Source organism: Pseudophryne corroboree, chromosome 8, assembly GCF_028390025.1.
Source record: "Pseudophryne corroboree isolate aPseCor3 chromosome 8, aPseCor3.hap2, whole genome shotgun sequence".
Classification (NCBI taxonomy): Eukaryota; Metazoa; Chordata; class Amphibia; order Anura; family Myobatrachidae; genus Pseudophryne; species Pseudophryne corroboree.
The window spans coordinates 382,971,826-383,260,183 of NC_086451.1; the positions used below are offsets into that span (position 1 = coordinate 382,971,826).

Here is a 288,358-nt window from a genome sequence, read left to right on the forward strand (position 1 = left end):
TATGTGTTGAAGAGTGGGAAGAATTCCTGTACATAGCAATTCTATGGTAATAAAAATAGGATTTTAATTACCTACCGGTAAATCATTTACTCGTAGTCCGTAGAGGATACTGGGCGCCCGCCCAGTGCTTCGTGTTTCCTGCACGGTTACTTAGTTAAGTATCGTTGTTGGTTCAGCTGTTGCTGATCCTGTTTCCAGTTTGGTTAGCATGGCTTTCCTCTTGTTTGTGTGTGCTGGTTCGAATCTCACCACTGTTCTGTTACATCCTTCCTCAGGATATGTCCGTCTCCTCGGGCACAGTTTCTATACTGAGTCTGGTAGAAGGGCATAGAGGGAGGAGCCAGTGCACACTATTGATTTCTTAAAGTGCTCAAGGCTCCTAGTGGACCCGTCTATACCCCATGGTACTAATGTGGACCCCAGTATCCTTTACGGACTACGAGAAAAGGATTTACCGGTAGGTAATTAAAATCCTATTTTCTCTTACGTCCTAGAGGATACTGGGGTCCACATTAGTACCATGGGGATGTACCAAAGCTCCCAAACCGGGTGGGAGAGTGCGGAGGTTCCTGCAAAACTGATTGACCAAACTGAAGGTCCTCAGAGGCCAAAGTATCGAACTTGTAGAACTTAGCAAACGTGTTTGAACCTGACCAAGTAGCTGCTCGGCAGAGCTGTAAAGCCGAGACACCCCGGGCAGCCGCCCAGGAAGAACCCACTGACCTAGTAGAGTGGGCATGTACCTTACGAACTGGCAATCCTGCCATAGGAATAAGCCTGATCCAGCGAGCAATAGACTGCTTTGAAGCAGGACACCCAGTTTTCTTGGGATCATAGAGAACAAACAGCGAGTCAGATTTTCTGTGACGAGCTGTCCGCTTCACATAGATTTTCAAAGCCCGCACAACATCCAAGGACTTTGAGGAAGCAGGGGTGTCAGTAAGCACTGGAACCAGAGGCAGAACTCTGGGAGGCAACAGAGTAATCTGCCGCCGGTCTCCTGCTCTGAAGGGGGGCACCTCTCCTCCCATTCTGTGACACCATTGAATTAAGTTAATTGATAGCTGTCGCTGTCTTTTCAGTGGCCGACTTCCTCACTGGTCCCTGCACCTTACACATCACACCCCCTTTATTATACTGAATATACACATTTTACAAGTGTTACACCCAGGATTAGTAACCACAACCTATTACACTGGAAGCAGACACCTTACTGATGAAGCTGTTTGCTCCTGTATAGGAAATATGAGAAGTTTAACTATATGAAGATACTTCTCTGACAATTACACGTAACTTCATATTAGTTAGAATTCTCATGCTTCCTGTACAGGAGCAAATAACTCCATCAGTAAAGTGTCTGCTGTTAGTGTAACAGGTCATGGGTTCTAATCCTGTGTATGACTGCTAAGAAATGTGTGATTTAAAATAAAAAACAATGAAATGTATAAATACAGTATATACATTTTTTCAGAACACTCCACACACACACACACACACACACACACACACACACACACACATATTTATCTTAATATAGGAAATAGGGGGGCACCAATATTTATCTTGCCTCCGGGCAACTGTGACGAACTTACGCCACTGACTGGAACCACAATAGGTTGGTTGATATGAAGCGCAGACACCACCTTAGGAACAAATTGCTGACGAGTTCTGAGTTCAGCTCTATCTTCATGAAAAATCAAATAGGGGCTTTTGTGAGACAACGCCCCCAGTTCCGACACATGCCTTGCTGAAGCTAAGGCCAACAGTGTAACGGTCTTCCGCGTAAGAAACTTTACGTCAGCCTCCTGTAAAGGCTTAAACCAGGCTGATTGTAGAAACTGCAATACCATGTTGAGATCCCAAGGTGCAGTGGGAGGCACAAAGGGCGGTTGGATGTGCAGAACACCCTTCAAGAACGTCTGTACCTCAGGGAGGGGAGCCAATTGTTTCTGGAAGAAAATGGATAAGGCCGAAAATCTGGACTTTTAAGGAGCCCAAACGTAGGCCCACATCAACACCTAACTGCAGAAAAAGCAGAAAATGTCCCAGTTGAAATTCCACCGCAGGAAATTTCCTGTTCTCGTGCCAAGAGACATACTTTTTCCAAATACGGTAATAATGCTTAGACGTTACCCTTTATCTGGCTTGGATCAAAGTCGGAATAACCTTATCCGGGATTTCTTTCCGGGCTAGAATTTGACGCTCAACTTCCATGCCATCAAACGTAGCCGTGGTAAGTCTTAATAGACGAACGGCCCCTGTTGTAAAATATATTCGCGAAGAGGCAGAGGCCACGGGTCCTCTAGGACCATCTCCAGTAGATCCGCGTACCAGGCCCTTCTTGGCCAGTCCGGAGCAATGAGAATTGCTTGAACCTTTTCCCTTTTTATTCTTTTTAGAATCCTTGGGATCAGTGGAAGAGGTAGAAACACGTAAACCATCTGGTAGACCCATGGAGTCACCAGAGCGTCCACTGCCACTGCTTGTGGGTCCCTCGACCTGGAACAATACCGCTTGAGCCTCTTGTTGAGACGAGAGGCCATCATGTCTATTTGTGGAATTCCCCACCAACGTGTCAAGGACTTGAACACCTGCGGGTGAAGGCCCCACTCTCCTGGGTGGAGGTTGTGTCTGCTGAGTAAGTCCGATTCCCAGTTCTCTACTCCCGGAATGAGGATTGCCGACAGCACCACCGCGTGTCTTTCTGCCCAGAGGAGAATCCTTGTAACCTCTGACATTGCTGCTCTGCTCTTCGTTCCGCCCTGTCGGTTTATGTATGTTACTGCCGTCACATTGTCCGACTGAACCAGAATGGTGTGATCTTGAAGAAGATGTGATGCCTGTAGAAAGGCGTTGTATATGGCCCTTAGTTCCAGAACGTTGATCGGAAGAATGGTTTCCTGACTTGACCATTTTCCTTGGAACTGTTCCCCTTGGGTGACTGCTCCCCAACCTCTGAGGCTTGCGTCTGTGGTTAGCAGAATCCAATTTTGAATCCCGAACCTTCGACCTTTGGTCAGGTGAGAAGTCTGAAGCCACCACAGAAGGGAAATCCTGGCTTTTGGCAACACACATATCCTCTGGTAATGTGAAGATGTGTTCCGGACCATTTGTCAACAGATCCAGCTGGAATGGCCTGGCATGAAACCTTCCGTACTGCAGAGCCTCGTGAGAGGCGACCATCTTCCCTAGAAGGCGAATGCATAGATGTTTTAGAACATCCCGGACCATTGACTGGATTACCAATGCCTTTTCCAATGGAAGGAATACCTTCTTGTCAAAGTCGGAAAAATATCATGCTACACGTTGCCATATATCCACCCTATGCGCGTGCCTGCTGCACGTGCACATTCTCTCCCGTGCGTGCGGATACTCGCAGCCGCGTGATGGCGCCTCGGCCATGCGCTCGAGCGCGTGGTATGTGCATTTACGGTAGAGTTTGTGTGCGTCTAGCGGGCGACTCAATCGTTAAATAATAAAACCAAATAGTATGTTTTATAGATAATGTTCCCCTTAATAATGACTGTAAGTTTGTTTAATGTAAATGGTAGCTGGACAGAGGAATTCCTCTTTGTATGGTACGAAGGGTCAGACAGGGTTTGAGCAGCTGTGTCTGGTACCTAACTAAAGAACATTTTATTAGAAACAATCCGGTGCTGGTTAGGTAAAGATGAATCGCTCCTGCGTATAGTTATGGCCATTAGTATTTTCTGGACATTTACTATATTTGCGATTCATTACCCATGCGGCGGGAATCTTCAGATTCCCTCCCACCTGAGCAGTTTGATATAGTCGCAGCCCACCTGTTCAAACTAACCTATGACCTTTTGTTATGATGCGAGGAGACATTCCTGTGTCCAATGAACAATGAGATTATAGGTCCCTTTGTAGTATACTGTACTCAGTGTATATAAGATCAGCCAGCCTGGGCAGCTCCCTCACTCTCCACAAACGGTTTTCATCTTGACTAACTTGGAGCTGGTACCAGAAGCTGCGCAGCGATCGTTCCCAGTGTGTGTAAGTAATTCTCTGTAAACCAACTTGTTCTCTGTTTGTATTGGCCATTCTCTCTCTCTCTGTTATAGTATAAGTTTGTGACGCTATTGTATATTTCTGTCTAGATATTCTGTTAGAATGATATGTTAGCTTGTAGTGTATGACTTGTAAACTGTTTCCCCTTTTCAATATAACTAAAAGCTTGTTAGTAAAGGTGTTGGAACCTTAGCAAGGTATCGTGTGTTTATTATATTGCAGAAGGTAATAGGAGCGTCTCAAACGCTCAAGCAGCTTTAGCATTAACCAGGTTAAGCAGCGTTACATCGCTACAGTATTTCAGTACAAGGTTTACAGTATAAGAGTATCCTTTCTGTGTGTTACATTCAAGGTTTACTGATTGTCATCCCGTGAGCGTCTGCGCCGCTCGTGTTCTCCTCGTGGACTCGAGCGTCCGCTACGCTGGTAGCGTAGCATCACGGTAGTCGGCCACCTATAGCGTGCTCGACACCACGCATTAAGCTGTGAGCGAGCGTATCGCATGTGCGTCTCGATCACGGCTGAGCGTATGGTACGCTAAGTGCGTACCCTTACGGTACCCCACACGCCAATTGCGTACTGAGTCTCTTACCCATTTATAGTGAATGTTATAAGATAAATAGATAGCCTTATCATTCTGTACCTCCGTTATCCAGTATCACCCCAGGAACGGAAGCCTCCGTGTTGGTTCCAGGTGGGATTTTGGTAGGTTCAGAATCCACCCATGATCCTGAAGTAGTCGGGATGAGAGGGCAATGCTGTCCAACAACCTTTCCATGGATGGTGCTTTTATCAGCAGGTCGTCCAGGTATGGAATTATGTTCACTCCCTGATTGCGGAGAATAAACAATCTCTGCCATTACCTTGGTGAATACCCTCGGTGCCGTGGAGAGGCCAAATGGCAGGGTCTGAAACTGGTAGTGACAGTCCTGTAGTGCAAACCTTAGATAAGCCTGATGAGGTGGCTAAATCGGAATATGAAGGTACGCATCCCTGATGTCCAGAGACACCAGGAATTCCCCCTCCTCCAGACCTGAGATCACCGCTCTCAGAGACTCCATCTTGAACTTGAACATCCTTAAATACGGGTTCAGTGATTTGAGGTTTAGAATGGGCCTTACCGAACCGTCCGGTTTCGGTACCAGAAACAGGTTGGAGTAATGACCCTTGTTTTGTAGTTGAAGTGGAACTGGGGCAATGGCCTGAGTCTGAACCAGTTTTTGAATTGCTGCCTGGGAAAGTCATACTTGCTTCCAGAGAAGCTAGAAGCCTGATTTGAAGAATCTGTGAGGTGGGAGTTCATGAAACTCCAGTCTGTATCCCTGGGTGATAAGATCTATGACCCAGGGATCCTGGCAAGATATTGCCCAAATGTGACTAAAATAACGTAGCCGAGCTCCCACCTGCCTGTCTTCCAGGCAGTGCGGACCACCGTCATGCTGAAGGCTTTGAGGAAGCAGACCCGGAGGTCTGTTCCTGAGAACGTGCAGCTGCTGGTTTTCTGGGTTTACCTCTATTATCTTTGAAGGCTGTAGAAGAACCTTTGGATTTGCCTTATAATTTTGCTGTCCGAAAAGACTGCAGAGTTGTAGCAGAGTAGGTTTTTCTAGCTGGGGGTGCTGCGGAAGAAAGGTACATAGACTTACCCGCCGTAGCCTTAGTTCATCTCCAGAAAGGACCTCACCTGTGAAAGGTAGATTTCCACTCCTTTCTTGGAATCCACATTCGCAGTCCACTGGCGTAGCCACAAGCCCCTGCGTGCCGACACTGCCATGGCAGTGGTGTGTTTGTTGGGCAAATCAATTTCCTTTACAGACTCCACCATAAAGTTAGCAGAGTCTTCGATATGCTGCAGGAGTAAAACTATGTCCCCCCTGGGTAAGGTATCCAATCCTTCAATTAGGTTACCTGACCACTTTGCAATGGCTTTAGTGATCCATGCGCTAGCAATAGTGGGTCGCTGGGCCACCCCAGCAGCAGTGTATAGTGATTTGAGAGTGTTCTCAATCTTGCGGTCAGCTGTGTCCTTTAAGGATGCTACCCCAGGAACAGGTAAGACTATCTTATGTGACAACCTAGATACCGGTGCGTCCACAATCGGCGGGTTTTCCCGTTTCTTTCTATCTTCCAGTGGAAAGGGAAAGGATGTAATTAATCTTTTAGGGATCTGAAATTTTTTGTCAGGATTAGCGCAAGTTTCTTCAAACAGGGCATTCAATTCCTTAGATGCAGGAAAAATAAGATTTTACTCACCGGTAAATCTATTTCTCGTAGTCCGTAGTGGATGCTGGGGACTCCGTAAGGACCATGGGGAATAGACGGGCTCCGCAGGAGACTGGGCACTCTAAAGAAAGATTTAGTACTACCTGGTGTGCACTGGCTCCTCCCTCTATGCCCCTCCTCCGGACCTCAGTTAAGGAAACTGTGCCCGGAAGAGCTGACAGTACAAGGAAAGGATTTTGGAATCCAGGGTAAGACTCATACCAGCCACACCAATCACACCGTATAACTCGTGATAAACTTACCCAGTTAACAGTATGAACAACAAACAAGCATCAGTCAACTGATGCCACATAACATAACCCTTTAGTAAGCAATAACTATATACATGTATTGCAGAAAGTCCGCACTTGGGACGGGCGTCCAGCATCCACTACGGACTACGAGAAATAGATTTACCGGTGAGTAAAATCTTATTTTCTCTAACGTCCTAGTGGATGCTGGGGACTCCGTAAGGACCATGGGGATTATACCAAAGCTCCCAAACGGGCGGGAGAGTGCGGATGACTCTGCAGCACCGAATGGGCAAACTCAAGGTCCTCCTCAGCCAGGGTATCAAACTTGTAGAACTTTGCAAATGTGTTTGAACCCGACCAAGTAGCAGCTCGGCAAAGCTGTAATGCCGAGACCCCTCGGGCAGCCGCCCAAGAAGAGCCCACCTTTCTTGTGGAATAAGCTTTCACTGATTTTGGATGCGGCAATCCAACCGCAGAATGAGCCTGCTGAATCGTGCCACAGATCCAGCGAGCAATAGTTTGCTTTGAAGCAGGAGCACCCAGCTTGTTGGATGCATACAGGACAAACAGCGAGTCAGTCTTCCTGACTCCAGCCGTTCTGGTCACATAAATCTTCAAAGCCCGGACTACGTCAAGCAACTTGGAATCCTCCAAGTCACCAGTAGCCGCAGGCACCACAATAGGTTGGTTCAAATGAAAGGATGACACCACTTTTGGCAGAAATTGCGGACGAGTCCGCAATTCTGCCCTATCCATATGGAAAACCAGATAGGGGCTTTTACATGACAAAGCCGCCAATTCTGACACACGCCTAGCCGAAGCAAAGGCCAACAGCATGACCACTTTCCACGTGAGATACTTTAGCTCCACGGTCTTAAGTGGTTCACACCAGTGGGATTTCAGGAAACTCAACACCACGTTAAGATCCCAAGGTGCCACTGGTGGCACAAAAGGGGGTTGAATATGCAGCACTCCCTTAACAAACGTCTGAACCTCAGGCAGTGAAGCCAGTTCTTTTTGGAAGAAAATGGATAGGGCCGAAATCTGGACCTTTATGGACCCTAATTTCAGGCCCATAGTCACTCCTGACTGTAGGAAGTGCAGGAATCGACCCAGCTGGAATTCCTCTGTAGGGGCCTTCCTGGCCTCACACCAAGTAACATATTTTCGCCATATACGGTGATAATGGTTTGCTGTCACATCCTTCCTAGCCTTTATCAGCGTAGGAATAACTTCATCCGGAATGCCTTTTTCCGCTAGGATCCGGCGTTCAACCGCCATGCCGTTAAAAGCAGCCGCGGTAAGTCTTGGAACAGACAGGACCCTTGTTGTAACAGGTCCTGTCTGAGAAGCAGAGGCCACGGGTCCTCTGTGAGCATTTCTTGCAATTCCGGGTACCAAGTCCTTCTTGGCCAATCCGGAACAATGAGTATTGTTCTCACTCCTCTTTTTCTTACAATTCTCAGCACCTTTGGTATGAGAGGAAGAGGAGGAAACACATAGACCGACTGGAATACCCACGGTGTTACTAGTGCGTCCACAGCTATCGCCTGAGGATCCCTTGACCTGGCGCAATATCTTTTTAGCTTTTTGTTGAGACGGGACGCCATCATGTCCACCTGTGGCAGTTCCCATCGATTTGCAATCTGCGTGAAGACTTCTTGATGAAGTCCCCACTCTCCCGGGTGGAGGTCGTGCCTGCTGAGGAAGTCTGCTTCCCAGTTGTTAACTCCCGGAATGAACACTGCTGGCAGTGCTAGTACGTGATTCTCCGCCCAACGAAGAATCCTGGTGGCTTCTGCCATTGCCACCCTGCTTCTTGTGCCGCCCTGGCGGTTTACATGGGCCACTGCCGTGATGTTGTCTGACTGAATCAGCACTGGTTGGTTTCGAAGCAGAGGCTCCGCTTGACTCAGGGCGTTGTATATGGCCCTTCGTTCCAGGATATTGATGTGCAGACAAGTCTCCTGACTTGACCACAGCCCCTGGAAGTTTCTTCCTTGAGTGACTGCCCCCCATCCTCGGAGGCTTGCATCCGTGGTCACCAGGACCCAAGTCCTGTTTGCCGAACCTGCGGCCCTCGAGGAGGTGAGCACTTTGCAGCCACCACAGAAGAGACACCCTGGCCCTGGGGGACAGGGTGATCAACCGATGCATCTGAAGATGCGATCCGGACCACTTGTCCAACAGATCCCACTGAAAGATCCTCGCATGGAACCTGCCGAAGGGAATGGCTTCGTATGACGCCACCATCTTTCCCAGGACTCGCGTGCAGTGATGCACCGATTCCTGTTTTGGTTTTAGGAGGCCTCTGACCAGAGTCACGAGCTCCTGAGCCTTCTCCTCCGGGAGAAACACCTTTTTCTGGTTTGTGTCCAGAATCATGCCCAGGAAGGGCAGACGCGTCGTAGGAATCAGCTGCGACTTTGGAACATTCAGAATCCAGCCGTGCTGTTGCAACACTTCCTGAGAGAGTGCTACGCTGATCAGCAACCGCTCCCTGGACCTCGCCTTTATGAGGAGATCGTCCAAGTATGGGATAATCGTAACCCCTTGCTTCCGAAGGAGCACCATCATTTCCGTAATCACCTTGGTAAATATTCTCGGTGCCGTGGACAGGCCAAACGGCAACGTCTGGAATTGGTAATGACAGTCCTGTACCACAAACCTGAGGTACTCCTGATGAGGTGGATAAATGGGGACATGCAAGTACGCATCCTTGATGTCCAGAGACACCATAAAATCCCCCTCTTCCAGGCTTGCAATGACCGCTCTGAGCGATTCCATCTTGAACTTGAATCTTTTCAGATAAAAGTTCAGGGATTTTAAATTCAATATGGGTCTGACCGAACCGTCCGGTTTCGGTACCACAAACATTGTGGAATAGTATCCTCTTCATTGTTGAAGGAGGGGAACCTTTACCACCACCTGCTGGAGATATAACTTATGAATTGCCGCTAACACTACTTCCCTTTCTATGGGGGAAGCTGGCAGGGCCGATTTGAGGTAACGGTGAGGGGGCATCACTTCGAATTCCAGCTTGTATCCCTGAGACACAATCTGTATAGCCCAGGGATCCACCTGTGAGCGAACCCACTGATGGCTGAAATTTCGGAGACGCGCCCCCACCGCTCCTGGCTCCTGTGGAGCCCCAGCGTCATGCGGTGGATTTAGTGGAAGCCGGGGAGGACTTCTGTTCCTGGGAACTAGCTGAATGGCGCAGCTTCTTTCCTCTATCCCTGCCTCTGGCCATAAAGGACGCACCTCTGACCTTCTTGCTTCTCTGTTATCGAAAGGACTGCATTTGGTAATACGGTGCTTTCTTAGGCTGTGAGGGAATATATGGCAAAAAGTTTGACTTCCCAGCCGTAGCTGTGGAAACTAGGTCCGAGAGACCATCCCCAAACAATTCCTCACCCTTGTAAGGTAACACCTCCATGTGCTTTTTGGAGTCGGCATCGCCTGTCCATTGCCGAGTCCACAGGACCCTTCTGGCAGAAATTGACATTGCATATATTCTAGAGCCCAGTAGGCAAATGTCCCTCTGGGCATCCCTCATATATAGGACAGCGTCTTTTATATGCCCCAGGGTCAGTAAAATGGTATCCTTGTCTAAGGTATCCATTTCCTCAGACAGATTATCTGTCCATGCTGCTACAGCACTACACATCCAGGACGACGCAATAGCCGGTCTCAGTATAGTACCTGAGTGTGCATAAACAGACTTCAGGATACTTTCCTGCTTCCTATCTGCAGGATCCTTTAGGGCGGCCGTATCCTGTGACGGCAATGCCACCTTTTTAGATAAGCGTGTCAGAGGGGAGGATTCCCAGCGCATCCTGTCCGTTGGCAGGAAAGGGTACGCCATAAGTAACCTTTTGGAAATCAGCTCTTTCTTATCGGGGGAATCCCATGCTTTTTCACATAATTCATTTAACTCATGTGAAGGGGGAAAAGTCACCTCTTGCTTTTTCTCCCCATACATATACACCCTTTTGTCAGGGACAGGGTTTACCTCCGATATGTGCAATACATCCTTCATTGCTATAATCATGTATCGGATGGCTTTAGTCATTTTAGGCTGCAACTTTGCCTCATCGTCATCGACACTGGAGTCAGAATCCGTGTCGACATCTGTGTCAACCAACTGGGATAGTGGGCGCTTTTGAGACCCTGACGGCCTCTGAGCTGCAGAATCAGACACGGGTTGAGACCCTGACTGATTATCCAACCTTTTATGCAAGGAGCTTACGTTATCATTTAACACCTTCCAACACTCCATCCAATCAGGTGTCGGCGGCGACACCACAGTCACTTGCACTTGTTCTGCCTCCACGTAACCGTCCTCGTCAAACATGTCGACACAAACGTACCGACACACCGCACACACACAGGGAATGCTCTAGTTGAGGACAGGACCCCACAAGGCCTTTTGGGGAGACAGAGAGAGAGAGTATGCCAGCACACACCCCAGCGCTATATAACCCAGGGATTACACAGTAACTTAGTGTTTACCCAGTAGCTGCTGTTTATGATAATTTGCGCCTAAATTTATGTGCCCCCCCCTCTCTTTTTACCCTTTTTCTACCTTGATACTGCAGGGGAGAGCCTGGGGAGCTTCCTCTCAGCGGAGCTGTGAAGAGAAAATGGCGCTGGTAGTGCTGAGGAAGAAGGCCCCGCCCCCTCAGCGGCGGGCTTCTGTCCCGGGTCTGTGTAATAAAATGGCGGGGGCTTGTACATATATACAGTGCCCAGCTGTATATATGTGTCTTTTTGCCAAGAGGTATCCTAATTGCTGCCCAGGGCGCCCCCCCCGTGCCCTGCACCCTACAGTGACCGGAGTGTGTGGGTAGTGTGGGCGCAATGGCGCACAGCTGCAGTGCTGTGCGCTACCTCATGTGAAGACAGGAGTCTTCTGCCGCCGATTTCGACGTCTTCTTGCTTCTGCCGGCTTCTGACTTTTGGCTCTGCGAGGGGGACGGCGGCGCGGCTCCGGGAACGGACGACAAGGTCAGGCCCTGTGTTCGATCCCTCTGGAGCTAATGGTGTCCAGTAGCCTAAGAAGCGCAACCTAGCCGCAGTTAGTAGGTTTGCTTCTCTCCCCTCAGTCCCACGTAGCAGAGAGTCTGTTGCCAGCAGAAGCTCTCTGAAAATTAAAAAACCTAACTAAAATACTTTCTTATTAGCAAGCTCAGGAGAGCTCACTAAAAGCAAACAGCTCTGGCCGGGCACAGATTCTAACTGAGGTCTGGAGGAGGGGCATAGAAGGAGGAGCCAGTGCACACCAGGTAGTACTAAATCTTTCTTTAGAGTGCCCAGTCTCCTGCGGAGCCCGTCTATTCCCCATGGTCCTTACGGAGTCCCCAGCATCCACTAGGACGTTAGAGAAAGTAGCTGAGGATTTCTTTTTAACATTAAAATAAGATTCCTCCTCTACCTCCGCCATCTTGTCAGGAATGTGCAGGACATTTCTGACAGCCTCTATCATGGCCTGTATGCTTTGTGATAGGACAGCATCCCCCCCACTCGCATCCACTTCACCCTCCTCTGGATCTGATGTATCGTCATCAGTATCATCCTGCATGAGCTGGGCCAGAGGACGCTTTTGTGGGCAAATGGCGAGAATATGAGACGCTGGTATGGGAACTGAATCTCTATTCATCAGGTCATCCATAGACTGTCTTAAAAAGTGCGTCTCTTTCTCATTATGGGATAATTTAGTAGAAATATTAGATATCATCCCTTTAATGGAAGCTAACCATGGGGGTTCTGCCCCACTAGCCTGAGAATGAACACTATCCTGAGTACAGGGTAGTAAGTCTCCGGGGGATGAAAGACACTCAGCTGTGCAGGAAACACAGTACCTGAACATGGTAATGTGAAGGGACAAACACAGAAGGTGAAAACACAGTTTAACCCACACAGAGTAACCAGAGAGACACACAAATCAGAGACAGCCACACACAGTGCACTTGTAGCAAAATAAATTTAGCTGGGTTGCCACACTAAGTCCCTTAATAGGGCTTCGTATACTAACACATTCCCCCCACTTCTAAGACCCCCTGGAACCGCTGAGAAGACGTGGAGTCTTTGTGGAGGAGCTGCGCTTGCCTGTGAGTCCTGTCAGTGTGAGCTGCAGAGGGAAAATGGCACTGGTGAGCTGCTGGATCCACTCATAGTGAAGCCCCGCCCCCTTAATGGCGCTCGGCTTCCCACTTTTTTATACTGGCCTGAGGTAATTTTTATGTCTTACACAGGGTTAAAACACTTGTTAGGACTGGTAGCCAGTGTGGGTATGCATTGGTGACTCAGCGCACCCCTCACAGTGGGACACACACTGCTGTGTATGTCCTCTGAGCCCCCTTGAGCGCAGCCTGCACTGAGAGCTGTGCTACTACCCTTATGCCGCCATTCCCGCCGGCAACCCACTAACCGGGCACCGGCGCTGTACGCACCACTCTTCTATCTTCTGGCTCTGTTAGGGGTGGCGGCGTGCTGCGGGAGGGTACGCTCGCCATGGGAATGACTCCCTCAGGAGCTCAGTGTCCTGTCAGCGGAGAAACGGGACCATTAACTCTTTAGGAAGTTGGGCCGTTCTCCCCCCTAAGTCCCACAAAGCATGCAGTGTGGTGCCAATCAGACCTGCTGAAAACAACAAACAGAAAATAAATGCAGAAAACTCTTCAGGAGCTTCCCTAAGCGTGACCGGCTCCTCCGAGCACATTTTCTAAACTGAGTCTGGTAGGAGGGGCATAGAGGGAGGAGCCAGTGCACACTATTGATTTCTTAAAGTGCCAAAGGCTCCTAGTGGACCCGCCTATACCCCATGGTACTAATGTGGACCCCAGTATCCTCTAGGACGTAAGAGAAATACATTTTGTGAATACTTTTTATAGCTGCTGTACTGTGTTATGTGAGAGAAAATGTCTCCAACTCCAGACTAAATACACAAGGAAAAGGAGGGATCTTGTTATAGAAGTATACCATTCAAACAATACCTTGTCCTGCAATAAAGTGCAATGATCAATTACTGTATTGCACACAATAATAAAGTTTTCATTGCACTTTTCTTAAATGCTTTTAGCTGTTCCTGACAATATCTAATACTGACTGAGCCAATGCAGATTACACCATGATTCCCCTACACAGCATATAATACGCCTTCTACAACACATGGTTTGTTCTCACAGGCCGCTGATTCCACAAAATTAATGTCTTGCAAGATGTGATGTTTGGGTCAGGTTTAATGTCTCCTCTGCAGTGCTCAGTGCTAGTATTATCCAACAGGGACCACGGTGGCTGGAAAGCAGCCGCCCAATGGATGCAGACACTGAACCCTCACACAACTGTCCTCCATGATTCAAGCAACGTGACAAAAAGAACCCTTCTCCAAACATTACCACCAGCCAAATGAGCACCGGGCATGATCTGATGCAGATAATACTGTAGTGAGCTGGAAAGCAAATGATCCTGTGCAGACCCAGAGAAAGCTTGTTGTATGTGAGTGCAAAAGACATGACACCTGGACAGAGAGAGATATCTTGAGGAATGTCAGCTGTTGATGAGCAGGCTGGTCAGGATGATGGTGGGACCTCCGTATTCTGCTATAGAAGACAAGAAAAGATAGACGGTTACAATAATAGTGACAGCAGCCAACCTGGCCCTGGTTCTCCACTGTCTTAACTTCAATTGTTTCCATGTCTACAGAAGCCTTTACTCTGGATGATTATGGTGGGAATTAGTTCCATGCATGGGAGCTGGTGGTCCTGGACATATACCTTTACAAGTGGGGAACTTGTGCGATCTCTTTAAAATGAAATACTGAGGCGGGACAGAGTTAAATGTGCAATCTGCTCTATCAGGTAAGGAAAGAGGAGGTCATTTCTCCAGAGACCATATCAAAGTTAAAATGGTTTTAGGTTGGATGGAGTAAGAGATACTACAGGTCATAGGACATTATGGGGTTGATGCAATCCTATTGTTGAAATCGCTTTAGCGTCTTTTGCCATAGTACCACCTGTGACTTTGTTAATGCCAGTATTAGCCGTTCCCCAGGTGTAGAAGAGTGTGTCTGAATGTGCAACTACTGGAATGCCAACTTTGAGCATCTTCAGATGCAACCATCGGCTGCACCATCGAAACAGTAACAAACTGAGGTTCAACTGCGTGAACATTGACATTGGGATTGACCTAGTTACACAGGGTGCCAAATGTTAGGGTGCACCTAAAATAGTGAATGAGTAACATTATCACTTGTCTAGTCTTTTTAATGCCCTTATGGCAATACCCACACCATCCTGAAGGAGAAGCAGCCGGCAGTGTAGAGCTTGGCTATGATGTCACAGACAACATACGCCCAGTCTGAGAGCCAGGGGGTGCCCCCAACAGTTGGGGTGGAGTATAAAGCCAGATAATGGGTGCCCCCAAGACTTGCAAAGATCATACACTGGCCAACCACATGGCATCTATATACACATAAACCCAAATGTGATATAACATTAATACAATTCTGTTATCCATGAAATAAGAGACATTCCCATAGACCAGATGTTCCCTAAACTTTCAGTATATCCATGCTTGGCCACAGGTGACTTAATTAGTATCTCAGTCAGTTTGATTTAACCATCTGTGCTGAACCATGGATATCTTTAAAACCTGGACTGTTAGGTACCTTGAGGCCAGAGTTTGGAAACCACAGCCATACCCTTACTCTCAGGAATAAAAGAAGTGTGAAACAAGCAGCAAAAAGTAAAGACAGGAAACATGATGCTAATGAAGGGCAGAGGTAGTAAGGTGCTAGCAAGCAGGACTCAGTGACATTCTCACTCATGTATGTGCATTCCCATGTTATGTCCATTGCACAGGAGCACCTCCCAAACACGGTATCAGGTGTACATCTCGCCATGAGCGCAACTGACAAATAAATCCATTCGCACAAAATTAAATAGGCTGCACTTATTCTGCTGCAAATCTATGTGTCCAAATGTTTCTGTAAATGTAATAAGGACCACTGATAAAACACGTGCCCTGGAAAACAGTGACCTAGCAATGCTACAGTAGAATCATGATTGATTTAATGTCGTCCTTGTGTGTCACATTATAAGAACATCCTCTGCTTGAGCACAGGTGACAGTGGTTGGGGCAGATCTAGTACTTCATAAAGGTGAAGCCGTGAACCCGTGTCTGTTAGAATGAGATAATGGCAGCGGTCTACCCCTTGTACTACTACACAGTTATTTCTCACACTATCACCCCATTCACATCCCCAATGCCAGATCCCACCTGGGAATTGGAAATGGGTCCTTCCCGGGTGGGATCTGGCATTGGACCCTAACAGCAGGCTTCCCAACCCGGCAATATGCCGGTTCGGGTTGCCATAGCGGCAGGGGCGGAGGCATCGCTGGGAGATGAGCTTATCTCCGAACCGTCTCTCCTTATGTAGTGAACGGGTTTCGGGTCGCATCGACCCGGCAACCCGTTCACACTGGAACTGACCCGGTATTCAACCCGGGAATAACCCTTCTTATACCCAGGGCTGACTTATTGGGTCAGGCGACCAGGGAATTCTCCATGGCCCCTTTCACATCGCACAGTGACCCGTGTCGACACGGCAATATAGTGGGTTGATTCCGGGTTATTTATGCAATGTGAAAGGGGTATAAGGAAACTTCAAGCAGAAAAGCATCCAGAATACTTTGCTTATAGCAAAAGGCCATAACTACCCTCCCCCAGAGACACAGGCCGCAATAACATAAGTAGATCATACTGATACCAGGAAGACTGGCTTGATGGACCATAAAACACTGAAAGCTGCCGTTCTGGTCATACATTATTAACGGATCTCTCACTCTCTGCAGCTTTTAAGAAACAGGGAAAAGTCATAAATTATGTGTAATGTGGAAATGTCACCTGATGTCCACTAAGTAACCTTTTATATCAGAATCAGCTTTATTGGCCAGGTGTACTGACGTACACTAGGATTTTTTTGCGGTACAGTGCATCGCCAAGCAGCAGCATGAAGGGGGAATACATAGCATAAGAAGTAGTGATGTGCACCGGACATTTTTCGGGTTTTGGTTTTGGATTCGGTTCCGCGGCCGTGTTTTGGATTCGGACGCGTTTTGGCAAAACTTTACCTGAAATTTTTTTGTCGGATTCGGGTGTGTTTTGTATTCGGGTGTTTTTTTACAAAAAACCCTCAAAAACAGCTTAAATCATAGAATTTGGGGGTCATTTTGATCCCATAGTATTATTAACCTCAATAACCATAATTTCCACTCATTTTCAGTCTATTCTGAACACCTCACAATATTATTTTTAGTCCTAAAATTTGCACCGAGGTCGCTGGATGACTAAGCTAAGCGACCCAAGTGGCCGACACTAACACCTGGCCCATCTAGGAGTGGCACTGCAGTGTCAGACAGGATGGCACTTCAAAAAAATAGTCCCCAAACAGCACATGATGCAAAGAAAAAAAGAGGCGCAATGAGGTAGATGTGTGACTAAGCTAAGCGACCCAAGTGGCCGACACAAACACCTGGCCCATCTAGGAGTGGCACTGCAGTGTCAGGCAGGATCACACTTCAAAAAAATAGTCCCCAAACAGCACATGATGCAAAGAAAAATGAAAGAAAAAAGAGGTGCAAGATGGAATTGTCCTTGGGCCCTCCCACCCACCCTTATGTTGTATAAACAGGACATGCACACTTTAACATCATTTCAGCGACAGGGTCTGCCACACAACTGTGACTGAAATGACTGGTTGGTTTGGGCCCCCACCAAAAAAGAAGCAATCAATCTCTCCTTGCACAAACTGGCTCTACAGAGGCAAGATGTCCACCTCCTCCTCATCGTCCGATTCCTCACCCCTTTCACTGTGTACATCCCCCTCCTCACAGATTATTAATTCGTCCCCACTGGAATCCACCATCTCAGGCCCCTGTGTACTTTCTGGAGGCAATTGCTTGTGAATGTCTCCACGGAGGAATTGATTATAATTCATTTTGATGAACATCATCTTCTCCACATTTTCTGGAAGTAACCTCATACGCCGATTGCTGACAAGGTGAGCGGCTGCACTAAACACTCTTTCGGAGTACACACTGGAGGGTGGGCAACATAGGTAAAATAAAGCCAGTTTCTGCAAGGGCCTCCAAATTGCCTCTTTTTCCTGCCAGTATACGTATGGACTGTCTGACGTGCCTACTTGGATGTGGTCACTCATATAATCCTCCACCATTCTTTCAATGGTGAGAGAATCATATGCAGTGACAGTAGACGACATGTCAGTAATCGTTGGCAGGTCCTTCAGTCCGGACCAGATGTCAGCACTCGCTCCAGACTGCCCTGCATCACCGCCAGCGGGTGGGCTCGGAATTCTTAGCCTTTTCCTCGCACCCCCAGTTGCGGGAGAATGTGAAGGAGGAGCTGTTGACAGGTCACGTTCCGCTTGACTTGACAATTTTCTCACCAGCAGGTCTTTGAACCTCTGCAGACTTGTGTCTGCCGGAAAGAGATCCAACGTAGGTTTTAAATCTAGGATCGAGCACGGTGGCCAAAATGTAGTGCTCTGATTTCAACAGATTGACCACCCGTGAATCCTGGTTAAGCGAATTAAGGGCTCCATCCACAAGTCCCACATGCCTAGCGGAATCGCTCTATTTTAGCTCCTCCTTCAATGTCTCCAGCTTCTTCTGCAAAAGCCTGATGAGGGGAATGACCTTTCTCAGGCTGGAGGTGTCTGAACTGACTTCACGTGTGGCAAGTTCAAAGGGTTGCAGAACCTTGCACAACGTTGAAATCATTCTCCACTGCGCTTGAGTCAGGTGCATTCCCCCTCCTTTGCCTATATCGTAGGCAGATGTATAGGCTTGAATGGCCTTTTGCTGCTCCTCCATCCTCTGAAGCATATAGAGGGTTGAATTCCACCTCGTTACCACCTCTTGCTTCAGATGATGGCAGGGCAGGTTCAGGACTGTTTGCTGGTGCTCCAGTCTTCGGCACGCGGTGGCTGAATGCCGAAAGTGGCCCGCAATTCTTCGGGCCACCGACAGCATCTCTTGCACGCCCCTGTCGTTTTTTTAAATAATTCTGCACCACCAAATTCAATGTATGTGCAAAACATGGGACGTGCTGGAATTTGCCCAGATGTAATACACGCACAATATTGCTGGCGTTGTCCGATGTCACAAATCCCCAGGAGAGTCCATTTGGGGTAAGCCATTCTGCGATGATGTTCCTCAGTTTCCGTAAGAGGTTGTCAGCTGTGTGCCTCTTCTGGAAAGCGGTGATACAAAGTGTAGCCTGCCTAGGAACGAGTTGGCGTTTGCGAGATGCTGCTACTGGTGCCGCCGCTGCTGTTCTTGCTGCGGGAGGCAATACATCTACCCAGTGGGCTGTCACAGTCATATAGTCCTGAGTCTGCCCTGCTCCACTTGTCCACATGTCCGTGGTTAAGTGGACATTGGGTACAACTGCATTTTTTAGGGACACTGGTGACTCTTTTTCTGAGGTCTGTGTACATATTCGGTATCGCCTGCCTAGAGAAATGGAACCTAGATGGTATTTGGTACCGGGGATACAGTACCTCAATCAAGTCTGTAGTTGCCTGTGAATTAACGGTGGATACCGGAAACACGTTTCTCACCGCCAAGGCTGCCAAGGCCTGAGTTATCCGCTTTGCAGCAGGATGACTGCTGTGATATTTCATCTTCCTCGCAAAGGACTGTTGGACAGTCAATTGCTTACTGGAAGTAGTACAAGTGGTCTTCCGACTTCCCCTCTGGGATGACGATCGAATCCCAGCAGCAGTAGGTGTTACACTCAAGGATGCATCGGAGGAATCCCAGGCAGGAGAGGACTAGTCAGACTTGACAGTGACATGGCCTGCAGGACTATTGGCTTTCCTGTGTAAGGAGGAAATTGACACTGAGGGAGTTGGTGGTGTGGTTTGCAGGAGCTTGGTTACAAGAGGAAGGGATTTAGTGGTCAGTGGACTGCTTCCGCTGTCATCCAAAGTTTTTGAACTTGTCACGGACTTATGATGAATGCGCTGCAGGTGACGTATAAGGGAGGATGTTCCGAGGTGGTTAACGTCCTTACCCCTACTTATTACAGCTTGACAAAGGCAACACACGGCTTGACACCTGTTGTCCGCATTTGTGTTGAAATAATTCCACACCGAAGAGGTGATTTTTTTTGTAATTTGACCAGGCATGTCAATGGCCATATTCGTCCCACGGACAACAGGTGTCTCCCCGGGTGCCTGACTTAAACAAACCACCTCACCATCAGAATCCTCCTTGTCAATTTCCTCCTCAGCGCCAGCAACACCCATATCCTCATCCTGGTGTACTTAAACAGTGACATCTTCAATTTGACTATCAGGAACTGGACTGCGGGTGCTCCTTCCAGCACTTGCAGGGGGCGTGCAAATGGTGGAAGGCGCCACCTCTTCCCGTCCAGTGTTGGGAAGGTCAGGCATCGCAGCCGACACAATTGGACTCTCCTTGGGGATTTGTGATTTAGAAGAACGCACAATTGTTTGCTGTGCTTTTGCCAGCTTAAGTCTTTTCATTTTTCTAGCGAGAGGATGAGTGCTTCCATCCTCATGTGAAGCTGAACCACTAGCCATGAACATAGGCCAGGGCCTCAGCCGTTCCTTGCCACTCCGTGTCGTAAATGGCATATTGGCAAGTTTACGCTTCTCCTCAGACGATTTTAATTTTGATTTTTACTGAACTTGTGCGTTTTGGATTTTACATGCTCTCTACTATGACATTGGACATCGGCCTTGGCAGACGACGTTGATGGCATTTCATCGTCTCGGCCATGACTAGTGGCAGCAGCTTCAGCACGAGGTGGAAGTGGATCTTGATCTTTCCCTATTTTACCCTCCACATTTTTGTTCTCCATTTTGTAATGTGTGGAATTATATGCCAGTATCAATAGCAGTGGCCTACTACTATATATACTGCGCACAACTGAAATGCACCACAGGTATGGATGGATAGTATACTTGACGACACAGAGATAGGTAGAGCAGTGGCCTACTGTACCGTACTGCTATATATTATATACTGGTGGTCAGCAAACTGTGCAAAACTGAAATGCACCACAGGTATGGATGGATAGTATACTTGACGACACAGATAGGTAGAGCAGTGGCCTACTGTACCGTACTGCTATATATTATATACTGGTGGTCAGCAAACTGTGCAAAACTGAAATGCACCACAGGTATGGATGGATAGTTACTTGACGACACAGAGGTAGGTAGAGCAGTGGCCTACTGTACCGTACTGCTATATATTATATACTGGTGGTCAGCAAACTGTGCAAAACTGAAATGCACCACAGGTATGGATGGATAGTATACTTGATGACACAGAGGTAGGTAGAGCAGTGGCCTACTGTACCGTACTGCTATATATTATATACTGGTGGTCCGCAAACTGTGCAAAACTGAAATGCACCACAGGTATGGATGGATAGTATACTTGATGACACAGAGGTAGGTAGAGCAGTGGCCTTCTGTACCGTACTCCTATATATTATATACTGGTGGTCAGCAAAATTATGCACTGTACTCCTACTATATACTACAATGCAGCACAGATATGGAGCGTTTTTCAGGCAGAGAACGTATAATACTGGTGGTCACTGGTCAGCAAAACTCTGCACTGTACTCCTCCTATATAATACTGCTGGTCCCCAGTCCCCACAATAAAGCAGTGTGAGCACAGATATATGCAGCACACTGAGCACAGATATGGAGCGTTTTTCAGGCAGAGAACGTATAATACTGGTGGTCACTGGTCAGCAAAACTCTGCACTGTACTCCTCCTATAATACTGCTGGTCCCCAGAATAAAGATATTTGCAGCCCCCTGAAAGTTCTGAAACAAAGTGAGAGGACGCCAGCCACGTCCTCTCACTATCATTTCCAATGCACGAGTGAAAAATGGCGGCGACGCGCGGCTCCTTATATAGAATCCGAATCTCGCGAGAAGCCGACAGCGGGATGATGACGTTCGGGCGCGCTCGGGTTAACCGAGCAATACTGGAGTATCCGAGTATGCCTCGGACCCGTGTAAAATGGGTGAAGTTCGGGGGGGTTCGGATTCCGAGGAACCGAACCCGCTCATCACTAATAAGAAGGGGGAAAAACGTAGCATACATTACATGTACAATAGGCTTGACATATTAGAAATACTATACATGTTAGACTTTTTATATATTGTTCAGCTGGTGGACAGCTAGTGGGAAGAAGCTTTTAATGGATCTGGTCGACTTCGCGGGAATGGACATGTAGCATCTGCCTGATGGAAGCGGTTCAAACAGTTTGTGACCTGGGTGCTGCATATCTGCAACGATTTTCTCTGCTCGCTTCCTGACCCTTGACTTGTATAATTCCTGGACGGGAGGGAGGTCAGCCTCAACAATCTTTTCAGCTGTCCTCACCACCCTTTGTAGCCTCCGTCTGTCAGTTTCATTGTCAGCTCCATACTAGACTGTGATCGAGGAACATAGGGCCTAATTCAGATCTGTTCGCTCGCTAGCGTTTTTTCACTGCGCAGCGATCAGGTAATTACTGCGCATGCGTATTTACCACAATGCGCAGGCGCGTCATACTTGTACAAAGCGGATCGTTGCTGTGCACTGGTTCTAGCGAAGAGTCCATTCGCACAGCCGAACGCAAGGTGACTGACAGAAAGAGAGCGTTTGTGGGTGGCAACTGACCATTTTCGGGGAGTGTTTGGAAAAACGCAGACGTGTCCAGGCTTTTGAAGGCGGGTTTCTGACGTCAATTCCGGCCTCGAATAGGCTGAAGTGATCGCAGCGGCTGAGTAAGGTCAGAGCTACTCAGAAACTGCACAAACTGTTTTTGTACTACTCGGCTGCACATGCGTTCGCACACTTGCAAAGCTAAAATACACTCCCCTCTATAGGCGGCGTCTATCTGTTCGCAGCACTGCAAAAAATAGCTAACGAGCGAACAGATTTGAATTAGGCCCATAGGACGGATTCTACAATCGCTGTGTAGAAGATGACCAGTAGCTTCTGCGGGATGTTGAATTTCCTGAGTTGCCTCACAAAGAACATCCGCTGCTGGGCCTTCTTTATGACAGTGCTTATGTTGGGTCCCCATTTGAGGTCTCGGGAAATTTTTGACCCTATGAATTTGAAGGAGTCGACCCACGAAACCACACTGTCGGCTATTACGAGTGGTTGCATGGCATTGGGTTTCCTTCTGAAGTCCACCACCATCTCAACTGTTTTGAGGGGGATTTAGGTCAAGGTTGTTCCTGCCGCACCACTGCGTTAGCCGTTCCACTTTGCGTCAGTATGCAGCTTCGTCATCGTCCTTAATTAAGCCGATAACGGTGGTGTCGTCTGTGAATTTTATAATTTGTACTGATTTCTCGGCCGAGGTGCAGTCGTTGGTATTTAGAGAGAAGAGCAGGGGGGCGAGGACACATCCTTGAGGGGCCCCCGTGCTGATCGTGCGCCCACTAGACATGAATGACCCTGCTTGCTGTCCGGAAGTCGACGATCCTGAAGCATGTTGCTTCTGGGCCCCCTAAGGAGAGGAGATTGGCTTGCCGGATACTGGGGATGATTGTGTTAAATGCCGAACTGGAGTCGACAAATAGGACCCTCGCATAAGAGCCCGGTTGGTCTGGGTGGTGTAGGATGTAGTGCAGCCCCAAGTTAGCTGTGTCCTCGACACTCCTGTTCGCTTGGTATGCGAACTGCAAGGGGTCTAGGTGGGTGTTAGTCGCTTCTCTCAGGTGGTTCAGCACCAGCCGTTCAAACACTTTCATTGTCACAGATGTTAGTGTGATCGGCCTGTAGTCGTTTAGGTTTTTTGCAGCTGCACTCTTTGGAACTGAGACGATTGTTGAACATTTAAAGCAGGAGGGAACCTTGCACGTCTCCAGTGAGGTGTTGAAGATCTTGGAGAAGATGAGGGCGAACTGAGCAGCAGAGGTCTTTAGGGCAGATCGCGATACTCTGTCTGGGCCTGTGGCTTTCCTAGGTTTGACCCTTCTGAACATTTCTTTTACCTCTTTCTGATCTGCCCGCAGTGCCTGGGAGTGGAGACCGGGATAGGGGAGTGGGTGGTCAGCTTGGCCTGGGATAGGGGTAGGACTGGGACAGGGGGCCTCCTTCTCAAATCTGCAGTAAAAGTTGTTCAGCTCGTCCGCCAGTTCCTGGTGCATGACAGTGGGTTTTCGGGTTTTCTTGTAGCTGGTTATGGCTTGCATACCTCTCCAAAGTGACGTGGGTCATTGGCCAAAAGGTTGTTAGTCAGCTTGATGGAGAATCGTTTTTTAGCCAGCCTGATTTTGCGTGTCAGGGAGTTCCTGGCCTGTTTGTACAGGGCCCTGTCCCTGCTGCTGTATACTTCCTCCTTGGCCCGACAAAGCTTCCTGAGCTAGGAGTTGAACCAAGGCTTGTTTTTATTGAAGGTGCGGACTGTTTTTGCTGGCACACACGTGTCCTCGCAGAAGCTGATGTAAGATGTCACTACATCAGCTAGGTCATCCAGGTCGGTAGCAGAAGTTTCAAAAACCCTCCAATCAGTGCAGTCAAAACAGGCCTGAAGCTTCAGCTTTGCTTCGCTTGTCCAGCGTTTGATGGACCTGATCACAGGCTTTTCCGTCCTCAGCTTCTGGATGTATGTGGGGTGCAGATGGACTATGCAGTGGTCTGAGACCTAGGGCTGCGCGGGGGATGGACCGGTAAGCGGTCTTGATGGAGGTATAGCAGTGGTCCAGGGTTTGCCCCTCCCTGGTATGGCACTTGACTTGCTGCTTGTACTTAGGTAGCTCTTGGCTCAGGTTGGCATTGTTGAAGTATCCCAATACTATAAGCAGTGAGTCGGGATATTGGAGTACTGTATCTGTTATCCTGGTGGCCAGCTGTTGCAGGGCATCGTTTGCGCTTGCTTGGGGGGGATATACACCACCACCAGTACTGTTGAGGCAAACTCCCGGGGGGAGTAGAACGGGTTGCAGTTAATGATGAGCGTCTCCCATTGCAGGCTGCTTGATTTACTTAGAATCTTAACGTTGGAGCACCACCCTTCGTTTATGTAGAAGCAAATGCCACCACCTCTGGTTTTTCCTCGGCAGGGGCTTCCATGCTGCCTTCGCCGTGGGCTGTCTCATCGGAGCCGCCGCCGACCTTTCCAGGAGCTGGGTCTCCAGGTAGCAGGCTGAGGGGCACTCTTCCTCATCTGTGCCCGGCGTGCATACCGCTTCCTTAGGTGCTCGCCAGGGCTCCAGGCTTTAGGGCATCACCGGCGACTCCCTCATGGGTGCGCCCCAAAGAGCCACCGCGGGGGTTCTGGGTGGCCAGCCGCATGTTTCCCGATGGGGCGCCTCTTCTCCTTGGGCTGCTGCAAGGTCGCCGTGCGGCTGCCACCATACTTCGGGCCGCTCCGACTTCACTGCCCGCACACAATACAGTGAGAGCAGCGAGAACCGCCGATCCGGCCAGCAGCTCTGGTGAGTTTGGCCGAGGGGCGAGTCTGAAGAACTTCCTCTCCGCTGTGTCTGACAGTGGCGCTCACGGGGATGGGGGAGGGGGGGGGGGGTATAAACATCTAAAAAAAAAAATGGGGAAAAAAACCAACGAAGGCTGTTTGGATGTTAAGTGATCCAAAAAATTATAATGGGTTCATGAACAGAGTTATTGCTATAACCTATTGCTGCTCTTTAATTCAATGGGTATATTTGAAACAAGTGATAAATAAAATAACTTTGCTTTTCCTGTTGCTGATTTAGTCAATTGTTCCAGGACAAAGCAGGCTTGTGGAAAGGTGTTCAAATCCAATTCCTATTATGTAGGTGTGAAAAATCTCAGTGTGAGAGGCCTTTGAAGTAAATTTCTTGTGGGGGTAGTTATAACACGTGTCATGGGGAATGGCTGGGGTCCTGCGATTTGAAATGAACAGTGACCCTTCAGCAATTCAGAGCCTGAATATACTGTACTGTATTTTAGTTGATTAATGCAAGAAGTCAGAGTTATTTGTTGCTCAGAGAACAGAGGTGAATGATGTCTAAGTGAGGGGCTGGATTGAGCTAAAGATAGGTTGTAGTCCACAGCACCTTGTGTGGGATGTCCAATGCAGAGTACAGTGATGCCAAACTGAAGGACTTCTCAGTGGAGAGATGCAGAGGTTTCAATCCAGTGTGTATCTCAGCGCAGGAATGCAATCCGTTGGTTTTGATTAAATGTCCGCATGGAGTAGTACAAGTTAAAGGTGAGTCCTTGGATATATATGATGATTCATAGGTCCATTGTCGTGAATTTACGCTGTTTTATGGAGATGATCAGGAGCATGCAGAAGGTGAGGCAGCCATTTTGGGCGCCATGTCTTTACATGCTAGTTCAATGATATATCTCCCAATGTGTGCATTCAGGTGGGACAATCCTGACTTACAGGGACTGTCCTGACTTCTGGGAATGTTAGTAGGTATGTACTTAGCAACCTGTCACTAGTGCACGCAGCGTTACAATGGTTTTTAGGGAAAAAGCGATGGGGTGACCTAGTGCTGCGGAAGCTCCAAGCGCATTTCTTGTGGTGTAACCATGCCTCCATATGTCTCCTTAATTTGGAGAACAAATGTACCCCGTACTCCATGGTGACATGATTAAGCAAGCGAGGTCCTATTTATATAATGTTAGATCATAGGAGCAGCTCCTTACAATCCTCTATGAGATCTGGTGTAAAGGAGCACAACAAAGTTAGTTAATTGCCTGCCCACAGTGAAGGCAGCCACTAGGTGGGCTATACATTGCAAACCTGCCAAAGCTCACATTTTGAGACAATCTTAAAAGCAGTCCAGGAGTTCCACATGGTGAGCTCCATAAAGAAAGAATGATTATTTATTTATTTATTTTTGGAACAGACCAGCCTGTTAGCCAAACCAAATCTCATTATATATATAAAAAAAGCAGAGGTTGGAGAGAATTGAAAAGCAGACAGAAAAGTGGATTCAAAGTGAAAAATATACATGTAGGTCTGCGATTCCTTAGGAATGAGGCACTAAAGTGACTGGTTGGTTCAGTGAACAAAATGGCTGCCCCCCTGTCATAGGGCCATATGCAGGAGGAATTAGAAGGAATTTTCCCCCTCAACTAGTGGGTGTCCTACAGCTATTCTGTATACAATTGACAATAAACCAGTTATTAACCATTCTTTCCTGTACAGGCATCTTGCATAGCAAGATTGAAAATGTCCCAGACTAAGGTGGACATTTACTAAGCAGTGATAAGAGCAGAGACTTGAGCCAGTGGAGAAGTTGCCCATGGCAACCAATCAGCACTGAAGTAACATCTAGAATTTGCATACTATAAAATGATATAGAGATGCTGATTGGTTGATGGGGACACTTCTCCACTGGCTCACTTCACTCTTATCACTGCTTAGTAAATGTCCCTCTAAGGATTCTATTCATCATCAGACTGCCTCGTGCCCATGTGTGAGCAATACTAATTCATAGCCCTACTGAACGTGATAACATTGTGACACATATGGAGAAAACATTTTCCCAGTAAGAGGTCCACTATGTTTATCCAAAGTGAAAGGGCCTCTTGTAACACTAACAAAACACACACATATGAAAGCTTTCATACCTTGCCAGGACTCAGAAGAGTGTAACCACTGTCATGTGTGATCTATGGGTTGTCCCCCAATATCTAACACACTAGGATGAGCTAATGTGGGTGTATAAGCTAATGTAACAGAGTGGGAGTCATCTCAATATTTGATAAAATATTTATTTACAATGTTTAAAATATTCAGACGACATTCTAGCTTTTTACATGATTTGCGCTAAAGTGACTTCTGTAACCTTGTTGGCATGACCCAGTTTACACACCACATCCTATGAGAGTGGGGGCTCATTCATTAATTCTGTTGTTAAAATACCAGCGATCTATACACATATATACAGACTGACTATACAGAGTAACAGAAAGCAACTGACACCTTGATGACTCACATCCCAGTTAACTCAGGTAGGATGTGGTAGATGTAGGAGAAATTACTAGTGGGCAGCTCTACCTAATAAAGTTATCACTTGGTGCACACAGTGTAACACATGTAATAGTCCACCAAGCAATATATATGCCAATCTATAAGGCACAGGTTCTCAAACTCGGTCCTCAGGACCCCACATAGTGCATGTTTTGCAGATCTCCTCATAAAATCACAAGTGAAATAATTAGCTCCACCTGTGGACCTTTTAAAATGCGTCAGTGAGTAATTAATACACCTGTGCACCTGCTGGGTTATCTGCAAAACATGCACTGTGTGGGGTCCTGAGGACCGAGTTTGAGAACCTCTGCTATAGGGTATTGTGCATACTTGCCTACCTGACCCTCTCCATGAGGGAGAAAATGCTCTGTTCCTGGACTTACCTGGTAATATATGATGGCCATCACCTGTGGTGAAACACCTTTCTTATCAATTAACTAGCTCACCACAGGTGATGGCAATTATACATTACCAGGAAAGTCCAGGAACAGAGCATTTTCTCCCTCATGGAGAGGGTCAGGTAGGCAAGTATGGTATTGTGTTATGGCTACTTGAGCACCCCCGATATTTGTGATGCTACAGCCACTAACCATTTCTATGCATGGAATATTTCAGTAATATGGGAGGGGACAGGGGTAACGCCAGCATCCCCAATCATTATTAAAACGTTAGCTCCTATGCAATGAATAGATCATTGATGGGAGCCCAAACGTCTCTCTCTGTATTTCCATGGTCTCAGCTACCGAGTCTAAACTCTCCACGTCAGGTATCTCATTACACCTGTAATGCCACCAAAAGCGACACACAATGCCAGTGGCTGCTCTAATACCCTCACCAGCAGCTACAACTGAGATTCCGCTACCTAATCACACATCTCAGGCTCTAACCTCATCATTATATTCGTTTCATGTAACTGATGTAAATATAAAAATGTAATCATGATCCCCTCAATGTATAGGTTTGTGTAATATATCCACACTATATATAAAAGGATAATAATAATAAATACATCAATACAGTACAAAAGTTATCATTTGCATGCCCTGCTCCAAGGATGGACGGACCCAGTGAAGCTGCACTATTTCCCTAGTAAGAAGTTATCCCCTCTCCCCCCACAGCCAGATCCCCAGGTGTGCCTCCGCTCCTCTCTCCCCTTACAGCCCCAGCCCAAAATGTTATGGTGGAGCGATGAGGGAGACCGTTCACCAGCAGATGGTAAAAATTACCACATGATGCGGGCTCTGGAGTGCTAGAGATAGATGGCATTAACATATTATACTTTTAAACATGTCGCTATCCTTCGTATAATCTGGTCCTACTAAACTAGCTGCTATAATTACTGCGCACTGGAACTAGAGGACTAACCCATGAATTATGATGCTGTCATTCATACACTCTGATAGGAAGTACTAACTCATTATCATACTATGGTTCTAAGTGGGACAACTCATTAAATAATACACTGCCATTACTCTGCACTGGCCCTAGAGGACTAACCCATTAATTATGATGCTGTCATTCATACAGTTTAGTAGGGAGTAAAAACAAATTATTACACTATAGTCCTAGAGGGACAACTCCTTAAATATTATACTGTCATTACTCTACACTGGCCCTAGAGGACTAACCCATTAATTAGGATGCTGTCATTCATACAGTCTAGTAGGGAGTAAAAACGAATTATTACACTATAGTCCTAGAGGGACAACTCCTTAAATATTATACGGTCATTACTCTACACTGGCCCTAGAGGACTAACCCATTAATTATGATGCTGTCATTCATACAGTCTAATAGGGAGTGCTAACTCATTTTCTCTGACGTCCTAGTGGATGCTGGGAACTCCGTAAGGACCATGGGGAATAGACGGGCTCCGCAGGAGACTGGGCACTCTAAAAGAAAGATTAGGTACTATCTGGTGTGCACTGGCTCCTCCCTCTATGCCCCTCCTCCAGACCTCAGTTAGAATCTGTGCCCGGCCAGAGCTGGGTGCTCCTAGTGGGCTCTCCTGAGCTTGCTAGAAAGAAAGTATTTGTTAGGTTTTTTATTTTCAGTGAGATCTGCTGGCAACAGACTCACTGCTTCGTGGGACTGAGGGGAGAGAAGCAAACCTACCTGCGTGCAGCTAGCTTGTGCTTCTTAGGCTACTGGACACCATTAGCTCCAGAGGGTTCGAACACAGGGCCTGACCTCGATCGTCCGTTCCCGGAGCCGCGCCGCCGTCCCCCTTGCAGAGCCAGAAGACAGAAGAGAAGGAGATGAAATCGGCGGCAGAAGACTCCGGTCTTCATTAAGGTAGCGCACAGCACTGCAGCTGTGCGCCATTGCTCCCACTGCACACCACACACTCCGGTCACTGTAGGGTGCAGGGCGCAGGGGGGGTGCGGTGTGTGCGGTGTGTCGGTACGGCTGTGTCGACATGTTTGATGAGGAGGGTTACGTGGAGGCGGAGCAAGGGCAGATAAGTGTGCTGTCGCCCCCGACGGGGCCGACACCGGATTGCATGGATATGTGGAAGGTCTTAACCGACAGTGTCAACTCCTTACATAAAAGGTTCGATGACGCAGCAGCCTTGGGACAGCCGGGATCTCAGCCCGCGCCTGCCCAGGCGTCTCAGAGGCCATCAGAGGCTCATAAACGCCCGCTAGCTCAGATGGTAGACACAGATGTCGACACGGAGTCTGACTCCAGTGTAGATGAGGATGAGACAAATGCACAGTCTACAAAAGCCATCCGATGCATGATTACTGCAATTAAAAATTTATTGCACATTTCTGATACCACCAAGAAGGGTATTATGTTTGGGGAGAAAAAGCAGCCAGTGACTTTTCCCCCATCTGATGAATTAAATGAATTGTGTGAGGAAGCGTGGAGTTCCCCCGATAAGAAACTAGTGATTTCTAAGAGGTTACTGATGGCGTACCCTTTCCCGCCAACGGACAGGTTACGTTGGGAAACATCCTCTAGGGTGGACAAGGCGCTCACACGCTTATCAAAAAAAGGTGGCACTGCCGTCTCAGGATACGGCCGCCTTAAAGGAGCCTGCGGATAGAAAGCAGGAAGCTATCCTGAAGTCTGTGTATACACACTCAGGTACTATACTGAGACCTGCTATTGCTTCAGCATGGATGTGTAGTGCTGCAGCCGCATGGTCTGATTCCCTGTCAGACAACATTGATTCCCTCGACAGGGATACTATTTTGCTAACCATAGAACATATAAAAGACGTCGTCTTATATATGCGGGATGCACAGAGGGACATTTGCCTGCTGGCATCTAGAATTAATGCAATGTCCATTTCTGCCAGGAGAGTATTATGGACTCGGCAGTGGACAGGTGATGCTGATTCTAAAAGACACATGGAGGTTTTGCCTTATAAGGGTGAGGAATTGTTTGGGGACGGTCTCTCGGACCTCGTATCCACGGCAACAGCCGGGAAGTCAACTTTTTTACCTCAGGTTCCCTCACAGCCTAAGAAAGCACCGTATTATCATGTACAGTCCTTTCGGCCTCAGAAAGGCAAGCGGATCAGAGGCGCATCCTTTCTGCCCAGAGGCAGGGGTAGAGGAAAGAAGCTGCACCAGGCAGCCAGTTCCCAGGAACAAAAATCTTCCCCCGCTTCCTCTAAGTCCACCGCATGACGCTCGGTGGGGGCGCGTCTCCGAAACTTCAGCAACCAGTGGGTTCGCTCACAAGTGGATCTCTGGGCTGTACAAATTGTATCTCAGGGATACAAGCTGGAGTTCGAGGCGACTCCCCCTCGCCGTTACCTCAAATCAGCCTTGCCAGCTGCTCCCAGGCAAAGGGAGGTAGTACTGGCGGCAATTCACAAGCTGTACCTCCAGCAGGTGATAATCAAGGTTCCCCTCCTTCAACAGGGACGGGGTTACTATTCCACAATGTTTGTGGTACCGAAACCAGACGGTTCGGTGAGACCCATTCTGAATTTAAAATCCTTGAACACTTATATAAGGAAGTTCAAGTTCAAAATGGAATCGCTCAGGGCGGTTATTGCAAGCCTGGAAGAGGGGGATTTTATGGCGTCGCTGGACATCAAGGATGCTTACTTGCATGTCCCCGTTTACCCACCTCACCAGGAGTACCTCAGGTTTGTGGTACAGGATTGTCATTACCAATTCCAGACGTTGCCGTTTGGTCTGTCCACGGCACCGAGAGTATTTACCAAGGTAATGGCCGAAATGATGATACTCCTTCGGAAAAAGGGAGTTATAATTATCCCGTACTTGGACGATCTCCTTATAAAGGCGAGGTCCAGAGAGCAGTTGTTAGTCAGCGTAGCACTCTCTCAGGAAGTGTTGCAACAGCACGGCTGGATTCTGAATATCCCAAAGTCGCAGCTGATTCCTGCGACGCGTCTGCTCTTCCTGGGCATGATTCTGGACACAGAACAGAAGAAGGTGTTTCTCCCGGTGGAGAAGGCCCAGGAATTGTCATCTCTGGTCAGGGACCTCCTGAAACCAAAACAGGTGTCGGTGCATCACTGCACGCGAGTCCTGGGAAAGATGGTGGCTTCTTACGAAGCAATTCCCTTCGGCAGGTTCCATGCAAGGATCTTTCAGTGGGATCTGTTAGACAAGTGGTCCGGATCGCATCTTCAGATGCATCGGTTGATCACCCTGTCCCCGAGGGCCAGGGTGTCTCTGCTGTGGTGGCTGCAGAGTGCTCATCTTCTCGAGGGCCGCAGATTCGGCATACAGGACTGGGTCCTGGTGACCACGGACGCAAGCCTCCGAGGATGGGGGGCAGTCACTCAGGGAAGGAACTTCCAAGGACAGTCAGGAGACTTCACTACACATAAATATACTGGAACTAAGGGCCATTTACAACGCCCTGAGTCAAGCAGAGCCCCTGCTTCAAAACCAACCAGTGCTGATTCAAATCAGACAACATCACGGCGGTCGCCCATGTAAACCGCCAGGGCAGCACAAGAAGCAGGATGGCGATGGCAGAAGCCACAAGGATTCTCCGATGGGCGGAAAATCACGTGCTAGCACTGTCAGCAGTGTTCATTCCGGGAGTGGACAACTGGCAAGCAGACTTCCTCAGCAGGCACGACCTCCACCCGGGAGAGTGGGGACTTCATCCAGAAGTCTTCACGCAGATTGTAAACCGTTGGGAACGGCCACAGGTGGACATGATGGCGTCCCGCTTCAACAAAAAGCTAAAAAAATATTGCGCCAGGTCAAGGGACCCTCAGGTGATAGCTGTGGACGCACTAGTGACACCGTGGGTGTACCAGTCGGTTTATGTGTTCCCTCCTCTTCCTCTCATACCCAAGGTACTGAGGATAGTAAGAAACAGAGGAGTAAGAACTATACTCATCGTTCCGGATTGGCCAAGAAGAACTTGGTACCCAGAACTACAAGAAATGATCTCAGAGGACCCATGGCCTCTGCCTCTCAGACAGGACCTGTTACAGCAGGGGCCCTGTCTGTTCCAAGACTTACCGCGGCTGCGTTTGACGGCATGGCGGTTGAACGCCGGATCCTAACGGAAAAGGGCATTCCGGATGAAGTGATTCCTACGCTGATAAAGGCTAGGAAAGACGTGACAGCACAACATTATCACCGTATATGGCGAAAATATGTTGCTTGGTGTGAGGCCAGGAAGGCCCCTACAGAGGAATTCCAGCTGGGTCGATTCCTGCACTTCCTACAGTCAGGAGTGACTATGGGCCTAAAATTAGGATCCATAAAGGTCCAGATTTCGGCCCAATCTATTTTCTTTCAAAAAGAACTGGCTTCACTGCCTGAAGTTCAGACGTTTGTTAAGGGAGTGCTGCATATTCAGCCCCCTTTTGTGCCTCCAGTTGGGATCTTAACGTTGTGTTGGATTTCCTGAAATCCCACTGGTTTGAGCCACTTAAGACCGTGGAGCTAAAATATCTCACGTGGAAAGTGGTCATGCTATTGGCCTTGGCTTCGGCTAGGCGTGTGTCAGAATTGGCGGCTTTGTCATGTAAAAGCCCTTATCTGATCTTCCATATGGACAGGGCAGAATTGAGGACTCGTCCCCAATTTCTCCCCAAGGTGGTATCAGCGTTTCATTTGAACCAACCTATTGTGGTGCCTGCGGCTACTCGGGACTTGGAGGACTCCAAGTTACTGGATGTAGTCAGGGCTTTGAAAATCTATGTAGCCAGGACGGCTGGAGTCAGGAAATCTGACTCGCTGTTTATCCTGCATGCACACAACAAGCTGGGTGCTCCTGCTTCAAAGCAAACTATTGCGCGCTGGATCTGTAACACGATTCAGCAAGCTCATTCTGCGGCAGGATTGCTGCATCCTAAATCGGTAAAAGCCCATTCCACAAGGAAGGTGGGCTCTTCTTTGGCAGCTGCCCGAGGGGTCTCGGCTTTACAGCTTTGCCGAGCTGCTACTTGGTCGGGTTCAAACACATTTGCTAAGTTCTACAAGTTTGATACCCTGGCTGAGGAGGACCTTGCCTTTGCTCATTCGGTGCTGCAGAGTCATCCGCACTCTCCCGCCCGTTTGGGAGCTTTGGTATAATCCCCATGGTCCTTACGGAGTTCCCAGCATCCACTAGGACGTCAGAGAAAATAAGAATTTACTCACCGGTAATTCTATTTCTCGTAGTCCGTAGTGGATGCTGGGCGCCCGTCCCAAGTGTGGACTCTCTGCAATACATGTATATAGTTATTGCTTAACTAAAGGGTTATTGTTATGAGCCATCTGTTACTGAGGCTCAGTTGTTGTTCATACTGTTAACTGGGTATGGTTATCACAAGTTGTACGGTGTGATTGGTGTGGCTGGTATGAGTCTTACCCTGGATTCCAAATCCTTTCCTTGTTGTGTCAGCTCTTCCGGGCACAGTTTCCTTAACTGAGGTCTGGAGGAGGGGCATAGAGGGAGGAGCCAGTGCACACCAGATAGTACCTAATCTTTCTTTTAGAGTGCCCAGTCTCCTGCGGAGCCCATTCCCCATGGTCCTTACGGAGTTCCCAGCATCCACTACGGACTTAGAGAAATAGAATTACCGGTGAGTAAATTCTTATTATTACACTATAGTCCTAGAGGGACAACTCATGAAATATTACACTGTCATTACTCTACACCGGCCCTAGAGGACTAACCCATTAATTATGATGCAGTCATTCATACAGTCGACTAGGAATTACTAACTCATTATTACACTATGGTCGGAAGAACAACTCATGAAATATTACACTGTCATTACTGTACACTGGCCCTAGAGGACTAACCCATTTAACATGTGGCTGACATTTGTACACTCCCGATTAGATGGACGGAATGATTATTACACTAAGACCCTAGAGGGACAGCCCATTGAATATTACACTGTCATTACTACACTCAACTCTGGTCTTCGGAAGGACTAAGGGGTCAGCAGTGAAAAGTGTGGAGAAGTGAGCCTGTGGAGAAGTTGCCCATGGGAACCAATCAGCTGCACCGTACAATTGTATAGTATGCAAATTCTCAATGTTACTTCAATGATGATTGGTTGCCATGTGCAACTTCTCCACTGGTTCACTTCTTTAACCTTTTCACTGCTACGGGAATAGACCACATCATCGGTACACAGCAGCATGTAGAGCGATAGCGTAATATGCCCCCGATCCACATCATCAGTACACAGCAGCATGCAGAGCGATAGTGTAATATGCCTCCAATCCACATCATCAGTACACAGCAGCATGCAGAGCGATAGTGTAATATGCCCCCAATCCACATCATCAGTACACAGCAGCATGCAGAGCCTTTGCTGAAGACACGTGTGCTAATGTAATACCAGCAGCAGTCCACCAGCTCAGGAAATGACACTTGCACATGCAGGATGGTAACATGCCAGAGAGGAGACAGATGCAAGAGAGGAGGTGACAGACAAGCCAGTCCATGGTCAGAGAGAGATCTTTCTGAAACAAACCGTCTCATAGTCCTCAATGTGCACAGATTTCTCAGCTCCTTCCAGCTCCTCTGTGACTGGTGACGACTCCTCTGCAGGGGCCTGTGGGGTTTCCTCAGATACTGGGGAGATCATCTCTCCAACTGGCTCTTCTGATACGCTCTCTGCTTTAGGAAACAACGGTCAGTCCAATTAAATTATTGTTGCATCAATGTACACTACAGTATAGTGACAAATGTGAGCATCTCCCAGGTCTAAACTATTCTGTCCAGTACATCAGTAACCTGTACATCTCATCAGTATATGAAACCGGGTTGGGTAAGGAATCCCGGCGGTCGGAATCCCGGCGGTCAAAATACAGACGCCGGAATCCCGACCGTCAAAATGCCAGCAGGTGGGCGAGCGGACCGCACTGCGGGCTCGGTGGCTCGCCTCACTCACCACAGGTACTGTTCCCACTTTGTGGGTGTCGTGGACACCCAGGAGTTGGAATAGCTGTGGCGGCAATGCCGGTATTCTGGCGGTTGGGATTCCGGCGCCGGTATTTTGACCTTCGGGATTCCGACCGTTGGGATTTCACCTACATCCCATGAAACATTATAAATCTCTCTGCATTGGTGACTATTTTATAGAGATACAATTGTGTTTTAGTTAATACTTTTAAGCTTGAACTGAATGCTGCCATATGGTGGAGCAGCCAATTCTGACTAGGTCATGTGCACTGCTGGAAAACAAAGCCTTAGTTACCTTTATTTGCACCACTCTCCTGGTCTCCTCCTACAGGATGTGGAGGGGCATCCACTGACTCCACTTCTGCTGACTTATGTGTCTGGTCTGTCTTGGTTTGGGTGGATTGCAGAGATTCAGCTTCCATATTGGGTGTTAGATCCTGCACTGGATCCAGAGTGGGGTTCTGGGAAGACCCTAGGGAGTTACAGATACAGACAGGATATATCAGTGATGGCTAACCTTGACACTCCAGCTGTTGTTGAACAACACATCCCAGCATGCCCTGCTACAGTTTTGCCATTTGGCCATGCTAAAACTGATGCAGGGCATGCTGGGAATCTGGATGTGCAGTTCAACAACAGCTGGAGTGTCAAGGTTAGCCATCACTGGGATATATCATCCTAGTTCTTGTAAATGGTAATGCAGCAGTTCTCTGGGCAAGTATAAAATCTGCTACAACAACCAAATAAAACAGCACTTTTTAAAAGCATCAACATTAACTTTATGTATGATTAATGGTAATAAGTGTCACGTTAAAGTCAAAACCATTTCATCTGGCGTCAATTAGCATGAACTAAAACAGGTTCTCAAACTCGGTCCTCAGGACCCCACACAGTGCGTGTTTTGCAGGTAACCCAGCAGGTGCACAGGTGTATTAATTACTCACTGACACATTTTAGAAGACTCACAGGTGGAGCTATTTAACTTGCGATTCTGTGAGGAGACCTGCAAAACATGCACTGTGTGGGGTCCTGAGGACCAAATTTGAGAACCTGTGAACTAAAAGATATCAAACTACTTAAATCCTTAATTAAAACACCATAAGGCTTATGTAACAGCCTGCGAGATGCAGGTTGGTTTTGCCTGGTAAGTGATTGCCACTATAAAAATATGGACATACTTACCAGAATTCCCGCAGAGCCTGTATCTCGCAGGCTATTACATAGGTTCCTAGATATCCATCGTAATAGTCTTCAGTATCTGAATAACATTAGGTTTAATATAGCTGCCAATAATAGACTCTCCACATATAGTATTACCCGTCTCTACACATACAGAGCAGGATTAACGGCGGGGCGGTTGGCCCGGAGCCCCCACACACTGTCCTCACAACTGCAAAAACACATGGGAGTAGGGGTACAGCATTTACCGGTTTCCTCTCCGTCCTGCTCGGCAGCGGAGACGTTCCATTACAGCAGCAGCCGCCGAGGAACTTCACTCACTGCAGTGTGAAGTCTTGCGGGGTTTGCAATTATCTCGCGATACTGCTGTGAGTGAAGCTCCTCGGCGGCCGCAGCAGTAAATGGAACTTCTCAGCTGCCGAGGAGGACGGAGAGAAGAAAGGTAAATTCTGTACTCCTACTCCCATGTTTCTCTTACGTCCTAGAGGATGCTGGGGACTCCGTAAGGACCATGGGGTATAGACGGGCTCCGCAGGAGATATGGGCACTCTAAAGAACTTTTAGTATGGGTGTGCACTGGCTCCTCCCTCTATGCCCCTCCTCCAGACCTCAGTTAGATTCTGTGCCCAGAGGAGAATGGGTGCACTACAGGGGAGCTCTCCTGAGTTGCTCTGATAAAAGAATTTTGTTAGGTTTTTTATTTTCAGGGAGCACTGCTGGCAACAGGCTCCCTGCATCGTGGGTATACAGAAATGGGTTCTCTGCGCACTGAGGTGTTAATCTGAGGCGGGGTGTGCTGCTGGTAATGAGGGGTGTCCCACCCCCCCTTAAATGGTAAGTATACAGATGTGGATAAATCCACAGGGAACCAGCGCTCAAACCCTATTTGTAGTGGTGAATGTACGGTTATAAAGTGAAACTAAAATCAATAATGAAAAAGCAGGTAATATACTTAAGGTTGTTTATTCTAAGATGCTGAGATACTTTCTTTCCCAACAGGTATAAATTCGGTTTAAAAGTCAATCAGTGATTGGGGCACGCTCCTGGTTTGAGCTTAAATTCTGAAGTGCAAGGTTCAATTGAAAGAACAAATGCTGTAATCTTTGTAAAGTCGAAAAAAAAAAAGAAAAAGAAAAAGAAAAATGCCACAAAAAAATATTAATGATAATATGTACTAAAGTCCAAACGGTTTACAAGTCTATACAGACAGCGGCGTCCCGCTAATCTGTGCTCTGAAGTGAAGGATTCTCTTGTGAAGTGATGAACAGTTGACAGCGGTAGTGTATGCTTTGGTTAGAGTGGAGAATAAGGACCCTGGACTGGCGCTATTCCTCCTGCAGCACGTCCCACAGTAGAGCGCCCGAATCAGGCCCGCTCTGTGGGGCCGCTGACCTGGGGTGTGCGCCTGTCACAGAGGCGAAGTGGACCCGGCCGGAGCTCTCCGAGCGGCTGGCTGCGCCTCTCCTCCTCCTACAGGGACTTACCTTCTCCCTTCCCCTCCGCCTTCCACTCTCCGCTGTCTCGGGCTTCTTCCGTCGCCTGGCAACCGGTTGCTTCCGGAACTCCGGATCACGTGACCGGATGGTTTGCGGAAAGGATTAGCAGTACTGTCCTTCTTCCTTCCTCCCAGAGGAAGACCCTAACAGGTCGAAACGCGTTGGAGCTACCCATCTATACTACATTGGACTGAGGACGAATATTCACTACAAAGAAGGACAGTACTGCTAATCCTTTCCGCAAACCATCCGGTCACGTGATCCGGAGTTCCGGAAGCAACCGGTTGCCAGGCGACGGAAGAAGCCCGAGACAGCGGAGAGTGGAAGGCGGAGGGGAAGGGAGAAGGTAAGTCCCTGTAGGAGGAGGAGAGGCGCAGCCAGCCGCTCGGAGAGCTCCGGCCGGGTCCACTTCGCCTCTGTGACAGGCGCACACCCCAGGTCAGCGGCCCCACAGAGCGGGCCTGATTCGGGCGCTCTACTGTGGGACGTGCTGCAGGAGGAATAGCGCCAGTCCAGGGTCCTTATTCTCCACTCTAACCAAAGCATACACTACCGCTGTCAACTGTTCATCACTTCACAAGAGAATCCTTCACTTCAGAGCACAGATTAGCGGGACGCCGCTGTCTGTATAGACTTGTAAACCGTTTGGACTTTAGTACATATTATCATTAATATTTTTTTGTGGCATTTTTCTTTTTCTTTTTCTTTTTTTTTTTCGACTTTACAAAGATTACAGCATTTGTTCTTTCAATTGAACCTTGCACTTCAGAATTTAAGCTCAAACCAGGAGCGTGCCCCAATCACTGATTGACTTTTAAACCGAATTTATACCTGTTGGGAAAGAAAGTATCTCAGCATCTTAGAATAAACAACCTTAAGTATATTACCTGCTTTTTCATTATTGATTTTAGTTTCACTTTATAACCGTACATTCACCACTACAAATAGGGTTTGAGCGCTGGTTCCCTGTGGATTTATCCACATCTGTATACTTCCCTGCATCGTGGGACTGAGGAGAGAGAAGCAGACCTACTTAAATGATAGGCTCTGCTTCTTAGGCTACTGGACACCATTAGCTCCAGAGGGTCGGAACGCAGGTCTCCCCCTGCCGTTCGTCTCAGAGCCGCGCCGCCGTCCTCCTCACAGAGCTGGAAGATAGAAGCCGGGTGAGTATAAGAAGAAAGAAGACTTCTAAGGCGGCAGAAGACTTCAGATTTTCCCTGAGGCAAGCGCGCCATTGCTCCCACACGGACAGGCACTGATGGGTGCAGGGCGCAGGGGGGGCGCCCTGGGCAGCAATATATACTTCTGTTTTGGCATGTTATTACACATATGGGCTGCGGAGTCAGTGGATATGTTCATCCCCCGCCGTTAATTGTGAATTTGAGCGTGACCGAAGCCCGCCACTAGAGGGGGCGGAGCTTGGTCGCACAGCACTAACCAGCGCCATTTTCTCCACAGTGTGCTGAAGAGAAGCTGGCTCCCCGGACTCTCCCCTGCAGAACAGTGATACAGGGCTGAAAAAGAGGGGGGGGGGCACATTTTGGCGCAGTGAGTGTATTACACGATTGACATATATATATATATATATATATATATATATATATATATATATATAAATATATATATATAAAAGCGCTATATCTGGGAATGGTTTCCAGTGTCAGTTGGCGCTGGGTGTGTGCTGGCATACTCTCTCTCCGTCTCTCCAAAGGGCCTTGTTGGGGAACTGTCCCCTTATAGATATATCCTTGTGTGTGTGTACGGGTGTCGGTACGCGTGTGTCGACATGTCTGAAGCGGAAGGCTCACCCAAGGAGGAGGTGGAGCAGATGATTGTGGTGTCTCCCTCGGCAACGCCGACTCATGATTGGTATGATATGTGGAATATTTTAAATGCTAATGTGACCTTATTACATAAGAGAATGGACAAAGCTGAGTCCAAGGAAACAGCAGGGAGTCAATCCGTGGACTGGGTCACAGGGCCCGTCAGGGTCTCAAAAGCGTCCCTTATCACAAATAGTAGACACTGATACCGACACGGATTCTGACTCCAGTGTGGACTATGATGAGGCAAGGTTGCACCCTAAGGTGACCAAAAGTATTAATTATATGATTATGGCAATAAAAGAGGTTTTGCATATCACAGATGACCCCTCTGTTCCTGACACGAGGATACACATGTTTAAGGGGAAGAAACCTGAAGTAACGTTTCCTCCATCTCATGAACTGAACAAATTATTTGAAAAAGCTTGGGAAACTCCAGACATAAAACTGCAGATTCCCAAGAGGATCCTTATGGCGTATCCTTTCCCAGCAAAGGACAGGGTACATTGGGAATCCTCGCCCAGGGTGGACAAGGCATTAACGCATCTGTCCAAGAAGATGGCGCTACCGTCTCCAGACACCGCGGCCCTTAAGGATCCTGCGGATCGTAGACAGGAGACTCACCTTAAAGTCTATTTATGCACATACGGGGGCTTTACTCATACCGGCAATAGCATCGGCATGGGTCTGTAACGCTGTTGCAGCATGGACAAATATCTTGTTGGCTGACATGGATACCCTGGACAAGGATACCATTGTCCTGACTTTAGGTCACATTAAGGACGCAGTCTTGTATATGAGAGACGCTCAAAGAGACGTGGGGCTGCTTGGTTCCAGAGCCAATGTCATGGCAGTATCGGCAAGTCGAGCTCTGTGGACCCGCCAATGGTCGGGTGATGCAGACTCAAAAAAGCATATGGAGGTTTTACCTTACAAGGGTGAAGTTTTGTTTGGGGATGGTCTCGCGGACCTGGTTTCCACAGCTACCGTGGGTAAATCTAAATTTTTGCCTTTTGTTCCCCTACAGCAAAAGAAAACACCACAATATCAGATGCAGTCCTTTCGGTCGCATAAGTCCAGAAGAGGTCGGGGCTCCTCTTTCCTCGCCAGAGGTAAGGGTAGAGGTAAGAGAACACCTGCTTCGGCTAGTTCCCAGGAGCAGAAGTCCTCCCCGGCTTCTGCTAAATTCACCGCATGACACTGGGGCTCCACGGAGGGAGTCCGCACCGGTGGGGGCACGTCTTCGACTCTTCAGCCAGGTCTGGGTCCTATCAGGTGTGGATCCTTGAGCGTTGGAAATTGTATCCCAAGGTTACAAACTGGAGTTCGAAGAGGTGCCTTCTCGCCGATTTCTCAAGTCGGCCATGCCAACCTCTTCCCCGGAGAGGGGAGTGGTATTAGATGCAATTCAAAAGCCGTGTCAACAGCAAGTGATTGTCAAGGTTCCCCTGGGCCAACAGGGAAAAGGGTACTATTCAACACTGTTTGTGGTCCCGAAGCCGGATGGTTCGGTCAGACCAATTTTGAATCTAAAATCCCTAAACCTATACTTGAAAAAGTTCAAATTCAAGATGGAATCACTCCGGACTGTGATATCCAGTCTGGAAGCAGGGGATTTTATGGTGTCGCTGGACGTGAAGGATGCCTACCTTCATGTCCCCATATTTCCTCTTCATCAAGAATACCTGCGTTTCGCGGTACAGGACTGTCATTACCAGTTTCAGACGTTGCCGTTTGGGCTTTCCACTGCCCCGAGGATTTTCACCAAGGTAATGGCGGAAATGATGGTGCTCCTGCGCAAGCAGGGTGTCACAATTATCCCGTACTTGGACGATCTCCTGATAAAGGCGAGATCAAGGGATCAATTGCTGAAAAGCGTGTCACTCTCCCTGAGAGTGTTACATCAACACGGTTGGATTCTCAATCTGCCAAAGTCTCAGTTGCTTCCAACAACTCGACTATCATTCCTAGGCATGATTCTGGACACGGAACAGAAGAGGGTTTTTCTACCAATAGAAAAAGCCCAGGACATCCAGAACATGGTCAGGGACCTGCTAAAACCAAAAAGAGAGTGTCTGTTCATCAATGCACTAGAGTTCTGGGAAAAATGGTGGCAGCCTACGAGGCCATCCCCTTCGGCAGGTTCCATGCGAGGACGTTTCAGTGGGACCTTCTCGACAAATGGTCGGGGTCCCATCTACACCTTCATCAAAAGATAAGCCTGTCCCCCAGGGCCAGGGTGTCTCTCCTGTGGTGGCTGCAGAGTGCTCACCTTCTAGAGGGTCGCAGGTTCGGCATTTAAGACTGGGTTCTGGTGACCACGGACGCGAGCCTCCGAAGATGGGGAGCAGTCACAAAAGGAAGACATTTTCAGGGGATATGGTCAAGCCAGGAGGCTTGTCTACACATCAACGTACTGGAATTGAGGGCCATATACAACGGCCTACGACAAGCGGAGTATCTTCTTCGCGACCTACCGGTTCTGATTCACTCAGACAACGTCACAGCAGTGGCTCATGTAAACCGCCAAGGCGGGTCAAGCAGCAGAGTGGCAATGGCGGAAGCCACCAGAATTCTGCGCTGGGCAGAAAATCACGTAAGTGTTCTGTCAGCAGTCTTCATACCGGGAGTGGACAACTGGGAAGCAGACTTCCTCAGCAGACACGATCTCCATCCAGGAGAGTGGGGACTTCATCAAGAGGTCTTTGCAGAGATAGCAAGTCTTTGGGGACTTCCTAAAATAGATATGATGGCGTCACGCCTCAACAAAAAGCTTCGGAGGTATTGTGCCAGGTCAAGGGACCCTCAGGCAGTAGCGGAAGACGCCCTAGTGACACCATGGGTGTTTCAGTCGGTCTATGTGTTCCCTCCTCTACCTCTCATCTCAAAAGTGTTGAGAATCATAAGACGAAACAGAGTACAAACAATACTCGTGGTTCCAGATTGGCCTCGAAGGGCCTGGTATTCGGATCTTCAGGAAATGCTCACAGAAGATCCGTGGCCTCTTCCTCTCAGGGAAGACCTGTTACAGCAGGGGCCTTGTCTGTTCCAAGACTTACTGCGGTTGCGTTTGACGGCATGGCGGTTGAACAACGAATCCTAGCAGAGAGAGGTATTCCGGAGGAAGTTATCCCTACTCTGATAAAGGCTAGGAAGGAAGTAACAGCGAAGCATTATCACCGTATCTGGAGGAAGTATGTATCTTGGTGTGAAACCAAGAATGCTCCTACGGAAGATTTCCATCTGGGCCGTTTTCTCCACTTCCTACAGACGGGAGTGGATATGGGCCTAAAATTAGGCTCCATTAAGGTACAGATTCCGGCCCTATCTATATTTTTTCAAAAGGAATTGGCTTCTCTCCCAGAAGTCCAAACTTTCGTAAAGGGAGTGCTGCACATCCAACGTGGTGTTACAGTTCCTTAAATCACACTGGTTTGAACCTCTTCAAACGGTGGAATTAAAATTTCTCACCTGGAATGTGGTTATGTTATTAGCCTTGGCATCTGCACGGCGGGTGTCAGAGTTGGCGGCCTTGTCTCACAAGAGCCCCTACTTGATATTTCATGTGGATAGAGCAGAGTTGAGGACTCGTCCTCAATTTCTGCCTAAGGTGGTCTCTTCTTTTCATATGAACCAACCTATTGTGGTGCCTGTCGCTACGGGTGACTTGGAGGACTCCAAGTCCCTGGATGTGGTCAGGGCCTTAAAAATTTACGTAGCCAAGACGGCTAGGGTTAGGAAAACAGAGGCTCTGTTTGTCCTGTATGCAGCCAACAAGATTGGCGCGCCTGCTTCTAAACAGACTATTGCTCGCTGGATCTGTAACACGATTCAGCAGGATCATTCTACGGCTGTATTGCCGGTACCGAATTTGGTAAAGGCCCATTACACTAGGAAGGTGGGCTCTTCTTGGGCGGCTGCCCGAGGCGTCTCGGCATTACAGTTGTGCCGAGCAGCTACTTGGTCGGGTTCAAACACTTTTGCAAAATTCTACAAGTTTGATACCCTGGCTGATGAGGACCTCGCGTTTGCTCAATCGGTGCTGCAGAATCATCCGCACTCTCCCGCCCGGTTTGGAGCTTTGGTATAAACCCCATGGTCCTTACGGAGTCCCCAGCATCCTCTAGGACGTAAGAGAAAATAAGATTTTAAACCTACCGGTAAATCTTTTTCTCCTAGTCCGTAGAGGATGCTGGGCACCCGTCCCAGTGCGGACTAAATCTGCAAGACTTGTATATAGTTGTTGCTTACATAAGGGTTATATTACAGTTGGAATCGGTCTTTGACTGATACTGTTTTTTCGTTCATACTGTTAACTGGTTGCGTATATTCTAAGTTATATGGTATGATTGGTGTGGGCTGGTATGAATCTTGCCCTTAGATTTACAAAATCCTTTCCTCATATTGTCCATCTCCTCTGGGCACAAAAAAATATTTTATCAGAGAAACTCAGTAGAGCTCCCCTGTAGTGCACCCATTCTCCTCTGGGCACAGAATCTAACTGAGGTCTGGAGTAGGGGCATAGAGGGAGGAGCCAGTGCTCAACCATACTAAAAGTTCTTTAGAGTGCCCATATCTCCTGCGGAGCACGTCTATACCCCATGGTCCTTACGGAGTCCCCAGCATCCTCTAAGGACTAGGACAAAAAGATTTACCGGTAGGTTTAAAATCTTATTTTTTTTGCAGTTGTGAGGACAGTGTGTGGGGACCCCACAAATTTGTTGCCCAGGGGCCCCCTCATACCTTAATCTGGCCCTGTACACATACATTATCACCATGATGTACATAACCACTACCATGGGATATATTCCCAAGGACAAAAACACCCTCTTGAGGGCTAACAGTCATCACCCCAAGGCCTTAAAAGCAGGTCTCCCTAAATCGCAGATGATTAGGTTAGCAAGGATCAACAGCAACCATCCCAATCTGGACAAAGAACTGGATGCAGTGATCCAAAAGTTTGTTGCAAGAGACTATGATCCCACAACAGTTAAAAAACAGAAGGCTTCAGTCTTGGGGATCCCTCGGGATTCTCTGTTACAACCTAAATTGAAGAAACTTGATGAAGTGATCCTTGGACTACAACATATAATACATCCAGCCCGGTTCTTACACGAGCCTCTAAGGCGTTGTGGCCGATCATTTCGACAGATGAAAACCTTACATATTTTAAGAATAAGCGACTGATGACCTGCTATCGACGGGGACGAAATATCAGAGATATGAGTGTACGAACAGACATCACAGGCTGCTCCAACCGGAGAGACAAACAGACATCTTTTCATGGCAAAAAGGCAGGGTGCTACAAGTGCCTCGGTTGCACCATTTGTAAGCACATATTAACTGGTTCTGTATTCAAGCATCCGCATCAGGATAGATATATAACCATCAAACACATACTATCCTGCACTTCCAGCTACGTTATTTATTTAATTCAATGTCCTTGCAAACTATGGGGGTAATTCCAAGTTGATCGCAGCAGGAATTCTGTTAGCAACTGGGCAAAACCATGTGCACTGCAGGGGAGGCAGATATAACATGTGCAGAAAGTTCGATTTGGGTGGGGTGTGTTCAATCTGCAATCTAAATTTGCAGTGTAAAAATAAAGCAGCCAGTATTACCCTGCACAGAAACAAAATAACCCACCCAAATCTAACTCTCTCTGCACATGTTATATCTGCCTCCCCTGCAGTGCACATGGTTTTGCCCAACTGCTAAAAAATTTCCTGCTGCGATCAACTTGGAATTACCCCCTATATTATGTAGGTAAAACTACAAGAACTGTAAGGGAAAGGATGGCCCTTCATAGATCTGCCATCAAGGCAGCCCTGTCGGGATCAACATCTGAATAACCGGTGGCTCACCACTTTAAGGAGTTTGGTCATACAATTCAAGACTTAAAACATATGGTAATTGACCATATTCCAGCAACATTGAGAGGGGGCGATAGGTCAGGAAAATTGCTCCGTCTGGAGGAAAAGTGGATATACTCCCTTAACACTATCCATCCTCAAGGCATAAATGAGAAGCTTAAGTGGAGTATTTTTGGTTAAGAGCCTTTACATCATTCCAAACCATTGATAACACTATCCTTAGTCTCATTTAGTAGCACTATATTATTTTTAAACAAGGGGAATATACAAGTTTAAAGCTATATATTTTTTAGTTTTGTTTTTCAAAATAGTGCCATTAGCTCCAGTTTTGTATTGATCTTGTAGGTCTTCCTCCTAGTCTTGCCATAGCCATTAACATACTCTGTCTATTGAGTGCAGACCCGTGGGTTCAGTTAGCTTTATTAGTAAGCTTTTCGTTTTAGTATAACTTTCAACAGGATTACCATTGGACTTTTGCCTCACCCAGTGGACTTTTCGGGTATTATCTTAACTGGTATGTTTTTTATTAGAGTGCACTATTAGGTGTTTTTTCTAGCACTCTCTTTGTGGATGCTCTACATCTTTATTATGCTTTATTCTTCTTTCTTTTTATTCCAAATCTTATTCCTAAAGCGTGGTGTCACTTGCCCACCTCCAGATGCAGTGTAGAATATGCCGATCGGGCGCCGAGAGAGCGTCCGCCGCTACCATGGCAACGAGTCTCCCCGGCAGCTCGGACGTCATCACTCTGCACACCTGAGCGGGCGCGCTTCTGGACACGCGGGATGGCGGGCTGTTCTTTTCTCTATTTAGGTACGTTTATTCTGTGTGTGTTGTTGATATCACTTGTACCTCACCTTGACAAAGGGGCATGTTTACCCCCGAAACGTCGGCTGCATGAGAAATTAAAGAACAACGTTTTTTTTACCTTCAAGTCGTTTCCGAGTGCCGCCTTTTCTCATACGTCCTAGAGGATGCTGGGGTCCACTTCATGACCATGGGATATAGACGGTTCCGCAGGAGCTATGGGCACTTTAAGACTTTTCAAAGGGTGTGAACTGGCTCCTCCCTCTATGCCCCTCCTCCAGACCTCAGTTTTAGAAATCTGCCCAGGCAGACTGAATGCACTCCAGGGGAGCTCTACTGAGTTTCTCTGAAAAGACTTATGTTAGGTTTTTTATTTTCAGGGAGAACTGCTGGCAACAATCTCCCTGCTTCGTGGGACTGAGGGGGCAGAAGTAGGAACCAACTTCCTAAAGAGTTTCATGGCTCTGCTTCTGGCTGACAGGACACCATTAGCTCCTGAAGGGTACTGAACGCTAGCCGTGTCTAGATGCTCACTCCCACAGCACGCCGTCACCCCCCTCACAGAGCCAGAAGACAGGTGAGTGTAAGAAGATAGATCTTCAATCAACATAGTGACGGCTAAAGGCACCGCGCGGCTGGCGGGAGCGCAGTGCGCCATTGCTGCCCACACACAGGCACTGCAGGGTGCGGGGCGCCCTGGGCAGCAAAACACCCTAAAAACTGGCTAAAACAGGGCATAAGATGCCCAGGCACAGCCCTACCCCCGCCAGTATAAAGATTGTATAAAAATCTCTGAGGTGAAAACACGCCATTGCGGGGGCGGAGCTTCCTCCTCAGTCAGCCAGCACACTGCTCAGCGCCATTTTCTCTCTCTCTCCTCAGGCTGCAGAGACAACGCTGGTCCTCCTCCACTTCTGACTACAAGTATCAGGGTGCAAAACAGGGGGGGGGGGGGGGGGGACAGCGATTTTGGTGCTTTACAGGTATATTTACATTGTAAAACAGCGCTGCATGTCAGTGGGCATTTTGTGTTCACAGGCATTATATATACTGGCGCTGGGGTTGTGAACTGGCTGCTCCTAAACGGTGTCCCTCTGACAGATTTTACTGTGGGTCTGTCCCCTATAAGTCCCAGTGTGTTTGTGTGTGTGTGTTGTGCACGTGTGTAAGACATGTCTGAGGCAGGGAGTTCTTCCCCGGAGGAAGCCATTTTAGAGACACAGACTTGTAATGTGGTGGCGCTGCCGGCACACCAAGAGCCTGCATGGGTGAAAGAAATACGTGATAGGATGCATCATATCAATAGGAGGTTCGATAAGTCTGAATCTCATGCAGAATGCTGGAGAAAGTCTGTGGAAGATGTGATTTTTCAGGGTTCTGTTCTTCCACCCGCAGGCGACCCCTCTGGATCACATAAGAGACCGTTTGAGAATATTGTAAATACGGATACCGACACGGACACTGATTCCTGTGTCGACGATAGTGACTCCAGGGAAATAGATCATAAATTGGTGAAAAATATACAATATATGATTGTGGCTATAAGAGAAGTTCTGGAGGTTATTGAAACCACTCCTGTACCTGAGGAGAATGCCTATTTCTACAAAGAAAAGAAATCTAAGGTTACTTTCCCTCCTTCCCACAAGCTAAATACTCTCTTTGAAGGGGTGTGGGTGAATCCCAAAAAGAAATTTCGTATTCCCAAGAGGATTCAGATGGCTTATCTTTTCCCTGCAGAGGACAGGAAAAGGTGGGAGTCACCCCCAGTGTTAGACAGTGCACTGTCCAGGTTGACAAAGAAAGGGATACTCCCTGCACCTGGGACGGCTTCACTAAAGGAGCCGGCAGACCGCAAAATGGAGTCTACATTAAAATCCATTTATGTTGCCAATGGTACGCTGCTCAGGCCCACAACTGTGGTTGAGGCGCGCGATTGAAAAATGGTCAGAAAGCTTGTCATCAGAAATTGACACGATTGATAAAGATGAGATACTCCTTAAGTTAGGGAATATCAAAGACGCTGCCGCATACATGCTAGAAGCCATGAAAGATATTGGTTCAACAGCTGCTACCATGGCGGTATTGGCTAGGCGGGCATTGTGGAATCGCCAGTGGAACGCAGATGCAGATTCCACAAAGAATATGGAAGCTCTCCCGTATAAAGGTGAGGCCTTATTTGGGGATGGACTGGATGCGTTAGTCTTGGCGGCTACCGCAGGTAAGTCGACCTTTTTGCCTTCTGCTCCGGCACCGGCAAAAAAGACATATCACTCTCACATGCAGTCCTTTCGGCCCAATAAATACAAAAAGGCCAGAGGTTCCCCCTTCTTTGCAGGTAGAGGAAGGGGAAAGAAGTCCACAGCGGCTTCAGGATCCCAGGAGCAGAAGTCAACCCCTACTTCTGCCAAATCTACAGCATGACGCTGGGGCTCCCTTGCGGGAGGCCGCTCGGGTGGGGGCACGTCTGAAACTGTTCAGTCAAGGTTGGATTCAATCTGGCCTGGACCCCTGGGTTTTACAAATAGTGTCCCAGGGGTACAAGCTGGAGGTTCAAGACGTTCCCCCATGCCGATTTTTCAAATCGACCTTGCCAGTTTCTCTTCCAGAAATAGAGGCAGTAACAGCGGCAATTCAGAAATTATGTCACGATCAGGTCATAGTCCTGGTGCCTCTCACACAACAAGGGGAGGGGTTTTATTCAAGCATCTTTGTAGTTCTGAAGCCGGACGGCTCGGTCAGACCGATCCTAAACCTAAAAAATCTGAATCTCTACTTGAAACGGTTCAAGTTCAAAATGGAATCACTGAGGGCAGTGATTTCCAGTCTGGAGGAGGGGGACTACATGGTGTCCGTAGACAAAGCATGCTTACCTGCATGTTCCCATTTATCCGCCCCACCAGGCTTATCCGAGATTCGCGGTTCAGGATTACCGGAAGATAACCCTATCGTCAAAAGCCAGGATTTCGCTCCTGTGGTGGCTACACACTTCTCACCTACTAGAGGAACGCAGGTTCGGGATTCAGGACTGGCTCCTGGCAACCACGGATGCGAGTCTCCGAGGCTAGGGAGCTGTCACTCAGAGGGAAAGCTTCCAAGGAAAATGGTCAAGTCAGGAAACCTGCCTTCGCATAAACGTACTGGAATTGATAGCCATTTACAACAGCCTTCAACAAGCGGTACATCTTCTGTAAGATCATCCCGTGCAGATCCAATCAGACAGTGTAACAGCAGTCGCGTACATAAACAGGCAGGGCGGAACGAAAAGCACAGCGGCGATGGCAGAGGTGACAAAGACCCTCCTCTGGGCAGAAAGACATGTAAAGGCTGTCGGCGATTTTCATTCCGGGAGTAGACAACTGGGAAGCAGACTTCCTCAGCAGACACGATCTCCATCCAAGAGAGTGGGCCTCCACCAAGAAGTCTTTGCAGAGGTGACAAGTCTTTGGGAAGTTCCATAAGTAGACATGATGGCATCTCGCCTCAACAAGAAGCTTCAGAGATATTGTTCCAGGTGAAGAGACCCGCAAGCAATAGCAGTGGATGCGCTGGTGGCTCAGTGGGTGTTCAGGTCGGTGTATGTCTTCCCTCCACTTCCACTAATCCCAAAAGTTCTCAAGATAATAAGAACAAGAGTTCGTGCAATCTTCATTGCCCCAGACTGGCCAAGGAGGGCTTGGTACCCGGATCTTCAGGAGTTGCTCAGAGAAGACCCTCGGCCTCTTCCTCCTCGAGAGGATCTGCTACAGCAGGGGCCGTGTGTGTATCAAGACTTACCGCAGCTACGTTTGACGGCATGGTTGTTGAGCGCCGGATCCTAGCCCGAAAGGGTATTCCCAAGGAAGTCATCCCCACTCTTTTTCAGGCCAGGAAGGGAGTAACGTCTAAACATTACCACCGTATTTGAAGAAAATGTGTCTTGGTGTGAATCCAAGAAAACTCTCGCGGAAGAGTTTCAGTTGGGACGTTTTCTCCATTTTCTGCAGGCTGGTGTGGATGCGGGCCTTCGATTGGGGTCGATCAAGGTCCAGATTTCGGCCTTGTCAGTTTTTTTCCAAAGACAATTGGCCTCTCTTCCAGAAGTTCAGACCTTCGTGAAAGGGGTTCTGCACATCCAGCCTCCATTTGTGCCTCCAGTGGCACCATGGGACCTTAATGTGGTGTTGCAATTCCTTCAATCGGATTGGTTTGAACCTCTACAAGCGATAGAGTTGAAGAAGTTTCTCACTTGGAAAGTGGTGATGATTTTTGCTTTGGCATCCGCAAGGCGGTGTCTGAATTGGGGGCCTTGTCTCACAAGAGCCCTTACCTGCTCTTCCATGAAGATAGGGCAGAGTTGAGAACTCGCCAACATTTTCTTCCTAAGGTGGTTTCATCTTTCCATATAAACCAACCTATTGTGGTGCCAGTGGCTACTGACACGGTCACTGAATCAAAGTCTCTATATGTGGTTAGGGCTTTGAAGATTTATGTAGCGAGAACAGCTAGGATACGGAAAACAGAGGCTCTGTTTGTCCTGTATGCTCCCAACAAAATTGGGTGTCCTACTTCCAAGCAGACTATTGCGCGCTGGATCAGAGGAACGATTCAGCATGCTCATTCTACGGCTGGATTGCGGTTACCTACGTTGTGAAGGCCCATTCTACTAGGAAGGTGGGCTCATCCTGGGCGGCTGCCCGGAGGGGGTCTCGGCATTACAACTTTGCCGAGCGGCTACTTGGTCAGGGTCAAACACATTTGCAAAGTTCTACAAGTTTGACACCTTGGCCGAGCAGTACCTCAAGTTCGGTCAATCGGTGCTGCAGGGTCATCTGCACTCTCCCGCCCGTACTGGAGCTTTGATATAAACCCCATGGTCATGAAGTGGACCCCAGCATCCTCTAGGACGTATGAGAAAACAGGATTTTAATACCTACTTTTCTCCTAATCCGTAGAGGATGCTGAGCGCCCGTCCCAGTGCGTACTTTACCTGCAGTTGAGTGTGGCCTTACACATCATTTATTCCTGAGCTAGATCTGATACAGAACAGTATATTAAAGGTCTGCAGCTGTTTTAGGGGCCTATTTATTAACAATATTTTTACTAAAGTAATGTGAAAAAGGGTGTTTTCACGCCCTTTTCACATTATTTCAGTATCACTCCAATTTAGTAAGGGCGTTTGGAGCAGTTTTCCTGAAAAACTGTTCCAAACCCTTTAATTCACTTTTTTTTTTTTTTCAGTATCTCACGTCGCATTTCCCATACTTATAATGGGAAATGCGATATGGGCGAATTTACTAAAAAAAAAAAAAAAAAAAAGTAAAAAACCCCCACTGCAGTGTGCCCTGTGATAATTTTGGCGAGATCACAGGGCACCACTGCGATGTACAGCCTTTTGCCCAGCTTTCTATGTCCCTGGCAGCAGTGGCAACGGCGCATGCTCAGCGGGACATCTGGGTATTTTTTACGAAAAATACCCCGATGATGCTGCAGAGATGCATCCCAGGGACAGAACTTTCCCGCAAGCTCTGTCCCTGCATGCAATAATTGATACATCCATGCGATGTACTCAATTATCACAGTGCAAGTTTGGTCTAGTTTAGCATCTGTCATCAGCATCATCAGATGCGGATGGTGATCAATAGACCCCTTAGTCAGGGGCATAGCCAGAACTTTGTGGGCACCATAGCAACATTTTGAAGGGGCCCCCATCCCAATGCTTCTAGAGAGACACTTCTCTGCAGCAGTTGTTAATTTGATGCCCTATAATAGTGCCCTAGTTCATTTTCTGAACCATAGTAGAGCCTTATTGAATGTTATGCCCCATAGTAGTGCCCTAGTTTCTTTTATGAATCGTAGTAGTGCTTAAGTTCACCCTATGTCACATTTCAGAGCTACCAGTACACATTATGCCGCACAGTCCCCCCAATTCACATTATGATATATAGTGCTCCCCGTTCATATTGTGCCTCATTACAGTGCCCCGGTTCATAATATATAACATTAAAATGCCCTCCAGTTCATTTTATACAACACTACAATGAGCAGGTCCAGGAGCATACCTAGATATATTGCAGGCCCCAACAAAAAAGTTTGAAAGGACCCCTATGTACCACCCAATGGCAAAAAATGTATAGAACACATGTAACTTTGGTAGGGAAGGTGGGCCCCTCTCAGCTCTGGGCCCCATAGCAGCTGCACTGCCTGCACCTATGGTAGCTACGCCCTTGCCCTTAGTAACTGGATATGAATGATTTGGTCTTCAGGAAATGCCCTCTGATGCCGGGGATCCAGGCTTCCAGGAATCAGTCTGTGAAATGTGAAAGTAACCTTATGATTTGGAACTGCCAATAAAGATTTCTTGTATATGGACAAAGCTGTGTGGCTGCTATCTTTGATTATTCGGTCTCCTGACCGCTGGAAATGCATACCCAACCCTTTGGTTGCACAGCTGTACAGTGAATCAAAGTAGGTAATGCCTTGCAAAAAAGTGTAGTAACGGCTGCTTTAGAAGCTTTGAGATTGTGATTAGCACATATCAATAGGACATAGGGGGTAATTCTGAGTTGATCGCAGCAGCAAGTTTGTTAGCAATTGGGCAAAACCATGTGCACTGCAGGGGGGGTAGATGTAACATGTGCAGAGAGAGTTAGATTTGGGTGTGGTGTGTTCACACTGAAATCTAAACTGCAGTGTAAAAATAAAGCAGCCAGTATTTACCCTGCACAGAAACAAAATAACCCACCCAAATCTAACTCTCTCTGCAAATGTTATATCTGACCCCCCCTGCAGTGCACATGGTTTTGCCCAATTGCTAACAAACATGCTGCTGCGATCAACTCAGAATTACCCCCATAGAGGGGTAACTGTATCATTACTCCCCCTGCTGCTTATTCCTGAATAGTGGCACAAGGAGGATGTCTCTATGGGCGTAATTCTGAGTTGATCGCAGCAGCAGCAAGTTTGTTAGCAATTGGGCAAAACCATGTGCACTGCAGGGGGGGCAGATATAACATTTGCAGAGAGAGTTAGATTTGGGTGGGTTATTTTGTTTCTGTGCAGGGTAAATACTGACTGCTTTATTTTTACACTGCAATTTAGATTTCAGTTTGAATACACCCCACCCAAATCTAACTCTCTCTGCACATGTTATATCTGCCCCCCCTGCAGTGCACATGGTTTTGCCCAACTGCTAACAAAATTGCTGCTGCGATCAACTCAGAATTAGGCCCTATATTCAGTGTGGCAAAAAGCAATGTATGAAACATCTAGGGGTAACGCGGTCTATGTACTAAGCCTTGGAGAGAGATAAAGCATCAGCCAATCAGCTCCTTCATCCATGAAATAGGCTGTGTTTGAATTAACAGGAGCTGGTTGGCTGGTATTTTATCTCTGTCTACTTTATCTCTCTCTAAGTCTTAGTACATAAACCCCATATTTACTGAAGGTCAATTTCAAATCAATCAAAATCAATGTGCTTCACGGGTTAAAATATATATTTACTAACATGTAATAATCATTATCTAAAATCGGCTGTTAGTAAATGGTTGGTTCTATATCGGAGGGGCTGAAGGGACCTTGTGACGTATTGAGGGGAGGAGCTACGTCACCAGGGGGAGGTGCTACGGGCGAACAGGGTACCCAAAAAGTACCCTCGCGGGCTCGCTTCGCTCGCCACGCTTCGGGCACGGTGGCTCGCTCCGCTCCGCTTACCACCTAATTACTAAAGGTAATAGTTGGTGGCGTGGATAGTAGAGGAACTATCCCGCTGGCCTAGCTCCTCCCCCTTGCGTCGTAACTCCTCCCCCTTACGGAAAAGGTCCCTTAGCCCACTTGATTCTAGCATCTACCGTTAGTAAATGTGTGTTTTAGCCCCTGGAACACATCATTTTAAATAGGATATAAAATCGACCTTTAGTAAATATACCCTATAACATCCCAAATGACACTGAATTCATCCATACACAATGATTTTTATAAATGTACACGCAGACTAAGGCTCCAATATTTGGTTTAATTCTACATAATTTTTATAAAACGTAAATTTACCAATGCTATATCAAGGAAATAAAACATTGCCATGGAAACATACCATATTTTCATCTGAAAAAGGATTGGGCTGCTTGGATGGACATATTTGTTTTTCTAGAGGTTAAATATTACAGATATAACTTCCACTATATGTAAAATCATCTGCTAGGTACCTCTGCATTACAAGGCTATTTAGTAGTTACAGCATCTGCAGCATCTCCACCTAATGCCTGGTCTGCGACTGGCCCACACGTGGCAGACAGCTGCGTGTTCACACTACTCTGTCCATCACCTATGATGTCAGGTTTGTGAGAAGCCTGGTCCGTAGATGAAGACAATACCGTAAATGGTTTGCGCTAAAAACACTCCCACTACAGAGAGTGTATGGCAAATGATTGCATATATGCTAGACATGCCCTGTACGTATAATTCGCAAAATGGATCCCTATAATAACTCCTTATCACAAAGCCTATAGTGTCTTCTATACTGCGGTGTAAAAATTGGATTTTGGTTCTTTGAATCTATAGGGGGCACTGGAGTACTCTTGGGATATGGACGGGGCATTAGCAGGGATAGACACATTTACATATTTAAATTAGTAACCCTCTTTCCCCCTCCATACTCCCAAGATACCTCAGTGTTTTTTACTGAGCTGAACAGGAGCGAAAGAAAGGATGAACAATGGAGAATTACATATAACAACGAATAACTAGAAAGTTGAAACGACAACAGATAACAATCACCTTAACATTCAAACAAGCAGGTGATAACGTTTTCCATAAGAAAAACTGAACTTACCACAAAACAGGTGAAACTGTTCTGGGCTGGCGTCCAGTGCCCCCTATGGATTCAAAGAAAAGGATTCATCTGGTAAGTACCAAAGTCCAATTTTCTTTTTCATTCACTAGGGGTCACTGGAGTACTCTTGGGACATACCAAAATTTCCCCCTTGGGCGGGGAAGCTGTGTGGCACCTGTAACACTAGACGGCCAAAGCTAGATGCTGATGCTGCAAAAGTATCAAATTTGTAAAAGCGCACAAACGTGTGCACTGACGACCATGTAGCTGCATGGCAAAGTTGCTTCGTGGAAGCATCACGACCTGCTGCCCATGACATTTCCACGGAGCGCGTGGGATGTGCTGAAATCGATGCAGGCGGTTGTAGACTAACATGAAAGTAAGCTTGACGAATAGTCCGCTTAATCCACCAAGCCAAGGTCGGTTTAAAAGCTGGCCAACCTATCTTGATTGCATCATAGAGAACAAAACAATGTATCTGTTTTACGTAATGTTGATGTTCGAGCTACATAAATCCAAAGCGCACGAACCACATCAAAAGACGCTGGAGTTTCTGAACCTTCTGAAAAAACAGGAACTACGATTGGTTGATTTATGTGAAAAGAGGATGCTACCTTTGGTAGAAAGGCGGGATTCGTCCAAAGTTCCACTCTGTCATCATGAAACACCAGATACGGTGCTTTGCATGACAACACACAAATTCAGAAACACACCTTGCCAAAGCTAAGTCTAGGAGAAAAACTGTTTTCCCAAGTAAGAAACCTAAAATCCACTTGCTGTAAGGGTAGCATCTAAGTTTACCTTCGTGGAGAGGACCTTTCCCATAATCCCCTGGGTCCATGTCACAATCTATTTGAAATAGTAAAGTGTGGCGAGCGAAGCGGAGCGAGACACTGATCCCGAAGCGTGGCGAGCAAAGCGAGCCCGCGAGGGTCCAATGCTACATAGAAAGAAAAAAAAAATTACCCCAAACTAACGGAGAACGAAGAAAACATTTAGGTGCTGTAAGGGCGGAAGATCTCTCCTGCCCTCTCGTTTTGTCACTTCCAGGTCCTGAGCACGAAGGTAACAGACACAACCTTGTTGTAAAGGGTTCAAAAATTGAAGACTGCAAAAAATTTAAAACTAGATTCAAGTCCCATGGAGCTGTAGGTGGTATAAACGGAGGTTGAGCTCTAAGGAAACCTTGCAGGAAAGTTTAAACCATTGGTAAAAGGACCAAACGCAGCTGAAAGAAAATTGCACCTTTAGTGTCGCTAAACGTAGTCCTCCATCTAACCCCGTCTGTAAAAATGGTAAAAGATGGGATAACTTGAAAGATGATGTCAGAAACTTCAGAGATTCACACCAACCAATATAAGCTCGCCAAATCCTGTGATAATGAGCTGCTGTAACTGGCTTCCTAGCACGTAACATGGTTGGTATAACCGTCTCTGGAATGCTCTCGTCTTGAAAGCGGTTTCAACAGCCACCCCGTCAAACGCAGCCACGCTAAAACGGGGTAAAGATACGGACCATGTAACAGAAGGTCTGAACGTAGCGGAAGCGGCCACGGACTGTCTGCGAGTAGACCGCAGAGATCAGAGAACCAAGCTCTATGAGGCGCCACTAGTATGACACTCGTGGACTTTCTTTTGATCCGCTTTAGAAACAGAGGAAGCAGCGGAAATGGTGGAAATAGATACACGAGGCTGTACGGCCACGCTATCATGAGAGCATCCACAACCACTGCCCTTGGATCTCTTGTTCTGGACACATACTTGGGTGTCTGATGATTCTGGCGAGATGCCATTAGATCCACCTTTGGGTAACTCCACCGCTGGACTAACATCTGGGACAATTCTGGATGTAAAGCCCATTCTCCTGACTGAAAATCCTGACAACTGAGATAATCTGCTTCCCAGTTGTCCACTCCTGGAATAAACACTGTTGATAATATCACTTGGCGATGATCGGCCCAATTCAGGATTCAAGCAACTTCTCGAGTTCCAGGACATTTATGGACAGTAATCTTTCTCGGTCAGATTTCTTATTTGGAGCCACCAAAGCAGCGAAACTCTGGCCCTTGGAGACAAACGCACCATTTGATGAATCTGTAGAGGAGACCCTGACCACTGTGCAAGAAGATCTAGCTGAAAAGGACGTAAGTGAAAGCTTCCGAACTGCAGTGTTTCGAAAGACACCACCATCTTTCCTAACTGTCGAATGCACAAGTGCACAGAGACTGTTCATGGTTTGAGCACTAACTGCACCAGATGACGAATACTTTCTGCTGTCACCTCTGGAAGGTAAATTCGTTGATCTACCGTATCCAGAATCATTCCCAGAAATTGAATTTGTTGAGATGGGACAAGGCTTGATTTTTTGACGTTGACAATCCAACCATGCTAAACTAGGACATTGTACATTAGTGAGGCATTTTGATGAAGTATTTGTTGAGACGAAGCCTTGATGAGTAGGTCGTCTAAGTACGGAACTATTATCACTCCCATGGATTTGAGATGAGCAATCATCACAGACATCCCTTTTGTGAATACCCGAGGCACTGATGAGGCCCAACGGTAGTCCCTGAAATTGATAATGGTTTTGTTGTACTGTAAACCTTAAGTACGCCTGATGCGGTGGCCAAATTGGAATGTGTATGTACTGTACGCATCCTTGAGATCCAGCAAAATCATGAATTCCTGTGGTTCTAAAACTGCAATCACTGACCGCAGTGATTCCATCTTGAATCTGTAGTAAGTGACGTACTGATTGAGCCCCTTTAGGTTCAAAATCAGTCTGACCGAGCCGCGCGGCTTTGGTACTACAAAAGATTGGAATAAAACCATTGACCTTGTTGGTGTACTGGTACCTGAATCAAAACTGTTGAATCTACGAGAGACTGAATAGCGGCCTGCAGAACTGCCTTCTTGTCTCCTGACACAGGCAGACCTGTCTTGAAAAACCGCATTGGTAGTAGACAATCGATCTCTATTTTGTAACCCTTGCACACTAAATTGCAGATCCACCCATCTGTGGATGTCTGAAACCACGCCAAGTGAAATGTTTGAAGGCGTGCTCCCACAATTGAAGATCCGAGATGGGCTGGAAGCCTGTCATGCCACTGGTTTGACAGCTGGCTTTGTTTCTTGACAATGGTTAGTGGTTTGTTGAAAACCATGTCCTCTACCATGTCTATCCTGTACGGCTGTTCCTTGAGCACGGCCTCAAAAGGACTAAGGTCTAATAGATCTGGACGCTGGTCCAGAATTCTTCCTTTTAGGTACTGGTGAGGGCAACGGTAAGAACACAGATTTTCCTCCGGTAGCCTGAGAAATCTATTTATCCAGTTCAGGACCAAATAACATGTCCTTAGTATAAAGCAACGCCTCTATTCCTCGTTTCGACTTAGCCTCTGCCTGCCAAGACCGCAACCAAAGCGCCCGATGGCCACAATAATAGAGGCTGAAAATCCGAGAAATGACTTGTCCAACATCCATAGATGCCATAGCCAAATACTCAGCCTATTCACAAATGTGATCGGTTAGAAGTAGAAGCTGGTCTGAGGAAAGACCTTGTTGTAGGCCTAACCTGAGCTGTTTCGCCCATGCAACTACAGCCTTGTTAACTCAAATTCCAAATAAAGCAGGTCTAAGCAACAACCCTGCTACTGTATAAATGGACTTTAGCATGGACTCTAGCTTACGCTCAGACAAATCTTTAAGCGTCGTTGCAGCTGGAATTGGAATGGTTAACTTCTTTGAAAGTTTTGAAACTGAAGAATCCACTGGTGGCAAATTTTCCCATTTAGTTGTCCTAGACTGTGGGAAAGGGTAGTTAGTCAGAAATCGCTTTGGCACAGAAAACAGTTTATCTGGATTTTGCCATGCTTCCGGCAGCTGCTTATTAAGAGAAACTGAAAAAAGAAAACACAGGTCGCCCTTTGTCTTTTAGCAAATAAAACCTCATCTTTTGACTGACTAAGTGAAATCTAACACCTGGCGTCCCGTCCTGATGAGATCATCAACGCCCAGGCTATCAGTGACCTATCTGACTCCTAGCCCAATTCACCTTCCTCCTCTATTTCCTGAGATACAAGATCTGGCATTGAATCATCAGATTGTACAATCGAGGAAATTGGTAAATTAGGAGACAAATGATGACTCCTCTTAAGATTAGAACTAATCATGGACCGTTCTAAACCCTGCAAAGTTTTAAAAATATCCTAAGCCCACTCTGGCAGCTCAGACGGCATTGACCTTGGATCAGACTTTGCCGATTTACGGTCCTTCCATGCATCAGACAATTCTGACGCCAAATCAGCCATCACACCTGCCATCATACCCCAAGGAGGATCAGGGCAGAGGTCCTTATTTGGACCCGAATTTGCAAGACACACTGTGCAAGTGGAAGTTCCATCACGTAACACACTATCAGTTATCGCAGACAAGCTGCTTATTTGATTGTGTTTGCTTTTCCAGTCATCATTCACACAGACAGTACTACAGTGAAACAAAAGTCCTCACGACTAAAAAAAAACCTGAAGTGTGTATAAGACCGAGTGCACTGCACTGTGGTACACAGTAAGTTCTGTAAAGTTTGCTCTTTACTGAAAAACCTGCAAACGCCGCTGCCCCCTCCAGTGGCCGTGTGTTGTAGGACCTACACCAAATTCCTGCAGGAAGAAGCAGGAAGTCATTTTAAAATGGCATCCACATGTGCTTTTTTTATATATATAGTGGAGAACACCTACTGGATATGGAATCGATAGGCCCTAACACAAGTTGTTATCTGGTACGGACCTTTCAATTTGTTGTGTCTGCAATACACTATTAACAAAATTACTGCACCATAAGGTGCTTGTTCTTCTCTCCTAGTACTATATATATCTATATCTATATATCTATATCTATATATTCTCAGCATAGGCTTAATAGCCTGTTTTGACCCTTAGACTATACAAACAGGTCAAAAACATATGTAACATAGAAAGCACACTGTCCATGGGCGCCTCCCCATTATGCTGAGGGGAATCGCTGGACTGGGGCCGCCATGATATCTCCCCCCCATCGCTTATTACTCAGTGTAGAGAGCCGTGATGCTGTCCTGCCGAGCGCAGGAAGCCCCGGGTAGCCGACGATGACAGCGCAGCCCGGTATCTATAGCCCCACTAAGCAGCGGTAGTGTGAGCTGACCGCTTACAAAGTGCAGCGGTGTGGACTGGGGAGTGCGGTGACAGGTGCAGGGCAGTGTTACAGCAGCATCACATACAATAAACTCCCCCACACATGGAGCTGCTACAGCATGAGCTGACTGACCGCTACAGACAGTACACAGTAAAACAGTCACACGGAGCAGCGACAGTGTGAGCTGACCGTCTGTTCCTTACCTGCTGCCGGAGTCTGGAGGCACCGACGGGGCTTCTCAGCAAGCACCGACCTGCTCCTGCAGCTAACGCTGATTAAGATCTATGGCAGGGCTTCTCTCTAAGTGCCAACAAGAATTTGCTGCTTTTAGCAGCACACACAGTCCCGGGCCCAAGCTTCTCAGTAAGCTGGGAAGGAACTGTGGACTTATAAAAAGAAAAAGTTTTGAAAAAAAAAGTAAAGCCTGGAGCCGAGTCCAGAACATGCCTTCCCTTGTAGGCACAAAATACACTGGGGCATCTTGGGAGTATAGAGGGGAAGGGGACACTAATTTAAATGTGCCTATCCCTGCTAACGCCCCTTCCATATCCCAAGAGTACTCCAGTGGCCCCTAGTGGACAAAAAAAATAGGATTTTAATTACCTACCGGTAAATCCTTTTCTCGTAGTCCATAGAGGATACTGGGGCCAATTTAGTACCATGGGGTATAGACAGGTCCACTAGGAGCAATGGGCACTTTAAGAATGTGATAGTGTGGGCTGGCTCCTCCTACCAGACTCAGTCTAGGAAACTGTGCCTGAGGAGACGGACATACTTTGAGAGAAGGATAGATAAGGATAGTGGTGAGATTCCGAACCAACACACACACACACACACACACACACACACACACACACACACACACACACACACACACACACGAGGAAAGCCAAGCTAACCGAACTTGAAACAGGAACAGCAACAGCTGAACCAACATTACTTAACCAAGTAACAGTGCAGGAAGAATGAAGCACTGGGCGGTGTATCTGCTATGGACTACGAGTAAAGGATTTACTGGTAGGTAATTAAAATCCTATTTTCTCTTACATCCTAGAGGACACTGGGGTCCATTTAGTACCATGGGGATGTACCAAAGCTCCCAAACCGGGTGGGAGAGTGCTGAGGTTCCTGCAGAACTGATTAACCAAACTGAAGGTCCTCAGAGGCCAAAGTATCGAACTTGTAGAACTTAGCAAACGTGTTCGAACCTAACCAAGTAGCTGCTCGGCAGAGCTGTAAAGCCGAGACACCCCGGGCAGCCGCCCAGGAACAACCCACTGACCTAGTAGAGTGGGCCTGCACAGATTTTGGACATGGCAAACCTGCCGTGGAACAAGCATGCTGGAGAGTAAGCCAGATCCAGTGTGCAATTGTCTGTTTTGAAGCAGGACACCCAATCTTATTGGGATCATACAGAACAAACAGCGAGTTCATCATCTTTTTGTGACGAGCTGTTCTTTTCACATACACCTTCAAAGCCCTCACAACATCCAAAGACTTTGAAGTAGCAGAGGTGTCGGTGACAACCAGAACCACAATAGGTTGGTTGATGTGAAATGCAGACACCACTTTAGGAAGAAATTACTGAAAAGTTCTGAGTTCAGCTCTGTTCTCATGGAAAATTAAATAGGGACTCTTGTGAGACAAAGCTCCCAGCTCCGTCACACGTCTTGCTGAAGCCAAGGCCAACAGTGTGACAGTCTTCCACGTAAGATATTTACGTCAACCTCCTGTAACAGTTCAAACCAGTCCGACTGGAGGAACTGCAACACCACATTGAGATCCCAAGGTGCCGTGGGAGGCACAAAGGGAGGTTGGATGTGCAGAACACCTTTCAAGAACATCTGGACCTCAGGGAAAGAAGCCAATTGTTACTGAAAGAAAATGGACTTTTATGGAGTCCAAATGCAGGCCCACATCCACACCTGCTGCGTAAAAAACAGGAAACATCCCAGATGAAATTCCACCGCAGAATAATTTCTGCTCTCACACCAAGAGACGTATTTCTTGGATCATAGTCGGGATAACCTTGTTAGGGATCCCTCTCCTGGCTAGAATCGACCGTTCAACTTTCATGCTGTCAAACATAGCCGCAGTAACTCCTGATAGACGAACGGGTCCTGTTGCAGAAGATCCTCGCAAAGAGGTAGAGGCCACGGATCTTCGAGGAGCATTTCCAGAAAATCCGCATACCAAGTCCTTCTTGGCCAGTCCGGAGCAATGAGTATTGCTTGAACCTTTTCCCTTTTTATTTGTTTTAGAATTCTTGGGATCAGAGGAAGTGGAGGAAACATGTACACCATTTGAAAGACCCATGGAGTTGTCAGGGCATCTATCGCCACCTCCAGAATGTTGAATGGAAGGATGAATTCCTGACATGACCATCTTCCCTGAAACTGCACCCCGAGTGACTGCTCCCCATCCTCGGAGGCTTGCTTCTGTGGTTAACAGAATCCAGTACTGAATTCCGAACCTCCGTCCTGCGATGAGGTGCGAAGACTGTAGCCACCACAGAAGGGATATCCTGGCCTTTGGCGACAAAAGGATCCTCTGGCGCATGTGAAGATGCGATCTGGACCATTTGTCCAACAGATCGAGCTGGAAGGGTCTTGCGTGAAACTGAAGTGCCTCGTAAGAGGCCACCATTTTCCCCAGAATGCAAATGCACTGACACCCGGGTTGGCTTCAGGACATCCCAAACCATCGACTGGATTACCAATGCCTTTTTCAGCGGAAGGAACACCTTTTATGACTCCGTGTCCAGTATCATTCCTAGGAATGGGAGCCTCAGTGTTGGCTCCAGGCAAGATTTCGGAAGTTTCAGAATCCACCCGTGATCCTGGAGGAGTTTGGTTGAGAGAGCAATGCTGTCCAGCAACCTTTCCCTAGACGGCGCCTTTATCCGGAGATCGTCCAAATATGGAATTATGTTCACTCCCTGTTTGCGAAGTAGAAACATCATCTCTGCCACCACCTTGGTGAACACCCTCGGTGCCATGGAGAGACCATATGGGAGGGCCTGGAACTCGACAAGAACCTATTGCAGGACATAACTAAAATGGCATTAAAAGGAGAGGTAATAATCATGGGAGACTTTAATCTTCCTGATGTAAACTGGGAGGTGTCTGTTGCTAGTTCCACTAGAAGTAGGAACATTTTAATTCCCTTCAGGGAGCATCCCTCCACCAATTGGTGAGGGAGCCCACTCGGAAAGACGCAATATTAGACTTAATACTTACAAATGGAGACAGATTATCGGATGTAAAAGTGGGTGAAAACCTGGGATCCAGTGATCATCAAGCAGTATGGTTCAGCATTAAGACAGAGACGTACAAAAACAAAGGTGTTGGATTTTAGGAAGGCTGATTTTGTAGGGATGGGAAAATGTGTAAGCGATTCTTTGGCAGAGTGGAGGAACTTGGAAGCAGTGCAGGAGAGGTGGGAAACATTAAAATGTGCAATATTGAAGGCAACAGACCTTTGTATCAAAACTGTTAGGAAAATCACAAGGAAAAGGAAGCCAGTGTGATTTGCAAAAGAAGTAGCAAATATTGTGAGAGCAAAAAAGATGGCTTTTAGGAAATAGAAGCAGACACAAAATAATGAAGACAAAGAGATATATCTTGTTAGACAGGAGGAGACTAAGGGGTACATTTACTAAGATTCGTATTTTCCAAATTCATGTCCAAGTTCAATCACGAATGACATCGACAGTGTAAAATTGCAACTTTTTGAATTGATTACGATGGATTTACTAAGCTGTCGTATTCGGGTTTTTCTTTTCTTCCGATGTCGATGTCATTCGTGGTTTTTTACCTATTTTTACGGCAGTGATTAGCAAAACACTGCCGATTTTTTTTACAATCAATCTCGGCCGGATCTGTGTGATCCGTGCTGGGGTTTTTTTTTTGTTTTTTTTTTTTATTAAACACTGTAAAATCATTAAAAAAAATGCGTGGGGTCCCCCCTCCTAAGCATAACCAGCCTCGGGCTCTTTGAGCCGATCCTGGTTGCAAAAATATGGGGGGAAAAATGACAGGGGTTCCCCCATATTTAAGCAACCAGCATCGGGCTCTGCGCCTGGTCCTGGTCCCAAAAATACGGGGGACAAAAAGAGTAGGGGTCCCCCGTATTTTTAAAACCAGCACCGGGCTCCACTAGCTGGACAGATAATGCCACAGCCGGGGGTCACTTTTATATAGTGCCCTGCGGCCGTGGCATCAAAAATCCAACTAGTCACCCCTGGCCGGGGTACCCTGGGGGAGTGGGGACCCCTTCAATCAAGGGGTCCCCCCCCCCCAGCCACCCAAGGGCCAGGGGTGAAGCCCGAGGCTGTCCCCCCCCATCCAATGGGCTGCGGATGGGGGGGCTGATAGCCTTTGTTGTAAAAGAAAAGATATTGTTTTTAGTAGCAGTACTACAAGTCCCAGCAAGCCTCCCCCGCATGCTGGTACTTGGAGAACCACAAGTACCAGCATGCGGCGGAAAAACGGGCCCGCTGGTACCTGTAGTACTACTACTAAAAAAATACCCAAAAAAAGACAAGACACACACACCGTGAAAGTATAATTTTATTACATACATACACACATACATACATACTTACCTTAAGTTCCCACGCAGGTCGGTCCTCTTCTCCAGTAGAATCCAAGGGGTACCTGTTGAAGAAATTATACTCACGAGATCCAGGGGTCCAGGCTCCTCGGGAAATCCAGGGGTAATCCACGTACTTGCATAAAATAAGAAAACGGAAAGCCGAGCCACGAACTGAAAGGGGCCCCATGTTTTCACATGGGACTCCTTTCCACGAATGCCAGAAACCCACTCTGACTGATGTCTAAGTGGGTTTCTTCAGCCAATCAGGGAGTGCCACGTTGTAGCACTCTCCTGATCAGCTGTGTGCTCCTGTCCTCACTGACAGGCGGCACACGGCAGTGTTACAATGTAGCGCCTATGCGCTACATTGTAACCAATGATGGGAACTTTCTGCCCTGCGGTTGACCTAAAGTGACGTCACCGCTGAGCAGAAAGTTCCCACCATTGGTTACAATGGAGCGCATAGGCGCTACATTGTAACACTGCCGTGTGCCGCCTGTCACTCAGTACAGGAGCACACAGCCGATCAGGAGAGTGCTACAACGTGGCACTCCCTGATTGGCTGAAGAAACCCACTTAGACATCAGTCAGAGTGGGTTTCTGGCATTCGTGGAAAGGAGTCCCATGTGAAAACATGGGGCCCCTTTCAGTTCGTGGCTCGGCTTTCCGTTTTCTTATTTTATGCAAGTACGTGGATTACCCCTGGATTTCCCGAGGAGCCTGGACCCCTGGATCTCGTGAGTATAATTTCTTCAACAGGTACCCCTTGGATTCTACTGGAGAAGAGGACCGACCTGCGTGGGAACTTAAGGTAAGTATGTATGTATGTGTGTATGTATGTAATAAAATTATACTTTCACGGTGTGTGTGTCTTGTCTTTTTTTGGGTATTTTTTTAGTAGTAGTACTACAGGTACCAGCGGGCCAGTTTTTCCGCCGCATGCTGGTACTTGTGGTTCTCCAAGTACCAGCATGCGGGGGAGGCTTGCTGGGACTTGTAGTACTGCTACTAAAAACAATATCTTTTCTTTTACAACAAAGGCTATCAGCCCCCCCATCCGCAGCCCATTGGATGGGGGGGGGGGACAGCCTCGGGCTTCACCCCTGGCCCTTGGGTGGCTGGGGGGGGGGGGGGGGACCCCTTGATTGAAGGGGTCCCCACTCCCCCAGGGTACCCCGGCCAGGGGTGACTAGTTGGATTTTTGATGCCACGGCCGCAGGGCACTATATAAAAGTGACCCCCGGCTGTGGCATTATCTGTCCAGCTAGTGGAGCCCGGTGCTGGTTTTAAAAATACGGGGGACCCCTACTCTTTTTGTCCCCCGTATTTTTGGGACCAGGACCAGGCGCAGAGCCCGATGCTGGTTGCTTAAATATGGGGGAACCCCTGTCATTTTTTCCCCCCATATTTTTGCAACCAGGATCGGCTCAAAGAGCCCGAGGCTGGTTATGCTTAGGAGGGGGGACCCCACGCAATTTTTTTTGACAAAATAAGCACTTTCCCACCCCTTCCCATTGATATACATGCACGGATCTCATGGATCCCTGCATGCCTATCTAATCACGGGGAAAAAAAAAAAGGTCTGGTTTTTTTTAGCACTTTTTTACGAGTTGTAATTTTTCACGGCAGTGTTTGTTCTTTTTTTGCTTTGCACTTCTTAGTAAATGACCGAGATTCATACTTAAACAGCCGCGTTTTGACCGATGGTGTATTCATTCGTAATTTTTTACCTGAACTTGCAAAAAATTACGAATGCCCTCATCACTGCCGTGATTAGTGCTTAGTAAATTACCGAGATGACACTTTGATGAAAAAACGGCATCTCGGTCAAAATCGGGAGCTTAGTAAATTTCCCCCTAAGAAGGTAATCAGATGTGCAAAGGCACAAGCTGAGGAGAAAATGGCCCAGTCAGTGGGTAAAGGAGGCAAAACTTTTTTTAGGTATATAAGCAAAAGGAGAAAAACAAAAGGCGGAATTATAAAACTAAAGACGGACACTGGGAGTTTTGTTGAAGGAGACAATTTAATAGCAGATCATCTTAATGATTATTTTTGCTCAGTATTTACTACTGAAAGAGAGGGGAAGGGGCCACAGTTAAGTTGCAGGGATATTCAGGAAAATGAAACAAGTACATTTTACAGAGGAGAAGGTCCTAACAGAACTCTCAAAGCTGAAAGTGGACAAATCTATGGGGCCAGATGGGATACATCCAAGGATACTAAAAGAACTTAAAGAGGTGCTGGTAGCACCATTGACAGAATTATTCAACCAGTCATTAGCTACAGGAGTAATTCCAGAGGACTGGAAAAGAGCAAACGTAGTCCCACTGCACAAAAGTGGAAGCAAGGAAGAGGCAAACAACTACAGACCAGTGAGTCTTACATCAGTAGTAGGGAAATTGATGGAAACACTCTTAAAAGAAAGAGTTGTAGATTATCTCAAATCCGGCAATTTACAGGATCCCAAACAGCATGGATTCACTGGGTGGAGCTCATGTCAAACAAATCTTATTGACTTTTTTTGATTGTGTGACTAAAGTGATGGATAAAGGTGGAGCCATGGATGTAGCTTATCTAGACTTTAGTAAGGCTTTTGACACTGTTCCACATCGCAGACTGCTAAATAAACTTGAAAGTTTGGGATTGGATATTAGGATTATTGAATGGATAAGATCTTGGTTGAAGGACAGAAAACAGAGAGTTGTGGTAAATGGAGTGCATTTACAGGAGGGAAATGTCACCAGTGGAGTACCCCAGGGATCTGTACTTGGACCAGTGCTTTTTAATATCTTTATTGGTGACATTGCAAATGGCATTAAAGGGAAAGCATGCCTTTTTGCAGATGACACAAAGGTATGCAACAGGGTAGACACACCAGGTGGGGTAAAACAAATGATTGAGGATCTAGGTAGACTAGAGGAATGGTCAAGAGTCTGGCAATTACAGTTTAAATGCCAAAAAATGCAAAATCATGCACTTGGGTCTCAAAAATCCTAAAGCTAAATATAGTATTAATGGCACTATACTGGAAACTACTGAGGAGGAAAGGGATCTAGGAGTCACTATTTCAGATGACTTAAAGGCAGGTAAGCAATGTAACAAGGCAATGAGGAAGGCTAGTCAGATGCTTGGCTGCATTGGGAGAGGAATCAGCAGCAGAAAGAAAGAAGTAATAATGCCACTGTATAGGTCATTGGTACGGCCTCATCTAGAATACTGTATTCAGTTCTGGAGGCCATATCTTCAAAAGGATATTAATACATTAGAAACTGTACAAAGGAGGGCAACTAAAATGGTGCATGACCTACATCACAAAACATACCCAGAAAGACTAAGAAATCTCAATATGTATAGTTTGGAGCAGAGAAGGGAAAGGGGGGACATGATAGAAACTTTCAAATATATCAAGGGTTTTAACAAAGTCCAGGAGGGAAACATTCTCCAAATGAAGAGAAGCAATAGGACACGAGGACATGCACTGAGGCTGGAGGGGGGGAGGTTCAGGGGAAATTTGCGGAAAAATTATTTCACAGAAAGGGTAGTGGACAAGTGGAATAGCCTCCCATCAGAGGTGGTAGAGGCTAAGACAGTAGAGCAATTTAAACATGCATGGGATAGACATAAGGATATCCTTACAAAGAAATAAGGATCAAATAAGGTTAGAGATAAAAATAATGTAAAAAAAAAAAAAAAAAAAAAAGGGGGTAGACTAGATGGGCCAAGTGGTTCTTATCTGCCGACAAATTCTATGTTTCTATGGTAGTGACAGTACTGCAGTGCAAACCATAGTAAGCCTGATGAGGCAGCCAGATCGGAATTTGAAGGTATGCATCCTTGATATCCAGAGACACTAGGAATTCCCCCTCCAGCCCTGAGATCACCGCTCTCAGAGACTCCATCTTGAATTCGAACACTCGTAAGTATGGGTTCAAAGACTTTAGGTTCAGAATTGGTCTTACCGAACCGTCTGGCTTCGGTACTACGAACAAGTTGGAATAGGACCCCTTGTTTAGTAGATGAGGAACTGGAACAATGACCTGAGTCTGTACCAGTTTTGGATGGCATGCTGTAAAGTTATACTTGCCTCGGTGAAACTGGCAAGCCTGATTTGAAGAATCTGTGAGGTGGGAGCTTTTGGAACTCCAGTCTGTAGCCCTGGGAAATAAGATCTATGACCCAGGGATCCTGGCACGAATTTGACCAGATCTGACTGAAGAATTGTAGTCAGGCTCCCACCGGACAGCCTTCCAGGCATTGCGGTCCACCGTCATGCTGAAGACTTTAAGCCTGAGCATCTGCTGTTGCTGGTATGCATGGTTTACCTCCTGCACCGCTGGAGGACGTAGAAGCACCTCTGGATTTGCCTTTGAACCTGTCCATCCGAAAGGACTAACTTAGAAGCTGAATAAGTCTTCTTGGTTGGGGGGGCTGCGGAAGGAAGATACGTAGACTTATCCGCAGTAGCTGTGGAGAACCATTTGTCTAATTTATCTCCAAACAAGGCCTCTCCTGTGAATAGTAGGCCTTCCACGCCTTTCCTGGAGTCCGCGTCAGCAGTCCACTGGTGTAGCCACAAGCACCTGCGTGCAGACACTGCCATAGCGGTGGTGCGTGCGTTATGCACGCCTATTACCTTTATGGCTTTCACCATAAAGTTCGCAGAGTCCTGTATATGCTGCAGGAATAAGACAACATCCCCCCTAGATAAGGAATCTAACTCCTCAATTAGGTTACCTGACCATTTTGCAATGGCTTTTGTGATCCACGCACATACAATAGTGAATCTTTGGGCCACCCCAGCAGTTGTGTACAGTGATTTGAGTGTAGTCTCAATTTTACGATCAGCCGTGTCTTTCAGGGAGGCTGCGCCAGGAACAGGCAATACAATTTTAAGTGACAGCCTAGAGACTGATGCGTCCACTATCGGGATTTTCCCATTTTTTTTCCTATCCTCCAGAGGAAAAGGAAAATATGATAGCTACCTTTTAGGGATCTGAAACTTCTTATCAGGATTAACCCATGGTTCTTCAAACAGGGTATTCAATTCCTTTGACACAGGAAAAGTGACTGAGGACTTCTTTTTTACATTAAAATAATATTCGTCACACTCCTCTGACACCTTATCAGGAATATGCAGAACATCTGATAGCCCTTTATTCCCTGTGACAGAGCTGCATTTCCCCTCTCTGAGTGCACCTCCCCCTCCTCCTCCATGTCTGACCTGTCAGCGTCAAAGTCAGACTGCAGGATATGGACCAGAGATCGCTTTTGGGGACAAATGGGAGGGGATTGAGACGTTGTTGTGGGGAGTGAGTCTCTGTTCATAAACTCATCCACAGTTTGTTTAAAAGTATTGCGTCTCTTTCTCATTGCGGGACAATTTTGAAAGTAAAAGTGGGGATCATACCTTTAAGAGAATTAACCCACTCCCGTTCAGCCCCGCTACTCTGTGAACCCTGAGTACCCAGTAGTGAGCACCCTGGTGAAGAGGAACACACCGCTGTACAAGAAACACACTCTATGCCTGACAATGTAAATGTGACAGCACGCACGCACACACACAAAAAGGTCAACCACAAGTAATCCACAAAGAGCCCTTCAGGGAGACACAGAGCTGTTTGGAGCCAGCCCCCACCGCTAATGCCAAGCTTAGCCGGGTCGCAGACCAAGTACACTAATAATTGCTCCCCCCCCTGCTATGACCCCCTGGTACCGCTGAGGTAATTTGGAGTCACACGGGAGGAGCCTGTCAGTCAGCGTCTGTGTCCACTGCAGAGGGAAATAGTGCTGATGAGCTGCTGGATCCTCTCATAGTGAAGCCCCGCCCCTTCAATGGAGCGCAGTCTTTTTTTTTTTTATACTGGCTGAGGTAATCTTTGTACTTAAAATGGAGCAGAACCATTTTAAGGCTGTGTTTGCCAGTTTGGGTACTGTGTACTGAGACGCAGTTGTGTACTGTGGCTGGAGCCGCATTTCGCCCCGTTTAGAAGCCGTGCGTCTCCGTACCCTCGTGCCGCCATAATGGGCGGCGCACTGCTAACTGGAACGCCGGCTTAGAACTCAGCAGAATAGTTCCCTCAGGAACTTAGTGTCCTGTCAGCGGGGAACGGGACCATTAACCCGTCAAGAGGTTGGGCCGTTCCCCCCTTAAGTCCCACAAAGCAGGCAGGCTGGTGCCAACTAGTCATGCCTGAAAATAACAAAGAAAATAAATGCAGAAAACTTTTCAGGAGCTTCCTTCAGCGTGACCGGCTCCTCCGGGCACATTTTCTAAATGGAGTCTGGTAGGAGGGGAATGGAGGGAGGAGCCAGCCCACACTATTAAATTCTTAAAGTGCCCATGGCTACTAGTGGACCAGTCTATACCTCATTGTACTAAATGGACCCCAGTATCCTCTAGGACGTACTCCAGTGACCCCTAGTGGACGAAAAGGAAAGTTATGTTACCATAATACTTCAATGCTGGCAATAGAGCACATTCATCCAGCAGCAGCCTGAGAATGTAAACTACAAGGTGCCAAATTGTGCAAGTAACAAGCAAATGATTGGGTAGCAGAGTCACCAATCCAAGCATGCGACCCCTTCCCTACATCCCACCAGTTTCAATGTCGGGTAGTTCCAGTAATGTTTTGAGTCTGCCAGTGTACACAGTGGGCACCAACGTGATATTCCAGTAATGACAGGGGCTCCAGGGAACGGCCCTACACCTCTGTGCTATTGGGAGTGGTGGGGATTTACAACCTGGATAAGCTAGGAGTGTGCTGAATGTCACTAGATGGGGACCAGGGCAATTCAAGTGTTTGCCCTTACGCCACGCACAGCCTCCGGCGCTGATATTACGGTTATGTCGTTTCAGCATTCTGACGGGTTGGTAACTAGTATTGTATAAAATTTTATGTTTCAGTTTACATTAAAAGAATTCAGTTTTCAAAATAATTAAAGAAGGAAGACCATCAGCCATACAGATTTCATAAAGTACCATGAATACGTATCACCTCCACCCCCTTTCTTTTACACAGAATAAATCTATTGCTGCATAGAATGAGAAATTGTTCTTCTCATTCATATATTTATCTTCACAGTTACAAAAAAACAACAACTATAAATCAAATTAAAATAACAAAAATATAATTAACTCCTCCCCTTTGTCAACAGTGAGTTGAATCATCCTTGATGGCTATTAACATTGAACACTGGAACAAAACAATCTGCCCATTCTAGACTGCAAAACTTTACAACTTTTCCCAGGAGTTCTCTGTAATGTGCACAATCTTCCCATTAATCAGACGATAGCCAGTTTCTGCCTCGGATAAGCATCGCCATAGCAAGATACCACCCTCATAGTTCAGTGTGAAAAGGGTTACATGGTTCATTTGCACAGACATTTTTTTGGAAGGAATCAGAGCTGCCGGCCTGTGTTTCTGCAGAATTTTCATACATTTATGAAGAAGCCCGTCTTTCTGGAGAAACACACAAGTAAATTGGCTGCTAGTCACCAGCATTGCAATCACAATCTAATTGTGATCATAGTGCTGGCCTGGGGTCTGCATACACAGCATGGCTGCGTATGCAGCCACACCGCCGCAATTATCTTTATCAGAGAGCCTGCGTGTGATGTCACGCAGCCGGCCCGAAAATGGTCCGGCCAAGCCTGCGTTGGCCAGACCACTCCCCCACAACAGCCCCCACAGTCACCACTCTCAATCACAGTGCAACTGCATCCTTCAGATGTGCGTTTGTACTGTGAAGGTCCGTGCATGTGCAAATTTCAGAAAATCGCCCCTTTTGCGATTTTCAAACATTCGCATTCCGAGCTGAATGAGGGCCTTGAATCCATCAGATGAGAGTATACGGACTCTTGTTTAGCTACCAAATTTTATTTAGAATAGTCAGATGTGAATAACCATTTGGTGCAGAGCTCTATAATGTATTTATGCAGGTTGGGATTGATATGTCAGTGTTTGGGATGCCGATGGTCATAATACCGATCGTAGCATCCCGATGTTGAGAGTCCCAACAGGGGAAGGTAAGTATACATCACCCCCCCTGACCTCAAAGGGATGTTCAATGCCTTTGTAATGGTGTTGTACTTATGTGCCTCTCAATAAGAACAGGTGATGCACTTGAGTCATGAACTACAGAAATTAGCATAAGGACACCTTGTGACTGCTTCTGGCACTCTACAATGTTTCTGCCATAGTGATGACGCATGTGCCATAATTGCCAGATATATGGGCAAACACACAAGGCTCTAAAAAAAAAAAAAAAAAAAAAAAAAAAAAAAAGTGGCCAGGGACCTCAAACTTAACTAAACCAGCACCCAATATGGAAGTTTTAAGGGATTCATCACATCTGTACCAATTTGATCCTGCAAAGGGGTAACGGTCTCCTCCCCTCAGACATGCGGGCAGCAGCAGAGCCCGGCAGCGGGTAGAAGCCAGCACAGCCCAGCAGCGGTGAGAGCAGCAGAGGAGGCCGGCGGCGCTGAGCAGCGTTACTGGGGGCATGTGTGTGTCTGGCACTATACTGGGTGAATGTGTGTGTCTGGCACTATACTGGGGGCATGTGTGTGTCTGGCACTATACTGGGGGCATGCGTGTGTCTGGCACTATACTGGATAGCATTATGTGTATCTTGCACTACACTGGATAGCATTATGTGTATCTGACACTACACTGGAATGTTACCTGTATCTGACACTATACTAGGAACATCATGTGCAATTGGCACTTTACTGGGCACATTATGTGTAACTAGCAGTATACTGGGAAAATTATGTGCATCTGGCACTATACTGGAATGCTATCTGTATCTGAAACTGTACTGGAGACATTATGTGTAAGGAGCACTACTGTGGGCATTGGGCCTAATTCAGATCCGATTGCTGGGCTGCATTTTTTACTGCCCTGCGATCAGATAGTCACCGCCTACAGGGGGAGTATATTTTCACTGAGCAAGTGTGCGTTCCTATGTGTTGCAGAGCTGCACAAAAATCAGTGTGTGCAGTCTCTGCGCAGCCCAGGACTTACTTATCCAGTGCAATTGAATCCTGCTGATCGGGGCCGGAGCTGACATCAGACACCCTCCCTCAAAAAGCTTGAGCCTGCCTGCGTTTTACCGGACACTCCCTGAAAACGGTCAGTTGCCACCCACAAACGACCTCTTCCGGTCAATCACCTTGCGAACGCCCGTGTGAATGGACCCATAACACCATTCTGTCGCTGACTGCCGATGCCCATTGTAGCTGTCCGACGCGCCGGCGCATTGCGGCTCATACTGTATGCATGCGCAGTTCAGATCTGATCGCACAGCAGTGATCAGATCTGAATTAGGCCCATAGTGTGTAAGGCTGCTAATTGTGTGAGGGTGGTGTGACTATATATTTATAGTTTGGTATAATATAAAACTGCCAGGCCACACCCACTTTCCCAGGAGCGCAAAGGTGGGGGGGAAGCTTTAAATTTTCTTGCTCATGGTGCTAGTAGGGCTGGAGCCGGCCCTGCTGCCTGTAACTTGGCAGATTGGTTGGTACACCATCTCTCTACAAGCTTTGATACATCTCCAGCTCCATAGATTATGTTTCAACCAGTACTTCTACCTGATATGGTACATTTATGACCTTGGAAGAGATCCATACCCATACACCAAAAAGGAGCAATAAAAACTGAACTAGAACTCGATGGAATGCCAAGAATGCACAGTCTTCCTCCCTTATCAGAACATGAATTTGGGCATCCTTGAGATCTTCACTCAAGACCTAAATAACAGAATAAAAAGAACCACCATCCTACCTCACTCCTTAAGATACAAGTTGGGTTCCTTCCAATCTAACACCGGTCAAAAGGATCATAACAGTTGGCTATCAGCAAAAGACTGAAATAAAATCCTGAATACTGAGGATATCTGAAAAGGGTAGGAGGCTGCAACATACAGCAGCCTTATATAATTAAGTGAAAAATATTTCTGTGCTCCAGCTCCCTGGCCTCCCAAGAAATAAAGTATTCATTTGTTGGAAGCTCCTTTAGGGATTATTTTATATAGTTATAAAAAGTTCCACAAGGGGTTCTGTACCACCATGGAAGGGTAAAAACAGGCCACACGATATAAAGTACAGACTAAAGACAGTGGGGCAAAATTTACTAAAAGGTGAGTTTTTTTTTTTTTTAGAATTAGTGATATTACCCATAGCAACCAGATTCTATTATCTTAAAGAAGCAGCTGGATAAATGTTAAGTAGAATCTGATTGGTTGCTATGAGCAACATAACCAGTTCTTAAAAAAAAAAAAATCCCACCGTAGTAAATTTTCCAGAGTTTATAAATTGATACATAATACAGTGTGCAGTTAGCACAATTTAGGAGAGAGACAGGATGCTGCTCATAGATTCTATAGTGAGCATGGGTGGACACAATGGAGAGAAGAGGGCAGAGAATAGCAGGGACAGTAAATTCAGGAGGAGAAGGGGTGGTAGAAGAAAAACAGTTTTAAGGGCATGCTTTAAGAATTTTTGAAGGTGAGAGGAGAATGAAATTCTGAGTGGCATAGGGAGTCAGAGTAATTGTCAGAGAGGGGCAGTAGTGGAACAGCGACAAGAGAGCACAAAAGCGGTGGCCAGTAAAGTTGAAGACAGACCGTAGAGGGACGATACAGGAGAAGGAGGGCCAAAGAGCACTAATTTGCACGCACAACATCCAAAGACTCCGGAGGAGCCGAAGCGTCAGAACAGGACAGAACCACAATAGGGTGATTCAAGTGGAATGTGGAGACAACCTTCAGCAGGAACGGCTATCTAGACCGGGCTCCGCTCTGTCCTTGTAAAAGACCAAGTAGGGACTTTTACACGATAAGGCCCCAAATTCTGAGACACGTCTAGCAGAAGCCAGGGCCAATAACATCACTGTCTTCCATGTGAGGTACTTTTCTTCTACTGTCATCAGAGGCTCAAACCTGGAGGACTGTAGAAATGTCAACACTACATCCAAAAGACAAAAAGGTGCCGTAGGCGGCACAAAGGCAGGTTGTATGTGGAGTACCCCTTGTAAGAAGGTCTGAACTTCTGGCAACACAGCCAATTTCTTCTGAAAGAAAATTGAGAGACCTTAACGGAACCCAGACGTAAGCCCTTACCCACACCAGCCTGCAGGAAACATCCCAAGTGAAACTCTGCAGGCGGATACGTGCATTCCTCTCACCAAGAGACATATACTTCCTCCAGATATGATGATAGTGTTTTGACGTCACAGGGTTTCTGGCTTGCACCATAGTGGCAATTACTTTTTTGGAAAGCCCTTTGTGAGCTAGGATGTTCCGCTCAACTTCCATGCTGTCAAATGAAGCAGCTGTAAGTCCAGGTAGACGAACGGCCCTTGCTGAAGAAGATCCTTTCTTAGCGGCAGAGGCCAAGGGTCTTCTATGGACATGTCCAGAAGAGCTGCGTACCACGCCCTTTGGGGCCAATCCGGTGCAATCAGGATTGCTTGTACTCTGATGTCTGAACCGCTGGAGCACCATTGGGATCAACTGAATCAGAGGGAATAGGTAGACCAGCCGGTAAGGCCAAGGCGACCTCAGTGCATCCACTGCACTCGCCTGAGGTTCTCTGGTTCGCGAGCAATAGCAGCGAAGTTTCTTGTTGAGGCGAGATGCCATCATGTCGATCTGCGGGTTATCCCCACCTGTCAACATTCTGTTGAAACACCTGAGGATGTAATCCCCACTCCCCCCGGTGGAGGTCGTGGCGACTCAAGAAGTCCGCTTTCCAGTTGTCCACTCCTGGAATGAAAATTGCGGACAGCGCTCTTGCATTTCTTTCCGCCCAAGGAAGTATTTTTTTATTTATTTATTTTTACACTTCTCGCATGCAGGCCCTGCTTTTTGTCCCTCCCCGTCAATTGATGTATGCCACTGCCGTGGCGTTATCAGACTGAACCTGGATCGCCTGATCCCTAAGTAGAGGGAAGGCCTGAATCAGAGCATTGTAGATAGCCTGAAGTTCCATAATGTTGATCGGAAGTAGGGCCTCTTGGGTAGACCACCTGCCCTGGAACTGCGCCCCCTGGGTGACAGCTCCACATGCTCTCATGCTCGCATTGTACGTGAGGAGGATCCAAACCTGAATCCCGAAACAGCGACCTTCCAGCAGGTTGGCAGACTGTAACCACCACAGGAGTGAAATCCTGGCCTGGGGTGACAGCTGAATCATCCGGTGCATCTGAAGATGTGAACCGTACCACTTGTTAAAGATGTCCAATTGGAAGGGTCTGACCTTCCGAAATGTATTGCCTTGTACGAGGATACCATTTTTCCCAACAATTTTATGCAAAGATGAATGGAAACTCGAGCAGGTCGGACAACCATGCGAACCATGTCTTGAAGTGTTCTCACCTTCTCCTATGGGAAGAAGGCTATCTGAGCTACAGTATCCATTATCATACCCAGAAACAGGAGCCTTGGAGACTGTTCCAGTTGAAACTTCTGTAGACTGAGGATCCACCTGTGGTGAGACAGAAGTTGGATAGTGCGATCTATATGGAGCAGTAAAAGCTCCCTGGAACTTGCTTTTATCAGGAGATCGTCCGGGTAAGAGACAATGTTGACCCCCCTGGACTCTGAGCTGGAACATAATTTCTGCCATCACCTTCGTGAACACCCTCGGAGCTGTAGACAGGCCAAAGGGCAACACCTGAAACTGGTGGTGATCGATCAGTAGGGCGAACCGCAGATAGGCCTGATGAGGAGGCCAAATTGGGATATATAGGTAGGCGTCCTTGATTTCCAGGGACACAAGGAATTCCTGTTGTTCCAGGCCCGCGATCACCGCTCCCAAAGATTCCATTTTGAATTTGAAAACCTTCAGGTAAGGATTCAAGGACTTCAGATTTAAAATGGGTCACACAGACCAGTCTGGTTTTGGCACTACGAACAGACTGAAGTAGTAACCTTGTCCTTGCTGTAGCAGGGGGGTACTGGAACAATGACCTGGGACTGGACCAACTTGTCGATGGCCAGTAGTAGCGTAACACGCATATCTTCCAAAACTGGCAAGCTTGATTTGAAAAATTGTTGGGGAGGAGCACCGTCGAACTCCAGCTTGTAACCCTGAGCGATAAGGTCCCTTACCTAGGCATCTTGGCAGGAACCGTGGCGTGGCTGTAGTGACGTAACCGAGCTTCCACCACGAGATCCCCTCGAGGTGGGTGGGCACCTTCATGCCGAAGTCTTCGTGGAAACTGAACTGGTGCTCTGTTACTGAGAGCCAGCAACGGCTGATTTCTTAGGCTTACCTCTGGAGCCTCTAGCTGCATTGGAGGCACCCCTGGCCCTAGAACGAAATCGGGAGGACTGAAAGGACTGAGTAGATGGTCCCAGGTAGGTACCCCTAGCAGGCAGAGTCTCAGAAGGGAGAAACATGGATTTCCCAGCAGTAGCTTTGGAGATCCATGCGTCCAATTCAGCTCCGAAAAGCCATTCACCTGTGAAGGGAAGAGATTCCACATTACGCTTGGAGTCCGCGTCTGCCATCCACTGATGCAATCATATGGCTCTGTGTGCAGACACAGCCACAGCAGTGGTTCTAGTATTTATATTGCCAATCTCTTTAAGGGAGTCACAGAGGACTCTTGCCATGTCCTGAATGTTGTTTTAGGAAAGTTACAGTAGTAACCAAGGTCATATTACCCGAAAGACCCTCCTGAATCTGAGTAGCCCATGTATGAATGGCATGTGTCATCCAGCAACCAGCAATGACCGGTTATTGAGCAACACCTGCAGCAGTGTAGATAGATTTCAGAGTGGTCTCAATTTTCCTATCCCCTGGGTCCTTCACTGTAAAAGAGCCCAGAGCAGGGAGCACCGCTTTTATAGAAAGGCGTTAGACTGAGGCGTCTACTGCTGGAGAGTCTTCCCAGAATTTCCTGCCTTCAGGGGCAAATGGGAAGGTATTTAAAAACCTTTTGGACACCTGATATTTTTTTTATCTGGATTTTTCCAGGCAAATTTTAAATAAATCCTCCAATTCCTTGGAATCAGGAAAAGTAACTGTCAGTTTGGCTTGAGGGAGGAAAAATGACTGCTGATCAGTAGCGTCCTCCAGGGGGACCTTTAACACATCCCGTATGGCCAATATGAGGGGTTTGATACCCTGTGTAGGGGTGGAATCCCCACTAATGGGATCCCCATCCACCTGTACATCCTCTCCTGAGTTCACTTTTTTTCTAAACTGCCTGTGGGAGGGAGCATAGAGGTGAGGAGCCAGCACACCCAGTTAAAGAAATTTAAAGTGCACCGTCTCCTTTGGACCTGTCTATAGCCCTGTACTAATCTGTCATCAATATCCCTTATGGATGCCAGAGAAATAGTAGGTGATAGTCAGATTGAGGGACAGAAGATTTGAAGTCAGGAACCGCACAGAGAAGAGAGAAAACAAGATCAAAACAAGTGAATATTGATGTGACATGGAACAGGGCCGCTAGGAAAATTCAAACAAGGAGGAAAGGTAGAGCAATTTGGAGGTATCAGGGTTGAAGAGATCGATCAGGATGTTAAATGTCCCCCAGGATGAAAAAAAGAGGCCATTGTCGAAAAATTGAGGTAGCCAAGCGAAGAAGTTATAATGAAATTGGGAGAACAGGGAGACTATAAATTGTATCAAGGCAAAAATGAAGAGGTGTATTGAGGGGAGTTCAAATGAAGAGATAGTTCAGTGGTGGTGGTGGGGGTTTGACACATGAAGTTGGCGGGGCCTGAAACCTCTATAATGATAGCTGTCATCCAGGGATATGAGAAGAGACTGCCCTATAGAATGCGGAAACTGGATTGGCGGTGTCAGCAAAAGATAGTCAGGTTTCTAAGATGAGGTCATGGTTGATCATCAAAGCTTGGGGAAAAGGTTAAAAGGAGTGTTTGATTTCAGTGGAGGGGAGGGACAGAGGGAAACCTTAATTATCTTCTCCTGTTGCTAAACAGTTCTCCTGAAAAGATAAAGATGGCTTGCTTCATGTATAAAATCCAAAACAATTTATTAACATATTTTATGTAAAGCAATTAAAAAGAAATGAATTCCTATAACCACTAGGTGGCAGTATAGATTAAGATTGTCTTATCTGGATAAACTGCTTAAATTATTTTTCACTCTCATATATTAGCAATGTCAATTCCTTAGAGCTAGAACAGTCTCCCAAAGTGCATTCACTGTATTAGGTAGATAGTTACCGGATCCACAAAACGATGTGCATCAGCATTAGGACAAGTCCATTTAAAGCTGCAGATGTGGATCAAACCAGTTTGATCCACATCTGCAGCTTTAAATGGACTTGTCCTAATGCTGATGCACATCGTTTTGTGGATCCGGTAACTATCTACCTAATACAGTGAATGCACTTTGCCACCTAGTGGTTATAGGAATTCCTTTCTTTTTAATTGCTTTACATAAAATATGTTAATAAATTGTATTGGATTTTATACATGAAGCAAGCCATCTTTGTATTAATTTGTTCAGCCAGCGCTGGTATATATTTCTTTTTATGGTATAGTTTTTATTTGAGGATTTGACCTTCCTCATACCTGCTGCTGTTGGCTGCGCACTTGCGTATCTTTTTTTCTCCTGAAAAGAGAGTGTACAGAAGGGTCCACAGCTAAGGATTATGCTCATTCCCAGGAAGATCTGGAGTTGACAGTGTAGGGCTACAAATAGGTGGGGTGGCTCAGTCAGTGCATTTTATAGAGCAGTAAATGTTCAGACTAAAATATGGATGCAAATAGGTAAAGACAGCATAGGGATACTTTTACGCTCCTCCCTCCTCTGACTCCATGTTTGCAACATCCAAAAATAGGTTCTTGTCACCCAATCATTTCACCCTCCTGGAGGATATGGAATTGTGCCAATACTTCATCTATTCTCCTCAACCTTCCCCACATATGCTACTTTTTATTAATCTTGAATAACCAACGTTACTAATCCAGCCTCATTCAGTTCCTTTTCGGCAGGAAGCATATGAAATGTTTAACTCAAAAAACTTAAATTCTCCTGGTTTTAAGAAATTCAGTCTAAATATGAAATCCTGAATACAACTTGTTTCACTTCCTCTAAATTATGCTTTTCCATGGTATTATTATATTATATTACACAAACTGTAGTACTCCAGCTGCACTGGAATTGTTGTTGCTTAGGTAAGCTTCCATTAAGGGATTAATCACCACCTTATTCTCAAAGCTGCCTGCCCCAAATCTCAGTTCTCGTGATCCACACAAACGTGACTGAGAGGCCACTTAATGATGACAAAGACTGGACGGAAGTTAGAGGGAAAAAACAAAACAAAAAACTAGATGCAGTTCAATCTGTGTAAGAATTAATGAGAATATTTACAAATTATATAGATAGTACTACTGCCTACTAGACTCACCACAATTCATCCAGACTCTGATCAATGTTGGGCAGGTTACACTTCACCGATGTTGTTACTTCATACTGTATTTGGAGGAGCTGCCCCATAAATGGTTTCCGGCATGGTGTACACAATTTAATATTCTCCACTCTCCAGGAAAACATCTCCACGACTCCCAAGTTCGTTCTGCTATCCTTTGGAAGACCAGCAGCCTCTTAAGGCATACTGTATATGCTGAGCTGCTTACTAGTGTCTAAATGTAAGCAGCCAAACCTCACCAAAAATTGATAATCACTAGAAACGGGCATATTAGTAATAGTATGGAGCACACAGCTAGGCATAATTAAGAATTCTTCAATGCTCACACAGTTTTTATTCATCATACCAAAACTTGATTAATAGAGAACTTGGTGATTGAGATTTTCATTTATCGGTTCTACATAACTTTGTGGTCTTGAACCACCTTGTAATTTTCATTTTCTGACTGTTCTTGATAGAGAGATGGAACAAAAAGAAAGTACTCCAAGAAGGTTTGTCTGGTTCTTCACATTCTGGTAACACCATTTAATGGGCTGATCTAGGAGAAAAACAGCTCAACTATGGGGCTGCTTTCTAAATGAGTGTCAGGATTGGCCATGCAACCAGAGAATTAAAATACATTTGTAAATCAGCAAATTGAATGAGATGAGGGCCATTCCTCTTTGTCTGCTGTAGAGTAACCTTCATAATCACACAAGCAAGAGTCCCATGCTGACTTGTCCAAAACATTCAGTAGAAACATAACAAAACAGGGATATTTGTAGAACTTTCAAAAAGGTCCACAATGGACTAAATGAAGGACCTAGCTAAATCGGGTTACGAGATGGGTACTTCAAAGATACTGTCAATCCATACATCCCAGATCCAGGAAGTTCAGACAATAGAAGAAATGCTGGTTCAGATTTTGCATGCTGGGCTTCAGCACGTTAAGGTGCCATCTCAGGAATATGACATACCAGCACCTTAGAAAGATAAATCTATTTCTAGATTACTGTGCTGATCTCTAAAAAGCTAGAGAGCAAATGCTGGAGCAATGACTGGTGGATTTTCAGGCTTAATGTGGCAGGCTGGAGGCACAGGAGACATCTTGTAGCAGTCACATCAACCTGTAGGCCAGGTTTCCCATGCACATCCTCAAGAATCACTAAAGGGCCTGTTTTCATGCAATTGAGACAGATTGCATGAAAAGTTTCACATTGCATGTCCTTTTTGTGCGATTGCGATGCAATGCGCGTTCCCGCAAATCACACGTGCTGCACGTTAGATTTATCTCAATTGCATGGAAAATAAGAATTTACTCACCGGTAATTCTATTTCTCGTAGTCCGTAGTGGATGCTGGGAACTCCGTAAGGACCATGGGGAATAGCGGGCTCCGAAGGAGGCTGGGCACTCTAGAAAGATTTATGACTACCTGGTGTGCACTGGCTCCTCCCACTATGACCCTCCTCCAAGCCTCAGTTAGGACACTGTGCCCGGACGAGCTGACATAATAAGGAAGGATTTAGAATCCCGGGTAAGACTCTTACCAGCCACACCAATCACACCGTACAACTCGTGATACTATATCCAGTTTGACAGTATGAAAACAACTAAGCCTCTCAACAGATGGCTCAACAATAACCCTTTAGTTAACAATAACTATTTACAAGTATTGCAGACAATCCGCACTTGGGATGGGCGCCCAGCATCCACTACGGACTACGAGAAATAGAATTACCGGTGAGTAAATTCTTATTTTCTCTGACGTCCTAGTGGATGCTGGGAACCCCGTAAGGACCATGGGGATTATACCAAAGCTCCCAAACGGGCGGGAGAGTGCGGATGACTCTGCAGCACCGAATGAGAGAACTCCAGTTCCTCCTCAGCCAGGGTATCAAATTTGTAGAATTTTGCAAACGTGTTTGCCCCTGACCAAGTAGCTGCTCGGCAAAGTTGTAAAGCCGAGACCCCTCGGGCAGCCGCCCAAGATGAGCCCACCTTCCTTGTGGAATGGGCATTTACAGATTTTGGCTGTGGCAGGCTTGCCACAGAATGTGCAAGCTGAATTGTACTACAAATCCAGCAAGCAATAGACTGCTTAGAAGCAGGAGCACCCAGCTTGTTGGGTGCATACAGGATAAACAGCGAGTCAGATTTTCTGACTCCAGCCGTCCTGGAAACATATATTTTCAGGGCCCTGACAACGTCTAGCAACTTGGAGTCCTCCAAATTCCTAGTAGCCGCAGGCACCACAATAGGCTGGTTCAGGTGAAACGCTGACACCACCTTAGGGAGAAATTGGGGACGAGTCCTCAATTCTGCCCTATCCATATGGAAAATCAGATAAGGGCTTTTACATGATAAAGCCGCCAATTCTGACACTCGCCTGGCTGAAGCCAAGGCCAATAACATGACCACTTTCCACGTGAGATATTTCAGATCGACGGTTTTTAGTGGCTCAAACCAATGTGATTTTAAGAAACTCAACACCACGTTGAGATCCCAAGGTGCCACAGGAGGCACAAACGGGGGCTGAATATGCAGCACTCCTTTCACAAATGTCTGAACTTCAGGTACTGAAGCTAGTTCTTTTTGAAAGAAAATCGACAGAGCCGAGATCTGTACTTTAATGGAGCCTAGTTTTAGGCCCATATTCACTCCTGCTTGCAATAAATGCAGAAATCGACCTAGTTGAAATTCCTCTGTTGGGGCCTTTTTGGCCTCGCACCATGCAACATATTTCCGCCATATGCGGTGATAATGCTTTGCCGTAACATCTTTCCTGGCCTTAATAAGCGTAGGAATGACTTCTTCCGGAATACCCTTTTCCTTTAGGATCCAGTGTTCAACCGCCATGCCGTCAAACGCAGCCGCGGTAAGTCTTGGAACAGACAGGGCCCCTGCTGTAGCAGGTCCTGTCTGAGCGGTAGAGGCCACGGGTCCTCTGAGAGCATCTCTTGAAGTTCCGGGTACCATGCTCGTCTTGGCCAATCCGGAACCACGAGAATTGTGTTTACTCCTCGCTTTCTTATTATTCTCAATACCTTTGGTATGAGAGGCAGAGGAGGGAACACATAAACCGACTGGTACACCCACGGTGTCACTAGAGCGTCCACAGCTACCGCCTGAGGGTCCCTTGACCTGGCGCAATATCTTTTTAACTTTTTGTTGAGGCGGGACACCATCATGTCCACCTGTGGTTTTCCCAACGGTTTACCAGCATCTGGAAGACTTCTGGATGAAGTCCCCACTCTCCCAGGTGGAGGTCGTGTCTGCTGAGGAAGTCTGCTTCCCAGTTGTCCACTCCCGGAATGAACACTGCTGACAGTGCTAGTACATGATTCTCCGCCCATCGGAGGATTCTTGTGGCTTCTGCCATCGCCATCCTGCTTCTTGTGCCGCCCTGTCGATTTACATGGGCGACTGCCGTGATGTTGTCTGACTGGATCAGCACCGGCTGGTGTAGGAGCAGGGATTTTGCTCGACTTAGGGCATTGTAGATGGCCCTTAGTTCCAGAATATTTATGTGAAGGGAAGTCTCCTGACTCGACCATAGTCCTTGGAAGTTTCTTACCTGTGTGACTGCCCCCCAGCCTCGAAGGCTGGCATCCGTGGTCACCAGGACCCAGTCCTGTATGCCGAACCTGCGGCCCTCTAGAAGATGGGCACTCTGCAGCCACCACAGTAGAGACACCCTGGTTCTTGGAGACAGGGTTATTAAGCGATGCATCTGAAGATGCGATCCGGACCACTGGTCCAACAGGTCCCACTGAAAGATTCTGGCATGGAACCTGCCGAAGGGAATTGCTTCGTAAGAAGCCACCATCTTTCCCAGGACCCGCGTGCAGCGATGCACTGATACCTGTTTTGGCTTCAGGAGGTCTCTGACTAGAGATGACAACTCCCTGGCTTTCTCCTCCGGGAGAAACACTTTTTTCTGGACTGTATCCAGAATCATACCCAGGAACAGTAGCCGTGTCGTCGGAACCAGCTGTGACTTTGGGATATTCAGAATCCAGCCGTGCTGGTGCAGCACCTCCTGAGATAGTGCTACTCCCACCAACTGTTCCTTGGACCTCGCTTTTATTAGGAGATCGTCCAAGTACGGGATAATTAAAACTCCCTTTTTTCGAAGGAGTATCATCATTTCCGCCATAACCTTGGTAAATACCCTCGGTGCCGTGGACAGTCCAAACGGCAGCGTCTGGAATTGGTAATGGCAATCCTGTACCACAAATCTGAGGTACTCCTGGTGAGGATAGTAAATGGGGACATGCAAGTAAGCATCCTTGATGTCCAGGGATACCATGTAATCCCCCTCTTCCAGGCTCGCAATAACCGCCCTGAGCGATTCCATCTTGAACTTGAATTTTTTTATGTATGTGTTCAAGGATTTCAAATTTAAAATGGGTCTCACCGAACCGTCCGGTTTCGGTACCACAAATAGTGTGGAATAGTAACCCCGGCCTTGTTGAAGTAGGGGTACCTTGATTATCACCTGCTGGGAATACAGCTTGTGAATTGCCGCTAGCACCGCCTCCCTGTCTGAGGGAGCAATCGGCAAGGCAGATTTTAGGAACCGGTGGGGTGGAGACGCCTCGAATTCCAGTTTGTACCCCTGAGATACTATTTGAAGGATCCAGGGATCCACCTGTGAGCGAGCCCACTGATCGCTGAAATTCTTGAGGCGGCCCCCCACCGTACCAGGCTCCGCCTGTGGAGCCCCACCGTCATGCGGCGGACTTGGCAGAAGAAGCGGGGGAGGACTTTTGCTCCTGGGAACCTGCTGTTTGTTGCAGCCTTTTTCCCCTACCTCTGCCTCTGGATAGAAAAGACCCGCCTTTTCCACGCCTGTTTTTCTGGGTCCGAAAGGACTGAACCTGATAAAACGGCGCCTTCTTAGGCTGTGAGGGGACATGGGGTAAAAATGCTGACTTCCCAGACGTTGCTGTGGAAACTAGGTCCGAGAGACCATCCCCAAATAATTCCTCACCCTTATATGGCAACACTTCCATGTGCCTTTTAGAATCTGCATCTCCTGTCCACTGGCGAGTCCATAAGCCTCTCCTAGCAGAATGGACAATGCACTAACTTTAGATGCCAGTCGGCAGATTTCCCTCTGTGCATCTCTCATATATAAGACTGAGTCTTTTATATGGTCTATGGTTAACAGGATCGTGTCTCTGTCTAATGTGTCAATATTTTCTGACAGTTTATCTGACCACGCAGCGGCAGCACTGCACATCCAAGCTGACGCAATAGCTGGCCTAAGTATAATGCCTGAGTGTGTATATACAGACTTCAGGATCGCCTCCTGCTTTCTATCAGCAGGTTCCTTGAGGGCGGCCGTATCCGGAGACGGTAGTGCCACCTTTTTAGACAAACGTGTGAGCGCTTTATCCACCCTAGGAGGTGTTTCCCAACGTGACCTATCCTCTGGCGGGAAAGGGAACGCCATTAGTACCTTCTTAGGCATTACCAATTTTTTATCAGGGAAAGCCCACGCTTCTTCACACACTTCATTTAATTCATCTGATGGGGGAAAAACTACGGGTAGTTTTTTCTCCCCAAACATAATACCCTTTTTAGTGGTACCTGTATTTATATCAGAAATGTGTAACACCTCTTTCATTGCCTCAATCATGCAGTGAATGGCCTTAGTGGGCATCAGGTTAGACTCATCGTCGTCGACACTGGTGTCAGTATCAGTGTCGACATCTGGGTCTGCGGTCTGAGGTAGCGGGCGTTTTAGAGCCCCTGATGACCTGTGCGACGCCTGGACAGGCACGAGCTGAGAAGTCGGCTGTCCCACATTTGGCATGTCGTCAAATTTCTTATGTAAGGAGTCTATACGTGCACTCATTTCTTTCCATAAGCTCAACCACTCAGGTGTCTGCCCCGCAGGGGGTGACATCCCTTCTAAAGGCATCTGCTCCGTCTCCACATCATTATCCTCATCAAACATGTCGACACAGCCGTACCGACACACCGCACACACACAAGGAATGCTCCAACAGAGGACAGGACCCACAAAAGCCCTTTGGGGGGACAGAGTGAGAGTATGCCAGCACACACCAAAGCGCTATATAATGCAGGGACTAACTGAGTTATGTCCCCTATAGCTGCTTTTTCTATATAATTTATACAGCGCCTAAATTTAGTGCCCCCCCTCTCTTTTTTTACCCTTTTCTGTAGTGTAGACTGCAGGGGAGAGCCAGGGAGCTTCCTTCCAGCGGATCTGTGAAGGAGAAATGGCGCCAGTGTGCTGCAGGAGATAGCTCCGCCCCTTTTCCGCAGACTATTCTCCCGCTTTTTTCTGGATTCTGGCAGGGGTATTTTCCACATATATAGCCTCTGGGGCTATATATTGTGGTATTTTTGCCAGCCAAGGTGTTATAATTGCTTCTCAGGGTGCCCCCTCCCAGCGCCCTGCACCCTCAGTGACCGGAGTGTGAAGTGTGTGTGAGGAGCAATGGCGCACAGCTGCAGTGCTGTGCGCTACCTTGGTGAAGACTGATGTCTTCTGCCGCCGATTTTCCGGACCTCTTCTTGCTTCTGGCTCTGTAAGGGGGACGGCGGCGCGGTTCCGGGACCGAACACCAAGGACTGGGCCTGCGGTCGATCCCTTTGGAGCTAATGGTGTCCAGTAGCCTAAGAAGCCCAATCCGGCTGCAAGCAGGCGAGTTCGCTTCTTCTCCCCTTAGTCCCTCGCTGCAGTGAGCCTGTTGCCAGCAGGTCTCACTGAAAATAAAAAACCTAAATCTATACTTTCTTTCTAAGGGCTCAGGAGAGCCCCTAGTGTGCATCCAACCTCGGCCGGGCACAAAATCTAACTGAGGCTTGGAGGAGGGTCATAGTGGGAGGAGCCAGTGCACACCAGGTAGTCATAAATCTTTCTAGAGTGCCCAGCCTCCTTCGGAGCCCGCTATTCCCCATGGTCCTTACGGAGTTCCCAGCATCCACTAGGACGTCAGAGAAATAGGTTTAATAACATTAGACTGCATGAGATAAATCACATGTAAAAATACACTCCTGTAGCAAATCGCAATTGCGGGGTTCCCGGGAAGCTCCCGGACAGATCGCAGGAAAATTGCATGGAAGTCATTGCTGAGATACATCTCCCTAGTGTATGGGGCCCGAACAGTCCAGGATTTAAAGGATATTCATGCTTGTGTACAGATGGTATAATGGGTTAAGTATGTGTGACCAGCCGTCAGGAGACCGCCGATCACAATCCTGACGGCAGGATCCCGGCTTCAAGATGGCCGGCGGGGGGGTTGAGTGCAACTAAGCACCTTGCGGTGGGAAGCGCAGGTTCTATTCCCACTCTATATGGGTGTTGTGGAGGAGTCCCCGTTAGTCAGCATGCCGACTGTCGGAATTGTGAGGGAGGCAGGATGTAGCCATCTGTATTGTGATCAGGTCACATAACTACATCCCTGTATAATCAAACTGGATGAGGAACTAATTCAGGCACCTGGGCTTACTTATGGATTGTTAGTGTTCATGGAGGACACTGTAGATTAGAGCCATGCTTGCTGCAATAACTGCTGCCATTTATCAGACCCTCTTAAACCTGCACTCCAACAGGCGCACCTACATTCTCACTCATGCCGCTGCCGCCTCCTCTGCATCACGTCACCGGTTCCTGGTGGTAGGAGGAGGGTAACCTCACGCTAAAATCAACATTTTAAACTAACTTCCACCTCTCCCCCAGCAAATATAACAGATAAAGTCAATGCTCTTGTACAAGTGCGTTGTGTATTGAAAAACAACGCATAACGGTCAGCGGTTGTGTACATTAAATATCAGTAAACTTATTGAGACGACTGGTCAGAGGAACAGAACACAACAATGGAGACATTTCTAGAAAAGGGAGCTAGCTGTTACTTTACCCCGAGTTGAAAATGCCTGTAGCAGAACGTAAGCAGCTGGGGACCCCACACTCTTATCTGTGCTACATCCCAAGTGTGTAACATGTCAATTATAAAGAAATATGTCCACCTATCTATTAACTTGTGAGCGGGGCTCCAAAACACTTGGTTTCATGATAGATCACGGTCTAGTAATATGTTTACTTGAAATCCCCCTTGTACAGCTCTGTTTAAGACCCGGACATTAAATAAAACTGATATACTTACATGATGGACAGTGAAGTGCGGCCACCATCCTAATCACGACAAACACATCGCACAACAACTCGACAATAAATGATTCAGAGTTAATAACGGATGAGAAGCTGAATATGACAAAGCTTAGTTATGATGGCTTTTGGGACCACCAGTAGCTGTTTAATCAGGAAGTAACCACAGGCAACACACATCACCACACTGCACTAGGGGCTTAATTCAGACCGGATCGCTCGCTAGGGGTTTTTTGCACTGCTGCAAGCATATAGTCCCCGCCCATAGGGGAGTGTATTTTTGCTTTGCAAGTGTGCGATCGCATGTGCAGCCGGGTAGTACAAAAAATATTTGTGCAGTTCCTGGGTTGCCCAGAACTTACTCAGCCCTTGTGATCACTTCAGCTTTCCAGTCCCGGAATTGACGTCAGACACTCGCTCTGCAAATGCTCGTAAACTCCTGCATTTTACCAACCACTCCCAGAAAACGGTCAGTTGACACCCACAAACGCCTTCTTCCTGTCAATCTCCTTACGATCGGCTGTGCGAATGGATTCTTCGTAAAACCCATCGCACAGCAACGATCCGCTTTGTACCAGTGCGACGCGCGTGCGCATTACGGTGCATGCGCAGTACGGTCTGAAATTATACACAAGGGGATACACTAAACTACAGAAACAAATTCAGCTGTAAGAAAAAATAGAATGTTGGATGAAGCATTTCTTCACCCATTAAAGTGTTAGTAACTAATGAAACAATTTTATGCTTAAAAAAAAAAAAAAATAAATATCTATATCTCTCTCTCTCTATATCTATATATCTCTATCTAAATAATTTTCCCTCATTCATTTCCCTTAAAATAAACAGTGCAAGGTCATTCGCTAACTGCAGGGTAGCATAGTGGTTAGTTGTATCCTTACTCCAAAAAATGCTAAACCATTCTGAAAATTTGTTTTAATTACAAAGTAGTTTCATAAAAATATGTTTCCGTATACAAGGCAATCTTACAAAGTAACAATTACTGTAAAGAAATACACAACCCACATTTTGACAAACATCGGTATCCTGGGGAATTGCTGATGCAGACTGCTAGTGTGACATGTGTGGAGAATGTGTTTAAAGGAAGAACTCATTGAAAATAAAATGTAACTGTAATCCCTAAGGCCCAAGTAGCACATCCACAATGTAGCTATGAGTCAGCATTGCAGTGCAGGTATGTCATAAATGGTAGGGGGCGCCAACAGTTACGATTTGGTTGGGGCAGAGGTAGTAATGCCAATATTGTATTTCTGAGTGGAATTCTCCTTTAATAACAAAACAGATACTTAAAAAACCATTAATTCATGAGATGAGTACATGGGCCGAATATATACAATTGATAAAAAAAAAAAAAAAACACTTCAGCAATTAGAAAATCATACTTTAAAAAAAAAAAAAAAATTAATATAAAAACCCAAAAAAAAACCCCCCATATAATTACACCTTTGATTTCCTGTTTTATAGCCTACAAAAACATGTATATCTTACGGTTGCCTTTATTGTACATTAAAAACAATTTGTCAGTAATTACACACATTCTCCACAGCAAGCAACATAATACTGTAAGTCAAAAAGGGACGTACACATTTCATGATGTTTCAACATTTGCAAACTAAAATAAAAACATAAAATAAAATAAAAAATTCTGTAGTCTAGGTCCCATCTAGAGCTGCAGTATTGGGATATTACATGACAATATCACTGAACACTAGGGTGCAGAAAGCAGCTGTCTGGGTGCCTGAAGTCTTTAATCAAGAAAGCGCACCTTATTAAAGGAGCAGTCACGGTATCCTAATGTTATGGATTTAATTGGGAGAACTCATTTTCTCGGTGCTTCCTCACCTGGAGAAAACAGAGCAGGTGCCAGCTTCATCTAACAGCATGGCAAGCATGTTGAATGACTATTCGGAGAACCTGCAGAGTTTTGACAAGGGTCAGGCTTAAACACATCTGCTGCTAGACTTGAGCAAGAGCCCAGCTGTCACCATGTACACCAGACACATTAGACGTGCCGGATAGTCAAGCTCAGCTAAGAGACTGGTGTCAATCACTACGACGCTTCTGTCTTATGATAATGTCTGTTCAGTAAGGGGGGCAAGGTGTACAACCAAACAATTTCATGGAACTGCTTCTTGCATCAATGTAGTATGCACAATGAAAGATCCAAAAATCCCCCATCTGGCCAACACTTGACCCTCAAACGGTTTGGCTGTAACCATACCACCTTCTTACAAAGACATTGGTAGCAGCAACCAAAGGGCGGCGTTATATCACCCGGAACGCATTTATTAGCAGCAAAAATAGGATTTTGGTACTTACCAGGTAAATCCTTTTCTTTGAATCCATAGGGGGCACTGGACTACTCTTGGGATATGGACGGCTTCCGCAGGAAACAGGGCACTGAATATTTAAATTTAAAACACTCCACCCCTCCATATCCCCGAGTACCTCAGTGTTTTTTACTGAGCCGAACAGGAGCTATAGAGAGGTTGACAATGGAGTATTACATATAACATAACGGACAACAATGAAGTTGACACAACGTTACTGACAACTAAACAGTTGACACCATAACCAGCACTTGATAATTTGAACCAGTCGGTGAGAGTGTGTTACCATAAGATCCCCTGAACTTACAACAAACCAGGTAAAACTGCTCTGGGTGGGCATCCAGTGCCCCCTATGGATTCAAAGAAAAGGATTTACCTGGTAAGTACCAAAATCCTATTTTCTTTTTCATCCACTAGGGGTCACTGGAGTACTCTTGGGACGTACCAAAGCTTCCCCCGTGGGCGGGAGAGCTGTTTGGCACCTGTAACACTAGGCGGCCAAAGCTAGATGCTGATGCCGCAAACGTATCAAACTTGTAAAAGCGCACAAACGTGTGCACGGAAGACCATGTAGCCGCACGGCAAAGCTGCATCGTAGAAGCTCCACGACCAGCTGCCCATAAAGTTCCCACAGAACGTGTGGAATGAGCTGTTACTGATGTAGGCGGCTGTAACCTAGCATGAAGGTAAGCCTGACGTATGGTCAGTTTTATCCATCTGGATAAGGTCTGCTTAGACGCTGGCCAACCCATCTTGGCAGCATCATAGAGAACAAACAACGTATCCGTCTTACGAACTGTAGACGTTCGGGATACATAAACACGTAAAGCGCGTACCACATCCAGAGTTCCAGAATGTGCTGTTAACACAGGAACTACTATTGGTTGATTGATGTGAAAAGATGACACTACCTTTGGTAAGAAAGCGGGATTTGTCCGAAGTTCCGCTCTGTCATCATGAAACACCAAATACGGTGGCTTGCATGACAAGGCACCCAAATCTGAAACACGCCTTGCCGAAGCTAAGGCTAGAAGAAAAATTGTTTTCCAAGTGAGAAACTTTATATCCACTTGCTGTAAGGGTCCAAAATATGAAGACTGTAAGAAATCTAAAACCAGATTCAAGTCCCATGGCGCTGTAGGTGGAATGAATGGAGGCTGTACTCTGAGGACACCTTGTAGAAAGGTGTGTATAGACGGCAATAGAGCCAATCTTCTTTGAAAGTAAATTAACAAAGCAGATACCTGCACCTTTAGTGTAGATAAACGCAGTCCTCCATCTAACCCCGTTTGTAGAAATAACAAAAGACGGGATAACTTGAAAGATGTCGGAAACTTCAGAGTTTCACACCAACCTATATAGGCACGCCAAATTCTGTAATAATGAGCTGCCGTAACTGGCTTCCTAGCTCGAAACATGGTTGGTATAACAGATTCTGGAATGCCCTCTCTTCTTAAGAGGGCGGTCTCAACAGCCACCCCGTCAAACGCAGCCGCGCTAAATCGGGGTAAAGGAACGGACCCTGTTGTAACAAGTACGGATGTAGTGGGAGCGGCCAAGGATCGTCTGCGAGTAGACCGTGGAGATCCGAGAACCAAACTCTCCGAGGCCAATGAGGTGCCACTAGTATGACTGTGACAGACTCCCTTTTGATCCGTTTTAGCACCAGAGGGAGCAGCGGAAACGGTGGAAACAGATACACTAGGCTGTACGGCCAAGCGATTGTGAGAGCGTCCACCGCCACTGCCTTTGGATCTCTCGTTCTGGACACATACTGGAGCGTTTGGTGATTGTGGCGAGACGCCATTAGGTCCACCTGAGGGTAAGCCCACCGCTGAACCAACATGTGAAACACTTCTGGATTTAATGCCCATTCTCCTGGATGAAAATCCCGACGGCTGAGATAATCTGCCTCCCAGTTGTCCACTCCCGGAATGAACACTGCCGACAATATCACCTGGTGGTATTCTGCCCAATTGAGGATTCGAGCTACTTCCCGCATTGCCATGCGGCTTCTCGTTCCTCCTTGTTTGTTGATGTATGCGACTGCTGTTGCGTTGTCTGACTGCACTTGGTCTGAGAGCGAAACATGTGTACTGCTTGTCGTAGTGCATTGTAAATTGCGCGGAGTTCCAGGACATTTATAGACAGCAATCTTTCGTGATCCGCCCAGAGACCCTGGAGCTGACAATATTGAACTACAGCTCCCCAACCTCTGAGACTCGCGTCCGTCGTTAGAATTATCCAATTCCAGCCGCCAAACAGTTTCCCTGCGGTTAAATTGTGTACCTTGAGCCACCAGAGTAGAGACACCCTTGCCCTTGGCGACAACCTCACCCTCTGGGGAATCTGCAGATGCGAGCCCGACCACTGTGCGAGCACATCCAGTTGAAATGGACGTGAGTGAAATCTTCCGAACTGAAGCGCTTCGAAAGCCGCCACCATTGTTTCTAAGATGCAAATGCACAAATGTACCGAGACTGTGCGTGGCTTGAGCACTAATTGTACTAGATGGCGAATAATCTGTACTTTCTGTTGTGGTAGGTAAATTCTTTGATTTACCGTATCGAAAATCATGCCTCGGAATTGAAGGCGTTGAGACGGAATGAGATGTGATTTCTTGAAGTTGACAATCCAACCGTGGTGAACTAGTACATTGTACGTTAGTAGCGCATGTTGGAGAAGCGTCTGTTGAGACGGGGCTTTGATGAGCAGATCGTCTAAATACGGAACTATTGTCACTCCCAGGGATCTGAGATGAGCTATCACAGACATCACTTTGGTGAATACCCGAGGTGCTGACGATAGGCCGAACGGTAGAGCCTGAAACAGGTAATGGTTTTGGCATATTGCAAACCGCAAGAACCTCTGATGAGGCTGCCAAATCGGAATGTGTAAGTACGCATCCTTGAGATCTAGCGCAATCATGAATTCCTTTGACTCTAAACTTGCAATCACTGAGCGCAGAGATTCCATCTTGAATCTGTAGTAAGTTACGTACCGATTGAGACCATTTAAGTTCAATCTTGGCCTGACTGTGTCATCCGGCTTCGGTACCACAAACAGACTGGAATAATAACCCTGACCCTGTTGGTATACAGGGACCGGAATCAAAACTGCTGAATCCAGTAGGGACTGAATGGCAATTTGCAGAACCGCCCTCTTGTCGTCCGACAGAGGCAGTCCTGTCTTGAAAAACCGCAGTGGCGGAAGACAGTCTAACTCTATTTTGTAACCTCTTAACACTAAATTGCGGATCCACCCATCCGCGGATGTCTGGAACCACGCCAAATGGAACGTCTGAAGGCGTGCTCCCACAATCGGAGAACCGAGATGGGCTGGTAGCCCGTCATGCCACTGGCTTGTCGGTGACCTTAGCGTCCTGACGACTTGTGTTGGTTTGTTGGAAACCACGTCCACGACCACGTCTACTAGGCGTGGCTGTTCCTCTGCCACGTCCGCGAAAGGACTGAGGTCTAAAGGATTTGAACGCAGGTCCAGAGTACCTCCGTCTTGGTACCGGTGGAGGCAATGGTAAGAAAACCGACTTTCCTCCCGTGGCCTCAGAAATCCATGTGTCCAATTCAGGACCAAACAACTTCTTGCCACCGTAAGGCAACGCCTCTATACCTCTTTTGACCTCTGCCTCCGCTTGCCAAGAACGCAGCCAGAGTGCTCGTCGTGCCGTAACTAGCGACGATGAAATACGAGAAGTGAGCTGACAGACGTCAGTAGAAGCTGTACAGAGATACTCCGCAGCCTCACACATTTGATCAGCAAGAAGTATAAGGTGTTCGTCATGTAGGGCAGACTTGAGTTCTGTTATCCATACTATGAGCGCCTTAGTGACCCAGATACCAACCAAGCAAGGTCTCAGCAGCACTCCTGCTGCTACATACATGGACTTTAGCATAGTTTCTATTTTGCGATCTGAAGGGTCTTTAAGCGTAGTAGCAGCTGGCACTGGTATGGTTCATTTCTTTGTAAGTTCCGACACAGACGAATCAACTATTGGTGGATTCTCCTATATACATGTCACAGAGTCTGGAAACGGGTAACTAGACTTAAATCTGCGAGGTATAGAAAACCGTTTATCTGGAGTCTGTCGTGTTTCTACTAACATCTTATTAAGAGACTCCGAAACAGGAAAACACATTGGAGTTCTCGGTCGTTTAGTAAATACGACCTGATCATTTGTCAGAGGTTCCTCAGTTTCTGTAAACTTCAGAGACAGACGCACCGCTCTGATGAGATTATCAATACCTGAGCTGTTTAAAATCCTCACTATCTGACTCCACTTCGCCCTCCTCACCCTCATCTTGTGCCGTGAGGTCTGGCATGGAATCGTCAGAATGCAACATAGCAGAAACTGGTAAATCATAAGACATATGAAATTTATCCTGTCTACCCAAAATGGATTTGGAACTTTCGCAAGGCTGAGACGCCTCCGGTAGTTCTGGCGGTCTCACCCTAGACTCAGATCTTGCCGCTTCCCGCTCTTGTCGAGCGGCGGTCAATTCTGATTGCAACCCAGCCAGTACATTGGCTAGCATTTCCCATGGAGGGTCCGGGGATGAAACTGGCTTTAAAACCGGAGCAGAAATTGTATTCGTAACTGAATCCACAAAACATACTGGACATGTGGTAGATCCATCCGGTAACACACTGCTACAGATTTTGCAGTGATGCTTTTTAATTTTTGCTGGTGCCTTACTCATTATGGAGACAGACAATACAATACACAAAAAACAGACACTTGCACGACTCAGTAAAATAGTACTAAGGTGTCTCTATATATATATATATATATATATATATATATATATATATATATATATATATATATATCTGCCCAAGTGCAGTACACGTGGCCAGTACTATGAAATGTGATCCCAAATTCCCACTAACACCCCTGCGCCTTCGGTGGAGTAGAGATGTAGTACTGGAACGTTCTGGAATCACAACAGGAAGACACAGGAAGCATGGTTAAAATGGCTGCCATGCTTAAAATCATAGTCACAGTACAGGTTACAAGCTTATAAACTGATAGATAACCTGTATGAAAATCCTGTGTAATCATCCCTGCAGCCTAGCATACTGCTGTTGCTGCAGTTTATCCCCCCTCGTGCCGCTGATTGCATCCTCTGCTTGCAGCCTGTAATGCCCCCCCCTGTATGCTCCGTTGCGGATGCAGTATGCGGGGCGGGCAGCGTTAATGTGGGGCCGCCAGCGGGACGCGCTGGAACCAGAGAGCGGGGAGCGCCTGAAGCGCTCTGAGCAGCGGCGGCGGGCGGAGCGGCGGCCGGGCGAACTGTCTAGGATCCAAGCGGCCAGTAGTATGGTGCGCCAGTGAAAGAAAACAATGTCCCCACACAGCGGGGCGGCAGCGTGAGCTGACCGCCCCGACCAACATACCTTGACTCCTGCTCCTGTGATGAGGCTCCGACTGGGCTTCTCTGTAAGCGCCGGCCAGCCTGTCTGCAGGATCTGTATGGCTGTGAGGGTGCTCATTTAGTGAGGACCGACACGCCCCTGCTGCTAGTAGCAGCTTGCACTATCCCTGACCCTGCCTTATGGAAAGGGGAAAGGGATGTGTATGAAAAAAGAAAAATCTTAACAAAAAAATAAAATTATTCAAAAGAATTGTGGACTAAGCCACAGAACCTGTTGCTACGTCGAGCACAGAAAAAAACACTGAGATACTCTGGGATATGGAGGGGTGGAGTGTTCTAAATTTAAATATTCAGTGCCCTGTTTCCTGTGGAAGCCGTCCATATCCCAAGAGTACTCCAGTGACCCCTAGTGGATGAAAAAGAAAACAAAAAGTTCATATGGGCATTTGCAGAGGACGATGGAACAAAGCAGCTGACACTGGCCACGCGGTTCTTTGCTTGGTGACATACATACAAGATGAACGTTACATTCTGGATATAATCCATGCAGATCAAGACGCACAACGCCTATCATTCACTATCCAATCACAAGGGCCGACACGACGCGGTAGGGTTAATAGCTGACTTTGCGCTGCCTCCTCTTATAGCCTGCAAGTTTGGGAAGAACAAAAGCTTCAGTCCTTGTTAATAGCAAGAAAACAAACAAAACAAACACACAGGTGACCCTTATAAACTCTAAACAACTATGATGTCTGCGCATTTTATGGGTTGTACCAAAATACATAAAAAACAGTCCTAGCATTTTGTGAGCACTTTTAATATAACTGAAGCAATGAGCCCAGCCCACCTCTTGTATAATTGTACAGCCCAGATGTGGCAGCCACAACAGTGTGCACCAGAGGCCACCGACCACGAATTTCATGGAGTCTTTTGTGGACATCACTGGGCATAAATCTCAGAGTTTTCTAAAAGATGGTCTTTAATCTGCAGCTACACAGTTTACGGTTCTCAATACATAATTCAATTTGTTATTCATAAATAGTTGAATCACTGCCATCCTAATACTGCATTAGCAACAAACTGTACCAAGTCATGAAACTGACTGGTAACTATACAAGCCATAAACATTAGACTCCTTTTATTCTGCTTAAAAAAACACTATGAATACTTCTCGTGATGCGTTCTACCATGCTTTACCTAGTTTTCATAAATACTCCCCTGTAGTCCACCAAGATAAAATACAGAAGGGTTAATAGCCCACATAGGAGTCACGTGGCCCATGTCCAACTGCACTCAGTCATGAGAAACAAGACCGCTACACGGCCCCTGGGTGTATGGGCATTTATCATCAAACACTCGCTCCTACAACATGGGACACAAGTAATTCAGTATCTGCAAGTACTGGCGCGGGTTACTAGTTCAGTAGTACAGTGCTCTCCCTTTTACTTCACTCATCACTAGATACAATGACAAAATCTCTGGGTTGTATACAACGCTCTGTGGTAATCTGTTGCAATCGTTACGGCGGAATGTGGTACGCCAACTCTGCACCTTTGGCGGCACTTCCCGGCCATCACGTGCAACTGAATCACCCTTTCTATCCAAATCCGCAGATGTGGCATTAGGCAGAAATTACTTCTATTATATATAGGTTTTACACAAAGGGGGCAATTTCAACTGCCTGCGATAACCTCGTCTGGCCGAATTTGCAAGACACCTGCTACACTTTACATTGGTGGGATTTTGCACAAAAGTGTTGAATATACACACTTGATGCAAATCAACCGGGCGATGGGTGCGAGGCATTTAAACAGCGTGACAACAGCAATTCTCACTCTTCGCAGGCAATTGAACTCCCCCCCCATTGATGCTACTGACAGACCGCATTTCCACTCATCCATAGATCCTGATCGTAAGTGGATTGGCAGATGTTTGACTCTGTACTATGATTTGCAACCACTTACTGTAGGTCTACTTCCTACATGGTTGCCACAATCACAGCTTCATCAACTAATAAAAAAAAAGAACTTAGTTATAAGCTCCTGAAAGAGTTACATATCTTGAAAATTTAGAATTCATTTATACATGTGAACCATAGCAATTATTTTACAAAAACATGAATTTGGGGTGTTATGCTCATATGTAATGTTCTGTAATTTAATTGCACTAAAATATAATCCATGCCTTGTTGCTCTTTGAAGAGAAAACATTTTTAGGTTGATTGTTCATTTCCTACAATATACATAATACACTAATTCACAAACAAAACCCATCCATACAATACTTTCACCGATTAGGTTTGTAAGTACATATTCAAAGTGCATTGAATCTGAACGTGAAATGCCAATCTTAGAACACCAAATTCATAGACAATATGTACCTAATTTTGGTGAATTTGGCAGATCTCAGTCAGCAACACACCACACAGCTAAAAACTCAAATGAAAAAGAATTCATATTTCATAGTAAGAAAACAAGACCGCCTCATACTCCATCACAGGACAACCTTTCTTCACAGTAACCTAAAGTTGGTTATTCAGCAGTGTCACCTACCTTGGGTCACTCACTCATGCTCTTCACTGTTTCCTATAGCAGAACACTTACCCTTTCACAATACCCCATGATCAATTGTATGCGTTATCAATGTAGCATACAATATACCCTAAGTATTTAACAGTTAATTAATAATTAGGATATTTCAGAATGGTCCGTCTCTCACTGAATGCCTTCACAATCACATCACTACATGACACTGCAACAAGTCCACAGATCCATACTACTGTAATACTGGCCAGGGGACCACAAGTGTGTGCATAGGTTCTTGTCAGTTTATTGCTCTCTTTCACTGACCTGAAGGAGAATAATTCTCTTGAGATCTTGTGTCCACGCTGAACACTCTCATATTAATGGCTTGAGGAGGACTGTCCTCATTGCTACTTCCTGGGGGTGACAGCATTTCCATCTCCTCCCCCCAGTCAGTCACCGGACGGTGTCCCTCAGGGGAAAATGGGCTTGTGGGCTTGGTCTGCACGACTCCTTCATCAGAGCTTGCATTTGGTGAAGGTATGGCCAACTTTAGAGCTTCCACTTGCTGAGGTAGCCTTTCTTCATGTAGTGTGGCTAGAGAAGCTTTGGTGAGCTCTTTATTGGGTAAATCTTCATCAACTTCTGATGAATCATCTTCAGCACCACTAGCATCTGTCCATTCACCCTCGTCATCTTCCCCCTCATCACTGTCATCTTCACAATTATCTTCAGGAACATTTTTTACTTCAACTCTCTTTTTGTCCAGCACTGCTGCAGATACTTCCGAGGTGTTTTTCAGCATTTCCTTGGCCTTTTGTTCCTCCTGCATTAAGGGAATCATGGTAAGATAAGTCGAGTTTGACATAGTTTGCTCACCTGAAGACTTCAGAGACGTTTTGATACAGCATATCTTATTTGAAGCTTGTCATTGGGCAGACTAATGGGAACATTTACAGATGGTTCCAACCTTAGAACCCTGTCTCAAACTCCCCACCACGCTACCAAGTAAGACATCACAGCTACAGGAAATACCCACAGTGTTACTGTTAATCTAGGCATATTTTTGCCTGCCATACACCAATAATGGGATGGAAAAACATACTGCTTTCTCCACGCAAGTCTCCTTCTCCTCCACTGGCAAAGGCTTATCCTTTTCAACCGCAACCTCCTCCTCCTCTTCTTCTTCTTCCCAGCGGCTATCATGCATGCTGAAAAAAACATGAGATATGCAAATTAACTAACGGTGTATGTTTTATACTAGAACACATAACTGGAGAAGTGACCGCTGTGTATCCCCTATACAAAGATATTTACAAAGTATATCGGATAAGAGAGGGAATAGTGAGGACCTCTTTTCTTGGCCGTAAATGAACATGTAGAACGTCTTCTATACACACCTGTATGGTTTGTTCCGACCTCGGCCTCTCTTCTGATCAGTCCTTTGCGATGGTCTTTTAAGGCTGTCCGCAAGAAACTCTGCCATGGTGGGTGGCTTAGGAGCCCCTCGTTTTCCCTGGTCTGTGAAAGAACAAACAAGAATCATTGAAAAGGTGGATGGGAGAGGTGGGGAGTAGGACTTAAGTCACAGATGTTCCCGACAAGCAAAATGATGGGCTCACCAGAAGTTGTATTTTACATACAAGGGGCACCAGTAAGTTTTGAAAAATTGGACTGCATTACAACGACATAAGGCCAGACGATTGACAATACTACATATTTTAACCAGCTAAATTCAATATGCAGCCCCCTTATGTGATAATAGGCTGACTGCTGAACCTTCCCCACTGGTACACCCTATTGGTCTCTTAATCATTGTTAACTTTATGCAGCTTCTGTTTTTTAAACTGAATCAAGTCTTTTATAACCAGAGATCTGCCCCTCAAGTTTAGACAGGCAGCTAGCGGATGTGTCATTCTGTAATGTAGGCAAGTGTTTGGATTCACGTGTAAATATCTTCTCACGTACAATCTTGAGTTCTCTGGATGCCTCCTCAATCACAAGAAATAAAAGATCAAAACTACACTTGTTAAGTATTGCAATCCAGCGCTTGCAAGACGCTGTGTTATGGCGTCCTATAGTGGGGGAATTTTTTACCCTGAACCGCTGTGGTATCAGTTTCTCTTTGTGATAGTCACTCAATGTAATTCCATGATACAAGTAATCATCCTCTCATTGTTTTAAACGCAGCCACTCCTTATACAAGTGTTCTACAGGCTGTGCCTCAGGGTCATCATTTAGATGCTGTGCAAACAGAATGGACTCAGCTTCAGCCTCAGAAAAAGTCAGTGTGCTCACTTGTGTAAGTATTGCCAGGTTGACAGCCTCAGTGTCCCCCGTGGTAACACCACTGTGTGATTCAGCCATAATGTATCAAAAAAATAAGAATTTACTTACCGATAATTCTATTTCTCATAGTCCGTAGTGGATGCTGGGAACTCCGTAAGGACCATGGGGATTAGCGGCTCCGCAGGAGACTGGGCACAAAAGTAAAAGCTTTAGGACTACCTGGTGTGCACTGGCTCCTCCCCCTATGACCCTCCTCCAAGCCTCAGTTAGGATACTGTGCCCGGACGAGCGTACACAATAAGGAAGGATTTTGAATCACGGGTAAGACTCATACCTGTCACACCAATCACACCGTACAACCTGTGATCTGAACCCAGTTAACAGCATGATAACAGAGGAGCCTCTGAAAGATGGCTCACAACAATAACAACCCGATTTTTGTAACAATAACTATGTACAAGTATTGCAGACAATCCGCACTTGGGATGGGCGCCCAGCATCCACTACGAGAAATAGAATTATCGGTAAGTAAATTCTTATTTTCTCTGACGTCCTAGTGGATGCTGGGAACTCCGTAAGGACCATGGGGATTATACCAAAGCTCCCAAACGGGCGGGAGAGTGCGGATGACTCTGCAGCACCGAATGAGAGAACTCCAGGTCCTCCTCAGCCAGGGTATCAAATTTGTAGAATTTAGCAAACGTGTTTGCCCCTGACCAAGTAGCTGCTCGGCAAAGTTGTAAAGCCGAGACCCCTCGGGCAGCCGCCCAAGATGAGCCCACCTTCCTTGTGGAATGGGCTTTTACAGATTTAGGCTGTGGCAGGCCTGCCACAGAATGTGCAAGCTGAATTGTACTACAAATCCAACGAGCAATAGTCTGCTTAGAAGCAGGAGCACCCAGCTTATTGGGTGCATACAGGATAAACAGCGAGTCAGATTTCCTGACTCCAGTCGTCCTGGAAACATATTTTCAGGGCCCTGACTACGTCCAGCAACTTGGAGTCCTCCAAGTCCCTAGTAGCCGCAGGCACCACAATAGGCTGGTTCAAGTGAAATGCTGAAACCACCTTAGGGAGAAATTGAGGACGAGTCCTCAATTCTGCCCTGTCCGTATGAAAAATTAGGTAAGGGCTTTTATAGGATAAAGCCGCCAATTCTGAGACACGCCTGGCTGAAGCCAGGGCTAACAACATTACCACTTTCCAAGTGAGATATTTTAAGTCCACAGTGGAGAGTGGTTCAAACCAATGTGATTTTAGGAACCCCAAAACTACATTGAGATCCCAAGGTGCCACTGGAGGCACAAAAGGAGGCTGTATATGCAGTACCCCCCTTGACAAACGTCTGAACTTCAGGAACTGAAGCCAGTTCTTTCTGGAAGAAAATCGACAGGGCCGAAATTTGAACCTTAATGGACCCTAATTTTAGGCCCATAGACAGTCCTGTTTGCAGGAAATGTAGGAAACGACCCAGTTGAAATTCCTCTGTAGGGGCCTTCCTGGCCTCGCACCACGCAACATATTTACGCCAAATCCGGTGATAATGTTGCACGGTTACATCCTTCCTGGCTTTGATCAGGGTAGGGATGACTTCATCCGCAATGCCTTTTTCCTTCAGGATCCGGCGTTCAACCGCCAAGCCGTCAAACGCAGCCGCGGTAAGTCTTGGAACAGACAGGGTCCCTGCTGAAGCAGGTCCTTTCTTAGAGGTAGAGGTAGAGGCCACGGGTCCTCTGTGAGCATCTCTTGAAGTTCCGGGTACCAAGTCCTTCTTGGCCAATCCGGAGCCACGAGTATAGTCTTTACTCCTCTCCTTCTTATGATTCTCAGTACCTTGGGTATGAGAGGCAGAGGAGGGAACACATACACTGACTGGTACACCCACGGTGTTACCAGAGCGTCCACAGCTATTGCCTGAGGGTCCCTTGACCTGGCGCAATACCTGTCCAGTTTTTTGTTGAGGCGGGACGCCATCATGTCCACCTTTGGTTTTTCCCAACGGTTCACAATCATGTGGAAGACTTCTGGGTGAAGTCCCCACTCCCCCGGATGGAGGTCGTGTCTGCTGAGGAAGTCTGCTTCCCAGTTGTCCACTCCCGGAATGAACACTGCTGGCAGTGCTATCACATGATTTTCCGCCCAGCGAAGAATCCTTGCAACTTCTGTCATTGCCCTTCTGCTTCTTGTGCCGCCCTGTCTGTTTACGTGGGCGACTGCCGTGATGTTGTCTGACTGGATCAGCACCGGCTGACCTTGAAGCAGAGGTCTTGCTAGGCTTAGAGCATTGTAGATGGCCCTTAGCTCCAGGATATTTATGTGAAGTGATGTCTCCAGGCTTGACCACAAGCCCTGGAAATTTCGTCCCTGTGTGACTGCTCCCCAGCCTCTCAGGCTGGCATCCGTGGTCACCAGGACCCAGTCCTGAATGCCGAATCTGCGGCCCTCTAGAAGATGAGCACTCTGCAACCACCACAGGAGAGAGACACCCTTGTCCTTGGTGACAAGATTATCCGCTGATGCATCTGAAGATGCGACCCGGACCATTTGTCTAGCAGATCCCACTGGAAGGTTCTTGCGTGGAATCTGCCGAATGGGATTGCTTCGTAAGAAGCCACCATCTTTCCCAGGACCCTTGTGCATTGATGCACTGAGACTTGGCCTGGTTTTAGGAGATTTCTGACTAGTTCGGATAACTCCCTGGCTTTCTCCTCCGGGAGAAACACCTTTTTCTGGACTGTGTCCAGGATCATCCCTAGGAATAGGAGTCGGGTAGTCGGGATCAGCTGAGATTTTGGAATATTGAGAATCCAACCGTGCTGGCGCAGCACTATCTGAGATAGTGCTACCCCGACTTCCAACTGTTCCCTGGATCTTGCCCTTTTCAGAAGATCGTCCAAGTAAGGGATAACTAAAACTCCCTTCCTTCGAAGGAGTATCATCATTTCGGCCATTACCTTGGCAAAGACCCGGGGTGCCGTGGACAATCCAAACGGCAGCGTCTGAAACGGATAGTGACAGTTCTGTACCACAAACCTGAGGTACCCTTGGTGAGAAGGGCAAATTGGGACATGTAGGTAAGCATCTTTGATGTCCAGAGACACCATATAGTCCCCGTCTTCCAGGTTTGCAATCACTGCTCTGAGTGACTCCATCTTGAATTTGAACCTTTGTATGTAAGTGTTCAAGGATTTTAGGTTTAAAATTGGTCTCACCGAGCCGTCCGGCTTCGGTACCACAAATAGTGTGGAATAGTACCCCTTTCCCTGTTGTAGAAGGGGTACCTTGATTATCACCTGCTGGGAATACAGCTTGTGAATGGCATCCAATACTGCCTCCCTGTCTGAGGGAGACGTCGGTAAAGCAGACTTTAGAAAACGGCGAGGGGGAGACGTCTCGAATTCCAATTTGTACCCCTGAGATACCACTTGAAGGATCCAGGGGTCCACTTGCGAGTGGGCCCACTGCGCACTGAACTTCTTGAGACGGGCCCCCACCGTGTCTGCTTGTAAAGCCCCAGCGTCATGCTGAGGACTTTGCGGAGGCGGGAGAGGGCTTTTGTTCCTGGGAACTGGCTGTTTGTTGCAACCTTTTTCCTCTCCCTCTGCCACTGCCACGGGGCATAAATGAGGCGCCTTTTGCCCGCTTGCCCTTATGGGGCCGAAAGGACTGCGCCTGATAATACGGCGTCTTCTTAGGTTGAGAAGCTACCTGGGGTAAAAATGTGGATTTTCCAGCAGTTGCCGTGGCTACCAGGTCTGATAGACCTACCCCAAATAACTCCTCCCCCTTATAAGGCAATACTTCCATGTGCCTTTTAGAATCCGCATCACCTGACCACTGCAGCGTCCATAAACCTCTTCTAGCAGAAATGGACAGCGCGCTAACTCTTGATGCCAGTCGGCAAATATCCCTCTGTGCATCACGCATATATAGAAATGCATCCTTCAAATGCTCTATAGTCAGTAATATACTGTCCCTATCTAGGGTATCAATATTTTCAGTCAGGGAATCCGACCACGCCAGGCCCGCACTGCACATCCAGGCTGAGGCGATTGCTGGTCGCAGTATAACACCCGTGTGAGAGTACATACATTTTAGGATATTCTCCAGCTTTCTATCGGCAGGTTCCTTTAGGGCGGCCGTATCAGGAGAAGGTAGTGCTACCTGTTTTGACAAACGTGTGAGCGCTTTATCCACCCTAGGGGGTGTTTCCCAACGTGCCCTATCCTCTGGCGGGAAAGGGTACGATGCCAATAACCTTTTAGGAATTATCAGTTTTTTATCGGGGGAAACCCACGCCTCATCTCACACTTCATTTAATTCCTCAGATACAGGAAAAACTACAGGCAGTTTTTTCTCACCAAACATAATACCCTTTTTAGTGGTACTTGTATTATCAGAGATATGCAATACATTTTTAATTGCTTCAATCCTGTAACGTGTGGCCCTAGTGGAAGTCACGTTTGTCTCATCATCGTCGACACTGGAGTCAGTATCCGTGTCTGCCATTTGAGGTAACGGCCGTTTTAAAGCCCCTGCTCATCCACTCAGGTGTCGACTCCCCAGGGGGTGACAACTGTATAATAGGCAATTGCTCCGCCTCCATCTCATTTTCCTCCTCAAACATATCGACACAATCGTACCGACACACCGCGCACACACAGGGAATGCTCTTATAGAGGACAGGACCCCACTAGCCCTTTGGGGAGACAGAGGGAGAGTATGCCAGCACACACCAGAGCGCTATATATAAACAGGAATACCACTATAAAATGTGCTTTTCCCTTTATAGCTGCTGTTAGTATCAAAACTGCGCCAAATTAGTGCCCCCCCTCTCTTTTTTACCCTTTTTTGTAGTGCAGGACTGCAGGGGAGAGTCAGGGAGACGTCCTTCCAGCGCAGCTGTGATGGAAAATTGCGCCTGTGTGCTGAGGAGATAGGCTCCGCCCCCTTCTCGGCAGCCTTTTCTCCCGCTTTTTTGTAAGTTCTGGCAGGGGTTAAAATACATCCATATAGCCCTGGGGGTTATATGTGGTGTATTTATGCCAGCCAAGGTGTTTTACATTGCTGCTCAGGGCGCCCCCCCCCTAGCGCCCTGCACCCTCAGTGACCGGAGTGTGAAGTGTGCCTGAGTAACAATGGCGCACAGCTGCAGTGCTGTGCGCTACCTTGTTGAAGACTGATGTCTTCTGCCGCCGATTTTTCCGGACCTCTTCTTGCTTCTGGCTCTGTAAGGGGGCTGGCGGCGCGGCTCTGGGACCGAGCTCCGAGGCTGGGCCTGTGTTCGGTCCCTCTGGAGCTAATGGTGTCCAGTAGCCTAAGAAGCCCAATCCACTCTGCACTTCAGGTGAGTTCGCTTCTTCTCCCCTTAGTCCCTCGATGCAGTGAGCCTGTTGCCAGCAGGTCTCACTGAAAATAAAAAACCTAAAACTTTCACTAAGAAGCTCAGGAGAGCCCCTAGTGTGCACCCTTCTCGGCCGGGCACAAAAATCTAACTGAGGCTTGGAGGAGGGTCATAGGGGGAGGAGCCAGTGCACACCAGGTAGTCCTAAAGCTTTTACTTTTGTGCCCAGTCTCCTGCGGAGCCGCTATTCCCCATGGTCCTTACGGAGTTCCCAGCATCCACTAGGACGTCAGAGAAATAACAATGTCCTGACACTTAGAAGCAAAGTTAATAAATCCAAATCAATGGGTGTTTACGCTTTAAGGATAATCCCTGGTCTTGCCAACAAGAGACATCCAAATGCAAACGTGTAGAAAGCAGCACTCCCAATATGTGATACATCAGCTGGTGCCCTCCTAGAAACCACTGCGGGTCCAATGTACAGAACGCGAAGGCGGCATTCAGATCAATAATGCAACAACAGACCGTTGTATTTTCTTTTCAACGTTTCGAAGCAACTTTATTTAGTCATCAAGATAATACAAACAATACCTTTATACCCCCACCACATATCTGTCCAGGTGTGCGATCCGATGTGTCCGCGCCCACTGATGATGCCTCCACCCTGTGCCGCGTCCACTGATGATGCCTCCACCCTGTGCCGCACCCACTGATGACGCCTCCACCCTGGGCCTCTGGTGTACCTCCGTGTTTTTAATGAAGTGTTGTTTGAGGTTGTTACCATGGTGATGCGACGCATGGTGGAGGCGTCATCAATGGTCACACACACACAGTGGTGGCCAAAATTGCGGACACTTTTTGAAGTGTTTTTCCACTTTGAATGCTTATAAAAGCTGTTACACTTCATGCAGTGCAAAGATTCATACAGTATATCAAATGAAAGAAAATGTAATGCTGAATTCAACACAATAAAACAGGAGGTCAAATATTTGCATTACAAGGGAAATTATGCTACATTTAGTCAGACAAAGCAGCACAGATGCGTGAGATTCAAGAAGTGGATTGTAGTAACAGCTACTACCAGCCAATAGGAATCGTCGTTCTGAGGACCAATCAGCTGTCGTTTATGAGCAGGTGTAATGTCATGTTCAAAGGTGGGAAAGGTCAGTTTGGCAGTTTCATTTTGCAGAAAAAAGTTGGTTACTGAAGCGCAATTACAGTTGGATGTATGTATGTATGTATGTATGTATGTATGTATGTATGTATGTATGTATGTATGTATGTGTGTGTGTGTGTGTGTATGTGTGTGTGTGTATTGTGTAGTGCTATTGACGGTGTAAAAAATAAATACAACGTCGCCCAGACAAAGTAGTGACTAGTCACCCAGGAAGAGATCCAGGATTGAGGTGTTACCTGAAAATGGTGTTTCGTATGCAGCAATTGCAAGAGAAGTTGGTGGGAATGTGATAACATCAGGAGTACGAAAATTTTGTTTACGCTATCAGAAAACACAATCTGTACAAAACAAAGAAGGAAAAGGCCGGAAAAAGTGCACAACCGCTGTTGATGATAGGAGAATAAAACAAATTTGCGTCAGGGACAGATGGATGTCATCTGCGGCCATTAGCAGTGAACTGAATGCAACTGGTGTTTTCGTCAGTGCAAGAACGGTATGGAGAAGACAAACTGAGGTTGGCCTAAAAGGGAGGATTCCCTGAAAAACGCCATTGCTGAATAAAAAAGCAGCGTCAGAAACGAATACAGTGGGCAAAAGAACACATTGCTTGGACAGAAGGTCAGTGGAAACAAGTGATATGGAGTGACGAAACTAAGATATCGATATTTGGTAGTGATGGGAGAAAATGTGAGACTTCGCATCGGGAAGAGGTACATCCAGATTGCATTCAAGCGACAGCAAAGAATCCTACAAGTGATATGATCTAGGCATGTATGACCGCAGATGCTGTAGGCCGCCTTCATGTCATAGATGGCACACTGAACAGCAGAAAGTACATTGACACCATCCTACAATGAAAACTCCTACCTTCTATCAGGGATCTTTTTCCAGATAATGCCCCATTTTTTTCCCAAGCAGGATTCAGCTCCCTGCCACACTGTACGGATATGCAAACAGTGGTTCACGGAGAATGACATACAGGTACTGGGATGGCCAGGAAAGTAGGATTTTGGTACTTACCAGGTCTTTTCTTTGAATCCATAGGGGGCACTGGAGTACTCTTGGGATATGGAAATGTAGCCGGGAATGGCACATTTAAATATTTAAATTAGTAACTGGTCACCCCCTCCATACTCCCATAGAGACTTCAGTATTTTTACTGAACCGAACAGGAGCGATAGAGAGGATGAACCATAGAGAATTACATATAACATTATAATATAACGGTCAACACTAAAGTTGACACATGACGTAAATTATAACGGTCAACGCTAAAGTTGACACACAACGTAACTGACAACTAAACAGTTTACACCATAATAGATATCACCGTAACATCGTATCCATTGGTGATAATGTGTTCTCATAAGATCCACTGAGCTTACCACAAGAGAGGAAAAACTGCTCTGGGTGGGCGTCCAGTGTCCCCTATGGATTCAAAGAAAAGGATTTACCTGGTAAGTACCAAAATCCTATTTTCTTTTTCATCCACTAGGGGTCACTGGAGTACTCTTGGGACGTACCAAAGTTTCCCCCTTGGACGGGAGAGCTGTTTGGCACCTGTAACACTAGCCGGCCAAAGCTATATGCTGATGCCGGAAACGTAGCAAACTTGCAAAAGCGCACTGATGGTCATGCACAGATAACCCTGTAGCAGCTCGTCTAAGTTGTTTCTTAGAAGGTCCACGACCTGCTGTGTATGACGTTTACAAGGAACGTGTGAAATGGTCTGACACTGATGCAGGCGGTTGTAGCCTGCCTATGACGTTCTCAAGAACGTGTGGAATGGTCTGACACTGATGCAGGCGGTTGTAGCCTATGATGAAGCTAAGCCTGATGTATGGTATAAGGTCTGCTTGGAAGCTGGCAAAGCAAAGTTAACTACATTACAGAGAACAAACTGTGTGTCTGTGTTACGTACAGTTGATGTTTGGGCTACATAAACGCGCAGAGCGCGTACCACATCTCAAGTAACTGAAGTTTCTGAACCTACTGATAACACAGGAACTACGATTGATTAAGTGATGTGTAACATCTTTGGGAAGACAACGGAATTTGTGGTAAGAAAACTGAATTTGTGCAAAGTTCCACTCTATGATCATAACACACCAGATACGGTGACTTGCATGAGAAGGCACCCAATGTTAAAACACGCCTTACTGAGGCTAAGGGAAACTGTTTTCCAAGTGAAAAACTTAACATCCACTTGTTGTAAGGGTTCAAAATATGAAGATTGTAAGAAAAAAATTAAATCTAAAACCAGATCCAAGTCCCATGGCATAGTAGGAGGTATAAATGGAGATCGTACTCTGAGGACACCTTGCAGAAAGGTGTGTACAGTCGGCAAAAGAGCCAAACGCCTGTGAAAGTGAATTGACAAGGCAAAGACCTGCACCTTGAGTGTAGAAACGTAGTCCTCCACCTAACCCAGTCTGTTAAAATATTAAAAGAGGGGATAACTTGAAGGATGATGTCGGAAACGTCCGAGCTTCCCACCAACCTACATAGGCACGGCAAATTGTGTGATAATGAGCTGCCATAACTGGCTTCCTAGCACGTAACCAGGTTGGTAGAAACAGATTCTGGAACGCCCTCCCTTATTAAGAGGGCGGTTTCAACAACCACCCCGGCAAACGCAGCCGCGCTAAATCGGGGTAAAGGAACGTACCCTGTTGTAACAGATCCGAACGTGGCGTACGCGGTCAAGGATCAGCTGCGAGTAGTTCTGGGAGATTCGAGAACCATGCTCTCCGAGGCCAATAAAGCACCACTAGTACGACCGATGTGGGACTCTCGTTTGGTCCGCTTTAGCAACCTAGGAAACAGCGGAAACATTGAAACCGATACAAAGCTGTACGGTCACGCGATCGTGAGAGCATCCACTGCCTTTTGAGCTCGTGCTCTGGACACATACTGGAATGTTTGGGGGGTTTTTTATTGAGAGATGCCATTAGATCCCCCTGTGGGTAATTCCACTGCTGGACCAACATCTGGAACGCTTCTGAATTCAATGCCCAGTTTCCTGGATGAAAATCCTGACAGCTGGGACAATCTGCCTCCCAGCTGTCCACTCCAAAACAAACACTGCCGACAATATCACCTGGTGACACTCGGCCCAATTGAGGATTCGAGCAACTTCCCGCATGCCATGCGACCTCGAATTCCTCCTTGTTTTGTATGCGACCGCCGTGGCGTTGTCTGACTGCACCTGGACAGTATGAGACCGGAGCATGTGCACTGCTTGTTGCAGCGCGTTGGAAATTGCCCTGAGATACAGGTCATTTAATTGACAGCAATCTTCCATGATCTGACCAGAGACTCTGAAGTTGACAATTTCGGACCACAGCTCCCCAACCCGAGACTCGCGTCCGTTGTAAGAATTATCCAATTCCAGACGCCGAACATTCTCCCTGCGGTGAGATTGTGTACTTGGAGCCACCAGAGTAGTGATACTCTGGCCCTTGGAGCTAACCGCACTATGTGATGAATTTGTAGATGCGTGCAATACCATTCAGGTGAAAATGACCTGAGTGAACTCCTGCAAACTGGAGTGCGTCGAAAGACGCCACCCTCCCTCCTAGTAGTCGTCCAAATGCACCAAGATAGTCCGTGGATTGCGTACTAACTGTACGCGATGACGAACACTTTGTGTTGTGTTCAGGCAGGGAAATCCGTTTATCCACGGAATCATTCCTATGCATGAATCATTTGTAACGGAATGAGGGTTGATTTCTTGAGGTTGACAATCCAACCGTGCTGAACGACGCCATTGTACGTTAGTAATGCACGTTGCAGGTATAAGCGTTGAAACGGAGCGTTGATGAGCAGATCTCCAAAGTACGGAACTGTTATCCTTCTCAGGGATCTGAGATGAGCTATGACAGCCTTTACTTGTGACTACCCGAGGCGCCGATAAGAAGCCAAATGGTAGCATCTGAAAGTAAGAATGGATTTTTACAGAAAACCATAAGTAGGCCTGTGTAAATACGAGATCCATCGTAATCCGGTATTACTGCAGATCCCAATCTGCAGTCACCGACGGCAAGTATTCCATGATGAATCTGTAGCAAGCAACGTACTGTCTGCAGGGTCAGTATCGGACTGACAGAGTCATCCAGTTTTGGAACTAACCCAAACCGAAATATAAACCGCGACTCGGGTGTTAACTGCTGTTGAGACTACTATAGCCTGTGTCTCTGTAGCACCGCCGTTTTGTCCTCTGACCTAGGCAGACCTGTCTTGCCAATGGCAATGATGGGAAACCGTCGACTGTATTTTAATAATCTGTGAATCCAACTTTGCGGATCCACCTGTGGATATCCACCACTGACGATATGGATATGGAAACCGTCGACTGTATTTTAATAATCTGTGAATCCAACTTTGCGGATCCACCTGTGGATATCCACCACCACGGAGATGCTGGAACGCCATTATGGCATTGGCTTGGCATTGGCTTGTCAGTGGCGTAGATGTAAAGGCCACTGAAACTTGGATAGAGACCTCTCGAAGTAGGTGGCCGTACCATAACCGTAGTCTTCCACATGTCCTGTAGCACGGTGGTGAATGGACCGAGTCGTAAAGACAATATCCTGAGTAGTTCTATTCGGGAATTTGCGTAGACAATGGTAGGAAACCAGATATTCCTGCGAAAAGCAGGTGTCCAAAACAGGACCAAACCTCTAGCCAGCGCAAGGTAATGCCTCTATTCTCGTTCGAAATCCGACATCGCCTGTTAAGAACGTAGTCAAAGTGGACGTTGTCCCGCCACTAGTGAAGCTTAAAGGCGAGAACAAAACTGGCTGACGTCCACAGAAGCTGTCATCAGCGAGAAGTTTAAGGTGTTCTTTTTGTAGTGCAATGTGAACTGGAGTGCCATGCCACTCCAGCCTTGTTAACCCAAACTCCCACCAAAGCAGGGCGAAGCAACGTCCCTACTGTCGTGTACTGTAGGGTATGCTCCGACGGGTAATTAAACGTCGTAGACCGAAACGGACAAGGAATAACAGTTGAGAACCTGACGGACTGGCCTGTTGATATGAGGACTGGCGGTGAATTGACCGCAAACAATCCAGCTGAAACAGTCATTTATAAGACAACAAGCATAATTTGTCCCTCAAGGCAGTACATGCGCCCGCATCCCAAAGAGGAGCGGCAAGGGTCTGTCTGTGCAGTCGCATTTGTCCGACACACTGTCTGACCAACTTTGCAGCGAAGCTGCGTGTGACTTTGCAGTAGACTTACTGCTCATGTACACCAACCAGTAAGTACAGAAGGACAGACCCGTATCGAGACTTAGTACCCTGTAAGTAAAGTGTGTTTAAATCTGCATTACAGTGCACGTGTGCTGTACGAAAACAAACTAAAACTCCTAACACCCCGGCTCCTCCAGAGGCTGAGTGATGTATGGCAGCAACTTCCTGGGAAGAACCAGGAAGTAAAGTTAAAATTGTGTCTGCCATGTGCTTGCTGATTGCAAGAATAGATTGCAATGTTAACGGATACACCAATCTTCACGAGATAGAGATATATATATATATTATACATCCATACATACACACACACATATACACTATATCCATATATCTTATATTGCCCAGCAGTCATATTATTGTGACCCCCTCACAGGCTTAATAGCCTGAGCTGTTTGCTGCCTGAACGCAGCTTAGTTATTGGGGCCTCCCTGCGGACCCTCCGTCTACATCTCCCGTCGCCAGCGGCTTTAACACGCACGCCGCTACAGTCAGCTTGTGAATAGACGGCTATCTCCCCTCCGCTGCACAGCTCATGTGGGTATTGCAGGACACTTATGCCGAGGACGCTCGGCTTTGACCAGCCCACCGGAGAGGTATTGAGTTCTAACCGAGGGACATACACCCAATTGGGAAAGTATCCGTGCACCTTTTTCTTCTGTCTGTTTATTAGAAATCAACTATATTAAGTGGAATACGGACTTTCACCATTAAGGACACGTCCGCCATTACAGCATTAACCACGAGCTATTATCAGACATTATGAGTATACTATAATGTGACTCTTTTTATTATTATTTTCATACCGGTATATATGTCTTAAATCCATTTTCATCAATAATAAATATTGCATTTATTTACGTTGCCTCTCTTCACATTTATACATATTTTCCTGACATTCAGCGCAGCCGTCTGTTTTCCTTTCTCCCTGCGGGCATTCCTCCCCCCCTCTCTGTCCTGCAGCCTTGGACCGCGGCAGCTATGAGAGCTGTCCGCGGTCATGATGCTGCAGACTTCCCCCCACTGCTCCCCCCCTGGAGCTCCGACTAGTCAGCGGATGGGAGCCGGGGAGCGGCGGAAGCAGGGACCGGGGAGCGGCGGAACTTGAGCGGCTGTGGCCGGAGCGGCTTGCCGGAGACTGGGGAGCGGATGAAAGAGCGGGCCGCGGCAGTAGCTGTCCGCGGCCAGCTCGCCCACTCTCTACTCCAGAGCCGTGTGAACCGAGGGAGGCGGGCGGCATGTGTGCAGACGCCGGAGATGCAGGGAGAGGCGAGCGGACCTGCGGCAGTGCCGGGAACCGCTCGCTGGCTCCCCCTGCAAGTGCTCAGCGGCGCCGGATCCTCACACTGGTCGGCGGGTAGGGAGCGGCGGCTAGGGAGCGACGAGTGGCAGGCAGCAGGGGTTGTATAAACACATAATACATTGTATAAATAAAATACAGTCCCCACAAAGAGGGCGGCAGCGTGAGCTGACCGCCCGCAATAAACAGTAATAGAAAGTAAGTGAGCGGCGGCAGTGAGAGCTGCCTAACCGCTCAGTACCTGGCACCACCCGTGGAGGCCATGACGGGGCTTCTCTGCCAAGCTTCGTCCTGCTTCCTTGTGCAGCCTGAGGCTGCCATCAGCTCTGCTGATTTTTGTCAATGGCGGGGCCCTTTTCATGGGCACCGGCAGACCATCTGCTGCCCTTCTGCAGCACCAACAATCCCGGACCCACGCTTTTTGATAATCTGGGAAGGGATCAGGTAGAAAAAAATAAAAATAATCTTGTTTCAAGAGTCCAAGGACATCCTGTCCACTTGTACCTTCCGACTAGAGGCACAGAAAAATATTGAAGTCTCTATGGGAGTATGGAGGGGGTGACCAGTTACTAATTTAAATATTTAAATGTGCCATTCCCGGCTACGCCCCGTCCATATCCCAAGAGTACTCCAGTGACCCCTAGTGGATGAAAAAGAAACAGTCCAGACCTGAACACCATAGAACATTTGGTTCCGTTTGAAAAAACTGGTACATCTGAGGCGGCCATCCAATAAAAGAGAATTAATTGAGGCTATAATTGTCTCATGGCACCACATAATAAAGAAGGAAGAGCTCCAAACATTGGTTGGCTCAATTACCATGTCACTGTGCTGCAGTCTTGAAAAATAAGGGATACTCAACGAAATACTGATAGGACAGTGACATCATAAGTACACAGGGATTTTCACCCTAAGTGTTGTTTCACTGCATAACTTCCCTTGTAATGCAAATATTTGACCTCAGTTTATTGTGTTGAATTCAGCATTAAATTTACTTTCATTTGACAGATGAATCATTGCACTGCATTAAGTGAAACCATTTTTATAAGCATTCGAAGTTGAAAACATTCACATTTCAAAAAGTGTTTTTGGCCACCACTGTATATACATACACACACACACACACACACACACACACACACACACACACACACAGTAGACAGATTGTTGGGAGGGGCTGGCAATCACTCAGCGGTCTTGGTGCACGTTGGCACCAACGACAAAGTTAGTGGAAGGTGGGATGTCCTTAAGACAGACTATAGGGAATTAGGTAAGAAACTTAGGGCAAGAACATCTAAGGCGATATTCTCCGAAATATTACCCGTGCCACGCGCTAGCCCAGGGAGACAGAGGGAGATTAGGGAGGTAAATGTGTGGCTTAGGGATTGGTGCAGGAAAGAGGGGTGTGTGTTCCTGGAACACTGGGCGGACTTCTCAGTCAGGCGCCATCTTTTTTGTTGTGATGGATTGCACCTGAATAAGGAGGGGGCAAGCGGTGCTGGGGGAAAGGATGGTTAGAAGGTTGGAAGAGATTTTAAACTAGGTGCCTGGGGGGAGGTTTTAGCTAGAAACTACGGGACATTCAGTGAGAATAGCAGGGATAGCGTTGGTGAACAAAATGGAGGAGGAGGAGGAGGAGGAGGGAGTGAAAGAGCAGCAGGCAAGGGTATTAACATGGGTGTTAAAAAAGGTTTTAGTGTAACACTAACAACAATTGCGGGTCATCATTGCTGCATAAAGAGAATGATGTCCCGAGCTAGCACAAGGGGAAATACTTATCTCAATTGTATGCATGTATGTAAATGCTAGAAGCCTTACAGGTAAAAAGGGGGAACTAGAAATCCTTGCAGCAAAGCAAACAGTATGATATTATAGGCCTTACTGAAACCTGGTGGGATGAATCTCATGACTGGACAGTCAATCTAGAAGGTTATACGCTGTTCAGGAGAGACAGACTAAATAAACGGGGTGGAGGGGTATGTCTTTACCTAAAGCCGTTTTTAAAACCTGATATACTGGAAGATATTCAAGAGAGGACTGTAAATACTGTTGAGACGTTATGGGTAGAAATTGCATGCGGGGATAAAGGAATAAAAAAAAGGTAGTATTGGGGTTATGCTACAGGCCGCCTGGTATTAATGTGTCTGATGAGGAATTGTTACTGAAACAAACTGAAAGAGCAGCAGGAGTAGGAGACATAGTAGTGATGGGAGATTTTAACTATCCAGAGATAAAATTAGAAAAACGATTCAAGTGATACTGCTAGGGGTAACATGTTTTTAAACACGCTAATTGATAACTACTTCGTTCAATTAATCGAGGAACCAACTAGGTACAATGTAATCTTAGACCTGGTATTAACAAACAATGGGGATTTGGTATACAATATTATAGTGGGGGAGCCCATAGGAAACAGCTACCACAATATGGTCACATTCAATATCAGTTTTCATAAGCAGTCCTATACTGGCTCTACGAGGACTATAAACTTTAGCAGAGGCAACTTTGACATGCTGAGGGAAGCTTTTAGGGACATTGAATGGGAAATTATGTTTCAAGAAAAAAATACTACAGAGAAATGGGATGTATTAAAATCACTGCTAGTTAAAAATACTCGCAAATTTATTCCCACGAGCAGCAAAAATAGGATTTTAATTACCTACCGGTAAATCCTTTTCTCGTAGAGGATGCTGGGGTTCCATTTAGTACCATGGGGTATACACTGGTCCCTCGGTAGCCATGGGCACTTTAAGAGTTTAAGTGTGGGCTGGCTCCTCTCTCTATGTCCATCCTACCAGACTCAGTCTAGAACAGGCATTCCCAACCACAGTCCTCAAGGTACACTAACAGTGCAGGTTTTAGTGATATCCAGGCTTCAGCACAGGTGACTTAATTAGTAGCGCAGTTATTTTGATGTAACCATCTGTGCTGCAGTCTGGATATCACTAAAACCTGCACTGTTGGTGTGCCTTGAGGACCGTGGTTGGGAATGCCTTGTGTAGAAACTATGCCCAAGGAGACGGACATACTTCGAGAGAAGGAAATACACAGATAGTGGCGAGATTCACACCAGCTCACACATAACAAAAGGAAAGGCAAGCTAACCAACTTGAAACGATTCAGCAACGACTAAACCAACAATACTTAAGCACGTAACAATGCAGGAATACGAAGACTGGGCGGGCTCCCAGCATCCTCTACAGACTACGAGAAAAGGATTTACCGGTAGGCAATTTAAAGTCCTATTTTCTCTTACGCCCTAGAGGATGCTGGGGTTCAATTTAGTACCATGGGGATGTACCAAAGCTCCCAGTATGGGAGGGAGAGTGCCGAGGTTCCTGCAGAACAGATTGACCAAACCTTAGGTCCTCAGAGGCCAAAGTATCGAACTTGTAGAACTTAGCAAACGTGTTCGACCCTGACCAAGTACCCGCTCTGCAAAGCTGTAAAGCCGAGACACCCTGGGGAGCCTCCCAGGAGGAACCCACTTCAAGAGTAGAGTGGGCCTTAACCGATTTTGGACACGGCAAGCCTGCCGCAGAATAAGCATGCTGGATAGTAAACCTGATCCAGTGAGAAATCGTCTGATTAGAAGCAGGACACCCAACCTTGTTGGGATCATAAAAGGACAAACAGAGCGTCAAACTTTCTGTGACGAGAAGTTCTCTTCACATAAAACTTCAAAGCCCTCACCACATCCTAGGACTTTGAGGTAATTGAGGAGTCAGTAGCCACTGGCACCACAATAGGTTGGTTGATATGAAAAGCTGACAACCTTTGGAAGAAATTGTTGACGCGTTCTAAGTTCAGCTCTACCTTCATGGAAAATCAAGTAGGACAATGCCCCCAATACAGAAACACGTCTAGCAGATGCCAATGCCAACAGTGTGACCGCCTTTCAAGTAAGAAACTTAACGTCCACCTCCTGTAAAGGCTCGAACCAATCCGATTGCAGGAACTGCAGCACCACATTAAGATCCCAAAGTGCCGTAGGAGGCACAAAGGGTGGTTGGATGTGCAGAACCCCTTTCAAGAATGTCTGAACCTCAGGGAGAGCAGCCAATTGTTTCTGGAAGAAACTGGGCAAGGACGAAAGCGTAGGCCCACATCCACAGCTGCTTGCAGAAAGAGGAGAAACCATCCCAGCTGAAACTCCACCGTAGGAAACTTCTTGGATTCACACCAAGACACATACGTTTTCTAAATCCGATGGTAATGTTTAGACGTTACTCCCTTCCTAGCCTGTATCAGGGTAGGAATGACCTTGTTCGGAATGCCCGTCCGAGCTAAGATCTGGCATTCAACCTCCATGCCGTCAAACATAGCCGCAGTAAGTCTTGATAAGCGAACGGCCCCTGTTGAAGAAGGTCCTCGCGAAGAGGCCTCGGATCCTCCAGCAGTAATTCCAGAAGATCCGCGTACCAAGCCCTTCTTGGCCATTCCGGAGCAATGAGGATCGCCTGAACTCTTGTTCTTTTTATTAGTTTGAGGATCCTTGGGATGAGTGGAAGCGGAGGGTACACATACACCAACTGGAACACCCACGGAGTTACCAGTGCGTCCACCGCTACTGCTTGTGGGTCTCTCGACCTGGAACAGTATCTCCAAAGCTTCTTGCTGAGGCAAGAGGCCATCACGTCTGAGGTACACCCCATCGGCTTGTCATCTCTGCGAACACCTCCGGGTAGAGGCCCCATTCTCCTGGATGGATATCGTGTCTGCTGAGGAAGCCCGCTTCCCAGTTGTCCACTCCCGGAATGAAGTGCTTTTCTGCCCAGATGATGATTCTTGTTACCTCTGACACTGCCGCTCTGCTCTTCATTACGCTCTGTCGGTTTATGTAGGACACTGCCGTTACATTGTCCGACTGAACCTGAATGGCCTGATCTTGGAGAAGATGTGCCGCTTGTAGAAGTCCGTTGAATATGACCCTTAGTTCCAGAATGTTTATCTGAAGGGAGGATTTCAGACTAGACCACTTTCTTTGGAAGATTTCCACTTGGATGACTGCTCCCCAACCTCTGAGATTAGCATCCGTGGTTAAAGGATCCAATTCTGAATCCCGAACCTGCGGCCCCCGTGAAGGTGACAAGGTTGCAGCCACCAGAGGAGTGAAATTCTGGCTTTCGGCGACAGGCGTATCCAGTTGGAAGGACCGTGCATCGAATCTTCCGTACTGTAGAGCCTCGTAGGAGGCTACCATCTTCCCCAGAAAGTGAATGCACTGATGAACCGATACCCGGGCTGGCTTCAGGACATCCCGGACCATTGATTGGATTACCAACGCTTTCTCCACCAATAGAAACACCCTCTGCACTTCTGTGTCGAGTATCATCCCCAGGAAGGGCAGTCTCCTTGTCGGCTCCAAATGTGACTTCGGAAGGTTCAGTATCCACCCATGATCCTGGAGTAGTCAAGATGAGATAGCAATGTTCTGTAACAGCTTCTCCCTGGAAGATGCTTTTATCAGTAGATCGTCCAGATATGTAATAATGTTCACTCCATGCTTGCGGAGGAGTAGCATCATCTCCGCCATGACCTTGGTGAACACCCTCTGTGCTGTGGAGAAGCCAAATGGCAGTGCCTGGAATGGATAGTGACAGTCCAGCAGCGCAAATTTTAGATAAGCCTAGTGAGGCGACCAGAACGGAACGTGAAGGTATGCATCCTTGATATCCAGGGACACCAGGAATTCCCCCTCCTCCAGACCTAAGATCACCGCTCTCAGAGACTCCATCTTGAATTTGAATTCCCTCAAGTAGGGGGTTTAATGACTTTAGGTTTAATATCGGAGTCCAGTTTCGGTACCACAAACCGGTTTGAGTAATAACCCTTGTGTTGTAGGCGAGGTGGAACTGGAACAATGACATTTGTTTGAACCAATTTTTGAATGGCTTCCTGTAGGATAGCACTTTGTCAGCGAAGCTGGTAAGCCTAATTTGAAGAATCTGTGATGTGGGAGCTCTTGAAATTCCAGTCTGTGCCCCTGTGCAACAATATCTTTTACCTAGGGGGTCTAGGCATGATGATGCCCAGATGCCACTGAAACCTTTTAGTCTTGCTCCCAGCTGCCCTAGCTTCAGGTTGGGAGGTCCGCAGTCATGCTGAAGACTTTGAGGAAGCAGAACCTGGTTTCTGTTTCTGAGAACCTGTTGGTGCAGGTTTTCTGGATTTTCCCCAACCTCCTCTAAAGAAAGTGGGGGTGGTTGGATTTTTTAACTTTTGCGGTCCTAGCCGGTGGTGCTGCTGAGGGAAGAAAGGTTGACTGACCCGCAGTTGCCGTGGAGATCCACACATCCAATGCGTCCCCAAACAGAGCCCGACCTGTGAAGGGTAGGTTCTACACACTTTTCTTGGATTCTGCATCCGCAGTCCATTGGCGTAGCCAGAGTCCTCTGCATGCCGAGACTGCCATAGAAGTAGCCCTTGCATTCAGCATGCCAAGGTCCTTCATGGCATCCACCAAGAGACCTGCAGAATCCTGTATGTGACGCAAAAACAATTCAATGTCACTCCTATCCACAGTATCTAAGTCCTCTAGTAATGTGCCTGACCACTTTACTATGGCTTTAGAAATCCACGCACAAGCAATAGTGGGCCTTAAAGCTACACCAGTAGCTGTGTATAGTGATTTGAGCTTACAATCTTGCGGCCAGCCGGCTCTTTTAAAGCGGTTGAACCAGGGAGAGGTAATACCACCTTTTTTTGACAACCTAGCTACAGAAGCGTCTACTATAGGTGGATTTTCCCACTTTTTCCTGTCCTCTTCCGGGAAAGGAAAAGCAATGAGAGTTCTTTTAGGAATTTGGAATTTCTTCTCTGGGTTTTCCCAGGATTTCTCAAACAAGGAATTTAACTCCTTAGAAGCAGGGAAGGTAATCGAGGATTTCTTATGTACAGTAAAATAAGATTCCTCTTCCTGCTCAGATACCTTTTCAGTAAAGTGCAAAACATTTCTAATTGCTTCAATCATTAGTTGCACCCCCTTAGCAAGGGATGCATCCCTCCGTGCATATCCCCATCACCGTGCCCTGTATCAGAGTCGGTATCAGTGTCAGCTTACATTATCTGGGCAAGTGTACGCTTTTGAGGGTATGTAGGTGGGTCTTTTGATGAAGTAGTGGGGGTCGAATATTGTAAACCCTCCACAGATTTCCTCAAAAACAGCGTCTTTCTCATTATGTGACATCCTGGTAGAAATCTGAGATATCATTCCCCTTAAAGAATCAGCCCATGCAGGCTCGGATTCGGAAGGCTGAGAAAGCATATTGCAGTCCTGAGTACATGGAAAAGACTCCTCAGGAGAAGATAAACACTCTGCAGCCAGGACACAGAGTCCTTGGACATGGTAACGTGAGATATACACACTTACACACACAGGAAAATGTCAGACACAGTTTCCCGCAGAGTACCTTCAGAGAGTCACAGAGTATAAGGAGCCAGCCATACAGCACCCAGAGGGCAGTTATTAGTATAAAAGCCTGGCGCTGACTAATTAACGTTAATAGGGTAATCAGTACTATAATCCCCCCCCCCCCCCCCTTCCCTGTCTATAACACCCTGGTACCGCAGAGGTATGCTGGAGTTATGTGGAGGGCAGCACTCCCCATCAGCATCCTGTTCCTATGATCTGCAGGGAGAAAATGGCGCTGGGGAGTGCTGGATCCGCTCTGAGAAGCCCCGCCCCCCGTAATGGCGCGCGGCTTTCTGCACAAATTGTATTATACTGGCCTGAGGATTTTGTTGCTAACAGCGGGATTAGCCCTTTAGCTGCTTGACCAGTGTAGGGTGATCCGCGCTGGCTCAGGACACCCTTCAAAGCGCCTACACTGTGTTGCTAAGCCTTCCCGGAGTGCAGCCTGTCAGATCTGAGCTCCCACCCTTGTGCCGCCGTTCCTGCCGGCGACCCGCTAACCGGGCCGCCGGCACTGTATTCACTACTCTTCTTGCTCTGCTAGGGGGTGACGGCTGTGCTGCGGGAGTGAGCGGTCGCCTCGTGGGCTTGCGATCAGCACCCTCAGGAGCTCAGTGTACCGTCAGCGGAGTAGAGGACTATTAACTTCAAGGGTGGGTTCCTACTCTTCTCCCTCCACCCCCCCCCCCCAAGTGCCACAAAGCTTCCTGTAACTGAATTTACTCTAGAAAACAACCAAACTAAGAAAACGCCTAGGAGCTCCCCTAGCCGTGACCGGTTCCTCCTGGCACATTTTCTAAACAGAGTCTGGTAGGAGGGGTATAGAGGGAGGAGCCAGCCCACACTATTAAACTCTTAAAGTGCCCATGGCTCCTAGTGGACCTGTCTATACCCCATGGTACTAAATGGAACCCCAGCATCCTCTAGGATGTAAGAGAAAGGAGGAATAAAAACCCCAAACCATTGTGGCATAACAAAAAGATAAAGGAACTAATGGGCAAATAAAGTTGAGCATTTAAAAAAATACAAATCTGAAGGGAATGCAGAGTCATTTCAGCACTATAAGGATTGTAACAAAATATGCAAAAAAGAAATAAGAGCAGCTAAAGTAGAAACTGAAAAACTAGTAGCAAAGGAAAGCAAATCCCAATTTTTTTTTTTAAATGCATCAACAGCAAGAGATTAAAGAAGGAGAGTACAGGCCCCTTAAAAGACAAGTCGGGATTCTTAAGCAAAAATGATAATGACATTGTGAACAAACTGAGTTTTTGGTCAACGGTATTTACCAGAGAGGACCAAATGCAGGGTCTAACACAATCTCAACAAAGATAATGGTCCCACTGCTAAGTGCCTATTTAAGCGAGGAGGCAGTCTGTGACAGATTAAAAAAAAGAATAATTAAAGATTAGTAAGTCACCTGGTCCCAATGGAATTCACCCAAGGGTTCTTACGGAGTTTCACTCTGAACTAGCATAACCACTATTTTTGAACTTCAAAGATTCAGTTCTATCAGGTATGGTTCAAGGACTGGCGTATAGCGGAAGTAGTGCCAATATTCAAAAAGGGAAGTAAAGCTGAACCTGTTAATTATAGACCAGTAAGTCTTAAAACTAGAGTGGGGAAAGTATTGGAAGGTATTCTAAGGGATAGTATTCAGAAGTTCCTTGAAGCCAATAAGGTCATTATAAGGAACCAACATGGTTTTGTGAAGGACAGATCATGTCAAACCAACTTACTTGGCTTTTATGAAACAGTAAGTGCGAACCTTGATCAGGGTAAGGAGGTAGAGGTAATCTTTTTAGACTTTGCCAAAGTTTCGACACAGTACAACACATGCAACTTATCTATAATCTACAAGAAATAGGGCTAGTGAGCACAATATGCACTTAGGTCAGAAATTGGTTAGATAATAGGGAGCAGCGTGTTGTGGTTAATGGATCTTTTTCAAATTGGACTGAAGTGCTTAGTGGTGTACCACAAAGGTCTGTACTTGGACCTCTATTGTTCAACATTTTCATTAACGATAGTAGGTCTAGAGAGCATGGTGTAAATTTTTGCAGATGATACCAAATTGTGTAAGGTTATAAATACAGAGGGGGATGCAGAGTATCTTCAGAACGACTTAGTTAAACTAGAAGCATGGGCAGCAAAATGGAGAATGGGATTCAATACAGACAAGTGTAAGGTAATGCACTGTGGTAGCAAGAAAAAAAAATAACACCTACATACTAAATAAGTGGGGTAATATTAGGGGATTCTGCACTGGAAAAAGACTTGGGTGTTAACATAGATAGCAAATTAAGCAGCCGTACCCAAAGTAGGATTGCAGCAAAGAAGGCTAATAAGATATTAGCATGCATAAAACGGGGAATTAATGCAAGGGACGAGAATGTTATACTCCCATTATATAAAATCACTAGTGAGGCCACATCTTGAATACTGTGTACAATTTTGGGCACCATACTACAAAAAGGATATCCTGGAGCTAGAAAAGGTTCAGAGGCGGGCAACCAAACTAATTAAGGGAACGGAGATGCTGGAATACGAGGAAAGGCTTGCATTGCTAGGCATGTTTACACTGGAAAAGAGGGGAGTAAGAGGGGACATGATCAACATCACAAATATATAAGGGGACCATACACAGAGGTTGTTTTTTATAAGATCAGCACAGAGGACACGTGGACACTCGCTTAGGTTAGAGGAGAGGAGATTCCGTACGATGCGGCAAAAAGGTTTTTTCACAGTAAGGACAATATGTGTTTGGAATTCCCTGCCTGAGAAAGTAGTAACGGCGGACTAAGTCAACACCTTTAAGACTAGGTTAGATAAATTACTTTTGGATAAGGATATTCAGTGTTATGGTGCGTAGTCACGCACTATCGTAATTAAAACACAACGGCTGTCATTAGCATCAGGCAAAATTAGTCCTAAATTAAAACTGCATAGGAGACCAGAAATAGGTTGAACTCTATGGACAAATGGTCTTTTTTCAACCTTAAATACTACGTTACTATGTTACACACACATACAGAACAGTATTAAAAAAAAAAAAAAAAAAAAAAAAAGCCAAAATGACAGCCAGGGCAACCAAATATAAAACCATACCGCCGAAAGAGAGGAGCTCAGGGTGGGCGCCCAGCGTCCCCTATGGATTCAGAGAAAGGGATTTATCAGTAAGTATTAAAGTCCTGTCTCTCTATTATCCATAGGAGACGCTGGAGTTCAGTACCATGGGGACGTCCCAGAGTTTCCCCAAGAAGAGCGGGAGAGCGCTGAAAATTCTAAAAAACAGCACAGCCAGGACAAGACTCGAGGTCACAACAGAGAGAAGGGTGCAGCGTGGCAAACAGATGTTACCCAGAGGCAAGCGATACAGATACCCATAAACTAAAAGACGGAGGCGACACAAACGCCAGGAACAGCCGTGAAGAACAGAGGCTAGGATCGGCGTAGAAAACAAAACAACTGGGATACAGATAGATCACCACTGACCATGATAGATAGATAGCATGTTGAAGCTGGCCAGGCAGTTTTCGAAACAAAGGTGGAGCTAGTATGGCTACACAAAGACTGAAGACATAATAGTGCCCCGAAACACAGATAGACTGTAGAGGCTAGCCAGAAAGATTGCAACACTGCAATATCAAAATCGAGAGTAAGGAGTAAGGCACAATGCTGAAGCACAACCACATCCTGAGCAAACAGCTTAACGTCTGGCAGAACGTGTTATAGAGAAGATTGACAAGAGAGTCCTCACCTTGAGAAGTGCATACAGAGATCTGCCGCTAACAAATTCAGAAAGACAGAAAAGTTGCCACCAACCACCAAGAGTATGCACCCCAGACAACATATGCCATTCGATAGTATAGGAATGCTTGAACGAAAAGCGGCACGCGACCACAGAAACGGTGCATAACCGCCAAGGAATGCCAGATACCTCTCATAGAAAGTACTCCGGTCTGTCACATAAAATGAGACCCAACATGCTGAGCCTCCAGAGTTCCATGCAATCCATCAGCACACCTTAAACAGCCAATCTGACAAACACAGGTGCCAGAACAAGTCCAAACGCAGAGACCTGCGAGGCTAGACAACAGAAAGAGGACAAACAGTCATATTTTGTTTACACGGCCTCAGTAAACAGGGATGGAGCAGAAAAGTCAGGTAACACCTAAGCTAACTGGTAAGACCACCGAGCAGACAAGGTCTCCCTTGTTATAGCCCCCCACTAGAGCAGATAACAGTGAGGAGGATCCCACCGATCCACTAACTGTCATAAATATTTTCCTCTTTTCAAGTGAGGTAGGAGGTGCCTGCTGCAAGAACAAATGTTGATAAGTCGACCTGTGAAGAAAAACCAAAGGTGGTAGAGCACAATCTATGGACTCCTTACTCTTATAAGTATGCTACAGAAGAGGAGTAGAGCACAACCTGTGTATGTCTACTCCGAAGAGCATGCCACTGTAGGAGGTGTACAAAATGGAAAGCTGCTCAATCAGATTGTGATGTCACTCAGGTGCTAAAAGGGAGGGGTAATTCTGTGTAAGAAAAAACAACTTCTGTTCCCTAATGCACACGGAGTGAGAAATAATACTACATAATAGTCAGATAATACGGAGATCTTAGTTGCGTATATCTGCATATACGCAACTAAGATCTCCGTATTATCTGACTATTATGTAGTATTATTATTTCTCACTCAGTGTGCATTAGGGAACACAAGTTGTTTTTTCTTACACAGTAGAGGTGTAGTCTGACCGGACTTAGACAACCCACTTCTCAAAAGAGAAGCGATGTGACTGAACACAACTCAAGTAGTCCTAGGACCAGGACATCGATGAGCAGTGCAGAATCCCAAGAGGATACTTGTATTGGTCCTGAGAGACCAATAGGGTTGCACAACCAGAACTTAGGGAAAATTGGACCAGCTTGTAGAGGAGGAAATCCAGTCCATGTGAAAAAGAGATCCCATAGGGAAAATCCCCAGAATGGAAAAGGTCCTACGGGGAAATAGTATGGAAGGCCAACCAATGCTCCCAAAAGTAGAGAAAACTGAACCGAAGGGTCCAGCAAAGCGAACCCCTAATGCACAAGGAGATTATCCAATGGAATCTACACATTCAGAACTAAAACGGTGTGTTCTGTGACTCGAGGAAAGCATCCCTCATGTATAAGTCATGCGGAAACAGAAGCAATAATCAGTGCTTCCCCCAGAAGAAATCTACAGGAATAGGTCATCCAGAGAAGGGATGAAGCTTACAACTCGAGGTCACAGAAGAGCGACTCCCGTGACCACGTATAACGTCCCCTGAGCTACGGGACGACAAAAGGAACACACACATATGAAAACGGGAAAACAACAAGAGGACTACAAACCCAAGTTTTGAAAGAAGCATTTAGAAAGGAACAATGAGGAAATTGTACAAGGACATTCAGTCCTCCAAAGGAAAAAATTAGATATAGGACTCATGATTGTGGTGGGCCTGATCCCAATCGTGAAAGAGAGACTCAGGAGACCCCGTCCACACTTCGACCTTCCAGAAGATGGTAGGTATCGTTCTCTATCGAGGGAATCTACCTAGAGAACCCGAACGCACCCATACCAATACAGGTATATATAGATGAAGGTATATATAGATGAAGATACACACATACCTAAAACCACGTCTGTATGCTTATCCAGATGTTTGAAAATGGGTGGTGCAGACGAACCTCCTTGCGGGACAGGAAATGGAATACTACCATAGCGTAGTGTTCCATACATAAATATAGGAGAGGACTGGAAGCCATCAATGGATGGTGGAGCGCTGCAGAGGTTTCTGTCAACTTTCTCCATTCCTCATAACCTGTAGAAATCTATATCATGACTTAGACAGATATGTAATGTATATATTCCAAAAAAAGACCACAAAAAAAAAAAAGCCACACACCTTTAGAAGGCAATAACAGTAAATAAAATGACAAGTGACAATTTTTTTATTTTTTTTTCATTTTTTACTTTTCCAGATACTCCCCAATATTACTAGCAAACCAGCCCCTGGGAGCAAAAAATAAGAATTTACTTACCGATAATTCTATTTCTCATAGTCCGTAGTGGATGCTGGGGACTCCGAAAGGACCATGGGGAATAGCAGCTCCGCAGGAGACTGGGCACAAAAATAGGATTTTGGTACTTACCAGGTAAATCCTTTTCTTTGAATCCATAGGGGGCACTGGAGTACTCTTGGGATATGGACGGCTTAGCAGAAACAAAGGCACTGAATATTTAAATTTAGAACTCTCCACCCCTCCATATCCCAGAGTACCTCAGTGTACGACCTCAGTGTTTTTTACTGAGCGAACAAGACTATAGAGAGGTTGACAATGGAGAATTCCTATCACATAACGGACAACAACAAAGTTGACCCATAACGTTACTGTCAACTAAACAGTTGACCCATAACCGATAGACGTTTATAATTTGAACCAATCGGTGAAAATTTCTTACCATAAGCTCCTCTGAGCTTAATACAATCCTGGTAAAATGTGTTACCATAAGCTCCTTTGAGCTTAAAACAACCCAGGTAAAACTGCTCTGGGTGGGCGTCCAGTGCCCCCTATGGATTCAAAGAAAAGGATTTACCTGGTAAGTACCAAAATCCTATTTTCTTTTTCATCCACTAGGGGTCACTGGAGTACTCTTGGGACGTACCAAAGCTTCCCTCGTGGGCGGGAGAGCTGTTTGACACCTGTAACAGTAGACGGCCAAAGCTAGATGCTGATGCCGCAACCGTTTCATAACGTGTAAACGCGCACAAACGTGTGCACTGAAGGCTATGTAGCCGATAACGTGTAAACGCGCACAAACGTGTGCACTGAAGGCTATGTAGCCGCGTGGTAGACGCTCCACGACCAGCTGGTCATGACATTCCCACAGAACCTGTGGGATGAGCTATTACTGATGAGCTATTACTGACGTAGGCGACTGTAACTTAGCCTTAAAGTAAGCCTGACTTGTAGTCATTTTTATACAACTGGATAATGTCTGCTGAGAAACTGGCTAACTCCAGTTGGCAGCATGATAGATAACAAACAACGTAAACGTATTACGTACTGTAGACGTTCGGGACATATAGACGCATTATGCGTGTACCACATTCATAATTCTAGAATGTACTGTCAACACAGGAACCACTATTGGTTTATTGATGTGAAGAATAAGAAATCGGAATTGGTCCGAAGTTCTGCTTTGTTATGATAAAACTCAAATACGGTGGCTTGGAATACAAGGCACCCAAATATGAAAACAAAACCCCTTGCCGAAGCTACGGCTAGAAGAAAAACGTTTTCCAATTGAGACACTTAATCCCCATTTGTTGTAAGGGTTCAAAAAATATGAGAACTGTAAGAAATCTGAACCCAGCTTCAAGTCGCATGGCGCTGTAGGTGGGATAAATGGAGGCTGCACCTTGATGACACCTTGTAAAAAAGGTGTGTACCTACGCAATAGATTCAACCGTCTGTGAAAATAAATTGACCACACAGATACCTGCACCCTCAGTGCAGATAAACGCAGTTCTCCATCCCACCCCGTCTGTAAATAACAGAATACGGGTAACTTGAAAGATGATGGTCGGAAACTTCTGAGCTTCACACCCACCTATATAGGCACACCAAATTGTGTAATAATGAGCTGCCGTAAGCGGCTTCCTAGCTCATAACATGGTTGGTATACCGCTGTAATGCCCTATGTATTTTTTTTTTTTTTTTTTTTTTTAAGAGGGCGGTCTGAACCCCCACCCCGTCAACCGCAGCACATATGTGAATAGGGGTCAACGAACGGTCCCTGTTGTAACAGGTTGGACGTATTATGAGGGGGCCAAGATCGTGTGCAAGTATTCTTTGGAGCTTCGAGAAGCAAGCTCTCCGAAACCCATGAGATATCACTAGTATGACTGTGACGAACTGTTTTATGATCCGTTTTAGCAACGGAGAGAGTAAGAGAGAGAAGCGGAAAATGGTGGAGGCAGATACACGAAGCTGTATGACCACACGAATGTGAGACCTCCACTGCCACTGCTCTTGTGATCTGTCGTTCTGTACACATACTGAGCGTTTGTAATTGTGGCGAGATGCCATCATGTATACCTGAGGGTAACCCCACTTGTGGATTCACATATGAAACACCTGTGGATTAAATGCCCAGTTTTATGGATAAAATTCCCGACGGGTGAGATCATCTGTCTAACAGATGTCCACTCCCGGAATGATCCCCTTAGACAACATCACCTAATGGTGTTCTGGGCAATTGAGGATTCGAACTACCTGCCGCATTGCCATGCGGCTTCTCGGTCCTCCCTGTTGTTGTGTATGCAACTCCCGTTGCGTTGTCTGACTGCACTTGGACAGACTGAAAGCGAAGCATGTAGTGCATTGTAAATTGCACGGAGTTCCAGGACATTTATAGACAGCAATCTGTCGTGATTCGTTTTAGAACCTGTCGCTGGTCTTTTTAACTACAACTCCTCAACCTCTGAGACTGTCGTCCAGAGTATATACACCCTCGCCCTGAAACCCGGCGAACTAAAGCGCTTTGAAAATACATCATTGTTCCAGCGCGTTGAAAACACATCATTGTTCCTAATAGGCGAATACACCAATGTACCGCTAGTGTGCGTGGCTTTTGCACTATTGTACTAGATGGTATATTTGTTCTTTCTGGTGTAGTAGGTAAATATCTTTGATTTACCGTATTTATAATCTTACCTAGGCACTGAAGTCGTTCAGACGGATTAGATGCGATTGTTTTCGAACTTGACCTGCTACCGTGGTGTACGTTAGTAGCGCAAGTAAAATGAACTTCTGTTGAGACAGAGTTCTTATGAGCAGATCGTCTAAATATGTAACGATTGTCACCGCGCTAGGGCTCTGAAATGAGCTATTGACACCAACATCACCTTGGTGAATACCCGAGGCGCTGACAAGAGGCCAAACGGTAGAACCTGAAATGGTTAATGGTTGTGGCGTATTGCAAAACGCCAGAACCTGTGATGCGGTGACCAAACTGGAATGGGTACGCATTGTAAAGATCAAGCGCAATTATGCAATCTTGTGGCTTCAACTATGCAAGTCCTAACTGCAGTAAATCCATTTCCAACTGTAGTAAGTGACTTGCTGATTGAGACTGCGACGGAGCCCTCCGGTTCGCTACCCCAAACAGAGGGGAATAAGTAACCCTGACTCTGTTGGTGTACCAGGTGTGGAAATAAAAACAGCTGAAACCAGCAGATGTAAATAGCTGATACATCCATGAGTGGATGTTTGGAAACCCGGCAAATGTCACGTGTAAAGGCGCGCTTCCACAATTGGAAATGCTAGATGGCCTGAGAGGCCGTTAAGCCACTGGCTTGTTGACTTTAGCACCATGGCGTTACAAGTCGTGACTGTTTTTGTACCACAGCCCTGAAAAGACTGCAGTCTAAAGGGATTAAACGTTGGCCAAAATATTTTGTCTGAATATCAAATTTAGGATCAAACAAGTTCTGTCCTTGTTTTGGTGAAACTAGCGACGATGAAAAGCGAGAATCGTGTTAGCAGAAGCTTTACAGAGATACTCTGCAGCTTTTTATTAACAGTGATCGTCATTGTTTCCATACCTAGAGCGTCTAGTGACCCAAATGTATCCTGTTTATAATGTTTGTCACAGACGAATTCACCAATGACGTATTGTCCCATTTAGAACGGGTAAATAGAGTTAACTGTGTCAGATATTTTAAATAATAACTCATTGAAAATCTGTTGTTTATGAAAATCGACAGATTAGATGTTAGAGTCTATCTAATCTCTGTAAAATTTGAGACACTGACTCACTGTTATTAGCAATGTATGGTTGTCAAAACCCCGCACTATCTGACTGCTGGTCTAATGTACCCTTCTCAGTGGTAGGTACCGCTGTGAGGTTTGTATAATTGTCAGATTAAATTATAAGACCATATAAATTAACACCCTGGTACCCAAAGGGATATTGGGCTTTTGGAAAGCTGAGAATCCTTTGTTAGAGCTGGCGGAGTAACTTTCGAGACTCCGATCTTACCGCTGGTGTCGAGCGGCGTTATGCTTAACATAGGATCTGGGACTGACCCTGCTTTCGGAGTGGAAACGTACAAACCAACAGAATTTGCGGTAGATTTATGTACAGACAGTATAGTAAACCTTATATTTAGTCTGTGTTGTATGCTTATACAGACAGACCCCACAATAGCCAAAGGACAGACTTAAAGTGCGTATATATATATATATATATATATATATATATATATATATATATATATATATATATATATATATATATATATATATATATATATATATTATGGCTAAATATATTTATGGCTAAATACAGTTTACATGGGCCTATGTGAAACCTGAACCAAATTTTCCCACTAACACCCCTGCGCCTCCGGTGGCGAAGAGATGTAGTGTAGGAATGTTCTGGAATTATGGCAGCAACAGGAAACATGATTAAAAATGGCCCCCATGCCATGCTTACATTGTAACTTATAGGAGAAATTACAATACCTGCTGCCCATGATAATCACAGTCCAGTTGACAATCACATGCAGGATACAATAACATCACAGGCAGATGACCTTTAATATAAGCTCTGCCTTAAATATCTTCTATAGCTTCTGTTAATATTAATAACTTCGATAGATAGATAGATAGATAGATAGATAGATAGATAGATATATTATATATATATATATATAGGCTCAACAGCCTATTACACTTATAGCATCTGGCAGCTGCAGCAACGCAGTAATCTGCCAGGTCCCCCACTCCCTCCCCCTTCCCTGTACTCCCTGTAGCGCTGTGTCTCAGCGGGGAGCTGGGAAGTTATTGCAGGGAGGCGAAGGACCATAACCCCGAGCAGCAGAAATCGGCTGGCCGGAGCGCGGCGTTGCTAGGCAAGCTGCCCGGGTCTACTATTTCTATGTGAGAGCCCCGCTTTTGTCTGTGCGGCGGGTCTCCGTCCCTCCTTCTTTCTGTACTCCCTGCTGTTAGCGGTGAGCCGGGACGCTCACTGCAGTGAGGCGATGCAAAGTAGCAGAGGACGGTTGCTGGGCCGCTGTCGCTAGCCATGCTGCGGCGGGTCTCCCGTCTGGGGGCTGCATCTCATACAGCTGTGACGGCGCCCTGGTCGCTTTAGACGGAGGGCTGTACGGAGCGGCTGTGAACGGCACATGTAACGGACCCCACACAGCGGGGCGGCCGCCTGCGCTGACCGCCCCGTTTTCCCCAGCATACCTTATGCGACGGCTTCTAAGCTCAGAGCTCTCCGGGCGTAGCTGCGACGGGGCTTCTATCTGTAAGCTCCGTCCAGCTGCTTGATCCCTTCTTCATGGCTGTGACGGGGCTTCTTTCTGTAAGCTCCGTCCAGCTCTTTGATCACTGTTTTATGGCTGTGACGGGGCTTCTTTATGTAAGTTCCGTCCAGCTGTTGCAGGCCAGTGGGCCTGTGGCTGTGAGGGTGCTCTTTGTGAGGACCGACACGCCATGCGCTGCTGCAGCGGCACTATCCCGGACCCATGTTTTTCAATAAACTGGGAAGGGATGTATAGTAAAAATGAAAAATTAATAAAAATCTTCCACAAAGTGTGGGAACTCCCACAAGCCGTTGTTAGTGCTTTGAGCACGGAAAAAACACTGAGGTCGTACACTGAGGTACTCTGGGATATGGAGGGGTGGAGAGTTCTAAATTTAAATATTCAGTGCCTTTGTTTCTGCTAAGCCGTCCATATCCCAAGAGTACTCCAGTGACCCCTAGTGGATGAAAAAGAAAGTAAAAAGCTTTAGGACTACCTGGTGTGCACTGGCTCCTCCCCCTATGACCCTCCTCCAAGCCTCAGTTAGGATACTGTGCCCGGACGAGCGTACACAATAAGGAAGGATTTTGAATCCCGGGTAAGACTCATACCAGCCACACCAATCATACCGTACAACTTGTGATCTGAACCCAGTTAACAGCATGATAACAGAAGGAGCCTCTGAAAAGATGGCTCACAACAACAATAACCCGATTTTGTAACAATAACTATGTACAAGTAATGCAGACAATCCGCACTTGGGATGGGCGCCCAGCATCCACTACGGACTATGAGAAATAGAATTATCGGTAAGTAAATTCTTATTTTCTCTAACGTCCTAGCTGATGCTGGGGACTCCGAAAGGACCATGGGGATTATACCAAAGCTCCCAAACGGGCGGGAGAGTGCGGATGACTCTGCAGCACCGAATGAGAGATCTCCAAGTCCTCCTCAGCCAGGGTATCAAATTTGTAGAATTTAGCAAACGTGTTTGCCCCTGACCAAGTAGCTGCTCGGCAAAGTTGTAAAGCCGAGACCCCTCGGGCAGCCGCCCAAGATGAGCCCACTTTCCGTGTGGAATGGGCTTTTACAGATTTTGGCTGTGGCAGGCCTGCCACAGAATGTGCAAACTGAATTGTACTACAAATCCAACGAGCAATAGTCTGCTTAGAAGCAGGAGCACCCAGCTTGTTGGGTGCATACAGGATAAACAGCGAATCAGATTTTCTGACTCCAGCCGTCCTGGAAACATACATTTTCAGGGCCCTGACTACGTCCAGCAACTTGGAATCCTCCAAGTCCCTAGTAGCCGCAGGCACCACAATAGGCTGGTTCAAGTGAAAAGCTGAAACCACCTTAGGGAGAAATTGAGGACGAGTCCTCAATTCTGCCCTGTCCTTATGAAAAATTAGGTAAGGGCTTTTATAGGATAAAGTCGCCAATTCTGAGACACGCCTGGCTGAAGCCAGGGCTAACAGCATTACCACTTTCCATGTGAGATATTTTAAGTCCACAGTGGTGAGTGGTTCAAACCAATGTGATTTTAAGAATCCCAAAACTACATTGAGATCCCAAGGTGCCACTGGAGGCACAAAAGGAGGCTGTATATGCAGTACTCCCTTGACAAACGTCTGAACTTCAGGAACAGAAGCCAGTTCTTTTTGGAAGAATATTGACAGGGCCGAAATTTGAACCTTAATGGACCCTAATTTGAGGCCCATAGACAGTCCTGTTTGCAGGAAATGCAGGAAACGACCCAGTTGAAATTCCTCTGTAGGGGCCTTCCTGGCCTCGCACCACGCAACATATTTACGCCAAATACGGTGATAATGTTGTACGGTTACATCCTTCCTGGCTTTGATCAGGGTAGGGATGACTTCATCCGGAATGCCTTTTTCCTTCAGGATCCGGCGTTCAACCGCCATGCCGTCAATCGCAGCCGCGGTAAGTCTTGGAACAGACATGGTCCCTGCTGGAGCAGGTCCTTTCTTAGAGGTAGAGGCCACGGGTCTTCCGTGAGCATCTCTTGAATTTCCAGGTACCAAGTCCTTCTTGGCCAATCCGGAGCCACGAGTATAGTCTTTACTCCTCTCCTTCTTATGATTCTCAGTACTTTTGGTATGAGAGGAAGAGGAGGGAACACATACACTGACTGGTACACCCACGGTGTTACCAGAGCGTCCACAGCTATTGCCTGAGGGTCCCTTGACCTGGCGCAATATCTGTCCAGTTTTTTGTTGAGGCGGGACGCCATCATGTCCACCTTTGGTTTTTCCCAACGGTTCACAATCATGTGGAAGACTTCTGGGTGAAGTCCCCACTCCCCCGGGTGAAGATCGTGTCTGCTGAGGAAGTCTGCTTCCCAGTTGTCCACTCCCGGAATGAACACTGCTGACAGTGCTATCACATGATTCTCCGCCCAGCGAAGAATCCTTGCCACTTCCATCATTGTCCTCCTGCTTCTTGTGCCGCCCTGTCTGTTTACGTGGGCGACTGCCGTGATGTTGTCCGACTGGATCAACACCTGCTGACCCTGAAGCAGAGGTCTTGCCTGACTTAGGGCATTGTAAATGGCCCTTAGTTCCAGGATATTTATGTGAAGTGACGTTTCCATGCTTGACCACAAGCCCTGGAAATTTCTTCCCTGTGTGACTGCTCCCCAGCCTCTCAGGCTGGCATCCGTGGTCACCAGGGACCCAATCCTGAATGCCGAATCTGCGGCCCTCTAGGAGATGAGCACTCTGTAACCACCACCGGAGAGACACCCTTGTCCTTGGAGACAGGGTTATCCGCTGATGCATTTGAAGATGCGATCCGGACCATTTGTCCAGCAGATCCCACTGAAAAGTTCTTGCGTGGAATCTGCCGAATGGAATCGCTTCGTAAGAAGCCACCATCTTTCCCAGGACCCTTGTGCATTGATGTACTGACACTTGGCCTGGTCTTAGGAGGTTCCTGACTAGGTCGGATAACTCCTTGGCTTTCTCCTCCGGGAGAAACACCTTTTTCTGTACTGTGTCCAGAATCATCCCTAGGAACAGCAGACGTGTCGTCGGAATCAGCTGCGATTTTGGAATATTTAGAATCCATCCGTGCTGTCGTAGTACTCCTTGAGATAGTGCTACTCCGACCACTAACTGTTCTCTGGACCTTGCCCTTATCAGGAGATCGTCCAAGTAAGGGATAATTAAGACGCCCTTTTCTTCGAAGAAGAATCATCATTTCGGCCATTACCTTGGTAAAGACCCGGGGTGCCGTGGACAATCCAAACGGCAGCGTCTGAAACTGATAGTGACAGTTCTGTACCACAAACCTGAGGTACCCTTGGTGAGAAGGGCAAATTGGGACATGGAGGTAAGCATCCTTGATGTCCAGAGACACCATATAGTCCCCTTCTTCCAGGTTCGCTATCACTGCTCTGAGTGACTCCATCTTGAATTTGAACCTTTTTATGTAAGTGTTCAAGGATTTCAGATTTAAAATGGGTCTCACCGAGCCGTCCGGCTTCGGTACCACAAACAGCGTGGAATAATACCCCTTTCCCTGTTGTAGGAGGGGTACCTTGATTATCACCTGCTGGGAATACAGCTTGTGAATGGCTTCCAATACCGCCTCCCTGTCGGGGGGAGACTGTTGGTAAAGCAGACTTCAGGAACCGGCGAGGGGGAGACGTCTCGAATTCCAATTTGTACCCCTGAGATACTACCTGCAGGATCCAGGGGTCCACTTGCGAGTGAGCTCACTGCGCGCTGAAATTCTTGAGACGGGCCCCCACCGTGCCTGAGTCCGCTTGTAAGGCCCCAGCGTCATGCTGAGGACTTGGCAGAAGCGGGGGAGGGCTTCTGTTCGTGGGAAGAGGCTGTCTGCTGCAGTCTTTTTCCCCTTCCTCTGCCCCGGGGCAGATATGAGTGGCCTTTTGCCCGCTTGCCCTTATGGGGACGAAAGGACTGAGCCTGAAAAGACGGTATCTTTATCTGCTGCGAGGTGACTTGGGGTAAAAAGGTGGATTTTCCAGCCGTTGCCGTGGCCACCAGGTCCGATAGACCGACCCCAAATAACTCCTCCCCTTTATACGGCAATACTTCCATATGCCGTTTGGAATCCGCATCCCCTGACCACTGTCGCGTCCATAATCCTCTTCTGGCAGAAATGGACATCGCACTTACTCTTGATGCCAGAGTGCAAATATCCCTCTGTGCATCTCGCATATATAGAAATGCATCCTTTAAATGCTCTATAGGCAATAATATATTGTCCCTGTCCAGGGTATCAATATTTTCAGTCAGGGAATCCGACCAAGCCACCCCAGCACTGCACATCCAGGCTGAGGCGATTGCTGGTCGCAGTATAATACCAGTATGTGTGTATATACTTTTAAGGATATTTTCCAGCTTCCTATCAGCTGGTTCCTTGAGGGCGGCCGTATCTGGGGACGGTAACGCCACTTGTTTTGATAAGCGTGTGAGCGCCTTATCTACGCTAGGGGGTGTTTCCCAACGCGCCCTAACCTCTGGCGGGAAAGGGTATAATGCCAATAACTTTTTAGAAATTAGCAGTTTTTTATCGGGGGGAAACCCACGCTTCATCACACACCTCATTTAATTCATCTGATTCGGGAAAAAATAAGAATTTACTTACCGATAATTCTATTTCTCGGAGTCCGTAGTGGATGCTGGGGTTCCTGAAAGGACCATGGGGAATAGCGGCTCCGCAGGAGACAGGGCACAAAAAGTAAAGCTTTCCGATCAGGTGGTGTGCACTGGCTCCTCCCCCTATGACCCTCCTCCAAGCCTCAGTTAGGTACTGTGCCCGGACGAGCGTACACAATAAGGGAGGAATTTTGAATCCCGGGTAAGACTCATACCAGCCACACCAATCACACCGTACAACTTGTGATCAAACCCAGTTAACAGTATGATAACAGAGGAGCCTCTGAAAGATGGCTTCCTAAACAATAACCCGAATTAGTTAACAATAACTATGTACAATTATTGCAGATAATCCGCACTTGGGATGGGCGCCCAGCATCCACTACGGACTCCGAGAAATAGAATTATCGGTAAGTAAATTCTTATTTTCTCTATCGTCCTAGTGGATGCTGGGGTTCCTGAAAGGACCATGGGGATTATACCAAAGCTCCCAAACGGGCGGGAGAGTGCGGATGACTCTGCAGCACCGAATGAGAGAACTCCAGGTCCTCCTTAGCCAGAGTATCAAATTTGTAAAATTTTACAAACGTGTTCTCCCCTGACCACGTAGCTGCTCGGCAAAGTTGTAATGCCGAGACCCCTCGGGCAGCCGCCCAAGATGAGCCCACCTTCCTTGTGGAGTGGGCCTTTACAGATTTAGGCTGTGGCAGGCCTGCCACAGAATGTGCAAGTTGGATTGTGCTACAGATCCAACGAGCAATCGTCTGCTTAGACGCAGGAGCACCCATCTTGTTGGGTGCATACAATATAAACAACGAGTCAGATTTTCTGACTCCAGCTGTCCTTGCAATATATATTTTTAATGCTCTGACAACGTCCAGTAACTTGGAGTCCTCCAAGTCACTTGTAGCCGCAGGCACTACAATAGGCTGGTTCAGATGAAATGCTGACACCACCTTAGGGAGAAAATGCGGACAAGTCCGCAGTTCTGCCCTGTCCGAATGGAAAATCAGATATGGGCTTTTGTAAGATAAAGCTGCCAGTTCTGACACTCTCCTGGCCGAAGCCAGGGCTAGTAACATGGTCACTTTCCATGTGAGATATTTTAAATCCACCTTTTTTAGTGGTTCAAACCAATGAGATTTTAGAAATTCCAAAACCACATTGAGATCCCACGGTGCCACTGGAGGCACCACAGGAGGCTGTATATGCAGCACTCCCTTAACAAAAGTCTGGACTTCAGGAACTGAAGCCAATTCTTTTTGAAAGAAAATCGACAGGGCCGAAATTTGAACCTTAATAGATCCCAATTTGAGACCCATAGACAATCCTGATTGCAGGAAATGTAGGAATCGACCCAGTTGAAATTCCTCCGTTGGAGCACTCCGATCCTCGCACCACGCAACATATCTTCGCCAAATGCGGTGATAGTGTTGCACGGTTACTTCCTTCCTTGCTTTAATCAAAGTAGGAATGACTTCTTCCGGCATGCCTTTTTCCTTTAGGATCCGGCGTTCAACCGCCATGCCGTCAAACGCAGCCGCGGTAAGTCTTGAAACAGACAGGGACCCTGCTGAAGCAAGTCCCTCCTTAGAGGTAGAGGCCACGGATCTTCCGTGATCATCTCTTGAAGTTCCGGGTACCAAGTCCTTCTTGGCCAATCCGGAACCACTAGTATCGTCCTTACGCCTCTTTGCCGTATAATTCTCAATACTTTTGGTATGAGAGGCAGAGGAGGAAACACATACACCGACTGGTACACCCAAGGCGTTACCAGCGCGTCCACAGCTATTGCCTGCGGATCTCTTGACCTGGCGCAATACCTGTCCAGTTTTTTGTTGAGGCGAGACGCCATCATGTCCACCATTGGTCTTTCCCAACGGGTTACCAGCAAGTGGAAGACTTCTGGATGAAGTCCCCACTCTCCCGGGTGAAGATCGTGTCTGCTGAGGAAGTCTGCTTCCCAGTTGTCCACTCCCGGGATGAACACTGCTGACCGTGCTATCACATGATTCTCTGCCCAGCGAAGAATCCTTGCAGCTTCTGCCATTGCACTCCTGCTTCTTGTGCCGCCCTGTCTGTTCACATGGGCGACTGCCGTGATGTTGTCCGACTGGATCAACACCGGTTTTCCCTGAAGCAGAGGTTCTGCCTGGCTTAGAGCATTGTATATTGCTCTTAGTTCCAGAATGTTTATGTGAAGAGACGTTTCCAGGCTCGTCCATACTCCCTGGAAGTTTCTTCCTTGTGTGACTGCTCCCCAGCCTCTCAGGCTGGCGTCCGTGGTCACCAGGATCCAATCCTGTATGCCGAATCTGCGGCCCTCCAATAGATGAGCACTCTGCAACCACCACAGAAGAGACACCCTTGTCCTTGGAGACAGGGTTATCCGCAGGTGCATCTGAAGATGCGACCCTGACCATTTGTCCAACAGATCCCTTTGGAAAATTCTTGCGTGGAATCTGCCGAATGGAATTGCTTCGTAAGAAGCCACCATTTTTCCCAGGACTCTTGTGCATTGATGTACAGACACCTTTCCTGGTTTTAGGAGGTTCCTGACAAGCTCGGATAACTCCTTGGCTTTTTCCTCCGGGAGAAAAACCTTTTTCTGAACAGTGTCCAGAATCATCCCTAGGAACAGCAGACGAGTTGTCAGCATTAACTGGGATTTTGGAATATTCAGAATCCACCCGTGCTGTTTTAGCACTTCTTGAGACAGTGCTAATCCCATCTCTAGCTGTTCTCTGGACCTTGCCCTTATTAGGAGATCGTCCAAGTATGGGATAATTAATATGCCTTTTCTTCGAAGAAGAATCATCATCTCGGCCATTACCTTTGTAAAGACCCGAGGTGCCGTGGACAATCCGAACGGCAGCGTCTGAAACTGATAGTGACAGTTTTGTACAACGAACCTGAGGTACCCCTGGTGTGAGGGGTAAATTGGAACGTGGAGATACGCATCCTTGATGTCCAAGGATACCATAAAGTCCCCCTCTTCCAGGTTCGCTATCACTGCTCTGAGTGACTCCATCTTGAACTTGAACTTCTTTATGTACAGGTTCAAGGACTTCAGATTTAGAATAGGCCTTACCGAGCCATCCGGCTTCGGTACCACAAAAAGAGTGGAATAATACCCCTTCCCTTGTTGCAGAAGAGGTACCTTGACTATCACCTGCTGAGAGTACAGCTTGTGAATGGCTTCCAAAACCGTCTCCCTTTCGGAGGGGGACATTGGTAAAGCAGACTTCAGGAAACGGCGAGGTGGATCTGTCTCTAATTCCAACCTGTACCCCTGAGATATTATCTGCAGGATCCAGGGATCTACCTGCGAGTGAGCCCACTGCGCGCTGTAATTTTTGAGACGACCACCCACCGTCCCCGAGTCCGCTTGAGAAGCCCCAGCGTCATGCTGAGGCTTTTGTAGAAGCCGGGGAAGGCTTCTGTTCCTGGGAAGGAGCTGCCTGTCGCTGTCTCTTCCCTCGACCTCTGCCTCGTGGCAGATATGAATAGCCCTTTGCTCTCTTATTTTTAAAGGAACGAAAGGGCTGCGGTTGAAAAGTCGGTGCCTTTTTCTGTTGGGGAGTGACTTGAGGTAGAAAGGTGGATTTCCCGGCTGTAGCCGTGGCCACCAAATCTGATAGACCGACTCCAAATAACTCCTCCCCTTTATACGGCAAAACTTCCATATGTCGTTTTGAATCCGCATCGCCTGTCCACTGTCGCGTCCATAAAGCTCTTCTGGCCGAAATGGACATAGCACTTACCCGTGATGCCAGTGTGCAGATATCCCTCTGTGCATCACGCATATAAAGAAATGCATCCTTTATTTGTTCTAACGACAGTAAAATATTGTCCCTGTCCAGGGTATCAATATTTTCAATCAGGGACTCTGACCAAACTACCCCAGCACTGCACATCCAGGCAGTCGCTATAGCTGGTCGTAGTATAACACCTGCATGTGTGTATATACTTTTTTGGATATTTTCCATCCTCCTATCTGATGGATCTTTAAGTGCGGCCGTCTCAGGAGAGGGTAACGCCACTTGTTTAGATAAGCGTGTTAGCGCCTTGTCCACCCTAGGAGGTGTTTCCCAGCGCTCCCTAACCTCTGGCGGGAAAGGGTATAATGCCAATAATTTCTTTGAAATTATCAGCTTTTTATCAGGGGCAACCCACGCTTCATTACACACGTCATTTAATTCTTCTGATTCAGGAAAAACTATAGGTAGTTTTTTCACACCCCACATAATACCCTGTTTAGTGGTACCTGTAGTATCAGCTAAATGTAACGCCTCCTTCATTGCCAAAATCATATAACGTGTGGCCCTACTGGAAAATACAGTTGATTCGTCACCGTCACCACTGGAGTCAGTGCCTGTGTCTGGGTCTGTGTCGACCGACTGAGGCAAAGGGCGTTTCACAGCCCCTGACGGTGTTTGAGTCGCCTGGACAGGCACTAATTGATTGTCCGGCCGTCTCATGTCGTCAAACGACTGCTTTAGCGTGTTGACACTATCCCGTAGTTCCATAAATAAAGGCATCCATTCTGGTGTCGACTCCCTAGGGGGTGACATCCTCATATATGGCAATTGCTCCGCCTCCACACCAATATCGTCCTCATACATGTCGACACACACGTACCGACACACAGCAGACACACAGGGAATGCTCCTAACGAAGACAGGACCCACTAGCCCTTTGGGGAGACAGAGGGAGAGTTTGCCAGCACACACCAAAAGCGCTATATATAACAGGGATAGCCTTATAAGTGCTCCCTTATAGCTGCTTTATATATATCAAAATATCGCCATAAATTTGCCCCCCCTCTCTGTTTTACCCTGTTTCTGTAGTGCAGTGCAGGGGAGAGACCTGGGAGCCGTCCTGACCAGCGGAGCTGTGAGAGGAAATGGCGCCGTGTGCTGAGGAGATAGGCCCCGCCCCTTTTCCGGCGGGCTCGTCTCCCGCTATTTAGTGAATCCAGGCAGGGGTTAAATATCTCCATATAGCCTCTGGGGGCTATATGTGAGGTATTTTTAGCCTTTATATAGGTTACATTTGCCTCCCAGGGCGCCCCCCCCCCAGCGCCCTGCACCCTCAGTGACTGCGTGTGAAGTGTGCCGAGAGGAAAATGGCGCACAGCTGCAGTGCTGTGCGCTACCTTTAGAAGACTGCAGGAGTCTTCAGCCGCCGATTCTGGACCTCTTCTGACTTCAGCATCTGCAAGGGGGCCGGCGGCGCGGCTCCGGTGACCATCCAGGCTGTACCTGTGATCGTCCCTCTGGAGCTGATGTCCAGTAGCCAAGAAGCCAATCCATCCTGCACGCAGGTGAGTTCACTTCTTCTCCCCTCAGTCCCTCGTTGCAGTGATCCTGTTGCCAGCAGGACTCACTGTAAAATAAAAAACCTAAGCTAAACTTTTTCTAAGCAGCTCTTTAGGAGAGCCACCTAGATTGCACCCTTCTCGGCCGGGCACAAAAATCTAACTGGAGTCTGGAGGAGGGTCATAGGGGGAGGAGCCAGTGCACACCACCTGATCTGGAAAAGCTTTACTTTTTGTGCCCTGTCTCCTGCGGAGCCGCTATTCCCCATGGTCCTTTCAGGAACCCCAGCATCCACTAGGACGATAGAGAAATACGGTTGATTCGTCACCGTCGCCACTGGAATCAGTGCCTGTGTCTGGGTCTGTGTCGACCGACTGAGGCAAAGGGCGTTTTACAGCCCCTGACGGTGTTTGAGGCGCCTGGACAGGCACTAACTGATTGTCCGGCCGTCTCATGTCGTCAAACGACTGCTTTAGCGTGTTGACACTATCCCGTAATTCCATAAATAAAGGCATCCATTCTGGTGTCGACCCCCTAGGAGGTGACATCCCCATATTTGGCAATTGCTCCGCCTCCACACCAATATCGTCCTCATACATGTCGACACACACGTACCGACACACAGCAGACACACAGGGAATGCTCTTAACGAAGACAGGACCCCACTAGCCCTTTGGGGAGACAGAGGGAGAGTTTGCCAGCACACACCAAAAGCGCTATATATGACAGGGATAGCCTTATAATAAGTGCTCCCTGTATAGCTGCTTTTATAATATAATTTTTGCCACTATTTTGCCCCCCCTCTCTTGTTTTACCCTGTTTCTGTAGTGCAGTGCAGGGGAGAGACCTGGGAGCCGTCCTGACCAGCGGAGCTGTGTAAGGAAAATGGCGCTGTGTGCTGAGGAGATAGGCCCCGCCCCTTTTTCGGCGGGCTCGTCTCCCGCTCTTTAGTGTATTCTGGCAGGGGTTAAATATCTCCATATAGCCCCCGGAGGTTATATGTGAGGTATTTTTTAGCCAAATAGGTTTTCATTTGCCTCCCAGGGCGCTCCCCTCCCAGCGCCCTGCACCCTCAGTGACTGCCGTGTGAAGTGTGCTGAGAGGAAAATGGCGCACAGCTGCAGTGCTGTGCGCTACCTTTAGAAGACTGAGGAGTCTTCAGCCGCCGATTCTGGACCTCTTCATGTTTCAGCATCTGCAAGGGGGCCGGCGGCGAGGCTCCGGTGACCATCCAGGCTGTACCTGTGATCGTCCCTCTGGAGCTGATGTCCAGTAGCCAAGAAGCCAATCCATCCTGCACGCAGGTGAGTTCACTTCTTCTCCCCTAAGTCCCTCGTTGCAGTGATCCTGTTGCCAGCAGGACTCACTGTAAAATAAAAAACCTAAGCTAAACTTTCCTAAGCAGCTCTTTAGGAGAGCCACCTAGATTGCACCCTTCTCGGCCGGGCACAAAAATCTAACTGAGGCTTGGAGGAGGGTCATAGGGGGAGGAGCCAGTGCACACCACCTGATCGGAAAGCTTTACTTTTTGTGCCCTGTCTCCTGCGGAGCCGCTATTCCCCATGGTCCTTTCAGGAACCCCAGCATCCACTAGGACGATAGAGAAACTACGGGTAGTTTTTTCACACCCCACATAATACCCTTTTTTGTGGTACTTGTAGTATCAGAAATGTTCAAAACCTCCTTCATTGCCGTGATCATGTAACGTGTGGCCCTACTGGAAAATACGTTTGTTTCCTCACCGTCGACACTGGAGTCAGTGTCCGTGTCTGGGTCTGTGTCGACCACCTGAGGTAACGGGCGCTTTAGAGCCCCTGACGGTGTTTGAGACGCCTGTACAGGTATCAACTGATTTGCCGGCTGTCTCATGTCGTCAACAGTCTTTTGTAAAGTGCTGACACTATCACGTAATTCTTTCCATAAGACCATCCAGTCAGATGTCGACTCCCTAGGGGTGACATCACTAACACAGGCAATTGCTCCGCCTCCACACCATTTTCCTCCTCATACATGTCGACACAACGTACCGACACAGCACACACACAGGGAATGCTCTGATAGAGGACAGGACCCCACTAGCCCTTTGGGGAGACAGAGGGAGAGTTTGCCAGCACACACCAGAGCGCTATATATATACAGGGATAACCTTATATAAGTGTTTTTCCCTAATATAGCTGCTGTATATATTTATATGCCAATTTAGTGCCCCCCCTCTCTTGTTTTACCCTGTTTCTGTAGTGCAGGACTGCAGGGGAGAGTCAGGGAGCCTTCCTCCAACGGAGCTGTGAGGAAAAAATGGCGCCAGTGTGCTGAGGAGATAGGCCGCCGAAAAAGGGGCGGAGCCTTTCTCACGCTTTTTTATGTAAAAATTGGCAGGGGTTAAATACATCCATATAGCCCAGGAGCTATATGTGATGTATTTTTTGCCAAAAAAGGTGTTTTTATTGCGTCTCAGGGCGCCCCCCCCCAGCGCCCTGCACCCTCAGTGACCGGAGTGTGAAGTGTGCTGAGAGCAATGGCGCACAGCTGCAGTGCTGTGCGCTACCTTATTGAAGACAGGACGTCTTCTGCCGCCGATTTTCCGGACCTCTTCTTTCTTCTGGCTCTGTAAGGGGGACGGCGGCGCGGCTCTGGGACCCATCCATGGCTGGGCCTGTGATCGTCCCTCTGGAGCTAATGTCCAGTAGCCTAAGAAGCCCAATCCACTCTGCACGCAGGTGAGTTCGCTTCTTCTCCCCTTAGTCCCTCGGTGCAGTGAGCCTGTTGCCAGCAGGTCTCACTGAAAATAAAAAACCTACTTTAAACTTTTACACTAAGCAGCTCAGGAGAGCCCCTTAGCCTGCACCCGTCTCGTTTGGGCACAAAAATCTAACTGAGGCTTGGAGGAGGGTCATAGGGGGAGGAGCCAGTGCACACCAGGTAGTCCTAAAGCTTTTTACTTTTGTGCCCAGTCTCCTGCGGAGCCGCTATTCCCCATGGTCCTTTCGGAGTCCCCAGCATCCACTAGGACGTTAGAGAAAACTGTATTTTGGTATTTACCGGTAAATCCCTTTCTCCGAGTCCATAGGGGACGCTGGAGTTCAGTACTATGGGGTATAGGCGGGCGATAGACGGGGTGAGCTGGCATTTTAGATTTTTTTAATGTGTGTGACTGGCTCCTCCCCCTCTACACCCTCCCCAGACCAGTTTTAGAAACTGTGCCCGAGGAGATACGGTAACCCGACCAATCGAGTAGGAGGTAAGCAAGACAACCATAAAAAGAGATCTCCGTAAAACGGGAACCTCGGAAAGACACCGGTACAACCAGTGGTATAACCACACCGCCGGAAGAGAGCAGCGCAGGGTGGGCGTCCAGCGTCCCCTATGGACTCAGAGAAAGGGATTTACCGGTAAGTACCAAAATCCTGTTTTCTCTATCATACATAGGGGACGCTGGAGTTCAGTTGAAGGATGATGTCGCAGATCTTCCCAAATGGGCGGGAGAGTGCTGAGAATTCCGGAAAACTGCACAGGTAAGCCATGACTCAAGGTCGCAACCTAGAGCACAGTGGAGCTTGACAAAATGATTTCAGTCAACCTAAGATGCAGTATGACCCAGGAGGTAACTGATACAGAGACCCACCAAGACAACTGGGATACAGATATTGCATGGGATACAGATAACGTACCAACAGCCCTGCTAGTGAAACAGACAGCATGTAGAGTCTGGTGAGGCAGATATTGAAACCAAGGTAGAGCCATCATGGTTATGCTAAGACTAAAGCCAAAAAGGGAAGAGCAACAAATGAGAGTCCACCTTAAAGAAGTGTAGTAGAGATCTGCTATGCACATCAGGCAATATATGCCATCCGATAGGATATGAATGCATGCGGCCACAGAAACTGCAGAGTATGTCGCGTAAGAGAGATCTAACATGCTGAGCCCTCAGGGTTTCCCGCATTCCATCACCACACCCTGAACAGCCAATCTGTGAAATGTAGGTGAACAAGCCCAAACATAGATGCAGCCTACCAGGTTTGCCCGCGAGTAGTGTATATTGTTTACACTGCAAGTGGAAAACAGGGAAAGATATAAACTAACTGGCATACCCATGGAGTAGACAAGGTCTTCCTTGTTGTTGCCCCCACTAGTGTAGATTAAAAAAAAAAAAAAAAAAAAAAAAAAGGGAGGAGGCCCTTAGAAAACATCTGCTGTACGGACTACGGTCGATCTGACATCCTGTGGATACAAAGCATAAGGTGGTATAGCACAATATGTTGACTCCTTGCTGTTATAAGCATGCTACAATAGAAGAGAGCATAATCCGTGCATTCTTACTTCTAAGAGTATGCAACAGTAGTGCAGTCTAACCGAAATTAAGGAACCCACTCCCAAAGGAGAAGAGATGCGATAACACCTTTCCAGTTCTTGTGGGTCCAGGACATTGATGTGCAGTACAGAATTCTAAGTGAATACTTGCACTGGTCCAGAGAGACAAAATCGGGTTGTACTGGAAAGTCCTATTTGAGGCCAACCAACGCTCCCAGAAGGAGAGAATACTGACTGAGCCGAGGACCCAGCACAAAGGTTGTACACTCCAGGAGAGTGTCCAATGGAATCTACATCTTTAGACTAAAGTCTCGAGGAAAAACGTCCCTCATATATTGTAAACAGAAGCATTAATCAAATCTCCTTCCAGAATATGTCTAGATTAATAGATCATTTTGGTAAGGGGTGAAGCCTATAAGTCGAGGTCACAAGCAAGCAGCTATTGTGACCCCAAATAATGCCACCTGAGTCTCGGGGCTTCACGGAGAAAAACTATTAAAATCAGGAAGATGACCAGATGACTACAACTCAAGTTACTGAAGAAGAATCTGTCAGAAGCTAACCAGGAGGAAAAACCAAAGACATTTAGGAAATTTCCCTACACCAAGTCCAAACTACAAGCAGCAACGAAACAGCCGTCAGGGGTACTGGAGTAATGTCTCCCCAAGTGGTAACATGCTAATATACACTGCTACTTTGGATATGTAACGATCTTTATTGATTTGAGCACTGTTGGAAGCACTTTAAAATGGTGGAATAAATTGTTGATTTTTATGAATTTTTGGTTGTGTTGATCCCTTCTACTTACCCAGCGTTGCTGGATGTGAGGATGAAGAGTCTGTCTGTCTGTCTGTCTGTCTGACATATATTTTCCGAGTTCCAGAAGAGACTGAGACCTAAATACAGGACCCAATACTGTTTGGTGTTCCGAATAATTTTATCCTGACTTGTAAACAAGAAAAACATCAGTCTGTTAGTTGAAGACTTGGAGTCTGAAGTAGTGCCTTAAGGCCCAAGACCCTTTATGTAAACCAGCTGGAAGACTGTGGTGAGAGAAGCCAGGTAGCTGAAAAATGCCTGTAAGCAATTGAGATGTACGACCCATAAATGTGTAGCCATAAATTCACTTATCCAGATGTTTGACAAAAAAGGTGGTCTAGATGAACCTCCTTGCTGGACAGGAGACTGACTATCATCATACCGTAGTCTTCCATCCATAAATAGGGGAGGAGACTGGAAATCATCAAAGGAGGGCAGAGCGCTGCCAGACGTTTGTCAACATTCTCCCTTCTCCCTAACCTGTAGGAATAGGAGATAGACCTATACATATATACCCGGAGTGTAAATCTCTCCTTTCCCGATACTCCTCAATCTTACCAGCAAACCAGCTGCTGAGGACAAAAAAAAAAAAAAAAAAATGCTCCTCAGCCTTCCGAGCTTCCTGTAGAGGGCAGCTCTGTTGTAAAACAAAACACTCAAAACACTGTAGGTGCTTAGTAGAAAAAACTTCCACCTTACACCTGTTATCGAAGGCTGTTGAAGTTTTAGTTAAATTGTAATAGTTAGCATCACTGCCTCAAAGCACTGAGGTCTTGGGTTCGATTCCCACCATGGCCCTAACTATGTGGAGTTTGTATATTCTCCCCGTACTTGCGTGGGTTTTCTCCGGGTACTCCGGTTTCCTCCCACAATCCAAAAATATACTGGTAGGTTAATTGGATCCCAGCAAAATTAACCCTAGCATTAATATGTGTGCGTGTACAAGTGGTAGGGAATATAGAGTGTAAGCTCCACTGGGGCAGGGACTGATGTGAATGGCCAAAAATTCTCTGTAAAGCGCTGCAGAATGTGTGCGCGCTATACAACTGGTAATAAATAAATAAAATAATAATATCTCTGGAGCTCCAGAGGAAGTGACCGGTTCTCCCGGGCACATTTCTAAAACTGGTCTGGGGAGGAGCCAGTGACACACATTAAAAATTTTAAAGTGCCGGCTCACCTGATCACCCCATCTATACCCCATGGTACTGCACTCCAGCGTCCCCTATGGAGGATAGAGAAAACTCAGTATGCAAGGTGTACTGGCCAGCTCAGAGTACAGATCTTAACCCCACTAAGAACATCTACGGCAAATTGGAGCGATGGGTGCGTTCTCGGTCGACTTAACCTTCTGCACTGCAACTGTTGGTCACTATACTTAAGGTGGAATGGTAAAACATACTGCCTCATGTTGTCCAGGAACTTGTGTACAGTGTGCCAAGGAGGGTGACTGCAGCACATGGTGAACCTACAAAGTACTGACAGCTCTATTTGCTGTCAGTGTCCAATCACTTGTCTACATAGCGTAAAGGGAACAGTGCTTTCTAGAAAATGTTAATGTAGGAACAATAAGATGGAATGACATATGTAATGCGCAGTCATACTCGCCTCTTCTGCTGGTGGGTTCATCCTCTATATGAGGAGCAGATCCTTCCTTAAACCTAGCGAGAATAATTAGGATCATCAATCAGAATAAAAGCTTACTACACCATCAATGGCAATGATAAAGAGCACACATTGCACACTAGAGCTCAGGGTTATAAGGATAGGAAGAGTACAAAGGCCACAGTGGCTACATACATTGTGTCCGTTTTCTCTGCATCCCACTCCCGCTTCCATTGCCCTGTGGGCTTACGATGACGTGCCAGTCTCTCCTGATCTATCTTTTCCCGCTCTTGCTTCCATCGCATATATTCTGCACGTTCCTTGCCAGTCATCGATATGGTCATATCCATCTGATTTTTCATTCCAGGTCTCCTCACCTTGTACACAAAAGTCAGTGTCGGACATAAGATACAAGACCTCACACAGAGTATATACACAAGTCTGATGAGCCTCATGTTCTAGAATGTCCTCATTAATAGAAACCAGTTTCTTGTATTAGTATTTAGGCATTCGGGTTATAAATGCATACTCCAGATGAGCCCAAATTACATACATTTGGAAAACACAGATGTACACATTCACACACTTACATGACTCTCCTTTTCCCGATCCATGCCAGTTTTAACTCTCTCAAAATCAGGTCCTCCCCAATTCCTGATATGCCTGCGGCTCCCCTCCTTCCGATCTGCCTCCATGATGGGACCCGTTCGCCTGGGATCATCAAGAAAGTTGCGGATTGGATTTTTGTCTCTTACTCCGTCCTGGCATTAAAAACACCCAATTGAAACTGGAACTTTAAGTACTGAAAAAAATTTCTATGTATATGAATTTTCTTTAAGGGGTTAAAACGTGCAAAAAACAATCTCTATGTAAACGTTTTCTGTATACAATCCCTAAAAGATCATATCTGGCAATTAGCAATCACATGCTGTCTACCTAACATATCTTCAGTATCTGAATTTTCAGATAGAGGTAAAAGGGGGGGGGGGGGGACTTTACTTAAGTTCACTTTGTGATGCACTGGTGAACAACATATGCTCAGAGCCTCGAAGACTGCAGAAGCAGCAGTTCAGTTACATTCTAGCAAAACTTCATATAACAAATAAAAAAAAAAAAAGTAAAAAAGTTTGTAATGTTAAAGCAGGATCTGAACAGAAATAAAAAATAAAGAAAAAAATTTAGTGGCAACACCAGTAAATGCAGAAGGAGTTACAACCATTAAGGATTTCAGGTGGAGCAATGAAGCCCTTCCCATTACAGCTAGTGACTGCAGAAGGAGTGAAAGGTGTGCTACGGTAAGAGAAGGCACACAAGAATGACTAAGGTCAATACCTATTTCTAGGGGTCTGGGACTGAGGGTCGACAGCAAAAAGGTCGACACACCTTAGGTCCACGCCAATTGGTCGTCACACCTTAAGTCGACATGGAAAAAGGTCGACATGAGCTTTATGGTGTTTTTGTGTCGTTTTCTTCGTAGAGTGACCGGGAACCCCAATTTGTGCACAGCTTCAACTCGCATGGCGAGCGAATGCCTTCGCTCCGCTACCGCTTCGCTCGGCACAGATTACCGTTCCAATCGTAGTCCACGTGGATCGTTAAGTATGAAAAGGTTCAAAAAAAGAAAAAAAATTGTGAAAAACTCAAGTCGACCTTGTTCCTGTCGACCTTTTGTCCATGTCGACATTTTGTCCATGTCGACCTAAGGTGTGTCGACCAATTGGCGGCGACCTAAGGTGTGTCGACCTGGAGTCCGGATACCATTTCTAGAATTCTGCCAATTGGGTTTCTTCAGGTTTTTCTCTCAATACATTTATCATCAAAAACTTGTGCCTCAGCAGGAGTTTGTAATCCAGCTTTAAAACCCAAGGAAATGGAAGTAAATCCTCATTTAAGGTTTATCCCTGGCAGACTGATGGAGAATTCTAAATTACCATCTACAACTATTGATATCATCTATTGAATGACCGCTCATTCACATTTATCAGTCTGGATCAAGACCTGAATGATATTACCTGTACATATTATAAGGGAGGAGCAGAAATGCTGGGAGGGACAGAGCAGAGCACTCACCCTTTGGCTCCTCTCATAATCTGCAATTTTTTCCATTTCCTCGTTCATCTTTTCTATATTCAGCTTCCTCTTCTCTTCCCATTCCTGGCCAAAGAAAACAGCATACTTGAAGCCAGGTGAAAGCAGGGAAAAGTATGGCGAGCACCAGCTTTAATACCAATACAGTACCTTAACTTTTCTGTCAGGTCCTGGGACACCCTCCCCAACAGCACTGAAGCTGCCACCTCTGCTGGGAGTGCTACTGCCCCTGCCTGGACCTCTTCCACCCCTCTCTGCTCCTTTCGGAGAGGGTGACCATGGCTCTCCAGGAAACCCATCTTTGGGGACTTGTGGACTTCTCCTTGACACATCAGGACCTTGGCCTCTTCTCCCTCTTATTGGCCTTTCTTTTGGGTGGGTGTCATCAATATCCACTTGAAACGATTCTCCCTGTTGGTCCATGTGGGGGATTCGCCCACCAGAGAAAGCTCCTATTCGGCCACCAGTCCTGTGGGTGGGACTTCTTGGAGATGTTTCTGCGCTAGGTGGGGTGTTCAAGACTCTGGGGGACTTCCCATCATTTACTACTCTCTTCTCCTATAATAAGAATTTACTTACCGATAATTCTATTTCTCGTAGTCCGTAGTGGATGCTGGGAACTCCGTAAGGACCATGGGGAATAGCGGCTCCGCAGGAGACTGGGCACAAAAGTAAAAGCTTTCTGACTAGCTGGTGTGCACTGGCTCCTCCCCCTATGACCCTCCTCCAAGCCTCAGTTAGGATACTGTGCCCGGACGAGCATACATAATAAGGAAGGATCTTGAATCCCGGGTAAGACTCATACCAGCCACACCAATCACACCGTACAACTTGTGATCTGAACCCAGTTAACAGTATGATAAACGTAGGAGCCTCTGAAAAGATGGCTCACAACAATAAACCCGATTTTTGTAACAATAACTATATACAAGTATTGCAGACAATCCGCACTTGGGATGGGCGCCCAGCATCCACTACGGACTACGAGAAATAGAATTATCGGTAAGTAAATTCTTATTTTCTCTGACGTCCTAGTGGATGCTGGGAACTCCGTAAGGACCATGGGGATTATACCAAAGCTCCCAAACGGGCGGGAGAGTGCGGATGACTCTGCAGCACCGAATGAGAGAACTCCAGGTCCTCCTCAGCCAGGGTATCAAATTTGTAGAATTTAGCAAACGTGTTTGCCCCTGACCAAGTAGCTGCTCGGCAAAGTTGTAAAGCCGAGACCCCTCGGGCAGCCGCCCAAGATGAGCCCACTTTACTTGTGGAATGGGCTTTTACAGATTTTGGCTGTGGCAGGCCTGCCACAGAATGTGCAAGCTGAATTGTACTACAAATCCAACGAGCAATCGTCTGCTTAGAAGCAGGAGCACCCAGCTTGTTGGGTGCATACAGGATAAACTGCGAGTCAGATTTTCTGACTCCAGCCGTCCTGGAAACATATATTTTCAGGGCCCTGACTACGTCCAGCAACTTGGAGTCCTCCAAGTCCCTAGTAGCCGCAGGCACCACAATAGGCTGGTTCATGTGAAACGCTGAAACCACCTTAGGGAGAAATTGAGGGCGAGTCCTCAGTTCTGCCCTGTCTGAATGAAAAATTAGGTAAGGGCTTTTATATGACAAAGCCGCCAATTCTGAGACACGCCTGGCTGAAGCCAGGGCTAACAGCATGACCACTTTCCATGTGAGATATTTCAATTCCACAGTGGTGAGTGGTTCAAACCAATGTGATTTTAGGAGACTCAACACTACATTGAGATCCCAAGGTGCCACTGGAGGCACAAAAGGAGGCTGTATATGCAGTACCCCTTTTACAAACGTCTGAACTTCAGGCACTGAAGCCAGTTCTTTTTTGGAAGAAGATCGACAGGGCCGAAATTTGAACCTTAATGGACCCTAATTTTAGGCCCATAGATAGTCCTGTTTGCAGGAAATGCAGGAAACGACCCAGTTGAAATTCCTCTGTAGGGGCCTTCTTGGCCTCACACCACGCAACATATTTTCGCCAAATGCGGTGATAATGTTTTGCGGTTACATCCTTTCTGGCCTTGACCAGGGTAGGGATGACTTCATCTGGAATGCCTTTTTCCTTCAGGATCCGGCGTTCAACCTCCATGCCGTCAAACGCAGCCGCGGTAAGTCTTGGAACAGACAAGGTCCCTGCTGGAGCAGGTCCTTCCTTAGAGGTAGAGGCCACGGGTCCTCTGTGTTTATAATTCTCAATACCTTGGGTATGAGAGGCAGAGGAGGGAACACATACACTGACTGGTACACCCACGGTGTTACCAGAGCGTCCACAGCTATTGCCTGAGGGTCCCTTGACCTGGCGCAATATCTGTCTAGTTTTTTGTTGAGGCGGGACGCCATCATGTCCACCTTTGGTTTTTCCCAACGGTTTACAATCATGTGGAAGACTTCTGGATGAAGTCCCCACTCTCCCGGGTGGAGGTCGTGTCTGCTGAGGAAGTCTGCTTCCCAGTTGTCCACTCCCGGAATGAACACTGCTGACAGTGCTATCACATGATTTTCCGCCCAGCGAAGAATCCTTGCAGCTTCTGCCATTGCCCTCCTGCTTCTTGTGCCGCCCTGTCTGTTTACGTGGGCGACTGCCGTGATGTTGTCCGATTGGATCAATACCGACTGACCCTGAAGCAGAGGCCTTGCTTGGCTTAGGGCATTGTAAATTGCCCTTAGTTCCAGGATATTTATGTGAAGAGACGTTTCCATGCTTGACCACAAGCCCTGGAAATTTCTTCCCTGTGTGACTGCTCCCCAGCCTCTCAGGCTGGCATCCGTGGTCACCAGAATCCAGTCCTGAATGCCGAATCTGCGGCCCTCTAGAAGATGAGCACTCTGCAACCACCACAGGAGACACACCCTTGTCCCTGGAGATAGGGTTATCCGCTGATGCATCTGAAGATGCGATCCGGACCATTTGTCCAGCAGATCCCACTGAAAAGTTCTTGCATGGAATCTTCCGAATGGAATCGCTTCGTAAGAAGCCACCATCTTTCCCAGGACCCTTGTGCATTGATGCACTGACACTTGTCCTGGTTTCAGGAGGTTCCTGACTAGCTCGGATAACTCCCTGGCCTTCTCCTCCGGGAGAAACACCTTTTTCTGGACTGTGTCCAGAATCATCCCTAGGAACAGTAGACGTGTTGTTGGAATCAGCTGCGATTTTGGAATATTTAGAATCCACCCGTGCTGACGTAGTACCACCTGAGATAGTGCTACTCCGACCTCTAACTGTTCCCTGGATCTTGCAATTATCAGGAGATCGTCCAAATAAGGGATAATTAAGACGCCTTTCCTTCGAAGAAGAATCATCATTTCGGCCATTTCCTTGGTAAAGACCCGTGGTGCCGTGGACAATCCAAACGGCAGCGTCTGAAACTGATAATGACAGTTCTGTACCACAAACCTGAGGTACCCTTGGTGAGAAGGGTAGATTGGGACATGGAGATAAGCATCTTTGATGTCCAGAGACACCATATAGTCCCCTTCTTCCAGGTTCGCTATCACTGCTCTGAGTGATTCCATTTTGAATTTGAACCTTTTTATGTAAGTGTTCAATGATTTCAGATTTAAAATCGGTCTCACCGAGCCGTCCGGCTTCGGTACCACAAACAGCGTGGAATAATACCCCTTTCCCTGTTGTAGGAGGGGTACCTTGATTATCACCTGCTGGGCATACAGCTTGTGAATAGCTTCCAATACTGCCTCCCTGTCGGAGGGAGACGTTGGTAGAGCAGACTTCAGGAACCGGCGAGGGGGAGACGTCTCGAATTCCAATTTGTACCCCTGTGATACTACCTGCAGGATCCAGGGGTCCACTTGCGAGTGAGCCCACTGCGCGTTGAAATTTTTGAGACGGGCCCCCACCGTGCCTGAGTCCGCTTGTAAAGCCCCAGCGTCATGCTGAAGACTTGGCAGAAGCGGGGGAGGGCTTCTGATCCTGGGAAGAGGCTGCCTGCTGCAGTCTTTTTCCCCTTCCTCTGCCCCGGGGCAGAAATGAGTGGCCTTTTGCCCGCTTGCCCTTATGGGGACGAAAGGACTGAGTTTGAAAAGACGGTGTCTTTTTCTGCTGAGAGGTGACCTGGGGTAAAAAGGTGGATTTCCCAGCCGTCGCCGTGGCCACCAGGTCTGACAGACCGACCCCAAATAACTCCTCCCCTTTATACGGCAAAACTTCCATATGCCGTTTGGAATCCGCATCACCTGACCACTGTAGTGTCCATAAACTTCTTCTGGCAGAAATGGACAACGCACTTACTCTTGATGCCAGGGTGCAAATATCCCTCTGTGCATCTCGCATATATAGTAATGCATCCTTTAAATGCTCTATAGTCAATAATATACTGTCCCTATCCAGGGTATCAATATTTTCAGTCAGGGAATCCGACCAAGCCACTCCAGCGCTGCACATCCAGGCTGAGGCGATTGCTGGTCGTAGTATAACACCAGTATGTGTGTATATACCTTTTAGGATATTTTCCAGCTTTCTATCAGCTGGTTCCTTGAGGGCGGCCGTATCAGGAGACGGTAACGCCACTTGTTTTGATAAGCGTGTGAGCGCCTTATCTACCCTAGGGGGTGTTTCCCAACGCGCCCTAACCTCTGGCGGGAAAGGGTATAATGCCAATCATTTATTAGAAATCAGCAGTTTTTTATCGGGGGAAACCCACGCTTTGTCACACACCTCATTTAATTCATCTGATTCAGGAAAAACTATGGGTAGTTTTTTCACACCCCACATAATACCCCTTTTTGTGGTACTTGTAGTATCAGAAATGTTCAAAGCCTTCTTCATTGCCGTGATCATGTAACGTGTGGCCCTACTGGACATTACGTTTGTCTCGTCACCGTCGACACTGGAGTCAGTATCCGTGTCTGGGTCTGTGTCGACCATCTGAGGTAACGGGCGCTTTAGAGCCCCTGACGGTGTTTGAGACGCCTGGACAGGCACTAACTGATTTGCCGGCTGTCTCATGTCGTCAACAGTTTTTTGCAAAGTGCTGACACTGTCACGTAATTCCTTCCATACGACCATCCAGTCAGGTGTCGACTCCCTAGGGGGTGACATCACTATTACAGGCAATTGCTCCGCCTCCACATCATTTTCCTCCTCATACATGTCGACACAATCGTACCGACACACAGCACACACACAGGGAATGCTCTGATAGAGGACAGGACCCCACGAGCCCTTTGGGGAGACAGAGGGAGAGTTTGCCAGCACACACCAGAGCGCTATATATATGCAGGGATAACCTTATATAAGTGTTTCTCCCTTCTATAGCTGCTGTATAAGTATTTTCTGCCAATTAGTGCCCCCCCTCTCTTGTTTTACCCTGATTCTGTAACAGGACTGCAGGGGAGAGTCAGGGAGCCGTCCTTCCAGCGGAGCTGTGAGGGAAAATGGCGCTTGTGTGCTGAGGAGATAGGCTCCGCCCCCTTTTCGGCGGCCTTTTCTCACGCTTTTTTTTTTTTTAGGAAAACTGGCAGGGGTTAAATGCATCCATATAGCCCAGGATGCTATATGTGATGCATTTCTTTAGCCATATAAGGTTTAAAACATGTTTTATTGTGTCTCAGGGCGCTCCCCCGCAGCGCCCTGCACCCTCAGTGACCGGAGTGTGAAGTGTGCTGAGAGCAATGGCGCACAGCTGCAGTGCTGTGCGCTACCTTATTGAAGACAGGAACGTCTTCTGCCGCCGATTTTTCCGGACCTCTTCGCTCTTCTGGCTCTGTAAGGGGGCCGGCGGCGCGGCTCCGGGACCCATCCAGGCTGAACCTGTGATCGTCCCTCTAGAGCTAATGTCCAGTAGCCAAGAAGCCCAATCCACTCTGCATGCAGGTGAGTTCGCTTCTTCTCCCCTTAGTCCCACGATGCAGTGAGCCTGTTGCCAGCAGGTCTCACTGAAAATAAAAAAACCTATTTAAAACTTTTACTCTAAGCAGCTCTGGAGAGCTACCTAGCATGCACCCTTCTCGGCCGGGCACAAAAATCTAACTGAGGCTTGGAGGAGGGTCATAGGGGGAGGAGCCAGTGCACACCAGCTAGTCAGAAAGCTTTTACTTTTGTGCCCAGTCTCCTGCGGAGCCGCTATTCCCCATGGTCCTTACGGAGTTCCCAGCATCCACTAGGACGTCAGAGAAAATTATACAAAGTGCTATGCAAGAGTCATTTTACATTTCTTTTTAACAGTTTTTTACTCATGAATGCAAATAACATGCCATACTCTGCTTAGAAAGTTTTTCTTGGGTAAGTCTTTCTGAATGTAACTAAAAAAAAGACAACAAAGATAGACTGACCAGGGCCTACACAGTAAAGATCCATTAAATAATTCTGATAAAGTGCAAGAAATACTATGAGAAAACAAAACCATGGTCTTCACAACTTGCAGTTGTGGACACCTTAGAAATGTGAACGAGTGGATGTGTAGTTTACATTTATATCCCTGCCAGACCATTCCACCTTCCCACAAGTACGGCCTTCAAATTGCTCTCACCCCAGCAGAGACATCTAAAGTTATTGAGAAATTCTCCTTCTCTTTCCGAGCTTTGTCTGGCTCGCCGTCCAGGTGTTTGGCTTTCCTTGGAGTGGTCACTGCGATTCCCTCCTGCTCAGCCCTCTTCCGATCCTCCTCGATCATCTAGCAGTGAGACAGATACATGAAAAACATGCTCCAGAAAGAATGACAGCAACAAAGTGCAACAGCAACGTATGGAAAACAAACCATCTATATTTCTATAACCCATGGTGCTCCAATTATCTCCAGTTGTTTGAAACTGTTGTGCCCCACAAATCACTGGGCTGTGCTCCAACAAGCATGGGTTATCCTACTTAAGCATAGGTAGTGTACTAACAGCTGGCTCCATCACTAGGCAAGTAGTGTACTTACTACAGCCATCGTACCTTTGTAGAGTATCCTCACATGGTTGACAATGACTGTGTTGACATTCATGTCGATACCACAATGTTGACATCAGAATGCTGACATGTTGAAATGGTCGATAGTCACCATGTCAATATTCCAATATACATACACCTTTGCGTCAATCACTCTGAACCTAAAGGCATCTTGGTGTGTGCACTGTACGATCGTGACATACCCGTGTGACTAGACACCCCACTACTACAACCTATAGACCAGGTATTCCCAACCACGGTCCTCGAGGCACACCAACAGTGCAGGTTTTAGTGATATCCAGGCTTCAGCACAGGTAACTTAATTAGTAGCTCAGTTATTTTGATATAACAATCTGTGCTGCAGCCTGGATATCCCTAAAACCTGCACTGTTGGTGTGCCTTGAGGACCGTGGTTGGGAATGCCTGCTATAGACATTCACACTGTATCCACCTGAATAAGGCCCTAAGTATCCAATCAACTCCTTTCTCAGGAAATGTGGTAGACTTCACAAAATGGATTCATCCACCACGTGTAGGCGACATACATACACACATATAAGAGCGTACAAATAAGCACATTCTAAAAACATTACTTGCATAAAACGTACATACATCTAAGAAAGCAGTAGTAAGCATAATTCACTGAGCCACCAGGCCAGCAAAATGTCAGTGTCTCTGGGGCACACAGGGTTCACTCATTCTGGAGCAATATCATCTCACTGTACCAGACAGACTCCTGGCAGCGTCTCAAGGCATCAGTACTGGCATGTGGCATCACCACATCCGCCGTCAAACCACACCCAACGCGGTTTAGTCACCATTTGGAATTAGCGTATGCGAGCCTTTATACAAGTAAAGCTGGTTTTATACTCTGCTCACTTGTGCGCTCTCCTTTTTTGTTGCATGAGCTAAACTTTATGGCTCCTGGATGAAGCTGCACTGACATCTTCCGTTACTGGGAACCGGACACTTTATATTGGACTCTGGAGAAACCTTGCGCATGTCCCCATCTCTTTTATATCTATATAGCTATAGAATTTTAATTAACAATTTAAAAAAACTGGTGTAGTACTGGATCCACAGGAAGACTTCAGTAACATAATTACATGGCACACCCTCTTTCACCTTCATCTGCAGCCTGAATAATGAATATCATTATATGAAACACTGGGAGAACCGAGCACATCCCTGAAGAGATTACACAGAGTGCTTGGCTACCTGGTGTCTCCTGACCAGCGCTTCATTCTTCTTGCGCAAGGCTTCAATCTTCTTGTCCAGCTCAGCATCCTTCTCCTCCTTAGACTTCAAGTCCAACACAGAATCCTGTAACATCAGAGTAACCCCTATTATCTCATTGTCCCATTGAACAGGCACCAAACTGCTAACTTGTCATTGGTACCCTTCTGGCTTGTTCTCACAAATTAAACATGACATCTTTTTAGCATAAGGAGCAGGCCGATTCCATCAGTTCCTGGTACATATAATGCAAACGAATCAGACATTTCATTGCCATTCATCATTTCAGAGAACCAAACAAGGCCAAGGAAATTATTGCTTCTAACACACACAAAAAGATTCATAATAAATAATAACAATAATAACAATAATAATAATAATAATAATAATAATAATAATAATAATAATAATAATAAAAAACCTAATTCTGCTCATCATTAGTAAATGTCCTTCCCACGCACAGTGGAATTCAATTGTTTTTAGAGCGTTTCTGTATAACTGGCACCAATGGAACAACATATTTCCTCTCCCAGCCTCCTGAGGTGTCGGGCAGAAAAGTGTGAAGTCAGTGGTTTGGGCACCTAAACCAGTACATTAGACGGCTTTATGGCACAACTGCAATAATAAACTGGCACCCAAAACAACTGAATTGTTCCATCGGGCGGCCATTAAGCATGGCACTCAAAACAATTGAATTTCCCCTTTAGAATAAACAAGCATTGTAAAAGGGACCGATTCATATTCGCTGTAGGTTTGAACAGGCACAGTGCTTTACCACAGTATATACAGGATAAATAATATATGCCTCATTTTCTCTACCTTGTTATATGCTCTGGTAAAGCACACCTGTATGCGGATTCTGCATCTCTCCCCTTGGATAAATGATTCCTATGGCAGTTTCTCCTTTGCTAACCTGTCCGAGTGAAATAGGAAAACACATTCTGACATCCATGTGCTCACAGCCTATTATCTACTATATAAAAGTGAAAAAGTGTCCTTCTGTCTGTCTTTCTATACAAATCCATAGTTTACAAGCAAAGATCGTGAAATTTGGCATATGAGCGTATTAACACACGCCGGAGGCAACAAAAAAGAAAAGTTAGGAACTCCTAGGGGGCGGGACACCAGCACACAGTATATCAGGAGACAGCATAACTCCGGAATTGCTGGACCCATGTACTCCAAAATTGGTAAACACATGCCTTACAATCTGGGAACAAACCCTGGGGGGGAAGGGGGGGCACCCCTAGGAGTGAGGCAGCAGCACAGAGTTTTTCAGCAGACAGCATAACTCTGGAATGCCTGCAGCAGTTTACACCAAACTTACTACACAAATGACACACTCTGGGAACAAACACTGTGGGGGTAACACACCACTAGCACCCTAGGGGTGGGCCAGCAGCACAGACTATGGGGGTCATTCAGAGTTGATCGTAGCTGTGGTAAATTTAGCACAGCTATGATCAGGCACTCCGACATGCAGGGTGGACGCCCAGCACAGGGCTAGTCCGCCCTGCATGTCAGTGCCGGCCCCCTCTCCATCAGAAATACAGAAGCATCGTACAGCAGCAATTATTTGCATCTCAGGAGTTACTCCCGGCCAGCGCAGCTCCTGCGGCTGGCCGGGAGAAACTCTTCGCTGCCCCGAGTCGCAGTGGCTGCGTGTGACATCACGCAGCTGCCGCGGCCCGTCCCCCGAACGGTCCGGCCACGCCTGCGTTGGCCGGACCGCGCCCCTCCCGACCAGCGACCGCCTCAGAGGCAATCGCTAGGCAACGATGGCCTTCAGCCATCGGGCATGCGCCGGCGCATGCGAAGTTCCAACCCAATCACTGCGATAAACTGCAACGAGCGATCGGGTCGGAATGACCCCCTATATCAGGACATGCATGATAGGTCAGTGATGACAGGGCTGCAAGTGACAGGACCAGTGACATGATATGAGGAGGGGAATGCAGGTAGCACAAACCCACACACAGAGTTATATAGTGGAAGTAGAACAGTCCCACAGCAGCACAGAGTATATAAGGAGATACATAATGTGCTGCGCTATATAAGAAACTATAAAAAGATCAATAATTTCACAGGGGCACTGACATGATGTGAGGAGGGGAATGGAGGCAGCAGGAAGCCACAGACAGAGTTGTATAGTGGGAAGAGCAGGGTCCCTTGGGGGACCAAAAAGGGGTCCGGCCACTACACAAAGTGCGGCAGGGAAGCAAGATATGCCTATATACGAGATCTCCAACCAACGTAAATTACATCCTCATCCCGTAGCGAAGCACGAGTATTTAGCCATCTATAATGTTATTTATACTGTGTGTTTAATATTTACATTTATTTTTGTAAAAAGAAATTTTTACATATAAGGCCGGATGTAATGATGCCCGTGATTGCCGGAGGTGTGGGATGCTGGCCGGCCTTGGACAGTTTTTTTTAAAGAGGCAATCCCATACAACACAATACCATGCCTTCTAAGTGATTGCCCCTATAAAAAAAACCTTCCAAAAACGGCCGGCATCTCGCACCTCGACGATCTCAGTCGTCATTACAACTGGCCCAAAGTCTGGAAATTAATTAATGGCCTCTAAGGGGCCATGCGTCACAGTCACTGCATCAAACCTGAGAGTGACTACAGAGCATTAATGTTCAAGCTAGGCTGTTTTAGTGGTGCACACCGCCCTGCCTAATTTTAGAAAGCAAAAATGCTCTCTGCCCTTATGGTGGCACCCTGCTGAAACAGCCTACCAGAGTGTCCCGTGGAGGTAAAAGCTGCAGTGAAACTATCTGTTCATGCTGCAGGAAGAGTATTGGGGCTGCCCATAATCTCAGCGATAAAAAGGGGACGTATCTTATGGACATTACCCCTTTTCAGGAAGCTGTGCACCCCTTTTTGAGCGCATGCAATAGAGCACAGGTTCTCAAACTCGGTCCTCAGGACCCCATACAGTGCATGTTTTGCAGGTCTCCTCACAGAATCACAAGTGAAATAATTAGCTCCACCTGTGGACCTTTTAAAATGTGTCAGTGAGTAATTAATACACCTGTGCACCTGCTGAGTTACCTGCAAAACATGCACTGTGTGGGGACCTGAGGACAGAGTTTGAGAACCACTGCAATAGTGCACTATTGACAACCAGGTGCCTGGCCCCACTCCAGACCTAGAGTAAACACTAGCACACTGGGAATAGGTTGCACTGGATAAGATTGAAATAGAAAAAAAAACAAAAAACAAAAAACAAAAACAGTCCTCTATGCAAAGATAAAAATATGCTCGTTATTCCCAAACTCACCATCAAGTTAATAAACTTATGACATAGAAATATATATCTCCATCATCTTTCAATTACAATATGTAAAGTTATTTTTGCACGCAATAAGTGACAGGACGATATTCAATTCTTTCCGGCTTTCAATGCACAAAGTTTAAATGTGTAAAGCAGCTAAACCCGTCTAAACTACTTGGTGCGTCAAGGAAAATGCCGTTTGGGCGCCCAAAAGAAGGTTTTTTTGCAGAGTTCTGCTCGCCACCTCAGGAGAGTAGAAATAATGGTCGCTCGCCCCACTACTCACACCCAATTAGAGAGCAGAATTAGTTACAGCCTCGCTAAAAACAATTGAATTCTCCCGTATAAGCACAACTGTTAGGTAACATACAAGCATACATTTCTTTACCATAATCGTGAGACGAGATGTCAGCCGGTACGATTCAGCAGTCTTCTTCCTGCAAAGCAAAAAACGTATATTCCATGATGTGCAGCTCAATTATAGCACTAATACTCAGAGAAAAAAAAATAAGAATTTACTCACCGGTAATTCTATTTCTCGTAGTCCGTAGTGGATGCTGGGGACTCCGTAAGGACCATGGGGAATAGCGGCTCCGCAGGAGACTGGGCACAACTAAGAAAGATTTAGGACTACCTGGTGTACACTGGCTCCTCCCTCTATGCCCCTCCTCCAGACCTCAGTTAGGAAACTGTGCCCGGAAGAGCTGACACAATAAGGAAAGGATTTGGAATCCCGGGTAAGACTCATACCAGCCACACCAATCACACCGTACAACTCGTGATACTATACCCAGTGAACAGTATGAACAACAACTGAGCCTCTCCAACAGATGGCTCCAAACAATAACCCTTTAGTTAGGCAATAACTATATACAAGTATTGCAGACAATCCGCACTTGGGATGGGCGCCCAGCATCCACTACGGACTACGAGAAATAGAATTACCGGTGAGTAAATTCTTATTTTCTCCGACGTCCTAGTGGATGCTGGGGACTCCGTAAGGACCATGGGGATTATACCAAAGCTCCTAAACGGGCAGGAGAGTGCGGATGACTCTGCAGCACCGAATGAGCAAACTCAAGGTCCTCCTCAGCCAGGGTATCAAACTTGTAGAATTTAGCAAATGTGTTTGAACCCGACCAAGTAGCAGCTCGGCAAAGTTGTAAAGCAGAGACCCCTCGGGCAGCCGCCCAAGAAGAGCCCACTTTCCTCGTGGAATGGGCTTTTACAGATTTAGGATGTGGCAGTCCAGCCGCAGAATGTGCAAGTTGAATCGTACTACAGATCCAGCGAGCAATAGAGTGCTTTGAAGCAGGAGCACCCAGCTTGTTGGGCGCATACAGGATAAATAGCGAGTCAGTCTTCCTGACTCCAGCCGTCCTGGAAACAGATTTTCAGGGCCCCGACTACGTCCAGCAACTTGGAATCCTCCAAGTCCCGAGTAGCCGCAGGCACCACAATAGGTTGGTTCAAATGAAACGCTGATACCACCTTAGGAAGAAATTGGGGATGAGTCCTCAATTCCGCCCTATCCATATGTAAAATCAGATAAGGGCTTTTACATGACAAAGCCGCCAATTCTGACACACGCCTGGCCGAAGCCAAGGCCAACAGCATGACCACTTTCCACGTGAGATAATAGGATTTTGGTACTTACCAGGTAAATCCTTTTCTTTGAATCCATAGGGGGCACTGGAGTACTCTTGGGATATGGACGGGCGTAGCCGAACAAAGGCACTGAATATTCAAATTTAGGACCCTCCCCCCCCCTCCATATCCCCAAGTACCTCAGTGTACTTTGCCAGTGTTTTTTACTGAGCGAACAGGATATAGAGAGGTTGACAATGGAGAATCCCTATAACATAACGGACAACCACAAAGTTGATCCGTAACCTTATTGTCAACTAAACAGTTGACACCTTAACCGATAGAACTTTATAATTTGAGCCAATCGGTGAAAATGTGTTACCATAAGCTCCTTTGAGCTTAATACCACCCAAATAAAATTTGTTCACTAAGCTCCCTTGAGCTTAAAACAACCCAGGTAAAACTGCTCTGGGTGGGCGTCCAGTGCCCCCTATGGATTCAAAGAAAAGGATTTACCTGGTAAGTACCAAAATCCTATTTTCTTTATCATCCACTAGGGGTCACTGGAGTACTCTTGGGACGTACCAAAGCTTCCCTCGTGGGCGGGAGAGCTGTTTGATACTTGTAACAGTAGGCAGGCCAAAGCTAAATGCTGATGGCGCCACCATTAATAACGTATAAACGTGCACAAACGTGGTGCACTGAAGGCTATGTAGCCGCGTCGTAGACGCTCCACGACCCGCTGGGTCTGACATTCCCACAGAACCTGTGGGATGAGCTATTACTGACGTAGGCGATTGTAACTTAGCCTTAAAGTAAGCCTGACTTGTAGTCATTATTATTATCCAACTGGATAATGTCTGCTGAGAAACTGGCTAACCCCAGTTGGCAGCATCATAGAGACCAAACAACGTATTCATATCACGTACTGTAGACGTTTGGTACATATATAAACGCGTAATGCGTGTACCACATTCCGAATTCTAGAATGTGCTGTCCCCACAGGAACCACTATTGGTATATTGATGTGAAGAATACGAAAGCGGATTTCGTCCGAAGATCTGCTTTGTCATGAGAAACTGAAATACGGTGGCTTGGAATACAAGGCACCCAAATATGAAAACAAAACCCTTGCCGAAGCACCCGTGCCGAAGGCAAGGCTAGAAGAAAAATGTTTTCCAAAGTGAGAAACTTAATTCTCATTTGTTGTAAAGGTTCAAAAAATATGAAACTTAATTCCCCTTTGTTGAAAGGGTTCCAAAATATGAAAACTGTAATAAATCTGAACCCAACCTCAAATCGCCTGGCGCTGTAGGTGGGATAAATAGAGTCTGAACTTTGGTGACACCTTGTAGAAAGATGTTTACAGACGCAAATAGAGACAAACGTCTTTGAAAATACGTTTACCACACAGATACCTGCACTGTTAGTGCAGATGAACGCAGTTTTCCATCCCATCCCGTTTAACAGAATACGGGTACTTGAAGTATGATGTTGGAAACTTCCGAGGTTTACAACCTATGTAAGCACACGAAATTTTTTAATAATGAGCTGCCTTAAGCGGCTTACTATTTCGTTACATGGTTGGTATAACCGATACTGTAATGCTCTATTTTTTTAAGAGGGCGGTCTTATGGAACGCTTCACGAATTTGCGTGTCATCCTTGCGCAGGGGCCATGCTAATCTTCTCTGTATCGTTCCAATTTTAGTATATGTGCTGCCGAAGCGAGCACTGAACCCTCACCCCGTCAACCGCAGCTGCGGTACATAGATAATAGGTACATAGGTAACTATGGGTAAAAGAACGTTCCCTGATGTAACAGGTTGGACGTATTATGAGCGGGCCAAGATCGTGTGCAAGTATTCCTTGAAAAATCGAGAAGCAAACTTCTCCGAAACCCATGAGATACCACGAGTATGACTGACGAACTGTCTTCTGATCCGTTTTGGCAACGAAGAGAGAAGCGGAAAATGGTGGAGCCCGATACACGATGCTGAATGACCCCATGAATGTGATGTACACATACTGAGCTTTTGTAATTGTGGCGAGATGCCATCATGTATACTTGAGGGTAACTCCCTTCTGTGGACTCACATATGAAACACTTCTGGATTTAATGTCCAGTTCCAAGATCCAAACCCTGACGGGTGAGATCGTCTGTCTAACAGATGTCCACTCACGGATGGATCTCTTGACATTTTCACATAATGGCGTTCTGAGCCATTGAAGATTTGAGTTACCTGCCGCATTGCCATGCGGCTTCTTGGTTCTCACTGGTTGTTGAGTATGCAACTGCCGTTGCTTTGTTTGACTGCTTAAGGGCAGCGTGAGCCAGGCATGAAAAACAAAATTACATGAAACTCACGGTTGTTCCTCTCCACAGAAATCTTTAGCAAAAAGCGAAAGATTTATTCGTTCTGAAGAGAAACCAGAGTCTATCCGTGGTCAGACTGAAAGCGAATCCTTTATCGCATTGTAAAATGCACAGAGTTCTAGGACATGTATTGACAGCAATCTGTCGTGTTTTAGAACCTTTGCGCTGATTGTAACTACAAATCCTGACTCTCTGCGACTGTCGTCCAGAGTATATGCACCCTTGTCCCTCTGTGGGAAACGCGAGTGAAGGGTGGGGACCTAAATTGAAAACACATCTTTATTCTTAATAGGTGAATACACCAATGTACCGCTAGTGTGCGTGTTTTGCACTAATTACTAGATGTACTTCCTTGCTGGTGTAGTAGGTAAAAGTCTTTGATTTACCGTATTTATAATCTTACCTAGGAATTGACATCCTTTAGACAAAATTAGATGCGATTGTTTGCGAACTTGATCTGCTATCGCAGTATACCTTAGTAGCGCAAGTTAGAGGAACTTTGTTAATACATAGTTCTTATGTGAGATGAGCTATCATCCCAACATCACATTGGTAAATACCGGAAGCGATAAGCAACGGTAGACATGAAGATCAAATGCAATTATGCAATTTTGTGGCTCCAATAAGCAAATACTAACTGCAGAAAAGCCATTTTCTAACTGTAGTAAATGACTTGCTTATTGATATAGCAACGGAGCTGTTTGGTTTTGCTCAAACAGAGGGGAATAAGTAACTCTGACACTGTTGGCGTACTATTGCCTGGTTTATAAGCCAGCAAAGACTAAATGATCACCTGCCAAACCCTTCGACAGAAGCAGTTTTGTACTTTAAGCTGTAAATAGCTGAGACATATATGAGTTGAAGTCATGAAACCTCGCAAATGTAACATGTAAAGACCCGCTTCCACAATTGTAAAAGAGGTCATCAAACCACTGGTTTGCTGACTGTAACGTCCTGTCGTTACAAGTCTAACCTGATATTATAGTCCCATGACTTTAAAATTGCTGCACTGCTTGTGATAGTTTGCGCAGCCTATCTTTAACCCATGCAGCCTTCTGCTGCTGCTATGGGCATTACTCCCCCTCCCCCCCCCCCTGCCTCCCCATGTTACCTGCAGCGTACTGGGTTCGGGTGCAGGGAGAGTAGGAGAGCGATAGCAGGAGAGCGCTGTATATAGCGCCGGGGAGCCGTCCGGAAGAGCGGGCGGCGTAGAACACAGTCTCCCTGTGTGCGGCATCAGCAGCGTGCAGTGTCTCATTGAAAGAGCGGCCGGCGTCCGTGAGTGACGTGCGGCCGCTCTTTAGCACACAGGACAGTCTCGGCGGCGCCTTGCAGGGAGAGCAGGAGAGCTGTAGTGGTGCCGGGCCATCAGCGCAGTGAAAGCGGCCGGCGTCTGAGTGACGTGCGGCCGCCCTGCGCGTATCATGAATCCTCGTTAAGCGGGACCTCTTCACTCAGCGGCGGCTACAGCACACAGCAGGGCTACAGTATTACACACAGCAGGGCGGCAGCGTGAGCTGACCGCCCTGACATTCCATACCTTGTGCCGTTTTCATGCTTTTTCATGCTGGCTGTTTCAGCCTCCAGCTTCTCATCTGTGATGGGGCTTCTGCTGTAAGCTCCTTGCAGATGTAGATTCTTCCAGCTCTTTGTCTCATCCTGGCTGTGACGGAGCTTCTTTCTGTAAGCTCCGTTCAGTTTGCAGGAGACAGTGGCTGCCTGTGGCTGTGAGGGTGCTCTTTGTGAGGACCGACACGCCATGCGCTTGCTTATAGCGCCTATGGCTGTGAAGGTGCTCTTTGTGAGGACCGACACGCCATGCGCTTGCCTATAGCGCCTGTGGCTGTGAGGGTGCTCTTTGTGAGGACCGACACGCCATCCGCTGCCTTGCAGCGGCACCATCCCGGACCCATGTTTTTCCTAAACTGGGACGGGAAGTGTAAAAATTAAAAATAAAAATAAAAATCTTCTGAAATGTGGCCTTGCCACAAGCCGATGTTCATCTGTGAGCACCGAAAAAACACTGGCAAAGTACACTGAGGTACTTGGGGATATGGAGGGGGGGGAGGGTCCTAAATTTGAATATTCAGTGCCTTTGTTCGGCTACGCCCGTCCATATCCCAAGAGTACTCCAGTGACCCCTAGTGGATGATAAAGAAATTTTAGTTCCACGGTTTTAAGTGGCTCAAACCAATGTGACTTAAGGAAATCCAACACCACGTTGAGATCCCAAGGTGCCACTGGAGGCACAAAAGGGGGCTGAATATGCAGCACTCCTTTAACAAACGTCTGAACTTCAGGCAGTGAAGCCAGTTCTTTTTGGAAGAAAATCGACAGAGCCGAAATCAGGACCTTAATGGAACCTAATTTTAGGCCCATAGTCACCCCTGACTGTAGGAAGTGCAGAAATCGACCCAGCTGAAATTCCTCCGTTGGGGCCCTTCTGGCCTCACACCACGCAACATATTTACGCCATATGCGGTGATAATGGTTTGCGGTCACCTCCTTCCTAGCTTTAATCAGCGTAGGGATGACTTCCTCCGGAATGCCCTTTTCCTTCAGGATCCAGCGTTCAACCGCCATGCCGTCAAACGCAGTCGCGGTAAGTCTTGGAACAGACAGGGTCCCTGCTGCAGCAGGTCCCGTTTGAGCGGCAGAGGCCATGGTTCCTCTGATATCATTTCTTGAAGTTCTGGGTACCAAGCTCTTCTTGGCCAATCCGGAACAATGATTATAGTTCTTACTCTTCTCCTTCTTATTATCCTCAGTACCTTGGGTATGAGAGGAAGAGGAGGGAACACATAAACCGACTGGTACACCCACGGTGTCACTAAAGCGTCCACAGCTATCGCCTGAGGGTCCCTTGACCTGGCGCAATATCTTTTTAGCTTTTTGTTGAGGCGGGACGCCATCATGTCCACCTGTGGCCTTTCCCACCGGTGTACAATCATTTGGAAGACTTCTGGATGAAGTCCCCACTCTCCCGGGTGGAGGTCGTGTCTGCTGAGAAAGTCTGCTTCCCAGTTGTCCACTCCGGGAATGAACACTGCTGACAGTGCTAACACATGATTTTCCGCCCATCGGAGAATCCTTGTGGCTTCTGCCATCGCCATTCTGCTTCTTGTGCCGCCCTGTCGATTTACATGGGCGACCGCCGTGATGTCTGACTGGATCAGCACCGGCTGGTGTTGAAGCAGGGGTCTTGTCTGACTTAGGGCATTGTAAGGGATACTCCATAAGCATCCTCTTGGAAATCTGCAGTTTTTTTATCTGGAGATTCCCAAGCCTTTTCACATAACTCATTTAGCTCATGTGAAGGGGGAAAGGTCACCTCCTGACTTTTTTCCCCATACATATGAACCCTCTTGTCAGGGACTGGGGTTTCCTCTGTGATGTGCAACACATCCTTCATTGCTATAATCATATAACGGATGGCTTTAGCCAATTTAGGCTGTAACTTTGCATCATCATAATCGACACTGGAGTCAGAATCCATGTCGGTATCTGTGTCAACAATTTGGGATAGTGGGCGCTTCTGAGACCCTGACGGCCTCTGCGACATCGGATCAGGCATGGGCTGAGACCCTGATTGTCCTAAGGTTTCAGCTTTATCCAACCTTTTATGCAAGGAATTAACATTATCATTTAAAACCTTCCACATATCCATCCAATCAGGTGTCGGCGGAGACACCACATTCATTTGCTCCCGCTCTGCTTCCACATAGCCTTCCTCGTCAAACATGTCGACACAGGCGTACCGACACACCACACACACAGGGGATGCTCTTTTTTGAAGACAGTTCCCCCACATGGCCCTTTGGAGAGACAGAGAGAGAGTATGCCAGCACACACCCCAGCGCTATATATCCCAGGAATCACACAGTAACTTAGTGTTAACCCAGTAGCTGCTGTATATTATGTTTTTGCGCCTAATTTATGTGCCCCCCCTCTCTTTCTACCCTCTTCTACCGTGAATCTGCAGGGGAGAGCCTGGGGAGCTTCCTCTCAGCGGAGCTGTGGAGAGAAAATGGCGCTGGTGAGTGCTGAGGAAGAAGCCCCGCCCCCTCAGCGGCATTTCTGTACACTATTATGGCGGGGGCTCATACATATATACAGTGCCCAACTGCATATATGTCTAACTTATGCCAAGAGGTCCTAATTGCTGCCCAGGGCGCCCCGCCCTGCACCCTACAGTGACCGGAGTATGTGGGTGTAGTGTGGGAGCAATGGCGCACAGCTGCAGTGCTGTGCGCTACCTCAGTGAAAACTGTAGTCTTCTGCCGCCGATTTCGAAGTCTTCTTGCTTCTTTCACCCGGCTTCTGTCTTCCGGCTCTGCGAGGGGGACGGCGGCGCGGCTCCGGGATCGGACGACAAAGGGTGAGATCCTGTGTACGATCCCTCTGGAGCTAATGGTGTCCAGTAGCCTAAGTAGCAGGACCTATCTTCAGAGAGTAGGGCTGCTTCTCTCCCCTCAGTCCCACGATGCAGGGAGCCTGTTGCCAGCAGATCTCCCTGAAAATAAAAAACCTAACAAAATACTTTCTTATAGCAAGCTCAGGAGAGCTCACCAAGTAGCACCCAGCTCGTCCGGGCACAGATTCAAACTGAGGTCTGGAGGAGGGTCATAGAGGGAGGAGCCAGAGCACACCAGAATCCAAATTCTTTCTTAAAGTGCCCATGTCTCCTGCGGAGCCCGTCTATTCCCCATGGTCCTTACGGAGTCCCCAGCATCCACTAGGACGTTAGAGAAAATAAGAATTTACTCACCGGTAATTCTATTTCTCGTAGTCCGTAGTGGATGCTGGGAACTCCGTAAGGACCATGGGGAATAGCGGGCTCCGAAGGAGGCTGGGCACTCTAGAAAGATTTATGACTACCTGGTGTGCCCTGGCTCCTCCCACTATGACCCTCCTCCAAGCCTCAGTTAGGACACCGTGCCCGGACGAGCAGACATAATAAGGAAGGATTTTGAATCCCGGGTAAGACTCTTACCAGCCACACCAATCACACCGTACAACTCGTGATACTATATCCAGTTTGACAGTATGAAAAACAACTGAGCCTCTCAACAGATGGCTCAACAATAACCCTTTAGTTAACAATAACTATTTACAAGTATTGCAGACAATCCGCACTTGGGATGGGCGCCCAGCATCCACTACGGACTACGAGAAATAGAATTACCGGTGAGTAAATTCTTATTTTCTCCGACGTCCTAGTGGATGCTGGGAACTCCGTAAGGACCATGGGGATTATACCAAAGCTCCCAAACGGGCGGGAGAGTGCGGATGACTCTGCAGCACCGAATGAGAGAACTCCAGGTCCTCCTCAGCCAGGGTATCAAATTTGTAGAATTTTGCAAACGTGTTTGCCCCTGACCAAGTAGCTGCTCGGCAAAGTTGTAAAGCCGAGACCCCTCGGGCAGCCGCCCAAGATGAGCCCACCTTCCTTGTGGAATGGGCATTCACAGATTTTGGCTGTGGCAGGCCTGCCACAGAATGTGCAAGCTGAATTGTACTACAAATCCAGCGAGCAATAGACTGCTTAGAAGCAGGAGCACCCAGCTTGTTGGGTGCATACAGGATAAACAGCGAGTCAGATTTTCTGACTCCAGCCGTCCTGGAAACATATTTTCAGGGCCCTGACAACGTCTAGCAACTTGGAGTCCTCCAAATCCTTAGTAGCCGCAGGAACCACAATAGGCTGGTTCAGGTGAAACGCTGACACCACCTTAGGGAGAAATTGGGGACGAGTCCTCAATTCCGCCCTATCCATATGGAAAATCAGATAAGGGCTTTTACATGACAAAGCCGCCAATTCTGACACTCGCCTGGCTGAAGCCAAGGCCAATAACATGACCACTTTCCACGTGAGATTTCAGATCCACGGTTTTTAGTGGCTCAAACCAATGTGATTTTAAGAAGCTCAACATCACGTTGAGATCCCAAGGTGCCACAGGAGGCACAAATGGGGGCTGAATATGCAGCACTCCTTTCACAAATGTCTGAACTTCAGGTACTGAAGCTAGTTCTTTTTGAAAGAAGATCGACAGAGCCGAGATCTGTACTTTAATGGAGCCTAGTTTTAGGCCCATATTCACTCCTGCTTGCAGGAAATGCAGAAATCGACCTAGTTGAAATTCCTCTGTTGGGGCCTTTTTGGCCTCGCACCATGCAACATATTTCCGCCATATGCGGTGATAATGCTTTGCCGTAACATCTTTCCTGGCCTTAATAAGCGTAGGAATGACTTCCCCCGGAATACCCTTTTCTTTTAGGATCCGGTGTTCAACCGCCATGCCGTCAAACGCAGCCGCGGTAAGTCTTGGAACAGACAGGGCCCCTGCTGTAGCAGGTCCTGTCTGAGCGGTAGAGGCCACGGGTCCTCTGAGAGCATCTCTTGAAGTTCCGGGTACCACGCTCGTCTTGGCCAATCCGGAACCACGAGAATGGTGTTTACTCCTCGCTTTCTTACTATTCTCAATACCTTTGGTATGAGAGGCAGAGGAGGGAACACATAAACCGACTGGTACACCCACGGTGTCACTAGAGCGTCCACAGCTACCGCCTGAGGGTCCCTTGACCTGGCGCAATATCTTTTTAACTTTTTGTTGAGGCGGGACGCCATCATGTCCACCTGTGGTTTTTCCCAACGGTTTACCAGCATCTGAAAGACTTCTGGATGAAGTCCCCACTCTCCCGGGTGGAGGTCGTGTCTGCTGAGGAAGTCTGCTTCTTAGTTGTCCACTCCCGGAATGAACACTGCTGACAGTGCCAGTACATGATTCTCCGCCCATCGGAGAATTTTTGTGGCTTCTGCCATCGCCATCCTGCTTCTTGTGCCGCCCTGTCGATTTACATGGGCGACTGCCGTGATGTTGTCTGACTGGATCAGTACCGGCTGGTGTAGAAGCAGGGATTTTGCTTGACTTAGGGCATTGTAGATGGCCCTTAGTTCCAGAATATTTATGTGAAGGGAAGTCTCCTGACTCGACCCTAGTCCTTGGAAGTTTCTTCCCTGTGTGACTGCCCCCTAGCCTCGAAGGCTGGCATCAGTGGTCACCAGGACCCAGTCCTGTATGCCGAATCTGCGGCCCTCTAGAAGATGGGCACTCTGCAGCCACCACAGTAGAGACACCCTGGTTGTTGGAGACAGGGTTATCAAGCGATGCATCTGAAGATGCGATCCGGACCACTGGTCCAACAGGTCCCACTGAAAGATTCTGGCATGGAACCTGCCGAAGGGAATTGCTTCGTAAGAAGCCACCATCTTTCCCAGGACCCGCGTGCAGCGATGCACTGATACCTGTTTTGGTTTCAGGAGGTCTCTGACTAGAGATGACAACTCCCTGGCTTTCTCCTCCGGGAGAAACACTTTCTTCTGGACTGTATCCAGAATCATACCCAGGAACAGTAGCCGTGTCGTCGGAACCAGCTGTGACTTTGGGATATTCAGAATCCAGCCGTGCTGGTGCAGCACCTCCTGAGATAGTGCTACTCCCACCAACAACTGTTCCTTGGACCTCGCTTTTATTAGGAGATCGTCCAAGTATGGGATAATTAAAACTCCCTGTCTTCGAAGGAGTATCATCATTTCCGCCATAACCTTGGTAAATACCCTCGGTGCCGTGGACAGTCCAAACAGCAGCGTCTGGAATTGGTAATGGCAATCCTGTACCACAAATCTGAGGTACTCCTGGTGAGGATGGTAAATGGGGACATGCAAGTAAGCATCCTTGATGTCCAGGGATACCATGTAATCCCCCTCGTCCAGGCTTGCAATAACCGCCCTGAGCGATTCCATCTTGAACTTGAATTTCTTTATGTACGTGTTCAAGGATTTCAAATTTAGAATGGGTCTCACCGAACCGTCCGGTTTCGGTACCACAAATAGTGTGGAAATGGAATAATAACCCCGGCCTTGTTGAAGTAGGGGTACCTTGATTATCACCTGCTGGGAATACAGCTTGTGAATTGCCGCTAGCACCGCCTCCCTGTCTGAGGGAACAATCGGCAAGGCAGATTTTAGGAAGCGGTGGGGTGGGGACGCCTCGAATTCCAGCTTGTACCCCTGAGATACTATTTGCAGGATCCAGGGATCCACCTGTGAGCGAAACCACTGATCGCTGAAATTTTTGAGGCGACCCCCCACCGTACCTGGCTCCGCCTGTGGAGCCCCACCGTCATGCGGCGGACTTGGACGAAGAAGCGGGGGAGGACTTTTGCTCCTGGGAACCTGCTGTTTGTTGCAGCCTTTTTCCCCTACCTCTGCCTCTGGACAGAAAGGACCCGCCTTTTCCACGCCTGTTTTTCTGGGTCCGAAAGGACTGAACCTGATAAAACGGCGCCTTCTTAGGCTGTGAGGGGACATGGGGTAAAAACGCTGACTTCCCAGACGTTGCTGTGGAAACTAGGTCCGAGAGACCATCCCCAAATAATTCCTCACCCTTATACGGTAACACTTCCATGTGCTTTTTTGAATCTGCATCTCCTGTCCACTGGCGAGTCCATAAGCCTCTCCTAGCAGAAATGGACAATGCACTTACTTTAGATGCCAGTCGGCAGATTTCCCTCTGTGCATCTCTCATATATAAGACCGAGTCTTTTATATGGTCTATGGTTAACAGGATCGGGTCTCTGTCTAATGTGTCAATATTTTCTGACAGTTTATCTGACCACGCAGCGGCAGCACTGCACATCCAAGCTGACGCAATAGCTGGCCTAAGTATAATGCCTGTGTGTGTATATACAGACTTCAGGATCGCCTCCTGCTTTCTATCAGTAGGTTCCTTGAGGGCGGCCGTATCCGGAGACGGTAGTGCCACCTTTTTAGACAAATGTGTGAGCGCTTTATCCACCCTAGGAGGTGTTTCCCAACGTGACCTATCCTCTGGCGGGAAAGGGAACGCCATTAGTACCTTCTTAGGAATTACCAATTTTTTATCAGGGAAAGCCCACGCTTCTTCACACACTTCATTTAATTCCTCTGACGGGGGAAAGACTACCCTTTTTAGTGGTACCTGTATTTATATCAGAAATGTGTAACACCTCTTTCATTGCCTCAATCATGCAGTGAATGGCCTTAGTGGGCATCAGGTTAGACTCGTCGTCGACACTGGTGTCAGTATCAGTGTCGACATCTGGGTCTGCTTGAGGTAGCGAGCGTTTTAGAGCCCCTGACGACCCCTGCGACGCCTGAGCAGGCACGAGCTGAGAAGTCGGCTGTCCCACATTTGGCATGTCGTTGATTTTCTTATATAAAGGAGTCTATACGTGCACTCATTACTTTCCATAAGCCCATCCACTCAGGTGTCTGCCCCGCAGGGGGTGACATCCCTTCTAAGGGCATCTGCTCCGCCTCCACATCATTATCCTCATCAAACATGTCGACACAGCCGTACCGACACACCGCACACACACAAGGAATGCTCCGAATGAGGACAGGACCCACAAAAGCCCTTTGGGGGGACAGAGTGAGAGTATGCCAGCACACACCAGAGCGCTATATAATGCAGGGACTAACTGAGTTATGTCCCCTATAGCTGCTTTTTATATTATATATCTATTGCGCCTAAATTTAGTGCCCCCCCTCTCTGTTTTTACCCTGTTCTGAAGTGTAGACTGCAGGGGAGAGCCAGGGAGCTTCCTTCCAGCGGATCTGTGAAGGAGAAATGGCGCCAGTGTGTCTGAGGGAGATAGCTCCGCCCCTTTTCAGCGGCCTATTCTCCCGCTTTTTCCTGGATTCTGGCAGGGGTATTTACCACATATATAGCCTCTGGGGCTATATATTGTGGAATTTTGCCAGCCAAGGTGTTTTTTATTGCTGCTCAGGGCGCCCCCCCCAAGCGCCCTGCACCCTCAGTGACCGGAGTGTGAAGTGTGCATGAGGAGCAATGGCGCACAGCTGCAGTGCTGTGCGCTACCTTGGTGAAGACTGATGTCTTCTGCCGCCGTTTTTCCGGACCTCTTCTTGCTTCTGGCTCTGTAAGGGGGACGGCGGCGCGGCTCCGGGACCGAACACCAAGGACTGGGCCTGCGGTCGATCCCTTTGGAGCTAATGGTGTCCAGTAGCCTAAGAAGCCCAATCCGGCTGCAAGCAGGCGAGTTCGCTTCTTCTCCCCTTAGTCCCTCGCTGCAGTGAGCCTGTTGCCAGCAGGTCTCACTGAAAATAAAAAACCTTAACTATACTTTCTTTCTAAGGGCTCAGGAGAGCCCCTAGTGTGCATCCAACCTCGGCTGGGCACGAAATCTAACTGAGGCTTGGAGGAGGGTCATAGTGGGAGGAGCCAGTGCACACCAGGTAGTCATAAATCTTTCTAGAGTGCCCAGCCTCCTTCGGAGCCCGCTATTCCCCATGGTCCTTACGGAGTTCCCAGCATCCACTAGGACGTCAGAGAAATACGGTTAAGAACAACATACGAGTAAGTTGATGGGGTACACTGCGTGCAGAAACCTTATTGAGGCCAAGCTTTTTGTGGAGTATCAAGTGGATGTATCCAATGAGATGCCCATCTTCTTTAACTGGGCCACAGTCACCCTATCGTTCACCTCAACTTTGGCCCACTCTACAGCCACTGTCCTCAGTGATGGCGGACACAGGTCTACCGCAGCGCTCCTCTTCTTCCATGGACCGTCTCCTGTGCAAGCCACTAAAAGAACAGTGGATTGAGGCGGTGATTGCAGACCACTCTTCTAGCCGCAGAGGATCATGGCTCCAGTGGCCTCTGTTGAACTCCATAACAAGTCTGAAGAAAGTGAACATGCCAACTTCTTTAGTGTGCAGTGCTGCTTACGTACGGTTCTGTGCCTTGAAATTTCCCAAGAACTTTAGTCAGAGATTACAGCTCACAACCAGACAGTCAGATTGTGTAGTGTTCACGCTAGGCTGTTTCAGCAGGGCCGTGCCCTGACCGATTTTTAAAGGGCAAAATGCGCCCTGCCCCTTCAGCAGCGCCCTGCTAAAACAGCTTGCCGACATGAAAAGATGCCATGCGCACGGCATCTATTCACAGGAAAGGGAGCAGTTGGGGGAAACCCAGCACGCACGCCGCCACAAGTACTGCGACAGGCTGGGCATGCCCCCACTAGTGTTGTGGAGGTGGAGGGGCAGGGCCCCTCTCCCATCCTGGCCAGCCACGGCTCCTTTCCGCGAGCAAAGTTCTGTGCAACACTGCACCGACACAATGTCACCCACAAATTCAGAAAAACAGTTACAGTACAGGCAAGAGTAGTGTGTATAACAGAGGAAGCCAACTTGTGGCACTAACATCTCAGCATGACATGCCAGTTATAGCATGCCTTAACACCAAAACTCTGGCAGAGCATGCAGGGATGTGTAGCTCTACAGTAGCTGGCATACCACAAAATGCCTAACCTTGGGTCTACCACGTGGGAGTATTTAACATGTGGTCCTTTAGCTACACCTCCCAGCATCACCTGCCACAGCTTTACCATGCCCTAACAGCAAAACTGTTGCAGGGTATGCTGGGATGTGTAGTTCTACAGCAGCTGTAGGGCTTCATGATGAATACCACTGGGCTACATATTTCATAATTTAATTGTGACTTAGCATCAATTTTGTATTGGATAATGCGATTGTAGAGGATCTACCGATAGAGGGAATGTTTTAATAATTCAAATCCTTTCTTTAAACCAGGTGTGGGGAACCTTTGGCCCTTCAGCTGTTGTTGAACTACACATACCAGAATGCCTTGCTACAGTTTTGCTATTTGGCCATGCTAAAACTGTTACAGGGTATGCTGGGATGTGTAGTTCAACAACAGCTGGAGGGCTGAGGGTTCCCCATTCCTGGTTTAAACCCTGGATTCATTTACCCCAGGCATCATTTCAACTGTAAAAGCTGGAGAGCAGCGGGCACGGAATACATCGCTATAGCCACTCTCCTTCCCTCGCCTGTGGTAGCCCCATGCAGACAATTCAGCATCTCAGATGTCACTGTTGGACCCTCGATGTCCTTCCCAGGTCATTTTAGAAACGGGTGGCCAGGCACATGAAGTCACAGGCACAACATTACGACTAACTTGTAATGCTGGAGAGGACATGAGCAGTGCGTAGGTAGAGTATATACAATCTGTCAGATTGTGAACTGTAATCTCTGACTAAAGTTCCTTGTGAAATGTCAAGGCACAGAACCGTATATTAGCAGCACCGCACGCCGAACAAGTCAGCATGATCACTTCCTTCACAAACTCGTTATGGAGCTCAACAGAGGCCAATGGAGAGACATGATCTTCTACAACTAAAAAAAGTGATCTGCGACAGCAGGAGTGTTCCAACAGACTATGAGCTGCTTTTGGGGACGAAGCACCATCTTGAAACAGTGTTTGAGTGGTTTGCAGAATTTTGGTGCAGAAATCAGTGCATGGAAGATGAGGAGCACTGCGGCAGACCTGTGTCCACCATTACCAAGGACAATGTTGCTACCATGCAGACCGTAGTTGAGTTGGACGCCAGGTTGATCGTGACCCAGTTAGAGAAGGAGATAGGTATCACATCGGGATCTATCCGCTTGATAGTCCACATAAAGCTTGGCCTGAGCAAGGTTTCTGCATGCTGCGTGCCACATAAGCTGATTCGAGAATAGGTAACTTTGTGCCGCAACATGCTGGCCAGGTTTGATGGTGGTCGCTCATACTCCGAATCCTGGAATTAGTTTCAACCCCGAGACCAAGCAGTGGACCCCAGTTGGAGGTACGCCGCCACAGAAGTTTTGATGCGAGTGCAGAGTGGCCATTGGCCAAACAGATGGTGGCTATTTTTGTGGCCAAGACTGGTCAGTGATTGCAAAAACGCGCTATGGCACGTATTTTACCCAGAAACGGCCACCCGGGACTCACATTTAGAAGATGAGCTGGTCCCACAGGACGCGCTCATCTGAATATGTGTTTGCATCGCGCAAGCCAGTCAGCGGCACGCAGGAGTTCACTGGCTGTTTCCTCAGCCAATCACCTCCTGTAGTCTCCAGCCAATCACAGCCTGCAGTGTCTCCCGCCAGTCCGCCCGCTTTGAATCCTGCTCCCCTCTGCGCGCTGACCTGGGCTCTGCCGCGCTGACAGACTGGCCCCGCTCATCCGGCACAGCTCCACATCCTCCCTGCTGCCCGCTCCGCCGCCAGCACCAAGAGACTGGCCACGCTCACCAGGCACAGAACCCTCCTTCGCAACGGTGAGTACCGCTCCGCATCTGCCCACCCCCCTCCCTTCCTCAGCGGCATGTGTGCCCGGGCTGCAGTAGGCTGAGTGTGGTTGTTGGTGAATGGTCTTGCTGAAGGTTTCCCGTGACACTGGGGGGCGGGGGGTGCAATGTGCCTCAGTGCTCTACTGGGCGCAATGTGCCTCAGTGCTCTACCGGGTGCAATGTGTATAACACGCTCTTCCTGGTGCATTGTGTCTACGTGCTCTGCCTGGCGCAATGTGTATAATGACGTGCTCTGCCTGGCGCAATGTGTATAATGACGTGCTCTGCCTGGCGCAATGTGTATAATGACGTGCTCTGCCTGGCGCAATGTGTATAATGACGTGCTCTGCCTGGCGCAATGTGTATAATGACGTGCTCTGCCTGGCGCAAAGTGTATAATGACGTGCTCTGCTTGGCGCAATGTGTATAATGACGTGCTCTGCCTGGCGCAATGTGTATAATGACGTGCTCTGCCTGGCGCAAAGTGTATAACGTACTGTACCTGGAGCAAAGTGTATAACGTACTGTACCTGAAGCAAAGTGTATAACGTGCTGTACCTGGAGTAAAGTGTATAACGCCCCTAAAATTTTGCAGCGCGCACTGCCTATACTTTGAGGTCTGGGAGGTGGAACACCAATTCACTTTCTGCCTAATGGCACCAAAATGTCTAGTTACAGCTCTGGTGCAGGGTATCCTGCATGCTACACAGCCCAGCAGCATTGTCACCCCATCCCCCCACCTTGCAACACTTTCGTAGTGTCCAAACAAGATTAAGATTAATAAGAACCTTCATTACGATGGGACCCAGAAAAAGACCGGTAGGACCCCAATTTTTAAAAGTGAGGGGTCCCTGGGAGCCACTTTTTTTTTTGGGCTCAGTGCAATCACTGCTGGTCATGTAGCTACCGTACCATTCGTGCAGCAGCACACTGCCACTGGGGACTGACACGCCAACCTATGCCTGCAGCAAGAGCTGGCAGCCATTGCAAGCACCATCCAAGAACTCGCGCTCATGGTGCCCTTCTCCATCATGACAATGCACTGCCCATGAGTCCAGGAAAGTGGTGGATTTTATGATACATGAATACATCCAGGAGCTTTGTCATCCCATATACAGTCCAGACCTGGCCCCCGGCAACGTCTTCGTGTTCCCACAAATCAAGCGCAAACTGCGTGGGATTTGTTTTGAGTCACCAAGAAACTGCAGTGGAGACCTCCATCCAGCATGTAAGGCATACCTGCTTTGGACTGGTCCAGCTGCTTCACCAAGTGGTTTGAGCACATACAACTGTGCATAGACGCCTCTAGCAATTTCTATAAAACAGGGAAAAAAATAATGTTCACTTTCTAAATAAAAATTATTTTTGTGCTCCCGGAAAATTACTGCACACTTACTGGTCAGCTGCTCGATGGGTCGCCCTGACGTCACACCCGGGCAGGCATTTGAATCTGCCTGTCCAGCTTTGACATCAGTAAGCACACAGCCAGATGCACCGCTATATCTGTGCTGCAGGACTGACGCCTTATATCTGACGTCGCTCCAGCGTATATCCAAGTTCAGGGCACCAGAAATACCTGGGTGGGCAAATGTTCCAGACCTCATGGCATCTACCAAAGAATAACTGCACCCACTTACACCTGTATCCCCCCCCCCCCCCCCCCATTATTCTGACAGCAACCTGCACCCTTGTATGCCAAAATACCTAAAACACACCGGTCTCCTGTAATGCACCTACACCGGCTCCTGTAATGCACGTACGTGCACCCACAGCCCAAATGCATACCTCCCAACATGACCCTCTCCAGGAGGGACATAATGCTCTGCTCCTGGACTGCCCTATTCATTTATGCTTGCCATCACCTGTGCTGAAACACCTTTCTTATCTATTCACCTGTTCAAAACAGGTGCCAGCAATCATAAATTAACGATCCACGTGGACTACGATTGGAACGGTAAAGTGTGCCGAGCGAAGCAGAGCCATGCGAGGGGACGCGGTGCACTAATTTGGGATCCCGGTCACTCTACGAAGAAAACGACACCAAAAAAAAATAAAAAATCCTCATGTCGACCTCTAGACCTGTCAACCTAGCACATGTCGACCTAGAAGCCCTGTCGACCTTCCATCCATGTCGACCTAGTGACTGTCGACCTATAGTGGTCGACCTAAACATTGTCGACCTAGACACTGTCGATTTGATGAACCACACCCGGCGTGGATACTAGAGCAACTGTCCCGCTGGCGTAGCTCCTCCCCCTTGTGTCGTAGCTCCTCCCACTAACGGAAAAGGTCCCTTAGGCCACTTGGATCTAGCCTCTACGTCCCTTAGGCCACTTGGATCTAGCCTCAACCGTATGCAAATGTCAGCTGCACTCCCACCCCATGTGACATAACCCCTTTCTGACACCGGGACAGAACCCAAGCTGCACATAGACACATCAATGCCCTCCATCTACTTACACCCGATCTACCGCCACCACCAAGTCCGTGACAGTCCGCTGTGGCCTCAGCTTCCTCCCACCCTGGCAGCAGCAAGACGCCGACTTCCGTCTCTCCAGTAGCACGCGTCTTCCGGTATCCACCACGTGACTACTAAATCACACAGCGAGGGGGCGGGGGAAGGTGACGGATGGAGGTGGGAGGGGAAGGTGACGGGTTAGGGGGGTGCGAGATCCGCGCGACAGCAGGAGCACTACTGCGCAGCGCCCTCCACTGGCAGCAGGTTACTGGTACAAGTCAGCAGGAGACGCACGATACATGATGCGTGTAGAAGTGTGGCAGGTGTGTAATGTCACACACGCCATCCCTCCATCTTCAGCACATAATATAGCAGGAGGTACGTGTCACAGCCCTGAGGTCCTGGGTATGATACACACCAAGGGCATAGTACTGTGGAGTTTGTATGTCCTCCCTATGGCAATAAATAATTTGCCAGAGTAAATCCAGGTCAGGAATACGATGAAGTTAGCTTCTTATTCGGCCAGCTTCTTATTCACTTCTTATTCGAGCTCCAGCTTCTTATTCAGATCATTCAGTTTTGCAAGGGTTAATGAGTCTTGGGCAACACATTTGACAAATGAAATTGACAGAGTAGGGTCCCTTTCATATGACCAACATGTATTTTGGCTTGCCCAACGCTGGTTTGGGCATGAAATACGCTGGCAAAGTGGGCACATACACTATAATTCACCATTTTGAATAAGTAGCTGTAGTTTTGCAAGGGTTAACGAGTCTCGGGCAACAATTTTGACACCTGAAATCAAGTGAGTCGGGTCACTTGCATATGACCCACATGTATTTTTCCTTGCCCAACACTGGTTTGGGCATGAAATACGCTGGCAAGGTGGGCACATACACGATATTATAATTTACTATTTCTCTGACGTCCTAAGTGGATGCTGGGACTCCGTAAGGACCATGGGGAATAGCGGCTCCGCAGGAGACTGGGCACAACTAAGAAACTGGTGGTAGCTTGGGCTTCTTAGGCTACTGGACACCATTAGCTCCAGAGGGATCGACCGCATGGAACCGGCCTTGATGTTCGGTCCCGGAGCCGCGCCGCCGGCCCCCTTACAGAGCCAGAAGCAAGAAGTGATCCGGAAAATCGGCGACAGAAGACTCCTGTCTTCAACAAGGTAGCGCACAGCACTGCAGCTGTGCGCCATTGCTCCTCATGCACACCTCACACTGCGGTCACTGATGGGTGCAGGGCGCTGGGGGGGAGGGCCCCCTGAGCAGCAATATAAACACCTTGCATGGCAAAAATCATCACAATATATAGCCCCAGAGGCTATATATGTGATAAAGTACCCCTACCAGAATTCCTGAAAAAAGCGGGAGAAGTCCGCGAAAAAGTGGGCGGAACTATCTCCCTCAGCACACTGGCGCCATTTCTCCCTCACAGCTCCGCTGGAATGAAGCTCCCTGGCTCTCCCCTGCAGTCTACACTACAGAAGGGTAAAAAAGAGAGGGGGGGCAGTAAATTTAGGCGCAATATACATATATAGCAGCTATAAGGGGATATAATTTAGTTAATCCCTGTATTATATAGCGCTCTGGTGTGTGCTGGCATACTCTCTCTCTGTCTCCCCAAAGGGCTTTGTGGGGTCCTGTCTCCTGTCAGAGCATTCCCTGTGTGTGTGCGAAGTGTCGGTACGGCTGTGTCGACATGTTTGATGAGGAGGCTTATGTGGAGGGGGAGCAGATGCCTATAAATGTGTTGTCACCCCCTGCGGGGCAGACACCTGAGTGGATGGACTTGTGGAAGGAATTACGTGAAAGTGTCGACTCCTTACATAAAAAATTTGATGACATGCCAAATGCGGGACAGCCGGCTTCTCAGCTCGTGCCTGCCCAGACGTCTCAAAGGCCATCAGGGGCTCTAAAACGCCCGCTACCTCAGATGGCAGACACAGATGTCGACACGGATACTGATACCAGTGTCAACGACGAAGAGACTAATGTAATGTCCAATAGGGCCACTCGTTACATGATTGAGGCAATAAAAAATGTTTTACACATTTCTGATGTGACCCCAGGTACCACAAAAAAGGGTATTATGTTTGGAGAGAAAAAACTACCAGTAGTTTTTCCCCCTTCTGAAGAATTAAATGAAGTGTGTGAAGTAGCGTGGGCTTGCCCAGATAAAAAGTTACTAATGGCGTACCCTTTCCCGCCAGAGGATAGGTCACGTTGGGAAACACCCCCTAGGATGGATAAAGCGCTTACACGCTTATCAAAAAAGGTGGCACTACCGTCTCCGGATACGGCCGCCCTAAAGGAACCTGCTGATAGAAAGCAGGAGGCTCTTCTGAAGGCTATATATACACACACTGGTATTATACTGAGACCAGCTATTGCTTCAGCATGGATGTGCAGTGCTGCAGCTGCGTGGTCAGATTCCCTGTCAGAAAACATTGACACCCTAGACAGGGACACTATATTGCTAAACATAGAGCATATTAAAGACGCTGTCTTATACATGAGAGATGCACAGAGGGTTATTTGCCGGCTGGCATCTAAAATAAGTGCACTGTCCATTTCTGCCAGGAGAGGGTTATGGACTCGGCAGTGGACAGGGGATGCAGATTCTAAAAGGCACATGGAAGTTTTGCCTTATAAGGGTGAGGAGTTGTTCGGGGATGGTCTTTCAGACCTAGTGTCCACAGCAACGGCTGGGAAGTCAGCATTTTTACCACATGTCCCCTCACAACCAAAGAAAGCACCGTATTATCAGGTACAGTCCTTTCGTCCCCAAAAGAGCAGGCGGGGTAGAGGCGCGTCCTTTCTGCCCAGAGGCAGAGGTAGGGGAAAAAAGCTGCAGCATACAGCCAGTTCCCAGGAACAAAAGTCCTCCCCCGCTTCTTCGTCTAAGTCCGCCGCATGACGCTGGGGCTCAACAGGCGGAGCCAGGTACGGTGGGGGCCCGTCTCAAAAACTTCAGCAATCAGTGGGCTCGCTCACAAGTAGATCCCTGGATCCTTCAAGTGGTATCTCAGGGGTACAGGCTGGAATTCGAGACATTTCCCCCCCGCCGTTTCCTCAAATCTGCCTTGCCAACAACTCCCTCAGGCAGGGAGGCTGTGATAGAGGCAATTCACAAGCTGTTTTCCCAGCAGGTGATAGTCAAGGTGCCCCTACTTCAACAAGGACGGGGTTACTATTCCACAATGTTTGTGGTACCGAAACCGGACAGTTCGGTGAGACCCATTTTAAATTTGAAATCCTTGAACACATATATAAAAAAATTCAAGTTCAAGATGGAATCGCTCAGGGCGGTTATTGCAAGCCTGGACGAGGGGGATTACATGGTATCACTGGACATCAAGGATGCTTACCTGCATGTCCCCATTTACCATCCTCACCAGGAGTACCTCAGATTTGTGGTACAGGATTGTCATTACCAATTCCAGACGTTGCCGTTCGGCCTGTCCACGGCACCGAGGGTATTTACCAAGGTAATGGCCGAAATGATGATACTCCTTCGAAAAAAGGGAGTTTTAATTATCCCATACTTGGACGATCTCCTGATAAAGGCGAGGTCCAGGGAGCAGTTGTTGGTCGGCGTAGCACTATCTCAGGAGGTGCTACACCAGCACGGTTGGATTCTAAATATTCCAAAGTCACAGCTGGTTCCCGCGACACGTCTACTGTTCCTGGGGATGATTCTGGACACAGTCCAGAAAAAAGTGTTTCTCCCGGAGGAGAAAGCCAATGAGCTGTCATCTCTAGTCAGAGGCCTCCTGAAACCAAAACAGGTGTCGGTGCATCACTGCACGCGAGTCCTGGGAAAGATGGTAGCTTCCTACGAAGCAATTCCATTCGGCAGGTTCCATGCCAGAACTTTTCAGTGGGACCTGTTGGACAAGTGGTCCGGATCGCATCTTCAGATGCATCGGTTGATAACCCTGTCTCCAAGGACCAGAGTATCTCTGCTGTGGTGGCTGCAAAGGGCTCATCTTCAAGAGGGCCGCAGATTCGGCATACAGGACTGGGTCCTGGTGACCACGGACGCCAGCCTTCGAAGTTGGGGGGCAGTCACACAGGGAAGAAACTTCCAAGGACTTTGGTCAAATCAGGAGACTTCCCTACACATAAATGTTCTGGAACTGAGGGCCATTTACAATGCCCTAAGTCAGGCAAAACCCCTGCTTCAAAACCAGCCGGTTCTGATCCAGTCAGACAACATCACGGCAGTCGCCCATGTAAACCGACAGGGCGGCACAAGAAGCAGGACGGCGATGGCAGAAGCCACAAGGATTCTCCGATGGGCGGAAAGTCACGTGTTAGCACTGTCAGCAGTGTTCATTCCGGGAGTGGACAACTGGGAAGCAAACTTCCTCAGCAGGCACGACCTCCACCCGGGAGAGTGGGGACTTCATCCAGAAGTCTTCCAACTGATTGTAAACCGTTGGGAAAGGCCACAGGTGGACATGATGGCGTCCCGCCTAAACAAAAAGCTAGAAAAATATTGCGCCAGGTCAAGGGACCCTCAGGCGATAGCTGTAGACGCTCTAGTGACACCGTGGGTGTACCGGTCGGTTTATGTGTTCCCCCCTCTTCCTCTCATACCCAAGGTACTGAGGATAATAAGGAAAAGAGGAGTAAGAACTATACTCATTGTTCCGGATTGGCCAAGAAGAGCTTGGTACCGGAACTTCAAGAATTGATCTCAGAGGACTCATGGCCTCTGCCGCTCAGACAGGACCTGCTGCTGCAGGGGCCCTGTCTGTTCCAAGACTTACCGCGGCTACGTTTGACGGCATGGCGGTTGAACACCGGATCCTAAAAGAAAAAGGTATTCCGGAGGAAGTCATTCCTACGCTCATTAAAGCTAGAAAAGATGTAACCGTACAACATTATCACGGCATATGGCGAAAATATGTTGCGTGGTGTGAGGCCAGGAAGGCCCCAACGGAGGAATTTCAGCTGGGTCGATTTCTGCACTTCCTACAGTCAGGGGTGACTATGGGCCTAAAACTGGATTCCATTAAGGTCCAGATTTCGGCTCTGTCGATTTTCTTCCAAAAAGAACTGGCTTCACTGCCTGAAGTTCAGACATTTGTTAAGGGAGTGCTGCATATTCAGCCTCCTTTTGTGCCTCCAGTGGCACCGTGGGACCTCAACGTGGTGTTGGGTTTCCTGAAGTCACATTGGTTTGAGCCACTTAAAACCGTGGATTTAAAATATCTCACGTGGAAAGTGGTCATGCTTTTGGCCTTGGCTTCGGCTAGGCGAGTGTCAGAATTGGCGGCTTTGTCGTGTAAAAGCCCCTATTTGATTTTCCATATGGATAGGGCAGAATTGAGGACTCGTCCCCAGTTTCTCCCTAAGGTGGTATCAGCTTTTCACTTGAACCAACCCATTGTTGTGCCTGCGGCTACTAGGGACTTGGAGGACTCCAAGTTACTGGACGTAGTCAGGGCCTTGAAAATTTATGTTTCCAGGACGGCTGGAGTCAGGAAGACTGACTCGCTATTTATCCTGTATGCACCCAACAAACTGGGTGCTCCTGCTTCGAAGCAGACTATTGCTCGCTGGATTTGTAGCACAATTCAGCTTGCGCATTCTGCGGCTGGCCTGCCGCAGCCTAAATCTGTAAAAGCCCATTCCACGAGGAAAGTGGGCTCTGCTTGGGCGGCTGCCCGAGGGGTCTCGGCTTTACAACTTTGCCGAGCTGCTACTTGGTCAGGGGCAAACACTTTTGCAAAATTCTACAAATTTGATACCCTGGCTGAGGAGGACCTTGAGTTCTCTCATTCGGTGCTGCAGAGTCATCCGCACTCTCCCGCCCGTTTGGGAGCTTTGGTATAATCCCCATGGTCCTTACGGAGTCCCAGCATCCACTTAGGACGTCAGAGAAAATAAGATTTTACTCACCGGTAAATCTATTTCTCGTAGTCCGTAGTGGATGCTGGGCGCCCGTCCCAAGTGCGGACTGTCTGCAATACTTGTATATAGTTATTGTTAACTAAAGGGTTATTGTTGAGCCATCTGTTGAGAGGCTCTGTTATGTTCATACTGTTAACTGGGTATAATATCACGAGTTATACGGTGTGATTGGTGTGGCTGGTATGAGTCTTACCCGGGATTCAAAATCCTTCCTTATTGTGTCAGCTCTTCCGGGCACAGTATCCTAACTGAGGTCTGGAGGAGGGTCATAGTGGGAGGAGCCAGTGCACACCAGTTAGTCCTAAAGCTGTCTTAGTTGTGCCCAGTCTCCTGCGGAGCCGCTATTCCCCATGGTCCTTACGGAGTCCCAGCATCCACTACGGACTACGAGAAATAGATTTACCGGTGAGTAAAATCTTATTTTTGAATAAGTAGCTGTAGTTTTGCAAGGGTTAACGAGTCTCGGGCAACAATTTTGACACCTGAAATCAAGTGAGTCGGGTCATTTGCATATGACTCACATGGATTTTGCCTTGCCCAACACTGGTTTGGGCATGAAATACGCTGCCCAAGTGGGCACCTTAACACTATCATTTTCTATTATGAATAAGTAGCTATAGTTTGGCAAGGGTTAACAAGTCTCGGGCAACAATTTTGACACCTGAAATCAACAGAGTCGGGTCACTTGCATATGACCCACATGGATTTTGCCTTGCCCAACACTGGTTTGGGCATGAAATACGCTGCCCAAGTGGGCACCTTAACACTATCTTTTTCTATTATGAATAAGTAGCTGTAGTTTTGCAAGGGTTAACGAGTGTCGGGCAACAATTTTGACACCTGAAATCAACAGAGTCGGGTCACTTGCATATGACCCACATGGATTGTGCCTTGCCCAACACTGGTTTGGGCATGAAATACGCTGGCGAAGTGGGCACATACACAGTAATATGAATTACTATTTTGAATAAGTAGCTGTAGTTTTGCAAGGGTTAACGAGTCTCGGGCAACAATTTTGACAGCTGAAATCAACTGAGTCGGGTCACTTGCATATGACCCACATGGATTTTGCCTTGCCCAACACTGGTTTGGGCATGAAATACGCTGCCCAAGTGGGCACCTTAACACTATCTTTTTCTATTATGAATAAGTAGCTGTAGTTTTGCAAGGGTTAACGAGTCTCGGGCAACAATTTTGACACCTGAAATCAACTGAGTCAGGTCACTTGCATATGACCCACATGTATTTTGCCTTGCCCAACACTGGTTTGGGCATGAAATATGCTGCCCAAGTGGGCACCTTAACACTATCTTTCTCTGACGTCCTAAGTGGATGCTGGGACTCCGTAAGGACCATGGGGAATAGCGGCTCCGCAGGAGACTGGGCACAACTAAGGAAAGCTTTAGGACTACCTGGTGTGCACTGGCTCCTCCCACTATGACCCTCCTCCAGACCCCAGTTAGCATCTTGTGCCCGGCAAAGCTGGATGCACACTAGGGGCTCTCCTGAGCTCCTAGAGAGAAAGTATATTTTAGGTTTTTTATTTTACAGTGAGATCTGCTGGCAACAGACTCACTGCAGCGAGGGACTAAGGGGAGAAGAAGCGAACCTACCTAACTGGTGGTAGCTTGGGCTTCTTAGGCTACTGGACACCATTAGCTCCAGAGGGATCGACCGCATGGAACCGGCCATTGATGTTCGGTCCCGGAGCCGCGCCGCCGGCCCCCTTACAGAGCCAGAAGCAAGAAGAGTCCGGAAAATCGGCGGCAGAAGACATCAGTCTTCACCAAGGTAGCGCACAGCACTGTAGCTGTGCGCCATTGCTCCTCATACACACTTCACACTCCGGTCACTGAGGGTGCAGGGCACTGGGGGGGGGGGCGCCCTGAGCAGCAATAAAAACACCTTGGCTGGCAAATATATCACAATATATAGCCCCAGAGGCTATATATGTGATAAATACCCCTGCCAGAATCCATAAAAAAGCGGGAGAAAAGTCCGCGAAAAAGGGGCGGAGCTATCTCCCTCAGCACACTGGCGCCATTTTCTCTTCACAGTGCAGCTGGAAGACAGCTCCCCAGGCTCTCCCCTGTAGTTTTCAGGCTCAAAGGGTTAAAAAGAGAGGGGGGGCACTAAATTTAGGCGCAATATTGTTTATACAAGCAGCTATTGGGGGAAAAATCACTCAGTTATAGTGTTAATCCCTGCATTATATAGCGCTCTGGTGTGTGCTGGCATACTCTCTCTCTGTCTCCCCAAAGGACTTTGTGGGGTCCTGTCCTCAGTCAGAGCATTCCCTGTGTGTGTGCTGTGTGTCGGTACGGCTGTGTCGACATGTGGGATGAGGAAGGTTACGTGGAGGTGGAGCAGAGGCCGATAAATGGGATGTCGCCCCCTGTGGGGCCGACACCAGAGTGGATGAATAGGTGGAATGTATTAACCGACAATGTCAACTCCTTACATAGAAGGCTGGATGACGTAAAACAGATGTGGGACAGCCGGCTTCTCAGCCCGCGCCTGCCCAGGCGTCTCAAAGGCCATCAGGGGCTCAGAAAAGCGCCCGTTACCTCAGATGGCAGACACAGATGTCGACACGGAGTCTGACTCCAGTGTCGACGGGGTTGAGACATATACACAATCCACTAGGAACATCCGTTACATGATCTCGGCAATGAAAAATGTGTTACGCATTTCTGATATGAACCCAAGTACCACATAAAAGGGGTTTTATTTTTGGGGAGAAAAAGCAGCCAGTGTTTTGTTCCCCCATCAGATGAATGAATGAAGTGTGTAAAGTAGCGTGGGTTCCCCCGATAAGAAACTGGTAATTTCTAAAAAGTTACTGATGGCGTACCCTTTCCCGCCAGAGGATAGGTCATGTTGGGAGATATCCCTTAGGGTGGATAAGGCGCTCACACGTTTGTCAAAAAAGGTGGCACTGCCGTCTTAGGATACGGCCACCTTGAAGGAGCCTGCTGATAAAAAGCAGGAGGCTATCCTGAAGTCTGTATATGCACACTCAGGTTATATACTGAGACCTGCAATTGCCTCAGCATAAATAGTGCTGCTGCAGCGTGGTCTGATACCCAGTCAGATAATATTAATACTCTAAGACAGGGATAATAGTTTGCTAACATAGAGCATATTAAAGACGTCGTCTTAGATATAAAGGATGCACAGAGGGATATTTGCCGGCTGGCATCCAGAATTAATGCAATGTCCATTCTGCCAGGAGGGTATTAGAAACCCGGCAGTGGACAGGTGATGCTGCCTATAAAAGGCACATGGAGATTCTGCCTTATAAGGGTGAGGAATTGTTTGGGGATGGTCTCTGGGACCTCGTATCCACAGCAACAGCTGGGAAGAAAAAAAATTTACCTCAGGTTTCCTCACAGCCTAAGAAAGCACTGTATTTTCAGGTACAGTCCTTTCGGCTTCAGAAAAGCAAGCGGGTCAAAGGCGCTTCCTTTCTGCACAGAGACAAGGGAAGAAGGAAAAAGCTGCACCAGCAGCCAGTTCCCAGGATCAAAAATCTTCCCCCACTTCCTCTGAGTCCACCGCATGACGTTGGGGCTCCACAGGTGGAGACAGGTGCGGTAGGGGCGCGTCTCTGGAACTTCAGGGACCAGTGGGCTTGCCCACAGGTGGATCCCTAGGTTCTGCAAATAGTATCACAGGGATACAGGCTGGAGTTCGAGGCGACTCCCCCTCGCCGTTACCTCACATCAGCCTTGCCTGCTGCCCTCGGAGAAAGGTAGTACTGGCGGCAATTCACAAGCTGTACTTCCAGCAGGTGAAATCAAGGTACCCCTCCTTCAACAAGGCCGGGGTTACTATTCCAAAATGTTGTGGTACCGAAACCAGACGGTTCGGTGAGACCCATTCTAAAATTGAAAGCCTTGAACACTTATATACGAAGGTTCAAGTTCAAAATGGAATCGCTCAGGGCGATTATTGCAAGCCTGGAGAATTTCATGGTATCACTGGACATCAAGGATGCTTACCTGCATGTCCCTATTTACCCTCTTCACCAGGAGTACCTCAAAATTGTGGTACAGGATTGTCATTACCAATTCCAGACGTTGCCGTTGGTCTGTCCCCGGCACCGAGGTATTTACCAAGGTAATGGCTGAAATAATTATCCCGTACTTGAACGATCTCCTTATAAAGGCGAGGTCCTGGGAGCAGTTGTTCGGCGGAGTAGCACTATCTCGGGAAGTGCTACAACAGCACGGCGGGATTCTGAATATTCCAAAGTCGCAGCTGGTTCCTACGACGCGTCTACTGTTCCTGGGTATGGTTCTGGACACAGAACAGGATAAAAAGGGTTTCTCCCGGAGGAGAAGTCCAAGGAGTTGTCGTCTCTAGACAGAGACCTCCTAATACGTATACAGGTGTCGGTGCATCAATGCACGCGAGCCCTGGGAAGGATGGTAGCTTCTTACGAAGAAATTCCATTCGCCAGGTCCCATGCAAGGATTTTCCAGTTGGATCTGTTGGACAAGTGGTCTGGGTCGCATCTTCAGATGCATCGGCGGATAACCCTGTCTCCAAGGGCCAGGGTGTCACTGTTGTGGTGGCTGCAGAGTGCTCATCTTCTAGGGGGCCGCAGATTCGGCTTACAGGACTGGGTCCTGGTGACCACGGATGCCAGCCTTCGAGGCTGGGGGGCAGTCACACAGGGAAGAAACTTCCAAGGCTATGGAAAAGTCAGGAGACTTCCCTACACATAAATATTCTGGAACTAAGGGCCATTTACAATGCCCTAGGTCAGGCTAGACCCCTGCTTCAACACCGGCCGGTGCTGATCCAGTCAGACAACATCACGGCGGTCGCTCATGTAAACCGACAGGGCGGCACAAGAAGCAGGGTGGCGATGGCAGAAGCCACAAGGATTCTCCGATGGGCGGAAAATCATGTGTTAGCACTGTCAGCAGTGTTCTTTCCCGGAGTGGACAACTGAGAAGCAGACTTTCTCAGAAGACACGACCTCCACCCGGGAGAGTGGGGACTTCATCCAGAAGTTTTCCAAATGATTGTACACCGTTGGGAAAGGCCACAGGTGGACATGATGGCGTCCCGCCTCAACAAAAAGCTACAAAGATATTGCGCCAGGTCAAGGGACCCTCAGGCGATAGCTGTGGACGCTCTGGTAACACCGTGGGTGTACCAGTCGGTGTATGTGTTCCCTTCTCTGCCTCTCTTACCCAGGGTAATGAGAATAATAAGAAGGAGAGGAGTAAGAACTATACTCATTGTTCCGGGTTGGCCAAGAAGAGCTTGGTAACCAGAACTCCAAGAAATGATCTCAGAGGACCCATGGCCTCTGCCGCTCAGACAGGACCTGCTGCAGCAGGGGACCTGTCTGTTCCAAGACGTACCGCGGCTGCGTTTGACGGCATGGCGGTTGAACGCCGGATCCTGAAGGAAAAGGGAATTCCGGAGGAAGTTATCCCTACGCTATTTAAAGCTAGGAAAGAAGTGAACGCAAACCATTATCACCGCATATGGTGGAAATATGTTGCGTGCTGAGAGATTTCAGCTAGGTCGATTTCTGCACTTCCTACAGTCAGAGGTGACTATGGGCATAAAATTGGGTTCCATGAAGGTCCAGATTTCGGCTCTATCGATTTTCTTCCAAAATAGAACTGGCTTCACTGCCTGAAGTTCGGACTTTTGTTAAGGGAGTGCTGCATAGTCAGCCCCCGTTTGTGCCTCAAGTGGCACCGTGGGATCTCAACGTGGTGTTGGATTTCCTGAAGTCGCATTGGGTTGAGCCACTAAAATCCGTGGAGCTACAATACCTCACGTGGAAAGTGGTCATGCTGTGGGCCGTGGCGTCGGCCAGGCGTGTATCAGAATTGGTGGCTTTGTCATACAAAAGCCCTTATCTGTATTTTATATGGATAAGGCGGAATTGAGGACTCGTTCCCAATTCCTTCCTAAGGTGGTATCAGTTTTTCATGTGAACCAACCTATTGTGGTGCCTGCGGCTACTTGGGACTTGGAGGATTCCAAGTTACTGGACGTAGTCAGGGCCCTGAAAAGTATATGTTTCCAGGACGGCTGGAGTCAGGAAAACTGACTCGCTATTTATCCTGTATGCACCCTACAAGCTGGGTGCTCCTGCTTCTAAGCAGACTATTGCTCGCTGGATCTGTAGCACGATTCAACTTGCACATGCTGCGGCTTGACTGCCGCACCCTAAATCTGTAAAAGCCCATTCCACGAGGAAAGTTGGCTCTTCTTGGGCGGCTGCCCGAGGGGTCTCGGCTTTACACCTTTGCCGAGCTGTTACTTGGTCGGGTTCAAACATTTTTGCAACAGTCTACAAGTTTAATACCCTGGCTGAGGAGGACCTAGAGTTTGCTCATTCGGTGCTGCAGAGTCATCCGCACTCTCCCGCCCGTTTGGGAGCTTTGGTATAATCCCCATGGTCCTTACGGAGTCCCAGCATCCACTTAGGACGTCAGAGAAAATAAGATTTTACTCACCGGTAAATCTATTTCTCGTAGTCCGTAGTGGATGATGGGCGCCCATCCCAAGTGCGGATTGTCTGCAATACTTGTTTGTAGTTATTGCCTAACTAAAGGGTTATTGTTGAGCCATCTGTTGAGAGGCTCAGTTATATTTCATACTGTTAACTGGGTATAGTATCACGAGTTATACGGTGTGATTGGTGTGGCTGGTATGAGTCTTATCCGGGATTCAAAATCCTTCCTTATTGTGTCAGCTCTTCCGGGCACAGTATCCTAACTGAGGTCTGGAGGAGGGTCATAGTGGGAGGAGCCAGTGCACACCAGGTAGTCCTAAAGCTTTCTTTAGTTGTGCCCAGTCTCCTGCGGAGCCGCTATTCCCCATGGTCCTTACGGAGTCCCAGCATCCACTACGGACTACGAGAAATAGATTTACCGGTGAGTAAAATCTTATTTTTTCTATTATGAATAAGTAGCTGTAGTTTTGCAAGGGTTAACGAGTCTCGGGCAACAATTTTGACACCAGATCTCAATAGAGTCGGGTCACTTGCATATGACCCACATGGATTTTGCCTTGCCCGACACTGGTTTGGGCATGAAATACGCTGGCAAGGTGGGCATATACACAGTATTATGAATTACTATTTTGAATAAGTAGCTGTAGTTTTGCAAGGGTTAACGAGTCTCGGGCAACAATTTTGACACCTGAAATCAACAGAGTCGGGTCACTTGCATATGACCCACATGGATTGTGCCTTGCCCCACACTGGTTTGGGCATGAAATACGCTGGCGAAGTGGGCACATACACAGTATTATGAATTACTATTTTTTTTTTTTAAATTCAATACTTTTTTATTGGTTTTCAGATTTTCACTAAACACAAATACGAAAAAACAAAACCAAAAACATACAGCAAACATAAACAAAACAAACTAAAACACAACCCCGATTCAGGGAATACGCAGATTCCCAGTTCAATTAGGGTTTAACTAACACAGTAAAACAAGTGCAGGCCTAAATTCCGAGACATAGATTATAAATTAGAATTAATATCGCACGTTAGCATGGATCTTACAGAGCAATGTGTATTGTACATAGTCGTCTATGGCAACACAACATAATCAAATCACACAGCAGTAACGTTGGCAAAGGAATGGCCGACCGCGGGCGCCAGGGGACCACATATACAAAGAGAGGCAGCTCACCCGATGTAGATCTAGAATCACACACCCAGTCTAACCCCCCGATGCATGTCACAATTTCCACTCAGTCAGACACAGAGCCCTCAGAAGCGGGTGCTCAGACATTGTGGATTCCAGAGCGCGGAGACTCAAGCCATCTACCCCACAGGTCCTGATATTTTTTCCCCGCTTTTCTAGCTAAGTATACATATTTCTCATGAGAGGCCGTATCATTTACAAGTGAGACCCAAGATCGCATTGTGGGCGCATCTTTGGCCAGCCAGAGCCTGGCGATACACACCTTGGCCAGGCCGCACAGATTGATTATATATCTTTTGGCAGGGGGGTCCAGGGCATCCTCCTCCACAGCAGATAACACACATGTCGTCGGGGAGCATATTGACGAGGGAATACCCGTTGACACCAGGGCGTCAATAACACCCGACCAGAATACGGCTACCTTGGGGCATAGCCAGATAATGTGCCAAAAGTCTGCGTCCAGGCTATCGCACTTAGGACACCTGGAGGAGTGTCGCAAGCGCACTGGTGTCATGTAAACTCTGTAGAGGTTGTTTGAAGGACTGCCGCGCCCCTGAGAGCCGCAGTGGTGAAATCTACAGAGAGTCACTCACCTCCCTAACACAAGCAAATACACAAAATTTGAGAGATCACGTCTGCGCTCGTTGATATATATAAATAATAAAAAATAAAACGTATACAGTTACTGAACAGTAGTGTTAAAAGTGAGTAGGAAAGTCACGTAATGTCGTTTGAAACGTGTGGACCTTTTTGTGTGGTTAAGATAAATAACTGTCCTTAGTCACGTCCGCAACGAGAAGTCTTTCACTTTAGAGAAGTCTCAATTGGTCATTCTCCGAGTTTTCCCCTGTATAAGTGCCAAGGTATCGGGAACGTTCTTCTCCTCAGTAATTGAAGACAAAAGGGACAGAAAAAAAGTTCGCTAATGGTATAGTAGATGTATGAGAGGATGGAGACGTCTAAATATAAAATCTTTAACGAAATGGTAGCTGTTGGTTGCGTACCCGTACTCACGTAGAAAGACGTGATATGCCCTCGCGTAAAGGTATCTTTGGTATTCTTATGGATTTGTCCTCCTTCTCCAACCAGGATCCCTTATGATTCTTATCCTCAGGAGTAGAAGAAGAACAATTGATAGTGTAGTGAGTTGGGGGGTATAACCGCTCGAAGGTAAAGTACTATTCTAAAATTGCAATTTCACAGTGGGGGAGTGCATACCGTACTCACATCCATAATGGGGTGTGAAAAACGCATAAAGGTATCTTTAGCTTGGTATGTTGTCACACACGGTCACACTCCCATACGTTAAGTAAATGAGGGGTGGGCGTACCCAACTCACACTGCTCAATGCGAAGACTTGTATGTAATGGTATCTTTGAGTGGTCCTGCAGGGTCTAAATAGTCCTTATTCTAGGGTCCGTTCCCCTCGTATGATACATGAAGAGAAATCAGGCAAGGTGTCATGGGATGACACATATACAATTTATTTGCACAAACGGTTTTTAAAACAACATAAAAAAATAAATAAAAACAGCCAATGGACTTCAGGTAAAATAAGGGGGGTAAGCACAGGTGGAGAGATGTTGATATCCGGATTATTCTCACCTTAGTCAATACCGTCCCGAATCGGTCCCTGGTAGTCCTAGGCCCTCACACCAACGCGTTTCGACTGAAGAAGTCTTTCTCAAGGTGTGTGCTGAGGGCTCAGGTACCATTATTTATACCCCCTGACAGGAAGTCATGTGATAGGGGTGTGGTTCTGGATTAACCCACTGCATAATAATTCTCTTAAAAGTGACTAAAATCCATAATAGAAAATAGTGGGTAATGATGGAACAGCATAAATGAGCATAAAATGAATTTGTGCAGAGAAAAAACGGTGAGAATAGATTTAAAAAAGAATCGAATGGAAGCGCCGCGTCACTTCCGGTCTATGGAACGCATGTGGTTCCGGAAGTGACGTGGGGAGAAAATCCTGAATGGTGAAATGAATACATTGGATGGAGGCAGACGAGTACAGGGAGGTGTACTTGGACGCTGGGTGATAAAAGAATCATACCCAGCGTCCGGAGAGAAGCGCCTATGGTAGCGGCGGGTGGCGATGGTGGAACGCATGGACCGGAAATGACGTCATGCGTTCCACCGTAGACTTCCGCTTACGCGAGTGTGTATCTGGACGGGGGATGAGGTGGTGGAGCGCATGGACCGGAAGTTACGGTCATGCGTTTCACCCAGGTATTACAGTTAATAGGAGGTGGTGGAAAAAGCTTTCCTGGTGACGTGGGTGGAACGCATATAGCCCGGAAGTGACGGGCGGTCCTGAAACAGAAGTTCAATGAATTGAGTAATATGTATTATACATAAAGTGGCTGATGCATAATAATAAATTGAATGCTGCAGAACAATGCAACATTATAGTACAAATCAGATTTAAAGTACAGCTGGGTATTTAACAGTGGTGTATCTTTCACAGATATAATTGATGAAGCTTTAAACTGGTACTTAAGTAACGTCATAAAAAGTTCAGATGTTGGGTGGCTGATGCATATTAATAAATTCAGATAGTATAGAACAATGAAACATTATAGTACAAAGCAAATTTAGAGTTCAATTGGGTATTTAACAGTGGTGTATCTTGCATGGATATATTTAATGGATCTTAGAACTAGTACTTAAATCAGGTCACAAATAGTTCAGGCTTGGGGGTAGGGGCACATGGGATATATTAATGATAGTACTAAGATTGGATTATTAGGGGTGTGCCGTCTACACTGGATGCAAGAATGAGACCGGGGTGTTGTAATGAGTCCCTGATGGGTGGTGGAAGGAGGCCAATATGGTCGAATGGTGGCTTATATGGTTGAAGGGATGATCCTGGAGCTTACAGAAACCATTTGGTCTCAAATTCCAGGTTTAGGCCTTGAGGTTTTAAGGTGCCCAAATTGAAGATGCTTCGCATTTCGGTTTGGGCAAGTCTTTCTTCTGTGTTTCCCTTTCTCCAGTTCCCTGTCACCGCCTGGATGCCACAGAATGAAGTTATCTCTGATGGTTTACAGTCGTGTACTTCCTTGAAATGGGCCGAGATTCCATGAGTGGAAAGGCCCTTCTTGATGTTTCTGAGGTGTTCGCTCATTCTTTCCTTCAATTTTCTAGTTGTTCTTCCAACGTATTGTTTATTGCACTTACATTGTACCAGGTACACAACATTTTTGCTGTCACATGTTATGAATTCTTTAATGTCGTATTTTTTCCGGTTACTGGTGGATGTATAGCTTGTTATGGTGGATATATTGCTTTTGCAGTTGCGGCACATTTGGCACTGGCCGCACCTATAGAAGCCTTTGCTATTAATAGTGGTGGTTCTCTTGGGGATTTCTAATGCGCTTTTGACGAGATGTTTGCGTAGGTTGTTGGCTTTCCGGTATGTGAATCTTGGTTTTTCGGATATGTATTGCTTAAGTATGGGATCCTGAAGTAACAATCCCCAGTTTTTCCTTATGATATGTTCCAGCCCTTTATATTGGCTGTTATATCTGGTGATGAAGTTTACAGTATTAGCGTCATTTCTCTGTCCCAGTTCTTCCGTAGATGTAGTTGGTTGGATCATTGATTCTCTGTCAGTTTGTAAATATTTTTCAAATGGTGCATCCAGTAGTTTGGTTACGTACCCTTTTTTGCGGAATTGATTCTTCATTATATTGCCTTGATTGTGATAATCCTGTAGTTTGGAACAGTTCTTTCTTATCCTGTGAAACTGACTCTTAGGTACTGATGATAGCCAATTAGGGTGGTGGTTACTGTTTATCGGGATGAATGAGTTACAGTCCGTGGGTTTGGTGTATGTTTTGGTATGTATCGTCCCCTCTTCTATAAAGATGAATAGGTCGAGAAAATTTACCGATTCAGTACTCTTCTGGTAAGTGAGTTTTATATTCCTGTTGTTGGTGTTCAAAAAGTCACAAAAGACGTCCAGACGAGTTGGGTCGCCTTTCCAAATGAAGAGGATATCATCAATGTAGCGTTTCCATAGCACCAGGTTCGCCCCGAATTCATGGTCACTGAAGACTGATTTTTCTTCCCAATGAGCCATGAAGAGATTGGCGTAACTGGGGGCGAACCTGGTGCCCATAGCTGTGCCGTGTAGTTGGAGGTAGAATGAGTGGTCGAACCAAAAGAAGTTATGGGTTAAGATGAACTCAATACTGTCCAAAACGAAGGTCTTTCGATCAAGGTCCATGGAGTTTGCTTCTAAGAAATGCGATGTTGCTTCTAAGCCGTGTTGGTGACTGATAGCCGTATAAAGAGAGGTGACGTCGGCTGTAACAAGAATGAATTCTGGTGACCAACTGATAAGTTTCAGTTCCTGCAGGACTGCTGTGGAATCTTTAAGATAAGATCTGGTGTTTTGCGCAAGAGGCTGTAGGATATGGTCAATGTATTGAGATAAATTTGAGGTGATGGATTCTGTGCCAGCCACTATCGGTCGACCAGGTGGATGTGTATTATTTTTGTGGATTTTGGGAAGGGTGTAAATTACCGGTAGAGATGGATGTGAAATGATGATGAAATCCCGTTCTTTCTCAGTGATGACTTTTTTGCGTTCATATTTGGTGACAAGGTCTGTCATTCTTTTTGATGTTACTTCAGACGGGTTCCCTCTCAGTTTCTTATATGTGCTGCCATCGTTCAATTGTCTCTCGATTTCCCTTTTGTAATCTTCTACGTTTTGGATGACCACTGCACCCCCTTTATCCGCCGGTTTGATCACAATTGTATCATTGTTTTGAAGGCTCTTTAAGGCTTCTCTTTCTCTTTTGGTCATATTGGCTTTGGTGGTATTCTTGAATGTCGTGTTCTCAAGTTCATCTTTAACGATACGTTCAAAACTCTCAATAAAACAACCCTTCTTAAAGGAGGGAAAGAATGTTGACTTGGGTTTAAATGTGGTGGCGCCCTGATCATTGGAGGTGGTTGGGTTGTCCTGGTCGTGGAAGAATTTTTTCAATGTTAGCTTCCTTATAAATCTTTGCAGATCGATATAGGCCTCGAACTTATCCAGATTACTGGAAGGGGCATATTTCAATCCTTTCTTGAGGACGTTCTCCTCATCTTTGGTGAGAACGTGACTACTAAGATTATAAATCTTAGTGTATGCGATCTCATCGTTACTCTCTGCATCTTCGGTTTCAGTTACTTCATCCGTCCTAGTTAAAGAGGTGTTTCTGATTTTTTTATGGTAGGCTGATCGGTGTCTCTTGGATGAGTTCTTTCCTCGTCCCCCTCTCCTTGTTATCGTCTTATGTTGTGGTGGTCCCTGCTTATCCCTAAAAAAACCTCGTCATTGTCGTCATTCCTCCTGTTTGAATAGGATCTGTTGGGTGGTCTTCTCCTGGTCTCGGTACTTCTACGTCTCCTGGTGTGATCAGACGATCTACCTTCTCGTTGATACCTATCCTCGACGGTTCGGTTATGGAAGTTCCTTTGGTTATGTCTGTCCTGGTGATGTAATTCCTCTCGTGACTTTATCCTTCTCGAGTGGCTCCGTGGTTCGTATGGAGATCTGGCTCTATTTCTCGGTGTCCAGGTTTGGCCGTAAAAATTTCTTCGTGGACTGTTTCTATAGTAGGTCTGCTTCCAGTTTTTTCTCCATTCAGGGGTTCTCTGATTATCATTGCTTTCAAATCTGACCCTGTTCTGGGGTAGCTTATTTTTGAAGAAGTTCCTCTCCTTCCTGGTTTGTTGGTGTTGTACTCCATCCTTAAAATCGTTCAAATCTCTGATGTATTTCTTCTTTTTCTTTTCCATAAGTTCTTTCTCGTTGGTGGCAATTTTTTCTACAATTTCCTGTTCCATCTCTTTGAAGTCCGGTAGATTCGCCATGGGTTCTATAGTTTCTCTAAGTGTCTCTATTTCTGCTTCAAGTTCTTTTAGGTCCTTACTTCTCTCTCGGACTATGAGTCTCATTAGGGACATGGAGCAGGAATCGATGATACGAATCCATTCTTCCTCAAATGCAGGGGATTTGTTAGTGAAGGTGGGAAGTTTATCTATTCTCAACCCTCTGGGTATAATATCCTCCGCTAGGTATCTTTCCAATGCTACTACTTCCCACCATATCTTACCCTCTTTGATAAGGGCTTTTTCTAACTTGGACATAACATTCTCTAGATCTTCATCGACTAATTCAACAGAATCATGTTTGTTATTAAAGATATGGTCAAATTTATCTTTCCTCACATTTCTGTGGGAAAACATGATGTTACTGTGGGGCAGCAGTGGTCCTTCAAAATGAGTGGATGGCAAAATCTGGAGAGGCTGTTTGAAGGACTGCCGCGCCCCTGAGAGCCGCAGTGGTGAAATCTACAGAGAGTCACTCACCTCCCTAACACAAGCAAATACACAAAATTTGAGAGATCACGTCTGCGCTCGTTGATATATATAAATAATAAAAAATAAAACGTATACAGTTACTGAACAGTAGTGTTAAAAGTGAGTAGGAAAGTCACGTAATGTCGTTTGAAACGTGTGGACCTTTTTGTGTGGTTAAGATAAATAACTGTCCTTAGTCACGTCCGCAACGAGAAGTCTTTCACTTTAGAGAAGTCTCAATTGGTCATTCTCCGAGTTTTCCCCTGTATAAGTGCCAAGGTATCGGGAACGTTCTTCTCCTCAGTAATTGAAGACAAAAGGGACAGAAAAAAAGTTCGCTAATGGTATAGTAGATGTATGAGAGGATGGAGACGTCTAAATATAAAATCTTTAACGAAATGGTAGCTGTTGGTTGCGTACCCGTACTCACGTAGAAAGACGTGATATGCCCTCGCGTAAAGGTATCTTTGGTATTCTTATGGATTTGTCCTCCTTCTCCAACCAGGATCCCTTATGATTCTTATCCTCAGGAGTAGAAGAAGAACAATTGATAGTGTAGTGAGTTGGGGGGTATAACCGCTCGAAGGTAAAGTACTATTCTAAAATTGCAATTTCACAGTGGGGGAGTGCATACCGTACTCACATCCATAATGGGGTGTGAAAAACGCATAAAGGTATCTTTAGCTTGGTATGTTGTCACACACGGTCACACTCCCATACGTTAAGTAAATGAGGGGTGGGCGTACCCAACTCACACTGCTCAATGCGAAGACTTGTATGTAATGGTATCTTTGAGTGGTCCTGCAGGGTCTAAATAGTCCTTATTCTAGGGTCCGTTCCCCTCGTATGATACATGAAGAGAAATGAGGCAAGGTGTCATGGGATGACACATATACAATTTATTTGCACAAACGGTTTTTAAAACAACATAAAAAAATAAATAAAAACAGCCAATGGACTTCAGGTAAAATAAGGGGGGTAAGCACAGGTGGAGAGATGTTGATATCCGGATTATTCTCACCTTAGTCAATACCGTCCCGAATCGGTCCCTGGTAGTCCTAGGCCCTCACACCAACGCGTTTCGACTGAAGAAGTCTTTCTCAAGGTGTGTGCTGAGGGCTCAGGTACCATTATTTATACCCCCTGACAGGAAGTCATGTGATAGGGGTGTGGTTCTGGATTAACCCACTGCATAATAATTCTCTTAAAAGTGACTAAAATCCATAATAGAAAATAGTGGGTAATGATGGAACAGCATAAATGAGCATAAAATGAATTTGTGCAGAGAAAAAACGGTGAGAATAGATTTAAAAAAGAATCGAATGGAAGCGCCGCGTCACTTCCGGTCTATGGAACGCATGTGGTTCCGGAAGTGACGTGGGGAGAAAATCCTGAATGGTGAAATGAATACATTGGATGGAGGCAGACGAGTACAGGGAGGTGTACTTGGACGCTGGGTGATAAAAGAATCATACCCAGCGTCCGGAGAGAAGCGCCTATGGTAGCGGCGGGTGGCGATGGTGGAACGCATGGACCGGAAATGACGTCATGCGTTCCACCGTAGACTTCCGCTTACGCGAGTGTGTATCTGGACGGGGGATGAGGTGGTGGAGCGCATGGACCGGAAGTTACGGTCATGCGTTTCACCCAGGTATTACAGTTAATAGGAGGTGGTGGAAAAAGCTTTCCTGGTGACGTGGGTGGAACGCATATAGCCCGGAAGTGACGGGCGGTCCTGAAACAGAAGTTCAATGAATTGAGTAATATGTATTATACATAAAGTGGCTGATGCATAATAATAAATTGAATGCTGCAGAACAATGCAACATTATAGTACAAATCAGATTTAAAGTACAGCTGGGTATTTAACAGTGGTGTATCTTTCACAGATATAATTGATGAAGCTTTAAACTGGTACTTAAGTAACGTCATAAAAAGTTCAGATGTTGGGTGGCTGATGCATATTAATAAATTCAGATAGTATAGAACAATGAAACATTATAGTACAAAGCAAATTTAGAGTTCAATTGGGTATTTAACAGTGGTGTATCTTGCATGGATATATTTAATGGATCTTAGAACTAGTACTTAAATCAGGTCACAAATAGTTCAGGCTTGGGGGTAGGGGCACATGGGATATATTAATGATAGTACTAAGATTGGATTATTAGGGGTGTGCCGTCTACACTGGATGCAAGAATGAGACCGGGGTGTTGTAATGAGTCCCTGATGGGTGGTGGAAGGAGGCCAATATGGTCGAATGGTGGCTTATATGGTTGAAGGGATGATCCTGGAGCTTACAGAAACCATTTGGTCTCAAATTCCAGGTTTAGGCCTTGAGGTTTTAAGGTGCCCAAATTGAAGATGCTTCGCATTTCGGTTTGGGCAAGTCTTTCTTCTGTGTTTCCCTTTCTCCAGTTCCCTGTCACCGCCTGGATGCCACAGAATGAAGTTATCTCTGATGGTTTACAGTCGTGTACTTCCTTGAAATGGGCCGAGATTCCATGAGTGGAAAGGCCCTTCTTGATGTTTCTGAGGTGTTCGCTCATTCTTTCCTTCAATTTTCTAGTTGTTCTTCCAACGTATTGTTTATTGCACTTACATTGTACCAGGTACACAACATTTTTGCTGTCACATGTTATGAATTCTTTAATGTCGTATTTTTTCCGGTTACTGGTGGATGTATAGCTTGTTATGGTGGATATATTGCTTTTGCAGTTGCGGCACATTTGGCACTGGCCGCACCTATAGAAGCCTTTGCTATTAATAGTGGTGGTTCTCTTGGGGATTTCTAATGCGCTTTTGACGAGATGTTTGCGTAGGTTGTTGGCTTTCCGGTATGTGAATCTTGGTTTTTCGGATATGTATTGCTTAAGTATGGGATCCTGAAGTAACAATCCCCAGTTTTTCCTTATGATATGTTCCAGCCCTTTATATTGGCTGTTATATCTGGTGATGAAGTTTACAGTATTAGCGTCATTTCTCTGTCCCAGTTCTTCCGTAGATGTAGTTGGTTGGATCATTGATTCTCTGTCAGTTTGTAAATATTTTTCAAATGGTGCATCCAGTAGTTTGGTTACGTACCCTTTTTTGCGGAATTGATTCTTCATTATATTGCCTTGATTGTGATAATCCTGTAGTTTGGAACAGTTCTTTCTTATCCTGTGAAACTGACTCTTAGGTACTGATGATAGCCAATTAGGGTGGTGGTTACTGTTTATCGGGATGAATGAGTTACAGTCCGTGGGTTTGGTGTATGTTTTGGTATGTATCGTCCCCTCTTCTATAAAGATGAATAGGTCGAGAAAATTTACCGATTCAGTACTCTTCTGGTAAGTGAGTTTTATATTCCTGTTGTTGGTGTTCAAAAAGTCACAAAAGACGTCCAGACGAGTTGGGTCGCCTTTCCAAATGAAGAGGATATCATCAATGTAGCGTTTCCATAGCACCAGGTTCGCCCCGAATTCATGGTCACTGAAGACTGATTTTTCTTCCCAATGAGCCATGAAGAGATTGGCGTAACTGGGGGCGAACCTGGTGCCCATAGCTGTGCCGTGTAGTTGGAGGTAGAATGAGTGGTCGAACCAAAAGAAGTTATGGGTTAAGATGAACTCAATACTGTCCAAAACGAAGGTCTTTCGATCAAGGTCCATGGAGTTTGCTTCTAAGAAATGCGATGTTGCTTCTAAGCCGTGTTGGTGACTGATAGCCGTATAAAGAGAGGTGACGTCGGCTGTAACAAGAATGAATTCTGGTGACCAACTGATAAGTTTCAGTTCCTGCAGGACTGCTGTGGAATCTTTAAGATAAGATCTGGTGTTTTGCGCAAGAGGCTGTAGGATATGGTCAATGTATTGAGATAAATTTGAGGTGATGGATTCTGTGCCAGCCACTATCGGTCGACCAGGTGGATGTGTATTATTTTTGTGGATTTTGGGAAGGGTGTAAATTACCGGTAGAGATGGATGTGAAATGATGATGAAATCCCGTTCTTTCTCAGTGATGACTTTTTTGCGTTCATATTTGGTGACAAGGTCTGTCATTCTTTTTGATGTTACTTCAGACGGGTTCCCTCTCAGTTTCTTATATGTGCTGCCATCGTTCAATTGTCTCTCGATTTCCCTTTTGTAATCTTCTACGTTTTGGATGACCACTGCACCCCCTTTATCCGCCGGTTTGATCACAATTGTATCATTGTTTTGAAGGCTCTTTAAGGCTTCTCTTTCTCTTTTGGTCATATTGGCTTTGGTGGTATTCTTGAATGTCGTGTTCTCAAGTTCATCTTTAACGATACGTTCAAAACTCTCAATAAAACAACCCTTCTTAAAGGAGGGAAAGAATGTTGACTTGGGTTTAAATGTGGTGGCGCCCTGATCATTGGAGGTGGTTGGGTTGTCCTGGTCGTGGAAGAATTTTTTCAATGTTAGCTTCCTTATAAATCTTTGCAGATCGATATAGGCCTCGAACTTATCCAGATTACTGGAAGGGGCATATTTCAATCCTTTCTTGAGGACGTTCTCCTCATCTTTGGTGAGAACGTGACTACTAAGATTATAAATCTTAGTGTATGCGATCTCATCGTTACTCTCTGCATCTTCGGTTTCAGTTACTTCATCCGTCCTAGTTAAAGAGGTGTTTCTGATTTTTTTATGGTAGGCTGATCGGTGTCTCTTGGATGAGTTCTTTCCTCGTCCCCCTCTCCTTGTTATCGTCTTATGTTGTGGTGGTCCCTGCTTATCCCTAAAAAAACCTCGTCATTGTCGTCATTCCTCCTGTTTGAATAGGATCTGTTGGGTGGTCTTCTCCTGGTCTCGGTACTTCTACGTCTCCTGGTGTGATCAGACGATCTACCTTCTCGTTGATACCTATCCTCGACGGTTCGGTTATGGAAGTTCCTTTGGTTATGTCTGTCCTGGTGATGTAATTCCTCTCGTGACTTTATCCTTCTCGAGTGGCTCCGTGGTTCGTATGGAGATCTGGCTCTATTTCTCGGTGTCCAGGTTTGGCCGTAAAAATTTCTTCGTGGACTGTTTCTATAGTAGGTCTGCTTCCAGTTTTTTCTCCATTCAGGGGTTCTCTGATTATCATTGCTTTCAAATCTGACCCTGTTCTGGGGTAGCTTATTTTTGAAGAAGTTCCTCTCCTTCCTGGTTTGTTGGTGTTGTACTCCATCCTTAAAATCGTTCAAATCTCTGATGTATTTCTTCTTTTTCTTTTCCATAAGTTCTTTCTCGTTGGTGGCAATTTTTTCTACAATTTCCTGTTCCATCTCTTTGAAGTCCGGTAGATTCGCCATGGGTTCTATAGTTTCTCTAAGTGTCTCTATTTCTGCTTCAAGTTCTTTTAGGTCCTTACTTCTCTCTCGGACTATGAGTCTCATTAGGGACATGGAGCAGGAATCGATGATACGAATCCATTCTTCCTCAAATGCAGGGGATTTGTTAGTGAAGGTGGGAAGTTTATCTATTCTCAACCCTCTGGGTATAATATCCTCCGCTAGGTATCTTTCCAATGCTACTACTTCCCACCATATCTTACCCTCTTTGATAAGGGCTTTTTCTAACTTGGACATAACATTCTCTAGATCTTCATCGACTAATTCAACAGAATCATGTTTGTTATTAAAGATATGGTCAAATTTATCTTTCCTCACATTTCTGTGGGAAAACATGATGTTACTGTGGGGCAGCAGTGGTCCTTCAAAATGAGTGGATGGCAAAATCTGGAGAGGCTGTTTGAAGGACTGCCGCGCCCCTGAGAGCCGCAGTGGTGAAATCTACAGAGAGTCACTCACCTCCCTAACACAAGCAAATACACAAAATTTGAGAGATCACGTCTGCGCTCGTTGATATATATAAATAATAAAAAATAAAACGTATACAGTTACTGAACAGTAGTGTTAAAAGTGAGTAGGAAAGTCACGTAATGTCGTTTGAAACGTGTGGACCTTTTTGTGTGGTTAAGATAAATAACTGTCCTTAGTCACGTCCGCAACGAGAAGTCTTTCACTTTAGAGAAGTCTCAATTGGTCATTCTCCGAGTTTTCCCCTGTATAAGTGCCAAGGTATCGGGAACGTTCTTCTCCTCAGTAATTGAAGACAAAAGGGACAGAAAAAAAGTTCGCTAATGGTATAGTAGATGTATGAGAGGATGGAGACGTCTAAATATAAAATACCTGGGTGAAACGCATGACCGTAACTTCCGGTCCATGCGCTCCACCACCTCATCCCCCGTCCAGATACACACTCGCGTAAGCGGAAGTCTACGGTGGAACGCATGACGTCATTTCCGGTCCATGCGTTCCACCATCGCCACCCGCCGCTACCATAGGCGCTTCTCTCCGGACGCTGGGTATGATTCTTTTATCACCCAGCGTCCAAGTACACCTCCCTGTACTCGTCTGCCTCCATCCAATGTATTCATTTCACCATTCAGGATTTTCTCCCCACGTCACTTCCGGAACCACATGCGTTCCATAGACCGGAAGTGACGCGGCGCTTCCATTCGATTCTTTTTTAAATCTATTCTCACCGTTTTTTCTCTGCACAAATTCATTTTATGCTCATTTATGCTGTTCCATCATTACCCACTATTTTCTATTATGGATTTTAGTCACTTTTAAGAGAATTATTATGCAGTGGGTTAATCCAGAACCACACCCCTATCACATGACTTCCTGTCAGGGGGTATAAATAATGGTACCTGAGCCCTCAGCACACACCTTGAGAAAGACTTCTTCAGTCGAAACGCGTTGGTGTGAGGGCCTAGGACTACCAGGGACCGATTCGGGACGGTATTGACTAAGGTGAGAATAATCCGGATATCAACATCTCTCCACCTGTGCTTACCCCCCTTATTTTACCTGAAGTCCATTGGCTGTTTTTATTTATTTTTTTATGTTGTTTTAAAAACCGTTTGTGCAAATAAATTGTATATGTGTCATCCCATGACACCTTGCCTCATTTCTCTTCATGTATCATACGAGGGGAACGGACCCTAGAATAAGGACTATTTAGACCCTGCAGGACCACTCAAAGATACCATTACATACAAGTCTTCGCATTGAGCAGTGTGAGTTGGGTACGCCCACCCCTCATTTACTTAACGTATGGGAGTGTGACCGTGTGTGACAACATACCAAGCTAAAGATACCTTTATGCGTTTTTCACACCCCATTATGGATGTGAGTACGGTATGCACTCCCCCACTGTGAAATTGCAATTTTAGAATAGTACTTTACCTTCGAGCGGTTATACCCCCCAACTCACTACACTATCAATTGTTCTTCTTCTACTCCTGAGGATAAGAATCATAAGGGATCCTGGTTGGAGAAGGAGGACAAATCCATAAGAATACCAAAGATACCTTTACGCGAGGGCATATCACGTCTTTCTACGTGAGTACGGGTACGCAACCAACAGCTACCATTTCGTTAAAGATTTTATATTTAGACGTCTCCATCCTCTCATACATCTACTATACCATTAGCGAACTTTTTTTCTGTCCCTTTTGTCTTCAATTACTGAGGAGAAGAACGTTCCCGATACCTTGGCACTTATACAGGGGAAAACTCGGAGAATGACCAATTGAGACTTCTCTAAAGTGAAAGACTTCTCGTTGCGGACGTGACTAAGGACAGTTTTTTATCTTAACCACACAAAAAGGTCCACACGTTTCAAACGACATTACGTGACTTTCCTACTCACTTTTAACACTACTGTTCAGTAACTGTATACGTTTTATTTTTTATTATTTATATATATCAACGAGCGCAGACGTGATCTCTCAAATTTTGTGTATTTGCTCATGTAAACTCTGTGTATGATGAACAGTTGGATTTGTTGAATCTAGTGGTGGTAGTGGATAATCGGGGAGAACATAAAGCACCCTCCCAGATCTCATCAGAGATGGCACCCAAGTCAGATTCCCACTTGTCCCTGAGAAGGGACAACGGGTCAGAATAGTGAGATCGAAGCATGCTTGTATAAATGTTGGACACCGGATGTCCACTTCCCAGGGACTGCAGGAGAGACTTGACCGGGGAGTCAGCAATCATTGGAGGAGTTTCGGGAAATTGTGCGTTAAGTGCATGTCTCAGCTGCAGGTATCGGTAAAAATGAGAAGAAGGTACACTATAGTCCTGTTGAATCAGCAAGAAGGATTTCAGTATACCATCGTTATACAGGTGGCCTAGGGATGTCACCCCCCACCTCCCCCACACCGCCCCAACCCGCAGCAAAGCCAATTCTGGGAAGCCAAAGGCATTGTCCAGAGGAGTATCCGGGTCAATACCTTGGCCTAATAGGATAACATGTACCTGTTTCCACACAAGAACAGCCTGTTTTAGTATAGGGATCTTGGACAAGTTAGGGTTCCCACAGAGAAGCAACTGTAATGGAGTGCCGTCAGGGTAGACCTGTAAAAGCATTTGGGAGTGTATAGTGAGATCATCTGGGGCATTCACCCACTCCCATATATGTGCCAACTGTGCAGCATAATAGTAAAATCGAAATATAGGGAGAGCTAAGCCTCCCAGTACTTTTGGCCTGGACAGAACGTCAAGTCTCAACCGCGCTCTCCTGCTGGCCCATATTAAAGAAGAGAGCAAACCGTCAATCTGTCTAAATGTCTTCAAGTTAATATATATAGGGGATTGCTGGAGGACATATAGGAGTTTAGGTAAATATACCATTTTGACCAAATTGACCCTACCAGTAACAGTCAGGGGCAGAGTCCCCCAAATCTTGACCTTCGAACGAAGATATACCATCTGCGGCAAGACATTAAGGGAAACGTAGGAACAAGGGTCATTTGATACCCATATACCCAGGTACTTAAAAGAATCTACCCATTTAAGGGGGGTATGAATCACTGGGACCCCCGAGACCGGGCCTCTAAGGGGAGTAATGGTGGATTTATCCCAGTTAATTTTGAGCCCGGAGAAGCGACCGTAGTCAGTTATTAAGTCAAGGAGTTTAGGTAGGGAGGAAGCGTAATCATCCACAAAAAGCAATAGGTCATCAGCGTATAGCGCTATCCTGTCCTCTCTTGCGCCCACCCTAATACCCACAATATCTTGAGTTGCTCTAATCAAACATGCCAGTGGCTCAATAGCAATGGCAAACAAAGTCGGGGACAGAGGGCAGCCCTGCCTCGTTCCCCTGGATAGGGGGAAGGAGTCCGAAACAAACCCATTCACTGAGACTCTGGCCCTGGGCAGAAAATACAATAATTTAACATAACTGATAAAGTTGGGGCCCACGCCAAACCTACCCATAGCCTCCCAGAGGAAGGCCCACTCCACCGAGTCAAAGGCCTTTGCGGCATCTAAGGAGGCTATAACGGCAGAGCAGTCCTCCCCCCGAGAAACCTGGAAATGAGTAAACAGGCGCCTCAAATTCACAGCGGTGGATTTGCCAGGCATGAAGCCCGTTTGGTCAGGGTGAATAATTTGGGTGATAACCTGGTTAAGTCTGGAAGACAGGACCTTGGCTAAAATTTTAATATCCGTGGGCAACAGGGAAATAGGACGGTAGGATTCAACCCTCCTGGGGTCCTTATCTGGCTTGGGAATCACTATAATCAAAGCCTCCGACATAGACGGGGGAAGCGCGCCCTGGGCAAAAATTTCATTGAATAACTTAAGCAATTGAGGGGCAAAAAATTTTGTGTGCTTCTTATACAGTTCTGGTGGGATGCCATCAAGGCCAGGGGCCTTACCATCGGGGGAGGCAGAGATCGCAATCTCAATCTCCTCCAGCGACAAAGGAGCATCGAGGAGAGCCCTGGCATCACTGGATATACGGGGCAAGTCAACTCCATCCAAGTAGTCACACAGTTCTAGTGAGGAACAGGTCAATTTGGAACTATAGAGTGCCTGATAGAATGAAACAAATTCCGCCACGATCTGAGGGGTACGGTCCAATACAGACCCAGCCGAGTCCAAAATCTCCACCACAGTATAAGAGGAGCGGTCACCCCTTGCAAGATTGGCCAAATAAGAACCTGGTCTATCCCCAGTAGCATATTGGACATGCGAGGAGAAGAGAAGTCTGTGCTGGGTTTTCCCCCACAGGTATTCCCTCCACTCACCCTGTGCATGGAGCCACACCAACCTAGAGGCGTCCAAGCCATCGCGCACGTACGTCGTCTCTGAAGCAGCCACCCGGGCCTCCAATTCATATTCACGTTTTCTAAAGGAGGATTTAAGACTCCCTACCCGTTTAATCAATGTTCCTCTCAGAAAAGCCTTGAAAGTGTCCCACAGCAGAGACACATCCGAGGTTTCGTCATGCATAACAAAGAATTCTAACCAGCTTGCCTCCAAGTCGGATCCCTCACCCATATGCGTCAGCCAAAAGGGATTAAATTTCCACATTGCTTGGCCTCGCTGACAGTTCAAATCAATATGTAACGATATAGGGGAGTGATCCGAAATACCTCTAGTCTCATATCTGACATTTTGAACCTTGGGCAAAAGCTCCCGGGACAAAAGAGCCAAATCTATCCTTGAGAAGGAAGAGTGAGAGCTTGAAAAACAGGAGTACTGCCTCAAATCGGGATACTTCAATCTCCAGGGGTCAACCAGACCCAACTCCGAAACAGTGTCTGCAAATGGGGAACGCTTGGGCTGTGGGTTGGAGGATGCCGTGGACAACCTATCCAACTCGTGGTTCAAAACGTTGTTGAAGTCCCCCATACAGATAACTGCTACCTCAGGGGATACAGCCATAAAGGCAGATGCTTTTTTAAGGACTTCATGCGAGTATGGAGGAGGAACATACATAGCCAGCAATAGTAGGGGGACGGAGTTAATTTTGCACTTGAGAAATACATATCTACCCCACTTATCCGTTTGCACAGAATCAAGCGCAAAGGAAACAGACTTCCTAATGAGGATCGACACTCCCCGGGATGCTGCAGTATGCATGGAGTGGTCAGCCCAGCCCACCCATGGTTTTTTGAGGGACATAATCTTAGTACCCAGTAAGTGGGTTTCCATCAGGCAAATTATATCCGAGGCATAATGCTTGATCTGTCGAAGCACCAGGGAGCGCTTAATTTTGTCATTGATCCCTCGCACGTTCCATGACAGAAACTTAACCAAAGCCATGGCAAAGCATTACTGTAATATTGCCGAGTACCCGCGGCCAGCCACCCCCAGTGAATACCAAAAAAGATATGCCCGCAGTTAGTTGCGACATAGACATAGCGGAAATAAGCACATTGCACAGCAAAAAGTAAAAACTCAGCAATAGTAACAGTCTAAAACAACCCCCACCCCCACCCCGTATACCACCTAAAACTAGCAGCATACCTGGTTCCCTAACAACAAAGTACCCTAAATACTAATCGTAACAGCTAAGGCAGAGAACACCTTAACATACCCCGCCAGTACCAAATAAGGCCAAGTTCCTATAACCGATAGGGGAGCCAAGAATATAATGACCTTGAGACAGGAGAATCTCCCAGCTAAACTCAAATCAAATTCCCCCCTGAACCACTACACCCACCCCAATTAAATAACCGTTTACCCCTTAAAGACTTTATGGCAAAATAAACACAGAGTATGAGGCCTAAGAACAGTGTATAATTAGCGTCTAACAGTCTCCCGTCTCCACAGAGCTACCCATTCCCAGTGAAGGCCTATAAGAGCCACAGAGAACCCCTGCGTGAGCACATAGCAATCAACTATACAATCCTTCCGATTCAGTACAACAATAACATAACAGACATAAAAGAAACCGTATACTTGCAAGTATAGAAATCAAATGTATAAGTTCAATCAGCGGCTAACGCCCGCCGTGCCGGAAAGCGTCTGTCCAACCACACTGATGCTTCACGAGGGGTCATAAAGAATTTTGTTTCTCCATCTGAAACTACCCGCAGTCTAGACGGAAAGAGCATGGCATAGGGGATATTCAGTTCACGCAGCCTGCGTTTCACAGGGACAAACTGAGCTCTTTCCTTTTGGACGTCGACGGCAAAATCCGGAAAAACTGAAACTGGGGAACCGTTCCACTTAAGAGGACCCTTAGTGCGGGCCAGTCTCAGAATCACATCTCTATCCCGATAATGAAGGAGTTTGGCAATAAACGTACGGGGAGGTGCCCCTGGAGGTAATGGACGCATCGGGACCCTATGGGCGCGCTCCACTGCAAAGTGTGAGGTGAACTCCTCCGCTCCGAATGCTTCCAACAGCCAACGTTCAAGAAATTTTTCAGGGGAAGCACCCTCCTCTTTCTCCGGAAGTCCGACGAAACGGACATTATTTCGTCGCAATCTCCCCTCCATATCTGTCATCTTTTTATGTACCTCCGTCATCTGAGACTCCAGAGCAGAGGTGCGTATATCGAGAGGCGTAACCGTATCTTCCAGCGTGGAGGTGCGCGTTTCCACCTCACCGACCCTCTCTCGCACCCGCTGGAGGTCGTGGTGTATAATGGATAAGTCCGCCTGGACCTGACCAATCCTGTCGGCCAAGCGGGCTTCACTGGCCGTGGCCGCATCCAGCACCTTTTGCAAAGCAGTATCGGTGGCCTCCACAGATGAGGAGCTAGCCGACGGAGAAGGCGGTGCCGAGGTCGACCGCATCTCCCCCGCCTGTTGGGACCGTGTTGGAGGGTTTCTGGCAAACTTCTCTAACTTCGCCGCGGCAGACTGATGCGGTTTGACCATTATAGCCGAGCGGATGGCAGATGGCAAGAAAGTATAGTAAATAGTATATCACAAACTGTCCAGGGGCGGGCAAAGAATAATATAGTGCAGTATATCCGAATTGCCCAGTCGCTGCCTGCGGGCAAGTGTAGTATATCAAAACTGTCCAGTGAGCTTATAGTGTCAGAATAATCAGCCTCTGCTAGCCCAAAATGATGAATCACAACAGGATATTCCTCAGCATGAGGGACGCATGCAGCGTGGAGCTAGGCCAGATATGCTGAGACAGAGCAACAAGTAGGTCCTCCAGGGGTTAATTTTGCACCTCTCCCAGTCCCCATGCAGAGCAGAGCAGGGCAGGGCAGCACTTATATTCTTCCCTGTCCCTATGGGGAACCGAGCAGGACAGGACAGCAGCTATATTGTGGGGAGGGCACAGGCACTTATATTACACAGCTGTGCCGTGTACCTCTTCCCCCAGCAGCAGAGTGCAGGAGGTCAGTGCTCGGAGACGCTCACAGCACAGACAGGGAGAAGCGGCTGCCACGATCTCCCTGGCAACGGCAGAGGGGAAGCCGCGGACTCCGGCACAGGCAGCGCTCAGGCAGAAACTATGTAAAAGTGCTGAGCGCGGGGATGGCGGCGTCTCACGTGGCCCAGCAGGCCCGGGACCCCCGCACACTGGAGTCTCTCTACTGCAACGGATAAAGTGCAGACTGGTCCCAGAGCAGCACAGGGGCACTTCCACACAGTCCAGCAGGTATTGGGGTGCTTTGCAGGCCCAGGGGGGGACACAGGATAGGAGATCAGGATAATATAGCTGGAGAGACACACAGCCTGTGTGCTACTCCATGTCCACTGAAGCCACGCCCCATGAATTACTATTTTTAATAAGTAGCTGTAGTTTTGCAAGGGTTAACGAGTCTCGGGCAACAATTTTGACACCTGAAATCAACAGAGTCGGGTCACTTGCATATGACCCACATGTATTTTGCCTTGCCCAACACTGGTTTGGGCATGAAATACGCTGCCCAAGTGGGCACCTTAACACTATCTTTTTCTATTATGAATAAGTAGCTGTAGTTTTGCAAGGGTTAACGAGTCTCGGGCAACAATTTTGACACCAGATCTCAATAGAGTCGGGTCACTTGCATATGACCCACATGGATTTTGCCTTGCCCGACACTGGTTTGGGCATGAAATACGCTGGCAAGGTGGGCATATACACAGTATTATGAATTACTATTTTGAATAAGTAGCTGTAGTTTTGCAAGGGTTAACGAGTCTCGGGCAACAATTTTGACACCAGAAATCAATAGAGTCGGGTCACTTGCATATGACCCACATGGATTTTGCCTTGCCCGACACTGGTTTGGGCATGAAATATGCTGCCCAAGTGGGCACCTTAACACTATCTTCTTCTATTATGAATAAGTAGCTGTAGTTTGCAAGGGTTAACGAGTCTCGGGCAACAATTTTGACACCAGATCTCAATAGAGTCGGGTCACTTGCATATGACCCACATGGATTTTGCCTTGCCCGACACTGGTTTGGGCATGAAATACGCTGCCCAAGTGGGCACCTTAACACTATCTTTTTCTATTATGAATAAGTAGCTGTAGTTTTGCAAGGGTTAACGAATCTCGGGCAACAATTTTGACACCTGAAATCAACTGAGTCGGGTCACTTGCATATGACCCACATGGATTTTGCCTTGCCCAACACTGATTTGGGCATGAAATACACTGCCCAAGTGGGCACCTTAACATTATCTTTTTCTATTATGAATAAGTAGCTGTAGTTTTGCAAGGGTTAACGAGTCTTGGGCAACAATTTTGACACCTGAAATCAACAGAGTCGGGTCACTTGCATATGACCCACATGGATTGTGCCTTGCCCAACACTGGTTTGGGCATGAAATACGCTGGCAAGGTGGGCACATACACAGTATTATGAATTACTATTTTGAATAAGTAGCTGTAGTTTTGCAAGGGTTAACGAGTCTCGGGCAACAATTTTGACAGCTGAAATCAACTGAGTCGGGTCACTTGCATATGACCCACATGGATTTTGCCTTGCCCAACACTGGATTGGGCCTGAAATATGCTGCCCAAGCGGGCACCTTAACACTATCTTTTTCTATTATGAATAAGTAGCTGTAGTTTTGCAAGGTTTAACGAGTCTCGGGCAACAATTTTGACACCTGAAATCAACAGAGTCAGGTCACTTGCATATGACCCACATGTATTTTGCCTTGCCCAACACTGGTTTGGGCATGAAATACCCCCCCCCCCCAGCGCCCTGCACCCTACAGTGACCGGAGTGTGTGGTGTGCTGTGGGAGCAATGGCGCACAGCTGCGGTGCTGTGCGCTACCTTAATGAAGACAGGAGTCTTCTGCCGCCGATTTCATCGCTTCTCTTCTGTCTTCTGGCTCTGCAAGGGGGACGGCGGCGCGGCCCCGGGAATGGACGATCGAGGTCAGGCCCTGTGTTCGAACCCTCTGGAGCAAATGGTGTCCAGTAGCCTAAGAAGCACAAGCTAGCTGCAAGCAGGTAGGTTTGCTTCTCTCCCCTCAGTCCCACGTAGCAGTGAGTCTGTTGCCAGCAGATCTCACTGAAAATAAAAAACCTAATAAATACTTTCTTTTCTAGCAAGCTCAGGAGAGCCCACTAGGAGCACCCAGATCTGGCCGGGCACAGATTCTAACTGAGGTCTGGAGGAGGGGCATGGAGGGAGGAGCCAGTGCACACCAGATAGTACCTAATCTTTCTTTTAGAGTGCCCAGTCTCCTGCGGAGCCCGTCTATTCCCCATGGTCCTTACGGAGTTCCCAGCATCCACTAGGACGTCAGAGAAAATAAGAATTTACTCACCAGTAATTCTATTTCTCGTAGTCCGTAGTGGATGCTGGGCGCCCGTCCCAAGTGCGGACTCTCTGCAATACATGTATATAGTTATTGCTTCACTAAAGGGTTATTGTTATGAGCCATCCGTACAAGAAGGCTCAGTTGTTGTTCATACTGTTAACTGGGTATGGTTATCACAAGTTGTACAGTGTGATTGGTGTGGCTGATATGAGTCTTACCCTGGATTCCAAATCATTTCCTTGTTGTGTCAGCTCTTCCGGGCACAGTTTCCCTAACTGAGGTCTGGAGGAGGGGCATGGAGGGAGGAGCCAGTGCACACCAGATAGTACCTAATCTTTCTTTTAGAGTGCCCAGTCTCCTGCGGAGCCCGTCTATTCCCCATGGTCCTTACGGAGTTCCCAGCATCCACTACGGAATACGAGAAATAGAATTACCGGTGAGTAAATTCTTATTATATACAGGTACTAGGTAATGCACTATATACAGGTACTAGGTAATGCACTATATACAGGTACTAGGTCATGTACTATATACAGGTACTAGGTAATGCACTATATACAGGTATTTGGTAATGTACTATATACAGGTACTAGGTAATGTATATACAGGTACTAGGTAATGTACTATATACAGGTACTAGGTAATGCACTATATACAGGTATTTGGTAATGTACTATATACAGGTACTAGGTAATGTATATACAGGTACTAGGTAATGTACTATATACAGGTACTAGGTAATGCACTATATACTGTACAAGTACAAGGTAATTTAGTATATACATGTATTAGGTCATTTACTATATACAGGTACTAGGTAATTTAGGTTGCAGCATCCATTTATGATCAATAAAAGAGACACTAAGGGGGTAATTCAGTTGCTGGCAAATCAGTGGGACGGTAGCGGCGCTGTACGGCAACCTGATTTCACACATATGTGTTTGGGGCCCCATAGGGTAGCAAGCACTTTTGTGCATATCTGGCATTCGGCCAGCTGGGTGGAGATTGTGAGATGGGATGCCGTTGCTAACTTTTACCACCACGACAATGGCCAGTCACACCCTATGCCAGCAACTGATCTCCCCTTTAATTATGTCAAACAAAAGGGGACGTTTTATTGCAAAAATGGTCAGATTATTTAAACAAAAAAAGTGAAACCATTGATTGCTGTGGCAATCCAGTATAATTGCAAGTAAATAGTAATTAAACTCAGGGGCGGAGAAGCCAGGATGAGATCCTACAGGGCTGGTCCCATACACTCTCTGCCGAACCTGCTTGCTATTCCTGCTGCATAGTAGGGGTTGTTTTTTAAGGGGCCGTGGGCATTGGACCGTCATTAGGCAGTCAACCTGCATGCTCTTTCTGGATCTGGCTGGCTCCTGCAGTCAGTTGACCTGGAGGTAATTGTGTGTGTGTGGTAACTGGGGGGGAACAGGGTGTGTGTGTGTGTGTGTGTGTGTGTGTGTGTGTGTGTGTGTGTGTGTGTGTGTGTGTGTGTGTGTGTGTGTGTGTGTGTATACCAACAAACATTGCAGTGCAGGAAACCGGTACAAAACAGGAAAGTGGGTGTGGCCATGGGTAAAGGGGTGTGTCCCTGCAGCGCTGCTATATAACTCTGTGGGACACTATGGGACTACAGAGACGCTGAACCCCCTTTTAGCCGATACAGACCGTAAAAAAACGGTACTGTACCGGCCAAAAATGAAACTGCAGCTCCCGGATTCCCACTGCACTCTCCTCCCCTCCCGTGAAGAGCCAGACTGTGCATGTGCGTGTTCGGAATTAACTGGGTTAGGACCTGCAGGGGAGGCTAGCTACCTGTTTTCCAACGCTGTCATGTGTCCTGTCTGTTCTCCGGTGTGCTCTGCTGCTGCTACAGCTGTTGCTGCCCAGCAGATGCTCACTTCCACCTTCTCCAACTCTCTGGCAGGTAACGTCAGGGTATCAAAGAGGTGTGAGAAGTGTGAGCGGCTGTACCAGGGCCTCAGTGTCATACAGTGCTGTGACTGGATACATGGCAGTCATGTGGAATGTTAGTAAAAGTTACTCAGGTGTCTGGGGAACTACTCACAAGCTGATAATTATGTGTAACCAGTGTCAGTGACTGAGAACAGGGTGTCGGGCAAGGTCCTGTAGAAAGGGCCTAATTCAGACCTGATCGCAGCAGCAAATTTGTTAGCTAATGGGCAGAACCATGGGGGTCATTCCGAGTTGATCGCTAGCTGCTGTTGTTCGCTGCGTCGCGATCAGTGGGAAAAATGGGTAATCTGCGCATGCGTATGCTCCGTAATGCGCTTGCGCGTCATACGGCTACAAAATCCATTGTGGTTTTGCACTGGTTCTAGCGACGATTTCAATTGCACAGCCGGCCGCAAGGAGATTGACAGTAAGAGGGCGTTTCTTGGTGTCAACTGACCGTTTTCATGGAGTGCTTAGAAAAACGCAGGCGTGGCAGAAAAAACGCAGGTGTGGCTGGGCGTTCGCTGGGCGGGTGTGTGACGTCAAAAGCCGTGCCTCCGTCGTTCGAATCAACGCACACGAAGAGTAACTACAGGGCTGGTCTTGTTTTGCACAAAAAGATTTTGCAGGCGCTCTGCTGCACAGGCGTTCGCACTTCAAAAATACACTCCCCAGTGGGCGACGACAATGCATTTGCACGACTGCTAAAAACTGCTAGCGAGCGAACACCTCGGAATGACCCACCAAGTGCACTGCAGGTGTGGCAGATATAACATGTGCAGAGAGAGTTAGATTTGGGTGGGTTATATTGTTTCTGTGCAGGATAAATACCGCCTGATTTATTTTCTCTTACGTCCTAGAGCAGTGATTTTCAACCTTTTTTCTAGAGGATGCTGGGGACACTTCAAGAACCATAGGGTATAGACGGGATCCGCAGGAGACATGGACACTTTAAGACTTTAAAAGGGGTGTGAACTGGCTTCTCCCTCTATGCCCCTCCTCCAGACTCCAGTTTAGAATCTGTGCCCAGTGAGATTGGATGCACACTGAGGAGCTCTCCTGAGTTTCTCTAAAAAAAGACTTTTGTTAGGTTTATTATTTTCAGGGAGACCTGCTGGCAACAGGCTCCCTGCATCGTGGGACTGAGGGGAGAGAAGCAGACCTACTTCTGTGAGTTTCAAGGCTCTGCTTCTTAGGCTACAGGACACCATTAGCTCCTGAGGGTCTGAACGCTAGGTACGCCTAGATGCTCGTTCCCGGAGCCCGCCGTCACCCCCCTTTCAGAGCCAGAAGTCAGAAGACAGGTGAGTAGAAGAAGATCTGAAGACTTCAGTGACGGCTTTGAGGTAACGCACAGCGGCCGCGCTGCGCGCCATGCTCCCACACACACAGCGGCACTGCAGGGCGCGGGGGGCGCCCTGGGCAGCATAAATCCTCATTTCTCTAACGTCCTAGTGGATGCTGGGGACTCCGTCGGGACCATGGGGAATAGCGGCTCCGCAGGAGACAGGGCACAAAAATAAAGCTTTAGGATCAGGTGGTGTGCACTGGCTCCTCCCCCTATGACCCTCCTCCAAGCCTCAGTTAGGTTTTTGTGCCCGTCCGAGCAGGGTGCAATCTAGGTGGCTCTCCTAAAGAGCTGCTTAGAAAAAGTTTTTAGGTTTTTTATTTTCAGTGAGTCCTGCTGGCAACAGGCTCACTGCATCGAGGGACTTAGGGGAGAGAAGTGAACTCACCTGCGTGCAGGATGGATTGGCTTCTTAGGCTACTGGACACCATTAGCTCCAGAGGGAGTCGGAACACAGGTCTCACCCTGGGGTTCGTCCCGGAGCCGCGCCGCCGACCCCCCTTGCAGATGCCGAAGATGGAAGAGGTCCAGAAGCAGGCGGCAGAAGACTTTTCAGTCTTCTTGAGGTAGCGCACAGCACTGCAGCTGTGCGCCATTGTTGTCAGCACACTTCACACAGCGGTCACGGAGGGTGCAGGGCGCTGGGGGGGCGCCCTGGGCAGCAATGTATAATACCTTTTTATGGCTAAAAATACATCACATATAGCCCCTGGGGGCTATATGAATGTATTTAACCCCTGCCAGGTCTCAGAAAAACGGGAGAAGAAGCCCGCCGAAAAGGGGGCGGGGCCTATTCTCCTCAGCACACAGCGCCATTTTCCCTCACAGAAATGCTGGTGGGAAGGCTCCCAGGCTCTCCCCTGCACTGCACTACAGAAACAGGGTTAAAACAGAGAGGGGGGGCACTGATTTGGCGATATGACTACATATATTAAAATGCTATAAGGGAAAAGCACTTATATAAAGGTTGTCCCTGTATAATTATAGCGTTTTTGGTGTGTGCTGGCAAACTCTCCCTCTGTCTCCCCAAAGGGCTAGTGGGTCCTGTCCTCTATCAGAGCATTCCCTGTGTGTGTGTGTGCTGTGTGTCGGTACGTGTGTGTCGACATGTATGAGGACGATGTTGGGAGGCGGAGCAAATTGCCTGTAATGGTGATGTCACTCTCTAGGGAGTCGACACCGGAATAGATGGCTTATTTAAGGAATTACGTGATAATGTCAACACGCTGCAAGTCGGTTGACGACATGAGACGGCCGGCAAACATATTAGTATCTGTCCAGGCGTCTAAAACACCGTCAGGGACGTTATAATGCCCATTTTACCTCAGTCGGTCGACACAGACACAGACACGGACACTGACTCCAGTGTCGACGGTGAAGAAACAAACGTATTTTCCTTTAGGGCCACACGTTACTTGTTAAGGGCAATGAAGGAGGTGTTACATATTTCTGATACTACAAGTACCACAAAAAAGGGTATTATGTGGGGTGTGGAAAAACTACCTATAGTTTTTCCTGAATCAGATAAATTAAATGAAGTGTGTGATGAGGCGCGGGGTTCCCCCGATAGAAAATTATTGGCGGTATACCCTTTCCCGCCAGAAGTTAGGGCGCGTTGGGAAACACCCCTTAGGGTGGATAAGGCGCTCACACGCTTATCAAAACAAGTGGCGGTACCGTCTCCAGATACGGCCGCCCTCAAGGAGCCAGCTGATAGGAGGCTGGAAAATATCCTAAAAAGTATATACACACATACTGGTGTTATACTGCGACCAGCGATCGCCTCAGCCTGGATGTACAGCGCGGGGGTGGCTTGGTCGGATTCCCTGACTGAAAATATTGATACCCTTGACAGGGACAGTATTTTATTTACTATAGAGCATTTAAAGAATGCATTTCTATATATGCGAGATGCACAGAGGGATATTTGCACTCTGGCATCAAGAGTAAGTGCGATGTCCATATCTGCCAAAAGATGTTTATGGACACGACAGTGGTCAGGTGATGCAGATTCCAAACGGCACAAAGATGTATTGCCGTATAAAGGGGAGGAGTTATTTGGGGTCGGTCCATCGGACCTGGTGGCCACGGCAACTGCTGGGAAATCCACCGTTTTTACCCTAAGTCACATCTATGCAGAAAAAGACACCGTCTTTTCAGCCTCAGTCCTTTCGTCCCCATAAGCATATCTGCCCAGGGATAGAGGAAAGGGAAGAAGACTGCAGCAGGCAGCCCATTCCCAGGAACAGAAGCCTTCCACCGCTTCTGCCAAGTTCTCAACATGACGCTGGAGCCGTACAGGACCCCTGGATCCTACAAGTAGTATCCCAGGGGTACAGATTGGAAAGTCGAGACGTTTCCCCTCGCAGGTTCCTGAAGTCTGCTTTACCAACGTCTCCCTCCGACAGGGAGGCAGTATTGGAAACAATTCACAAGCTGTATTCCCAGCAGGTGATAATCAAAGTACCCCTCCTACAACAAGGAAAGGGGTATTATTCCACACTATATTGTGGTACTGAAACCAGAAGGCTCGGTGAGACCTATTCTAAATCTGAAATATTTGAACACTTACAAAGGTTCAAATCAAGATGGAGTCACTCAGAGCAGTGATAGCGAACCAGGAAGAAGGGGACTATATGGTGTCCCGGGACATCAGGGATGCTTACCTCCATGTCCCAATTTGCCCTTCTCACCAAGGGTATCTCAGGTTCGTGGTACAGAACTGTCACTATCAGTTTCAGACGCTGCCGTTTGGATTGTCCACGGCACTCCGGGTCTTTACCAAGGTAATGCCCGAAATGATGATTCTTCTTCGAAGAAAATGGACGACCTCCTGATAAGAGCAAGGTCCAGAGAACAGTTGGAGGTCGGAGTAGCACTATCTCAAGTAGTTCTACGACAGCACGGGTGGATTCTAAATATTCCAAAACCGCAGTTGTTTCCGACGACACGTCTGCTGTTCCTAGGGATGATTCTGGACACAGTCCAGAAAAAGGTGTTTCTCCCGGAGGAGAAAGCCAGGGAGTTATCCGAGCTAGTCAGGAACCTCCTAAAACCAGGAAAAGTGTCAGTGCATCTTTGCACAAGAGTCCTGGGAAAAATGGTGGCTTATTACGAAGCGATTCCATTCGGCAGATTCCACGCAAGAACTTTTCAGTGGGATCTGCTGGACAAATGGTCCGGATCGCATCTTCAGATGCATCAGCGGATAACCCTATCTCCAAGGACAAGGACTCCTGTGGTAGTTACAGAGTGCTCATCTTCTAGAGGGCCGCAGATTCGGCATTCAGGATTGGATGCTGGTGACCACGGAGGCCAGCCTGAGAGGCTGGGGAGCAGTCACACAGGGAAAAAATTTCCAGGGAGTGTGATCAAGTCTGGAGACTTTTCTCCACATAAATATACTGGAGCTAAGGGCAATTTATAATGCTCTAAGCTTAGCAAGACCTCTGCTTCAAGGTCAGCCGGTATTGATCCAGTGGGACAACATCACGGCAGTCGCCCACGTAAACAGACAGGGCGGCACAAGAAGCAGGAGGGCAATGGCAAAAACTGCAAGGATTTTTCGCTGGGCGGAAAATCATGTGATAGCACTGTCAGCAGTGTTCATTCCGGGAGTGGACAACTGGGAAGCAGACTTCCTCAGCAGGCACGACCTCCACCCGGGAGAGTGGGGACTTCATCGGGAAGTTTTCCACATGATTGTGAACCGTTGGGAAAGACCAAAGGTGTACATGATGGCGTCCCGCCTGAACAAAAAACTGGACAGGTATTGCGCCAGGTCAAGAGACTTTCAGGCAATAGCTGTGGACGTTCTGGTAACACCGTGGGCGTACCAGTCGGTGTATGTGTTTCCTCCTCTGCTTCTCATACCCAAGGTATTGAGAATTATAAGACGTAGAGGAGTAAGAACTATACTCGTGGCTCCGGATTGGCCAAGAAGGACTTGGTACCCGGAACTTCAAGAGATACATGACCGCTGCCGCTAAGAAGGTACTTGCTTCAGCACGTACCATGTCTGTTCCAAGACTTACCGCGGCTGCGTTTGACGGCATGGCGGTTGAACGCCGGATCCTAAGGGAAAAAGGCATTCCGGAAGAGGTCATTCCTACCCTGGTCAAAGCCAGGAAGGACGTGACCGCACAACATTATCACCACATGTGGCGAAAATATGTTGCGTGGTGTGAGGCCAGGAAGGCTCCACGAAGAAATTTCAACTCGGTCGATTCCTGCATTTCCTGCAAACAGGAGTGTCTATGGGCCTCAGATTGGGGTCCATTAAGGTTCAAATTTCGGCCCTGTCGATTTTCTTCCAAAAAGAATTGGCTTCAGTTCCTGAAGTCCAGAAGTTTGTCAAGGGAGTACTGCATATACAACCCCCTTTTGTGCCTCCAGTGGCACTGTGGGATCTCAACGTAGTGCTGGGATTCCTCAAATCACATTGGTTTAAACCGCTCAAATCTGTGGATTTGAAATATCTCACATGGAAAGTGACCATGATGTTGGCCCTGGCCTCGGCCAGGCGAGTGTCAGAATTGGCGGCTTTGTCTCACAAAAGCCCATATCTGATTGTCCATTCGGACAGGGCAGAGCTGCGGACTCGTCCCCAGTTTCTCCCTAAGGTGGTGTCAGCGTTTCACCTGAACCAGCTTATTGTGGTACCTGCGGCTACTAGGGACTTGGAGGACTCCAAGTTGCTAGATGTTGTCAGGGCCCTGAAAATATCGGTTTCCAGGACGGCTGGAGTCAGGAAAACTGACTTGCTGTTATCCTGTATGCACCCAACAAACTGGGTGCTCTTGCTTCTAAGCAGACGATTGCTAGTTGGATGTGTAGTACAATTCAGCTTGCACATTCTGTGGCAGGCCTGCCACAGCCAAAATATGTAAATGCCCATTCCACAAGGAAGGTGGGCTCATCCTGGGCGGCTGCCCGAGGGGTCTCGGCATTACAACTCTGCCGAGCAGCTACGTGGTCGGGGGGAGAACACGTTTGTAAAATTCTACAAATTTGATACCCTGGCTAAAGAGGACCTGGAGTTCTCTCATTCGGTGCTGCAGAGTCATCCGCACTCTCCCGCCCGTTTGGGAGCTTTGGTATAATCCCCATGGTCCCGATGGAGTCCCCAGCATCCACTAGGACGTTAGAGAAAATAAGATTTTACTTACCGATAAATCTATTTCTCGTAGTCCGTAGTGGATGCTGGGCGCCCATCCCAAGTGCGGATTGTCTGCAATACTTATACATAGTTATTGGTACAAAAATCGGGTTATTATTGTTGTGAGCCATCTTTTCAGAGGCTCCGCTGTTATCATGCTGTTAACTGGGTTCAGATCACAGGTTGTACAGTGTGATTGGTGTGGCTGGTATGAGTCTTACCCGGGATTCAAAATCCTTCCTTATTGTGTACGCTCGTCCGGGCACAGTATCCTAACTGAGGCTTGGAGGAGGGTCATAGGGGGAGGAGCCAGTGCACACCACCTGATCCTAAAGCTTTTACTTTTGTGCCCTGTCTCCTGCGGAGCCGCTATTCCCCATGGTCCCGACGGAGTCCCCAGCATCCACTACGGACTACGAGAAATAGATTTATCGGTAAGTAAAATCTTATTTTTTGAGACTGGCTATGTGGTATTTAAGTGCCTAGGCACTAAATCCGGACCCCCGCCAGTATAAATAATTTAAAAAATAGCGGGGCTGAAGCGCGCCATTAAAGAGGCATGGCTTAGCCCTCACAGCTCTACTCAGCGCCATTTTCTCTTCACAGTGCTGCAGAGACGCTGGTCCTTCCTCAACACTGCTGTATCAAGTAACAGGGTGCAAAACGGGGGGCACAGTTCATTTGGTGCTGGATTATTGATATAAAAGCGCTAACAGGTCTGAGGCATTATATATAAAAAGTTTCAGAACCAGGATAGGCGCTGGGTTGTGAGCTGGCACACTCCCTCTGTGTTTCTCTGACAGGCTTTACTGTGGGTCTGTCCCCTATATGCCCAGTGTGTTTGTGGTGTCGGTACACGTGTGTCGGCATGTCTGAGGCTGAGTGCTCTTCCCAGGAGGAGACTGGATTAGGGAAAGAAACGACTGTGGGAGTGACCCTGTCGGCACCGCCGACGCCTGCTTGGGTAAATGTTTTGAGTGCTTTGAATGCGAATGTGGCTCTATTATAAGAGATTGGATAAGTCTGAGTCTCAGACCCAGGCATGGAAGAAATCCGTGGAGGATGTATTGTCACAAGTTCAGACCCCCTCAGGGTCACAAAAGCGTTCTTTTACCCAGATAGCAGATACCGATACCGACACGGACTCTGACTCCAGTGTCGACTATAGTGATGAACAAACAAAGAGGAAGGGGGGTGCAAATCCCCACCCCCAAAATTCCCCTCCGCACACTGAAAATTACCTGTAACCATTCCTGAATCTATCTGGTAATAAAATTCAGAGAATTCGTCACAAATGTTTGCAAACACATGTTTAGCTGCTGGCCACTTCACGGCTTCTCTGATACAGCAGTCCTAACTACTTGATAGCAGTGCCCACATTGGGCCATGTAATTTGTCACAGTACGCCTCATAATAAAGGCCATTACTAAAACAGTTCCAGACTGAGAGCTAACTTACCAGGGAGCCACCCCCAGGATCTCCCATTGGCACTACAAGGAACAGCATGCCTTCCAAATGCTGCTCCCATTCAATGCCTCATGCACACAAGCAGACAAACAATTTGGAAGCTGCTCAATCATACCTGGAGATAATTATATTTCTCTAACGTCCTAAGTGGATGCTGGGGACTCCGTAAGGACCATGGGGAATAGCGGCTCCGCAGGAGACTGGGCACATCTAAAGAAAGCTTTAGGACTATCTGGTGTGCACTGGCTCCTCCCCCTATGACCCTCCTCCAAGCCTCAGTTAGATCTCTGTGCCCGAACGAGAAGGGTGCACACTAGGGGCTCTCCTGAGCTTCTTAGTGAAAGTTTTAGATTAGGTTTTTTATTTTCAGTGAGACCTGCTGGCAACAGGCTCACTGCATCGAGGGACTAAGGGGAGAAGAAGCGAACTCACCTGCGTGCAGAGTGGATTGGGCTTCTTAGGCTACTGGACATTAGCTCCAGAGGGACGATCACAGGCCCAGCTTGGATGGGTCCCAGAGCCACGCCGCCGGCCCCCTTACAGAGCCAGAAGGCAGAAGAGGTCCGGAAAATCGGCGGCAGAAGACGTCCTGTCTTCAACAAGGTAGCGCACAGCACTGCAGCTGTGCGCCATTGCTCTCAGCACACTTCACACTTCGGTCACTGAGGGTGCAGGGCGCTGGGGGGGGCGCCCTGAGACGCAATAAAAACACCTTGGATGGCAAAAAAAATGCATCACATATAGCTCCTGGGCTATATGGATGCATTTAACCCCTGCCAGAATCCATAAAAAAGCAGGAGAAAAGTCCGCGAAAACGGGGCGGAGCCTATCTCCTCGGCACACTGGCGCCATTTTCCCTCACAGCTCCGTTGGAGGAAAGCTCCCTGTCTCTCCCCTGCAGTCACTACACTACAGAAAGGGTTAAAAAAAAGAGAGGGGGGCACTAATTAGGCGCAGTATTAACTATACAGCAGCTATAAGGGGAAAAACACTTATATAAGGTTATCCCTGTGTATATATATAGCGCTCTGGTGTGTGCTGGCAAACTCTCCCTCTGTCTCCCCAAAGGGCTAGTGGGGTCCTGTCCTCTATCAGAGCATTCCCTGTGTGTGTGCTGTATGTCGGTGCTTTTGTGTCGACATGTATGAGGAGAAAAATGATGTGGAGACGGAGCAGATTGCCTGTAATAGTGATGTCACCCCCTAGGGGGTCGACACCTGAGTGGATGAACTGTTGGAAGGAATTACGTGACAGTGTCAGCTCTGTATAAAAGACAGTGGTTGACATGAGACAGCCGGCTACTCAGCTTGTGCCTGTCCAGACGTCTCATAGGCCGTCAGGGGCTCTAAAGCGCCCGTTACCTCAGATGGCAGATATAGACGCCGACACGGATACTGACTCCAGTGTCGACGGTGAAGAGACGAATGTGACTTCCAGTAGGGCCACACGTTACATGATTGAGGCAATGAAAAATGTTTTACACATTTCTGATAATACGAGTACCACCAAAAAAGGGGTATTATGTTCGGTGAGGAAAAACTACCTGTAGTTTTCCTGAATCTGAGAAATTAAATGAGGTGTGTGATGATGCGTGGGTTTCCCCCGATAACAACGGATAATTTCTAAAATGTTATTGGCATTATATCCTTTCCCGCCAGAGGTTAGGGTGCGTTGGGAAACACCTCCTAGGGGGGATAAAGCGCTCACACGCTTGTAAGGGCTCTACCTTCACCTGAGATGGCCGCCCTTAAGGTTCCTGCTGATAGAAAGCAGGAGGGTATCCTAAAAGGTATTTACACACATACTGGTGTTATACTGCGACCAGCAATCGCCTCAGCCTGGATGTGCAGTGCTGGGTTGGCGTGGTCGGATTCCCTGACTGAAAATATTGATACCCTAGATAGGGACAGTATATTTTTGCCTATAGAGCATTTAAAAGATGCATTTTTATATATGCGTGATGCACAGCGGAATATTTGCCGACTGGCATCAAGTCTAAGCGCGTTGTCCATTTCTACCAGTAGAGGGTTATGGACACGTCAGTGGTCAGGTGATGCGTATTCCAAACGGCATTTGGAAGTATTGCTTTATTAAGGGAGGAGTTATTTGGGGTCGGTCTTTCAGACCTGGTGGCCACGGCAACAGCTGGGAATTCCACGTTTGTACCCCAGGTCGCCTCTCAACATGAGAAGACGCCGTATTATCAGGCGCAGTCTTTTCGTGGACAAGCGGGCAAAAGGTTCCTCATTTCTGCCCCGTGACAGAGGGAGAGGAAAAAGGCTGCAGAAATCAGCCAGTTCCCAGGAACAGAAACCCTCTCCCGCCTCTGCCAAGCCCTCAGTATACGCTGGGGCTTTACAAGCAGAATCAGGCACGGTGGGGGGCCCGTCTCAATGAATTTCAGCGCGCAGTGGGCTCACTCGCAAGTAGACCCCTGGATCCTTCAGGTGATATCTCAGGGGTACAAATTAGAATTCGAGACGTCTCCCCCTCGCCGTTTCCTAAAGTCGGCTTTACCGATGTCTCCTTCTGACAGGGAGACAGTTTTGGAAGCCATTCACAAGCTGTATTCCCAGCAGGTGATCATCAAGATACCCCTCCTGCAACAGGGAACGGGGTATTATTCCACACTGTTGTGGTACCGAAGCCGGACGGCTCGGTGAGACCGATTCTAAATCTAAAATCTTTGAACACTTACGTACAGAGGTTCAAATTCAAGATTGAGTCACTCAGAGCAGTGATTGCGAACCTGGAAGAAGGGGACTACATGATGTCTCGGGACATCAAGGATGCTTACCTTCATGTCAAAATTTACCCTTCTCACCAAGGGTACCTCAGGTTTATGGTACAGAACTGTCACTATCCGTTCAGACGCCGCCGTATGGATGGTACACGGCACCCCGGGTCTTTACCAAGGTAATGGCCGAAATGATGATATTCCTTCGAAGGAAGTGAATTTTAGTTATCCCTTCCTTGGACAATTCCCTGATAAGGGTAAGATCCAGGGAACAGTTGGAGGTCGGTGTAGCACTATCTCAGGTAGTGTTGCGGCAGCTCGATTGGATTCTCAATATTCCAAAATCGCACCTGGTTCCGACGACGTGTCTTCTGTTCCTAGGGATGATCCTGGACACAGTCCAGAAAAAGGTGTTTCTCCCGGAGGAGAAAGCCAGGGAGTTATCCGAGCTAGTCAGGAACCTCCTAAAACCGAGCCAAGTCTCAGTGCATCAATGCACAAGGGTTCTGGGTAAAATGGTGGCTTCCTACGAAGCAATCCCATTCGGCAGATTGCACGCAAGAACTTTCCAGTGGGACCTGCTGGACAAATGGTCCGGATCGCATCTTCAGATGCATCAGCGGATAACCCTGTCACCAAGGACAAGGGTGTCCCTCCTGTGGTGGTTGCAGAGTGCTCATCTTCTAGAGGGCCGCAGATTAGGCATTCAGGACTGGGTCCTGGTGACCACGGATGCCAGCCTGCGAGGCTGGGGAGCAGTCACACAGGGAAGGAATATCCAGGGCTTATGGTCAAGCCTGGAGACATCACTTCACATAAATATCCTGAAGCTAAGGGACATTTACAATGCTCTAAGCTTAGCAAGACCTCTGCTTCAAGGTCAGCCGGTGTTGATCCAGTCGGACAACATCACGGCAGTCACCCACGTAAACAGACAGGGTGGCACAAGAAGCAGGAGGGCAATGGCAGAAGCTGCAAGGATTCTTCGCTGGGCGGAAAATCATGTGATAGCACTGTCAGCAGTATTCTTTCCGGGAGTGGACAACTGGGAAGCAGACTTCCTCAGCACGACCTCCACCCGGGAGAGTGGGGACTTCACCCAGAAGTCTTCCACATGATTAAAAACTCGACAGGTATTGCGCCAGGTCCAGGGACCCTCAGGCAATAAGCTGTAGACGCTCTGGTAACACCGTGGGTGTACCAGTCAGGGTATGTGTTCCCTCCTCTGCCTCTCATACCCAAGGTACTGAGATTGATAAGATGGAGAGGAGTAAGCACTATATTCGTGGCTCCGGATTGGCCAAGAAGGACTTGGTAACCGGAACTTCAAGAGATGCTCACGGAGGATCAGTGGCCTCTACCTCTAAGAAGGGACCTGCTCCAGCAAGGACCCTGTCTGTTCCAAGACTTACCGCGGCTGCGTTTGACGGCATGGCGGTTGAACGCCGGATCCTGAAGGAAAAAAGGCATTCCGGATGAAGTCATCCCTATCCTGATCAAAGCCAGGAAGGATGTAACCGCAAAAACATTATCACCGCAATTGGCGAAAATATGTTGCGTGGTGCGAGGCCAGTAAGGCCCGACGGAGGAAATTCAACTGGGTCGATTCCTACATTTCCTGCAAACAGGAGTGTCTATGGGCCTGAAATTGGGGTCCATTAAGGTTCAAATTTCGGCCCTGTCAATTTTCTTCCAAAAAGAACTAGCTTCAGTCCCTGAAGTTCAGACGTTTGTAAAAGGGGTACTGCATATACAGCCTCCTTTTGTGCCTCCAGTGGCACTTTGGGATCTCAATGTAGTTTTGGGTTCCAAAAGTCACATTGGTTTGAACCACTTAAATCTGTGGAGTTAAAATATCTCACATGGAAAGTGGTCATGCTGTTGGCCCTGGCCTGGGCCAGGCGCGTGTCAGAATTGGCGGCTTTATCCTGAAAAAGCCCTTATCTGATTTTCCATTCGGACAGGGCGGAATTGAGGACTCGTCCTCAGTTTCTCCCCAAGGTGGTTTCAGCGTCTCACCTGAACCAACCTATTGGTGGTGCCTGCGGCTACTAGGGACTTGGAGGCCTCCAAGTTGCTAGACGTTGTCAGTGCCCTGAAAATATATGTTTCCAGGACGGCTGGAGTCAGGAAATCTGACTCGCTGTTATCCTGTGTGCACCCAACAAGCTGGGTGCTCCTGCTTCTAAGCAGACTATTGCTCGTTGGATTTGTAGTACAATTCAGCTTGCACATTCTGTGGCAGGCCTGCCACAGCCAAAAATCTGTAAATGCCCACTCCACAAGGAAGGTGGGCTCATCTTGGGCGGCTGCCCGAGGGGTCTCGGTTTTACAACTTTGCCGAGCAGCTACTTGGTCAGGAGCAAATACGTTTGTAAAATTCTACAAAATTGATATCCTGGCTGAGGAGGACCTGGAGTTCTCTCATTTGGTGCTGCAGAGTCATCCGCACTCTCCCGCCCGTTTGGGAGCTTTGGTATAATCCGCATGGTCCTTACGGAGTCCCCAGCATCCACTTAGAACGTTAGAGAAAATAAGAATTTACTTACCGATAATTCTATTTCTCATAGTCCGTAGTGGATGCTGGGCGCCCATCCCAAGTGCGGATTGTCTGCAATACTTGTACATAGTTATTGTTACAAAAATCGGGTTATTATTGTTGTGAGCCATCTTTCAGAGGCTCCTCTGTTATCATGCTGTTAACTGGGTTCAGATCACAGGTTATACGGTGTGATTGGTGTGGCTGGTATGAGTCTTACCCAGGATTCAAAATCCTTCCTTATTGTGTACGCTCGTCCGGGCACAGTATCCTAACTGAGGCTTGGAGGAGGGTCATAGGGGGAGGAGCCAGTGCACACCAGATAGTCCTTAAGCTTTCTTTAGATGTGCCCAGTCTCCTGCGGAGCCGCTATTCCCCATGGTCCTTACGGAGTCCCCAGCATCTACTACGGACTATGAGAAATAGAATTATCGGTAAGTAAATTCTTATTATCAGGTGCTGGAAGGGGGAGGGGTCACAGACAAACAAAGAGGAAGGGGGGTGCAAATCCCCACCCCCAAAATTCCCCTCCGCACACTGAAAATTACCTGTAACCATCCCTGAATCTATCTGGTAATAAAATTCAGAGAATTCGTCACAAATGTTTGCAAACACATGTTTAGCTGCTGGCCACTTCACGGCTTCTCTGATACAGCAGTCCTAACTACTTGATAGCAGTGCCCACATTGGGCCATGTAATTTGTCACAGTACGCCTCATAATAAAGGCCATTACTAAAACAGTTCCAGACTGAGAGCTAACTTACCAGGGAGCCACCCCCAGGATCTCCCATTGGCACTACAAGGAACAGCATGCCTTGTAGTGCCAATGGGAGATCCTGGGGGTGGCTCCCTGGTAAAGTTAGCTCTCAGTCTGGAACTGTTTTAGTAATGGCCTTTATTATGAGGCGTATTATGAGGCGTACTGCAGTGGCGCACCCAGGGGGGGTTTCTGAGCACCCAGAAACCCCCCTCCACTAAAAAAAAAATATTTTTTTTTTTTTTTTTTTGTAGCTGCATGAGTATTATTCATGGCTGTCTAGCGTCCTCTGCAGCCTGCTGTCTTCCTGGTGGCACTTGTAAGTGCAATAAAAGTTTTCTTTATTTTAATTATAGTACATATATATCCATGTGCATACATATATACATACATTTAAACACACGCACACGCACACACACACACATGATATATATATATATATATGTGTGTATATATATGTGTACTGTATGTTTGTGTACATATATATATATATATATATATATATGCATGTTTAATATGCTATGTATATGTGTGTGTATGTATATATACATATATATGTGTATATATATATATATATATTTATGTGTAGATATATGTATATATATATATATATATACACACACACACAGACACACTAGTTTTACGGACCCAGCATATACTGGGTCACCTCAGTCCCCACCCCCGTGATTGGCTCCGCCCAGTTCTGGAAAAAACCCCATGCAAATCCTGCGTTTGCCACTGGACTGTGACAAATTACATGGCCCAATGTGGGCACTGTTATCAAGTAGTTAGGACTGCTGTATCAGAGAAGCCGTGAAGTGGCCAGCAGCTAAACATGTGTTTGCAAACATTTGTGACGAATTCTCTGCATTTTATTACCAGATAGATTCAGGGATGGTTACAGGTAATTTTCAGTGTGCGGAGGGGAATTTTGGGGGTGGGGATTTGCACCCCCCTTCCTCTTTGTTTGTTCGACTATAGTGATGCCAAATTAAATCCAAAACTGGTTGCAAGCATTCAGTACATGATTGTGAACGCTCTTTTTGAAAAGGTTTGGGAAAATCCTGACAAGAAGTTTCAGATTCCCGAGAGAATTCCGGTGGCATATCCGTTCCCCTCTGGGGATAGGGAAAAGTGGGAGTTACCCCCCACTGTGGACAAAGCTCTATCACGGCTGTCCAAAAAGGTGGCTCTTCCGTCCCCTGACACGGCAGCCCTAAAGGAACCTGCGGATCGTAAGCAGGAAAATACATTGAAATCCATTTATGTCACTACAAGTACGCTACTCAGACCTGACGTTGCTTCGGCGTGGGTGAGTAGCGCTATTGAAAAGTGGGCAGATAACTTGTCATCTGAGATAGATACCCTGGATAGGGATAGCATTCTTTTGACACTGGGTCATATCAGGGATGCTGCAGCCTACCTTAAGGAAGCTGCGAGGGACATTGGCCTTTTGGGATCACTGGTCAATGCTATGGTAGTCTCAGGAGAGCATTGTGGATTCATCAATGGAATGCTGATGCTGACTCTAAGAAGGCTATGGAGTCTCTGCCGTATAAAGGTGGTGTCTTTTTTGGTGACGGCCTTGCTGACCTGGTATCTACGTCTACCTCGGGTAAGTCATCCTTTTTACCTTATGTTCCTGCTCAACAAAAGAAAATGCACCACTATCAGATGCAGTCCTTTCGGACCAATAAATACAAGAGAGGACGAGGGTCTTCCTTCCTTGCTTCTACAGGAAGAGGAAAGGGAAAAAGGTCACCAGCTGTGGCAGGTTCCCAAGAGCAGAAGTCCTCTCCGGCTTCTACCAAATCCACCGCATGACGCTGGGACTCCTCTGCGGGAGTCCGCACCAGTGGGGGCACGTTTCCGACTCTTCAGTCATTTCTGGGTTCGTTCGGCCCTAGACCCATGGGTATTAGAAATAGTGTCCCAAGGGTACAAGCTGGAATTTCAAGACGTTCCCCCTCAACGATTTTTCAAATCAGCCTTACCAGTTTCTCTTCCGGACAGGGAGGTGGTATGCGGTGCTATACAAAAGCTATGTCAAAATCAAGTCATTGTCAAGGTGCCCCCGTCACAACAGGGAGAAGGCTTTTATTCGAGCCTGTTCGTGGTCCCGAAGCCGGACGGCTCGGTCAGACCTATTCTGAACTTAAAATCCCTCAATTTCTATCTAAAAAAATTCAAATTCATGATGGAGTCTCTCCGAGCAGTGGTCTGGAGGAAGGGGATTTTATGGTGTCGGTCGACAGAAAGGATGCCTACTTACACGTCCCCATATATCCTCCACATCAGGCTTACCTGAGGTTTGCTGTTCAGGATTGTCATTACCAATTTCAGACGTTGCCGTTTGGTCTGTCCACGGCTCCGAGGGTTTTCACCAAAGTTATGGCAGAAATGATGGTTCTCCTGCGCAAGCAAGGAGTCACAATTATCCCGTACTTGGACGATCTACTGATAAAAGCGAGGTCCAAGGAACAATTACTGTAGAGCATGACGCTCTCCCTGACAATTCTGCAACAACATGGATGGCTCCTAAACTTGCCAAAATCACAGTTGGTTCCGACGACAAGGCTGTCATTCTTGGGTATGATTCTGAACACAAAATTACAGAGAGTTTTTCTTCCAGTGGAAAAGGCTCTGGAAATTCAGAACCTGGTCAAACAGATTCTGAAGCCAGCAAGAGTGTCGATTCATCAATGCACTCGGTTGCTAGTGAAGATGGTGGCGGCCTACGAGGCCATTCAGTTTGGCAGATTCCATGCCAGAGTGTTTCAGTGGGACCTGTTGGACAAATGGTCCGGATCCCATCTGCACATGCACCGACAGATAATCCTGTTTTCCAAGACCAGAGGTTCACTCCTGTGGTGGCTGCACAGCTCTCACCTCCTAAAGGGTTGCAGATTCGGGATCCAGAACTGGATCCTGGTAACCACGGATGCGAGTCTCCGAGGCTGGGGTGCAGTCACATAGGGGGGAAAATTTCCAAGGAAAATGGTCAAGACAGGAAGCTTGTCTACACATAAACATTCTGGAATTAAGGGCCATTTACAACGGCCTTCTTCTTCGCGATCTGCCCGTCTTGATTCAGTCGGACAACATAATAGCAGTGGCGTACGTAAACCGCCATGGCGGAACGAAGAGCAGAGCGGCAATGGCAGAAGCCACAAAAGTTTTCCGCTGGGCGGAAAGGCATGTAAGCGCTCTGTCAGCGGTCTTCATTCCAAGTGTGGACAACTGGGAAGCAGACTTCCTCAGCAGACACGATCTCCATCCAGGAGAGTGGGGTCTTCATCAAGAGGTCTTTGCAGAAGTGACAAGTCGTTAGGGAATTCCTCAAATAGACATGATGGCGTCTCGCCTCAACAAGAAACTTCCGAGATATTGTTCCAGGTCGAGGGACCCTCAAGCAATAGCAGTGGACGCCCTTGTGACACCGTGGGTGTTTCAGTCGGTATATGTGTTCCCTCCGATTCCACTCATTCCAGAAGTGTTAAAGATCATAAGAAGAACAAGGGTTCATGCAATCCTCATTGTTCCAGACTGACCAAGGAGGGCCTGGTATCCAGATCTTCAGGAATTGCTCATAGGAGATCCCTGGCCTCTTCCTCTACGAGAGGATCTGTTACAGCAGGGGCCGTGCGTGTGCCAAGACTTACCGCGGCTTCGTTTGACGGCTTGGAGGTTGAGCGCAGGATCCTACCCCGAAAGGGTATTCCCGGTAAAGTAATTCCCACTCTGCTTCAGGCTAGAAAAGAGGTAACGGCGAAACATTATCACCGTATTTGGAGAAAATATGTGTCTTGGTGTGAATCCAAGGAGGCTCCTACGGAAGAATTTCAACTGGGCCGTTTTCTCCATTTTCTGCAAGCAGGGGTGGATGCGGGCCTAAAGTTAGGCTCAATTAAAGTACAAATTTCGGCCTTGTCAATTTTCTTTCAAAAAGAATTGGCTTCCCTTCCGGAAGTTCAGACTTTCGTGAAAGGCGTGCTGCACATCCAGCCTCCCTTTGTGCCCCCGGTGGCACCATGGGATCTTAACGTGGTGTTGCAGTTCCTACAGTCTCATTGGTTTGAGCCTTTACGTAAGGTAAAGTTGAAATTCGTCACTTGGAAAGTGATCATGCTGTTGGCCTTGGCCTCTGCAAGGCTGGTGTCTGAATTGGCGGCTTTGTCTCACAAGAGCCCTTATTTGATCTTCCATGAAGATAGAGCGGAGTTGAGAACTCGTCAGCAATTTCTGCCTAAAGTGGTGTCATCGTTTCACATAAACCACCCTATTGTGGTGCCAGTGGCTACTGACGCCTTTGAGGAATCGAAGTCTCTAGATGTGGTCAGAGTTTTGAAAATGTATGTAGCCAGAACGGCTCAGATTAGGAAAACGGAGGCTCTGTTTGTCCTGTATGATCCCAACAAGATTGGGGCGCCTGCTTCCAAGCAGACTATTGCACGCTGGATCTGTAATACGATTCGGCAAGCTCATTCTACGGCTGGATTGCCGTTACCGAAATTGGTGAAGGCCCATTCTACCAGAAGGGTGGACTCATCCTGGGTGACTGCCCGGGGGGGTCTCGGCATTACAGCTTTGCCGAGCAGCTACTTGGTCGGGTTCAAACACTTTTGCAAAGTTTTACAAGTTTGATACCCTTGTTTGGTCAATCGGTGCTGCAGAGTCATCCGCACTCTCCCACCCGTTCTTGAGCTTTGGTATAAACCCCATGGTTCTTGAAGTGTCCCCAGCATCCTCTAGGACGTAAGGAGAAAATAGGATTTTAATACCTACCGGTAAATCCCTTTCTCTTAGTCTGTAGAGGTTGCTCGGCGTCCGTCCCAGTGCGTACTGTATCTGCAGTTATTGGTTATGGTTACACACGTGTTGTGTTGCGGTTATAGTCAGCCTGTTGCTGTCATTGATCATGCCGTTGCATGCGTTGGATTGAATGCCATGTTGTACGGCATGTTTGAGGTGTGAGCTGGTATGTATCTCACCTTAGTTTAAATCAAAATAAATCCTTTTTGCTCGAAATGTCCGTCTCCCTGGGCACAGTTCCTATAACTGGAGTCTGGAGGAGGGGCATAGAGGGAGGAGCCAGTTCACACCCCTTTTTAAGTCTTAAAGTGCCCATGTCTCCTGCAGATCCCGTCTATACCCCATGGTTCTTGAAGTGTCCCCAGCATCCTCTACGGACTAAGAGAAAAGGATCTACCGGTAGGTATTAAAATCCTATTTTTATTCGCGGCACACCAAACAATATTTTAAAATTCCCAAGGCACACCATCAGTTCCCCACAGCAAAAAAACAAAGGGGGTCATTCCGAGTTGTTCGCTCACAAGCTGCTTTTAGCAGCTTTGCACACGTTAAGCCGCCGCCTACTGGGAGTGAATCTTAGCATAGTAAAATTGCGAACGAAAGATTCGCAATATTGCGAAAAGACATCTCTGTGCAGTTTCTGAGTAGCTCGAGACTTACTCGGCATCTGCGATCAGTTCAGTGCTTGTCGTTCCTGGTTTGACGTCACAAACACACCCAGCGTTCGCCCAGACACTCCTCCGTTTCTCCAGCCACTCCCGCGTTTTTCCCAGAAACGGTAGCGTTTTTTCCCACACGCCCATAAAACGGCCTGTTTCCGCCCAGAAACACCCACTTCCTGTCAATCACACTCCGATCGCCTGAACGAAGAAAAAGCCGTGAGTAAAATACCTAACTGCATAGCAAATTTACTTGTCGCAGTGCGAACATTTGCGCATGCGCACTAAGCGGAAAATCGCTGCGATGCGAAGAAATTTACCGAGCGAACAACTCGGAATGACCCCCAAAAAACACACATTGGCTCTAACAGTAATAAAAAATCCACACATACATTGGCTTACACAGAAAAAACAATCACATTGCTCCCCACATAAATCATGTTGCTCCCCCCATTAATTATTCACATTGTCCCCCCGTAAACCCATATAAATCCTTATTCTCCCCACATAAATCCTATTGAAATCCTATTGTTCCCCACAGGAGAAATAAAATAACAAATATTAGCCCCTACCAGTCAGCTGTCCTCCCCCTGTCCCTGGTGGGGGTTGTTCATAGTGGAGTGCTGCGAATACTGAGCAGCGGGCGGTCGGGCAGGTGTGGATGTGGGTGGGCAAGGAAAGCTGTGTATGCATGAGGGAACTGGAAGATATGTATGCAGGCGGGAGGGCTGGCTGGGTGGTGAGACGCTGCTGATGTGACCTATGATATCACACCGCCGCGTCTTCAAGGCATAGGTCACGACTGGAGCACGACTGATCCTCTAAGAAGAGCCCGGGACAACTGTTCACTCTGAAGGTGCAGGAAGTTGCTCTGGCTCCGCGGCACACCTTGCAACTGGTCGCGGCACACTAGTGTGCCACGGCACACTGGTTGAAAAAGCCTGTCCTAGAGGATGCTGGGGTCCACATTAGTACCATGGGGTATAGACGGGTCCACTAGGAGCCACTGGCACTTTAAGAGTTTAACAGTGTGGGCTGGCTCCTCCTTCTATGCCCCTCCTACCAGACTCAGTTTAGAAAATGTACCCAAAGGAGCCGGTCACAGCTAGGGCAGCTCCATAGGAGTTTTTCTAGTTTTATTTTTTTTCATTAGAGATTAGGCACAGGGAGGCTGCTGGTAACAGCCTCCCTGCTTCGTGGGGCTTAGGGGTGGAGTAGTGTCCAACCCTGAGAGGTTAATGGCCACTATCTCAGCTGACAGGACACTGAGCTCCTGAGGGTGATGATCGTTAGCCGCCCGAGGCGACCGCTCACTCCCACAGCATGCTGCCACCCCCTAACAGAGCCAGAAGATTCCAGTGGTGAGTAAGTCACTGGCGCCCCTGACAAGCGGGGAGCCGGTGTGAATGGCAGCAACAGCGTAGGAGCTCACTACTAACTGCGCTCCGGAGAGCTCAGCGGTACACAGTGCGGCGCGGTGAGGTGGCGCCCTGAGCCAGCGCAGATACCCTACACTGGTCACTCAAGGCTACCAGGGACCTCGGTGACGCTGTTAGCAAAATCCTCAGGCCAGTATAATCTTTGAAAGTGTGGGAAGAGGCGCCATTTCCAGGGGGCGTTGCTTCTCCTCAGAGTGGACCCAGCAGCGTTCAGCGCCATTTTCTCCCTGCAGAGACAGATCCAGAGACACTGACAGGGAGTGCTGTCCATCCACACTAGGGAGGCCAATCCCGGGCCATTTTTTCAATCCCGGGTATCGGGATTGAAAAATGGTCAATCCCGGAATACCCGGGATTGGCTTTCAGCTGTGTCCGTCCATCCCCCACGCCCCGTCCCTCCTCACCTGACCCGCAGACATAAAAACAAGTACAAACCTGCACAGCCGGGTAGCGGGTGAGGAGGAGGCGGTGGGTGAGAGCAGGGGAGCCGGGAGGAGGCGGCGGGTGAGTGCAGGAGAGCCGGGAGGAGGCGGCGGGTGAGTGCAGGAGAGCCGGGAGGAGGCGGCGGGTGAGTGAAGGGGGAGCCGGGAGGAGGCGGCGGGTGAGTGAAGGGGGAGCCGGGAGGAGGCGGCGGGTGAATACCACCTTACCTTCCGTCTCTGCGGCTACTGACAGCGCAGCGTGACCTCACAGTCACAGGTCACGCTGCGCAGGGGGAGGAGGGAGTCCTGAGGACGCTCAACGCTGATCCCTCAATCCCCGGGATTGGAGCTTCCAATCCCAGGATTGAATCCCGCCCATTTGTGGGCCTAAATCCCGGGATCCCGCCGATCCCGGGATTGGCCTCCCTACTCCACACGACTCCAGCTATCCTGTGTGGTGCCAGGGGGTTGTAGAAGGGGAGGCTGTAAATTTCTGTGTAGTCTATTAAGGGTACACAGTCAGCGCCAGGTATTTGTTATATCTACCTAAATAAGCGCTGTGTGTGGGCTGGCTCCAAGCTCTGTGTTTCAGCAACTGGTGATCGTAATCCACGGATAGCTATTGGGAGACCCTACGGAACCACCCGCGGGACCAATCGATCGACTGGGGGTGCAGAGGTCGATGCCCCGGGAATACTACGCCTGTGACTCGGCTAATGTGTGATGGTGTGGTGACGGCTTCGAAACAGTGGGGGCTTCACCCATCCATCGCCAGAACCTGGTGACAAGAAACCCTGGCCGCAGGGGTCTGAAAGGTCGGGCGAAGATTTTCAGCCCTCCCTGACCGTTGTCCGCTTGGTGCTTATGCAGAGGGGGCGCTTGCATTAAACAACCACGCAGATTCGTCTCCCCACCTAGTGTGTTATCCTGCTCCCCCAAACCCATACTTTCCCCTCTTCATTCCTTATCCTTCCAGTCTCATTGGACATACATACAGGGATTCTCCCACAGAACAGTGCTCCTATTAACCTGCACTTATGAGCTAATACATAGTGCTTTGCCCTTTGACACAAAACCGTGGACAAAGTGCTATACCTTGCCTTGCTGAAAGAGACGTTTCATTTATTATATGTTTTGTGCTACAGGACATATTCTCCTGCATGCTTTCAGTTATAATTCATATGTTTTCAGATTCATTGTGGGTAGTTAAAACTCATTATAGCAGGTGTTTGGATGACTGTAGACTGCTGCCATTTATAACCAGCGCAACAGTGTAATCTAGTGGCTCAGAGTCGTATGACTGCATTTTACTGAAACTATTTGAGGATTGTATGTAGCGTTTCTTGTTTTCGCCAAACACCTCTATTTCACACTGCTCAATATCTAAGATTATACTATAGCACATATAGCTATGTATAACCTTATATCACAATAGCTAAAAGTTGTTGCTAATAACCTACCCGTACGATCATAATTGAATGTATTGACACTACAATCTAACCACTTAAGTGGTTCACTCTTGTATTACTTCTTATATTTGGCATTATTTTATGGTAATTGCACTAGCCATCTTGATGTATTTTTTTTTCTCTAATGTTCATTGCCTTCCGGTCTACACTGTTTATCGATAAGTGTTTAACCACCTCTCTGCTCCTCCGTCTGCTTACCATTATTTGTGGTGATTATAACGTGCTTTGAATATGTGACTACACAATGTTTTGTCCATTCGCTCTTGTTGGGATGCTACCCATGAGGACCATGTTTTTGCTACAATAGCGTAAATTATACCACCCGAGACTTTCTACCTTTAACTACGAAATCTTAGGTGATTGTCCTACTTTTGGGCCTATAGTATTGTCCACTCCTCTCCGACTCCCCTGGGGTATGGATAAATATCGCGATAAAAATATGCCTCCGAAACAATCAAACCCCACAAACAGAGCAGGGAAGGGGAAAGACGCGACCCAAAAATCAGGCCCCTCCTCTCCTGTTAGCCCCGAGGTAGAAATTTCGGGGACACATGGGGACAAACACTCTTCCTTGACGGAAAAAAAAAATTGCCGATTTTATGATGCCCCTAATGGACAAAAGATTTAATGACCTTCAAACCTGCTTGGATGCCGGGTTGGCCTGCATAGATTCACACGTGGCTCGCATCACAGCACTAGAATTTAGAGTAAGCAATATAGAAGATAATTTCTCATACGTTCTAGAGGATGCTGGGGACAACATCAAGACCATGGGGTATAGACGGGATCCGCAGGAGACATGGGCACTCAAGACTTTTCATCCTTAACTGAGGTCTGGAGGAGGGGCATAGAGGGAGGAGCCAGTGCACACCAGATAGTACCTAATCTTTCTTTTAGAGTGCCCAGTCTCCTGCGGAGCCCGTCTATTCCCATGGTCCTTTCGGAGTTCCCAGCATCCACTATGGACTACGAGAAATAGAATTACCGGTGAGTAAATTCTTATTTTTCAGGGAGATCTGCTGGCATCAGACTCCCTGCTTCGTGGGACTGAGGGGGCAGAAGCAGAACTAACTTCCTCAGTTTCATGGCTCTGCTTCTGGCTGACAGGACACCATTAGCTCCTGAAGGGAACTGAACGCTAGCCGTGTCTAGATGCTCACTCCCACAGCACGCCGTCACCCCCCTCACAGAGCCAGAAGTCAGAAGACAGGTGAGTATAAGAAGAATGATCTTCTATCAAGTAAGTGACGGCTGAGGTGCGGCATTGCTGCCCACACACACAGGCACTACAGGGTGCAGGGCGCAGGGGGGGGGGTCGCCCTGGGCAGCAAGAAAAATACCTCAAACTGGCTAAAAGGGGGCATAAGTTGCCGCTGGCACAACCCTACCCCCGCCAGTATAAATATTACAGTGTTTTAATGAGTGTAAGGACGCGCCATTGCGGGGGCGGAGCTTCTTCCTCAGGCAGCCAGCACACTACTCAGCGCCATTTTCTCTCCTCAGGCTGTAGAGAACACACTGGTCCTCTCCTCCACTTCTGACAAGTACAGGGTGCTATAAAAGGGGGGCACAAAGCGATTGTGGTGCATTTGATAGTGTATATTACTATTTAAAAAGCGCTGTTAGGCTGTGGGCATACTGCGTTCACAGGAAATACTGGCGCTGGGATTGTGAACTGGCTGCTCCTATCCTGTGTCCCTCTGACAGATTTTGCTGTGGGTCTGTCCCCAAAATAAGTGCCAGTGTGTCTGTTGGTGTGCTGTACACATGTGAGTGAGGCATGTCTGAGGCAGGGAGTTCCTCCCCGGAGGAAGCCATTTTAGGGACACAGAGTTGTAATGTGGTGGCGCTACCGGCACACCAAGAACCTGCATGGGTGAAAGAGATACGTGACAGTATGCATCTGATTAACCGTAGATTAGATAAGTCTGAATATAAGGCTGCATGCTGGAGAAAATCTGTGGAAGATGTGATTTTTCAGGATGCTGTTATTCCTTATGTGGGCGGCCCCTCTGGGTCACATAAGAGACCATTTGCAAATGTTGTAAATACTGATACCGATACGGATTCTGACTCTTGTGTCGACGATAGTGAATTCAGAGAGACAGATCATAAATTGGCAAAAAATATACAATATATGATTGTGGCTATAAGGGACGTGTTGGAGGTTACAGAAACCACTCCTGTACCTCAGGAGAATGTGTATTTATGTAAAGAAAAGAAGTCCAAAGTCACGTTCCCTCCTTCACACGAACTAAATGCTCTGTGTGAAGGGATGTGGGTGAATCCTGATAAAAGATTTTGTATTCCCAAAAGGATTCACATAGCTTACCCTTTCCCGGCTGAGGACAGGAAAAAGTGGGAGTCACCCCCTGTGTTAGACAGTGCACTATCCAGGTTGACAAAGAAGGTAATTCTCCCTGCTCCTGGCACGGCTTCTCTTAAAGAGCCGGCAGACCGCAAAATGGAAACGACATTGAAATCCATTTATGTTACCAATGGTACGCTGATCAGGCCCACTATTGCCTGCGCATGGGTGAGTCGCGCTATTGAAAAATGTTCAGAAAACATTTCATCAGAAATTGACACGATTGATAAAGATGAGATACTCCTTATGTTAGGGAATATCAAGGACACTGCCGCCTACATGCTGGAAGCAATGAAGGGTATTGGACTCTTGAGTTCACAGGCCGCTACCATGGCAGTATCCGCTAGGCGGGCGTTGTGGATTCGCCAGTGGAACGCGGATGCAGATACCAAAAGAAACATGGATGCTCTCCCATATAAAGGTGAGGCTTTATATGGCGATGGCCTGGATGCGTTAGTCTCGGCGGCTACCGCAGGTAAGTCGACATTTTAGCCCTCTGCGCCTGCACCGGCAAAAAAGACCTATCACCCGCAAATGCAGTCCTTTTGGCCCAATAAATACAAAAAGACGAGAGGTTCCCCCTTCTTTGCAGGTAGGGGAAGGGGAAAGAAGCCCACAGCGGCTCCAGGTTCCCAAGAGCAGAAGTCTACCCCTACTTCTGCCAAATCCCCAGCATGACGCTGGAGCTCCCTTGCGGGAGGCTGCTCGGGTGGGGGCACGTCTCAGACTCTTCAGCCAGGATTGGATTCTGTCTGGCTTGGATCCCTGGGTGTTGCAAATAGTACCCCAGGGGTACAAGCTGGAGTTTCAAGACTTCCCCCATGCCGATTTTTCAAATCGACCTTGCCAGTTTCTCCGTCAGAAAGAGAAGCAGTAACAGCGGCAATCCAAAAATTATGTCAAGACCATGTCATAGTCCTGGTACCGTTGTCACAACAAGGGAGGGGTTTTTATTCAAGCCTCTTTGTGGTTCCGAAGCCGGATGGCTCGGTCAGACCAATCCTAAATCTAAAGGATCTGAATTGTTACCTAAAAAGGTTCAAGTTCAAGATGGAATCACTTCGGACAGTGATTGCCAGTCTGGAGGAGGGGGACTACTTGGTGTCGGTGGACATAAAGGATGCTTACCTGCATGTTCCCATTTATCCTCACCAGGCTTATCTGAGATTCGCGGTTCAGGATTGCCATTACCAATTCCAGACGTTACCTTTCGGTCTCTCCACAGCGCCGAGGGTATTCACCAAGGTGATGGCGGAGATGATGATTCTCCTTCGTCAGTAAGGAGTCAATATAATTCCTTATCTGGATGACCTCCTGATAAAGGCGAGATCCAGGGAGCAGTTGTTACAAAACGTATCACTCTCTCTGTCAATACTCCAACAACACAAGTGGATCATAAATTACCCAAAGTCACAGTTGGAACCGACGACAAGGTTGTCTTTCCTCGGGATGATTCTGGACACAGAAGTTCAGAGAGTATTTCTTCCGCTGGAAAAGGCTCTGGAAATCCAAAAAATGGTAAAACAGATATTGAAACCATCAAGTGTGTCGATCCATCAGTGCATTCGGTTGTTGGGGAAGATGGTGGCGGCCTACGAGGCCATACAGTTTGGCAGGTTCCATGCCAGAGTATTCCAGTGGGACTTGTTGGACAAGTGGCCGGGGTCACACCTACACATGCACAGAAAGATAATCCTGTCGTCAAAAACCAGGATTTCGCTCCTGTGGTGGTTGCACAGCTCTCACCTGCTAGAGGGACGCAGGTTCGGGATTCAGGACTGGGTCCTGGTAACCACGGATGCAAGTCTTCGAGGCTGGGGAGCAGTCTCTCAGGGAGAAAACTTCCAGGGACGTTGGTCACAACAGGAAGCCTGCCTTCACATAAACGTTCTGGAGCTAAGAGCCATTTACAACGGCCTTCAAGAAGCGGTACATCTTCTTTAATACCGTCCCGTGCAGATCCAGGTGGACAATGTAACAGCAGTCGCATACATAAACAGGCAGGGCGGAACGAAAAGCAGAGCGGCAATGGCAGAGGCGACAAAAATCCTCCGCTGGGCAGAAAAACATCTACAAGCTCTGTCGGCAATATTCATTCCGGGTGTAGACAACTGGGAAGCAGACTTCCTCAGCAGACACAATCTCCATCCAGGAGAGTGGGGCCTCCACCAAGAAGTCTTCGCAGAGGTGACAAGTCTTTGGGGAGTTCCTCAAATAGACATGATGGCGTCTCGTCGCAACAAGAAGCTTCAGAGATACTGTTCCAGGTCGAGAGACCCTCAAGCAGTAACAGTGAATGCACTTGTGACCCAGTGGGTGTTTCCGTCAGTGTATGTCTCCCCTCCACTTCCGCTGATCCCAAAAGTACTCAGGATCATAAGAAAAACAAGGGTTCGAGCAATCTTCATTGCCCCAGACTGGCCAAGGAGGGCTTGGTACCCAGATCTTCAGCAGTTGCTCATAAAAGATCCTCGGCCTCTTCCTCCTCGAGAGGACCTGCTGCAGCAAGGGCCGTGCGTGTACCAAGATTTACCGCGGATACGTTTGACGGCATGGCTGTTGAGCGCCGTATCCTAGCCAGGAAGTGTATTCTTGAGGAGATCATCCCCACCCTTATTCATGCCAGAAAGGGAGTAACGTCGAAACATTACCACCGTATTTGGAGAAAATATGTGTCTTGGTGTGAATCCAAGAAGGCTCCTACGGAAGAGTTTGAGTTGGGACATTTTCTTCATTTTTTACAGGATGGTGTGGAGGCGGGCCTCCGATTGGGATCAATCAAGGTCCAGATTTCGGCCTTGTCAGTGTTCTTCCAGAAAAAAATGGCCGCTCTTCCAGAGGTTCAGACCTTTGTGAAAGGGGTTCTGCACATCCAGCCTCCATTTGTGCCTCCAGTGGCACCATGGGACCTTAACGTGGTATTACAGTTCCTTCAATCGGATAGGTTTGAGCCTCTACAAAAGATAGAGTTGAAGTTTCTCACTTGCAAAGTGGTGATGCTTTTGGCTTTGGCATCCGCAAGGCGGGTGTCTGAATTGGGGGCCTTGTCTCACAAGAGCCCTTACCTGATCTTCCATGAAGATAGGGCAGAGTTGAGGACTCGTCAACATTTTCTTCCGAAGGTGGTTTTATCTTTCCACATAAACCAACCTATTGTAGTACCAGTAGTTACTGACGCATTCACTGATTCAAAATCTCTAGATGTGGTTAGAGCTTTGAAAATATATGTCGCTAGAACGGCTCGTATACGGAAAACAGAGGCTCTGTTTGTCCTATATGCTCACAACAAGATTGGCTGTCCTGCTTCCAAGCAGACTATTGTACGTTGGATTAGAAATACGATTCAGCAAGCTCATACTACGGCTGGTTTGCCGTTACCGACATCGGTAAAGGCCCACTCCACTAGGAAGGTGGGCTCATCTTGGGCGGCTGCCCGGGGGGTCTCAGCATTACAACTTTGCTGAGCAGCTACTTGGTCAGGGTCAAACACATTTGCTAAGTTCTACAAGTTTGACACCTTGGCCGATGAGGACCTCAAGTTTGGTCAGTCGGTGCTGCAGGGTCATCCACACTCTCCCGCCCGTACTGGAGAGCTTTGGTATAGACCCCATGGTCTTGATGTCGTCCCCAGCATCCTCTAGGACGTATGAGAAAATAGGATTTTGATAACCTACCGGTAAATCCTTTTCTCCTAGTCCGTAGAGCAGTGATTTTCCACCTTTTTTTACTCTCGGCACACCAAACAATATTTTAAAATTGCCAAGGCACACCATCCGTTCCCCACAGAAACCCTCCCAAAAAACACACATTGGGCCTCACAGTAATAAAAAATCCACACATACATTGACCTACACAAAAAAAACAATCACATTGCTCCCCACATAAATCATGTTGCTCCCCACATAAATCCTATTGCTCCCCTCATAAATCAATTACATTGCTCCCCACATACTGTAAATCATGTTGCTCACACATAAATCAATCACATTTCTCCACACATAAATCCTATTGCTCCCCACATGAATTATTCACATTGTTCCCCCCATAAATCCTACTGCTCCACACAGGAGAAATAACATAACAAATATTAGCCCCTACCGGTCAGCTGTCCTCCTCCCTGTTCCTCAGTGGCGGGGATTGTTTATAGTGAAGTGCTGTGAATACTGAGCAGCGGGCAGGTGTGGATGTGGGTGGGCAAGGAAAGCTGTGGACGCAGGTGGGAACTGGAAGATGTGTATGCAGGCGGGTGGGCTGGCTGGGTGGTGAGATGCAGAAGTTGTGACCTATGATATCACACCGCAGCGTCATCAAGGCACAGGTCACAGCCGGAGCATGAATGATCGTCTAAGAAGAGCCCGGGCCAACAGTTCACTCTGAAGGTGCAGGAAGCTGCTCTGGCTCCGTGGCACACCTTGCAACTGGTCGCGGCACACTAGTGTGCCACGGTACACTGGTTGAAAAAGCCTGCCGTAGAGGATGCTGGGCGCCCATCCCAGTGCGTACTTTACCTGTAGTTTAGTTATTAGAGTTACACAAGTATTGTTTTCTTGGTTTCAGCATGTTGCTGCAATTGGTTCATGCCTGTTGGCGTGTGATGTTGAATGCCATGTGTGCGGCATGGTTGAGGGTGTGAGTTGGTAGATATCTCACCACTAGTTAAGTAATTCCTTTCCTCGAAATGTCAGTCTCCCTGGGCACAGTTCCTACAACTGAGGTCTGGAGGAGGGGCATAGAGGGAGGAGCCAGTTCACACCCAAAGAAAAGTCTTTACAGTGCCCATGTCTCCTGCGGATCCCGTCTAAATCCCATGGTCTTGATGTCATCCCCAGCATCCTCTACGGACTAGGAGAAAAGGATTTACCGGTAGGTTATCAAATCCTAATATCCATTCATGTCAGGATGAGGTAACTACCCAACGAAGACTCACACAACTGGTACAGGGAAAACTGGAGGACTTAGAAAATAGATCCTGCAGAAACAATTTCCAGTTTGTGGGTATTCCTGAAACCGTTACTAGGCCGGCCCTCTCATCCTTTCTTGATACGGACCTACCCACATCATTGGGGATTCTAGATAGTATTGAGATACCTCATATTGAGAGAGCTCACAGACAAGGGGCCTTGAGAGAGGGGACAATACGATGATCCTGCCCAGTCATTGTCCGCTATCTCGATTAAAGAGCTAAGGAACAAATATTGTGGCAGATGTATTAACCTGGAGAAGGCATAAGGAAGTGATACACCAGTGGTAAGTGCAAGGTCATAAACACATTAGCCAATCCGCTCCAATATGCAAATTGACAGTTAGGAGCTGACTGGCTGGTGGGTTTATCACCTTGCACTTATCACTGGTTTATCACTTCCTTATGCCGTCTCCAGGTTAATACATCTGCCCCATTATTCGCTTATCGTAAAGCAAAAGGCCTGGTGGTTGAAGGGCATAAAATTTTGGTTTTTCAGGATTTCTCTGCTGCAGTTGCCCAAAAGAGAAAAGAATTATCTGAAGTTTGCTCTTTTTTACACAACAAGAATATCAGATTTGCCTTGCTATACCCTGCGAAACTGCGAGTAATGGAAAATGGCAGCCAAACTTTTTTCGATGACCCAAAGGTAGCGAAATCACATTATTTGACGGATAGGCTGCCACAGCGATCACCGTGTAGATAGAATGCTATCTTAGCATCGTTTGAATTTTGCATCACCAAAAATTAATCGTCTCGGGTGGTACCAGTTGTTTTTGTCTATTTTGTTTTCATTTTCTGTTCCTTTTATTCCTTATTGGAATGGCATCCCTGCATAACAGAGCTTTGTTGCTGAAATTAGTAGTGTTCAGTGTACGCACCACTAGGCCTAGATGGTGCTCACCATAGTTATAGTTGATTGGAAAATGTTTGAAAATGGAGTTATGAGTCATTATGGACATTCAAATTTGTTCATGTTCTGTGTGTTATGATTCCAGTACTTCTGACCAGAGGAGATCTTATGACAGAGGCCAGAGTACTGGAAGGAAATGCTGGTTACGGGAGCGGGAAAGCCTAGTAACCCCTGGTGCCCTAACTCCGTTGTCTCGCCCGTGTAATCAGAAATCCCCTGCGAGACTATGGTTGCTTCAGCCCATGGCAGCCGCGTTTGAAGGGCGGATTACGTCTGCCCAACTCCGATGCCCCCTCAGGTCTTAATGGGAGACAAAGGGAAATCCGAGACAGGGTGATAACAAGGGGCCCTCTGACTAAGCAACCAGGCCAGGGGCTACAAGCTAACTAACTTAAACCAGAAGTATGTGCGGACAAACCGCCAGGAAAAAGGACAACCAAAAATCCACTAATCCGTTACTCCTATCCAGCACCGCTGGATACCAGAGTGGATTTGTGGGAGCGGAATCCTCCGCAAAAAGCTCTGAAACACAATATAACCAAATAATAAATAGTAAGCGGTCAAGCCGCAACACACGGCTACGCCGCGACTCACGAACACCACAGGATGTTAAAGGTGCTCGGTCTGGACTCCAGGAAAAGATGACAACTTCCGAGTACTGGATCACTGAGGACAGGAACGACCGGATAGAACAGGACTGGAAACCTCTCTGCAACTGACACAGCAAACAGGAAGCTATTACCGGCGTCTGTGAGAAGTCCTGAGAGTGCCTTTAAATGGGAGCCCTCCAATCAGGAGCCATACAGGGCTAATTACAACATGCCGTGCAGCTGCATGCTGCACGGCCAGGAACCAGTGAGGTGATTAACTTAGACCCAGCAACGGGGAACGCGGTCCGACAGTGGCGTCCCCGTTGCTAGGGTCTGTGCGGCTCCGTGCGCCCGGCGTCTAGCGTTGCTAGGGAGCCGGCGGCTGTCCGCATGCGGCGTCCCTAGTTGCTAGGCGCCGGGCCGCACTGACGAGCGGACCCTCGGCGCCTAACAGTACCCCCCCCTTGAGGAGGGGTCAAGGAACCCCTAAGGCCAGGTTTCTGAGGAAATTCTCGAAAAAATGCCCTCTTGAGCCTCGGGGCATGGAGATCCTTATCCAGGACCCAAGACCTTTCTTCTGGACCATAACCTCTCCAATGTACCAGAAAATAAAGCCGACCCCGGGACAACTTGGAATCGAGAACCTTCTCCACCAAGAACTCCTGCTGACCCTGTACATCTACTGGTGATTTCCCCTGAGAGACCTTTCGAGGAAATCTACTGGAAGAAACGTATGGTTTCAACAAGGAGCAATGGAACGTATTTCCGATCCGGAGAGTTCTTGGTAAACGTAACCGGAAAGCAACTGGATTGATTTTTTTTATAATATGAAATGGTCCAATAAATTTGGGGCCCAATCTGGCTGAGGTTTGTCGAAGTTTAATGTTGCGAGTCGACAACCATACCCTATCTCCTACTTTAAAAGTGCAAGGCCGCCGGAGCCTGTCAGAAATTTTTTTCTCCCGAAATGCCGCTTTTCTGAGAGCAAGGTGCACTTTTCTCCAAATGAGTCTGAGATGAGAGGTCAAGGTCAGCGAGGAGACAGAGGAATGTTGAAAAAAGGAATTAGCCCTGGGGTGAAAACCGAAAACTGTAAAAAATGGAGACACATTGGTGGAGGAATGACAGGCATTGTTGTAAGCAAACTCCGCCAAAGGAAGAAACTCGGACCAATCATTTTGGAGTTTGGCCGAGTACAAACGCAAATACTGTTTTAATGATTGATTAACTCGCTCAGTCTGCCCGTTGGATTGGGGATGGTAGCCGGACGTTAAAGACAATTTCATCTTTAATGAGGCACAAAAAGACTTCCAAAATTGTGCAATGAATTGTGGACCCCGATCAGAAACAATATCAGTGGGTAATCCATGGAGTCTGAAAACATGGCGGAGGAACAAAACTGCCAATCCCTGGGCAGATGGCAGTCGGGGAAGAGCAATGAAATGGGCCATCTTGCTAAAACGGTCCACTACTACCCATATGACTCGGCATCCGGCTGACAGAGGGAGGTCTACCACAAAATCCATGGAAATATGAGACCATGGCCTGAGAGGAACATTTAAGGGCATAAGTTGACCGATAGGCAAGGAACGGGGAACTTTATGCTGTGCACAGACTTGACAAGAAAAAACAAACTCCTTAATGTCTTTGGAAAGACCAGGCCACCATACTGAGCGGGAGACTAATTCCAAAGTCTTAGAGATCCCCGGATGCCCGGCAACTTTGCTATCATGAAACTCAGTCAAAACAGTTGCTCTCAAAAACTCAGGGACATAAAGACGACCAGCAGGAGTATTTCCAGGAGCTTGATGTTGAAGCTGCTTTAACTGGGTGAATAAATCTTGTGTGAGACCTGCCCGAATGACTGAAGACGGAAGTATGGGAGTAACAGGACTGTTATCATGAACTGGAAGAAAACTGCGTGACAGGGCATCCGCCTTGGTATTCTTGGAACCTGGCCTGAAGGTGATAAAAAACTTGAAACGAGTAAAAAATAAAGCCCAACGAGCCTGCCGGGCATTCAGCCGTTTAGCTGATTCGATGTACTGAAGATTTTTGTGATCAGTCAAAACTGAAATGGTATGTGTTGCTCCCTCAAGCCAATGCCTCCACTCCTCGAAAGCCCATTTAATAGCCAGTAATTCCCGGTTACCAACATCGTAGTTGGATTCAGCAGAAGAGAATTTCCTGGACATAAAGGCACAAGGATGTAATTCTAGAGAGTCCGGATCCTTCTGAGACAGGATAGCCCCTACTCCAACCTCCGAGGCATCAACCTCAACAATGAAAGGCAATTCTGGGTTGGGATGTCTGAGGACTGGGGCTGAGATGAAGGCTTGTTTCAAGGCCTGAAAAGATACTTCAGCTTCACGTGACCAGTTGGTTGGATCCGCTCCCTTCTTAGTCAGTGCCACAATGGGAGCAACCAGGTCGGAGAAAGAATGAATAAATCTTCTATAATAATTTGCAAACCCTAAAAAGCGCTGAATTGCTTTTAAGTTGGTGGGTTGCGCCCAACTAAGGATGGCTTGGAGCTTCTTTGGTTCCATACAGAATCCCCGAGGGGAAATAATGTACCCTAAAAAGGATACCTCCGTGACATGAAATTCACACTTCTCCAGCTTGGCATATAGGTGATTTTCACGTAATTTTTGAAGAACCTGACGCACCTGGGTAACATGTTGTTCAATAGAGTCAGAATAGATCAAGATATCGTCTAAGTAGACGACTACGAATCTTCCAAGAAAATCACGGAGCACATCGTTAATGAGATCCTGGAAAACTGCCGGAGCGTTAGACAGGCCGAATGGCATAACCAGATACTCGTAGTGACCCGATTGAGTACTGAATGCCGTTTTCCACTCATCTCCTGACTTGATTCGGATGAGGTTATACGCTCCTCTCAGGTCAATCTTAGAAAAAATCACAGCCGAACGTAGCTGATCAAAGAGGACAGAAATCAGCGGCAAAGGGTAAGTATTTTTTACTGAGATCTTATTCAAGGCTCTAAAGTCAATGCAGGGTCTGAGTGATCCATCTTTCTTCTCCACAAAGAAGAAGCCTGCACTTAAAGGGGATTTAGATGGCCTGATAAATCCTTTCCCTAGGCTCTCTTTAACATACTCATTCATGGCCACAGTTTCTGGTCCGGACAATGCATATAACCTTCCCTTTGGCAATGTGGCACCAGGAATTAGCTCAATAGCACAATCATAAGGCCGATGGGGAGGCAGAATGTCCGCATTGCCCTTGGAAAATACATCAACAAAATCCTGGTATTCCACAGGAATGGGTGCGGGAATGACAGCAGCAATTCTGAGGGGAAGCGTAATACATTCCTTATTACAGATGGTACCCCATTGTGAGATCTCCCCCGACTGCCAATCAATGATGGGATTATGAAAGGCCAGCCAAGGGTGACCCAGAACCACTGGAACTGCTGGGCAATGGGTAAGGAAAAATTCAATTTTTTCGGAATGAAGAGCTCCTACCGAAAGTAGAACAGGGGGTGTACAGAGAGAAATAACCCCATTGGATAAGGGACTCCCATCTAAACCATGCATGGTGATATGCCTACCCAAGGTTAACTGAGGAATACCTAAGGCCTTGGCCCACGTTAAGTCCATAAAGTTCCCTGCAGCTCCACTGTCAACGAAAGCCGACACCGAAGAACAGAGGCTGCCAAAGGAAACTTTAGCTGGGACTAACAGGGAATTATTCGAGGAGATAAGCTGCAGACCAAAGTGAACCCCCTCACAATTCACTTGGTCGAGGCGTTTCCCGACTTGCTCGGACAATTACGGGCAAAATGTCCTTTACCCCCACAGTACAAACAAAGACCAGAATTTTGCCTTCTGGTTCTTTCTTCAGGAGACAGCTTGGAGAGACCCATCTGCATGGGCTCCTCTATGTCCACAGGAATGGAAAAAACACAAGGGGTAGACCCGACAGGTGCTCCTTTTTCAGCCCTCCGCTCTCTGAGACGACGATCAATCTTAATAGAAAGCTCCATGAGTTTATCGAGAGTCTCAGGAGCGGGATACTGAAGGAGACTGTCTTTTATAGACTCAGATAAGCCGAGGCGAAACTGACTGCGCAGGGCTGGGTCATTCCATCCACAGTCGTTCGACCAACGGCGAAACTCCGTACAATAAATCTCTGCGGGATTCCTACCCTGTCTGAGAGCACGTAACTGACTCTCGGCGGATGCCTCTCTATCAGGGTCATCATACAATAGCCCTAAAGACCCCAGAAAGGCGTCTACAGACAACAATGCCGGATCCTCTGTTCTTAAACCAAAAGCCCAGGTCTGGGGATCCCCCTGAAGTAAAGAAATAATAATTCCGACCCGCTGAGATTCCGTACCTGAGGAGACTGGTCTTAAACGAAAATAAAGTTTACAAGACTCTTTAAAATTAAAAAACTGCTTCCTATCACCAGAAAAACGGTCAGGCAAATGCATTTCCGGTTCAGGAACGACCCTCGGGGAAGTCCGTAAAAGATCTTCCTGTGACCTCACCCGAAGGGAAAGATCCTGAACCATCTGAGTAAGTTCTTGAATCTGGCTAACTAGAAGCTGGCCAGGATTTGGCCCTAAACCAGTGGGATTCATGAGGCCGACAAATCTTCTAAACTGAATAAGGGAAAAAATCAAACCCTGTTTAATTTTAAGTTTTGGTCTGGCCGGTAATAATGTTATGATTCCAGTACTTCTGACCAGAGGAGATCTTATGACAGAGGCCAGAGTACTGGAAGGAAATGCTGGTTACGGGAGCGGGAAAGCCTAGTAACCCCTGGCGCCCTAACTCCGTTGTCTCGCCCGTGTAATCAGAAATCCCCTGCGAGACTATGGTTGCTTGAGCCCAAGGCAGCCGCGTTTGAAGGGCGGATTACGTCTGCCCAACTCCGATGCCCCCTCAGGTCTTAATGGGAGACAAAGGGAAATCCGAGACAGGGTGATAACAAGGGGCCCTCTGACTAAGCAACCAGGCCAGGGGCTACAAGCTAACTAACTTCAACCAGAAGTATGTGCGGACAAACCGCCAGGAAAAAGGACAACCAAAAATCCACTAATCCGTTACTCCTATCCAGCACCGCTGGATACCAGAGTGGATTTGTGGGAGCGGAATCCTCCGCAAAAAGCTCCGAAACACAATATAACCAAATAATAAATAGTAAGCGGTCAAGCCGCAACACACGGCTACGCCGCGACTCACGAACACCACAGGATGTTAAAGGTGCTCGGTCTGGACTCCAGGAAAAGATGACAACTTCCGAGTACTGGATCACTGAGGACAGGAACGACCGGATAGAACAGGACTGGAAACCTCTCTGCAACTGACACAGCAAACAGGAAGCTATTACCGGCGTCTGTGAGAAGTCCTGAGAGTGCCTTTAAATGGGAGCCCTCCAATCAGGAGCCATACAGGGCTAATTACAACATGCCGTGCAGCTGCATGCTGCACGGCCAGGAACCAGTGAGGTGATTAACTTAGACCCAGCAACGGGGAACGCGGTCCGACAGTGGCGTCCCCGTTGCTAGGGTCTGTGCGGCTCCGTGCGCCCGGCGTCTAGCGTTGCTAGGGAGCCGGCGGCTGTCCGCATGCGGCGTCCCTAGTTGCTAGGCGCCGGGCCGCACTGACGAGCGGACCCTCGGCGCCTAACACTGTGCAATTTTATGTTTACAGTATGTACAATTTGTATTAGTGTACAGCCTTGGAAATGGGAGGGAGCTGCCGACACAAACCAAGTTATTTGGCCGACTATCATGCAACACATCTGCCTCTGGAAGGGTGAGTAGCTATGCCGTCTTTTACAACACATCTGCCTCTGGAAGGGTGAGTAGCTATGCCGTCTTTTATAACTAATCCCTCTGATTTTACCCCCGAAACCTCTCCAGATAGTTTCCTGGAATGTTGGTGGTTTGAAGACGCCTGTCAAGAGACGGTGAGTCGCTACACATCTTAAACGCCTACATACAGATTGTCAGGTCTCTGGTTTTGTCTGTCCCCGGAGGGGGCACTAGTGGGTCAGTGCAGGGGTGGTGTATAAAACGAGGCTGAATAAAAGTCCTGCGCATATGCGCTGATATTTATTATGTCACAGAGGTCACAGAGTAGTTGGATAACAGATGGAATGAAATGCAATGGATAATAACTTGGAAGCCAATAATAACAGAAATTCACTGATAACAGAAATAGGTAATAACGATAACTTGAACACTGGATACAAATGGTACTGGTAATTATGGCTGAAGAAAACAGAACTCCTGTAATTATACGAAGCACACAATCTCTATAACACAAAAGTTCTTTAGCCAAGCAAGGCCCAGGCATGAGACAGTCCTAACGCAGCAAGCGTATTAAATGCTCGATGCAATGCACAGAATGGAATGCTGGTAATTAGGTGCACAGGTTTAGCAAAGAGTAAACACCTGAGGAGAGTCTCTTACTGCAGATGGATGTAGCAGACTGTGGCTGGAGTCTGAAGCAAGCAGAAGGAATGAAGGCTGAAGATTGGAACGCTGAGAGGTACAACAGGGAATCCACTTGGAGACAGGAACACAGGAACCAGAAGCACTAGTACACCGAGTGTGACTCGTTGTCCGAGGCGATGAGACTGAGCCAGGGACTGAACCTTATACCCCTTGCTCTGTGATGATTGGATGTTGAACTTCTGTGAGAACACACTCCACTGGATTGGGTGTCTGGATCAGCTGAGCGCAGGTGTCATGGCGGCGCCCATACCAGACAGATGCTGGCACACACTGGATGCGGTTCAGAGGTACTCAGTGACATCAGTTATGGTGCTTGCGGGCAGTACACTCATGCAGCCGCGACTGGGGCCATGACCTCCGGAGGCCTGCACACCAGCGCGCTGGTAAGTGAGATGCTGCAGAACGCTGCTTCCTGACAGTACCCCCTCCTTTATGGGTGGGCACCGAACACCCCCGAGGCTTGAAGGGAAACAGTCTATGGAAAGCTTGAACTAACCGTGGAGCATGAACATCAGTGGCGTTGATCCAACTCCTCTCTTCAGGACCATATATCCGGACCAGTCAATCAGATACTGTAGACGACCATAACGATGTAGAGAGTCCAGGATCTTCTCCACCACATTTTCCACACCCCAATGAGTCTGGACCTTTGGAGCCACCGGAAGAACTCTCTGGAAACGGTTAAGAATTAATGGTCTAAGGAGAGAAACATGAAATGAGTTGGGAACTTTCAGATAAGAAGGTAATTTTAATTGATAAGCCACTGAGGTGATGACACGCTCTACTGGAAATGGACCAATGAATCGTGGAGCGAACTTCATTGAAGTAACTCTAAGACGGAGATTTCGGGTAGACAGCGAGACTTTGTCTCCTGGCTTTAAACTAGGAACTGCTAGTCTTTTTCGATCAGCAAAAACTTTGTATTAATGAGATACTATTTTGAGAGATAAATTAATCTTTTTCTAGATCTGTGAAAACTGTTGAAGAACTGAAGAAGCTGCAGGCACATCTATGATGGGTAAATCTTGAAAATCCGGAACTCTGGGATGTTGGCCATAAACTGCAAAGAACGGAGTGGTGTCTGTGTATGTATGGTAACGGAAATTATCAGCAAACTCCGCCCAAGGCAATAAATCTACCCAGTCATCCTGTGAAGAAGAAATATAGAGTCTCAGGAAGGTCTCAAGCTCTTGGTTTACCCTCTCTGTCTGACCATTTGTTTGAGGGTGATAGGCAGTGGAGAATTTAAGTTTGACTTGTAGTGCAGAACACAGGGCCCTCCAGAATCTTGCCACAAACTGTACTCCCCGATCAGATATTATTTCCATTGGAAGTCCATGTAACCTGAAAATTTCATGAAGAAATAACTGCGCTAATTTTGGAGCAGAGGGCAACCCCATGAGTGGAACAAAATGAGCCATTTTTGATAATCTATCGACCACTACCCAGATGGTATCATACCCTTTTGAAGGAGGAAGATCAGAAATAAAATCCATCGACAGATGAGACCAGGGACGACTTGGAATAGAATTTGGCAACAGTTGGCCCGCAGGGGCCTGACGAGGAACTTTATTTTGAGCACACTTGGGACATGAAGCTATAAATTCTTGAATATCTGCTTTCATGTGAGGCCACCAATAGGTTTGAGACAAAAACATAAAAGTCTTTAGGACTCCAGGGTGACCAGTGAACTTGGACGTATGAGCCCAGGATAGGAGATTGGGACGAAGCTCAGGAGAAACAAACATCTTGCCTGGAGGTGGAACTAAGGATATATTAGTAGTGGCAAACACAACAGGATTAAGTACTGGTCAAGAAACTTGTTCAGAAGATTCCTCATTGGAGCTCATAGAGCGAGATAATGCATCTGCTTTGATATTTTGAGAGCCAGGTCTATAAAGCAACTTAAAGTCAAAACGAGAGAAAAATAAAGCCCACCTTGCTTGTCGAGGGTTTAAACACTGCGCTGTCTTTAAACAAAGAAGATTCTTATGATCCGTGTAGATGGTAATGGGAAAGCTTGCACCCTCCAACAGATAACTCCATTCCTCAAGGGCCAGTTTGATTGCTAGAAGTTCCTGATCACCGATAGCATAGTTCATCTCTGCGGGCAAGAATATACGAGAGAAAAACCCACAAGGCTGAGTCTTACCATCAGTGCCGACTTGGGACAAGACTGCGCCCACACCAACTGTTGAGGCGTCCACTTCTAGAACAAAGGCCCTGTTGACATCTAGCTGTTGTAACACAGGAGCTGAAACAAAAGCTTGTTTAATTTTATTAAAGGCAGACAGTGCTTCTTCAGACCGTTGGGAAGGATTCACCCCCTTCCGAGTGAGGCAAGTAATTGGAGCTATCAACGTAGAGAATCTTTTAATGAACTTTCTATAGTAGTTGGCAAAGCCAATGAAGCGTTGAACTGACTTGAGCGTCGTAGGAAGGGACCAGTTCTCTATAGCCTCTAATTTAGTTGGATCCATTTGAAGGTCAGTCCCAGAGATAATGTATCCCAGAAAAGGCATTGAAGAAGCTTTAAACGTGCACCTAGATAATTTTCCATAAAGACGATTCTGCCGAAGACGTCGAAGAACCTCTTTCACTTGCTGGCGATGGGAAACTAAGTCACGGGAAAATATCAAGATGTCATCGAGGTAAACCACCACACATTCATACAGAAGATCTCTAAACACCTCGTTGACAAAGTTCTGAAATACTGCCGGGGCATTGCTCAACCCAAAGAGCATCACTAGATATTGGTAGTGGCCATCGCGGGTATTGAAGGCGGTTTTCCACTCATCGCCACTTCGGATCCTGATGAGGTTGTAAGCCCCGCGAAGATCTAACTTAGTAAAAATACGAGCACCACTGACTCTGTCAAACAGTTCGGTAATAAGTGGAAAAGGATAGCTGTTTTTAATAGTAATGTCATTTAAACCTCGATAATCGATACAGGGGCGTAATCCTCCATCTTTTTTCTTGACGAAGAAGAACCCTGCACCAGCCGGAGATGAAGACGGATGGATGAACCCTTTTTGAAGATTCTCCTTTATGTACTCACTCATAGCTTGAGTCTCAGGAACAGAGAGAGGGTAGGTGTGCCCTCTCGGTGGCTTACTCCCCGGAACCAGATCAATGGGGCAATCCCATTCTTGATGGGGGGACAGGACATCAGTGGCCTTTTCGCTGAAGACGTCAGCAAATTCTTGATAGGCATCTGGAAGACTAGACTGAAGTTTTACACCTAATGATCTCACTGGATGCAACACGAATGGAAGCAGGAAGGACTCCATGCAGAAAGCTGTAATGTGGACCAGTTGAATTGTGGATTGTGCAATTGGAGTCAGGGCATACCTAGTACAATCTCATAGGTGGCTTTTGGAATGACCAGGAAATCAGTGAGCTCAGAATGAAGAAAGCCCACTCCTAGGACCACTGGCTTGGTTTGCTGAAAGATGGAACCCCCAGCAATACGACTTCCGTCCACAGCAGTGAGGTAGACAGGGCGAGACAGCTTTGAGACAGGAAGATGGATTCTGTCCACTGCGGCTTGTGTGATAAAGTTCCCAGCAGCACCGCAATCCACTAAGGCGGATAAAGACTGAAGACCATTCTGTGTTTCCAAAGTAACGGGCAAAGTGATATCTTGAGAAGAAGGAGCTTTAATTGAGGTCCCTAACTTGACTCCTCCATTACAAGTTAGGACCTGGCGTTTCCCGAACGAGCAGGATAGGAATCAGTCAGATGACCAGCAGCAGCACAATAAAGACACAGTCTTTCCCTTGTCAAAGTCGAAAAATATTGCAGTACACACATCAAGTACAAACTACACACAGATGGCCTCCGTGCGCGTACTTATTCTGCCGTGCGTGCACATATCCGCAATTTGCGTATGGTCGCTCCCGGGGTCCTGCGCATTAGCGCGTGGTATGGGTATTTATGGTAGAGTTTGTGAACGCATGGAAAGCTATCAAAGGACATTACATATTTAAATCCAAATAGTGCACAATGTACACATAGTCTCCCTGCACCACATCAGTAAGTTACAGCAGTTTAAATGGTAACAGAACAAAGGGATTCACCTTTACAGGATAGGAGGGGACAGAACAAGGTTATAAGGTGGTGTTTGGTATCCAGCTGTAGGGTATTTTAAGGGTAACATTCCGGTGTTGGTCTGCAGCAGATCGCATGTTCCTGCGGATAGTTATGTGCAGGAGCAGAATATAGATAATAACTGTATTTACTGTACATTATGTATGCGGCGGGAATCCAGAGGAGACCACCCACAAGAGCAGTTGGAACAGACATCGCCCATCTATTCAAACCGACCTATGACCTCTCCTGTACTGTAAATGACCATCCCTGTGTCCAATGGACAGAGAGATTACAGTATCCATTGTGTTAGGTTTTGGAAGAATTGTATAAAGAGAGCCTGCTGCAGGCCTGGTCAGACACAAGACTCACAAAGTTATCTATCTAGATGACGGAGGACCAGACTGGGTAGCGCGGCAAAATCCAAACAAGTATGTAACATTGACTGTAGCCATTATTCTGTTGTATTGTATTATATTGTATTGTATATATTGTAACCCCCTTTCAGTAATAATATGCTGTGGTGTCGGAACCCAGCAGTTTAATAACAATCTGGTGTCGTGTCTTCCTTTCCCTGCTAAGGTTTAAAGTGTATTATTATCGCATTGCATAGCTGTTAAGGGTTTGCGGTGTATCTCTGTTATGATTCCAGCACTCTGGTCTGAGGAGATCTTTTTGCGAGGACCGGAGCACTGGAACGAAATGCTGGGGAAGGGAACGGGAATGGAAAATAGCCCCTGGCGCCCTAACTCCGTTGTCTCACCCGTGCTGTCGGAAATCCCCTGCGAGACTATGGTTGCTTGAGCCCATGGCAGCCGCGTTTGAAGGGCGGATTATGTCTGCCCAACTCCGATGCCCCCCCAGGTCTTAATGAGAGACAAAGGGAAATCCGAGACAGGGTGATAACAAGGGGCCCTCTGACTAAACAACCAGGCCAGGGGCTACAAGCTAACTTAAAACTAGAATATGTGCGGAAACACCGCCAGGGAAAAGGACAACCAAAATATCCACTTGTCCACTTCTCCTACCCAGCACCGCCGAGTTCCAGAGAGGACTTGTGGAAGCGGAACCCTCCGCAAATGCTCCAAAAACAGAATATATAAAGATAAAGCGGCTGAGCCGCAACACACGGCAGAGCCGCAACTCACGGAACACCACTCGATATACAAAGGTGATCAGTCAGGACAACTGGGGACCAAACGACTTCCTGGGATGAGATGACAACTCCCGAATACAGGACTTCTGAGGACAGGAATGACCAGATACAGCAGGACTGGAACAGACTCTCAGCAAACCAAAGCAGCATGCAGGAAGCTATTACCGGCGTCTGTGAGAAGTACTGGGAAGGTATTTAACAGGGAGTCCTCCAATCAGCTGCTTAGAGCCTGATTGGGAATAAATGCCGTGCAGCTGCCTTGCTGCACGGCCAGAGGACAAGTGTGTGTGCTTGTTAATTAGGCCCTGCAACGGGGAACGCGGTCCGCCCGTGGCGTCCCCGTTGCTAGCGTCCGTGCGGCTCAGCGCGTCCAGCGTCTAGCGTTGCTAGGGAGCCGGCGGCTGAACGCGCACGGCGTCCCTAGTTGCTAGGCGCCGGGCCGCGCGGACATGCGGACCCCGGCGCCTAACAGTACCCCCCCCCCTTGAGGAGGGGTCAAGGAACCCCTAAAGCCAGACTTCTGAGGAAATTCCCGAAAAAATGCCCTCTTGAGCCTAGCGGCATGAAGATCCTTATCTAGGACCCAAGACCTTTCCTCCGGACCATAGCCTTTCCAGTGAACTAAAAAATAAAGCCGACCCCGGGACAATTTGGAATCAAGAACTTTCTCTACCAAGAACTCCTGTTGTCCCTGTACATCCACTGGAGATCTACCCTGAGAGATCCTCCGAGGAAATCTACTGGAAGAAACGTATTGTTTCAACAGGGAACAATGAAACGTATTTCCAATCTTGAGAGATCTTGGTAAACGTAGCCGAAAGGCAACTGGGTTGACTCTTTTAATAATAAGAAATGGTCCAATAAATTTGGGTCCCAGTCTAGCCGAGGATTGTCGAAGCCTGATGTTGCGAGTTGACAACCACACCTTGTCTCCCACCTTAAAAGTGCAAGGACGTCGGAGCCTGTCAGAAAATTTCTTTTCTCGAAAGGCCGCTTTTCTGAGAGCAAGGTGCACTTTTTTCCAAATTGCTCTGAGATGGGAGGTCAATGCCAGCGAGGAGACTGGAGAATGATGAAAAAAAGAATTAGCTCTGGGGTGAAAACCAAAAACTGAAAAGAATGGAGACTCTTTAGTGGAGGAATGACAGGAATTATTGTAAGCAAATTCAGCCAAAGGAAGAAACTCGGACCAATCATTCTGGAGTTTGGCTGAATACAAGCGCAGATATTGTTTTAATGACTGGTTAACTCGTTCGGTTTGCCCGTTGGATTGTGGGTGATAACCGGATGTTAATGACAGTTTCATCTTTAATGAAGCACAAAAACATCTCCAGAATTGTGCGATGAATTGTGGACCCCGATCAGAAACAATATCAGTGGGTAACCCATGAAGCCTAAACACATGGCGGAGGAACAAAACTGCCAACCCTTGAGCAGAAGGCAATCGGGGAAGAGCAATAAAATGAGCCATTTTACTAAAACGGTCCACTACCACCCATATGACTCGGAATCCGGCTGAAAGGGGAAGTTCAACCACAAAATCCATGGAAATATGAGACCATGGCCTGAGAGGGACACTTAAGGGCATAAGTTGCCCGATAGGCAAGGAACGGGGAACCTTATGCTGTGCACAAACCTGACATGAAAAAACAAATTCCCTAACGTCTTTAGACATACTAGGCCACCATACTGAGCGAGAGACTAACTCCAATGTCTTAGTGATTCCCGGATGCCCTGAAACCTTGTTGTCATGGAATTCAGTTAAAACAGTAGCTCTCACAAATTCAGGAACGTAAAGACGACCAGCAGGAGTAAATCTAGGAGCTTGGTGTTGAAGCTGGTTTAACTGGGTAAATAAATCCTGTGTGAGGCCTGCCCGGATGACCGAAGATGGAAGTATTGGGGTAACAACAGGATTGTTATTGTGAACCGGAAGAAAACTACGTGACAGGGCATCAGCTTTAGTATTCTTGGAACCAGGCCTGAAAGTGATTATAAATTTTAAACGAGTAAAAAATAATGCCCAACGTGCCTGCCGGGCATTAAGCCGTTTAGCTGATTCAATGTATTGCAGGTTCTTATGGTCAGTCAATACCGAAATAGTATGCTTTGCTCCTTCCAGCCAATGCCTCCACTCCTCAAAAGCCCACTTTACCTCCAGTAACTCCCGATTACCAACGTCATAATTGGATTCAGTGGAGGAGAACTTCCTGGACATAAAGGCACAAGGATGTAAGTCCAAAGACACCGGATCCTTTTGAGAAAGGACAGCCCCCACTCCAACCTCTGAGGCATCAACCTCCACAACAAAGGGCAATTCCGGATTAGGATGTCTGAGGACTGGAGCTGAGACAAAGGCTTGTTTCAGAGCCCGGAAGGACAACTCAGCTTCATGCGACCAGTTGGTAGGATCCGCTCCTTTCTTTGTCAGAGCCACAATGGGAGCAACCAGGTCAGAAAAAGAATGAATGAACCTCCTATAATAATTCGCAAACCCTAAAAAGCGCTGAATTGCTTTTAAATTGGTGGGTTGCGCCCAATTAAGGATGGCCTGAAGCTTCTTAGGTTCCATGGAAAATCCCTGAGGGGAAATTATGTACCCTAAAAAAGATACTTTCGTGACGTGAAATTCACACTTCTCCAGCTTGGCATATAAATGATTCTCACGTAACTTTTGAAGAACCAGACGCACCTGGGTGATATGTTGTTCCTTCGATTCAGAAAAAATCAAGATGTCGTCTAAATAAACGACCACGAATTTCCCTAGGAAGTCACGGAGCACATCGTTAATGAGGTCTTGAAAAACTGCTGGAGCATTAGACAGGCCGAACGGCATCACCAGGTATTCGTAGTGACCCGACTGAGTACTGAAAGCCGTCTTCCACTCATCTCCAGATTTAATTCGGATGATGTTGTAAGCTCCTCTCAGGTCAATTTTAGAAAAAATCACAGCAGAACGTAACTGATCAAAGAGTACAGAAATCAACGGCAAAGGATAGGTGTTTTTGACTGAGATTTTATTCAAGGCTCTAAAATCTATGCATGGTCTAAGCGAGCCATCCTTTTTCTCCACAAAGAAAAAACCAGCACTTAAAGGGGATTTTGATGGTCTAATAAAACCTTTCTGTAAGCTCTCCTGAACATAGTCATTCATAGCCGAAGTTTCTGGCCCGGACAATGCATATAATCTCCCCTTTGGCAATGCGGCACCAGGGATTAGCTCAATAACACAATCATAAGGCCGATGGGGAGGCAGAATGTCCGCATTGCCTTTGGAGAATACATCGGCAAACTCCTGGTATTCCACAGGAATGAGTTCTGGAATGATAGCTGCTACTCTAACTGGAAACGAAATACATTCCTTAGCACAAAAAGTACCCCATTGTAAAATCTCCCCGGACCGCCAATCAATGGTGGGATTATGAAAGGCCAGCCAAGGGTGACCCAGAACAACTGGAACTGCTGGGCAATGTGTTAGATAGAACTCGATCTTTTCGGAATGTAAAGCTCCTACTGTAAGTACTACGGGAGGTGTACGGTGAGTAATAACCCCGTTGGAAAGCGGACTCCCATCTAAGCCATGCATGGTGACACACCTACCCAATGGTAACTGAGGAATGCCTAAGGCCTTAGCCCAAGTTAAATCCATAAAGTTTCCTGCAGCTCCACTGTCAACAAAAGCCGACACCAAAGAACTGAGGCTGCCAAAGGAAACCTTAACTGGGACTAAAAGAGAGTTATTCGAGGAGATAAGCTGCAGACCTAGGTGAACCCCCTCACAATTCACCTGGTCAAAGCGTTTCCCGACTTGTTCGGACAGTTACGAGCAAAATGTCCCTTACCACCACAGTACAAACAAAGACCGGAATTTTGCCTTCTGGCCCTTTCCTCAGGAGACAGCCGGGAGAGACCCATCTGCATGGGCTCCTCTACGTCTTCTGGAATGGAATAAACACAAGGACTTGACCTTACAGGTGTTCCTCTTTCAGTCCTCCGCTCTCTGAGACGACGATCAATCTTAATAGAAAGCTCCATGAGTTTATCGAGAGTCTCAGGAGCGGGGTACTGGAGGAGACTGTCTTTAATAGACTCTGATAAGCCGAGGCGAAACTGACTGCGAAGGAGTCAACGAGGTTTGTTATGTGTGGTAAATATGGATCACACACGGAAGACTTTTTGTCTGAATGGGTACGTATGACTGACAAAGATAGGGTAACATTCCCTAGGGTGGGCAGCTTTGAACCAGAGGTATTACAGAACTTAAGGATAAGGATATGTCTGATAAAATCCAAGAAACAAAGGATTAGACATACAGATTGTTTAAATTTATGGCAACAGGAGGGGGATGTGCAAAGGGAATTAGCTCACGCAGCAGGTTCCAAACCTAGCGGGAAAACAATGGCGACCGCACCACCACCACCATATATTGTGGGGGAGAAAGTGGCTAAAGACAATGGTACAGTGGTACAGGATAGGAGAGTAATTGATAAATGTACTAACGCTAACCCTTGCCAGTTGTATCCCATTTTAAATTTTCCCCAGGACTGCGAGCAGGAAGATGAGCTCAGCACGATATCGGCACTCTCTCTAGCAACCACCATACAGGACACTCAGGTGGGCACGGCCCAACCAACAAGAGCAGTAGTCAGGCCCCCTAGCGGAGGGATAAGTGAGGTCGTGTCCACAGGTAAGTACGGTACCATACATTATGCAGAGACAATAGCTCCCCACATTGTAGAATCAAACCAGAATGATGTAATTGAATTAAATCCTGTCAGGGTGATTGCAGTCCCCAATGGGAAGACTGACGCTCAGGGAGTCACTCCCATCAGTAACATTGCCATTCACTGTCTCTGGTCCCGAGCAGAGTTAAGGTCAATTATGTCAGAATTTCCCGATCCCAGAAAAGATCTAGTCGCATACCAGAGGTTCATTAAAGAGTTAGGTAACGCCAACGAACCCACGAACAAAGATTGGCGAACAGTGCTACGGGTATGTTTACCCTCAAATATTGACCCCTGCAAAATTCATAACTGATTGTAAGTTAGACGCAGAAGTTCCTCTCACTGATGAATACAATCAGGAGAATGTACGGCAAATCAATCTGCAATTAGGAGTATATTTCCCTACTGTTGTCAAGTGAAATAAAATCTTTTCCATAAGACAAAAGGAAGGTGAAATGGCATCCGAATATTTCCATCGAGCACTGCAGGAAATGTCTAGATACACTGGGATCGAGGACATAAAAGATAATGCGCATCACAGGGAGGTAGCTGTTACTGTATTAATGGACGGGTTAAAAGATGCATTGAGAGCAAGGGTACAGACCTCTCTACCAAACTGGAGAGGTATCTCGGTGGCTGCATTGAGAGAGTCCGCTATCGAGCACGACAGGAACATCAGTAAGCACAGGGAGTCTCAGAGGGAAAAGCTGATGACAGTGAGTATAGACGCACTTACCAAAAAGCCATATCAGACGAAACCCCAGACCCTGATGGTAAGTCACGTATAGTAACATGCTATGCTTGTCACCAGGAAGGACATTACTCGAGGGAATGTAAGAATAAAGGTACACATAATGTATACCGACCGCCTAGACCAGGATATGAACCACACTACAATGCACATAATTGGGATCAGGGACCACTTAGGAGAAATTACGAGCCACATGCAGGGGAAACAAGGAGGTACCCACCAAGGAGAGACTGGCAGGCCTCCGAAAATTCTCAGCTACCCCCCTCACATATTGTAGCTGCCAATGCGCTGCGGGAGGGTCTCAACACACAATAGGGGTTGGGCCACACCTGTAGTCTGCAGCCAGTGAAGTTGATTGCTAGCCTTGGTAGTGAACCCGAGGTAACGGTTGATATAGCTGGTGTACCATTACCTTTTCTCGTAGATACAGGGGCGGCCAGGTCAGTGTTAAATTCAACGATAGGTATAAAAACCACGGGTAAAACAATTTCGGCAATGGGAGTAACAGGAACGGTGCAACAATACCCTTTGAGTAGACCTGCAGAGATTACGATAGAGCCTTTGCAAACCAAACATTCTTTTCTGCTGGCTGCATCGGCTCCGACTAATCTACTCGGCAGAGATTTATTGTGTAAAATGCGGTGTGTCATATACTGTACTCCTGAGGGTGTCTTCTTGGATATACCTGGGAACCTCGCTCAAGAAGTACAAGATATATTAGACACCCCTCAAAGGCTAATGTCGCATTCTACTGTTATAGACAAGTGTCCATCAAAGGTAGAGGAAATGATCTCACAAATACCGGGTTCCCTTTGGACCAAAGATGGACAAGACACTGGATTGATGGCAAATGTAGCTCCAGTAGTAGTACAAGTAAAAGATGGTAGGATAGCTCCAAAAATCCCTCAGTATCCTCTGAAGCCAGAGGTAGAATTAGGAGTGTACCCTGTCATAGAGCGGCTGCTACAGCAGGGCATCCTAGTCAGGACGTCCAGCACCGCCAATAGTCCCATCTTCCCTGTGGAAAAGAGTGGGGGGAGGGGTTATAGGCTAGTGCAGGATCTAAGGGGGATAAACAAGATAGTTGAGAGTCAATTCCCCGTAGTGCCCAATCCAGCAGTCATCATGCAAATTCCCTCTACGGCAAAATTTTTCACTGTCATTGATCTCTGTTCTGCTTTCTTTTCTGTCCCTCTTCACCCTGACAGCCAATACCTTTTTGCTTTAACATACACTGGAGTACAGTACACCTGGACTCGTCTTCCCCAAGGTTTCATTGACAGCCCGAGTATTTTCTCTCAGGCCTTGCATGACTGTTTACAATCCTTTCAACCTGAGAGTGGATCAGTGCTAATACAGTATGTCGATGACTTATTGTTGTGTTCTGACTCACTCGAATCGTCCTTGAAAGGCACGAAACAGCTTCTGTTTCATCTTTCCCAAACGGGACACAAGGTTTCAAAGGATAAGCTGCAGTTGTGCCAGACCAGGGTAAAATATTTGGGACATTGCTTGACCCAAGGACTTAGACACCTCACCGCTGATAGAATACAGGCGATTCGCGACATGACTCTGCCACAAACGCAACAACAGATCCGCACTTTCCTTGGAATGTGTGGGTACTGTCGAAACTGGATTCCAGGGTTCTCTATACTGGCTTTACCTTTGCAAGAAATGGTCTCTTCAAACAAACCAGAACGGGTCTCGCACACAGATGAGTCCGAACTGGCATTTGAGAGACTCAAACAGTGCCTATCACAGGCACCTGCATTAGGTATGCCAGATTATGAGAAGCCCTTTGAATTGTACGGTACAGAAAGTGCAGGGTGCGCGGCAGGCGTTTTATCTCAGAGACATGGTGATGCCAGCAGACCGGTAGCATACTACAGTGCACAGTTGGACACGGTAGCGCGGTCTCTCCCCACTTGCTTGCGAAGTGTTGCAGCGATAGCTTTGCTGGTAAGTAAAAGCGAGGACGTAGTGTTAGGACATGACCTGACCATTCATACACCTCATGCAGTATCAGCCTTACTGAACTCAGTCCAAACCAGACATGTCTCATCTGCTCAGTTTACAGACAGACAGACCTTTTCAGGTAATACAAATCGATTTCATACAGTTACCACCCTGTAGGAATTTAAAAGATGTGTTAGTTTGTATTGATGTATTTCCCAACTGGGTAGAAGCGTTCCCTGCTGCCACAAATACTGCTACGTTCACTGCAAAGAAAATTGTGCAGGAATTTGTGTGTAGATATGGTATCCCTAGAATAATTTAAAGTGACAGGGGTACCCATTTTACAGGTGAAGTCTTTCAGGTCATGTGCAAACTGATTGGAATTAATAGCAAGCTGCATAATCCGTACCGTCCACAGGCGAGTGCAAAGGTGGAGAGAATGAACAGCACTATTAAGAACAAGCTGAGCAAATTAATGGCTGAAACTGGATTGTCGTGGCCAGAAGCTTTGTCACTAGTGTTGTACAGCATCAGAACCACTCCCAGGTCTCCCCTTAACCTATCACCCTTTGAAATTCTTTTTGGTCGACAACCTCTTGTAATGATAGACCCCCAGGATGATTTGAAATGTAATAATGAAGTGACTGTGAAATATTTGGTTGGGATGAGCCAGCAGCTGAGAAATCAACAAAGAAATTTAAAGCTGGTGATTCCTGACCTGCCGAACAGTAATTGTCATGACTTTGAGCCTGGGGATTATGTGATGATTCAAAATTTCTTACGCTCAGGTTGCCTCATAGACAGGTGGGAAGGACCATATCAAGTCTTGTTAACCAGCACGACAGCATTGAAGGTCGCCGAAAGAGAGACTTGGGTCCACTCGTCCCACTGCAAGAAGGTCGCTGACCCGGAGAGAACTCGTGACAAAGAGCAGAGTGTAGAGAATCTCGTATCACTGGAGTGCCTGTTCCGGGAAAGTTGAGAAGCAGGACTGTTGAAGGGCATCTGAGCACAGAGAGTAACAAGACCTAGAACTGTTGTCGTACCACTTTCTTTTTTCACCACCCCGTGCATTTTTCCTTTCTTTTCTCCTTCTTATTTTCCTCCTTTCCCTTAACAAAATGGATCGATCACAAGAGACTGCGTTTCGGGTTCTGTTAGTAATTCTGGTTTTGATAAGGACAGTTTGTTTTGGTGAGGGTCCCAGAGAGGTCGAGCAGGGATCTGGAATGGGTTCTGATGGCAAGTATGAATTTGTAGGATCTCAGGATCAGCGCATCACTTTAGTAAAGGCTGGCATCAGTAAGCGCTCTGGTAGTCAGGGAGCTCGGAGGCACTGTGAGGGGTTATTGTCTGAGGAATATTGTATTTGTAGGAATTGTGAGACTATAGTTGAGGATGGGTGCATCTAGAGATGTCAGTCCAACCTTAATATCGACATGGACTGTCATCCGTTGAGTGATTACCACTCACTAGTGGGTAAGGTCTTAAACCAGACAGAATGCTGGGTGTGCTCACAGGTACCTCAAGGTCAGACCAAGTCAGGATTAGTACCGTACCCTTTAGCAATAGATGAGGTACTCGAATTACGGGGTTGGAGACCGGTGGACAATAAATTCAATATCTCTAGGCCCCTTAGCTTGAAGCTCCACCAGTATCATGTAGACAGGTCCTTACTGTGCTTTAATATTTCCAATTACCGAAAACCAGAAAATTGGGAAGTGACGTGGAATAACCAGACAATGACCTTTTCACACAGAGCTAATAGGATACCCATAGACTCTGAACTTGTACGCCAAATAGCCAACAGTGGGAGGTATTTTCGGTATAGGTATACTCGTGTAAGCAAGACCATGTGGGTTGGAAAAGTATCGCCGGGGTATTGTGCTCATATCATCCAGCCCGATACTTGTACTGAGCAGATGGGAGAACTAGGGACTGGTTTCTTTACTTGGAAAATTTGTAATATGGTGATGTTATATTTTGTCCCCTATGTTCTCCCAGATGATGCCTATTTCATATGTGGGAGGAAGGCGTACAAGTGGCTTGCCCCGAGCTCAGAGGGATTGTGTTATATTGGGAGAGTACTGACAGAGGTCATGACCATAAGCCATGATAATATGAAAGACGTTCACCGCAGTGCTCAGGCTCCTTATACTCATACTCACTATGAACACATCATCAAGAGACACCTCATAGATAGGGCAGAGCACGCAGCCTCTGATTTGATCCACGAATCCACCGGGATTCAATTCCTTCTCGCATTAGACATCACCCGTACTGCCAGAGGAATTATAAATTATAGGTATATCCATGCGCTTGCGAACTTGATAGATAATATTACTGAGATGTATGACGACAACTCCAGGTATACGGGAGGGGAGTTACAAGCTTACAAGAAGGAACTGATTCAGCACAGGATGGTCCTTAATTATGTTACAGCCGTGACAGGTGGGTACTGTGTTACTCTGGCAACTCAATATGGTGTGAAGTGCTGTACGTATGTTACGAACAGCACTGACGACCCCACGGAGATCATCGATCAGAAGATGGACGATATCTTGCAGTTGAAGTGGGAGTTCAGTAGGAAGCACAACCTTACCTTAGCGACTGTGAGTAATGAACTGACCGGCTGGGTCTCATGGTTGAACCCACGCAAATGGTTCTCAGGTTTAGGAGAGTGGGCTCAGAATGTTATTATGAGTGTGGGTAAGTTTCTCCTTTGTATCCTGGGAGTCGTCATAATTATTGGTTCGATATTTAGGTGTGTGCGATTTCTAATGCGGCGCAAGCACGGCACAACTCTGATGAGTCTAAGGAGCGAGGGCGCTGTTATAGCAGCAGATTAATTTGACCCATCCATAGAGACAGTGTTATGATAAGGATTGCAAATGAATTCCATGGCATGTTTCTTTCACCCGTTTTTCTTTTGTTTCCCCCTCTGCCCAGATACACCCATCCGGAAAAGACGTCAGCCCTACCCAAAATGTTTATGTGAATGTATTTTATATATGTGTCTTATCTTCATCTCTGCAACCTCCAGTTAACGGCACACATAGTGGACAGGTGATATCCACATATACTAGCACTCACATATGTTTCACCCTCCATGTATCATCAACTAAATGTGCACCCCATTTGTTGGAACAAGAAGCCGAAAAGAGCTCGGTAGTATTTGTTGGCCCATTTACAGACCCTTAATACGGGATGAGAAGGATTTAATGTATACTTCGCAATACCTCGAAGCTTATTACATATACGGCATGATGATACATGCCCCTCAGACATGGATTCATACATACATGCTTTTTACTATCCCACTAGGTCATATATTTCCCACCTACAACTCTCCCCCGACCATCCAAACTTCTGTAGATATTGTGTAGATATTTTTTTGTTTATTGATTACATAGTGGCAGTTATTGGTGACTGCCAAAGGGTGGACTGTCGAAGTCGAAAAATATTGCAGTACACACATCAAGTACAAACTACACACAGATGGCCTCCGTGCGCGTACTTATTCTGCCGTGCGTGCACATATCCGCAATTTGTGTATGGTCGCTCCCGCTGTCCTGCGCATTAGCGCGTGGTATGGGTATTTACGGTAGAGTTTGTGAACGCATGGAAAGCTATCAAAACACATTACATATTTAAATCCAAATAGTGCACAATGTACACATAGTCTCCCTGCACCACATCAGTAAGTTACAGCAGTTTAAATGGTAACAGAACAAAGGGATTCACCTTTACAGGATAGGAGGGGACAGAACAAGGTTATAAGGTGGTGTTTGGTATCCAGCTGTAGGGTATTTTAAGGGTAACATTCCGGTGTTGGTCTGCAGCAGATCGCATGTTCCTGCGGATAGTTATGTGCAGGAGCAGAATATAGATATAAACTGTATTTACTGTACATTATGTATGCGGCGGGAATCCAGAGGAGACCACCCACAAGAGCAGTTGGAACAGACATCGCCCACCTATTCAAACCGACCTATGACCTCTCCTGTACTGTAAATGACCATCCCTGTGTCCAATGGACAAAGAGATTACAGTATCCATTGTGTTAGGTTTTGGAAGAATTGTATAAAGAGAGCCTGCTGCAGGCCTGGTCAGACACAAGACTCACAAAGTTATCTATCTAGATGACGGAGGACCAGACTGGGTAGCGCGGCAAAATCCAAACAAGTATGTAACATTGACTGTAGCCATTATTCTGTTGTATTGTATTATATTGTATTGTATATATTGTAACCCCCTTTCAGTAATAATATGCTGTGGTGTCGGATCCCAGCAGTTTAATTACAATCTGGTGTCGTGTCTTCCTTTCCCTGCTAAGGTTTAAAGTGTATTATTATCGCATTGCATAGCTGTTAAGGGTTTGCGGTGTATCTCTGGGTGTGTACGCGCTGTGTGTACTTTGTACCATCAGCGCGGCGTTTGTGCGCAAAGTCCGTACACAGTACAGGACTCTTTACGCTAATAGCGTAAAGAGTACGTAGAGTGTGTATTAAGTATAGCGGCCGCAGCAGATCCATGGTAAAGTGTATTTAAAGTGTGTTTAAGGTATAGCTTTCACCCCTGTTTATAAATCAACATTCTCACCCATAACCTTCTTGACCGCTCCTCAGGCGTTAAACGTGATCTATTCACCTGCATGGGTTCATCAGGAATAACGGGTGAGGACTGTACTGGAGGCATAACTCGATGCTTGCGAAGGTCACCTCGAGAACGTTCACTGTTCCGCTCGCGTAAACGTAAATCCAATTTCTCTAACGTCCTAGTGGATGCTGGGGACTCCGTAAGGACCATGGGTAATAGACGGGCTCCGCAGGACACTGGGCACTCTAAGAAAGAATTAGTACTACTGGTGTGCACTGGCTCCTCCCTCTATGCCCCTCCTCCAGACCTCAGTTAGAATCTGTGCCCGGAAGGAGCTGGGTGCATTTTAGTGAGCTCTCCTGAGCTTGCTATTAAGAAAGTATTTTAGTTAGGTTTTATTATTTTCAGAGAGCTTCTGCTGGCAACAGACTCTCTGCTACGTGGGACTGAGGGGAGAGAAGCAAACCTACTAACTGCGGCTAGGTTGCGCTTCTTAGGCTACTGGACACCATTAGCTCCAGAGGGTTCGAACACAGGAACTTAACCATGGTCGTCCGTTCCCGGAGCCGCGCCGCCGTCCCCCTCGCAGAGCCAGAAGACAGAAGCCGGCGGATGAAGCAAGAAGACGTCAAAATCGGCGGCAGAAGACTCCTGTCTTCACATGAGGTAGCGCACAGCACTGCAGCTGTGCGCCATTGCGCCCACACTAACCCACATACTCCGGTCACTGTAGGGTGCAGGGCGCAGGGGAGGGCGCCCTGGGCAGCAATTGAGTACCTCCTGGCAAAAGCAGCATATATACAGCTGGGCACAGTATATATGCATGAGCCCCCGCCATTTTTTACACCAAATCGCGGGACAAGCCCGCCGCTGAGGGGGCGGGGCTTCTTCCTCAGCACTCACCAGCGCCAATTTCTCTCCACATCTCCGCTGAGAGGAAGCTCCCTAGGCTCTCCCCTGCAGACTCACGGTAGAAAGAGGGTAAAAAGAGGGGGGGGGCACATAAATTTAGCGCAATAATCATATATACAGCAGCTACTGGGTAAACACTAAGTTACTGTGTAATTCCTGGGTCATATAGCGCTGGGGTGTGTGCTGGCATACTCTCTCTCTCTGTCTCTCCAAAAGGCCTTGTGGGGGTCCTGTCCTCATATAGAGCATTCCCTGTGTGTGTGGTGTGTTGGTACGTTTGTGTCGACATGTTTGACGAGGAGGGCTATGTGGAGGCAGAGCAGGTGCCAATGAATGAGGTGTCCCCGCCGACGGCGCTGACACCTGATTGGATGGATATGTGGAAGGTGTTAAGTGATAATGTAAACTCCTTGCATAAAAGGTTGGATAAAGCTGAAGCCTTGGGACAGTCGGGGTCTCAGCCCATGCCTGATCCTACAGCGCAGAGGCCGTCAGGGTCTTAGAAGCGCCCACTATCCCATATTGTTCACACAGATATCGACACGGATTCTGACTCCAGTGTCGATGGCGATGATGCAAAATTGCTGCTAAAATGGCTAAAGCCATCCGCTACATGATTGTAGCTATGAAGGATGTATTGCACATATCAGAGGTAAACCCTGTCCCTGACAAGAGGGTTTATATGTTTGGGGAGAAAAAGCAAGAGGTGACTTTTCCCCCTTCACATGAGTTAAATGAGTTATGTGAAAAAGCTTGGGATTCTCCTGATAGGAAGTACTGATTTCCAAAAGGTTGCTTATGGCGTACCCCTTCCCGCCAACGGACAGGATGCGCTGGGAATCCTCCCCTAGGGTAGACAAAGCTCTGACACGCTTATCTAAGAAGGTGGCCCTGCCGTCACAGGATACGGCCTCCCTAAAGGATCCTGCGGATGGGAAGCAGGAAGGTATCCTGAAGTCTGTTTATACACATTCAGGTACCATACTGCGGCCGGCAATTGCGTCGGCCTGGATGTGTAGTGCTGTAGCAGCATGGACAGATACACTGTCTGAGGAACTGGATACCTTGGACAAGGATACTATTTTACTGACCCTGGGGCATATAAAAGACGCTGTCCTATATATGAGGGATGCCCAGAGGGACATTTGCCTACTGGGCTCTAGAATAAATGCAATGTCGATTTCTGCCAGAAGGGTCCTGTGGACTCGGTAATGGACAGGCGATGCCGACTCTAAAAAGCACATGGAGGTTTTACCCTACAAGGGTGAGGAATTGTTTGGGGACGGTCTCTCGGACCTAGTTTCCACAGCTACAGCTGGGAAGTCAAATTTTTTGCCATATATTCCCTCACAGCCTAAGAAAGCACCGTATTACCAAATGCAGTCCTTTCGATCACAAAAAGGAAAGATGGTCAGAGGTGCGTCCTTTCTTGCCAGAGGCAGGGGCAGAGGAAAGAAGCTGCACAACGCAGCTAGTTCCCAGGAACAGAAGTCCTCCCCGGCCTCTACAAAATCCACCGCATGACGCTGGGGCTCCACAGGCGGAGCTAGGCCCGGTGGGGGCGCATCTTCGAAAATTCAGCCACCAGTGGGTTCGCTCACAGGTGGATCCCTGGGCTATACAGATTGTGTCTCAGGGATACAAGCTGGAATTCGAAGTGATGCCCCCTCACCGTTACCTAAAATCAGCCCTGCCTGCTTCCCCCATAGAAAGGGAAGTAGTGTTAGCGGCAATTCACAAATTATATCTCCAGCAGGTGGTGGTACAGGTTCCCATCCCTCAACAGGGAAGGGGTTACTATTCCACAATGTTTGTGGTTCCAAAACCGGACGGTTCAGTCAGACCCATATTGAATTTAAAATCCCTGAACATTTAACTGAAAAGGTTCAAGTTCAAGATGGAATCGCTCAGAGCGGTCATTGCAAGCCTGGAAGAGGGGGATTTTATGGTGTCTCTGGACATAAAGGATGCTAACCTGCATGTCCCCATTTATCCACCTCATCAGGAGTACCTCAGATTTGTGGTACAGGACTGTCATTACCAATTCCAGACGTTGCCGTTTGATCTCTCCACGGCACCGAGAATATTTACCAAGGTAATGGCGGAAATGATGGTGCCCTCCGAAAGCAGGGTGTCACAGTTATCCCATACTTGGACGATCTCCTCATAAAGGCGAGGTCCAGAGAGCAGTTGCTGATCAGCGTAGCACACTCTCAGGAAGTGTTGCAACAGCACGGCTGGATTTTGAAAAAATTCCAAAGTCGCAGCTGATCCCTACGACTCGTCTGCCCTTCCTGGGCATGATTCTGGACACAGACCAGAAAAAGGTGTTTCTCCCGGCGGAGAAGGCTCAGGAGCTCGTGACTCTGGTCAGAGAACTCTTAAAACCAAAACAGGTGTCGGTGCATCACTGCACGCGAGTCCTGGGAAAGATGGTGGCGTCATACGAAGCCATTCCCTTCGGCAGGTTCCATGCAAGGAGCAAGCCTCCGAGGATGGGGGGCAGTCACTCAGGGAAGAAACTTCCAAGGGCTGTGGTCAAGTCAGGAGGCTTGTCTGCACATCAATATCCTGGAACTAAGGGCCATATACAACGCCCTGAGTCAAGCGGAGCCTTTGCTTCGCAACCAACCGGTGCTGATTCAGTCAGACAACATCACCGCAGTGGCTCATGTAAACCGCCAGGGCGGCACAAGAAGCAGGGTAGCGATGGCGGAAGCCACCAGGATTCTTCGTTGGGCGGAAAATCACGTGCAAGCACTGTCAGCAGTGTTCATTCCGGGAGTGGACAACTGGGAAGCAGACTTCCTCAGCAGGCACGACCTCCACCCGGGAGAGTGGGGACTTCATAAAGAAGTCTTCACACAGATTACAAATCGATGGGAACTGCCACAGGTGGACATGATGGCATCCCGCCTCAACAAAAAGCTACAAAGGTATTGCGCCAGGTCAAGAGACCCTCAGGTGATAGCTGTGGACGCACTAGTAACACCGTGGGTGTTCCAGTCGGTCTATGTGTTTCCTCCTCTTCCTCTCATACCCAAGGTGCTGAGAATCGTAAGAAAAAGAGGAGTGAGAACAATACTCATTGTTCCGGATTGGCCAAGAAGGACTTTGTACCCGGAACTGCAAGAAATGCTCACAGAGGACCCATGGCCTCTGCCTCTCAGACAGGATCTGTTGCAACAGGTTCCAAGACTTACCGCGGCTGCGTTTGACGGCATGGCGGTTGAACGCCGGATCCTAGCGGAGAAAGGCATTCCGGATTAAGTTATTCCTACGCTGATAAAGGCTAGGAAGGACGTGATAGCAAAACATATGGCGAAAATATGTTGCTTGGTGTGAGGCCAGGAAGGCCCCTACAGAGGAATTCCAGCTGGGCCGGTTCCTGCACTTCCTACAGTCAGGAGTGACTATGGGCTTAAAATTAGGGTCCATAAAGGTCCAGATTTCGGCCCTATCCGTTTTCTTTCAAAAGGAACTGGCTTCGCTTCCTGAAGTTCAGACGTTTGTAAAGGGAGTGCTGCATATTTAGCCCCCTTTTGTGCCACCAGTGGCACCTTGGGATCTTAACGTGGTGTTGAGTTTCCTGAAATCTCACTGGTTTGAGCCACTTAAGACCGTGGAGCTAAAGTATCTCACGTGGAAAGTGGTCATGCTATTGGCCTTAGCTTCGGCTAGGCGTGTGTCAGAATTGGCGGCTTTGTCATGTAAAAGCACCTATCTGGTTTTCCATATGGACAGGGCAGAATTATGGACTCGTCCGCAAGTTCTGCCGAAGGTGGTGTCATCTTTTCATTTGAACCAACCTATTGTGGTGCCTGCGGCTACTCGTGACTTGGAGGACTCCAAGTTGCTTGATGTAGTAAGGGCTTTGAAGATTTATGTAGCCAGGACGGCTGGAGTCAGGAAAACTGACTCGCTATTTATCCTGTATGCATCCAACAAGCTGGGTGCTCCTGCTTCAAAGCAGACTATTGCTCGCTGGATCTGTAACACGATTCAGCAGGCTCATTCTGTGGCTGGTTTGCCGCATCCAAAATCAGTGAAAGCCCATTCCACAAGGAAAGTGGGCTCTTCTTGGTCGGCTGCCCGAGGGGTCTCGGCATTACAACTTTGCCGAGTAGCTACTTGGTCGGGTTCAAACACCTTTGCAAAGTTCTATAAGTTTGATACCCTGGCTGAGGAGGACCTTGTGTTTGCCCATTCGGTGCTGCAGAGTCATCCGCACTCTCCCGCCCGTTTGGGAGCTTTGGTATAATCCCCATGGTCCTTACGGAGTCCCCAGCATCCACTAGGACGTTAGAGAAAATAAGATTTTACTCACCGGTAAATCTATTTCTCGTAGTCCGTAGTGGATGCTGGGCGCCCAACCCAAGTGCGGACTTCTTCTGCAATACTTCTATATAGTTATTGCTTAACTAAGGGTTATGTTATGTTTGCATCAGGTTGTCTGATGCTCTGTTATTGTTCATACTGTTAACTGGGTAAGTTATCACAAGTTATACGGTGTGATTGGTGTGGCTGGTATGAGTCTTACCCTGGATTCCAAAATCCTTTCCTTATAATGTCCGCTCTTCCGGGCACAGTTTCCTTAACTGAGGTCTGGAGGAGGGGCATAGAGGGAGGAGCCAGTGCACACCAGTAGTACTAATTCTTTCTTAGAGTGCCCAGTCTCCTGCGGAGCCCGTCTATTCCCCATGGTCCTTACGGAGTCCCCAGCATCCACTACGGACTACAAAAAATAGATTTACCGGTGAGTAAAATCTTATTTTAATACATAAAGAAATTCGGGCTTCAAGTTGCTCTGGGAGATCTCGGGTAACTAACTCATCCTTTATACGGTCGGATAGATCATGCCAGAAGGCGGCAACCAAAGCCTGATTGTTCCACTCTACTTCTGATGCCAATATCTGCAACTGGATAACATATTGTCCCACAGTACGTGTTCCCTGGCGAATCTGAAGAAGGTCTGAAGAAGCGGACTTTGTACGCCCTGGTTCATCAAAGATGCGTCGGAATGCAGCAACAAAATCAGTATAATTATTCAGGAGGGCATCTGCTCGCTCCCACAGCGGGGAGACCCAGTTCAAAGCGGAGCCAGACAATAGGGACACAATATATGCGACCTTGGCCCTGGGCGTTGGAAAGTTCTGTGGCAGCAATTCAAAGTGGACTTCACATTGGTTCAGAAACCCACGACACATCTTAGGATTACCATCAAACTTGCTTGGTGTAGGAAGATGAATGCGAGATGTAGAAGCAGGAGCAACTGGAGAGCTGGAAACTGAGGAACTGGAAACTGGAACGGAAACTGTTGATGGAACTGGAGAGACGGGATTTGAAATGGTTTGTTGTAGAGTGTCCAAACGGGAAGATATCCCTTGCAAAAATTGTATTATCTGCTGCTGTGCAACTTCTTGACCATCCAGTCGTGACACCAAACTTTGGAGTGAGCCTGACCCCACACTCTGACCACCGTCCGGGTCCATGGGCCTCAGACAAACTGTCAGGTCTCTGGTTTTGTCTGTCCACGGAGGGGACACTAGTGGGTCAGTGCAGGGGTGCTGTATAAAACGAGGAGGCTGAATAAAAGTCCTGCGCATATGCGCTGATATTTATTATGTCACAGAGGTCACAGTGTAGTTGGATATCAGATGGAATGAAATCCAATGGATAATAACTTGGAAGCCAATAATAACAGAAAGTCACTGATAACAGAAATAGGTAATAACGATAACTTGAAAACTGAATGCAAATGGTACTGGTAATTATGGCTGAAGAAAACAGAACTCCTGTAATTATAAGAAGCACACAGTCTCTATAACACAAAAGTTCTTTAGCCAGGCAAGGCCCAGGCAGGAGACAGTCCTAACGCAGCAAGCGTATTAAATGCTGGATGCAATGCACAGAATGGAATGCTGGTAATTAGGTGCACAGGTTTAGCAAAGAGTAAACACCTGAGGAGAGTCTCTTACTGCAGATGGATGTAGCAGACTGTGGCTGGAGTCTGAAGCAAGCAGAAGATTGGAACGCTGAGAGGTACAACAGGGAATCCACTTGGAGACAGGAACATGGGAACCAGAAGCACTAGTACACAGAGTGTGACTCGTCCGAGGCGATGAGACTGAGCCAGGGACTGAACCTTATACCCCTTGCTCTGTGATGATTGGATGTTGAACTTCTGTGAGAACACACCCCACTGGATTGGGTGTCCGGATCAGCTGAGCGCAGGTGTCATGGCGGCGCCCATACCAGACAGACGCTGGCACACAGTGGTGCACACACTGGATGCGGTTCAGAGGTACTCAGCGACATCAGTTATGGCGCTTGCGGGCAGTACACTCATGCAGCCGCGACTGGGGCCATGACCTCTGGAGGCCTGCGCACCAGCGCGCTGGTAAGGGAGATGCTGCAAAATGCCGATTCCCTACACAGATGTGGTGTTTCTACAGGAAACACACTGGATAACAAGTGAGGAAAACACACTGAAGGCTGCCTGGATTGGTTCATGTATATCTGCTTCTTTTCATAGGAAAAATAGGGGAGTTATTATCTTATTTTGTAAAGATCTTCCGATACCTATTTTGGAAGAAATAACTGATCCTAAGGGAAGGTTTATAATTCTAGATTGTCACAATCCTGACTGTAGGTTTCATATTTGGTGACTTACCCCTGCCATCTGTCCCGGATCCTGTGTCTTTTACTCACTGAGTTAAACAGCTTGTCAGCACTATGAGTTTTCCTGAGTTCTCTGCCTGAAAGGTAATAGTTAATTAGCTCCACCTGTGGTGATCTCCTGTGTGAGGCTGAATTCAGTAATATGAAGTTCAGGCTTCAGTGTTCTCTCGGCCTGCTAGGCCTCATTCTACATCACAGCCTAGTCTGGAGTAGTCACATGACTGTGACTGTTCACCTGATCCAGAGTTGTTCAAACCTCTGCCAGCCTGAGACTCTCTGCATCACCTAATCCTGCTCACCAATCACCAAGGACCAGGAAGTATAAGTCAGGAGGCTGAGTTGGAAACTGGGCCAGTTCCTTGTGTCACACTCACAGCTATGTGTGAGTCTTCAAGCTGAGCTCCCTAAAGGTAACCTTTATACTCTAGTTCCTGTGAAAACTCTGTTCCTTGTTACCCTGTTTGGTTTACTTTTGTGTTGCCACTGATGATCACTATTTCCACGAGTCTCAAAGTAAAGGCACAGCTGCAGTGGTTCATCTTAAAGGCACAGTATTATATTCCATAGTCTCAACTGAAAACCACAGCTGCCGTGGTTCATCTTTACTGCTGTTGTAGTTGTGATCTCCAGAGCTCCCGTATCCCTTCAGCATCTCAGTGCCTCAGCACCTCTGTGCCTCAGCACCTCTGTGCCTCTGTACCTCTGTGCCTCAGTATCTCCGTGCCTCCAGCATCTCCGTACTTCAGCATCTCAGTGCCTCCAAGCACCTTAGTGCCTCCAAGCACCTCAGTGCCTCCAAGCACCTCAGTGTCTCTACGCACCCCAGTGTCTCCAAGCACTTCCGTGCCTCCTAGCACCTCAGTGTCTCCAAGCATCCAGTGCACTTTAGCGCAGTTGTACCTGGTATTCTTCACTGATTCATCAGCGCCTTTCCAGTTCTGTCTTTCAGGAGACCTTCAGCGTTCACACGTGCCCCCTGTCTGCCGAACTAATCCTGCATGGGGAGAACCTAGATTCGGCCATCTCTGCTGCGGTTCCTCTTCCCAGTCACCGGAAGAAGCCCCGAGTCCACAACACTCCCAAACCAGGTCAGTGGTAGTATTCATATAATTCTCCAGTCGCCCGCACAAACTTCACTAACACCGGGTTCACAAAACCTCAGTCATGACAGTAGGAACTGGCCACATGGACCCGGCCGAAAGTGTTTGTCTGACGCAGGACCTCCTAAGCAATATTGCAGGACGCTTGGAGGGTTTGGAGTCGACTCAGCATCAATTAGCACAGTGTCTGCAGCGGAATTCTTTCACCAGAGATTCTCTGACCTTCTGCACGAAGACTCCTGACCAACTGCAGATTGTCTTCCAGATGTTATTACAGTTACAAGAACTTTTGTCTAGTATTCTTTCTGTGATGCCTGATCTCTTCAGGAATACTACCAACGTTGTTGATCCTGTTTTGTCCCATCCAGTTAATAGAGTCTCTTCATCTGTGCAAGGAAAAGTTGTTCATCAGAGCTATCCACGGCCCAAACTCTCTGAAGCTGAACGCCAGCGGCGTAGGGAGCTACACCTCTTTCTTTACTGTGGAAATTCTGGTCATTTTGTTAAAGATTGCATTCTTCGTAAGCCAGGGAATGGTGACAAATCTCAGTTTCACAGTGCTCATGTCTACAAGTCATCCACAGTAGCTGATCCTGCTACTGCTGACAGGGGTATCAAGATGGCTACTCTGAAAGAGACTCAAATTTATGACTGGGGTCCGGTGATTAAAAGACCTTATCCCAAGTTGGGTGTCCAGAGAAGAATATTCAAGCCATTTAGAGTCACAGAGGAGTCCGTGTCTTCAGCCCAAGGAGGGGCATCCGTGTCTTCAGCCCAAGGAGGGGCGTCCGTGTCTTCAGCCCAAGGAGGGGCGTCCGTGTCTTCAGCCCAAGGAGGGGCGTCCGTGTCTTCAGCCCAAGGAGTGGCGTCCGTATCTTCAGCCCAAGGAGTGGCGTCCGTGTCTTCAGCCCAAGGAGTGGCGTCCGTGTCTTCAGCCCAAGGAGTGGCGTCCGTGTCTTCAGCCCAAGGAGTGGCGTCCGTGTCTCCAGCCCAAGGAGTGGCGTCCGTGTCTCCAGCCCAAGGAGTGGCGTCCGTGTCTCCAGCCCAAGGAGTAGCGTCCGTGACTTCAGCCCAAGGAGGGGCGTCCGTGTCTTCAGCCCAACGAGGGGCGTCTGTGTCTTTAGCCCCAGAGAGGGGTTCAGAGGGTCCAGCCCCAGAGAGTCTTCAGAGTGCTGCCCAGCCAGAGAGACTACAGAGTGCTGCCCAGCCAGAGAGACTACAGAGTGCTGCCCAGCCAGAGAGACTACAGAGTGCTGCCCAGCCAGAGAGACTACAGAGTGCTGCCCAGCCAGAGAGTCTACAGAGTGCTGCCCAGCCAGAGAGTCTACAGAGTGCTGCCCAGCCCCGTGAAGAGGGGGCTCTTGCTTCAGCCCAGCCCCGTGAAGAGGGGGCTCTTGCTTCAGCCCAGCCCCGTGAAGAGGGGGTTCTTGCCTCAGCCCAGCCCCGTGATGAGGGGACTCCTGCCGGTCCAGCAATACTCCAGGCCCAGCATGGTCAGTCCGTCTCGGTTCCAGCCGGTCCAGCAATACTCCAGGCCCAGCCTGGTCAGTCCGTCCCGGTTCCAGCCGGTCCAGCAATACTCCAGGCCCAGCCTGGTCAATCCGTCCCGGTTCCAGCCGGTCCAGCAATACTCCAGGCCCAGCCTGGTCAGTCCGTCCCGGTTCCAGCCGGTCCAGCAATACTCCAGGTCCAGCCTGGTCAGTCCGTCCCGGTTCCAGCTGGTCCAGCAATACTCCAGGTCCAGCCTGGTCAGTCCGTCCCGGTTCCAGCCGGTCCAGCAATACTCCAGGTCCAGCCTGGTCAGTCCGTCCCGGTTCCAGCCGGTCCAGCAATACTCCAGGTCCAGCCTGGTCAATCCGTCCCGGTTCCAGCCGGTCCAGCAATACTCCAGGTCCAGCCTGGTCAGTCCGTCCCGGTTCCAGCCGGTCCAGCAATACTCCAGGTCCAGCCTGGTCAGTCCGTCCCGGTTCCAGCCGGTCCAGCAATACTCCAGGTCCAGCCTGGTCAGTCCGTCCCGGTTCCAGCCGGTCCAGCAATACTCCAGGCCCAGCCTGGTAAGTCTCCTTTGGCTCCAGCCAATTCAAGTATCCTCGGATCCAATCCAGTACTACTCGTCCAGCCAAAGATTTCTCCAGTTCCAGCCTCTAAGTTTTCGTCTGATGGTTTACCACCTATTTACTTTGATGGAGATTTACTGCAATATGCCGCTCTGGTTGAACAATTTCTCTCTCGGATGGAGTCTGACCCTTCAGGTGCAGTAACTCCTTCCAACGTTACTCGATATCT

At 47.3% G+C, this 288,358-nt stretch overlaps 1 protein-coding gene and 2 non-coding genes across 9 annotated transcripts; all 3 read right to left on the reverse strand.

The window, feature by feature from the left end:
- Window positions 1-11,896: 11,896 nt before the first annotated feature.
- CCDC9 (coiled-coil domain containing 9) lies at window positions 11,897-184,748 on the reverse strand. Of its 7 annotated transcripts, XM_063937638.1 has the most exons (17): window positions 184,489-184,748; window positions 183,268-183,343; window positions 165,257-165,305; window positions 162,401-162,494; window positions 161,564-161,668; window positions 159,945-160,088; window positions 153,577-153,984; window positions 153,409-153,492; window positions 151,929-152,099; window positions 151,534-151,715; window positions 151,342-151,394; window positions 101,916-102,036; window positions 101,621-101,726; window positions 100,843-101,341; window positions 36,253-36,429; window positions 35,527-35,672; window positions 11,897-14,152 (listed from the first exon to the last, which is right to left on the reverse strand). In XM_063937638.1, exons 6-17 carry the CDS (start codon window positions 160,086-160,088, stop codon window positions 14,123-14,125), a joined length of 2,121 nt encoding a protein of 706 aa, XP_063793708.1. In that variant the 5' UTR covers window positions 161,564-161,668; window positions 162,401-162,494; window positions 165,257-165,305; window positions 183,268-183,343; window positions 184,489-184,748; the 3' UTR covers window positions 11,897-14,122. The 7 variants fall into 7 exon arrangements, with proteins under 7 accessions (XP_063793708.1, XP_063793709.1, XP_063793706.1 ...); XM_063937639.1 differs by lacking the exon at window positions 183,268-183,343; XM_063937636.1 differs by lacking the exon at window positions 162,401-162,494 and having other exon boundaries at window positions 35,527-35,669.
- Window positions 168,083-168,189, reverse strand: LOC134953825 (U6 spliceosomal RNA). The gene has a single exon (XR_010185802.1). It is a non-coding gene; the product is annotated as a U6 spliceosomal RNA (small nuclear RNA).
- On the reverse strand, window positions 168,780-168,894 carry LOC134953777 (U5 spliceosomal RNA). Its single transcript, XR_010185776.1, has one exon. It is a non-coding gene; the product is annotated as a U5 spliceosomal RNA (small nuclear RNA).
- Window positions 184,749-288,358: the final 103,610 nt, after the last annotated feature.

Coding starts and splice junctions, on each gene's coding strand:
- CCDC9 (XM_063937635.1), bottom strand. Junction 160,089..161,563: donor CGCTGGTCAGGAGACACCAG/GTAGCCAAGCAC, acceptor TCTCACTGCTAG/ATGATCGAGGAGGATCGGAA. Junction 36,430..100,842: donor AGAGAATTATTCTCCTTCAG/GTCAGTGAAAGA, acceptor GTAACTCCCTAG/GGTCTTCCCAGAACCCCACT.